This window comes from Hermetia illucens, chromosome 3, assembly GCF_905115235.1.
Source record: "Hermetia illucens chromosome 3, iHerIll2.2.curated.20191125, whole genome shotgun sequence".
NCBI classification, from domain to species: domain Eukaryota; kingdom Metazoa; phylum Arthropoda; class Insecta; order Diptera; family Stratiomyidae; genus Hermetia; species Hermetia illucens.
The window spans coordinates 6,340,908-6,629,265 of NC_051851.1; the positions used below are offsets into that span (position 1 = coordinate 6,340,908).

The 288,358-nt window shown below is 44.6% G+C and overlaps 3 protein-coding genes across 5 annotated transcripts; 2 read left to right on the forward strand and 1 right to left on the reverse strand.

The window, feature by feature from the left end:
• The first annotated feature begins 70,102 nt into the window (after positions 1-70,102).
• On the forward strand, positions 70,103-231,178 carry LOC119653249 (transcription factor cwo). Of its 3 annotated transcripts, none has more exons than XM_038057855.1 (4): positions 70,106-73,372; positions 222,254-222,377; positions 228,930-229,251; positions 229,312-231,178. In XM_038057855.1, the coding sequence occupies exons 1-4, from the start codon at positions 73,317-73,319 to the stop codon at positions 230,220-230,222; spliced, it is 1,413 nt and encodes a 470-aa protein (XP_037913783.1). In that variant the 5' UTR covers positions 70,106-73,316; the 3' UTR covers positions 230,223-231,178. The 3 variants fall into 3 exon arrangements, with proteins under 3 accessions (XP_037913785.1, XP_037913783.1, XP_037913784.1); XM_038057856.1 differs by lacking the exon at positions 70,106-73,372 and adding an exon at positions 167,095-167,233; XM_038057857.1 differs by lacking the exon at positions 222,254-222,377 and having other exon boundaries at positions 70,103-73,372.
• A 10,747-nt stretch (positions 231,179-241,925) lies between these two features.
• LOC119651128 (myb-like protein P) lies at positions 241,926-266,264 on the reverse strand. The gene is made up of 6 exons (XM_038054522.1): positions 265,976-266,264; positions 265,449-265,837; positions 252,958-254,416; positions 252,611-252,889; positions 252,444-252,546; positions 241,926-242,837 (listed from the first exon to the last, which is right to left on the reverse strand). The coding sequence occupies exons 2-6, from the start codon at positions 265,804-265,806 to the stop codon at positions 242,529-242,531; spliced, it is 2,508 nt and encodes an 835-aa protein (XP_037910450.1). The 5' UTR covers positions 265,807-265,837; positions 265,976-266,264; the 3' UTR covers positions 241,926-242,528.
• Positions 266,265-266,423: 159 nt separating this feature from the next.
• LOC119651129 (tRNA (guanine(10)-N2)-methyltransferase homolog) lies at positions 266,424-277,307 on the forward strand. The gene is made up of 8 exons (XM_038054523.1): positions 266,424-266,589; positions 266,653-266,718; positions 275,625-276,017; positions 276,079-276,268; positions 276,408-276,620; positions 276,680-276,878; positions 276,946-277,122; positions 277,172-277,307. The coding sequence occupies exons 1-8, from the start codon at positions 266,524-266,526 to the stop codon at positions 277,305-277,307; spliced, it is 1,440 nt and encodes a 479-aa protein (XP_037910451.1). The 5' UTR covers positions 266,424-266,523.
• The last annotated feature ends 11,051 nt before the right edge of the window (positions 277,308-288,358 follow it).

The window sequence follows — 288,358 nt, forward strand, 5'->3', positions numbered from 1 at the left end:
TTACCAGTTGTGTTTGAGTGTCCTGGAAGGCCAAGGTTCAGCAACAACTGCTGGCAACTCCACACCAACTGGCTTAATATGCTGTTGTTATTCACTGCCGATAACGCTGCCCAATGGTTAGAACAGATTCGAATGATGCGACCCCGCCTTTTTTGTCGCAAAAATTCTTCTATTGCTAATGAAACAGCATATATCTCCGCCAGGAATATGGTCGTCATATTTCCGAGGGGTCGGGCCAGTTCCATAATCGGATTTCCTGAGAATATCCCTGTGCCTGATTCGCCTTCCATGGGTGAACTGTCGGTAAAGATTTCCAGGTCTGTAATCCCTATCGAACATTCTTCTTTTTTTGTCGTGGTGAAAGACACCTGGTCTTACCTATCGCAGTCTTGCTCCACCGGTCACACATTGTATCCAAAAATTTGCCAGTAATTATTACGCCCGCAAATACTTGTGCGAAGACCTTTGTGTCCTCCAGGAGCTATAGCAAGGTGTCCATTACCAGGAGCACCAACAGAGGAGAGAACCCCTCCCTATGGGCAGCCCCTAAGGCATCCTGCCTCAATAGACTTTTAGTTGACCAGTATATGGATTTTTCTCCACTATATCATGTGAAGGATCCACCAGGTTAACAGCGTAGATTTACCTTTCTGGTGGACATATTGCCCTAGGTCGCCAATAGAAATCTATTGGTATTCCTTACCAATCGATCTATTAATCTTTCCAGTCTTTTTAGCAGAAAGGAAGTTAAACGGATCAGTCGGATGCCTTTTGCGTCCGCTTAGGAAGGTGTTCCTGGGTTGGGAATAAATATTACCTTCACGACACGCCAATCATTGGAATATATAAATGTGTGCTAGGCAAGCACGTTGTATATTCCGCATCTGTGGGCTGATGACATCCATTCCCTCTGATGCTAGCGCAGGAATGATGCCATCCGGACCTGCAGATTTGGATCTATGGAGCAAGCTAAACGACAATTTTACTCGCTCCAGTAAAACTACTTTGCCTGCCAGATTACAACCTCCCGGTTGAGGGAGGAGTGATACCTGGAAATGGTTTGCCTTTTCTTCTTCTTCTTCTTTTTGTGTATTTGCTGTAAACCTAGATAACTCAGCTTCTGGCTACGTCCTTTAACAAGGATCCGCTTCAACTTTGAGGTTGCCTTAAGAGAGTTAGTCTTTTTGCAAAACCCTCTTCATGATGACCGTTTAGCCGATCTTATGCTCTTCTGCTTTCTATACCTCTTTATACCGATTCTAACCAGTTCCTGAATGATACTTTAGAGCATGATTGAAGAGCACCCTTGCCGTTCTCCTCTGTTTTGCAAATCCGAGTTCCATCCCTTCTTTGGTGTCTTGAGTAGACAGCTTTCTACGAAAATGTTTCTCATGCTAGTTGTGATCATCTGGGTTGTTGTCTCAACTCCAGCAATGGATTTGATACGCGTTTGAGGAATCGTAGCTCGGGCGCTCAGTTTTATTTTATACGTCGCCCAATCTGCTTTCCGTCGATTCCAGAATGGAGCGGTTGGGGGATTCATGCGCCTTTGGTCCGTTTGATACTCTCCACTCTTCGGCAAGGACCGTAATGTCAATCACCCCTCGCCTAACCACGTTCAAGAAAGTGGGTTCATCACCCAAATTGAGGATTTGCAGATCGATTACTACCAGATACTCTAATAGTTTCGATCCTCTTGTGGTGATATTGGAACTTCCCCAGTATATGTGGTGGACGTTGATATCGCATCCTGCGATTACCGCTATGTCTTTACTTTTAACATATTGGATAGCTCTGTTGAAGGTTTCACTGGGAACTTCTTTTGCGCCATAGGGTAAATATGCGGAGCACCATAGAGTTTGCTTATCTCCCTTTTGACTTTTTATGGTCAGTTTGATCGTTGTGGTGTCGTCATCACATAGGTTGGAGGTCTTTTGAAACCACCATGTAAGAGCGAGGTTCATCACTTCTATTAACATACCACAGATCAGCACGTCGGAAGCTTAAGACCCTGACTACCCCACTAACAGTTCATGGTTCTTGTGTGCGGTATGTACATGCCTTGCAGCTATTGATCCGACGAAATGGTTTTAGAAGCCCACACTCGTAACTTGACGGTCGCAAGTCCATAGTAGAGCCGACAGGCCGTTTGTTCCCGAACCTTCTTAATATCTGTTTCCAGAAAGCCGAAAGTAAGGACAGTTCCCGGCTTATCGGGTCTCTCTTTTGTTTTGCTGTATAGCAGCATCCAAGTTGAGGTCAAGAGCAAGGACTAACGGTTTCGTTCAGAGCAGAGGCAACTCATCAGATGCTGGCACACCTCTGCCTTGGGAGCAACGTGACCGAAAGTGGCAGCAGGTGGAAAGCACTCTTTTGTATAATCGTAAAGACACGACAAGGATGCGAATTATATCCAAGTTAAACCAGCAATAGTTTGAGCCTAAGCTAGGCTAAAGCTAGATTATTGTTTGGGATATCCTAAGTCCACATCCACATGATGTTGGACCGGACCAAATGGAAAGCAACTTACTCCCACTTTTTTCGGTCTACGGAACCCTCGTTTGGGACATAATACGCAAGCATTTAAAAACAAGGACAAACGATTTCGTGTTGACATTGTTCTGGACACCAAGTTGTTTGCAAACCTCAGCACCATTGCGCTCCTCTGGAACCCCAAGGAAGCACCTTTTGAAAGATGGTAGCTCACATCCCCTTTTTAGGGTTTGTCACGCATCCTACCACACATCATTGACGGAGGAACAGTACTGTCTGTCTGTCTGTCTGTACTCTTTCGTATTTTCGTCGCCGATAGAAATACGCAGTTTGGAGTGCTGATAGAAGAGACTTGCTTCGGCTCGTTCGTAAAGGAGTGGGTCCCCATTTCAGTAAGTGGGGAATCTGAGTCTAACCTCAGGTTTTCTATCGCTGAGCTTAGGGTTGTCCCTTCACTCAGGGTTGGATCGTCACGATGGAGATTTAGTGTTAGATTTTTGTTTTGTAGTTTTTCATAATTGGCTACCATGGCCTTAGTTTTACCAGGGAAAGTAAGTGGATCTTGAACTCCTGTGACCATTCTGCTCTCGTGACAACTTGGCTTGGGGTTTTAATCACTGCTTAGTTACCGTTGTTATCTCTAGTAACCTAAAAGATCTTCCTTACTGAGCTTCCTCACCATATCAAAGTAAGTAATTATCGAGAGAGCTGCAGGATCCGTACAGCAAACCAATTTTTTACCGACGAAGCTATCGAGATTTTGGCGTATGTGTTTAATTAGTGTTGTAGTTACCAGGGAGCACCCAAATATCCTGCCAGCTGCGCTCAATGTATACGACAGGCTGCCTCCGTTCGTGGAGCTAGAGGGTGGTTTATCGTAACGGTAGTATGGGCTCCGGAAAGTCCGTTCTACGGCCGATGCAAGAGCAACGGACGTGGATCTGAATGTCAGGAATACCGTAGTAAAGGTACCCTGGCTGAACCCAGTTACTTAGCTCGGATAGTCGGGAGAGACTTCTTTGGTGCGAAACGTATGACGGGTTGAAAGAATATGTGATAGCACCTGTTCCCAAGGCTTTGTATCTGAGCCCCTGCTGTGGAACGTAATGTATGACGCAACGCTGAGCCTTCTCGTACCAAAGGAGGCAACGTTGTTTTGGAGCTGGCTCGAGACGCAATCTCTGATAAATGTTGTGCCGTGGTGACGTTGGACGTCAAAAATGCCTTAAATTCCTTCTAATTGGGAGTGGTTAAAAAGCTCACTAGCTAAAACCGGTGTTCCTAGTTATTTGACTAAGCCCCTCGAACGTTACCTCTCGGAGAGGACACTTTGGTACGATACGGATGAGGGATCCAAGCATTGTCACCGCAGGAGTACCACAGGGCTCAGTGTTAGGTACTCTCCTGTGGAAGGTGATGTACGATGGGGTACTTGTCTTCCCCGTGCCAAAGGAGACCACGATAATCGGTTTCGCAGATGATTTAGGTGTGGTTGTCGTCGCGAAACAACCTGAAGTTGTTGAAGTGTACGCTATCGAAACCGTTAGCGCCATAAAAGTGTGGTTGGAGATGATTCAGCTTAACCTTGCGAAGCAAAAGATGGAGGCACTCTCGATTACCAATCGTAGGAAGAGGAATACAGTTAATATTCGTGTTGATGGTCTCATCATCACTTCGAAATCGGTTGTTAAATACCTGGGGGTTATCATTGTCGCTAAAATCAATTTCAAGGGACACCTGGACTATGCCTGTGGGAAAGCGTGGGCAATACCAGCGTGTCATTAGCGCGGATGATGCCTAAAATTGCCTAAAGATACAGTCGCAGATTACTTGTGGCCGGAGAGGTAGGCTCCACACTATTATACGCGGCGCCACTATGGGAGGAAGCACTAGCGTGTGAGAGTAATCGGAGGAGGGTAAATATGACTTATCGCTTAGTGGCGTTAAGGGTGTGCAGCGCCTTCAGAGCAATATCAGGCGACCCAGTGTGTTTTATTACGGGAATGATCCCGATGGACATTCTGGCAAGTGAGGCAGGATTCTTGTACGAGAAAAGGAGAAAGAATCCATCTGAAAACGATGCAGGATACTGAAAGAAAAATGACAGCAACGGTGTTGTGACTCGCAGAGGGGTCGGGGTCACACTTTGCTTCCCCGTATTGAGCGACAGGTATCCAGGTAGATTAACTACCATCTCACGCAATTCCTGTCAAGACATGGTGGTTACATGAAGTATCTGCACCAATTCAAGGCGGATGATTCTCCCTTTTGTCCTGAATGTGGTTGCATACATGGGGACTCGGAGCGTATTATATTCCCCTGTCCACGGTTTTACTCAGAAAAGGGGAGCCTGGAGGCCTCCCTGAAAATCATCGTAAACCCGTAGAACATGATAGGGAAAACGCTGAAATTGGAGGGAAACTGGGGTACAGTAAATTTCCCAGTCAATATTATACAGGGGGAACTTGGATAAGCGGAGCGCGGAGGACGACCCGAAGAACAGAAGGTTTGATCGCTTAAAGCGCAGTAATGCTTTGCGCAGGTTCCGCGGGAAAGGAAGAAGGAGAAAGTGGCGATAGTTTTAGTGGGTAAGAAACCCACACATTGGTTCAACCTGGTGCGGCAGGGTCTCTGTTAAATTGAAAAAAAAGACAGACAAACAGACAGCCCTTGGCTTAGATGGGATTCCAAATAAAGCTCTGGTAGAGAGGCCGTTAAAACAGTTGCAAGGTGGTTCGCTGAAACGTGTTTCAAAGAAAGGGGTTTCCCGGAAAAGTCGAGGAAACAAACGCTTGTCCTAATCTCGAAACCAAATAAATCTTCTGGTGATCCTTCGTCTTATAGGCCTATATGCCTATTAAACGACTTCGGCAAACTTTTCGAACGAGTCATCTACAATGTACCGTTGTACCGTTTGTAGAAAAGAAGGGTGACCTCTCAGGTAGGCAGTTTGGATTCTGAAAGACAAGATCTACTGTCAATGCTGCAAAATGGAGCAAAATAATTGTAAGTTTAGCCAAATTGGGCGCCCACAAATACCTGGAAGGCATAGTCATAGAATTCCTCCGGGAGAGGCAACTATGTTACGATTCGTACGTTGGACCTGAGACATATAGAAAAACCTGCGGGGTTCCACAAGGATCAGTCCTCAGTCCTCTCCTGTGGATAATAATGTATGATGAAATTTTAAAATTTAACTTCCCAAAGGAGTGACAATCATTGGCTTTGCGGGCGACATCAGAGTGCCTATCGTGGCGCAAGATATTGAGGAGATCGGGGTCCGCACAAACGAGGTAATTTTTGAAATAAGATCTTGATTAGAAGACGCTGGTCTGAAGCTCACAGCATGAAACTGAAGTAGTTTTGAACAACAAGCGAAGGAAGCAAACGTCGATAAAGATTAGAATTGGCGAACATATCATACATTCGCAACCAACGCACAAATGTCTAGGATTCATGGTTGAACAAAGACTGAAATTCAAGCCTCATTTTGAGAACTTAGCAACCAAGTCTTCCGGGGTTACTATGTACATTGTTGGCAAGAATGTTACCAAATGTAGGTGTTACTAGACAAACCCGCCGACTCCTTATCTCGACTGATGTCAGCTCTATCTTGCTTTATGCAGCTCCACTTTGGGCATCGGCACTAAAGCTAGAAGCAAATAAAAGGAAAAAGGTTGCTATGCGTCTCAGGCGAGAAAGCGCCTGAATAGGCAGACTAGGATCTACCACCTTTTAATTGGAGATATTCCCGTAATCTCATCTGGATGGTATAGTCGATATTCTACCCTTATCCTGATTGTACCGGCTAACAGCATACCAGTATAATCAGCTCCGGTTCCTCTCGCTATCAGAGAACCCCCTTATAAAACCCCCCTCCTTATTTGCAAAAAACTCAGACAGGCAGTTTTTGCAACCCTCTTTTGAGGCTAACTTACTAGCACCAAGAGCGTTTTGAATGGACCGAAAGAAGGTCTGGTAATAGTTGAGCAGCTCATAGGGGATGATTCCCTTCCAATCCCACCAAACACGAAACAAAACCTTCCTGGCCATCAATCCGGGCTTGGGCCGGCTCGCCGCGCGTCGACCACGATCTTTTTCCCTTGAGGTTGTAGTACGTGATCCACTTTTCATCACCAGTCACCACTATACCAGAACGAAATCGATCGAGCCAACGCTGTGCTGTGCGAATCGTTACAGTAACGGACCCATAAACTTTACAAATTTTTTCGGCCGCCTCCGTTGAAGTTTTACCTCTTAGGTAGTAAAAACGTAAAATATGACGAATTTCTTGCTTGGTGGACTCCATTTTTGACGCGCTATAACTTGAGATTGAAACGTACGATCACAACGCTGTCAAAGAGACACTTGTAGCACAGTTTGTCATCTTCAAATCGCCGCATAGTATGACCCAATGCAATAAGTGCAATAAAAGATTTGTTTAGGTGTCGCCATCTATTGACAAAATACGACATTTCTTTTTGCCCAATCCAATATAATTGAAATACAAATTAAGGTTGATTTACTGCCCTACTTGAATAAGTAAGTAAATAGAGAACCTGGGATGCACTTAGTGATACAATGTTGCCAGTTATATAAAAATAATTATTTGAAAGTTTTTATTTTATTCATGAAGTTCTGGCTTTGATAATTGACTTTTAATTCGCGGATGTGCCTACTTTACATAGTCGCATAGATACATATGCTGCCTGGCAGGTAATTACCCACCCTTAATACACGCGATCGTTATAAAACAATAAATAAAAGTAAAATGAGGTACGTCAATAGTCACTTAAACTTTAAGATGCGTTTCCAGGCAAACATCCACAAATAATTGAATTATCCATTCCATGCATTTGGCTCAGCACTATGCAAGGCGATTGCACAATGAATTGCATGAAAATTGCATAACGAGACACGGTTTCATGTAATTGTTGTGTGTCCTCCCCCCGCCCGCCATTGCATTTCTAGCCACGGCTTGCATTTCTACATCACTCCACCTAGTGATTATATGATGGTGGTTGGGACACGTTTTAATTTTGTCGAGTTGAATTTATTCTCCGTAGTTCTACTGAAATACGAATCTACGTAGAACACAATAACTATTCGTTTTGGATTTCATAAACATGGCGGGAGTACAACCATATTCGAATTCGAAACACACCGCCCAACACGTGCTTCCTGACATAATTTGTTTATAATTGGATCTGAACGAGGTGCGGTACGATGTAACCTAAGTAGAGTTGCAAATTGTGTTATTATTTATAACATAACGATATCGTGTTTATGCAATGTCTCTGCTTATCGTTTATCTAATGCTAATTTACCTCGCCCACTTGAGGGATACAATAAACACGTTCCCAGTTTATTTAGATTAATAAATAACTTCATAGCAAAAGTCTGCACCTCTTGCGTAAAATATATTACCGATTTCTGTTGATGGTATAGGGGATGATATCATTTGTTCCGAAGCACAACTTCTTCTTCTTGTTTTTTAGCCTTTGTCCCGCTCACTAGCTGGGTCGGTTCGTCGTGATCGGTTTCGCGATTTAGTTCTATAAAAAGTTGTTACGATGAGAGTCCAGCGTGGCATCACCTTGACACCAACACGGTCACCAAGGCTGTCAACCAACCAAATTCCCCTAACAGGTTTGCCAGTCGTGAAGACCGACTGCGCGGATGGCATGTGCTGGAGGTCACCCGAATGCAAGCAGTTCGGCGAGAGGTGGGCCGGGGTTCTTGGTTCTCACATATTATCTCCCTGTCAGGACACAGAGATTTTATCACGTGCCTTGACTCAGGAGTCAACAAAACAAAACTCACTCAGGGTAAACTACTCGGGTGTCATCGACAGAATCGAAAGCTCTCGAACCTTTCCAAGACGGATTACCGTAAAATCATAAAATCATGGTAAGGGACCCCAGATTGAACGCGTTTTGTAATATTTAACAAGAACATTTGTGTATGGAGAATCTCTCTGCCTCGGTGGTTAACACACAGTCTAAAATTGGACCGGAAAAATGTTTCAATCGCGAATTTGGCACCCTATGTACATGTGAAATCCTGGCAAATTTTTGCATAGATTTATAACTGTAGATGAAACTTGGGTTCGGAATTACAATCCAGAAATAGAGCAAGTCGAGAAACTTGACACTTCAGGTATAAAAGGTTTTGTGTTTCCTTATGTGAGGAGCATAACGTACTTCTCCATTGGCTTATAGCATTGACCCGAGATATTGAAATCGCTCAGTTCTGGGCAAGTTACTGCCATTGCCAGAACTGAGCGATTTAAATATCTCGAAGGGCAGGTTACTGCCATTGCCAGAACTCAGCGATTTAAATATCTCGAGTCAATGCTATCAGCTAATACAGAACTGGGTAATGAAATTGCTTCACGCATTAACGCCACCTGGATGAAATGACATTCCCCAACTGGTATTCTTCGTGATCGACGTATCAGCGCACGTCCCAAATTTAAAATTTACTGCAATGTCGTCCGTCTGCCGCTCTCTATAGTTCTGAGTGTTGGCCGACTATAAAGGACAATGAACGGCGCCTTGCAGTAAGGGGGACGAAGATGATGCATTGCACTGGTGGCGTGACACGTTTTGATCACGTCTGAAATGAAAATATCCGCGATCGATATAGGTTTGCACGGATCGTGGAAAAACTGCGAGAGAGGCGTTTTCGATGGTGTGGTCACGTAATTCACGCTAACAAGAATTTAATAACCTGTATTGGTCAGAACATCAAAGTGAATGGTAAGCAACCAAAAAGCCGGCCAAAACAATGATGGCTTGATACACTGGATGGCGATTTAAAGGTCTCGCGATTACATCCTGATCAGGCATTTGATAAATTAAAATGACGAAACCGATCACAACGAGCCGACCCCGCTTGTGAAATAAAGGCTGAAGAAAGAGCTGCAGATAAATAGATTCTTCATAAATGCGACTTTAATATTTCACGCGAAGATCAATTATTCCGGGTAATTATGACGTCAGCATCTTATTTGCATGGCTTTGGAAGCAGCAAATTCGCGCGAAATTGCTAAGTTTGAACTGCTATAACTTTGGCGTTAATGGCCAGATTTCCACGAAATTTAGCAAGTATATACGAAATGTTCTCTATGCTGGTACAAAATTCGAAAGTCCTAGGATGAATTTAAGGGGGGTTTTTCAGTAAATTTCTAGTAGTAATATACTATTGGTAAGTTTATTTGAGCAGGTATCGGAATGGGACATATTTTGAGCCCTAGATTTCATCTAAGCGCACCACCCTGATTTTTTGCGGATTTTTAGGTTGGGTAGTTTCTGAAAATGAGTCCTGTCTCACTTTAAGTGCATACATTTTGATTCTTTACTCACGCACTTTGCAATTCATGCCAAAACTAATATCAGTTTCGGAAAGCACCTTTCATTTGATACCCTACACGACTATATCCGGTGAAAAAAATTTTTGAATCCCCCCTTTGCAAGTATGGGGAGCCCCCCTTTAAATTCCGCCTAAATCTATGCACTCGCTGTATGCGTGGCATTTTATCGTTCCCATCTGTCCACCAAATTTCGTTCGGATCGGCTTAGCCGTTTTGGAGAAAAATGCGTGTGACAGACAGATAGACAGATATTGAATCGATTTTAGTAAGGTTTTGTTTTACACGAAACCTTAAAAACAGTCAAAATAATGGATTGGATCAGGTAAACCAACGCTTTTGCAACGAAGCCTCATGGGAGGTTATCTGGTACCGGGATAGCTCTCTGAGAGCATATGTTCCAGAAGAATTGCTTTAGAATATACGCTCGGACCGGTGATTTGAGATTGGCGCCATTGTATCATATTTCATGGTCATTGTGATTGTGCCTATATCGCGGGCAAACCTCCTTATGGGCTCAAGCATAGAGTTCCAGTATAAAACTCGGGCGCCGTAACCCTCTGTTGCGGCAGAGATGTTAGATTGGCCTCGCTTCCACTGGTATGAATGCTGAGACTATACTCAGTACAAATCAATACCAATGTGTTAGTAATGGTGGGGTTCCGATCGTGGCCTCCCAATCAATCCATGCCCGAAGAAGCCTGTGGGACTCACGTTAAACTCCCAGGGCCTTCAGTACTTAACTCATCGACTCGCTTCCAAGTTTCCGCAATCATCATCAACGGAGCAACAACCGGTATTCGGTCTAAGGCTGCTTTAGTAAGAAACTCCAGAGATCCCGGTTTTGCGACGAAGTCCACCAATTTGATATCCATAAAAGCTGGCTGGCGTCCTGGGCTACGCCATTCCATATGAAGCAGGGTCTATCACGTTTTCTTTTCTACTTTAAATATTGCTCTTATAGATTTCCCAATTGGATCATCCTCAGCCATATGGATTAAGTGACCCGCCCACCGCAATCTATTGAATTGGATTTTATTCACAGTCAGAAGGTAGGTCGGACGTATCTCAAACGCAAAACTTGGTCAGCGCACAGACCTGGCACTTAAACGTACTGTGATCGGAAGACTGAAGTGGCAGTGGATAGGTCACACGTTAAGATGGCCGACTAGTGGGCGACCCCAAGGAAACTTGGCGCAGAACAGTAAAGGAGGAGAGTGAGCGCCTCAGGAAGTCGTTGTGGAGCTGAAGCACATGTCTGGTAACCGCGAACGATGGCGTGTAGGCGTGGTTGACGCGCTATACCCCACCAAGAGGTGAATGGCAACAATATATATATATATAGTTAAAAAAGCCAACGAACCCTCTTTCCGCCCAACCGGACCGAGGAGCGACCAACGTAAGGATGGGCTGAAGGCAACAGCCTCGGGAGCATTTTGCGCATCCTTTTTGCTCCTCAGCTATCAATTTATGAACATCAAGATATTTTGAGATGTTTGCGTACAGAACTGAAGTGAAGACCTTGTAGATGGTAGGAAGACAAGTAATTGGTCGACATTTTGAAGGGCAACAGGCACCCTCTTCCTTGGGGATGAGAAAAGTTATCCCCTTGGTGAAAAATTGTGGAACTATTATAATTTTGGATCGACAATCATCTGATTAAAATTATTTGCCAATACCCTATGAGTGCTCTTGAACCGCTTCGGCTAGAAGTTGTGAATCTTATCAGCTCTTGGCGTCTTCCAGTTATTTGCCTTTTCAAGGGATGCTTCTTCGTCAGCATGGTCACACATAGTTATTTCGGGGAGAGCCTCGCATGAACGCATAAGGTGTTCACGACTTGAGTTAGTAAGATTTCTATAAAATCCCCGTTGGTTTTGGAAGAACAAGGTGTTGTCTGTCCTTCTCTCTCTTTTGATAACTACGGATGCGATTGGAGCATACCGCTTCAGCACCTCGAGGATTTCTTTGATTGGCACAACATTGGAGATATGGTAGTTCCCAATGATATTCACAACGCATCTGTGCACTCTTGGTGATGGATTTCCAAAAAGTGTTTCGGGGCACGGCCAATCTCCTTTCTTAACTTTTCGACTCTTTTATTGAGCCGAAATACCCAGAACGGTAAAGTCCTCCTGCGCATACTTCTGTTATTCGCTCCTAGATGTTGGTTATGCAGGCGAATAACCGTGGCCGCTGCAACGGAAATCAAGCTGTGAACCTCTGTAGCAGTAATCTCGCTAGCCAAACGATCTGCCAAAAATTCTATCAACGACAGCAATGATTTTAGTAGTTGCCGAAGTAAACTTTAGTTTTGGGATCTTTGGCCTGGCGTCTGGAAGAATCTCAGCATATTCTGTGAATGCGACCTGGAATTCGGTCAAAGCCTCATTATAAATCGGGTCGACATCCCCAGTTACTAATCTTCTCCTGACTACTGAATTCATGGAATGCCTTACATATGCAGTCCTTTGACTAGTCCGGTAATTCTCCCCCTCGGACACCACCTTGTCGTGGTGGGGGAGCCTGTAGTAGTTTACTGCTACACTAAGGGTGTCCAAAATATGAATATGGAAACAATGGATATAAACTCTCCAAGTGGTAAGAAGTCACAGACTTCGAATCCACCCGCGACCATGAGCAATCATGTCGCGGCCGAGGCGCGGATTTTGGAGGCCTCACCACGTTCATATTTGCCTATAGAGCAATCTGTAGAAGGCATGCTTTCCGACTCAGTGGAAAGTTTGCATTTAGTGCCTACGGCGAAGTTAGCCAGAAAGGAAAGTACGGAAACTCTCAAATTGGGAGAAACTGGAAATCCGACTACGGCCGGCCCGTCCGCGGTACTACAGCCCAAATCTACCCGCAAGCGGAAGAGAAAGGCCTGGCAGAAGGGAACTTCGGCCACTAAGGAGGGGGGACTACAGGCTGAATCCTGCCTGTCAGAACCTTCTCCGCCATCCTTACTGGGAAGAGCGGAAGAACGGGAAGCTGGTGACGTGGACGCTACTGGTTCAACGCCAGTATGTGGAAATGGATCCAAGCGGTCCGAACACCGTGAACCTGGAAAGGCCCTAAGCCGACGGCAGAAGAGAGCACTGCGAAGGAAGATGAAGCACCTTGGGAATGAGGACATGGACGTGGCTGTACCACTAGGCGCGGTAACGCCCAGAGAAATCGGACGCAAGGTAGCGGAATCTCCGGCGGAAGGTGGGGATAAACTGGAAACCCCGGTAAGATCCACACTGGACGCACCAGACTCTTCAGTCAGCGGTAATGCGCGCAAGAAGCGTAAGACCAACACATCTGCTGTGGCCGACGCTTTATTGTGCTCCGCACCAGGGCTTACATCCACGCGTCTCGCGGGGATTAGGACCGGTGTGCCGGGAGGTGATCAAATCAGCGAGAGAGATCTCAATGAAGCTGGTCCCTCCCACAGGAATACGAACACGAAGGCGGGAAGGAAGAGGACGTATGCGCAAGCTGCGGCCTCTGTTCTGACTGCTGCCGTGGGAGTTTCCTCCAAGGATGGCAAAATGTCAGAGGGACAATTTACCATCCTCCAGGAATGCCTGTGGAAGAAAATGATGGAGCCTGGAACGAAGCCACGATTTAACGATCAAGGTTTTCGTGATGGGCTTCTACATTTAGAGTGCGCTGACGAGGCTGCCTTAAAGTGGCTCCAGCAGGTAATCCCAACTTTGAGTTCCGGCGGTCGGCCCAAGTTCACTATTGTGAACACTGAGCTACGCAGGACAGAACATGTCGGATGTTGGCTACCGGGCCCTCGAAGGAAGGCAGAGGACATCATCCGCTTGCTGGGTGAACAGAACCCGGGCATGGACTTTGGGCACTGGAGGGTGAAGTTCATGAATGCCAGGAAGGACCAATCTACAAACGTGGAGGGCTTCAACTTGGTATTCGAACTGGACCAACAGAGTCTAAATGTGCTCAGGGGAAGTCACCATATGGTGCTCCACTTTTTCCTATATAGACTGAAATTCAGTCATATCAGGAGACTGTAGGGCATCATCTCCATTTTTGAGAGCGAAGAACAATGATGGTCTTCGACTTACACAACATAGAGCAAATTGCAGCATCTTCGGTGCGCTCTCCCACAATGGAGACGTGCGCGGAGGATAGTGCATACAGGGGCGGAACCCCCGTATGGGGGCTCGCACTGGGGAAGGGACTACAGAGTGAATCCTACCTGCTAGTAACTTCTCCTACACCTTCCAAGGAACAGGCGGAAGGAAGGGTAGCCAGAGACGTGAACGAAACTGACTTGATGCCAGTTCGAGTGATCGAATCTATGCAACCCGGACACCGCAAACCAAGTAAGGTGCTAAGTAGAAAACAGACGAATGCTCTGCGGGATGAGGTGAGATCTTTCGTGGATGAGAACATGGGAATTGCGGTACTCCCAAGTACGGCTTTTCTCAGAGAAATCAATCACGAGGGGATCGAGTCTCTGGCGGTACGGTGTGGGGGAAACCCCGTCATACGCGGACTGCCGCATACGCTTCTAACTGTTTTCTATAAGACAATAGACTAAGTTTATGTCGAAAAACATAAAGATTGGTCAAATCAACCTGCAGCATGCCAAAGCTCCCTCCTACCTGTTGGCAGCGAGAATGACAAAGCTACAGGATTTCCCCTATATCTTTCTGGTGCAAGAACCGTGGGTTCGATTTAACAGAATCTGTGGTATTGGATCAGTAAAAGGGGCTAGGATCTTCTACGACGAAAGATCCATAAGACCGAGAGCTTGCGTCCTGATGTCAAGACGGTTAGAGGCAACTATGCTGAGACAATATTGTTCCCAGGACTTAGCTACGGTCATCATACAATACCAGATAAATGGCGAGAGGAAAAACATCATAGTTGCCTCCGCTTATTTACCCTATGATTCTTTGTATCCTCCACCGACGCAAGAACTTAGGGATCTGGTGGCGTATGCAGAATCAAGTGGTCTCGAACTCTTAATAGGTTGCGATGCGAATGCTCAACATATTTGTTGGGGCAGTAGCAAATGCAATCCAAGAGGAGAGAAGCTATTTGATTTCATCACTTCAGCTGGTCTTATGACTGCAAACGTGGGGTGCGCCCCTACGTTCGTGGGACCGAGAAGAAGCGAAGTAATTGACCTAACAATCTGTACCCCAAAATTGTTAGAGTTGATTACACACTGGCGAGTGCTAGACGAGGTCTCACTGTCAGATCACCGATATCTAGAATTCAATCTGACTATTGCGGGCGAACAGTCTGCAGTACAAAGGCGGAACCCTAGGAAAACGGATTGGGCAAAGTTCAATGAACTTCTTGGCAATAAAGTACAGTTCCCTAGGCGACTAAGGACTCCTTTGGTGCTGGAAGATGAATTGAAAACTCTGAACTACACACTTTTAGAGTGTTATGAAGAGGCTTGTCCTATTTCCCGAGGCCAAAGCGGTAAAACAGTTCCTTGGTGGAACCGAGAACTGCAAAAACTCAGGAAATCAACCAGGCGACTTCTAAATCGTGCTTGCAAAAGTAACAAGAACGAAGACTGGTTAAATTTCAGGAACTCACAACGTGAATATAAGAGGCTCGTGAGGTGCTCGAAACGAGACTCCTTTAGAGCGTACTGTGAGGAACTGGAAGGCGAAAGGGAGACTTCAAGGCTGTGCAGAGTCCTCAAAACGGATGAGTCGGCCAAGTTGGATTCTCTTAGAAAACCCGACGGTACTTTCACGAACTCCAGACTGGACTCAGTACAGACCCTCCTGGAAGTACACCACCCGGGGGAACGGGTGAGAGAAGTGGTAGGGGGAGAGTTGACGGTTCTTGCAACCCCTTCAACACGCAAGTGTTGCAAGAGGAACTGGAACACTGCGAAAGCGGTTGTTACCCTTGAAAAGGTGAGAGCTGCGATACTGTCCTTTGAACATTTCAAAGCACCTGGCATGGATGGCATCTATCCGGCAATGCTAAAGGAGGGTATGGAGCATTTAGAGCGACCTCTAACAAATATTTTTCGAGGATGTCTTGCTCTGGGCTACGTGCCTTCTTCTTGGCAACAGGTTAAGGTAGTTTTCATACCGAAACCTGGGAAAGATGACTATTCTAATCCAAAGAACTTCAGACAGATCAGCTTGACTTCATTCTTGCTGAAAGGTTTGGAGAGACTGGTGGAGCGTCACATTCGTGGAAAGGCACTTAGGTCACACCCACTTAGTGAAAACCAACATGCTTACCAACGTGGAAAGTCCTGTGAGTCTGCTCTTCATTCTTTGGTCACAAAGATAGAGGATGCAACTTTGAATGGTGAGTACGCGATGGGGGTGTTTGTGGACATTGAAGGGGCTTTTGACTGTGCGCCTTTTCAAAAACTTTGTGATGCCGCCAGAGCGCATGGTGTTGATGATGCTTTAATTAAGTGGATCCATGCTATGCTAACGCAAAGATTGCTGTGCGCTGAGGTAGGGGTCGATCGCTACCTGACTACGGAGGCAACGAAGGGCTGCCCCCAAGGAGGTGTGCTTTCGCCGCTTCTGTGGAGTATGCTGATCGACTCACTGCTATGCGAACTGCAAAATTTGCCAATACACGCTCAAGCTTATGCTGATGACGTGGCTGTACTTGCTGTTGATCGGGATCTTGGAACGGTGTGTAGGAATATACAGCGTGCCGTTGATTTGATAGACAGCTGGTGCCTTAGACATGGTTTGTCCGTTAATCCAAATAAAACCACAATGGTTTTATTCACAAAAAGGAGAAAACTGGATGGACTTTGCCTCCCTGAGATGAGGGGTACTACCCTTCAACTCTCCGAAGAAGTGAAATACCTGGGGGTTACTCTAGATAAAAAACTTCTTTGGAACAAACATGTAGAGGTAAAGATGAAACGAGCTCTCACAGCTTATGGGCTGTGCAGACGGACCTTTGCCTCGACATGGGGACTCAGACCTCATGTGGTAATGTGGATATACGTTGCCATCATTAGGCCGATGTTCGTATATGCATCCGTAGTGTGGTGGGTTAAAGTGAGACAAAAAGGTTTTCACCGTAAACTAGCTGCACTGCAAAGAACTGTTTGTCTGGGTATCACTGGTGCCATGAGCACGACATCCGGCGCAGCTCTGAATGCACTACTCAATTTGCAGCCCCTGGATATATTTATTCAAAGCACTGCAATGAGAGCAGCCCATAGGCTAATTCGATTAGATCTATGGGAAAACAACGGATGTGGGGGGCACAGAGCATTGGAAGAGTTACTGGGAGGACTGAATCCAGTTCTTACAATGCCTTCCGATTCTCGTGTCCCCATACATCTGTTTGGTAGAAGATATGTAGTTACCCTGAAGCGTAGAGAGGACTGGGAAGACCCAGAGGAATGCGTGGCGGGATATACGGAAGTCTTCTACACGGATGGCTCAAAAACAGAAGAGGGTTCTGGAGCCGGAGTCTACCTCTCGAATAAAAACGAGAAGTGGGCTTTTCCTTTGGGGCAATATGCAACGGTTTTTCAAGCCGAAGTTTATGCGATCCTAAGGGTGGCAAACTGGGTGATTGACGAGCGGTTGAAGGGCAGGCGCATCGCAATCTGCAGTGACAGTCAAGCTGCACTGAGGGCATTGAGCAGTCCTTTGATCACCTCGAAAATCGTTCAGGAATGCAGAAACCGTTTGAATTCTATGTCTAGATTCAATACGGTGGAACTACTCTGGGTACCTGGTCACTGTGGCATAGAAGGAAATGAAATCTCGGACGCTTTAGCGAAAGAGGGGTCAATCTCCCCTATGCCGGGACCGGAGCCAGCAATTGGGGTATCAGTAGCATTGGCTAAATCTGCTTTCAAAAACTGGGAACAGGTTTCTCATAATGACAGGTGGCAGAGCCTTAATGCTGCTCGACACACCAAACTTTTCCTGCCAGAACCCAACATACGTACCGCAAAGTTTATCCTGTCGAAAAGCAGGAGGACTTGCAGGTGTATTGTGGGCATTCTGACAGGCCATAATTCACTAGCTGGGCATATGTTCAGAATAGGAATTACCGAAGATGATACGTGTCCCTCCTGTAATGAGGAAGCGGAATCCACGGAGCATTTCCTATGTGAATGCCCCGCCTATGGACGTATCAGGCATCAAATCTTTGGTGCCGATGTTCTCCAATTACGACGGGTAGCATCACATCCACTAACGGAAATCCTACGATACGTTAACGAATCCGGAATATTCCGTTAGACGGGGGACGCGAGTACAATGGGCCAACACGGCCTGAGTGCTCAGAAGCTGTAGCTTCTCCCCACCACACACACACACACACACACACACAGTCCGGTAATTTGATCACTCCAGACCGAGTTCAAGTGAAAGCTCTTGGAAGATTTGTTGCCTAGTTGGTAGGTACTGGTTGACGACATTCTGTTCCAGAACATGGCTTAGTTCCGGAAATCGGGTTATAAACGCGTCATGTAGTCAGTGTCTATACCCTGATGGATTCCGTTCAATACCTGTAACACGGTAATAGGCGTGGACGATAAATTTATTGAGTTGGTTCGTCCTGACCATACGACGCCTAGGTCTTCCGTCCTGGTGGTTGACGGTATAACCGCTAAAAAATCCAAGGGTTGTTAGCGATTCTTAACCGTGTTGGGTACTGCCTTTGTGTCCCTGGGGGTTAAAAATGACCCCAATTTTGTTCCCACGAGAATTGGGGGAGGCAGTCAAAAGAGCCCCAATGTTGCAATGCCCCATGGTTATCTCCAAAGGTAGGGAATTCATCCGATAGGTGCGTCGATTCCTTCACCCCGGATTACGGATTTGTTAAGTAGGGTTACTCCCCCTCAAATGGAAGAATAGGTAAGGAAAGATGAACACAACTGGGAACGTTCTGCTTGTCCGCGGCTACTTATTTACAAGACTAACTTGCGATATTTATAGCTGACCCGGTAGGCCATGTCATTATTCGCAACCCATGGCATGCGCATGGTCGCATGCAGCTCTGCATTTGCTACTCAGGTGGGGATTAACCTGGTACGTCGCCGTATATATACATAGCAAAATTTGGTTTGCCGGCACCTGTTCTTGATCCATTTCAAAAGAGGTATCAATATCCTGAGCAAGGAGTGTACCTGGCGGGCTCTACACGGGAGGGGAAATTTCGGAGAAACAATAGCTATTATCAGAGCGATGTATGATAGCGTAAAATGTCATGATCGAGGTCAAATCTCGGAGGATTCTGAAGGCCAAAATGTAGTCCGACAAGGCTATTTCCGGGCACCGATATTGTTTCTTTTTGTTATCAGTGACGTTCATCATACTGCCCTCTCCGGAGGACGTGGAGAAATTTGAGCGCGACTAGGGTGATGATATCTGTCTGTTATCTCATCGAGTGATGGACCTTGGCCAAATAACACTTAATTTAGAAAAAAAAAAGGCAAGTAGATTTGTACTGAAAATAAGCACCAGCAAAATCAAGGTTTTCAGTCTGACGGGTCATTGCACTCCTCAAATCTACATTAATGAGCAGAGCAGTGGAATGCACTCTCCCAAGATGGCCGACGAGTGGCTCGTCACAAAGACACTTGGTGCAGAATAAGAGAGAAGGACAGCAGCTATCTCAGGAAATCGTGGCGGGAGCTGAAGCACATTTCAGGTAACTAGGAATGATGGCATGTAAATGTGGTTGACGTGCTATAGCCCACAAAGGGGTAATTATATAAATAAACGTGTCATCATCATCAATGGCACAACAACCGGTGTCCGGTCTAGACCTGTCTTATTCTAGGCTTAGTGGTTGACGCATTTGTCCGTCATTTTCAATTGACAGAACTGCCAAAACGGAGATATTCTGGTTGGTGAGTAGTTCATTGAAATACTCAACCTATCGCACCAATATGCCCATATGGTCTGAAATCAGATTTCTTTCTTTGTCCCGGCAAGATGAGCATCGAATGGTATATAGCTTCATCTTGCGGACTTGTTGATAAAACTGTCGCGACTGCAGCGGTTGGTCCGTGTACTTCTCGAGCTCACAGACCCGTCAAGTCTCCCAGCTTCCTTCTACTATTTGTGCAGGTTTCTTCCCTCCCTTCATTATCGAACCACTCTTATTGCGACTGTTAAGCTTTCTCGCGTATCGCTATGCAACTTCCATCGCAGCGAGTTTTTGACCCCAGGAGTACGCATCAGTGATACCAATTTTGACATTGGTTACCTCCGGACATTCATGCTTGATGGTCTCTTCTACCTAGATTTTTTCCGTCAGGCATTCAAGGTCTTAGACTTCTAGAAGGGACGTGCGTTCTAGGTTAGAAATCAAAGCTTTCTCTCCCAGTAACCCATTGACCGCTTCACAGAGCGTACCTTCATCTGTTGTCCTCGGGTCTAATTCGACTAGGACTCCATCACCCTTCGACACTTCCGCTCCGCTAGCTTCCGGGTTGAAGCTATAACGGATTTCGCTGAGGACCTCGGCATAGGTCCTGCCTTCTGTCGACTTAATAAGCAAAGCTGGCGGTGCAGTCTTCCTTCGTCTCCGGACCTTTTCTGTATCCTACATACCCTCTTTTTTGCTTTCCTCTCCGGGGATGGGGCTAACAAAGTAAATAAGCAAATAGCACCATAGGGGGGGGGGGGGAAGGGGGGGTTGACCACCAAGGATTTTTCAATGGAATTTGGGAGAGATGATCCCCTGTGTGACCCTTCAAACCTTCCTTTACCCCTGCGGGGTCGAGGATCAGAATTAAACTCTGCATGGAGACCAGCAGCAGGAACCATCCCCTCCTCTTCCAAAATCTACTTCATTCGCGAGTACAGTTTTCACGTGTCCACAACTACCATTTGCTCAGTATCTGATAATGTGATTTTAAGGCCACTCTTAAACCTCGTGTGACTCTTATCGAATTTCAAAATTATTTACATTTTCTAAAATTAGCCTCGTTGTGTTTGCTTTTGATTTGAAGCGCTCAAATTGCTGGGGACCATCCCGACTTGTACAGGCATAAAACAGAATAGATAATATTCCAATTATTCCCATTAGGTCAATAGTATTTTCGGGTCCAACTAACTACAATTGTCTTATCTTCGGTTATAATAAAGTTTCTGCTCCACGCACTCTGCGCATTATCGCTTCCAATCTCTAACGTGTGCTCAGATAAGTAACCACCATAAAATCCACCACTGTTTGGATTCCTGCTAAAAATTTTCCATTCATGTAGAATCTGGCTTTCTTTGGAAAATATTATCATTGCTAACATGCTTCGCTTATCTACCTCCTTAGGCTCCTTCATTTCGGCTGTAATCACGTTTGCAAAATTAAGACACTGGGTATCATGTGTGTACACATATCAACGGTCGTCTAGAGATTTGTAGATCCACTGTAATCACCATTGCTCAGGGTATCTTTGTTGAGTTTTCATGCATGGTTTGGAAAGATAAATTTGTACTTTGTTTCACCTATTAATTGCAATTAAGAGTATTTTTCCAGCAGATACTCTTATCCAGAATTTTTATATTTGGATTTGAAGAGCCTTCGTTATCTAACTTCTCGGTAGAGCCGTTTATTACTGTGACTGGCAACGTGTAGGTGCTAATCTTAATAGATAAACATACACGGAGTATAAATCTTACGAAATGCGACATTTTTTATTGCATCTTGTTGTACAATTAGTGGTGGTTATGCAATTTTCTAAATTGCCTAGATTCATCAGAGGATTTCCCGAAGGCCATATCAGACACGGAACAGGTTATCACCGGGCAAACACAGGTTATTTTCATTATCTAAAATGTGAAGTTCCATTAATTTTTTTATGGATGTACCCCTGGGCCATCCTAACAGAAGCCCCAGGGCCTACCAAATTTGGGGGCTCTTTTGAAGGTCCACTTTCTGTAGAAAGAATTACATAAAAATTTCTTACTTGGGGTCCTGGAGAGGGGAACTGTATGCCTTTCGGGCAAAGATGAAAATGAGTTACTCCACTTTTTACCTGCATTAATTGCAAGTTTAAGCTCCAAGGGTAACATTGGAATAGTGTTGGCTGAGGAACCTTTGGTGTACCAGGGCAGATTCGCGGTCTGCAAGGAGGAAGTCTGCAGGTAATATGGGACTCCAGTCACGAAAAACCAAGAGCTTGTGTCTGAATCGGTCTACTTCTCAGGAGACGACATCCGATTCCTACTGGATCTAGTCGCTAGACTGGTGAAGTTCTGTGAAAGAAGGGCATTAGCACTCGGTTGCGATGTCAAGGCCCATCACGAAGTCTAGGAAAGCAGGGACACTAATCGAAGAGGTGAGTACCTTCTTGAATTTATTCTCAGTAATAAGTTGGAAATGTATAAGATGGGGAATACTCCAACATTCGTGAGTTGGTCTGGAATTGGAAGGTGTCGGATGATTTCCCTATGTCGGATCACGGATTAAACAGGAATCCCAGGAGAACGGATTGGGACTCTTAATCAATGCCTGAGCAGCAACACGACTCAACTACAAAGGAGCGATGATATCAGAAGCGAACTGAAACAAACAGTGGTGAGAGACCGCAACAAACATTGACGCATATGAAGCTAACTGTCCGGCTAAGGCAGCTAAGGCGTCAAGGGATTTACCCTGGTGAAGCAGGAACCTGGCAAAAATGAAAACAGAGGTGCGGAGATTGGTTAAGGTATAAACATGCACTCATTGCGTATAGCAACACGATCACAGAACTCCACCATGTTATTTACGTAGCATTCTGGTCCCAAGCCCCCCCCCCCCCTCTCAATCTCAACTTGATTTTGGAGTTGAGATAACTGCATTTCCAGATTTTAGGCAAAGTACCGAAAGTGTATCTAGCGTTATTAATGCGTCGGGCGACACATAGTTCGGTGGCGGTTCCTAAATATACAGATACGCTTTCGACGCTCTGCCCATCCTGTGTGGAGTTGCCAAATCTCCCATCAGGCGCGTCCCTTCGTGCGGATAAGGGAATGCTCGTGAATGTGTCATGGGCATGCACATGCACGCATCCGGAGATGTGCGTGTATGGGCATGCTTATGCGCAGGCCGGGTAGGTGGGAAGTAAACGCCCACCCGTGGATAAAAATTGGCTATGGGAAGAAATTAAACCAAATATGGAAGAGGAGAAAAGTAGTTTTTTTACGGTGCAGGGCTTCGGAAACCCAGTGCCGGCGGTTTTTAGGAGTGAGCAAGCGGGCTCCCGGCCATCGATATCCAACGACCGTAGTGCCTCAGTAGTGGGAAACTTGGCTACTGTGGCATCTAATGCTACAAGAGATAATCGTGGAGTGGAAATTAGGTCCACACCGGATCCTTTTAGGAGGAGTTCGAAGCTTGGGAGATCACCACCGAGAACAATGGTTCTTTTTGGTAGTCGAGATTCGTCGCGGGACTTTGAAAGAAATACGAATAGTCCCTTAATCGAGATCAATCCTTGTGGCGCAAGGCGCAAAAGCAAACGGGAACATACCGGAATGGCGTTCGTTACACTCGGGGAACGAATAAATGAACTGTGCGAGTTCATCAAGGAGAGGCGGAATATCCACCAAAATATTCGAGCCTGGATAAGAGGCATTAAATTGTCTTATATTAAGGCCCTCGAAGAAAAGAATTCCCAAGCGTCAGTTGGCAAGGTCACAAGGGAAACACAGGTGACGCCTCCCCGTGATAAAGCAGGCGGGAGGACAGGAAAACGGGCTATAGACGGTACCAGCGAGCTTCTTGGACCACAGCAAGTCCCGAAGAAGAAAAAAGCCTCTTCACCAAAGAAGGCGGAGCCGGCGGGGGTACCCGCGAAAGTCGGTAATCTCATGATTGCAGCCACAACACCTACAAAAGTGGAAGAAACCAACGCCCGGAGGCCCGAACAATGGACTAAGGTGTGTAACAAGAGAAAAAAGGACAAAAAGAAGCTCCGCCCGGAAATAATAATTATTTCCAAGAAGGGAAATATATCCTATGCCGACATCCTCCGAAAGGTGAAGTCAGACCCGGAATTGAAGGATTTGGGGGATAGTGTGAGCCGTATCAGGCGAACACAGAGAGGGGATCTGATGCTAGAGTTAAGTAAATCCGCCGACAAGTCGGCCGATAACTTCCGCGGGAAGGTGGAAAGTGTACTTGGAGAGGAAACTGAGGTAAGAGCTCGGAAACAGGAGATAGTGGTTGAATGCAAGGACCTAGATGAAGTCACCTCACGGGAGGACATCTGTGCTGCGTTAAAGCAGCAGTTCAACCTTGGCGATATAGACCAGAGTGCCATAAAAAGGATGAAGAAGGCATATGGCGGCACACAGACCGGCGGAATCAGCTATTAAGTTAATTACCGCGGGCAAGGTAAGAGTAGGTTGGGTCGTGTGCAGGCTCAGGGAGCAAATATCTCTAAAGAGATGCTTCAGATGCCTCGATTTCGGCCATTTTGCGGCGGCATGCACTAGCCAGCATGATAGGTCGAGGAGTTGCAGGAAGTGTGGGGAAGAGGGCCACCTCATCAAAGATTGCACCGGAGATCCACGGTGTATGTTATGTAGTGGGAAAGAGGGCGTGGACGGCCGGCATATTGCGGGAAGCAGCAGATGTCCGGTATATAGGAGGAAGCTGAACCGCACAGGCAAATGAGATTGATACAAATCAATCTCAATCACTGTGAGGCAGCTCAGGACCTGCTCTCGCAAACCATTCGAGAGTCGAGTGTCTATGTCGCGGTTATTTGCGAGCCGTACAGAAACTACGGCGGTGCGACTTAGGCGGTGGATGCGTCTGGCAGCGCCGCAATCTGGGCGTGCGGAAGACAGGCCATTCAGGAAGTCATGGCCCCCCCAGCAGCCGGTTTTATAAGGACGAAGGTCAACGGTGTCCATATTTACAGCTGCTACGCTCCTCCTAGTGCAACCTTAGCACAATATGAGGAGATGTTAGACAGTCTGGTGTTGGACGCTAGAGACCGCAGCCCTAAAATCATTGCGGGCGATTTCAACGCGTGGGCCCTGGAGTGGGGAAGCCGATCGACGAACACCAGAGGTCAAATTCTGTTGGAGTCATTTACGGAGCTGGACATCGTGCTGGCCAATGTTGGATGCGTGCCCACCTTTCGAGGAAGAGGGTCGGGTTCGATTGTTGACCTGACATTTGTTAGCACTTCACTGGTGAGGGAGATGGCTTGGCAAGTGAGTGAGCACTACACCCACAGTGACCATCAGGCCATCTTCCTCCGCATTGGGAACCGGGGAAGCAGTCAACGACGCTCTGGAGGTGGAAAGGCTAAGGCGGTTGGCTGGTCTATCGGAGCTTTCGACGAGGAGACATTCCTGGCCGCATTGGAGAGAGCCCATGATCCGGATGGAACAGTGGTAGAAAGGGTCACACATCTGTCTCAGCGTGTAACCGAAGCATGCGACGCTACGATGCCACGACGACGTTTGCACCACGGCAAGAGGCCAAACTACTGGTGGAACACGGAGATCGCTGCCTTGAGACCCTCTTGTCTCCGAGCGAGGAGACTTTCCCACAGGACAAGGGGAAGGCCAAAGCACCAGGAGCGTGAGGAGGAATACAGGGATCTGCGAAGCAACCTTAAGAAGGCCATTCGGAGAAGCAAGCGGGAATGCTACCAGAAGCTCTGCATGGAGGCCAATACAAATCCGTGGGGTACGACCTACCAAATTGTAATGAAGAAGATCCGCGGGCAGAAATTACCTCAAGTGACATGCCCACTTCTCTTGTTGCAAATAATTACAACTCTTTTCCCGCAGCAGGGGCAGGACGAAAGAGAACCCCAACTGGCAGCTCAGTAGGACGTCTTCTCGATCCCTGATGTTACCGAAGAGGAACTTTGGGAAATCTGCAGACGTATTGGGGACAGCAAGGCTCCGGGATTGGACGGAATTCCGAACAGGGCTCTGAAGGTGGCGGTCAAGGCCATACCAAGGTGGTTCGCAAGCACATTCGAATCGTGCATGGCGGAAGGAGTGTTTCCTGCCCAGTGGAAGAGGCAGAAGCTGGTCTTGCTACCGAAGCCCCGAAAACCACCCGGCGTGCCCTCTTCATATCGCCCAATTTGTCTCTTAGACACCATGGGGAAGATGTTGGAGAGGGTGATATACAACCGGCTGCTCCCGTTCATCGAGCTTGCGGGTGGTCTTTCGGAGCGGCAATATGGGTTTCGGCGAGCTCGTTCTACGGTCGATGCAGTAGCAAAGGTCGTGGAATTGGCTCGAAATGCAATGGCCATGGGCAAATGCTGTGCTCTGGTGACGCTGGACGTCAAAAATGCTTTTAACTCAGCCAACTGGGGCTGGATTAAGAGCGCTTTGGCCAAACTGGGTGTTCCTAGCTAGTTGGCTCGGCTCATCGAGAGTTACTTTTCGGACAGACTTCTCTGGTACGAGACGGACGACGGGTCGAAGGAGTACATTGTGACAGCAGGTGTGCCTCAAGGTTCTGTATTGGGACCGCTGCTGCTGCTGTGGAACATAATGTACGACGGAGTGTTTGGCCTTCGCGTGCCGGGGGAGACAACGCTGATTGGTTTTGCGGACGACTTGGCGGTAGTTGCAATTGCAAAGCATCCCGAGGACGTGGAGCTTTATGCAAATGAAGCCATTCATACCATCAAGTCATGGTTACGAATGGTCAAGCTGGACCTGGCGGACGAAAAGACGGAGGCGGTTCTCATTACCAACCGTAGGAAGAACAACACGGTTACCATCCAGGTTGGTAATCGTGAGGTCGTCTCAAAATCGGTTGTCAAATACCTGGGGGCGATGATCGATGCCAAGCTGAGTTTCAAGGGACACTTGGATTATGCGCGAGAGAAGGCAGCAAATGCCAGTTCATCCCTTGCAAGGATGATGCCTAACGTGGGAGGGCCGAAGTATAGTCGCAGGCTACTCATCACGGGAGTGGTGAGGTCGATCCTGCTATATGCGGCCCCTGTCTGGGCGGGAGCGTTGAACCACGCTGTCAACCGGAGGAAGATATGTTCAGCATACCGGCCAATTGCGCTAAGGGTGTGTAGCGCATTTAGGACGGCGTCGACGGAGGCAGTGTGTGTTATCGCGGGAATGATCCCTATAGATCTTCTAGCGAGCGAGGCACACTGGCTCTACGAAAAACGGAATGCAAATCCAGCCGAGGTGAATGCGGATTTCCGAAAAGCCATCACGAGAGAGTTGTGTGGCAAGTGGCAACAACGGTGGGATAACTCCGACAAGGGCAGGTGAACCCATACATTGATTCCGTGTATCGAGAAATGGGTCAACCGAAAGCACGGAGAATTGAATTACCACCTGACACAGTTCCTTACGGGACACGGTGGCTATAGGAAGTACTTGCATCGCTTCGAGTTGGACGAGTCTCCCAACTGTCCTGAATGCGGTGCTACACTCGAGGACCCGGAGCACGTTATGTTCCATTGTCCCAGATTTCTGCAGCAGAAAAGGAGGTTGAACAGCATCTTAGGGGCGGACATCGAGCCCTCCAACCTGGTGGAAGAGATGTTGAAATCGGAGGAAAACTGGATGACGGTAAATGAGGCAGTAGCCGTGGTGCAGACAAAACTCCTGGAGTTGGATCGAGCTCGGAAGGCGGCGCGACGGAGACGTGACATGGACGAGCTGGTATGGCGAACCAGAGCCTCCCCCGCGAAGTAATACTTCACGGTGGTCCCGCGGGGAGGGGCGGAAGAGTGGGGGTGGTTTTAGTGGGTGTGAATCCCACACACTGCTGCAACCTGGCGCAGCAGCGTCTTTCTAAGATTTCCACCTCCATCCATAAAAAAAAAAAATGCTCTGCCCATTAATGCAGATAGGAAGCGTTATGTTCCATTGTCCCAGATTTCTGCAGCAGAAAAGGAGGTTGAACAGCATCTTAGGGGCGGACATCGAGCCCTCCAACCTGGTGGAAGAGATGTTGAAATCGGAGGAAAACTGGATGACGGTAAATGAGGCAGTAGCCGTGGTGCAGACAAAACTCCTGGAGTTGGATCGAGCTCGGAAGGCGGCGCGACGGAGACGTGACATGGACGAGCTGGTATGGCGAACCAGAGCCTCCCCCGCGAAGTAATACTTCACGGTGGTCCCGCGGGGAGGGGCGGAAGAGTGGGGGTGGTTTTAGTGGGTGTGAATCCCACACACTGCTGCAACCTGGCGCAGCAGCGTCTTTCTAAGATTTCCACCTCCATCCATAAAAAAAAAAATGCTCTGCCCATTAATGCAGATAGGAAGGGTTCGATGTACCATAAGACTGAGAACCTTGGTTTTGTTGGTATTTTTCTTTACCTCTACTTGCTTCTCTTTCCAAAACTAGTGCCATTTGGCCAAGGTCCATGGCCAGGTGAGAGAGCAAACAGATGTGATCAGCGTAGTCGAGGGGTTTGAGGAAAGATGTCATCGTCGATTGAATTCCTCCACGTCCTCCGGACAGGGCAGCATGAAGAACGTCACCGATAACAAGAAGAAATAATATAGTTTGGAGTATTATGTCTGGTAATCGCCACACTCAGCTTAACGGCAGTGGCTGTCAAGCTGGAAACTACTAGTCCGTCTGCCGCTCCGCTCTGGGGGTCCTTGCGGTTAGTTTCAGCATCGCGGTGCGACGGCTTGTACTGCTCTCGACGGCTATTGTCTCCTGGCTAGATGCCAGAGCTCATCCTCTAATGATACGCCTGACATCACCACCTATTCTTCTCTCATCGGTTTCTTATTTTATTTTTTGTTAATTGAGTCCATGTTTTGATTCCACGGGTAGTCCGGGAAGAATGTCCACCCTGGCTAGTCCGGACACGAGGATAAGGGTCTTCTTTGAAGCTTGGGCACTAGGTATTCAGAGTTCGCATACTAAAGACCAAGTTCCCCATTGGCCACGCATCCCTCCGCGTATGCTTTTCCTCTTTAGCTTGTGGCCCTATTAGCACCTCCCAATTCAGGGAGGACGATGCCCGGATTGTTGCTTCGGCTCATTCCCCGCAGATCAACCTGCTCCTAACATGACCAACAGGCAAACAAATCCTCGTTAACTGGATGAGCCTACCCAAAGTCCGGCCCTATATACTCTTGTTCGGTCCGAAGACAGTTTCCAGGAGGTCATGTAAGGACCTGCCGAATTATGCAAGTTTAACCTGGAGTATAATCATACCAGGCCGCCTCAATGGCAGATAATCCATGAGATTATACGCAAGTGGTTTCCTGTTTCAGTTTCTTCTCGACCAATTCAAAGTTGTGTATATGTTAAAAGTGGAATGAAGACGGCTACGGTTTCGTACCTATTCATCAGACGCTGCCTCACCTCTGTCCTGAGAGCAGCGTGACCGAAATGTCTCGCAGGTGTTATACGCTCGCTTTTATAATTTATAATAATGTGTCCGGATAGCTGAGTGGTTAGAGCACAAGGCTGTCGTGCGGAAGGTCGCCGTTCAAATCTCATTGGTGGCAATGGGATTTGTACCGTGATTTGACGTCGGATACCAGTCGACTCAGCTGTGAATGAGTATCTGAGTTAAATCAGGGTAATAATCTCAGACGAGCGACAATTTTTGTTAATGGATTGAGGAGTCCACACGTCTTGCATGGTACAGTACACTCTGCCACCATCAATACTGCCTCATCTGATGTGGTTCTAAAAGCACTGCAAACACTAAAAGCCATCATCCGGTAAGCCGAGTTTACCTGCTTCCGTCTATAAGAGTTTGCAAGCGCCTCTGCCCACACAGGTGACGAGTAGAGCAGGATGGAATGCCCTACTCAGGCTAGCATCAACCTCCGCAGTGTTTCGGCCCACCATATTTGGCAACATTTTTGCAAGCGTCGTGGGGGCACTGGCTGCCTTTTGGCATACATATTCTAGGTGTTCCCTAAAGCTCAATTTGGTGTCAATTATTACCCCCAGGTATTTGATAGCCGTCTTTGATACGACCGTATGTCCACCGACCTCCACTTTTACAGTGTTATTTTTCCTGCGGTTTGTTATTAAGCCCCTTTCGGTTTTCGAGTCCGCCGAGGTCAACCCTGGCTTTTCTAGTCAGGACTTTACCGCTCTCATTTGTTTCCGTCGCGTAGACCTCCACATCTTTTGGGTGTTTTGTTTCAACAACCACATCTAGGTTATCAGCCGACAATCGTAGTCCCCTCTAGGATGGGAAAAGCAAGCACCTAGTATACATGATATTCCACAACAGGGGACTAAGTACCGATCCCTGTGGTACCTCGGCTGTGACAATGTACTCTTTGGGGCCTTCACCCGTCCTGTATCAGAGAGTCCTCTCTGAGAGGTAGTTTTCCACCAAATTCGCTAAATACCGGGTACATCTATGCCAGCCAAGGCCTCTTTAATTCTATTCCAGTTGGCCAAGTTGAATACGTTTTTGACATCCCGCGCCAACTCGGCACAGCAGCCTCAGAAATCAGTGCAATTTTTGACTGGTTTACTACCATGCTAATTGCGTCCACCGTAGAGCGGGCACGTCGGAAACCAAACTGGCGTTCCGACAAACCATTGCTGGCTTCGACCATGGGTAGGAGTCTGTTGTAGATGCCTCTCTCCATCACATTCCCTATTGTATTCAGCAGGCAGATAGGACGATACGATGCTGGGTTTCCTGGTGGCTTGCCAGGTGTCGGAAGCAACACTAATTTTTGCTTTTTCTATTGGACAGGGAATATTCCTTCTTTTAAGTACGCCTCGAAGGTGTTGGCGAAAAGGTCGGACCTGGTCTTCACTGCCAGTTTCAAAGCTCAATTAGGGATACCATCCAAACCTGGGGCCTTGTTGTCAGCAATCCCACCACATATTTCCCGCAGCTCCTCGACAGTTACTGGAGGTATTCCCTTTTTCCGTGGTGAGGGAATAGAGTGGTAACAATCTGTTTCTGGAGGCGCCGACAGGTCACCTGGGGTCATATCCGCAGCCTTTTCATTACCGATCTGTAGGAGTCGCCCCAAGGGTTTATGTCGGCATAGTCACATAGCTCTTTAAAGCTGTTCTTTTTGCTCCTCCGAATGGCTTCTTTTAGGTGGCCACGCAATTGCCTGTTTGCCTCCTCTCAACCGTCGCCACCGAGTTTTCCCGTGAGCCTCAGGCAAAACCTCCTTGCTTGGAAACATGCGGCACGCAAGCTTGCGATTTCATTGTTCCATCAGTAGCTGGGTTGCCTACTGGGGAGAAATCGCCTTCTGGGCATCGGGTGATTTGGGTGGTTTTTTCTCTACCCGTACCATTCAGGGAGATGTCAAGTTTGAGCGTCACGGAAAACGTGTCCCCCCCGAAAGCTTTCGTCCTCCAGCCGAGAATACCACCCGGCATTTTGTGAGAACTCCTTTTCGAGCTCAATCCACCCTTGATTTCTATGCAAATTGCCTGGTGATCGCTGTGAGTATAGTCCTCACTAACATGCCAAGTGACTCTACTGGTTAAAGTGGCACTCACGTATGTCTGGTCCACTAAAGACCTCAGGCCCCTTCCTCGGAAAGTGTACGAGGCCCCAACATTCCATACCACGTCTAGCTCCGCGAATGCTTCGAGGAGACCACGTCCCCTCACATTAGTTGCCCGGCTGCCCCATTCAAGAGCCGACATATTAAAATCGCCTGTTATTATAGTCGGCCAGCGTCCTCTTGCATCCAAAACCAGAGCGGCAAGCATCTATGTATATGTATATATATATATACTGTGCATCTGGTATTAAGTGTTGTCGCAGATGCCTCGATCTACAACGTGTACAGAGGTTTCATTCCACACAGAAGCTGCAGGCAGTGTCCGTACATATCCCTACCTTCCCTAGGTGAAAGTTTAGCCGGCAGTGACCAGTGAGAGTTCTCACTATGGTTCGGAAGTTCTTCTTGGTGAGATTTAAGCAATTCTTTGCGCGGTATAGTTCGCACCACCCAGTGTAGATCCCTCAACCGTTCCTCTTCATTTTTCAGTGTCATAGCCAGAAACACGTTTCCGATTTCACAGAAGGTTCTGGCCCGCGTAAAGGCGTCCCTGCTCCCTTCTTGTCTAGTTCGTCCGCTGCCTCATTGCTATCCAACTCAACATGGCCTGAAACCCAGAGTATCCAGACCTTGTTGAACAAGCCGAGCGTATTCAGTCTCTCAAGGCATTCCCATACCAGTTCGGAGTTCACCTGTTTGGACTTAAGTGCCTTGATCGCTGATTGGCTGTCAGTTAGCATAGCAATGTTCTGTCCTCTGCAGTTCCTTTGGAAATTAAAGGAGGCACATCTGCCTATTACGTATATTTCCGCCTGGCTCCAAGTACATTTTCCTTGGAACAATGATTCCAGCACCGCTCCCTCTGTGAGGGTCTGTGAGGGATCCGTCAGTGTACCAAGTAATCAGTTGCTGCTTCAAGCCGTATGTCACAGCCACACTCTTCTCTTCTTCGGTCACGCTGCTCTCAAGGCAGAGGTGAGGCAGCGTCTGATGAGTTGCCTCTACCCTGGACGAAACCGAAAGTCACATTTTTTTCAACTTAGATGCTTTCCCAAGGATGAAGTTTCCGTGGACCACAACTGATCAGATCCGCCATGAATGCCAGTGAATAGCGGACTCAGGAATCCCCCGTTTCCTTTTTCCTCTTTTATTCATTGTAGGAGTGTCAGGCAGTATGTTGTCGCCTTGCGCCTTGGGGTAGGATCTCGGGAAATTAGTTTTGAAAAGCAGGTATATTGTGTCCTCCTCATTCTCGATAAATGTCCCATCCACCTTCAGACAGACAGAAGATACTGCCCCGTCTTTGGCTACAGCTTCGCAAAGCTTGGTTGCTTTTGTTGTTCGTTCGATCCCGTCATAGAGGCATTGATGATGTTCCATTTTGTTCCACTGATCGCGTTGCTATATGTAGTCAGTGCATCAGTCTCTGGTTTATTTTGCCCAGTTGAAGAGTTTTCGTACCTCTGTTCTGTTCCTATTTCACTAGGATACATCCCTTGATGACTTAACTGTCTTCGCCGAATAGCTGGCCTCATATGCGTCAATGACTACTGTGTTGAAGTTTTCCATCACTGTTTCTAGTTCCAGATTCCTGATGTCACCGCCCCTTTGAAGGTGAGCCATATTGTTCTTCAGGTGCGTTGCATAGGAATCCCGATCCACTTTCCTGGGATTCCTTATTATTCTTTTAATTTCGGAGTAGCTCTCAATGTTGACTCTGATTATTGTGTGATCAGACACAGAGGGGTCATCCGACACCCTCCAATTCCTGACCAACCCACTCATTAGAGTATTTCCAAGAGTTACGTCTAGTACCTCTTATCCAGTACTGGTCACAAATGTTGGAGTGTTCCCTATGTTATATAACTATTTCTAACTTATTGCTAGGAATAAATTCAAGAAGGTACTCACCTCTTCGGAAGGTGTCGCTGCTTCCCGAGACTTCGTGATGGGCGTTGACATCGCAGCCGAGAAGAAGTGGCAACGTCCTCTTCTGACAATACTTCACTAATTTAGCGACTAGCTCCATTGGAACCCGAATGTCGTCTCCTGGGAAGTAGCCCGATGCCACGACTGTCTTTCGAGTGCTCCCAGCTTCCAGTAAGGCTTAAATAGCCACAAAGTCGTCGGTCAGGAACTCTGAAAGAGATATGCATTTTAAATTACGTTTAAGAATGATGAAAGTTCTTGGTTTTTCGTAAGAGGAGTCTCAAATTATCAGTTGGCTTTCTTCTTGCAGACCGCGAATCTGCCCCTGGTACACCCAGGGCTCCTAAGTCAGCACTGTTCCAATGTTCTCCTTGAAACTTGCCCTTGCAATTACCGCAGATGGAACTTTCGCATGGCTGCGTTATTGTTTGGAGCTCTTCTCCACTGACGGAGTATCATCCTTCTCCTCCAATCTAGCGCTTTCCTACGTGTCGTTGTCCACCCTAAACCCTAGAAGATCTAGGTCTAGGTCGTCCAGTTTCTGCTCTTCACTGGGCAGCAGGTCTATTTCCTTGGCTGATTCAGTCCTTTCCGCCTCTATGGCCTCCGAGATTACTTCGGGGGCCTGGGTTTGCTTTTCACCCGGTATCTTTCCTCGGCTTTTCAATGTGCACGTGCACAGGTATGTTGCCAAATCGATAGTTGATATGGCAACTCCAACTTACCTCCAGGGATCGCTCATCTACCCTGATCGTGAGGAGTCTACCCTTGCCCTCCACCTTGCTTCTGAAGGCTATCCATAATCGCGTGTGGAGATCCTCATTCTGAGCGATTAGGAGGTCCATGAGATCTCCCGTCTCTATTGTTGCGGCTTTCAAGAGAAACACTATCACCATGTGTGCCCCTGGTATATCATCCCCAGCACATGCTGACAGTTCTGCTCTTTCCCAACCTGGCAATTTAGGAACTATGGTCCTAAGCCACTCTGCAGTGTCTTCCGTCGCGCAGTTCACCAGTATATGGCCTGGTCGAAACCGTATCCCGGTGAACATAAATTTCGCAGTCCATCCCTTGCACATTTGCCTGACAACAAGGTCTTCGATAGTTTCCTGCTGCTTACGAGTGAGAATTTTGCTCGGGAAACGTTTTTGGCGGTATGACCAGTCGAATGCCCTTGACCGCAGCAGCATAGCTAATGGCGGGCTTCCTGATTTCTGCCTTCATCCATGACCTGCCCGGGTTTTTTCCCCAACCCAGGAGGTTCAGGTTTGAATTTTTTGAGAGCATTTCCTTCACGCGGGCTATTCTCCGTTACTCCCGCTTTCTTGGATCGGATAAAGATGGCTTATTTCTGTCCTGAGACTTCTTAAGGACCTCTTTTGATGTTAGGTCTTCCTTCAGATAACACAGTTACAATGTAGCACCTGCGCTACTGAGATCTGTCTCCTTCCTGATGTTTGATATGTTTATCTCAGACGTGCTTTTGCTTACCCTGCTTTTTGAGCAGTGGTGTTTGTTGGTTGCTGTCCTCGCAGTATACCAATGTTAACCTTGGATCTATTGCTTGACGTTCCAACTTCTCCCTTCTTGGGTGTAATCACCTGGCTCTCAATATTTCGGAGATGTGCCTCCGCCTGGGTAGTCATTTTGTGTGCGGTACGAGGTCCCGCTTGTTTTTGCTGTAGTTTTCTTTATTTTTGTAATGCTACTCATTTGATTCCCACGAGTATGGGGGTTAGAAGTTCCGCCGCGCCATAACTCCCCGTAGCACGATAAAGTCAAACTTACTCACTGAGGTGATCAGGTACCAGTGACGCTCAGTTAGAATATAGTCAGTTACCCCCGCCTGCAAACTATTCAATGGGCACGGCTCACAGGGGAGGGGGGGAGGTGTTTTTCGACTCCCCAGTCTAGGTCCGTACCATTTTGTTAATAGTAGGGCCAATTACACTTACGTACAGAGTGTGGCTATCACTACTTACTAACGGTCTTGGTAGATAAGAAGCTTGGTCTTGGAAAGCCACACATCACACTAGAGGAGAGATAGCTCACTCTGTAATGACCGCGGCTTCGCAACGGGAGCGGAATCTCATTCACCTCTCTCTGAATTAATTGGCTCAAATAATGTATTCCATAATGTGCAATTACCCTAATTTTCGCTGGAGATTGCACATTATTGAATGCATTCGGGCGAATTAGTCTTGACATAGGAGAATGATTTGCCGCATCCATAGGCGCACGCGTATGTTACTGCAACATAAACTCTCTGAGTTCAACCGAGTTCATAGCGAGCGTAGCGGCATGGGGACCGGTTCGTGGGTGGACAGCTGATCAACGGCCGGTGGGTTTTCAAAATGTCATTGTTTGCGCTGGAGCCGTAGAAAGTAGAGTTAAAGTTATTTGCATGATCTCCGGATTTCACGAACAGCAAAACGGTTGTCCAAGAGGAGCTTGCTTTGTAATGAACGTGAATTTCCCCCGTTTCTGGCGGGATTTTTTGCCGAAGTTTCAGTTTCGTGCTGCGGAAGAAGTTCCCCATTGAGTGTGCAATATTCATAGAAGATCGCATTTGTGACCTCTAACAATCTCTGGTCTGAGTGTGTGTAAGATATTTTCCTCTTCGCCTGTGCGTCGCTGGGAGGACTCCTGGAAAGAATATTAAGAAAAGGAAAACCAAAGACTTTCGGTATATTTTTTTGCATTAAATTCATTAATACTTCCGTATGCTATTTTTTTTTCTTCTTTCTTTTGAATCAAGCAATCTCCGTATTAAACAAAAAGAAACAAAACAACAACGAATACACGCCACGCTGGGCTCGCAGTGTAGTCAACGTGTAAATTTTTGCTTGAGGATGTCAAGGATAGAAGCGAACGTCAGGGGCTGCATTTTAATAACTATCTGAGGCAGAATAAACAATGATCGGGACTGTGACCCATCGTGGATCTTCCCTCTCGATCGCGGCACTTGGGTCCGAAAACTTATCGTTCCACGCACGCGGTCATGTAGCTCGCATTCTAGTTTTTTTGTTTGTCCGTCGCGAATTCCTTCGTTTTTTGTCTATTTTTAGATCCGGTGGGGACGCACGCGGTATAAACACTTTAATTTTGTATTAATGACACGTGAGGGATCAAAGCGCTCAAAGGACCCCCCCCCCCCCCCATTCGCGAGCCTGGCTAGCAAAGAGGCGTGCAAGACCGTGTCAACCAAGCACTTTAACGGAGCTTCAGTCTTTGCAGGCGGACCTTCAGGGTCAATTTCGCCAACTTTTTAGGTTTCTGGGATAGCTCTTCCCTCTAGGTCGTCTTCGGCCACTCACGATGATCGTCTGATCCTCCTATTTCCCCTAGGTTCATTACAACTCTCAAAGAGAAACAGGTGGGCCCAGGGAGCTATATTCCCCATCAGTATATCCTGCAGTACACTGCTTGACCGCCATTATGTCCCTTTCAGGACATGTCAAAACTGCTTCCATATTAGGCGTGTGAACAACTGTCGAAAAACATAAAGATTGGTCAAATCAACCTGCAGCATGCCAAAGCTCCCTCCTACCTGTTGGCAGCGAGAATGACAAAGCTACAGGATTTCCCCTATATCTTTCTGGTGCAAGAACCGTGGGTTCGATTTAACAGAATCTGTGGCATTGGATCAGTAAAGGGGGCTAGGATCTTCTTTCATCACTTCCGCTGGTCTTATGACTGCAAACGTAAGGTGCGCCCCTACGTTCGTGGGACCGAGAAGAAGCGAAGTCATTGACCTAACAATCTGTACCCCAAAATTGTTAGAGTTGATTACACACTGGCGAGTGCTAGACCAGGCCTCATTGTCAGATCACCGATATCTAGAATTCAATCTGACTATTGCGGGCGAACAGTCTGCAGTACAAAGACGGAACGCTAGGAAAACGGATTGGGCAAATTTCAATGAACTTCTTGGCAATAAAGTACAGTTCCCTAGGCGACTAAGGACTCCTTTGATGCTGGAAGATGAATTGAAAACTCTGAACTACACACTTTTAGAGTGCTATGAAGAGGCTTGTCCTATTTCCCGAGGCCAAAGCGGTAAAACGGTTCCTTGGTGGAACCGAGAACTGCAAAAACTCAGAAAATCAACCAGGCGACTTCAAAATCGTGCTTGCAAAAGTAACAAGAACGAAGACTGGTTAAATTTCAGGAACTCACAACGTGAATATAAGAGGCTCGTGAGGTGCTCGAAGCGAGACTCCTTTAGAGCGTACTGTGAGGAACTGGAAGGCGAAAGGGAGACTTCAAGGCTGTGCAGAGTCCTCAAAAAGGATGAGTCGGCCAAGTTGGATTCTCTTAGAAAACCCGATGGTACTTTCACGAGCTCCAGACTGGACTCAGTACAGACCCTCCTGGAAGTACACCACCCGGGAGAACGGGTGAGAGAAGTGGTAGGGGGAGAGTTGACGGTTCTTGCAACCCCTTCAACACACAAGCGTTGCAAGGGGAACTGGAACACTGCGAAAGCGGTTGTTACCCATGAAAAGGTGAGAGCTGCCATACTGTCCTTTGAACATTTCAAAGCACCTGGCATGGATGGTATCTATCCGGCAAAAGGAGGCTAAAGGAGGGTGTGGAGCATTTAGAGCGACCTCTAAGAAATATTTTTCGAGGATGTCTTGCTCTGGGCTACGTGCCTTCTTCTTGGCAACAGGTTAAGGTAGTTTTCATACTGAAACCTGGGAAAGATGACTATTCTAATCCAAAGAACTTCAGACAGATCAGCTTGACTTCATTCTTGCTGAAAGGTTTGGAGAGACTGGTGGAGCGTCACATTCGTGGAAACGCACTTAGGTTACACCCACTTAGTGAAAACCAACATGCTTACCAACGTGGAAAGTCCTGTGAGTCTGCTCTTCATTCTTTGGTCACAAAGATAGAGGATGCAACTTTGAATGGTGAGTACGCGATGGGGGTGTTCGTGGATATTGAAGGGGCTTTTGACTGTGCGCCTTTTCAAAAACTTTGTGATGCCGCCGGAGCGCATGATGTTGATGATGCTTTAATTAAGTGGATCCATGCTATGCTAACGCAAAGATTGTTGTGCGCTGAGGTAGGGGTCGATCGCTACCTGACTACGGAAGCAACGAAGGGCTGCCCCCAAGGAGGTGTGCTTTCGCCGCTTCTGTGGAGTATGCTGATCGACTCACTGCTATGCGAACTGCAAAATTTGCCAATACACGCTCAAGCTTATGCTGATGACGTGGCTGTACTTGCTGTTGATCGGGATCTTGGAACGGTGTGTAGGAATATACAGCGTGCCGTTGATTTGATAGACAGCTGGTGCCTTAGACATGGTTTGTCAGTTAATCCAAATAAAACCACAATGGTTTTATTCACAAAACGGAGAAAACTGGATGGAATTTGCCTCACTGAGATGAGGGGTACTACCCTTCAATTCTCCGAAGAAGTGAAATATCTGGGAGTCACTCTAGATAAAAAACTTCATTGGAACAAACATGTAGAGGTAAAGATGAAACGAGCTCTCACAGCTTATGGGCTGTGCAGACGGACCTTTGCCTCGACATGGGGACTCAGGCCTCATGTGGTAATGTGGATATATGTTGCCATCATTAGGCCGATGTTCGTATATGCATCCGTAGTGTGTTGGGTTAAGGTGAGACAAAAAGGTTTTCACCGTAAACTAGGCGCACTGCAAAGAACGGTTTGTCTAGGTATCACTGGTGCCATGAGCACGAAATCCGGCGCAGCTCTGAATGCACGACCCAATTTGCAGCCCCTTGATATATTTATTCAAAGCACTGCAATGAGAGCAGCTCATAGGCTAATTCGATTAGATCTATGGGAAAACAACGGATGTGGAGGGCACAGAGCATTGGAAGAGTTACTGGGAGGACTGAATCCAGTTCTTACAATGCCTTCCGATTCTCGTGTCCCCATACATCTGTTTGGTAGAAGATATGTAGTTACCCTGAAGCGTAGAGAGGACTGGGAAGACTCAGAGGAATGCGTGGCGGGATATACGGAAGTCTACACCGATGGCTCAAAAACAGAAGAGGGTTCTGGAGCCGGAGTCTACCTCTCGAATAAAAACGAGAAGTGGGCTTTTCCTTTGGGACAATATGAAACGGTTTTTCAAGCCGAAGTTTATGCGATCCTAAGGGTGGCAAACTGGGTGACTGACGAGCGTTTGAAGGGCAGGCACATCGCAATCTGCAGTGACAGTCAAGCTACGCTGAGGGCATTGAGCAGTCCTTTGATCACCTCGAGAATCGTTCAGGAATGCAGAACCCGTTTGAACTCTATGTCTAGATTCAATACAGTGGAACTACTCTGGGTACCTGGTCACTGTGGCATAGAGGGAAATGAAATCTCGGACGCTTTAGCGAAAGGGGGGTCAATCTCCCCTATGCCGGGACCGGAGCCAGCAATTGGGGTATCAGTGGCATTGGCTAAATCTATTTTCAAAAACTGGGAACAAGTTTCCCATAATGACAGGTGGCAGAGCTTAAATGCTGCTCGACACACCAAACTTTTCCTGTCAGAACCCAACATACGTACCGCAAAGTTTATCCTTTCGAAAAGCAGGAGGACTTGCAAGTGTATTATTGGCATTCTGACAGGCCATAATTCACTAGCTGGGCATATGTTCAGAATAGGAATTACCGAAGATGATACGTGTCCCTCCTGTAATGAGGAGGCGGAATTCACGGAGCATTTCCTAAGTGAATGCCCCGCATATGGACGCATCAGGCATCAGATCTTTGGTGCCGATGTCCTCCAATTGCGACGGGTAGCATCACATCCACTAACGGAAATCCTGCGATACGTGAACGAATCCGGAATATTCCGTTAGACGGGGGAGGCGAGTACAATGGGCCAACACGGCCTGAGTGCTCAGAAGCTGTAGCTTCTCCCCCACCATACACACACACACACACACAACGGTCTTGGTAGACGAGAGGCTTGGCCCCTGGAAAGTCACACATCACACTAGAGGAGAGACAGCTCACTCTCAAAGAGAGATAGGTGGGTCCCAGGGATCTATATTCGCCATCAGTATATCCTGCTGTGCACTGCTTGACCGCCATTATGAGCCCTTCAGGACATGTTGTCAAAACTGCTTCCATATTAGGGGTGCGAACTGCATAACATTCGAGCAAATTACTTCATCACAATCATCATGTCCACAAATGGGGAAAAGACCCTACTTTCATATATAACCATGTACGAATAAAAAGCCGCGAAAACCGCAATAACTCCATAGAAACATGTGGTCAATCTCGAATCCATAAATCTGAGAAGAATCAGATATTGATACTTTCCATACTCCCACATTTGTGTACATACCTCCTACGAAGTGACCAAAGATGTACACTCATTAAAGCGTTCCCCATTTGTAAACATCTAGCATCACCCAACGTCCCCTTTAATGAATGCTGGGCATGAATCTTGTCCGATTCCTTCCCCCCAAGCAGCAGCAGCAGTAATCAAGTTAATTAAGCCCCGATTCGATTCCGCAAATGTAATAGAATATTTCCAGTCACGTGCCCATAATTTGGGACAATTTTCTCCATACGACTGGAGACCATCGACTTATTATCCGCATTAACTAATCCAAATGGTAATCATGTTTTCCTCTTTTTGAATGCCAGTCAGGAGGCTATCAGCGGCTCCAGCCTCACAGCTCCGCTTGGCTAATCGGCCACCGGATAGGGAAATGATGAAATATTCAAGACGCAATAGAGATTATCGCTTTCTTGGAATTCAAATTTTCCTCACTGTCAACAGTCGAATAGGCACACGGAGGACTTGCGTCGCCTATCGCCTCTGGAGCTGGCCCGTAATGAATGCCCTCCTCTGTCCACCGGAACATGTGCTTACTTCAGGATTATCGACTGATTCCAAGGAGCCATCGATTCAAATTAAATCGCTGTTTCAATTAGTCATCGAAAACATTGGTGGCACGTGGACCCACTCACTGGACAAGTCACCGTTTGAAACATGCGCTTGCAAACGTGACTGCAAACCATCGCAAAAATTTATTCATAGACTCATTGCAGCCACAGAAAGATGGAAATAAGAGGAATCGAGCAGATGGAGTAGAGCTGAAGCAAGGTAAGTCAAAGGTCCACCCCGAAGGCCACCTGAAACCGGACCGGCTGGTCACCACTCGGCGTGGATGGTCAACAAATTAAGTGCTGATGTTGGGAGTCATTTGGAAGCACGTTCTTCACTCTGGAGCAGCTTTGGTAAATTAGCAGTCAACATGTGCGTTTGACCATATAAGCCCCTCGTGCAAATCCCAACCCACTTCGGACAGAGTCATGGCTTGTGTATTTCCTGCCTGGAGAAGTGTCTCGCCACCGGTCAGGTGGGAGTCCACATGCCAAGAGCTACGAAATTTTCTTGAAATACGCTGAAGATGAATCAATGAGTGATTTCAGGTGAAAGTTTAGCAAAGCAGAAAATCGCATTTCCATGGAACTAAGCAGTTGTACTTAGTGCGGTATGGATCACATGACAGAGTCTACAGACCGTGGGTTCGTAATGCTAGAAATATAGACAGTAATAGGTTAAGCCATGCAATTAGGTGATTCGAACTTTTTTAATTATGTATTCCTCTCCATAAGAAGAGACGTTTTGTATCCCTAAGCATACTAGATGGAATAGAGACCTTGGAAGACTTTTGAGCGCTTGGTGTGTCGTTGTCCACAACTCCTATATAAATAGTGACCGACCAAACAGAACCAATGAGAGGGGAAAGCCTAACTCTCAAAAAACCTACAATTAGGAAGTCTGAACTCTGATGGAAAAATGCTTACTGAAGTGCCACCAATTTGAACCTAGGGATGCATCCACTTAACTACTAGGCAAGTTAGGCGGACAAGGGAACAATTCGGAGTCGAATCTTGGCAGTCGAATTTGGCGGAAATACATCTGCAGAAATAATTGTAGATATTGATATGAAGTAGATTCTCTTTAAAGGTAATCAGAGAATACAACTCTACTGGTATACACCAAAAGAAATACGACAAAATTCAACAAAGCAGCCATGAACAAGCTGTGCAACGGAAATATCCATGAGTTGAAGAAAGACCCTCTACCGAAGTTGATTATGTGGGTTGAAAAGATAATCAATGAGTCTGGGACTCGAAACTAAATAAGCAGAGAATACTTGGTCGGAGGGATTCGCGAGAATAGAAAGAGATTCGATGCGAAAACTCTGTTCCCCAGCATCTCGGTTAAAAAGACTGTACTGCTGTACTGCCTGGAAGAAGAATTACTAAGGAGGAAAGAAGACTCCGCTGAGTGGAAGAAAGAGTTCCGTCAATATATGACATTAGCCTACCTCTGTATAGACCTATTTTACAGTCAACTAAGGGGATATGCGATGGTCAACCGACCATCCTGAGTGGCCAGAGACGACCTAGAGGGAAAAGCTATCCCAAAAATCTAAAAAGTTGGCCAAATTGACAGTGAAGGTCCCAAGCCACGGGCTTGCACACCCCTGAGCTAGTCAGACTTGGGAATGTGAGGAGTCCTTTGACTTCTACCATCCCTCACGTGTCATTTTACAAAATTTACGTGTCTGCGCCAGTGCGTGGGTCCACACCGGATCTTGAAAATAATCGCACAGACATAAGGATTCGCGTAAGCCTAACGAGTTAAATCAAAACGCGAGCTGAAACTTGAAAAATGAAAATAAAAAAAAAACCGCGGCTCGACCGCGCGCGTGGAGTCGTAAATCTCCGGACCTAAGTGAAGTGCTCGAAGAGGGGAGATCACAACGGGTCAGAGTCCCGATCCCCATTTCTTCTGCCTCAGGTTGTTATTGAGGTGCGGCATACGAGGTTTCCTTCATTCCTTGATATGGTCAGGCCATTATTTTGGACATATGTTCAATAACCTATAACGGACAGAGGTACGAGTTGGCTATGGAGGATGTGGGAATAGTACATACCAGCGACGGCTGCAATATTCAAGTAAATGGTATGTTCCTCTGCTCAACGATGTCAGAGACGAGAAGCATTGTGGAAGCCTTCTCCAAAATAATCCAGACTGGCAACTGGACGATGGGTCAGAAGAATGTTACCCGTCTACGTTCAGTTCCAATATCGAAGACGTACAGCCAGATATTCGATCAGTCTCCCCCGATTTCGAGTCAACGATACCCTCAGTCGAGCATCACAATCATCATTACCATTGGTCAAGTATAACCGTGAGTTTCGCACTCAGTACAGTATTGATTTTCTGGGTCTCCTGGCAGCGCATTAACGCAGTTGAAGCAGTTCGAGCCAGTCACCTATGTCAACATCTGAAAATTCAAACCAAGCGGACGAAGAGGTACCCTTGTATGATCAGTTGCGGAACTTGACCAGGATTCCGAGCGATTGTAGACCAGCAGGCGTTCCATGTACAGACCGATTGCTGCTGAGCAGCTAGCCGATATCCTGTCCCAATATAGGGCTGATGTAACAGCGTTGCAAGAGATGCATATATTAAACCATGTGCTCCGAGTAGGTTTCTTAGTCAGCCAAAAAATTAAACTTGCTGTTATCGGCTTTGAAAGCATAAGCGAACGGCTATGCACTCTGCGCTTGCGAGGCAAATTTAGAAATATAAGCCTCATTAACGTTCACGCCCCTACAGAGGAGACTGCAGAGTCGGAGAAGGATACCTTCTACGAGGCAGTAGAACGAACCCTCGAAGCCTGTCCCAGATATGATATCAAAATCATACTTGGGGATTTTAACAGCCAAGTAGGGAAGCAGCCTGTATTCAAGCGATACGTTGGCTCCCATAGCTTACACCAAAATACAAATGATAACGGACTGCGGATTATTCAATTAGCAGCGTCACACGAAATGGTTGTTGGAAGTACCTGGTTTGCGCGGAAAGCGGTCCACAAACATACGTGGGCCTCTCCAGACGGGATCACTTTCAACCAAATTGACAACGTGTTGGTCGAACGCCGCCACCTCTCAGCCTTGATGAATGTCAGAACATATAGGGGGGCCAATATAGACTCGGATCAATATCTCGTTGGCATGGTGCTCCGAGCTCGAATAACAATACCACCTAGAATCCCCTCTGACAATCAGGTGAGAGTGAACACTGAAGCCATCCACAACACAATCCTCCGCGACACCTATAAGAGGGAAATGGATGCCGCAATAACCGCAGTCAACAGAGGACCTGGAGATGAAGCATCAACAAATGATCATCACAACCACCTGAAGAACGTTATCATTATTATTATTTTGTTAAGGGAAAGTCGCACCGCGTCCTTGAAGAACTATTGTGCCCCTTTTACTGGTTATAGTGTACCTGTTGATCATAGTATCTCAAGCAGGCCAGTAACCGTTAGGAACTTTAGTATGTTCCCCACTTCCAGAAGTTTCAGCTTTGCATCTGGTATTAAGTGTTCTCCCAGATGTATCGACCTACTTTGCACAAGTGCTGGACACTGTCCCAGGACGTGCATAGAGGTTTCGTCCTCCTCCTCACAGAACCTGCAGGCAGTGTCCGTAGATATCCCTAGCTTCCCTAGGTGGTAGTTCAGCCGACAATGACCAGTGAGAATTCCCACTATGATTCGGAGGTTCTTTTTGGTGAGGTTTAAGCAATCCTTTGTGCGCATGGGTTCGTATCCCCCAAGAAGCACCCTGGACTGCTCCATCCCTGGTAGGCCCGCCCAATATAGTTCCCTCAACCGTTTTTCTTCGTTTCTTAGATTCATAGCCATGAAACCGTTTCCGATTCCACATAAGGGTTCTGGCCCGTATAAAGGCATCCCTGCTCCCTTCTTGGCTAGTTCATCCGCTGCCTCATTGCCTTCCAGCCCAGCATGGCCTGGAACCCAAAGTATCCAGACCTTGTTGGACGAGCCGAGTGTATTCAGTCTCTCGTTATCATGGATACGGCCACAAACATACTTGGCCCCAGCCGCAAAAGGACTCGGAACGGCTGGTTTGACGATGAATGTAAGCTAGCAACGGAACGGAAGAATGCCGCATACCGAGTAATGTTGCATTCTCAAAGAACGCGGGCACGCGCAGAGACTTATCACGAACTCCGTCGAGCGGAGAAGCGACTTCACAGACGGAAAAAGGAAGCCTGGGAGAACCAACAAGTCTATGAACTAGAAAAGTACAGGGAGCAACCGCACCAGGCGCGCAAGTTTTACCAACAAGTCAGCAGGATGAAGCCTTATACACCTCGATGCTCATCCTGCCGAGACAAAGAGGGAAATCTGATTTCCGACAGAATGGGCATATTAGAGCGATGGGTTGAGCACTTTGATGAGCTACTGAACAACCAGAACATCGGTGAGTTGGAGGTCCCGCCAACTGAAGACGACGGACAAATACTGCCACCACCAAGTTTAGGAGAAACAGTCCGTGCAATTCATCGGCTAAAAAATCATAAGTCGCCAGGAGCCGATGGAATTACAGCCGAATTGGTTAAATATGGAGGCGACCAGTTACACCAAGTGGTTCATCAACTTGTGCTCAGAGTGTGGGACAGCGAATTAATGCCTGACGACTGGCATCTGTCTCATACATAAAAAGGGAGATATCACACAGTGCAGCAATTATAGAGGTATCACGTTGCTGAGTACCATCTATAAGATATTCTCCACTATCTTGCTAGGCCGGATAGCCCCATACGCCCAGAACAACATTGGCCCATACCAAAGAGGCTTCACTCCAGGCAAATCAGCAACAGATCGGATTTTCTCCCTGCGGCAAGCGATGGAAAAACTGTTGGAATATGGACAACAGTTGCACCATCTGTTCATCGAGTTTAAAGCCGCCTATGATAGCATGGCCAGGGTAAAACTGTACACGGCCATGAGAGAATTCGATATCCCGACGAAATTAATAAGACTGACTAGGCTGACCCTGACCAATGTGCGAGGCCAGATAAAAGCAGCAGAATCACTCTCAAAACCATTCGACATCAACAACGGTCTACGACAAGGGGATGCCCTATCATGCGTCCTCTTTAACCTGGCCCTCGAGAAAGTGATCCATGATGCTGAGGTAAATGCAAGAGGTACGATCTTCTTCAAGTCCACCCAACTACTGGCCTATGCTGACGATATCGACATCATGGGAAGAACCACCCGAGATGTATAAACTGCCTTCATCCAGATCGAGCAGGCGGCAGTTTGCACGAGATCTTGGGCTGCACATCAATGAAGGCAAGACAAAATATATGGTGGCAACGTCAGCACCGACGACGAATCAACCAACAACATCAAACCGCACTGGTCAAACACAAACACGAAGAAGAATAAGGATAGGAGAATACAACTTTGAGACCGTTGACAATTTCTCCTATCTAGGGTCGAAAATCACAACCGATAACAACTACGATGATGAAATCCGCGCACGGTTGTTGTCAGCCAACAGAGCCTATTTCAGTTTACAAAGACTGTTCCGCTAGAAACGTCTCACCATAGGGTCGAAGCTCTTACTGTACAAGACTATGATCTTGCCAGTCCTCATGTATTCCTCGGAAACTTGGGTTCTTAGCAAGAAAAATTGCGAACTCTTGGCAGCGCTCGAGAGAAGAATCCTCCGAAGAATTTTTGGCCCCCTACATGAGGATGGACGATTCCGTAACCTACACAATGACGAAATCTATGAGCGATACCATGATCGTTCGGTTGTGGATAAAATCCGGCTCAATAGGTTACGGTGGGCGGGTCACTTAATCCGTATGGATGAGGATGATCCCACCCGGAAAGTCTATAAGGGCAATATTTATGGTAGAAAAAGAAGACGAGGCAGACCCTGCCTAAAATGGAGCGATGACGTGGGTCAGGACGCCAGACAGCTTTTAGGGATATCGAATTGGTGGACCTCGGCGCAAAACCGGGATGTCTGGAGTTCCTTATTAAGGCAGGCCTAGACCGGATACCGGTTGTTGCGCCGTTGATGATGATGATGATGATGATTAGAATAACAAATCATGCAGACGCTGAACCGGCACCAGGGAGCGGACCGGAATGATGTAAAGTGGATTCTCTTTACAGGCAATTAGAGCAGGGTGCGATCCTTTAAATAGTCCCTCAACATTCAGCGCTTTGAGCACGTCGCATTACCTCGTCAACAGTGACGACTGTCCACTTCAGCCAGTCTCACCCCTTGTACCTGCTTATACTTGAATACAAGTTTCAGTTCTTCGCTGGGAGTGCTTTTTGTCCTTCATGAACAAGGTCGCTTATTCCCGTTCCTTTACAGCAAAGAATGGGCATTCCTCAGGACTTTCCCTCTTATGGACAACGTCAATTCGGATGGAGTGAACAGGAAAAAGTACCTTTGCCATTTTTTCCTTTTTCACAGCTTCCGAGGAACATGATCGATGAGCACCGAGCTTTTTGGTAATCAACTTATAATCGAGGTCCCATGGGTATTAAGGTCACTGATTAGCTCCTAGTAGAAGCTTTCATGGTAAAGTTCCTTATTTTTTTCTCCAGTATTCTGCGAAATTAAGGGTTACCTTATCTTGGGCTTTTGGGCTCTGTAAAATCCGGTATTTTCGTCATCTACCGGTACACAGGTGACTTCTCATGATGCAGTCTCCTTTTCGGCGTCGATACATTGCAAGCAGCGAAAGTTATGGCGTTCAAATCTCCTCCAACTAGAACTCTTCTTTCTATGTTTCGAACCTCGTCCTCCAAGTGCAGAGCCTATTCCGAAAAGCGGACATCGATTGGTTCAGTGTGAAGTAAATGCTGATAGAAGTCACAAGGCAGCACAACGGTCCCAAACGAAACTATCTTCTAAACCATAGTCCTGCGGAAGAAAGTCGATATACCACAATAGTGAACTTCAATTTCGGTACTGTTTGATGAGGAACAACAAATCAGCTCTTCTTCCTTCCACCATCTGCTCCATCAGATCTTGGGCATTTGCAAAAAAACAACATTTTTCAGACGCGTCTTTGCTTAAGGCCTCGGTTCCTCACACTTGTAACGCAAGCTGCTTCTGCTCTGCCCTTTGTGAACCCCAGCTATGTGTCCCTAGACGCAGGACTTAAAACAGCAGGCCCTTCGCCTTATGCTGCAGATTATCCATCTGATCTTTATTTTCCCGCAATGAAGAAGTTGACTCTCTATCTTTTCCGGCATGGTGACATTATCAATCTGTTCACTGGAGTTAATCACTCTCTGGATAATCCCTTTTTATCGCTTCTGCCACTTCTTCTTCGCTCACGAGGCAGTCCAGATTCTTTATTCCGACCAAGCATATGGGGCCAAGGCTGGAAACTACTGCTTTCGGGCCTAGGAGGTTCTAGGTTGTCTCGCAGAATGTATTTATCTTGTCAGTCTTCGACCCAAGTTCGACAAGTATACTGCCGTCCGCTGAAGAGATTTAACGTCTACCCCAGCGTCTTCTGGTTTGGGGTTGTTGCGAATTTTTAGAAGAACTTCTGCGTGAAGGGTAAAGGGCCTTCGACCATGGTTTATCCTTTCTCCTTCGGGGCCACTGCCGTCGATATCTAACTTACCTTCTTGCTGTATGTCCACCTCTTTCTGAACCTGCTTGGTCCGTTTCGATACTGTCTCATGGAATTTTTCTTTTTGCATCATTGGCAGCAGATCTATGCTCATCTCCTTTTATTAATTGTCTATTCTCACTTTCGCGGGCGGAGAGCACAACGTTTAGGGGAAGCAGAACTGACGATTCGCTTCTCCCTCAGTTCCACTTCAATGGTCTTCCAGAAGTTTCGTTGATGTGTGATAAGGTCCAGGACTTCCTCTATCTCAATACTACAATTCTTAACATTCGCAAAGATCCTTAGACGATGTTAGCAGACTTCACTTTCCGTAAGATTCGCCACGCATTTCTAGAGTAGCCTTTCTTCCCCTACCTTTGTCTTTTGTATGCAATGCGTCCTCTCCGGTGAAATGATTTGACTTGCATTTTCCGCTGGTTGGCGATTTCATCAATCTATCGGTATCGGACGCCAGTCAAGAGTTCATCTTAAGTAAGATTCAGGGGTCGCTTACGATGCGGGGAGTGACGTCCCAGAGGTGCCGGACTATGTAGTTCTGACTCCCTAGCTGGCAATATACATGTTTCCTAGGTACAAGTCTTGAGAAAACGTCTCGATGAAGAGCGAACCGCGAATGACCGGTGCACTGTTAAAATCTCAAATTATGATTTTATTATCAAACCTGGGACAGGCTTCGAGGGTTCGCTCTACTGTCTCGTAGAAGGTATCCCTCTCCGACTCGGCCGTCTCCTATGTAAGGGCGTGAACGTTAATGAGGCTTATATTTCTAAATCTGCCTCGCAAGCGCAGAGTGCATAGTCGGTCCCTGCCCAACACATCTTCTGCTACACTGTTACATCAACCCTTTATTAGGGGAGGGTATCGGCTAGCTGCTTGGCAGCTTCATCTCTGTACAGGGAGCGTATGTTCCCTGGGACCTATACTACCCTTTGACCAAACTACCCTTTGAACAAACTAAATAAGCAGTGAAAAGCAGAGAATACCTGGTCGGAGGGATTCGCGAGAATAGAAATATCAAATAAAGAGATTCGATGCGAAAACTCTGTTTCCCAGCATCCCGGTTAAAAAGGCGCTGTACTACCTGGAAGAATTATTCAAGAGGAAAGAAGGCCCCACTAAATGGAGAGGAAGAGAGAAAAAGTTCCGTCAATATATGACTTTTTGTTTGGGGTGGGGTAGGTGAATGCATTTACGCATTATTGAACTCCCACAACGGTACGTCGTCGGACTACCAACTAAACACTTCCCCATCGTCAGAGAGCTACCATGGAACCGTTTGTCACATTACTTTGGGCTAGTCCCCGACTTCTCCCGCCTTGCGGAGCCTTCAAATCAGGGAATTTCTCTCACCAACGGGAAGGGAGAGGAGGAAGGTAACTGTCAGTTCAAGGAACCCCTTGCCATCCTGCTCCTCCACCAGTCGAGCTCTATCTTCTTTGCAACTAGAAGGGCAAGAACGTAATGGGCAACACGGCTCCGTTTGTCAGCGCTGCCCAGCATCTCCTCAACAATATTGTCGGGAGAGAAGTCCCTTGTGTTTAAATAAAGTTGCTAACGAATCTCATCCCACCTTCTACAAGAAAAAAAGTTGTGCTGGGCGTCGTCCACAACTCCATTGCAAAACACACAATTAAGAGACCGTGTCTTTTCCATCTTGTGCAGGTAAGACTGAAAACTCTCATGCCCACTAAAGAGCTGGGTAAGGAAGTAGTCAGTCTCACCATGTTTCCGATTCAGCCACGCACCTAAGTTGCCAATGCGCTGCGCAATTCATCTGCCTCTAGTTTGATTTTGCCAAAAGAGTTGCCATTTATCTAGGGTGCGTTGGCATTTATCACGACCAACCACCTCCCTTGCGCTTGTATATGGCTTAACGCTCCTTATCAAGAAGGGCAACGGGAATCACTACCGCGATCAACATCACGGCCGGGTCACAGACGCCACCCGCAAAGCTCTCCGTTTCTGTAATTGGGCAAGACGTTTGCAATATACCGCCTTGCAAAGATCGTCAGCCCATACCTCTGCGCCGTAAAGCAGGAGAGACAGCGTTGAGCTCATTTAGATACGTCGCGTCCCCAATATTTGCCATTAGCCTACTTAGCGAAGAAGCTCCAGCTGCAGTCTTGTTCTCCTGCTGCTTTGATTTGCCCAAAAAAGCTCATCTTTGAGTCAAGAGTCAGCACGATGTACTTTACCGCTGGTTTTGACTCGCCGAACGATATGGGAAGCAGGGTCGGAATTCTCTTTTTAGTCAGAATGACCTCTTCGATTTTTTCCAGAGCAAGGTTGAAACCTTGGGTAGTCATCCATCCATTTACCTGCCGCATTAGTATACCGAGTCTGCGTTACGCCTGTTCGACAGTGCGTCCAGCAACAAGCGCCGCGACATCATCTGCATAACCGACCAGGCGCGACTCTTCTGGGATGTCGAGTTTAAGTGGACTATCATAGATAGCGTTCCAGTCGTCAAGCATTACGAGGAGCACAACCCGTCGAGTGCTTCCGCTCGACGAACGGCATCCACATCTTGCATGGCAGCATCAACTGTTGATCTTCTCTAAAACTGAACTACTGCGGAGGCATGTCTCCTGCAGCGCGTATTGCTTCAAGGAGTCTATTTCTGATGGGTTTTTCGAGAACTTTCTCAGCAGTGTCAACCGTGGACGGTATGAAGACGCCAATTCAGTGCCGCCTTTCCCTTTGTTGATCAACGCAAGCCTCGCCACTTTTCAACGAGAAAGGAAAATTCCCTCTTTCAAGCAAGCGTTGAATACGCCGAGCAGTAGGTCTGGCCGATGTTGAAATACCAGTTTGTATACCTCTGCTGGAATACCATCGGCTCCTGGCGCCTTCTTGTTTTTCATAGAGAGGACTGCCTGTTCCAACCCTTTTATAGAGAAAAGTGGACAGCCCTCGGCGCTCTCCGCGTCGGCATCATCATCCCGTACGGGGTGCGCTGGGCATAGTGCCCGTACAATGCGGCCCATCCCATCCCCGATTTTTCGGGTTACCAGTTTGTAACCGAGTCCCTACGGTTTCCCATTTACCTCATCGACCAGATAATGCCATCAGATTTGCTCCTTTTTATAACGTTGCAGAGTCTCCTTTTGGCTAATCTGTACTCTACCATTATGATACATGCCTCCTCCGGGTCCTTTAGACATTGTGTTATGCGGCAGAGTCTGTGACCCTCCTTCCTGAGTTCTGCAATTTCCATCGTCCACCAACACACAGAAGGTTTGCCATGTTTTGTTTTTTTTTTTTTTGTTTTGTTTTTAAAATCCTCGATGCCTTTCTGGGCATGGAAGCTCCGCAGGGTTTATAACTGAATTTACGACAGGGTCAGCTGCAGTCGCACCATCCCCAGGAGTACCCTCCAGCGCGACACCACCTGTTCCAACGGTTTCGACAAACCTCCTCCTTCGCAAGGTTGCATGCACAGAAAGAGCGTCGGGCGCTCACCGAGAGTTTGTGCCTTCGAAGCCAATGTATTGATAGTCGCGAAGTATTCTAGAACTCGCCACCCGTCCACCAGTGACACCAGTGACTCCGACGCGAAGGTTACGTCTGGAATACTTCCCTCGCAGCCTGGGCGTTGGAAGGTTGGGGTGGATCCTGTGTTTAGAACTACCAGTCGTATTCTCCCTGCTATTCCTATAATTCATTTCCCTCTTGAGTCTAGGCATTGAACCCCCCGACCAGGATTTGCCCCTCTGTGCCCAAAATAGCTTCCTCCACAGCATTAACCCTGCGTCGAAGGTCCGGCATCGTCTCATTCAGCGAAGAACGTTATCCCTAAACACCAGGTCCCCTCGACATTGGGCAAGAACCCTAAGGAGGGCGCCGTCCCGAACTCAGATGGCAGCGGTACCTGATATGTCAGGGTACCATGAAACTGCGTCCTTGTTTCGGTACTGCTTACTGATGAATACTAAATCAGCTTGGTCTCTGCAGCGGTTGGTCATATTGATTTGTAGGGTGCGAATCATGTTGACCGCGTTCTATAATAGCTCTTTCCAGTTCTGCTCTGAAGAACTGACACCGCTCTAAGTTTACAGTGTGCGCAACGTTCTCATCAGACGCACCACGGTCCATGAATAGGACGCAGATCTCCTTATCGTTGCAGGTGTACGCCTTATGGCCTGCTGACCGCATTTGCGGAATATCCTTCTGTGAGATATGTGTAACATTTGGTTGGGGCGGCCCGGATTCGTATCCTACACATTGCCCAACTAATTGCGATTTTGCTGCTGTTTAGAAGCTTCCTCGCGTATCCCTCCGTAAGTTCCACCACAGCGAGCAAAGGGAGCAGCACTAACGATTCGCTTCTCCCTCAGTTCCACTTCAGCGGTCTTCTAGGAGTTACGCTGATATGTGATAAGGTCCGGGACATCCTCTGTCTCAACATGCTCATTTTTGACATCCACAAAGACATTTACTTAGGCGATGGTAGCAGACTTCAGTTTCCGTAAGATCCGCCACACACTTCTGGACTGGCCTTTCTTCCCCTACCTTTGTCTTTTGCATGGGTTGCGTCCTCTTCGATGAAATGATTTGACTCGTGTTTTCCGCTGGTTGGCGATTTTATCAATTTTTTTTTTTCCCAAAATGGAGTGTGACGCAGTTCGAAGGTTACCAGCTTTTCTCGATGCCTTTTTTTCCCCTTATGACCGCCAGAACCATTTAGCTCCAACGGTGCTACTCCCTCCTTCACTACTAGGTAGTCTCCTTCTCTACTACGACATTGAGCCTTTCTACTTGGCCCTCAGTTGCAAGCCGCTATCCCCCATGGAAAGCCCAGTTACCTTAAATGATCCACGTGATCACCCATGCAGGCAAGGTTAACATAAAACCTTATGGGGGTTTTTCTTCAGAGCCGGTATCAGACACTAGTCAGGGGTCCATCTCAAGTAAGATTCAGGGGTCTCTTACGATACAGGGAGTGGCGTCCCTGAGGTGCGCGAGTAAGTAGTTCTGACTCCTTAGCTGACAGTATGGTATACCTGCGTCCTAGCCTTGAGAAAGCCTCTCAGTGAAGAGCGAACCGCGAATGACCGGTACACGTCGGAACACACTGGGAGTCTCTGGAGCCATCGATAGCTCTCTGTCGATGGGGTCAGGTGAGCCTAACTTTGCAAAGGTGATAGTTGTGAAGTGTCTCAGGTGCCAGCCCCTTCCGGACTCTGGTTCGGTAGTGTGCATTGAACGGGCGTTAGTAGATCGCGTTGTCCCGAGCGAGCGCTGATCTTTCCTTGAGTTCTAGGATCAGCTAATCGTAGGTCAGCCCTGAGAAAACTGGGGAAGGGGATGTGTCTCAGAGGATACACCTGTTCCTGACTATTGTGGTCCGCTCCCTTCCACACGATGCGCTGGCGAATTTTGCATGGAAAATAAATCTAACCGCAACCGGATTTTATCTACAACCGAACGGTCATGGTATCGCTCATCGATTTCGTCGTTATGTAGGCTACGGAATCGTCCATCCTCATGTAGGGGGTCAAAAATTCTTCGGAGGGTTCTTCTCTCAAACGCGGCTAAGAATTCGCAATTTTTCTTGCTAAGAACCCAAGTTTCCGAGGAATACATGCGGACTGGCAAAATCATTGCCTTGTACAGTAAGAGCTTTGACCCTATGGTAAGTCATTTCGACCGAAATAGTTTCGTTAACCATGCATGGATTTCATTGTCGTAGTTGTTATCGGTTGTGATTTTCGACGGCAACGTCATCGCCAAAACCAGGGTCGATTAGATCCAGGTCTTCGTCCGGTTTTGCAGAGCGGAACACGTTCACCTTTGTGTTCCTGACTCCGACCTGTTCTTTATAGTTGACCTTTTCCAGTGCCTCAAGGCACTCTCCGGTTATACGGGGCAGAAAAGGTTGGCTGTTTGTCTGAGGTTCTTTCTCCTTGATAACAACCCAGTAGTCCATGGGAAACCTAGCGTTTTGAAGGCGCAAAGATTGGACGAGCTTGTTCTTATCCATCCGGATCTTCGGCAACCAGATGCGAGCGACCGGTCTCCTGAAAATCTCGTCATAGGAGATGGCTTTAAACTTTACACCTCCCTAGGCGTCGTTGATCTTAGTGATGCACGAACCGAGAAAGTCCCTGGAGAATTGGTCCTCGCAAGTTATAACGTGGACCGGACGGACCACCTGAGAGAAATCAAAGTAGGGGATGGATCCCGTGTGTTCGCCTTTGGCGTCCGGGAGATGCTCAATAACTATTTTCGACATCCTGGCCTCAACACTTGTCCACACCTCCGGCGCTAGTTTACCGCTAGTGGAATTATCATCCACAAGTGCCACACGTAAGTGGCTCCTGGCTACGTCGTTGAAGGGTTTCGCAGTTCGTGCCTCGTCGGCTAGCTGTTGTTGTTTACCTTTCCTTAAAATTGCTTAACGTCCGACGTCTTGTACTCCCTGCACCGCTTGTGTTTCTTTTCGACTTCGTCTTGAAATCGATCGTGTTTTGAAAGCGGTGGGATTCGTCTTCTGGTTGTCTGCCAGACGTTTGCTGTTATATTCGTTAACAATCACCTGGTATTTAGCGAGATCCTTTTCATCCCGTTCGTCGACATTACCGGCCTCCTTATTCTTAGCAATCTTGCTGAGAATATGCATGGCTTTCTGGTACTGGCTCTAGAGCAGGATACCAGAGAACCTTCGGTTCTTAACCAGTATCCGGTGACCGACTTTGTTGTCGGTCTTCACTTTTGAAGGGTCTTCCGATGTCGAGTGTTTCGGGTTAGGAGTGCTATGTCTGGTACTCGCTACACCTAGCTTGACGGCAGTGGATTTCAGACTAGAAAGCACTAGTTCGTCTGCCGCCTCGCTTCAGGAGGTCCCTGCGGTTGGGGTCAGCATTGCGGTGCTGACACCAAATGTGCAGCTCTCGACGGCTACAGTCTCCTGGCTGGATGCCAACAGCTCGTCCTCCGATGATGCGCCTGGCATCACCACTCTTCTTCTCTCGTCGGTTTATTTGTTTTTTGTTTTGTTTTCAAATTGAGTCCATATCTTGGTCCCACGAGTAGTCCGGGACGAATATCCACCCTGACTAGCCTGGCCACCAGGGTAAGGGTCTTGTTTGAAACTGAAGGTGCTCAAGATATTTAGAGTTCGCATACTAAAGACCAAGCGCCCCGTTGGCCACGCAGCCCTCAGCATATGGTGTTCCAACTTGGCTTGGGGTCCTATTAGCCCCTTCTTCCGTGCAGGAAGGACGACCCCTGGGATGTTACTTCGGCTCTACACATCCTTGGCTTGTCCGAAAACGGTTTCCAGAGAGGAGGTCATGTGAGGACTTACCGAATTATGCGACTTTAACCTGAAGCATAATCAGACCAGGCCACCGATTTAGTGGCCTCGGGTCCTCCCCAGCTTCAAGGCTCAGTTTTCTAAAGTAGAAAAATTATATGAAATTCTCCGAAATTTGTCCATTGCATATATTTTTCCTAAATGGAAAATTTTCTATGAAAACAAATCTACTTGTTTTCCATGAGTCCAATTGCTCCAACTAATTACAAACCAAAATTTCCAGTTTTTCACTTATCCAGCGAAAAAGTTTCAAAATAAACTGTGAAAATCTTCCATCAATTAGCACCGTTTCCTCCATTTTGCTCGACTCACTACCCTATCCCGAGTGGTATTTTCTAATCACCCAACGAGGGTATATCACCTCTGGCATCTATGTCGGCCCCGTCCCTACCCCCGGCGCTAAATGATTGTAATTAACTTGTATCCAGAGCCAGTGCTAGGTATTAGCATGTCAAGCATATTTTTAGTGTTTCAACATTTCCATTTATCATTCGCCTGCAATTACGGTCGACACTCCAAATATCACTCGGCACTAGCCATCGGCCAATTTGTTATTGATAGCGCTGGCATGCTAGAATCGCTAGATTAGTGGACATGAATCGATTACCAGTTTGTCTGTTTGCCTGCGTTATTTCTCGTTCTTGGCGCTTTTGTCTTTGAAATTTCCATAAAACATATTCGGCTTGGTTGGCCTTATCTAGTTCGCTGAGGAGTGATAAGGGGGTAGAAGGTTTGCTTTGTTTATGGTCGATTGGAATGAGGTTCAAGGCTTCCTGGTTATTGTTGACTCTCGGAATTCATTGCATATTTAACATATTCCGCTTCGTAATCGAACTGATAATGGAAGAGGCTTTCCTGGTATCTGAGACTGAGATTGTAGACCACCTTTGTTCAGGCATAATTCTATCTGAACATGAGGGATGGAGCCCTTAAATCAGCCCCAGCCCAACTTGCAAACGCTAATATCGTAAAAATAAGCCCATTCCGTGCTACTGTGAATACACTTAAGGAGGGCGTGACCTTTCTACCTTTTTTTTCGTGTATCATATTTAGGGTCGCGTGAGTGTCATCCACCGCGACTTCCTTTGCTAAGGAGTTTTTTTACCACTTTGTTGTCGGGTTATTTCGACTCTTCTAAAAATAGCTCCCGAAGTGAAGGTCGACGCATTTATTGACCGAAAAAACCGATAAGAAAGCACACACAAGTACGCCGAAATATAGTTCACATTCGGGCTATAATTAGATACTAAGTGCTGACGTCAATGGCTCTAATATGCCTGATAATGTAATAATAATATGCATAGATCGATTATTGTGGAGTGGTTTGGTCTCGTGGAGAATTTCGTGAACGTCCTTCCCACCAGCCTGCCAGGCCCTGTGGCTCGTCGTCCCACGTTGGGCGCTCCTTCACCAAAGCTTCGCATGATTTGTTCGCTGAATCAATTTAGCCCCAAAGATTGTAGTTCTGTTGGCTTCTACTACCGCGACATGATGACTAACGTTATCAACGCTCGCAGCGAGATGTTCTGTGTTTTTGGCCCCAAGATGAGCTTTCTGTGCTCACAGTTCAAATTCGCGAATGTGTTCGCTTTATGCGTGTCAATCTCGCGAGCGTTTCTTGCAAGCATGGCCGACAAGTGACGTGACAATGACGACGCGCCGCACGTCCACACGGCGCGCACCCTCCCCCAGGCTCCCGGCATGTGTCGCTGGCACAAGTCTCCGTGACCAAGGTGGATAGCTAAATAATGTCAAATTAATCGAAATCAGTTCCGTGTCCAGATGTCACCAACTTCTGCGTCTTTGGCACTCCTGCACACCCACCCCCATTCTGGCAATGGGGGGAGCAAAGTGGCCGAAGACAGCGCCATCTCCCCGTGCACTAGTTCGGCCGCACGGTGCGGAACGACCGACCGTCAAAGTGCCGTTTTGAAACACGTGACAGCGACGAGGCAATGGGAACACGCCTGCCTCGCGTGAGACGTGACGTAAGTCCGCAGTAATAGCATCAACCATGAACAACTGTTGGCCGCAACATAAATGGGGAGCCATGTGTATATGTGTGGAAATCAGAAGTTGACGTCACGTGCGGGTGTGCTTTATTATCATAAAAATGCAAGACGAAGAGCTTTCGAGGCCAACAGTTGTTGGAGATAAAAAGGTTGGAGCGAGAAGTCAGTGGCGTCTTTGGTATCTCTGGGACTCATTCGGTAATGCGAGGAATACATATCAAGTGGTGCTGTAAATAGAATCATAAAAGCATTCATTTATTCATGGAAGAAGACAATAACCAGAATACTCTCAATTACATATTGTCCTCAAACTTCGTCTTGTTATTTACATAAAATGTTAATCCCAAGCCCAAGTGGGGCGTAGGGTTTTGTTCAATATATGTGGTTTGTACTATCCTCAGTAAAATAAAAATAAAATATTTAGACCAGAGAAAGAGATAAATAAAGTATGACTGGAGACTTCAATATTCTAAATTCTACTCGACCGACCTCTTTTTACGACAGATCCCCCAACATATTCAATGACAACTAAACTGACAGGCTGTCCAAAACACATGTGAGGAATTGCCAGATCTCTCATAGATGCGTCCCTTTGTGTGATCAGAGGGATTGCACGACGGATGCGTATGAATCCGCTAATTTACGCATTTGAAGTTTTGCGTGCATGAATGTGTTTTTACACAAGCCGGGTAGGTAGTAGCAAATCGTCCGCTCCTAGACAAACATGGGAAAGTCACTCAGAACAATAAACAAATATGGACAAAAATAGGGTAAAAGTGAAATTTACAACCGCATCTTCGAAGGAAAAGGGAGAGTTGCCTCCTCTTTAAACCCGATGAAATCATTATGGTCCCTGAAAATTAGGTTTTTTACTAGATCATCATGCTCAAATTTGAATCTTCAACCTTAACCCGTTAGGAGGAGAAACTTTTTAAGATTATTGATAAGATAATCATCGTCGCAATGTGCAAGGCGGGTTACAAAGTGTACCGCCCCCTCGTCCGTCCATCCCAATAACAGCACCTCCTTTCGGTGGGCCGTCAGTTTTTAAGGTTTTGTGTAAAACAGAACCTTATTAAAATCGGTTTACTATCTGTCTGTCTTTTTTTCCGGAAGTGGAAATCTTCTAAAGACACTGGTACACATGTTCCAGCGTGTGGGATTTTTACCCACTAAATCCACCCCCTAACTCCTGTCCTCTTCCCCGCGGAACTACCATCAAGTATTTCGTCGCGGGGTGGACATGGCTCTAGCCTCTCCCTTCGCCTATCGATTGCACTCCCAATCGCGCCTTTCTCGCTTCCACTGTCTCTTTCATCTCACACTGAATCCGCCCTACCATGTCGTTCAGTGCATTCTAGCTCTCCTGGCATGCAAGCATTTTGCCAATTATATTTTCCGGTACTACTGTTCCTTCCAATGTCTCTTCTAGATTCTTCCTTTCCTCAGCGAATCCAGCATAATGGAAGAAAACACGCTCCGGGTCCTCTGGAATACCGTCGCAGCTGAGACAGATGAGTGAGTTGTCCAGTTTAAACCTATAAAGTTGTTTACGGTAACTACCATGTACACACTCTTAGAGCGGTCATTCTATAAACCGCGCTCATCCTTTGAGCATTGCCTGCGGTATGCAATACAGTTGACCAAATTGGCGCTGCGTAAAGCAGTATAGAGCTTACCAGGCTAGCAATCTTCGAGTGCAGCGTGGGCTCCCAACATTTGGCATCGTCCTTGCCAGGGCCATGCTAACGTTGGACGCCTTGGTGCAAACATTTTGTAAGTGCTGCTTTAAATTTAGCCTTGTATCTATCATCACTCCAACGTATGTAATTGCTGGTTTTGAAGTAATGATATGCTTCCCTATTCTGATACGGGCAGTGGTTTCCTTACGCTACTTCGTGATAAGCACTGCCCCTGTTTTATCCTCCGCGAGTGCAAGACCTGCATCTTTCAGCCACTTCTTTATAGCAGTGATTGCTTCGGATGAATCTAATTCCACATCCGCCAGATCTTTTGCAATAACAATCACCTGTATGCCATCGGCGTAATCCACTATTGTAGCCTCGCTAACAACTGGGACGTTAAGAACATCATTATACATGACGTTCCAGAATAGAGGTCCCAGAACAGAGCCCTGTGGAATACCCATGGAAGCAATGTATTCTTTGGTTCTATTGTCTGCGTCACCGCAGAACCTTCTATTTGTGACGCCGGGCGCTTTGTTGTCTCCCAGCCTACCGCAAATCTCCAGTACTTCTTTCGTTGTTACTGGGGGTATTACAGCCATTTCTAGAGATGTCTGTAGACTGCAACCCATTATGCTTTCCTGAGGGTACAAACTCTGAACGATTTTCAGTAGGAGATCAGGACATGTAGTTTGCGTAGCTGCCTGACGTCTAAATCTCCCCATCACAACCCTGTAGGCGCTTCCCCATGGGTCCCCCTCTGCACAGAATTGCTTGCAGCAGTCCCTCTTGCTTCGCTGTATAGCCAGCTCCAGGTTTCTTCGGGCTTCCTTGTAAGCTCGCTGTTCCACCTCCTGGTCAATCCTACCCATTGTTCTCTGAGCGGCTCGTCTGGTCCGATGACACACATCATGCTCAAATCATGCTCTCTAACATAATTCAGCGCCATGCAGAGCCAAAGGGGACTCAACGAATCCCCCTAGAAAATGCCTCTCCGTATAGGATGGTCTCTGAGGTATCAGCACTATCAGTCTCAGGGGCTGCGCCTAAATAATCATCTGAGGCAGAAGAAGTAAGGATGTAGACGGTGATCAATTGTGGATCTTCTCTCTCGATCGCGGCACTCTGGTTTATTTTGTTAGGCGGGTGTCATTTTTAGATCCGGTGCGGACCCACGCATCGGTATAGACACCTCGATTTTGTACAAAATACACGTGAGGGATCAAAGCGCTGAAAGGACCCCCTCCTCCCTCAAATTTCTGAGCCTGGCTAGCACAGAGGCGTGCAAGAATGTGGCAACCAAGCACTTTCCTCAGGGGTCGTCAACGATCCTTAACGGGTCGCTTACGATACAGGGAGTGGCGTCCCCGAGGTGCCTGAGCAAGTAGTTCTAGGTAGTAGCCTCGAGAAAGTTTCTCGATGAAGAGCGAACTGTTATTGACCGATACACGCCGGGACAAACTGGGAGTCTCCGGAGCCGTGGACAACTCCTTGTCGACGTCGATGGGGTGATGTGAGCCAATCTGATAGTTGTGGCGTGTATCAGGAGCCAGCCCCTTGGGGACCCTGTTCGGGTAGTGTGCATTGAACCGGTATTAGTAGACCGCGCTGATCCGTCCTTGAGTTCTGAGATCAGTTAATCGTAGGTTAGGCCTCAGGGAACTGGGGTAAGGGCTTTGTCCCCGAGGGTATACCCGTTCCTGACTATTGCGGCCCGCTCCCTTGCACACGATGCGCTGGTAAACAATTTAACGACATCGGGACGCGCAGACGGAGAGAAGGACTCGCAAAGTGATGCGGCACCTGCAACGGAGACAGGAACCCAGAGCATACCAAACAGTGTTATAATTGCTGAAAGAGGCAAAGTGGAAACTGCCGAAACTAACCAAATGGTTTCGAATATAAACCGAGTGGGAGGGCTGTCGACTACTTTGGCGTAAGCTGAAGAGGAAAGGCTTGTTAAGAAATGCACGGCAGTTGTGACGCGCATGCGATCTGCAACGTTCTTCCAGAAACACGTCGGCAAAGATGTGAAAAACGGGCTAATGGAACTGGAGGAGCTCCTAGACAGGATTGCATATTATAGGCGGACATGGAGAGTAAGAGAAAATTCGCAGGAAGCAGAAACAGCCGCGCCTCCTGACGAGAACACTACGAGTACCAAACGGATCACAGCCCTTTGCAGAGCGAACTGGGGAAAAAACGAAAGGAGCAAGGGACATCTGAAGAAGACATCTCACAAGTACTCTCCAGGGCTCAAAAGAAGGCGAAGAGGAACAAAAGACAACAACATGTCGCGCCTCTGCCTAAAATTAAGGCGGACACGAAGGACGGAGCACCAAAAGAAAAAGTGGGGAGACGAAGGAGGACTAGACGGCCAGGTCTGCTTATTAAGCCGACGGAGACTTTTGCGGAAGTCCTCAGTGAAATCCGTTACAAGATTTAACCTGAAGACAACGGAGCAGAAGTGTCTTTCATTCGTAAATCGAAGGGTGGTGGAGTCCTAGTCGAATTAGGCCCGAAGACAACAAATAAAGTTACTTTCTGTGAAGCAGTCAAGGGGTTTCTTGAAGAAAAAGCTTTGGTTTCCAGCCTAGAACCTACGCGTTCTCTGGAAATCCGGGACTTTGACTGCCTCACAGAAAAGAACGAGGTCGAAGAGAGCATCAAACGTGAATGTCCAGAGGTAACAAATGCCCAGATTAGTATCACCTCTGCGAACTCCCATGGCCAAAAAATCGCTGTAGTGGAAGCTGCCGAGCAATACGCGAGGAATCTTCTAAACAGCGGGAAAATAAGAATTGTTTGGGTAGTGTGTAGGATAGGAATCCGGACCGCCCCAACCGAATGTTACAGATATTTGGATTATGGGCATACATTTGCAACCGGTCGGGAATCTGACAGAAGGGAAACATGTCGTAAATGCGGTCAAACAGGCCATAAAGCGAACACCTGAAATGAAAAGGAAAGCTGCGTCCTATGCAAGGACCGTGGCGCGACTGATGAGAGCGTCGCGCACACTGCGAGCTCGGGGCGGTGTCCAGTCTTCAGAGCAGAATTGGAAAGAGCTAGGACGCGGTTAACATGATTCGCATCCTATAAATCAATATGCACCGCTCACGGTTGCTAGCGCAGTTCGCTGCGGAGACCAAAGCTGATTTAGTTCTCATCAGTGAGTATTACCAAAACAAGGACCCAGTTTCATGGCACCCTAGCATATCAGGTACCGCTGCCATCGGGGTTCGGGACGGCACCCTGGGATCTTACCCAAGGCTGAGGGGACAGTTTTGTCTGGATTCGGTGTTCAAGGATAACGTTTTTTAGTGTCTATCTTACAACGAATGAGGCGATGCCGGACTTTCAAGGCTTGATGCTTTGGAGAACGCTATCTTAGGCACAGATGGGCGGATCCTGGTAGGGGGTGACTTCAATACTATAGCACTTGAATGGGGCATGACTCACATTAATTCCGTAAGATGGAAATACATTCTAGGCACACTGAACAATACTTTCCACGTGTCGAACTATCTCTTACGGATACTGAGGAACCGCTTACTGCTCTATGAAACACTAAAGGGTCAGAGGAGGATAGAGGTCACTTCGGGTAGCGCAGAGATCCATCCTATGACGGAAGTCTGGAACGCTACCTATGATAGACTGCTTAGGTTCGACATGCCAGTAGAGTCGTTCCTGGTCGGTTATGCAGATTATGTCGCGGCGCATGTTGCCCGACGCACTCTCGAACAGGCGCGAAGCAGACTTGGCATATTAACGCGACGGGTAAGCGGATCATCTGGAAAAAGAAAATTCCGACCCTGCATCCCATATCAATCGGCGAGTCGACAATCGAGTCAAAACCAACGGTAAAGTACCTTGAACTAACTCTTGACTCAAATGCGACCTTTTTCAAGCGCTGCTTTGAGTTGCTTGAAAAGGACGGACAAAATTCCAGCGCGAGTTTCGGCGTTAGTTAGTTAATGACAAATATTTTGGGTCCTACGTCCAGCAAACAACGTCTCCTGATGAGTTTATCGTAATCTGTTCTGCTCTACGGCGCACAGGTATGGGATGACGCTCTTGGCAAGGAGGTATATCGTAAGCGTATTGTACAGGCACAGAGACGGGGAGCTTTGCGAGTGACGGCTGTCTACCGCAGTGTCTCTGAATTGGCTGTGATCACCATCGGGAGTGATCCCCGTTGCCCTTCTTGCTAAGGAGGGTCAAGCCATATACAAGCGCTAATGGAGAAGAGCCCAGGGAGGTAGTTGCTCGTGAAAAACGGCAACGCACCCTAGATGAGTGGCAACTCTCTTGGCAAAATGAAACTAGATAGGCTGCGCGGCTCATTGGCAATTTAGGAGCGTGCCTGAATCGGAAGCATGGTGAGACTGACTATTTCCTTACCCAGTTCTTAAGTGGGCATGGACGTTTTCAGACGTACCTGTACAAGATTGGAAAGGCATTGTCTCCGGATTGTGTGTTTTGCAATGGAGTTATGGACGACGCCCATCCCATTTTTTTTTCTTCTGGAAGGTGGAATAGGATCCGTCAGCAGCTCTCTTTAAACACAGCGGATCTCACTCCGGACAACATTGTCGAGGAGATGCTTAGGAGTGCTGACAAGTGGAGCCGTATTGCCCATTACGTTCGGGTCCTTCTCGTTGCAAAGAAGATAGAGCTCGACTTATGGAAGAACCCGATAGCGGGGGTTCCTTGGACTGACAGTTCTCTTCCTCCTCTCCCCTCTCGTTGGTGAAAGGAATTCCTTGATTTGAAGGCTTCCCAAGGCGGAAGAATTCGGGAACTAGTCAGAAGCTGTGTTCTAGGCTACCTCTCTGATGATGTGGAGGGGATTAGTTGGTAGTCTGACGATGTACCATTGCGGGAATCCAACAGTCTGTGCGTAAAAAAAAACAGGGACTCGTCCCTACTCTTTTCTTAAAGGAGTATGGCACCGTCTTGATGGAATTTTTTTTATAAAACAAAAAACTATTCAAATATAAGACTTTGAACTTGTGGTTTTCACAAGATTGTCTTTACTATTAAATAAACCGCTTCTGTGCTATATGAGTTAGTTAGTTAGTTTAGTTAAATGGGGGGAGCCGCAGCTCCGAGCACTCAGGCCATTATCAGGCCCATTGTACTATCCCCGTAAGTTGCCTATTCAATGGCTTCCCGCCTACGGTGTTCGCAGGCTTTAGCGAATCTGAGAACATTCTCAAGAGGCAGAGAGTGTGCAGATTCTTCATTGAAGAAAACCTTGCCAAGGTGTCTTCGTCTGAGATCTGAGGATGCCGGGCAGCTGCATAAAAAGTGTAGGGCCGTCTCCTCCTCCTCCTCACATTGGCTGCACACAGCCGAAGCCACTACCCCAATCTTTTCCATATGGTAGTTTAAGGGGCAGTGTCCCGTCAAAAGCCCTACTAGGGTTTTCATGTCTCCCTTCTTAAGGGACAACAAAAATGCCGCTCTAGTGGCCCTAGGCTCCTTCACAAGGATTTTCGCTTGTCGGCAAGAGTCCAAATTTCTCCACTCGGTTGCGTGAATCCTTGCAATTTCACCTTTCAGAGTAGACTTGACAGTAGATGGTTGGATTCCAAGAGCTGGTTCTGGGCCCACCATTGTGGATCCAGACCCTCGGCGAACCAGTCTATCAGCCCCCTCATTACCGGCGATGTTAGAGTGCCCCGGCACCCACATTAGGAATGTTTCGTTCAGTCGGCCAAGTTTCAGCAGCACCTGATGACAACTCCACACCAACTGGCTTGATATGTTGTTGCCATTTAGTACTGATAATGCCGCCCGACTGTCGGAACAGATTCGAATGGTGCGACCCCTCCATTTTTGTCGCAGACATTCTTCTGGTGCCAATGAAATGGCATATATCTCCACCTGGAATATGGTCGTCATTTTTCCGAGGGGTCGGGCCAGTGCTATAATCGGATTCTCCGAGAACACACCTGCACCCGATCCATCCTCCGTGACTGACCCGTCGGTGAAGATTATTAGGTCTGTAATCTGAAAAGACTCATGGCCACTGGTCGACCATTCTTCTCTTTCGGTGATTAGGACAGTGTATGTCTTTTCAAACACGAATCTGGAAACCATATGATCGGTCGGCATCAGGGCTACCGGATGTTTTTCAAGGAATTTCCATATAGACGCATGCCCGTTGGCTTCCAGTCTTCCTAGCGTTCACCGTGAGTCCATTGCGGAGGCACCAGCTGGGGATTCCATGCAGAGTTGCATTCAAGCGGTCCCATACTGTGTCCGCAAACTTGCCGGTAATTATTACGGCTAGGTCGTCCGCAAATGCTTGCGCGAAGACTTTTTTGTCCTCCAGGAGCCACAGCAGGGTATCCATCACCAAGAGCCATAACAGTGGAGAGAGAACCCCTCCCTGTGGGCAGCCCCTGAGACATCCTGCTTCAATAGACTTCTGGCCGACCGATATGTGGATTTTTCTCCACTCTAGCATGTGAAGGATCCAACTGATTAGCAGCGGTTCGATTCCATGCTGTCTTGCCGCATCACAAATTGCCGCAAATGAGGCATAATTGAAGGCACCTTCGATGTCCATGAATGCGCCGAAAGCGTATTCTTTATCGGACATCGCCTTTTCAATTTTTGCCGTAAGTTCATGGAGTGCTGTCTCCGTGGATTTGCCTTTCTGGTAGGCGTGTTGCCTATGGTGAAGTGGCCATTTAGGAATGTGTGTATCCCTTATGAACCGATCTACTAATCTTTCTAGTCCTTTTAGCAGAAAGGACGCTAGGCTGATCGGTCGAAAGCTTTTTGCGTCTGTGTAGGTGGGTTTTCCTGGTTTGGGAATGGACAACACCTTCACATCCCGCCATCTAATTGGAATATAAGCGTGTGCTAGGCATGCCCGATATATATTCCGAATGTGTCGACCCAGGGCATCCATTCCCTCTATTACTAGCGCAGGAATGATGCCATCCGGACCTGCAGACTTATATCTGTGGAACGAGTTAAATGCCCATTTCACTCGCTCCAGTGATACTACTTTGCATGCCAAATTCCAATCTCTCGGTTGAGGGCTGTATGCACCTGTTGGCCCCGAGATTAGATTTTGGATGCTGCCTGGGAAGTGTACTTCAAGCAAATGATTTGCCGTTTCTTCATCGGTTTCTGTGTACTTCCCATTCTGTAAACGTAAGTAACCCAGTTTCTGGCTACGTTCTTTGACCAGAATCCGCTTCAGCTTTGAGGTTGCCTCAAGAGAGTTAGTCTCTTCGCAAAAGCGTCTCCAAGATGATCGTTTGGCCGATCTTATGCTCTTCTTTAGAGCCTTCTGTGCCTCTTTATAGCGATTCCAGCTAGTGCTTGATACACCCTTCAGAGCACGATTAAGGAGCATCCTTGTCGTTCTCCTCTGTTTTGCCAAATCCGAGTTCCACCATGGTGTTTTACCCTTCTTTGGCATCCTGAGTGGACAGCTTTCTTCGAAAGCTTCTCTCATGCTAGTTGTGATCATCTGGGTTGTCTTCTCAATTCCAGCAATGGATTTTATGCGCCTCCCAGGGATCGTGACTCGGGCGTTCAATTCTGTTTGATACATTACCCAATCTGTCTTCCTCGGATTCCGAAATGGAGTGGGTGGAGGTAGATCCATGCCCATAACGAAATCAATGCGTCTGTGATCCGAGAGTGTGACATCGTTTGATACTCTCCACTCTCCGATCAGAGCCGCGATGTCAGGAGATGCCACCGTGATGTCGATGACCTCTCGCCTGACCACGTTGAAGAAAGTGGGTTCATTACCCACATTTAGGATCTGCAAATCGGTTCCTACTAGATACTCCAGTAGTCTCGATCCTCTTGCATTGATGTTCGAACTTCCCCAGTATATGTGGTGAGCGTTGACATCACATCCTGCTATTACCCCCATGCCTCTACTTTTGGCATTTTGGATGGCTCTGATGAATGTTCCACTGGGAACGTCTTCTGCGTCGTAGGGGAAGTATGCAGAGCACCATAGTATCTCTTTATCTCCCTGTTGACTTTTCATGGTTAGCTTAGCCGATGTGGTGTCGCCATCACATAGATCGTTAACCGGGTTAGCCTGGAAGTCTTTGGAGACTACCATGCAGGTGCGGGGTCGATCGCTTCCATTGGCATACAATAGGTCAGCATGTTGGAAGTTTAGGCCCCTGACTGCCCCACCAACAACCCACGGTTCTTGTATGAGGTATATAAATGTCTTGCAGCTATTGATCCGACGACTGATAAATGCAGTCGCCGCTTTACAATGCTGCAAATTTACTTGGGAGATGTGGCACCTCATTTATGTTTCAGATGTAGATGCCGGGGGCTGCATGTCCCCTTCAATGGTTTTAGGAGCCGACACTTGTAACGTGACGGTCCCCAGCCCATAGTAGAGCCGGCAACCCGATTTTTCCCGAACTTTCTTAGCATCAGGTTCGGGAACGCCGATAGTGAGAAAAGTTCCCGGCCTATCGGTTCTCTCTCCTGTTTTGCTGCCTAGCAGCAACCAGGTGGAAGTGTTAAGGTTGTTCTGTACACCAAGTTGTTCCAGAACCCCGACACCATTTCGCTCTTCTTCTGGAAGCCAGAGAAAGCACTTCTTGATCGATGGCAGCTCAGAGACCCTTTTCAAGGTTAGTCGCGCACCCTCCCACACATCGTTAAGGGAGGAGCAGTACTGCCTGAGCCACTCGTTCGTGTCTTCGTCGGCAAAGTTCAGCCGTAACATTTTACGGTATACACCTACCGACTCAAAGCAAAGCTTAATGCCTTGCGCAGACGCAGTCCTTACAGCTAGGAGGAGTTTTCTTCTAAGCTGTTCGCACTGCTCAGTATCGTAGCCGGATGGATTAGAGTCGTCATATAGGACCCATCCATCGGCTTCGATAGCCTTGGCTGCAAATGAAGGCCTAGCCGTTGCCGGCCGAGCCCTCTTTGCCGCCTTTTGTGTCGAAGAGTTAGGATCGTCCGAGGACCGCTGCCGCTTTGGTTTCCCCTTAGCCGCAGGTGCCCCGAACGCTCCTTTCCCCTCAACCTTGGCACAGCTCTTTGGTTGTGCGTTGCCCGGAGGCGGTTTGCCCGAAGGCGGTTTGCCCGAAGGCGGTTTGCCCGGAGGCGGTTTGCCCGGAGGCAGTTTGCCCGAAGGCGGTTTGCCCGGAGGCTGTTTGCCCGAAGGCGGTTTGCCCGAAGGCAGTTTGCTGTCCGTGGACAGGTGCTTACCCATGGGCAAGACTTTAGCCTCAGCAGGTGGCGCCGATTGGAGCCTGGGGTCAGGAGTACTGACAGAAGGGGCCTGCTTCGGCTCATCCGTTAAGGACTGGGTCCCAATTGAATTGGTTCCCACTTGAATAAGTGGGGAATCTGAGTCTAGACTCAGGTTCTCCATCGATGAGCTCAGGGTTGCCCCTTTACTCGGGGTTGGATCGTCACGATCGAAGTTTAATTGTGTTTGCTTAGTAGGTTTTTGTTTTTGTTTTTTTGTTTTTTCATAGTTGGCTGCCATGGCCTCAATTTTTCCGGGGAAAGTAAGTCGATCTCGGCAGAGCCCCTTTTTGCCGAGACAAGGCTAGTTGAAACTGGGGGTCGCCTGGTACCCAGAGTTCACCGTTTACGGCCACATCTTAACCCCTGTGACCATTCAGCCCTCGGCACGGTAGTCACACCTTGGCTTGGGGTTTTGATTACCGCTTGGCTTCAGGTGTCACCTCCCGTTTCCTGGAGGATCTTCCTTACTGAGCTCCCTCACCACGTCAAGGTAGGTAATCGTCGAGGGAGAAGGATCCTCTTACTTCCTGAGGTGCCTGAATGTTACATTGCCATTCAAGCTACACCTCCCACATCCTTTCTCAAAGGGTTTGGGACCGTCATGACAGAATTTCATTCATAAGAAAAAAATAAAACTATTCATATCTAAGGCGTTGAGCTTCCGGTTCCCAAAGGATTTTCTCTACTATTAAATAAACCGCTTCTGTGCTATATGAAGGAAACAGGTGGATTCACTATTCCTTGATATCCTTGTTTTCCTTGTCCTACGCCAATGTCTTCTTTCTTCCATTCTATCGAAAAGCTTTTATCCCACACACCATTCATAAAATATCTGAACTAAATAAGAATCAAAACATCAAGAATTTCGGAAAAAGGAATTTCCCACCCACACCGCTCTCCAGGAAAGTCCTTTCCCCGTTTACAAGGTACAGAATGCAAAATTCACTGGGAAAAGCTTCAAACAGTTTTATATCTATAGACTCGGGGAAGGCACTTGATATTGAGAGCTGTAAGTGCGCGCATATATAGTACGCACAACCTTCAACCAGCGAGGAGTAGTCCGTTCTAAAGCATTCTCGTGAGGATAGATACAGATTCTAGATAGATACAGATAGACGCGAAACAGCTAGACCAACAAGCAAAAACAGCTGTACAGGTCGTAGAGCTCAGTTGGCTCTCAGTTGTAGCTTATCAACGGAACACATCACCAAGTTTCAAGATTCTCAGTGGAAAGTTAAAGATACAGAATATGTGCTGAGATACTGGCTGAGACTCTAGAGCAGCTGGGAATGTGCTGGCAGGGAGGGAAAATCGGAAAAATTCTCATTCGGTTCGGGTAGTGTGTGAAGCGAGTCGGTCGATTGACTGAATTCCACTGTTCCAATGATAACTCTGCATGTATCTGTATCTGTATCTGAACCGCAACGGGCCTGCTGTTGACTCGCAACTCTAAACGATAAATTTAGATTAAAGGAGTAGATAAAGTGTGATGTTGTTGGGTTTATCGCATGGGAGTGAAGTTAACCACGGCATAGCTGGGTCTAGTGTCTCAACAACGGCCACGAGCTTAATCAAAAGGTCGACTCAGCAACTAACCAGACTCAGATTAGCCAAATAAGCGAAGTGTATGTGTCCCGCGGCCAAAGTTGCGTTTAAAGCTGTTTTCGCTTGAATGCTGAAGTCTAGTGAAGCTTAAACTGCGGTTCGGTTAGCACCCCATGCTCTTAAACGAAACGAAAGATACAAAGTGACTAGTACAGTGTTTTTAGATACAGATTCAGGATACGGATATATTGGGAATACCAGATATTTTTTGCCGGGAAGAGAGAGTCATTGTTCTGAAGATTGTCTGGATACTACGAGAAGTGCATGTTTCGACTGCCTGTAAGCGGGTCAGGATTACAAAAGGATAGATAGATTCAGCGAGATATTGTGGGGATCAGATCGACGTTGATGCATTTAGTAGATCATTTCGCACAGACGCTCTTATGATCAGCTCAGAAAGTCTATAGAGCTGCTGAGTAGAACGAGTCGTTATCTCGAAGATTGAGGCAAAAGATAAATTGTTTCCGCGACTCGCAGCGCTAGAAGCTATTTCATCCACGTAGCTATCTCGCAAGCGGCAATCTGTGAGATTTTCGCTGAGCGTCACGAAGACTCTGGAAAAGTGATTGACCGGCTGGGAAACTCAGTAGACTCGAATTACGGAAGTTTGCCCGTCGACTCCTCTGACTTGGGCAACACAACTAATAAATTTTCCTCTGTGAAAAACGCATAGCTTTTCCTGGATAAGACTTTGTGCGCAATATTTACGACACGACAGTGTGGTTCGCCCCCAATTCACTCTCACTTTTCAGTACGTTACAACGCCCGACTCTCGGACCAAGTGGGCTCGGGAAAGCATAGGAAAAGCGACTGATTATAAACACATTAGCTGCTGAAAGGTCGAGACTCTGTTCAACGAGACAGGAACCCACTAAGCATTTTCCAAGCATTTCAGCCACATCGCAGATACATAGATACAATCCATTCCGAACCCGGTGCCAGATACTCTCGGTACACAGTACGTCACAACAACAAATCGCGCCTGTAACGTGGTGGAGCTGACTGAGTTTGGTGGAGTGTGTGGAGCAAAGTGTGCCTACGTGATTATCTCGTGACTGCTTAATTTAATAAATTTATTATTGTACAGTGGTCGCCACATTGGAACGACTAGATTCGAAGTGTTTTAGCTTTTCTGCGATTGCTGGGGCCAGACACAGGCCGCATAGCTCGGTGTAGACTAGCCGACCCCCCAATAGATACATCGTCGATTGCGGAGCTTGGGCGCATTTTATGAAAAGATACATTATTGCTGCATTTAGGCGTGTGGTGACTTCTAACATTAAGTGGAAAATTCCGATAGTAGTTGGAGCGAGTTTGGACTGTGTTACGTGTTACTAGACGATCTTAAGTAGTTGGAAAAGATAGTACTCCCCAGACTGGCTTTGAATGGCCCAAGTGCGTTTGTGAATCGGAATTAGCTTGTGGATTGCGTGCAGGCTCGCGGTATTGTTCAAGTGCCGGGTCATAGACTGTGTGAGATTCGTTACAAGGGACCAAATCCAAGCCAAGGATCAATCCTCTCAGGACTAGTGCTCGCACCAAATGCAGATTTTCAAGAGTAGTTGCGACATATTGAATTCGCTGATAAACATAAATAAGATTTAACAGACTTTCTTCCAAGTTGAATAACTGAAAGTATCTTGCAAGATATCTTTTTTAAAAAAAAGTCAATAACCCCCCGAAACAGTTGCATTTACCCCCTCCTTTTCTTGGAAACCACGGAAAGCCATCAGTACAGAAACCTCAAACGAAAGAAAAGACTTTTCTAAGACATTCATTGCCTGTGACCGCGGTATCTTTTTCTTAACCATAAACGTATCTAGGTAAATTTTAATGTGTACACCGATCGAAAAAATTGCCGATAGAGTTCATTCGAAAGAAAATCGTGTTCTACCATTCTATCGAAAACCACGCTATACACGTAACTGTTCCGTTTGGAATGTAATATCGCGGCCTCACACGTTACCGGTAAAATCTAAATCTGAAAACTCCCCATTGACCGTTAATCGTATCTGCTACTATTTCTACCATTACTATTCCTACTTTGAGTGAGATCAAGTAGAATTAGATTTTCGTGAGTGTGATTTTCGCAACAAAAGTTTCGAATTTTTTGATTGAAAACTCGAGGAAAATTCGCAACGAACGTTCCGAAATTCGCAAATAAGGTTCCGGAAAAAAAAAATTTTAAATATTTTTTTTTTTTGAATATTTGAAATATCGCGTTTGACCAATTGAAGAATGCAAGAATCATTGTAAAACGCGATAATCGGGTGGATCTGAGTTATTTTGGTAGTAAGAGATCGCGTTGCCAAAATACCCGAAGAAGGGGGGCGATTTGGTGGTGCAGTGCAGTGCAAAGTGCAATACGAAGATCGAAAGAAAAGTGTCGGGAAATTCGCGTTACACTCGGTATTCCCATTTGTTCTGAGTGCTGTTTTCCGGACGCGACTCCATTCGGCCAGAGACTCAGCCACCAAAGGTGTACGTGCCGCATAGTACGACCACCGCAAAAGGATATATACCCATCGTTCGACCTTGAATCCGCCGTTGTTATTGTTAATTGCGTCGTGACTACATCAAGTGCTGCTCAAGGAGTAAACGCCAGCCAAGCGACTGCCATCGATTAACGTCTTGGCGAAAATTAATTTTTCACATTCAACATCATCGTCCCGCACCACCGCCATCAGGACCTACTACGACATAATGGCACAGTATTGGGAATCAAACGGACATGCTCCCCATGCAGTCAAGTATGAAAGGTAGGCTAATGTTGGAAAGTTTCTCGTCTTTCACTTTGCCTCTGTTCTGTCTCCGCAAGGACGAACTCCCGGCCGGGCTCCTTGTTGATCGGCCCCCACTCTAAAGCATTCTTTTTACAGCACAAGCGAAGAACAGGTGGGCGTTTAAGTGCTGGGCAAACAACAGCATCTGCTTCCTACCGTCCTAGTTTCGCTTTCCAGAGATGTTCATTCCTACGTTACAGCCCCCGATTCCGGTATATTTTAATTAAACGTTCGTACCCAGCAAATTATGGTCGCCCTGCTTCGCTCCATTTTACATCACGTGATTCGTTCAATTTGAATTTTATTGGAATTATTGTTAATCAGCCCTCTCACGTATGCCACGATGTAGACGAATCCGCCTGATGTTGATGAGGACGTCCTTTACAAGGTCATCGACAAATATATCGTATGTAATATGATGGGAATTAGCAAGCTTCCATGTTGGGCGCTATATCGACAAGATTCTATCGCGATGGTGAATGATGTCGTTCTGAGAAAAGGAGATGTATCGTTTCACCGGAAAACACCTGTAAAATCTGCTTGTTCTCTGAATAATTGCAATTGTTTGATTCATTCTTCGAACTGGCAATAGTCACGAAGTCTGGTTTCCCTTTCTCTCGTAGCTTCCTGCGAAAACCAGGTCGTACACGATTATGCTTTCAGGCAGGATATGCTACTCAATTCTGCCGGAACTCATCCAAATTTACTCAGTCTGATCTCAGCAATAATTAGCATTGAGTTAAGTAGGTTATCGACAAATTAAGTACACGGACAATACCAGGGACCTACTTTTGAGTGATTGGAAACTCCATCTTACTTTTATTAGAAAACGTGAGTTTGGTTCTAAATTGGTTCCCTTTCAATGGAGGGGGGGATGTCAGTGAATTCGAGTTGGAATATCAGACTTACAAGCGATTCTCGCCTGTGCTATCAATGACTGGCACGGCATGTCATCGCTATCCACCTGGAGAGAAGCCTGTTGAGAAGGGTAGAAAAAGGGGCTTTTCCTCTGACCTCCGGAGTTCTGTCTGAACTGTCAAAATTATATTGTATGCAACACAGGACCGGTCCGAACTTTCAAAATTAACACTTTAAATCAACACAGGACCTGGACGCTCTTCCTCCAGTCCTACCGTGTTGTTCGCCTGTATAACAATTTGTGCTGTTCCTTTCTTCAGATATCATACTTGCTTGACTAGCTCATAACCTACTTCATTGATATTTTTTGAACAATATTATAATGTCCTTGTAGGAGGTGGGAAGAAATATGTCCAGATTACAACTGGAACTCGGCTAGCCATACCATTGTCAAACCTCGTCCGAGCGTCCTAGATATATTTACTGTATAGAACCCTCATGGAACGTGTTGACAATGATCTTAACTAAAGGGTGGCTGTCTTTTTCCATCATATTCCAGAATCCTTTGCAGAGATCTATATCTGTGAACCGGTTTAAAAAAAACCTTGAAAAGCGGTTGTCCCGAAGCTCTTCCAATTGCCCGCCTCATGTTGATCCAAAGTACTAGGTTGCGGCTTTGACAATTGGATAGAGCTACCAGGGACACACTCTAAACGCTTCCAGGACCAACAAGTGGATATACATCGATTTATGGACGAGAAAACATGGTAGGATGCAAAAAAAAACTGAATTACCAGAATGGCGCCCAACGTGGGGTGAACCGCGGTATCATGCAGACACAGAGAAAGGGCATCTTTACAATGGCGCCCAAGGTGGGATAATTGTAAAGACTATCTTTTTACAATCTTTCCATAGAATTGCTTCCAGCAGTATGTCCTTCGGGTCAGTCCTGAAGTACTCACTGAACGTCCGGGAGACTCTTTCCAATTGCCTGCACCCTCAAATTTGTAATGCACGGTGGGATTAAGTCTCCACGGCAGGTACCCACATAAAATACTCAAGGACTCACTGCCCCTGAGAAGACAGCGTGCCAACTTCTCCATTGCAGAAAAATAAAAATCGGGTAGATTATTTGTGGAATAAGGCGAAAGGCAATTCGAACCCGCTGTTTTAAGTGCTGAGCATACGAACGGGCTTGCAAGGACGAGGACAGGTGCACTTTGTGTTAAAAATGTGGTGAACACGGGTACAAAGCAAAGACTTGTGAATCGGCAAAGTGCTGTGTCCTTTGGAAGGACCTCGGTCTGCAGCGGATCTGGCTCATGTTCCCCGTTCTGGGTGTTGCCAGGTCTTCAAAGAATAGTTACGGAAAGTCAAAAGTCAAGCACCATGATCCACATCCTGCAAGAGAACATGTCTGTGAGTGCAAATGCCCACGACGGGGCGGATGGGACATATGGTGCAAGAAAGAAGAGCTAACTTGTTGCTTCTCAGCGAACAGTATCGTCGCTGATGTCGAGGACCATTTTGAGGAACGGAAAGGTGTTTGGGTTGGGAATAACAATTAGGTTATTGCTAATCAGGAAGTGGTCTAGGTAGAAATGGTAGTGCATTCTGTTGAAGGTTGAAAGGCCCGGGCTGAAATGGGCTAGGTTGATGGTGGGATTTGAGGTTATAAGGAAAAGGTACAGCTGGTCCCCGTTCTGGTTCGACCATGCACTGAACCAAGACGGGTGTTTGGCATTGAGGTCTCCACCGATAATCGAGGAGCATTGTTTTCCGGGAAGGCGGTGTTAAAAGGCGCAGAGGGACTTGGTGCGGAGAAAGTTGTGTGTGTGGAGGGATTGGTTCGAACAGTAAACAGAGGCGACGAAGATCAAAGTTGATTGGGATTCGAAGGAGATTAGGGGGTTTCAGATGATTTGAAGGTATTTGGAGGTGGGTGCATTTGCGTAGCTAGGAATTTGTCGGAGATGAAAACGGCCGTTCCACCACAGGTGTTACGGCCTTGAGGATTGGCTTGTGGTCAGTTAGTCGGGAAGAGGTTGAAATTGGGAAAGGAATGATTGTATCTATAGTTCCAACTAGTTTCACATAGGAGAATTATATGGGGTTTGTGCTCGCTAAGGAAGAGCTCGAACTCGTGTCTGCGAACTCGGCCGATGATGAAGTTGATTATTTTAACGCCCATTAATGGTTGCCAAGATACCGACCATTGAGTTGAATATTTGCAAGAATTCTTGCAATCTAATGGCAAACTCAAGGAAGTCTAGATTGGAGATGGTGGTGGGTTGGTTCAAGCGGTTGGGTGCACGGTGAGAGGTTCCGCTTCGTGCGGCGTCTGCGAAGAACACAGACGGACAGGCGAAGGCTGGATTTGTGATTGGGCGGGGCGGAAGGCGTTTGTGGGGAGAGGGTGGGTGGGAGGCGTACGTTTTTGTGTATTTCTCCTTGCCACCACCTGGACAAACCGTGGTCGTCTTCTCGGAAGGGAGAGTGTATGTGAAGAACTTATTATTGATTCCAGTACCAATTAGCGACGTTAACCGGATGGAGGTCTGAAAGACCCCCAATGGGTACTTTCACAACTCACCCGTAGATATATAAATAGATTTCTGAGAGCGAAAACAATGTAAACTGTAAGAAAAAAGACCCCAAAATTATTACAATGGCGCCCAATGAGGGGCTAATCGTGGTAGGACGCAAAGAACCGAAATTTGTTATAATGGCGCCCAACGTGGGGTCATTGTAATGACTCTGACTTTTTATGTCCTATCGCATAACTGCTTCCAGAGATCTGTATCTATAAGTTGGTACCGAAAATGCTCATTGGGGACGCAAAAGTCGTAATTATTAGAATGGCGCCCAACGTGAGGCAAACCGCAGTAAAATGCAGAAAAACTGAAAAGAGTAGTTACCATGGTGTCCAATGCGTCATAATTGTCAAAACAACCTTTTTGGACTCTACTATGGAATCGCTTCCAAGGGTTTTTATCTTTGGATCGATCCCCAAAGTACTCACTGAATGTCTCCCATATGCCCGCACTCCAAACTGATGGTGTCCCCGGCTCCAGTTTGTGTCGTCAGACATCGGGTAATGCTCCGGGAAGTACTCAATGAGTACTTCCCAGAACGACTCACGGATATGTGTCGATTTCTGGGAGCGATAATGGAGGAATAATGTAGGCGGCAGCAAAAAAGACCCCAGAATTATTATACTGGCGCCCAATGTGGGTTGAAGCGCGGTAGAATTCAAAGAACAGAAAAATGTTACCATGACGCCGAATGTTGGGTCATTGTAATGATTCTGACTTTTTATGTCCTGTCGCATAATAGCTTCTATCTATAAGTTGGTACCAAAAATGCTCATTGGGTGCCTCCCAAAATTCCATAGTGGTGTGGAACCAACCGCAGTAAAATTCAGAAAATCAGAAAAGCCTGGTGACGATGGCATCCAATGCTGCATAATTGTCAGGACAACCTTTTTGAACTCTAATATGGAATCGTTTCCCGGAGTTGTATCTATGGGTCGGTCCCCAAGGAATTCACTGAACGTCTTCCACATTCCCGCACTCCAAACTAATGGTGTCCCCGGTGCCAGTTTGTGTCGTCAGCCATCGGATGATGCTCCGGGACCCAGTACATAAGGTCACAGATGATTCAAACCGAAAACAGCTAAACAACGCTGAACGTATAAGCAAAGACTCCACGAGAGTCATTATTCAAAAAGGTTTTAGCGAGCAAAAGATTTTTTCATAATTTAGGGCGTATATCCTAGCAGATGAATGAAATGTAGGGTTGTTTTGACACCAGTGGTGGCTTCGTCGACATCCGTGGTAAACATTCGCTTTCATTATGATGAGGGAAAATTGAAGATGAAGGCCATGTTAACCCCAATTTTCGGCTAAAAGGGAACCATAATAGGTGTGAATTCGCATGATCGCTGCTTGTCGGGAGATGACCTATTCGTCAATTTTTTCCTTCACAACTTCGAACATAGTTCGACTTGTGTGGCATGTAGCACCATCTTGTTGGAACGACAGCTTGGATATATTAATTTTATTGAGTTCCGGCTTCAAATGAGCTGAGCCAAAAATGGGCCTCGTTCGAGAAGATGATTTTTTGGCCAAAATGCGAAAATTCGGCCAACATTTCCAGCGCCTATTTAGCGACTCAAGGCGTTGCCTATCGTGGCTCCGCTCCAATTTTTGCGTCATTGTAATCGTAGAAGAATGTATGCCCGAATCCAACGGCTCCAGCACTGCATTTTACACCGATCTCAGACTAGTTCGAGAGATGAAGAGACTGAAGTTCAACCAACTCAACCATCACACCGCCACTAAAAAAACTGTACTGTGCTTGGTAATGTCTACTTCAAAGGTCAAGCTATTGGCAATGTGTATTTGGTCTTTACGCTTTTATTATGCATTCATTTTAAGTGGCGCCTTGTAAATTGCTTGCTAGCAGTGTATGCTTTCAACACATTCTTCTGCGTCATCTTTTAAGCCGATCTACAAATAGGTTCAATGTTTCACTTGTTTATAAGAACGAAAGTGCTGGACAGTCAAGTGCTGTGCCATTAAGTGGCGCTACGAAACTAGAGGCATGTGTTTCACTCGATTTTATTATTTCTCCAAGTTGATCCCACGAAATGCAGACCATGATTCTAAAGTCATGATTATTCCGTTTGGACATCGAGGTAGAAGGGTGTCCGCGAACTGGCTATGATTTTGCGGGCTTAAATTTGACTACAACCTAATAGATCAACGATCAAGAGAGTGACAACATTTTTCCGGGTAAGCCGACCTTGCTACTATTACAGCTCGAACCTGAAACCCTACATTATTAGTCTGACAATTGTGAGGAAGCGACATGTTTTGATTCCAAAACCTTAAAGGAACGATTACCTTCAGTGAGTGTATGGGTGACGCTATCCCAATTCAAAAAGAGGTTGACAGTTTGGGCCAGATCAGAAGTATGTAACGATGAGAGTAGGGTGTTGCGTCACCGTGGCACCAACACGGTGACCAAGGCTGTCAACCAAAAAATCTCCCCTAACAAGTTTGCCAGTCGTGAACACCGACTGCGGGAGATAATATATGGAATCGGACGGCACGTGCTGCAGCTAGCTAATGCTAGCAGTTCGGCGGAATGAGGGCGGAGGTTCTTGGTTTTCAAATATTACCTCCGTGTCAAGACACAGAGATTTTATCACGTGCCTTGGCACAATAGTAAAAAAAACTAAACCCACCTGGAGTAAACTACTCTAATAAAGACGTGAAGCCTCGAGGCAGGTTAATACCACCGAAAATTTCACTCCCAAAGGAGCTAAATTGTCAAACGGCCTAATAAGGAAGGGAACAAAATCACAAAGAAAACCAATGCGCGTGGGATGAACGGGGAAGTACTAGTCTTGAGCTGATTCTAGCGCCTCCCCCAATGGAAAGGACTAACTTATTGTGCAAAACGGGCAAATCCAATCCAGGCAAATAACAGAATACTGCGAGTCTCTTTAGATTTTTGAAGTTTCCGCATTGAATTTCGTCCTAAATTCTTTGCTCGTCGAACGGAGTTGTTGTTCGATAATAAACAATTTGTTTCCTTTTTGTATGACGTCTCGCCTGGCATCTACATTGTCTCAAACTTCTTCCGACATGATTGTTCAAACTGTTGCTGATTTCTCGCTGCACAAACTCGCCTTTTTCCTTGAAAACGTCTAATTTTATGTTTTTTCAATTGTTTCCCAGAGTTTGGTACATTCGCGACCCGTTTTCCGAATTTCGACACAACTCCACGGAAACTTGTTTTCAACCTTCCGACGGAAAACACGTTCACTCTTTTCACCATCATATTTCAATCTTCCTCTGTGATGTTTCTGCTCTTCTTTCCTCTCTTACCTACCAGGTAAAATCCCCCAGCCATTTTGCACGACAACGCCGGGCAGTACAACCATAATGATAAATTTCCCTTCCTTGGCAGAAGTTTGACAATTAAATTCTGAATTTTCAGACCTCGAATACGGGCAAAAAGATTATAACGATATAACAAACCACAGGTGCTTCGCCGGCCCCAGGAGGAGGAGAAGGACCTGGAGGAATCAGTTGGGATGGTCAGAGACGCTTGAGTCGGGTTTTGCCTTCTTCTTCTTTTTCTTCAGCCTTTGTCCCGTTCACAAGCGGGGTCGGCTCGTCGTGATCGGCTTCGCCATTTGGCTCTATCGAATGCCTGATCTGGGTGCAATCTCGAGGCTTTCAAATCCCCATCCAGCGTATCAAGCCACCGTTGCTTAGGTCTGCCTTTTAGTCGTTTACCATCGACTTCGATGTTCAGACCAATCTTGGCAAGTGAATTCTCGTTTGCACGATTTGCGTGACCATACCATCGAAGGCGCCTCTCTCGCAACTTTTCCACGATCGGTGCAACCCCATAACGATCGCGGATATCCTCATTTCGGATGTGATCTAAACGTGTGACGCCACTAGTCCAACGTAGCATCTTTGTCTCCATTACCGCAAGACGCCGTTCATTGTCTTTTATAGTCGGCCAACACTCAGAACCATATGGAGCGACTGAACGGACGACATTGCGGTAAATTTTAGATTTGAGACGTTCGTTGATACGTCGATCACAAAGGACACCAGTTGTGGAACCCCACTTCATCCAGGTTGCGTTAATGCGTGAAGCAATTTCATAACGCAGTTCTCCATTGGCCCATAGCGTTGTTTTGCCTCCAGAACCAAAATGCACTCATAGACACGCCGAGCAGCTTTGATGTGATCCTGACCACCCGCGCCTATCGAGTCCAGTTTGACGAGACTCTGCGTAAGCATTTCATCTAGGTAGAGATACTCCATACTGGTGCAGGAACCGCTCTTGAATTGCTCCACTGCATAGATCGACTGTTGTACCGCTTCTGATGAATTTTCGGTCGCCCCGGTATCAACTTCGTCCAAAGCGATGGATCGATGTATCGTAGCTTGGCCCCGAGGGATGCGTTGGAGTACGAGCTGCCTTGGAGTGTTCCGAGTGCTAGATTTTATGCCTTTCCCATGGAACACTCCAACATCTCTCCCACTTTCACCCGTCAGTCTTTGCAGATGGGCTCCTAGTCGTTCCTTCACTACACTGGGAAGGAACCTCAGATCCAGCTTGGCGTTATAACGTTTATTAACATCGCTTTGCCCGAAGTTCCTCCGGAACACCCTGTCACCCACCCCGAAGTTAGATGGTCGTGTCCTCAAATTGTAATGCGAAGCTTCTCTCTGTTGTACCTCCTGTTTTAGGAGCTCCGCCTTAGTATCACCAGAGGCGACCTTTTGGTGCCAAGATGAGGCAACCGTACTCTCATCGTAACAGGTAACCCTTCTGATGTTGCATTTCCTGCCCTGGTAGGTTCTTCTCGTCAGTCAGTACTTATTTCTCTTCTTCTCCCTAAAAAGTGCTTTCGCTGTCACGCTCATCTTTTCATGAAAGTGTTTACTCAAGGGATTCACTGTCATTGGTCTGTTCGTTAGGGTTTTGTCTGTTTTTCAAGGATAATTTGGTTGTTTATCGTCATTTGTTTTCGATCAAAAGATAGAATAGGTCCTAGCAACATAAAAATTGAAGGTAATTGTTAGATATTAGGTAATCTAGTTAAAGGTCTTTTTTTTATCTATCCATACCCAATCAACAAGGTCAAACGCTTGAAGGTTATACTCAAAACCATGATCTCGGGTTTGTCGCTCGATGAGGCAATTGTTAAATATAAAAATTCAATTGTCTCTTGTTGTTTTCGATTTCGGGATCGTACAATCAACGAGTATAACTAACAGCAGAGACAGCCTAAACTAACACGGACAACCTAGTCTTGCTTTATCCGATAAAGGCTATAAATAGGACCTATCCGCATGCGACAATAGTATTCTAATAATATTTATATTCTCACATTATTTATACCGAGCAAATAAGTGCAATAGTCCGTACCACATATGACACTTTCATTACCTTATCATTATCAAAATAGTCACGCTAGCCACGCTCACTATATATCATTCTCACGAAAAGATCGCCCGTCTTTGTATAAATACTGGAAAAAGGCAAATAAAGGAAATAAACTGAACATGCATACGTACTACAGTCGCTATCATCAAAATAATAAATATTGATAATCAAAAGATAGTCTAATGACGTCAATCCGTTGTTTATCGTTAGATTAGAACGCCATGGTATCTACTTATCTTGCCCGTACTTCGGTTAGTTCATAGTTCCAGAGAAAATCGGAAAATTTATCTGATTATTTGAATATTTCGTTTGTTTTATCTGACAAAGGTGAGAAAGAGAATATAACCCGCAAGGATAAATATTCGCGTGATACAGACGCTAGAAGGTGACTAAAATTTACAATCGCAATCTATCTGATCCGCGTGATACGCACACTTGTAAGGCTGGAAATTATTCGGGGTATTTGAACTGTGAAATGATTGTTGCTACTTTAGATAATTAAAATAAAAATTCTATTGTTCGGTGAGTTAAGTAAATATCTTTTTAGCATTTTTATCATTATTTTGGGTGGTCAATGTTTATCCATGCTTCACAAGTATCTTTCTACTCCACGTATGTACTACACCCGGGTCTTCACGTACATCCAATTGTCTTTTGTCCAGATTAGACATAGCAAAAAATTAAAAAAATTAATTAAACAATTAAAACTTGTATCTTTTGTTTATCACAAGTTCTATCATTTCATTCATTGTTTCGAGAAATTTCTTGAAAACAAATTCCACTGTTCCACCCAAGATTAATGATAAACACTATCACGAGATCAAGCGGGGGAGATACAATTTAATTCGCGGATGTTTGTTTGAAGATAATATGATACTATGATGGCGTATCTGCCTAGAAACGAGTAGCGGATTTGATGCCTTACAATTACTGGGAATACAATTGCAAAACAAAATCTTATTAAAATCGGTTCAATGTTTGTCTGTCTGTCTGTCTTTTTTTGTATTTTCGGATATGGAAATCTTCAAAAGTCTCTGGCCTGGACACGCCAGAGTGTGGGATTTTTACCCACTAAAACCACACCCGACTCCCCCCCTACCGCGTGGAAACCACCTTTAGGTATTACATCACGGGGCGGAGTTAGCTTACTTTAGCTAGGCCTCCTTCCGTCTACTCGCGGGGTCCGTAACCGCGTCTTCCTCACTTCTTCCGCTTTTCGCAGTTTATCCTGGATTACAGCGATCATGGAATTGATCGCATCCCAGTCTTCCATTCCATTCTTACCATTCTCCGGGCAAAATTTTCCGGTGATAGCACCTCACCTTGAGTTTCCTCTAGGTTCCTCCTTTCTTCCACGAACCTAGACCACTGGAAGAATATGTGCGCTGGGTCCTCTAGAACCCCGTCGCAGTTTGGACTATTAGACGAGGTGTCCAACTTAAACCTGTACAGGTATTGACGATATCCTCCATGGCCGGTGAGAAACTGGGTGAGATTATAATTGATCTCCCCATGCTTTCTCTCCAGCCACTCCCCGATGGAAGGGATCAACCTGTAAGTCCAACGACCCTTTTCTAGCTGATCCCATCGCTGTTGCCATCTGTTTATAGATCCCCTCCTTTCGGCTTTTTTCAGCTGAGATAAGGGAGAGAGGGACCTGGTGTTATAAATGTTCATCATTTCGGTTGACAGGATGTCAATCGGCATCATTCCCGAGACGACGAACGCTGCATCATCTGAGACGGTCCTGAAGGCAGAAAACACCCTTAACAATGTTCTTCTGTAAACCGTACTCAGTTTATGTGTATTGCCTTAAACTTGCAGTGCTTTTCCCCAAACTGGGACTGCATACAGCATGATAGAGCTCACCACCCTGGCTATGAGGAGCCTGCAAATATGCCGCGGGCCTCCTAGGTTCGGCATCATCCTTGCGAGAGTCATACTCGTGGTGGATGCTCTTTTACAAGTATGCTCTATGTGCTACTTAAAATTAAGTCCTCCGTCTATCATCACCCCCAAGTATTTGATGGCCGACTTGAAAGTGATGAAAGTCCTGGGGGGGTTTAACGTGAGTACCTGCCGTGAAGGCATAATCCCACGGTCCTGTTCGTACACGGATTGATTTTGGGACCACAATCAGAGACCCGCCATGCAAGCACAGCGGTCCTGGTTTATACTGAGTGCAGGCTCAGCATTCATACCAGTGGATGCGAGGTCTATCTAATACCTCTGCCGCAACTAAGGAGTACGGCACCCGAGTGGTACAGCGCAACTCCGCGCTCGAGCTCCAAGGAGCTCTGCCCGCGATGTAGGCATAACCACAATCACCATGAAACTCCCACTAGGGGGCCAACCGCAAATAACCGGGCCGAGAACACATCCTCCAGGAGTTCTCCTGGAGCATATACTCTCAGAGGGCCATCCCGGTGCCCATGGTACCAGATAACCTCCGGTGAGGCTTCGTGGCAGAGCCACTTCAGATGAGTCCCTTGCAGACTCGAGTCTGATCGCCCTCCTCAAGTACGTGGGGACGGAACTCCCCAACGGGTTAACTGGGGCTTGAAAGTGATGATATAATTCGCGATTCTAATGCAGGCGTAATTTCTTCTGCGGCGCTTAGTGATGAGGACCGCTTCCGTCTTTTTCTCCACGAGTGCCAGTCCAACACTCTCTAACCAAGCCTAAACAAACCCGATTGCTTTGCTTGAGTAAAACTCAGCATTTTCGAGATTCTTTTGCGACCACAACCAGTGCTATATCATCGGCGTAAGCCACCACCGTGGCCTCCTCCGAAACTGGAAGGTTCCACAGTAGTGGGCCCAGTATAGAGCCCTATGGGACACCTGCGGAGGCAACGTACTCTTTGGGTCCATCATCGGTGTTATATCAGAGTGTCCGCTCTTTTAAGTAGCTATCGATAATAGCGGCTATAGTAGGTGGGAACACCAATCGTCGCCAGAGACTTTCGCATACGGTTCCAATTGGCCTAGTTAAATGCATTCCTCACATCCAGGGTCACCACCACGCAATATTCGCTGGTACAACCCCTTCCGTGAATTGCATTTTCGGCCAAGCCAGTAACCATTTTGATGGCATCTATGGTTGATCTGGCTTTACAGAACCCATACTGCTTATCTGGAAGGCCCCCTTGGCTCTCGACGACTGGAAGTAATCTATTATGAATGACCCGCTCTAACATTTTCCCCATAGTGTTTAGAAGACATATGGGTCTATAGGAGGACGGTTCCCCTGGAAGCTTGCCAGCCTCAGGCAACAGCACCGACTTCTGCCGCTTTCATGGTGCAGGAAAGATACCCTCGGACATGCACGTTTCGAACAGCTCCGCGACCATACCCGGTTTACCCGGTCAAGACCCGGGGCTTTGCTGTCGCCTATTTGACTGCAGACTTCCAGCAGCTCATCCCTGGTGATTGGTGGAATCAGCGTCACTTTCAGGCGGCATTGGTGTCAGTACCCCCCTCTTGCTGGGGAAATAACCCCTGGATTATTTTCAACAAGAGTATAGAGCACGCGATCTGCGGAGATGATCGGCCTATGAATCGTCCTGTCACGATTTTATAGGCGCTACCCCACGGATTTGCTTCAGCTTCCGAACAGAGTTCCTTAAAACATTCCCTCTTATTCCGCTGGATAAGGTTCTTGCGAGCTTCCCTATAGGCATGTTCCTTTTGCCCCTGATCGATCCTACCGATTGCCCTCTGAGCCGTTCATCTGGCAGATCGATCGAAGGCTGGCAAGTTCACGATTCCACCAATAATTGGGTCTTCTAGCGGGGAATGAGTATCTTCTAGGCATCGACGCGTCACATGCTTTAGAGATACTCTGTGTGACATGGAGAGCTCTATCCGTGGAGGTGCCTGCTTTGTTAGGCAACTGTTTTTCCCCACACCTTTGTCATCGATTGGACCGATCGACGCATGCCTTCGCGAAGTGTACAAACATTAGGCATTTGAAGTATCTTTTTAAAGAGATCTGCTCCCTTAGTCGACAAACAACCCATCCAGTCCGAACCTTCCCCACGGCCAACAACTTCTGCGCTAACTCCACTGGCAGTCGCATTGTGCCCGTTTGAGTATCGCCATAAGGTTTTCTTAGGCTTACGATAGATTCTTCCCTGAATTCCTCCAACTTGAATTGTTGCTTCAAGGCATTGCAGATCTCTTCTCTGGATGTTACTTCATCGAGATCCTTGCAGTGGATATAGATCTCATGTTTTTGGGAACGAACCGCGACGATCTCCCCAAAGTGAGGTTATAACTTGGTTACGAAAGTCGTCAGTTTTTCACATGCTGGATTTTCTCAGCTCAAACATGTGGTCCCCTTTCTGGGTCCTCCGGATTTTGCTGACATTTCCGCCTAGGTCTTTTAGGGCGGGGTCAGATTTCATCTTCTTTAGTATCTCCGCATACGTTAGATGTCCTCTACTGGAGATTACACATACCTCCGGGCTAATTCGCACCTTTGGTTTTTTATTTCTTTTCTTATTCACGACCTTAGTCCAACCATCGTTCTTATTTTCTTTCCGTTTCGCTTCGCTAGCTGACTTTCCTACTTTGGGTACTTTTGGCCCTTCTGAACTTTTAGTTCCACTTCTTGGATTGGTCAAGACCGCTGTCTGTCTGTCTGTCGTTTTTTTTTTTTCAGGAGGTGGAAATCTTCAGCAGACACTGGTCTGGACACACCAGCGTGTGGGATTTTTACCCATTGAAACCACCCCCGACTACCTCTCTGCTCCGCGGAACCACCATAAGGTATTACATCACGGGGCGGAGTCAGCTCATTCTAGCTTAGTCACCTTTCTTCTATACGTGGCGCATGCGATCGCGCTTTTCTCCTCTCCTCTGCCTTTCGCAGTTTGGTTTGGATAGATGCGATGATGGAGTTAACCCTATCCCAATTTTCTTGATGTGCTACCATTTTCGGCATCAAATTTTCTGGTACCAGCACCTCTCCTAGAGTCTCCTCTAGGTTCCTCCTTTGGGTCCTCTGGGACTCCATCGCAATTTCAGTCAGGTGAAGTCTCCAATTTGGACCTATGCAGGTATTACCGATATCCTCCATGCCCCGTGAGAAACTGGGTGAGATTATAATTAATCTCACCGTATCGTCTCTCCAACCACTCCTTGATGGCAGGAATGAGCCTGTGAATTCACCGACCCTTTCCCGAGCGTTCCCAACGCTCTTGCCATCTATTTATGGATCTCTTCCTCTCAGCGTTCTTCGTCTGCAATAAGGAAGAGATTGGCTTCGCATTGTATATATTCGCTATCTCATCTGCCAAGATGTCAATCGGCATCATTCCAGAGATGACGAATGCTGCATCATCTGAGACAGTCCTGAAGACAGAGCATACCCTCACAGCTGTCCTCCTGTAGACCGCATTCAGTTTGCTAGTGTTAACTGACATCCGCAATGCCTTGCTCCGAACTGGGGTCGCATAGAGGATGATTGAGGTCACCACCCTGGCTATAAGCAACCTAGAGGTACGCCGTGGCCCTCCCCCGTTCGGCATCATCCTCGCCAGGGCCATACTGGCAGTGGATGATTTATCACAAACATACTGAGGTTCCTGTCTATCATCACCCCCAAGTATTTGATGGTCGGCTTGAAAGTGATGATACAATACAGGCGTAATTTCTCTTCCGGCGCTTAGTGATGAGGACCGCTTCTGTTTTTTTCCTCCGCTAGTGTCAGACCAGAGCTCTCTAACCAACTTTTAACAGCACTGATTCTCTCGCTTGAATGTAACTCAGCATCTTCGAGATGTTTTGCGACAACAACCAGTGCTATGTCGTCAGCGTAACCCCTGGTTTCCTCCGGAAGGGGATCTGTCTGTCCGTCACACGCATTTTTCTCGGAGACGGTTATAGCGATTAACACCAAATTGGGTAGGAAGGTGGGAACTGTGAACGCTCACACATACAGTGAGTTACATCCTTTTACGTTAAATTTAAGGGGGTTCCCCATACATGCAAACGGAGGGTGTACAATTTTTTTTTATCAAATATAGTCATGTCGGGTATCAAATTAAAGGTCTCGATCAGTACTTTCCGAAGCCAGTTTTAGTTTCGACATTTGTTGGAAAGGTTGGGAGTACGGGGGGTTGAAAGTGATCATTTCTTTAAGGGGGCCATTCACAGAAACTACCAAACTGAAAAATTTGAAAAAAATCAGAAAGCTGCCACTATATGGTGCCTGGGCTCCGAAATACCTTTCATACCGATATCTCTTCAAAAAAATAAGACTGCCTGGAAACAAGTAGCGGATTTGATGCCTTACAATTACTGGAAATACAATTTTTCTTCATTTGCCTTCAATTTAGTTGGTAAGAACGCGGGCATGAATAAATGTTTAGAATTTCATTGACCATTCTGACTCCATCCCCAAAATTTCATATAAAACCGAACCGCATGAAGTATCTTTAGTTTGAGTAGAGCACGTTTTTGTCGATGTTTGGAGATTTTCCTATGCTGAAGGGCTCATTTTCGAATAATGAATTACAATTTCATGCTTGTTTGCCTAATTCATTAATCACTTAGTCAGAATACAGACTAAGTTCGAAGGCCCAAGGTACCAAGGGCGCTGGGCAATAAAGGTATTAAGTTAATAAAGTTTTTATGATTTCCATGGGAATTTTCCACTGGTTGATGGTTTCAAATTAAATGGGCGCCGCGTGTAATTAGTTAAGTTTATAAATATGGATGATAACCGAGTGTTTATTTACGCTGGACTGAAAAGCCAGAGGAAATCTTTGCCTTGACAAGTTATTGGGAAGTTATGCAAGCCTGTTTTCGTTGGAATAAAAAAAAAATGAAGGTGAACACATACATATTCATAATTTACATTAGTTTCACAACTTTTATCCATATCATGTAATCATTCCATCATCTGGTTCCGTCTACAATAAAAGATATTCAACATGAGACGACATTTTTAAGTCACGCATGCTTTTTACTACTCATTCGACTCGATTGTAACCAGAAAGATTCTAATCTAAATGGACCCAATTTAAAATCACATGACTGGCTTCATATGTACTCTCTACACATTGACGCATCTTTTTTCCGTTGTTATTTATGTGAATATACTTTCATCGCTGAGAATTTTCAATGATAGTTCGTAGTCCCGTGATGTAAATATTTACTGTCTACGTTTCATAATTTTATTTTATTTTTTTGGTCAGGGAAATTCCGTTTTTATTGAATAAAAGAATAATAAATTCCCACATATTGTAGAGAATTCTATTAAAAACAATCGCTTTTATTGGTTATGTATCTTTTCTTGAATACGAGCACATATCTGTTTTGTTGAACCTCAAAATGGCAAACCTCCAATCGTTATTGTTGATATATTCTAAAAGGGGTTGGGAAGGATGAAGATAAGGGTAGGGCGAGGGTGTGACGGCACATCAGAGACGCGAACCCCAAACACCATAGAGAATTCGCCACGGAAACAGCTGACGACCTGACAGGAAACAGGGGTTGGAGAATGTCAAAAATGACATTCTCCTGAGGACTCTCGTCTTGTCAACCGGCTTAAATTATTACCAAGTCAACCACACTTACATTAAAAATATGTCCTAATTTTTGTGTTTTATAACTAAGACGTAATTGTTTGCAGCAAATATAATAAAAGAATACTCTTTTATTTAATAGGGTAAAATCCTAAAGTTCGATTGAGGTGGTGGCAACGGTTTATTGGGTAAACAGTGCCCTAAAAGAGGTTTTCGAGGAAGGATGGTTTATGAACGGTGTGATGATGTATTGGGTATGGGAGTGTATAGAGGACTACTCTACCTCCTCTTTTTTTTTTCATCGTTGGAAGGTGGAAAGGTTCAAAACCTACTGCTGGCTCCTGCCATACAGTTATGTGAGACTTCTATTCACTAAAACCACCTTCTTCTTCTTCCACTCTTCCCACGAGACTGCTATAAGCATTGCATCGTGGGGCTGGATCAGTTCTTAACTGCAGCGCATTATTGTTTGCTCCCTTTCTTGCTTTCTTCGCAGTTCTTCATGCCTTAGCTGTTGATGAATCATTTTCAGCTCAATTTCCACTTGATTCCAAGCCTCCATTGATTCCAACATAAACTCCACTATATTTCCAGGTGTTAAGCGCCTGCCTGCGATCGCCTCCAGCCTAGTTCGGTGTGCTGTAAACCTTGGGCACTCAAACACAACATGCTCCGCATTCTCAGCCACGTTACCACATCTTGGGCACCATGGTGACTCGTCGTGTCCAAATCGATAAAGATAAGCCCGATAACCTCCATGTCCACTTAAAAACTGTGTTAGCTCCTAGCTTAGTTCCCCGTGATTCCTTTCCATCCATCTTGGAATGTGTGGAATGATACGGTAGGTCCAACGGCCAGTTTGTGCCTCGTTCCATCTCTTTTGCCAGTTTGCGATGGATTCCCGCCGTGCTAGTTGCCGTCGAAGTACAATAGACTCACCGATTGCATACATATTGTCGTAGAGACGCCGACCTTCATCCGCCAAGATGTCTATGGGGATTGTCCCTGCCAGTACATATGCTGCTTCTCCTGATGTCGTTCGATAAGCACTGCATACCCGGAGTGCACTTAGTCGATACGCCATTCCTAGTTTTCCGCAGTTTGATTTGTTTTCCAGAACGGTTGCCCAAACTGGAGCTGCGTAGAGTAGCACGGAACTAACTACCCTTGAAATAAGACGACGTCGACTTTGTCTTGGTCCACCAATGTTCGGTAGTATCCTCGAGATCGTTACAGCGATGGAAGATGCTTTAGTTGCAGCGCACTCAATGTATTTTTTAAAATTAAGTCTTTTGTCAATCATTACTCCCAAATATTTAAGCGACTCTTAGGTGTTGTTTAGGATCTGCGGGAGCATAAGTCCCCATCCACTTGATGGTGGACCGGACTAAATGAGGAGCAACTTACTCCCACGTTTTTTAGTCCATGGATCCCTAGTTTGGAGCGTAGCACCCCAAGCATTAAAAATCGAAAAAATCAAAAATTTGACTGACGGTTCCGCTTGGGGTGCTACGCTCCAAACTAGGGATCCATGGACTAAAAAACGTGGGAGTAAGTTACTCCTCATTTAGTCCGGTCCACCATCAAGTGGATGGGGACTTAGGATCCCGCAGATCCTAAACAACAACCTAGCTTTAGTCTAGCTTAGACTACAACGACTGGCGTTTTAAGTCCAATATAATTCGCAACCTTGTCTTGTTTTTGCGATGATAAAAGGGAGCGTCTTTCCATCTGTTGGCACTTTCGGTCACGCTGCTCCCAGGATAGAGGTGAGGCAACGTCTGATGAGTTGCTTCTGCCCTGGACGAAACCGTCAGTCAAATTTTTGATTTTTTCGACTCTTGGGTGTAAATTGTTTTTCACCAACTTTAATTTTCACGGTCATGTCTTTCCTTCTTTTGCTGATTAGCACTAGTTCCATTTTATGTTCAGCAAGTGATAGACCGGACTTTTTCAACCAGGAATTGATCTCCCATATCGCTTCATTTGCATAGATTTCGATCTCGTCTAAGCGTTTTGCCGCTATTGTTACCCCGATATCGTCCGCAAAGCCAATAGTTGTCACGCCGTTAGGAAAGCGTAGCGTCAGCACTCCATTGTACATAATTAACCACAGTAAGGGACCTAAGACAGACCCCTGTGGTACACCGCACGTCATTGGGAATAATTTCTCTCCATCGTCCGAGTCGCAATATAATCTTCTTCCAAGAAGAAATGCAACAACGATGCGTACAATGTACTTTGGAACCTTTAGTTTGGTTAGAGCCTCTACGATTTTCGTCCACTTTGCAGTCTTGAATGCATTTTTTACATCGAGTGTCACCACTGCGCAGCATTTGTCATCTTGTATTGCACCGCGAGCCAGGCCAGTCACCATGCTGATTGCATCGATGGTTGATCTCCCCTTACGAAACCCGAATTGCTTGTCGGATAGGCCTCCTTCCTTTTCCGCAACAGCGAGCAGCCCTGTTGTATAATACTCGTTCAAATAGTTTACCAATGATATTGACCAAACATATCGGTCGATATGAGGAGGGGTCTCCCAATGGTTTACCTGGCTTCGGAATAAGTATCAACTTTTGCAGCTTCCATTGCTCGGGGAATTCTCCTTCTCTGAGGCATACCGTAAAAACTTTGGCAAACATACCTAGTGCTGACCTGGCTGCCACTTTCAGGCCGATATTCGGGATTCCATCTGGCCCTGGGGTCTTATTTCCTTGCTGCATCAAAAATTTTCTTGTCTACCACTTCAGGAATTTCGTCGGGGTTTACATGCACTTTAGGCAGATTTGTGTAGTTCACATCCTCTGGGAAGAGAGTGTCCACTATGTTTTGTAGTAATTTTGGACAAGCAATCGGTGGGGAGCGCTTGCCTTTCAGTGATGACATTACAGACCTGTAGGCGCCACCCCATGGATCAGAATCAGCTTCGGTACACATCCGCTTGAAATGTTCGGATTTGCTCTTCGTGATAGCTACTTGCAATTTTTTCCTCGCGTTCTTGTATTGCATGTGCAGCTCAACGAATTCAGGTTGATTTCTTCTGCGCTGGGAGCATCGCCTAGCTCTGAGGCAGTTTTTTCGACATTCCTCAATTTCTGAATTCCACCAGAAATTGGGATTTCGTCTTCGGAAAGTGCTACGCCGTGGCATAGAGGCATCGCATGCCCGCTGCCATTTTTCCGTGACCTGTAAAGCTTTTTCTTGTGCGCTTCCCGATACCAATGTGTCATCTAGAAGTACCTCCTTGAACATTTCTTCATCGAATTTGTTAGTTACCCAGCTCATCGTTATTCTTTTTGGTGGCTTCATATAATTCCTACGCGAGGTTTTGAAGACAATAGCCTGATGATCACTGTGTGTGTACTCTTCGCTAACATGCCACTGCACCTCATCTGTCAAAAAGACGATTGACACGTCTATAGGGAAGAAAAATTTGGTGGAATTGATTCGAGCGAAGGGGATTTTCCCCGTTGATTTCGATCTCTAGACACTTGGCAAATAAGGGGTTAGGGTATTACAAGTTTTGCTCTAGGAATTTTACCGCGTATACAGCCAGAAAAGCATGGATGCGTGGTGTGTGGTCGTAGAGGATCTGATTGAATATGTATTTCGTACCATGGTTATTTTTGAATAAGCCGGTATAGTATTGAAGAACTGGCCTCTCCTTGACGTGGAGTCCCAAAGATGAAACCAAAAGTAATAAGTGGTTGGATTAGCTGCTTATAGCAGAAAATCTCAGTGATATGAAAGCACCTTTGGCATTGTTTAGAACCTTACTGATGTGAGGGATGTTGGATAGGTTTGAATTGATAGTGACGCCAAGGTAGGTAACTTGGTTCACTGTTGGGATGAGAGGCGCATGGAGACTTAAGAAGGTTTAAAGGTTTTAAGGTTTCTAATATCGGAAATCAATTTCGGTGTCATCTTCATTTTTCCTCTAAAAATGATTGTTTGATATTTTTGCGGTTTTGAGGCTAGTTTTCACTTGGTGAAGCAGAGGACTCCCGCAATCTTCCTCTTGGCAACCACTATCAAAACTAATTTGGGTTCAGAAAGTACCAATCGAGGCCTTTCATTTGATATCCCACATGAATATGCTCGGTGAAAAAAAAATTACACCCCCTTTTGCATACATGGGACCCCTCCACTCTTTCTCAACTCAAAATGTTACTACGTTACTCACTGCAGTGCGTTTCACAGGTCCAACTTTTCTACGAAAATTCGTATCAAAAGGAGTAACCGTTTCTGAGATATAGGGTGTGACAGACAAACAAACAGTAAATCGATTTTAAAGCCTTGCGGAGAGGATAGAGCCTTGTGGGACTCCAGCTGGATTGGTGTAAGGAGAGGATAGTTGTTGTTGAACTTTTACTTGGAATTACCGCGTTTCTGGCAAGCTAAAGATTAACTTACAGAGATACGCGTGGAAGTGGAGGATTTTGTTTAGCTTATATACGAGTCCGTATTGCCATATGGAGTCCAAAGTTTTCTAATATCAAGCAGGCTGGCTATTGTAGGTGTCTTGCGTTTAACTCCGATCAATCTAGTGATCTGTTCGGTTGGCGAACTGGAAGTCCGGGATAGAGGTATTTCTATTGAAGTGCTCTTCTACCATTGACTTGATGGTCGAAGTTTTGGTAAAGGTTGAAAAGGTAGAGGTAGCCCTGTAGTCCTGACTCTTCCTGTTGTCGGATCCAAACCTACCACTGCTATCAAGGCATTGGCTAAAATCATAGATACCGTTCATTATCTTAACGCGCATATCGTCTAAATTATGGATGTCACAGTATGCTGGTAAGACACTAAGGGTATGAAACCAGTCCTTTGAATCGCACATAACGCAGCCCTTACTGGAGGCAAGGTTTCGCGAGAAGAAGCTAACATATTCCGTCAGAAGGAAGCGCATCTCGAGCGCGAAGTCCACTATTTCACGTGCTCATACGTGAACTGACTTTCCCACTTTCGTTTCATCTAAGCTGCCACTTAGGTGCTATACTCTCGTCTTACAACCTTTTGATTCGCAAGTGGTGCTGACCCCACCACCTGATCACGTGTGGAGCAGTTTCCAGCCTTGCACGGTCATCGTAAAATCACACACAAGAGGGGACCCGTACGTAAAACAAAGAAGGAAGAATCATACATATATGGACCCTCTCCTGCTCAAATGCGCCCTTCGTGATCACTTCTTGATCTGTCAAGATGCAAATACCCTGGGCAAGTAATCTTAATGCAGTGCATGATTCTAGATACTGAGCGTCTGTTCGAGAACACCATTTTCTAGCAAATAAGAAAGAAAAATATTTGGCTGCTGAAGTAACACTCTACTGTCTACGGAAGGTAGACCGACAGGTAGGCCGAAATCTATCGAAAAGTCAACTATATTGTGGAAGGTTAAGCCCTTGTTGGAATATGTAACTAAGTGGGTCTGTTTCGATGTAACGACGATTTAATGGTTGGGCCATATACGAGCGTAGAGGAGACCTTCTATCGTAAAATCTGGTCGATGTAAAGCCAAGAAGGAAATTCGGGCCAAGAGATGATTCGATTGCGTGCAAGTGCGACTTTGAGCGTTCGATTGAAGCGCTAAACTATGCCGTTCGGTTACGGGTGATACGACGTAGCTCGAGTCCAGTTCGTGTTGAGGAGCTTGACCACCTCGGTGGAAATAGTTGTTCCGAACTTCGATTTTGGTCTGTTGTAAGCGTAAGCGACGAACCAAAGATATAGATCCATTGCGAATAGTAGGCGTTTGTTGATGACAATTGTTTGTGCAACATCTTTTTTTGTCCCCTACATGAGGATGGACGATTCCGTAACCTACATAACGACGAAATCTATGAGCTATACCATGACCGTCAGGATATGGATAAAATCCGGCTCAATAGGTTACGATGGGCGGGTCACTTAATCCGTATGGATGAGGATGATCCAGCCCGGAAAGTCAAAGGGCAATATCTATGGTAGAAAAAGAAGACGAGGCAGACCCTGCCTAAGATAGAGGGATGGCGTAGGCCAGAATGCCAGACAGCTTTTAAGGATATCGAATTGGTGGACCTCGGCGCAAAACCGGGATGTCTGGAGTTCCTTATTAAGGCAGGCCTAGACCGGATACCGGTTGTTGCGCCGTTGATGATGATGAACATCTTTTTGCATGCCCCGCTGGACTCTTATGCTGAGATGCGCCAGGTTGTGAAGCATATCGAAAGCTTTCCTAATGCTTTCCGAAGGGCGGCTGGTAGACAAGGCCTAATGTTTCCGGTGGAGTTTCGCACATGAGACGATAGCCGTCGATGTTCAGTCGTTGGAGGGCCAGTCTGTGGTTTCCGACTAGATGGCTTCCGGATTGAACATAAATAGCGTAGCAATGGCGCATGTGCGCCAAGGGGCGTCTGCTGCCTCATTGTCCATTTCCTTCACGAACTAGAAGACTACCTGGTGCTGCGGGATGTAGCCCAATTAATGCGCTTGTCTGGGCAAGGCTTTGTCCAAACGTTGCTATGTAGCGTACGTCAGTGGTCGATGGTTGGTAAAAACCGTGAGGGGTGTGACTTTTCAAAAAGCGTTGAAAATTTTCAATGAACTAATATATTAGTAGTTCTAGAAATGCAGCGACTATAAAAATTGAGCATTCCCAATAATCGACGAAGGTCGGGGTCCGTCTTGAAAAGTCTTCAATGACTGCGACCTTGCTCGCAGAGTATTCCACTCCGTCTCTACCAAAGACAGATTTATTCGGGCTGATTCGTAGTCTCGCGAAAGACAAGGAGAAAAGAAGCTGCCGCAGATCTCTGAACTGTTAATCGTGTTCGTCCGAAACCACGAATATGTTGTCTAAGTAGCATCGCGCGAACAGACAGTTCTGCAAGACTCCATGGTGTGTTGGCGCGATTGAGCTGCTTTTCGAAGACTCATTGATGAATATAAAGAGGCTGATAGAAGTTGAGATTGCCGCCTTCGGAATATTCTTTCTACGATCGGGTAGAAAGCGTTGCGAAAGTCGTAAAAAAGACCTTGCCTCTCATCTCCTGCAAAAAATCTTCGATGATAGGTAGCAGTTAATTATCCGGAGTCGTGCAAGCGTTCAGACGCTCGTAGTTGCAGGTGGTTCGCCATGTTCCGTCTGCCTTTGAAGCCAGGTGGGCCAGAATGGCCCACTTATTGGACAAAGATCGAATGATGCCCTGCTCCTGTAAATCGCGAAATTGCTTCCTGGAGGTTTTGAGGGCGAGGTCCGGCAAATTGTGCGAGCGCTCAAAAATGTAGGTTCCGTTGGGTAAATATCGTGATTCCCTGGAAGGTCCAGAAACGAGATGGCTATGTTCTATGGAGAGCAGATGTCCTTGAAATTTCCTAGGAAAGCCGTGTAGCGACGTCCAAGTTCTTCCGAAGGTATGGTAACTTCTGAAATGATGGAAACGCTACGGACGAAAGACGCTTTCACATTGCCATCCAGGACAAGCCTGGATAATGAATGTGGTAATTTATTGCCTCGTGTGCCGAGGAGGCTATATTGGGACAAGAAGTCTTGGCCCATAACCACTGATTGCTCTTCCACAATGGTGAACTGCGTATGTGCGCGACTATGGACGTCGCACCCTCAAATTTAGCGTTATCGTGTGTGTCTTAAGAAGCAGAGAGATGACAGAACCTAAGTCGATCAGTAATTTGATCTGAGTTCTGCGATCGAATATGCGCAGACGCTTTTCTGTGGGAACAGTAACGCCAAATTCTGCCGCTTTAGTCAGGGGTGGCTTAAGCAGATACCTTGGTTACTGTTGTTGAAGAAGCAAAGCGCATTGCATTTCCGCACCTGCGAACCGTACGACTGGTGATACCAATACCAGTGTGGGTTGGATCCCGGAGAGTTAGGCCGGCTCCCTGGTCGACTGCGTATCCTTGGTCTCGAATTTCCTTGCTGCTGTTGATCGATGGCAGAGGCAACGGCATGACTTTCGGTTGATTGCCTGATTAAGGATACCAGCTGGATCGTGATGAGCTGAGGCCCTGCTCATTCCTTTGCAACTGGATCGACGTCTGCTGGAGAAGCCGCGGCTCTCGCGTACCAGTTTACCGGTCGTTTTTGTCCCGTTTTGGGGGGCAAAATTAATATCATTAAGTGGCTGTTGAGAAGTAACGTTATTCGCAATGAATGTGCAATAATAATTAATAGCTATGAAGGCCTTTTTAGGCCCGAGGTGTAATGGTGATACCCAGGTGCTGTAAGAGAGTCCAAAATACTGCATTTTCAGTATTTATCAAACTTCTGCTTAGCGATTTTCAACTTCTCGGGTTTTATCAGGCTTATCTCACACTAGATGTTCTTCCAGAAGAATATGATGCCGAAATTGGTGCTGAGCATTAATTTTCATGGATGGGTTAGTGACATTTGCTGCGGCAAGCTTACTTTCGTAGGACTGTGAGTTATACTTCATGTTGCGACGAAATGGAATAGCGAATATCTTCACTCCAGTGTCTACCAAAAAATTAAGCTGTCAAAGGCTCTCCTGATTGACACTGTTGTTCGCCGAACAGGACAGTATCGAACTCAGTTTTCTGCATCTGTACAAGCATGGTTTCTGACACTTACACCCACTCTCTCGAAATTTATGATGAAAGAAAGAACCGAACTATATCGACTTTGCCACGATGACTAGAACTACAACGAAACCTTGATCTTCCTGCTGATAAACAATCAAGACAGCCACGAACCTCTGCCCTGGTCTATTGCAAGCGTGCCAGGTCTTTTAGAATGTTGTCTTCTGCCGAAGGTGGAGGTGTTGTCGATGAAGCCATTGCCGAAATACTACAGTACCTGGACCGAGAACTTCGAGTATCCCTTTTGGACAACCGCGAAAGATTGGTAACCTTCGCGATGCTGAGGATTGCCTGTATGTTCGTTGGTCACCGCTGAAACCTTAAGGATTTCAGGACACTGCATATGATGCGCCCCACTAACTAGCTGAAAGGCCTGTACTGAAGTAGTTTTCTTCTGTTGTGGTATGAATAGAAATTAGCTACCTCTCCCAATGCCAAAAAGACGGAAAACTATGTCCTTAAATTCGTTGGGTGTATTCTTTGGTAAAGCCTTTCGTTGAGTGGTAATACCATCTTGTCAAGTTTAGAAGACTGGTGTTCACTCCTGATATAGCGGATCCTACCGATTTGAAATATGCAAACCAGGATGATATGCTGGGATCACTTTATTAAGATCTGAGCAGAACAATCTAAGTAACAGTCAATGACCCATCAAGTTCCCGAATTTCACTCAGGCATAGGTAGAAAAACATCTCGGCTCAGAATCGACCATGTTTGTGCCGAACGGCACGTTCTTTCGATGACCTCAGTTCTGGCTCACGTAGAAATATTGATAGGCGTGGAGTTATCTGGAGAAGAAAGTTTATTTGCTTGTCTCGTTTCACTTGTTTTGTTAAAGGCTTTGATATTGGTCACCTTCGGCGAACCAGCTGTGCTCGGTTGAGGGTTTTTATATTTTATGTTTGGGATATCTGAAGCGTCACTATCATGCTTCCTAAGGCTTGAAGATATTTCACCATCCTAGGGGTCTATTGGTAGTGTTTGAAAGGTGGGGCTGTTTTCTGTGCAACTGAGCCCTGATCAAACCGAATGATGGAGTGAATCTTATGGCAACTGTCATGAATCTAGCTGGAGTCCGAGAACTGATTTGATCTAACCAGCCATTGAAGAAGATTGGGAAGTATCTGATCGAACATTGTCAGCGAAAATTATCCCAGCTTTGCGCTGCAAAAACACTTTCACAGCGCCAAGTCTGGGTTGACCAATTTATCATGGAAACCAGTATATTCAACTCAATTTCCTTGTTATCATACTGTCTATGACATTGATCTTATCAATTACACATTTTGCTGATTAAATTATCGGGAATGGCATCATAGAATATCTAGAATTCATCATACTCAATATGGGGAAGTCATTCATGCTTAAAATAGGATGATATCACTCTTCTACTATCAAAAATATGAATCCACAAGCTCTGATTATGGTCGCTTTATAATATTCACTTCGTCATCGTCACATTCGCCAGACACGTGAAATATAATTTCATCTTTTCTTCTGAAAGAACTCTCCCTGATAAGCAATTGACACACTACCCAGTAGGAAAAAAAAGCAACATTTCAGTGCTTGTTTGATTATGTTTTTATTTGCAATATCTCTTTTTGCTGGCGACATTAGATTTTCTAGTAAACAGTTTTAATGTGTGAAGAAAAAACCTAGATAATGGTCATATGTGTAATTTTTTTCAACAGTATCTATTCTTTTTTTTGTAAGTTAATTATCAGCTGGAATTACCGACATGTGGGAGTTAGAAAACCAAAAATATTTCGAAATGACCCACTGATTGGCAGATGTTATTGTTTAACGATTATTCACTTTAATTGGAGTTGAAATCACAAAAAAAAACGCTTGGTAACGGCTAAGATTTCCTGGGAATGTATCTTTAGATCATCGATTAATATCTGAATCTCCGAACTTAATTAACCATTAGAATGTCCGCTGTTCGTGCAATGTTTAAAAATTGCAGTAAAATGCCAGACAGAACGACAACTTATGTAACTCAGTTATGTGAACAAAAGGTTGGTTTATACAACAGAACGCTTCTAAGATAATTGTCGTGCCAAATGAAAACGAAGCTGCTCAGGCCGCGTTTCGTAACATTACGGGAAATTACTCAATCCCTTACGTAAAAAATCTGGTAGATAATAAACTCCAAGTACACATTACTGTGGAAATCAACTAAGTATGAGCATGCAAAGGAACATGACACTATAAAGAATGGAAACTAGAGACTCTGCAACATGCAGCGTATAGGAGGGCTTGGTACCAAGTGAGTATCTTCTCCAATTCCTTGAATATTTCTTTGTATGAACTGCTGTAACCCCAACACCCTTTATTATTATTCTGTTAAGGGAAAGTCGCACCGCGTCCTTCGAGAACTATTGTGCCCCTTTTACTGATTATAGTGCATCTATTGACCATAGTATCTCAAGCAGGCCTGTAACCGTTAGGAACTTTAGTATGTTCCCCACTTCCAGATGTTTCAGCTTTGCATCTGGTATTAAGTGTTCTCCCAGATGTCTCGACCTACTTTGCACAAGTGCCGGACACTGTCCCAGGACGTGTATAGAGGTTTCGTCCCCCTTCTCACAAAACCTGCAGGCAGTGTCCGTAGATATCCCTAGCATCCCTAGATGATAGTTCAGCCGACAATGGTTCTTTTTGGTGAGGTTTAAGCAATCCTTTGTGCGCATAGGTTCGTATCCCCCAATAAGTACCCTGGACTGCTCCATCCCCGGTAGGCCCGCCCAATAGAGATCACTCAACCGTTTCTCTTCATTTCTTGGATTCATAGCCATGAAACCGTTTCTGATTCCACAGAAGGGTTCTGGCCCGTGTAAACACATCCCTGCTCCCTTCTTGGCTAGTTCGTCCACTGCCTCGTTGCCTTCCAACCCAGCATGGCCTGCAACCCAAAGTATCCAGACCTTGTTGGACGAACCGAGTGTATTCACTCTTTCAAGGCATTCCCATATCAGTTTAGAGTTCACCTGGTTGGACCTAAGTGCCTTGATCGCTGCTTGGCTATCGGTGAGAATACCTATGTTCTGCCCCCTGTAGTTCCTTTGCAGATTAAAGGAGGCACATTTGTCTATTGCGTAAATTTCCGCCTGAAATATGCTAGTGTACCTGCCCATTGGCTCAAAGTACATTTTCCTTGGACCAATGACACCGGCACCCGCTCCCTCTGCTGTGAGGAATCCGTCAGTGTACCAAGTAATCAGTTGCTGGTTTAAGCCGTATGTCGCAGCCACGTTCTCCCAGTTTGCCTTGTTACTCCACCGTGTTTCAAACTTCTTATCGAAGTGAAACCTCGTTGTCATGTTGTCCCTCGGTATCAGTAATTCGGGATACCGCCTAGAAAGGATATCAATCTTCCTTCGATTTAGGCAGCTCCCCGCCTCACTCATACTACCGGCCATCCTGAATATTGATCTCCTTGCCTGCATCTGTATGTGCAGATGGAGAGGGGTCAATCCCAGAAGGACCTCCAGGGATGCCGTTGGGCATGTCGCCATTGCCCCACTGATACACACGCAAACCAGCCTTTGGAGCTTATGTAATTCCCTGGCTTGTGTGCTGAGTTGGGTTCTTTCTGCCCAGATTACCGCTCCATAGGTAATCATTGGCCTTATTATTGCAGTATATATCCAAAGTAGTATCTTCGGGCTGCTACCCCATTTTTTTCCTGCTATGGATCTGCAAGTCATCAAAGTCCTCGTAGGTTTCCGACAAGTGTTTCCGACATGTGTCTTCCAGAGTAATTTTAGGTCTAGCGTGATTCCCAAATATTTGACCTCTGTTTCTCGTTTCACCTCCATATCATGTAATGTTATGGCTCTCAGGTGATCCAGCCTACGCCTCCTAGTGAATGGTACTATGGTGGGGTTTTGGTTGGGTTGATCCGCAGTCCCACCTTCCTGCACCAGGCACTAGTAACCCATAATCCAGTTTAGATTCTATCACATAGGGTATCTTCATATTTGCCCCTACAGATTAGAACAATGTCGTCCGCGTAGCCCTGGACTTGTATTCCAGTATTAGTTAACACGTCCAGGAGTTCATCCACTATCATACTCCACATCAGCGGCGATAGTACTCCACCCTGTAGACAGCCTTGAGTGGTGTTCATGATAATATAATTTGTACCTGTTTGTACCTCTATTTGTCTGCTTTCTAGCATTTTGCCCATCCAGAGTGCCAGGGTGTTTCCCACTCCTTTGCGGCTCAGGGCATCCTGTATCTCTGTGTGCAATGTGTTGTCGAATGCTCCTTCGATATCCAAAAACGCGCACAGTGCAATTTCTTTTGTTTCTATGGCGTCCCGTAGTACCTCTGTCAGCTGATACAGAGCAGTGTCAGTTGACCGTCCTGCCCGGTAAGCGTGTTGACAGTGATGTAGGGGATTACGCTTTAGAACGTTAGTTCTAATATAGTTGTCTATGACCTTCTCCACCGTTTTGAGTACGAACGATGTTAGGCAGATTGGTCTGAAAGATTTAGGGTGAAAAGGATCCTTTTTACCCGCTTTCGGAATAAAGACCACTTTTGCCCGTCTCCATGCCCTTGGTATGTAACCCAGTGCTATGCTCCCCTTACCACCCTCAGAAGAGACTCTAAGATAATTCCTAGCCCTGCCTGGATAAGTGCTGGGAAAATGCCATCTACTCCGGGAGATTTCATTGGTTTAAAAGTTCCCACTACCCATCTTAGCCTAGCTTCTGAGCATACCTCTTTTGCTAGTTTCCAGCTGTCTTTCCTTCCCCTTTTATTCGTTGTTGGGGTATCAGGCAGAGGGGTAGAACCCCGGGAAATGAGTTCTGGGAAGCAGGTGTACCCTGTCCTCCTCATTCTCGGTGAATGTCCCATCTTCCTTTTTCAAGCAGACGCAGGATATTCCCCCGTCTTTGGCTACAGCCTTGTACAGCCTGGTAGCTTCTGTGATCTGTTCAATCCCTTCACAGAATTTCCTAAAGCTGTTCCGTTTCGCTTCCCTGATCGCGTTGCTATACGCAGTCAATGCATTGTTATACCTCCGCCAGTCCCCGGTTTGTTTTGCCCGGTTAAAGAGTTTTCGTACCTCTGTTCTCATTCTGGCTAGGTTCTTGTTCCACCATGGTACATCTCTTGATGACTTGACTGTCTTGGCCGGACAGCTGGCCTCATATGCGTCAATGACGATTGTGTTGAGGTTATCCACCATCGTTTCTAATTCCAGTTCGCTCCTGATGTCACCGCCCCCGTGAATGGCAATGTTGTTGTTCAGGTGCGTTGTGTAGGATTCCCAATCCGTTCCCTTGGGATTCCTTATTATTCTTTTTACTTCGGAGTTACCCTCAATGTCGAATCTGATTATCCTGTGATCAGACATTGAGGGTTCATCCGACACCCTCCAATTCCTGACCATCCCATTCATTAGGGTATTTCCTAGAGTTATATCTAGTACCTTTTGTCTGGTGCTGGTCACAAATGTTGGAGTGTTCCCTACGTTGTATATTTCTAACTTATTGCTAAGAATAAATTCGAGAAGGTACTCACCTCTACGATTAGTGTCACTGCTTCCCCACACTTCGTGGTGGGCGTTGGCATCGCAGCCGAGAAGAAGTGGTAACGCCCTCTCCTCGCAATACTTCGTCAGCTTTGCGACTTGGTCCGGTGGAGCCCGGCTCTCGTCTCCTGGGAAGTATCCCGATGCTACAACTACCTCTCGAGTGCTCCTCCCGGCTTCCAATGAGACTTGGATAGCCACAAGGTCCCCGGTTAAGAACTCTGAAAGACATATGTATTTTAAATTACGTTTGAGAATTATGCAAGCTCTTGGTTTTTCACAAGAGGAGTCTCAAATTACCTGCATGTCTCCTCCTTGCAGACCACGAATCTGCCCCACACCCAGGGCTCCTGAGCCAGCACTATTCCAATGTTCTTTTTGGAATTTGCCCTTGCAATCACTGCAGATGCAGCTCTCGCATGGTGGAGGTTTATCTGGGCTATCTTAGTACTGGTCATTGGCTCCGTTATTGTTTGGAGCTCTTCTCCACTGTCGGAGTGTCACCCTCCTCCTCCGACATGGCGCTTTCCTGCGCATCGCTGTCCACCCCGAGCCCTAGGAGTCCTAGGTCTAGGTCGTTCAGCTTCTGTTCTTCACTGGGCAGCAGGTCTATTTCCCTGGTTGATGCAGTTCTTTCCGCCTCTGTGGCTTCCGCGACTTCTTCAGGGACCTCGGTAAGTTTTTCACCCGATGCCTCCTCCGAGGTCTCTTTCCTTGGCTTTCCCTTGTACACATGCACGGGTATGTTGCCAAATCGGTAGTTGATATGACAACTCCGACGTTTAATTGCCTCCAGGGATCGGTCATCTACCCCGATCGTGAGGAGTTTACCCTTGCCCTCCACCTTGATTCTGAAGACTCTTCATAGTCGAGTATGGAGATCTTCATTCTGAACAATTAGGAGTCTCATAAGGTCTTCCGTTTCTATTGCCGCAGCTTTTGGCAGAAACACTGTCACCATGTGGGCTCCTGGTATATCATCCCCAGCACATGTTGACAGTTCCACCCCTTCCCAACCTGGCAATCTAGGAACTATGGTTCTAAACAATTCTGCGGTGCCTTCCGTCGCGCAGTCCACCAGTATAAGGCCTGGTCGAAAGCGTATCCCGGTGAACACCAGTTCCGACGTCCAACCCTTGATCATCTGCTTGACGACAAGTTCCTCAATGATTTCCTGTTCCTCCCGAGTGAGTATTTGCTTGGGAAACCTTTTTGGCAGTATGGCCAGTCGAATGCCCTTGACCGCACTAGCATAGCTAATGGCGGACTTCCTGGGTCTTGCCTTCACTCCTGACCTGCCCGGGTTTTCTCCTCCCTTGGGTTCAGGTCTGGATTTTTTGGGAGCATTCCCTTCATGCGGGCTGATCTCTGCTGCTCCCCGCTTTCTCGGCTCCGGTAGAGATGGCTTATTTCTGTCCTGAGCCTTCTTAAGGGCCTCTTCTGGTTTCAGGCCTTCCTTCAGATAGCGCAGGTACCATTTAACCCCGGCGCCACTGAGACCTGTCTCCTTCCTGACGTCTGTTATATTTATCTCAGACGTGCTTTTGCTGGTCCCTGCTCTTTGAGCAGTGGTGTTCGTTGGCTGTAGTCCACGCAGTATACCAATGCTTACCTTGGATCCACTACTTGATGTCCCAACTTCTCCCTTCTTGGGTGTAGTCACCTGGCTCTCAGTAATTCGGAGACGTGCCTCCGCCTGATTAACCAGTTTTGGTGCGGTACGGGGCCCCGCTTTTTTGGTTTTCGTTTTCTTTTCTTGTTTTGTACTCATTTGATTGCCACGAGTATCGGGGTTAAGAGGTCCGCTGAGCCATAGCCCCCCGTAGCACGGTAAGGTCTAACTTACTCACTGAGGCGACCAGGTATCGAATACAGTCAGTTACCCCCGACTGCAAACTATCCAATGGGCACGGTTCGCATGACACCCTGGATTGGGGGAGGTGTTTTTCGAGTCCCCAGTCTAGATCCATAGCGTTTTGTTAAAAGTAGGGTCCCTCGTACAGGGTGTGGCTATCACCACTCACTAAAGGTCTTGGTAGACGAGAGGCTTGGCCCCTGAAAAGGCACACACCGTCCCAGAGGAGAGACAGCTCATCCTTAGAGAGAGATAGGTTGGCCTCAAGGAGCTATGTTCCGTACAGTCCATACTGCAGTGCACTGCTTGACTCTATGAACCACTGTAACCTCACCACCCTTGAAAAGATACAATATCTTATTACACCATTTCACCCAAATTCCACTCCCTCCCTACCCGAAACGACCTTGCTGGCCTCTCCTAAAAAAGTCAAAAAACAAATGTCCTTTTCGGTGTAATATTTCTGACAATATTTTTACATTCGTACAAACCCAGATAAACAATTTCATTAGAGATATCAGCGCTATATTAGTCTACATGTTGTTCGCCATTAGTCACTCAAGTAATGTTTCGCTTGGATACCAGCTCTCATGCCGTGAATTTTGAAATCGTGCAAGAGTTGAAGGTTTTGCAAATAAAACTTAAATAACAACCGATAATTATTGAATGTTTGTGGCTAACAATGTCAATATGCAACATGATTCACATTTCGATAGGAAATATCTTTGAGTGAAATATGGCTATAAATAGGTGTGACAACGACTTCAGTTGGAGTGAAATGTGTGCACTAAACGTGATATCAATCGTGAAATTCATGTGACTCGTATGTGGGCAACGTGTTGTATAGCATTTTCAATTATTAGTGAATGTGACTAGTAGGGGTGCGTACTAATATGAAATAAAAGATACAATGGGGTCGGGCGAATAGAGCGGGAACTCTTGTTTGCCAGATACATCAGATCCGGGGCAACAACACGCAACCCCCCATATCGCATGATTGTCCTAATTTTCGTATTTTCTCTATTTCGAAACCCCGAATGGACTCCAGGTCGGAGAAAATCCACCCCTTTCTCACCCTCGCGACAGGCCTGAGAGAATCTGTTTATCCATTAAGAAATGCAAAGCAAAGTAAAATAACGATTAGCTGAGGTAAGAATGCAGATAAAATCTACAATCCCAGGAATAATTTCCAACCGAAGACCACCAAAGTACTCGACGGAGTATCTTTTACAATTCTTTCAAGAAAAAATGACAAAATAAAAATAAAAAAATCTAATTTGGTCTGCCGGGGTTACTGACAATCTATGCTGTTTTAGGGTGTAGTAAATTTCCACGGAAAAGACAACTTTAATCTCCTTTAACTTCGTGTTAAAAATAGTATTATCTCCACCAAATTTTCCAGTATACGGCTTCAGTAGCTACCTCCAATATTAGCCATCACTTTTACTAGAGTTCAAGCTGGAAGCTCAACTTGGCTTCGATCATTATCGCCAGGTATCTAATGATCGATTTTGAAACCAGCCTGGATTTTATCAGTATTGTTTTACCTGCGATTGGTTATAAGAACCGCCTCCGTCTTGTGAACAAGGTTCAGTTGAACCATTTGTAGTCATGCTTTAATGTCGTGAATAGCTTCATTTAAACAAAGTTCCACGTCCTCACGGTGCCCCGCAACTATAAAATCAAGCACTCCGTTGTATAGTATGTTCCACAGCAGGGACCCCGGCAGGGAACTTGGGGAACGTCTACTGTCTCATACCAAAGAAGTCACTCCCAGAGGTAACCGTTGTCTATTCGAGCTAGGTAACCAGAAACACCTAGTTTAGCCAAGGTGCCCTTCATCCAACCCCAATTGACCGAATTAAAGGCATCCCTGAACTCTAGCGTTACCAAAGCGTAGCATTTATTAACGGTCTCTTTCCTCCTGATTACTCGTCTTGCCAATTCTGCTTCCTTTGGGTGTCCCCTAAAACGTATTTCCAGGTTCCTTCTGATTTGTCCGATATATACTTTCCTGCAATCTGCACAGGAAATTCCGTATATCCTGGACTTAGCCATTTGATAGATCCTAGAAGAGTTTTGAGTTGGTTGTTTCTGCTGCTGAAGACGACGTCCAAGCTAGCCCCCCCCCCCCCCCCCCAGATTATCTGTGGAAATTTTATTGAATTCCAATGCTATTCTCCGCTTGGGCCGCCGTCCTCTTCCTTTCTAATCAAGTTTTTGGTGGTATGGTCGTAGTAACCATTTAGTCTGGTAACCTTAAAAATATGCTTTATCTCTTTCATCACTCACTTCGAAGAAATAAGGAGAATTGACATCATGTGGTTGAAACAGGCAACTTTGTGCTGATGAGCGTCATTGGGAGTGCTGGGGATAATACGTTCGGTGTCCGTCGGTTTTCTGCAGATTTCCAGTTCTACTTTCCTTTGCTTCATCTTCAACAGCAGGTCCAAAAAAGTTAATTGACCTTCCTTTTCCATCTCCAGGGTGAACTCAATACTGGGGTCCAGTTTATTGAGGAAGTTGAGTGTTTCCACATCAATTTTATTTGATGAAGAAGTTAGTCCTCTATTAAAGCGGTCGCTTCTTTGATCGAGATACTCGTGAAAAATAGCCTTGATGTCGAAAGACACTAAGGCTTCGTCTTTCTCGACTTTTCCAATCAATTTAAAAGCGTCTCAAACTGTTTTTCCATATGGAAAAATATATTCTGAAATTCATTTACTAACCACTTGGCGCAATCTGATGCGTTGGAGACATTTTTGCTGAAATGTTTTCCTTCATCTCCTTGCCTGGCTTATGGATCTTCGGGAGTCCTTTGGTCCTAGGAAGTATTGGGTTTGAGACTTTTAGTCTGTTGGCTCAAAAAATTGGTTGGCTTTACGAGTGCATAGTTAACAACTCTGTCCACCTGTGTTACGATACTTTTTGGTTTTGGATTTTTTATTTATAGTGCGCCAGGTGTTTTTTGGTACTTCGGTAGCAGATCTAGCTTTTGCCTTCCATTGGACGGGAAACACTCGTCCCACCATGTACTCCCGTTTGGCATTCTTAAAGCTGCTACGATGATCGCGGTATTCTTTTCCAGCTCCCGATGCTCTCCCACGTACTCGAGGAGGGCGATCAGACCCGAGTCTGCAAGGAACTCATCTGAAGTGGCTCTGCCACGAAGCCTCACCGGAGGTTATCTGGTACAATGGGAACCGGGATGGCCCTCTGAGAGCATATGCTCCAGGAGAAATCCTGGAGGATGTGCTCTCGGCCCGGTTATTTGCGGTTGGCTCTCTAGTGGGAGTTTCATGGTGGTTGTGGTTATGCCTACCTCGCGGGCAGAGCTCCTCGGAGCTCAAGCGTGGAGTTGCGCTGTACAACTCGGGTGCCGTACCCCTTAGTTGCGGCAGAGGTGTTAGATAGGCCTCGCATCCACTGGTATGAATGCTGAGCCTGCACTCAGTATAAACCAGGACCGCTGTGCCTGCATCGCGGGGCTCTGATTGTAGTCCCAAAATCAATCCGTGTCCGAAGAGGATCGTGGGATTAAGCCTTCACGGCAGGTACTCACGTTAAACCCCCAGGACTTTTCGAATGCTTTGACTTTCCCCTTGTTTGAATTAATTTAATCGCTAGAAGCACCGCCAGATTGCACTTAGATTTGCTCTTGTTCTTTGGCAAAGTCTTTTTTGGTTCTATCAGTAACTAGGTTTCCTACTGTGGTGGTATTGCAGAATCCCATTTCTCTGTCACCCGCTGACATAGGGAAACAGAGGGTAAGTCAGTGGAAGCTGGCTCTAGTTTGCTTTCGTCCTTCCAATTGTTTTCTTGTGTTGCCTGTATCTTGTGTTCACCACACCGGCCGAGGCCTAGACATTAGAAATCTTTAACCATAAATTAGAGTCTATAATATTTGCTAGTCTGAGATATTGAAATTGAAAAGGGCAGAATGGATTCGACTGGCATTGTCGATGGACGCAGAGAGTCAGGCTACTTTTTTTGTGATTTTCCTTGCTGGACTCAGTTATTACAAACCATGTAGTTCTACTTCGGCCGTTAAAATAGAGGCCCCACTGGTTTGAAAGACTGAGCTTGTTTAGGATTTGATCGAAAACAATATTATTACTGCAAGAACCTTGACCACCATGCGATTCATATGTTTGTATGTTACAGAGTTTCCATTCTTGGGCCAATATATATTGGCTTTTAGGATTTCTTTACCGGAGATGATAGTTTTTCTAAGGCAGGGAGGGGTTTTATGGGCCAGGGCAAAATCACGTCAGTGGGTGTGGATCCTATGAGCCCCAAATATTGGCGCAGTTGGGCAACTGCAAAGGACTTTACTTTTCTGGTTGAATATTTAAAATTCTCAACGATGACTCAGCTTCTAGGAATATTGAATTGGTGGACCTCTACGTGATGTCTGAAGTTCCTTGCTAAAGTAGGCCTAGAGCGAATACCGATTGTCGCACCGTTGATGATGATGAAGGTTCAAACTTTCATAATAAAGGTACTATCAAAAATCTACAATCCTGATAAACACTTTTTGGTACAGCCTTGAATTCTTCCAGGGGTGCATCTCGTCAATCGTTACAGATCTCCGTCCTTTCATAGGTCTCTTCAGTATGCCGATAATTCATCACCAGATATGACCCTTTTGAGCATATCTGGATCGTCTTTGACGTCATTCAGCAGCTACAGAACAATCTCATACGACACTTCTTTTAGTCAAAACTTACATAACAGTTTTGGAACAAACTTCGCTGCCACATATCTCATGCTCAAAATATTTAAAAAAAAAAAAATGTATGACGACTAATGTGCCAACATTCTCAGCAACATCTCTTATGGCAATTCGACGATTTTCCAAAACAATTTTCTTCATGGCTTCGACGTTATCATCTGTTGTTGATGGGCTGGGGCGTCCAAACGGAGGTTTATCATTGACATATCTCGGCCATCTTGGAAGAGCTTGTACCAATTGTAAACATTTTTTGTACTTAGAGCATACTCACCGTATGCCACTGTCAAAATCTTAGGTGTTTCAGAACATTTGATTCCATTTTTTACACAAGATTTTACGCAAATTCTTTTGCTCCATTTTTTGTAATAATGGAAATTCACCGAGCACACTGAAATACGTCTAACTTTTTTGTCTGGTAAAAACGAACTAATTATGCTTTATACTTGAAATTGTGTACATATGTTGAGGACATGTATACCAACACACAACAACAAAAAATTTCGATTTTCGAATGTACGGTGCCCGCACAATTTGAAAATTCATCATACTTTTTGAGGTCACCTCGTATATTGGGGGGTTGTATATAATTCCAAGGTTTGTTGGTGAAACGCATGGCGGGTGGGTTAGATTTTCCCATTTCACCCCATTTAAATAGTTCTGGATAAATGTGGCAACATGAGGCCATGTATATTATAAAATAAAATAAAATAATAAAATAGGTTTGTCGTGCCGATTTTCCCATTCTCAGGTAGGAGTAATTTTAATAGCATCAGTTGTAGTCGATGATGACAGATGGTTTCGCCCCGTTGTATTTTGGAGGCTAATGCCAGCCATTAAAAAAAAAATAATGCGAGCTTTAGCCAAAACAAAGGGTCACAATCGAATAATTCAATTGATTCCCCTTTATTCATAGTTCCGCTTTGCTTCTTCTGAGTTCGATGGTCATGTCTATGACTAGCCTATGATTTCCAAGCGCCGCTTATCAATTGGTTGTAATCCGGACAAAATTACTGGATATCTTATCGTTCTTTATATCGCTTCACATCCACTGCTATGAATGTCAAGCACTTGGTATAGGCCAACACTGCGGGGAGCGCTGATTGACAAGTCCTCTTTCCTCATTTTTTTAAGGGTGGTAAAGTTAGGCTTCTTGAGTAGAAATTCGCTGAAAATTCTCACTTTTTCTCCCTGCCTTCATTCAGTAGATTGCACCCAGTGCCAACTTGCATGATTACTCAGTTGATATAATACCTAACCAAAAATTTGATCCGGTAGCACAGGAACCGAGTACAAATGGTTCCGGTTTCGCTTGGTCTGTAGTGAATACTCTGAATTGTGGGAAAACCCCTTCAACCAAAGTTATGACGGAGGCTTCGTATTCACCAAAGCTCGTCTTTTCTCTTCCTTCTTTCCCTTCCAAGTATCTTATTAAAGATAGAACCACGAACCAGTAAAACACAATTATATTTATAGATTGTAAAAAAATAGTTTAAATTAGTTGAACAACAGTTGCCATCATATGTTATTTATAGCCCAAAAACGGCATTCTTACAACCCAACATATAATTTTTAATCAAATCAATATTTTCAATCAAACTAAAATATGCACACGCACACGTCCTTATATAAAAAAAAGTTACAAATGTGAACATCACGTGAACGACTGAAATAATATCTCATTTCCCAATCGAAGATACTCCACGGAATTAGAGTGGAAAAAAAAAATAATTTCAAAAGCGATAAACTTTTTTTAATTGATATCTTAAATGTTCTTTGAATTTATTTATTTTTATCTTTTTTTTTACGTAAATGGTATTTAGCACGAGAATGATAAATTGTTAGAAATGACAGTGAACCGTTGAAATGGTAATTCCACACAAGAAATATCGTTGAAAACTTGAAAATTTATGTTAACATAAAACAGGATATGCTGATTGAATGTAAAGAATTAGCTGTCGAAGATAACATGATATTTTCAGATATTTTTAGAAATATTGAAATGATTTCAAGGATGCTGGAAGTGCAGGATGTTATTTGGTTAATTTGGTAGGTTTATAGGTCATTATTTGGTTGATCGCTCATTGAATAAATCAATCAGGATGAGAATGGTAAATGGTGACAAAATTCTGCTTGGAGAATTTATTACCGCCGCCTATATGATATGCTGCTCTGGAGGGATCAAAACGAAAATCATTGCATTCGAACAAAAAAATTTGGTCAGTCCGAAAAAAATGGGAGATCCAGGTAAAAATTTTAGAGAAACTCGTTTGTTGAACTGGATCCTGCAGGGAAAGTCACTTTGAGATAGAAGTCCCAAATTCCCTTTTCACGGACTTCGCAATTGTTGAGTTGGATAAGCGTAAGTCTCTCGGCCTCGTTATCCCTGGTTCCAATCCCGCTTGGTCATGGATGTTTGTGTTCTTCTTTATTCTGTTCCGCTGCTGTGGGCTTGCAACTTGCACAGCAAATTGACCTCCAGAATATCCTGCACTATCTCCCAATATTTCATTAAATATCAGCAGCTTACTTGCTTGAACGCGAGTCCCCACTGCCGAATAATAATCAGAAACGCCCCTTTAATTCTTGACGGTAATAGAAATTAATACGTACAGAGGGGCGTATGCTCAAATGTAAACATAAGTCTTACCTGAGGCTAGTTGAAGCCTACAAATCACCTCAGCGTTTTGCATAAAGAGGGAAGTTTACCGATCAAAAAGCTAACTTCACTAATAAAGCCTGAAAATAAGAGAAAGGAAGAAGCCTGTAGTCAAATCCTTCACTCTGCGCACATTGGTTTTAGGTAGCTCATCCAAAGGGATTCGATTTTGACCGCCATCTCTCATTCTGATGAGGAAGAATACCATTTGGAAAAACTGAAATGGATTTTAAGATTGAATCTTACCTCGAGTGAGGTCATATTTATTAAAGTAAGACCGCTTGATACCTCGAAGGAAGTGAGGAAGTACTACATAAAGAACTAAACTAAATAAGAATTGGAATTTTGGAAGAGACAAAAATGAGTGATATTAAGGTCCATACATGATCCAATGTTGCTGCATTCTGTGTTTTGTAATTCTCAGATTTTGTGATTCTAAGACTTAATCTTTGGCTAAAAAAGTACTGGGTCTCGCATTTCTTTAGTCAAAAAAGGGGTTTCAACCAATACCTTGAAATATTGACTAATATATAACTCTATATATTAAGCATTGGTCATTTCTAAATAAAGAAGACCCCCTATTTCCTCGATCGTTTTTCATAAAAACTTCACTTTTCGAAAGACTGCCTTCCACCAGAGAAATTCTGTATTTACAAAGTCATTTCAGGGTGCATTTTGGCAGGGGATTGTCAAGAACTTAGCTCTATCATACAAAAGGACAGCGAATTGGAAAAGGGATACACATCAATGCCATTGGTCTTCTTCTTTTTCTTCTTTTTCTTCAGGCTTTGTCCCGTTCACAAGCGGGGTCGGCTCATCGTGATCGGCTTCGCCATTTGGCTCTGTCGAATGCCTGATCTGGGTGCAATCTCGAAGCTTTGAAATCCCCATCCAGCGTATCAAGCCACCGTTGCTTAGGTCTGCCTTTTGGTCGTTTACCATCGACTTCGATGTTCAGACCAATCTTGGTAAGTGAATTCTCGTTTGCACGAATTGCGTGACCATACCATCAAAGACGCCTCTCTCGCAACTTTTCCACGATCGGTGCAACCCCATAACGATCGCGGATATCCTCATTTCGAATGTAATCTAAACGTGTGACCCCACTAGTCCAGCGTAGGACCTTCGTCTCCATTACCGCAAGACGCTGTTCATTGTCTTTTATGGTCGACCAACACTCAGAACCATAGAGAGCGACTGGACGGACGACACTCTGGTAAATTTTAGATTTGAGACGTTCGTTGATACGTCGATCAATGTCATTGGTAAGCCTGCTCAAATTTCTTATAGAATTTCCGATTCTTGCTGCAAGCTCCGCTGCTAACGTCCTGGTCTCCTTGCGCAGTAGAAATTAAACCGAGCATACAATAGATCTCAGGGACATTCCTCCCTTGTGAACTTTAGGGAGCATATGTATGATATTCGGGGTTTTTTCATTCTTGCAATTCTGGGTACATTTTGAATAGTAAGGCAACTTTTTATTGTAGATAGAAAAGGTTTCGGGCTTTTTCTTAGTATGGCCCCTTCCTAGCTAAATAATTTATAGTCCTTCCTATCGAATCCTATTGCATCGTTTTTGTCCGCTATTTTGCTAATTCTATTCTATAGGTTACGATTCCTTCAGCTCATGTAGAATCCAAATATCAAGTCTCTCAGCGTATCTAAGATTCTTTGAGTGATTAGCAACGTATGACTTCGATACGATGAGAACGTCTAAAAATCCAAGTTGTTATCAACGGATTGGGACCATTCAAGGTCCATCCTTCATCGAAATCCCATTTATCATCGACTTCGATGTTTAAGCCCATCTTAGCTAGTGGGTTCTTGTCGGTGCGAATTTCAATCCCTTACTATCGAAGACGGTGTTGAGTGTAACTTCATATCGATCGCAGATGCCCTCGTTTCGGATGTAATCATATTGATCCAATGCAACATCTCAGTCTCCATCAACACGAGGCGGTATTAAGGCTGCTAGACCTTAGCTATTCCGCGTAACTGTGTCCATGACTAGAACCAAAAAGAGTGGTGAGAGAGCACTTTTTGATGAACTCCGACAAAGGCACGGAGCGATTTTATTATACCCTCCATTCAATGTCGTGGATGTGGTTCTCAAGAATGCGTTCAAAAAGCTTCATGGTATGAGATAACAATTCTAATATTTTATTGGACTGCCTTTCTTTGTCCATTCTCAGCGAGTACACACACCTTTCCGAGGTCCAGAGGGTCAACTCTTTTCAGCCTCTTGAATTTTCAATGAGATAAAAAGCTCGTAGCCACCGTGTTGGGGTCACTCTTCAGTTTGGCTGAGTGTTTATTTGCGGAACCCTCAATTTCTTCCACTATTGTCCTGGTCTCCAAGTCTTTATGGAGATCAATGTTACAGAAATACCAGGGAGCACGGGATATGTATCTCAGAATTTTGGACTGAGACCGCTGCAGCAAACTAATGTTGGATAGTTTGGCAGAGCCCCGTCAAGGAATCCCATATGTCCATACAGGACTAAGCACCAATTTGTAGATCAACAGCTTCCAGCTCAAAGAGAGTGATGAATTATTATGGTACAAAAAAAAGGTGTTGAGTCTTCTATCAAGGTATATTTCCGGGCATTTAACGAAGAAGCAGATAGCTTATCCAGGAATCGCTGTATATCAAACTTCTGATCCTCCATAAGCACCGCCCAAAGCAGTTTTGTGGATTCATTGAGTCTGCTTCTGGCTTTGGAAGAGCTGTGTAGTTGTCATTCCCTTCGTGCTCGTGGTTTATTCCACAAAAGCTTTAAAATTGTCGATAAAATTACTACTTCCAAGTCGGCCCATTTCAAAGGATTGGTATTACTGTAGAGGCGCCTTCCCGTACAGTATTTCAGAAGGAGATGTATTTTGAGGTCTAGATTTTGTATAGATGTACCGTTTCTTACCGATATCTTTCAGATTTTTCCGTTAAATAGGTTCTCAGCACGAGGCCTGTTACAGATTTTGGAGCATACATTTTGAGCCCCTATATTTCACCCAATATCAGAAATAAGACCAGTTTTGAAAAGTACTAATCAAGTCCTTTCATTTGATACTCCTGATGAGCATATGCTGTGAAGAAAATGTACATCCCTCTTCTCATGTATGATGAGAAGATGGCACCACTTCTTATATGTAATGGGATTCACGGACCACACGTTCTCACCAAATTTCGTGACAATACTTTTAGCCTTTTCGAAGTAAATCGGGTGTGGCAGCTAGATAGAGACAAACGGATAGACAGACATTGAATCGATTCTAATGAGGTTTTGTTTCACGCAAAACCTTAAACAAGTCGGGAGACCGGATGCTTCTGGTATAAAAGGTTTTGTGTATTTCTTTTATAAAAACATTTGAGTAGGGATTTTTTTTTATTGTAATCTTGATTACTTTTTCCAATAAATCTAGCCACATGGCTTGCAATGCTTTAAGACTTGATGTTTGTTGACATAAGCCAATGAATTAACATAAAATTTTCCACGTAGTCAAAGGAGAAAGGCCAACTAGTTAAGAACGGCGACGATGCCGATATTTCGGCATTTTTTCAGCACTTCGCGCTGCGGCAGCAATATTCTTTTCGTTATGTATTATACATTTCTTGGTCTTGTTGATGGTTTTGAATTGAGAAGAGTAAAATTAGTTCGAAAACGATCAATAACTGCACGAATTGCTTGTTTGCTAGGCCGATTGTGTTGACCGTAAAATGGGCGAAGTGCTCTATGAAATACATGAACAGATTTATTTTTTCCAAAAGTAAATTTGCACCATTTTGAAGCGTTATTCTGGCGTTAAATGATTCATGATGACCTTTATTGAACAGAAATGTCAACACAGTTTGATATTCTCAGCTGTCAAACCATAGTTATCATATGAAAAGTTCTCATGCAACTAAAAAAACACCCTTTATTATGTGAGAATATCCATTTTCGCGTGATACTGACATTCAATGTCTTTAATTTCTACATAAGCGGCAACTTTGTCCTATTATAACTTTGTTAGTAATAGTACGATTTCCACCAAACTTGGTAAGATCATGCTCTATGTTATAGCCTTCAGTGATTCTAAGATGAACTTAAGGAGGGCTTTGCAATCACTTACTAAAAATTATAGTAATGTAGTACTATTATTAACTTTATTTGAAAAGATATCGGTGTGGAGGGTATTTCGGAGCCTAGGCATCATATAGTGGCAGCCACTTGATTTTTTCAGATTTTTTGGTTGGATAGTAGAAAGAATTGATCATTTTGGACCGCCCGCACTCCCCACCTTTCCAACAAATGTTAAAAATAAGACCGGTTTCGGAAAATCCCAACCGAGGCCTTTCATTTGATACCCCACATGACTATATTTGGCGAAAAAAAATGTACACCCCCCTTTTGCATATATGGGAATCCCCTTAAATTTGACGTAGAATGATGTAACTCACTATTTGCATGAGCGAGTGGGAGAAAATTTCTATCCATTAGGTCCACTTTGTCAGCAAATGAATGCGAGGTATTTGAAGCACTGTTGCAGTATCAAGAAATATTGAGCCTGAGGCATTTCAGATGCGAATCACGTCCAAGATACTTCAACTATGACAAAGGTATTTGCAAGGGTTCTTGGTTTAGCTCTTTAATGATCAGAGCATTCCCGCATGGTGACTGGGAAACAAACGCAAAAACTAACGAACCTTGCGTTTAACAACATAATATCTAAAATCATTATCATTAGTAATCTTTTTCTATCCATGATTAAAACTAACAATAATTAGTAGTATTTGACTTAGGGCTCCAACTACAATAATGGAATTGCGTACATAAATTTACAAATTATTCTTCATTAGTACATGTTAACGACATAAGTATTAATCATTCCATAGCAACAACTAGATATGCTTCAAGTAAGATACATGTATATATATGCAAAGTATATATTCAAATCTGTATATACAAATTTACTTCTTGATGATAATTAACTGAATGTCACCTTCAACTCACAATTCGAATTGATACGCTACATATGAATTTATATTTTCATCTTTTATTTGTTTGTTTTAAACAACAAACTTTGTATAACATTCAACTATAATTAACTATTGCTACAGATTGTACAATCACACCTACATGCAAGACTAAGAGAAAATGAAATTGTACTTGAACCTAAATAATTGTGAAACTGGAAACTGGAAATTGTATGCTTATAAGTTGGTTTACAAAGATTTAACACTGTGAATTGTTGACGAAGCACGTTTAACTCACGCGATTTATATAAATGACCTTAAAATTAAAAATAATAATATTGTATTGTTGCTAAGTTTTTAAATGGATGTAACACGACATCATCTTTCAGGCACGTTTTCAATAGCATTGGAATTTTATATTCATTAAAAAAACGGTTGAGAAATTGTTTAAGATATTTTTTGTCATGAGTTGATTTTTATTAAGGTTTTGTGTAAACACAATCGGTTTATTGTCTGTCTGTCTGTCTCTTTTTTTATAGATGGAGGTGGAAATCTTAGAAAGACACTGCCGCGCCAGGTTGCAGCAGCGTGTGGGATTCTCACCCACTAAAACCACCCCCACTTTCTCCTTTTTCCTTCCCCGCGGGACCGCCGCAAAGCATGACTTCGCGGGGTGGACTGCGCTTTACGCGACCACGCCTTCCGTTCTTCGCGTCCTCCTTGCGCGCTCCGCTCTTCCCAGTTCCTCTTGTATTCGTTTGATTGCGCTGTTCACCGCACACCAGTTTCCCTCCGATTTCAACATTTCCCCGACGATGTTCTGCGGGCTTAGGGTGGTTTTCAGGGAGTCTTCCAAACTCCTCCTTTCTGAGAGAAATCGTGGACAGTGGAACATAACATGCTCCGGGTCCTCAGGTGTGCAACCACATTCAGGACACAAGGGAGAATCATCCAACCTGAATTGGTGCAGGTACTTCCTGTAACCGCCATGTCCTGACAGGAATTGCGTCAGATGGTAGTTAATCTCACCGTGTCGACGCTGGATCCACTCCTCAATACGGGGAATCAAAGTGTGGGTCCAGCGACCTCTCTGCGACTCATCCCACCGTTTCTGCCACTTCTGCAGCGACTCTCGCCTTGCCGCCTTTCGGCATTCTGCATCCTTTTCAAGAGGATTCATTTTCCTTGCCTCGTACAGGCACCGTGTCTCACTTGCCAGAATGTTTATCGGGATCATTCCCGCAATAACACACGCTGCCTCGCCTGATATTGTTCTGAAGGCGCTGCACACCCTTAGCGGCACTAAGTGGTAAGTCATATTTACTCTCCTACGATTACTCTCGCACGCTAATGCTTCCTCCCAAACTGGTGCCGCGTATAATTGTGTGGAGCGAATCACTCCGGCCACAAGTAATCTGCGACTGTACCTTGGACCTCCAATGTTAGGCATCATCCGCGCTAATGATACGCTGATATTTGCCGCTTTCTCACAGGCATAGTCCAGATGTCCCCTGAAATTGATTTTAGCGTCAATCATCACTCCTAGGTATTTAATAACCGGCTTCGAAGTGATGACGTGACCACCAACGCGAATATTAATCGTATTCCTCTTCCTACGATTGATAATCAAGACCGCCTCCGTCTTTTGTTCCGCAAGGTCAAGCTGAACCATCTTCAGCCACGCTTTTATGGCGCTAATGGTTTCGTTAGCGTACATTTCAACGTCTTTAGGTTCTTTCGCGAGGACAACCACAGCTAGATCATCTGCGAAACCGATTATCGTGGCCTCCTTTGGCACGGGAAGGACAAGGACCCCATTGTACATGACGTTCCACAGGAGAGGACCCAACACTGAGCCCTGTGGTACTTCTGCGGTGACGGTGTACTGCTTGGATCCTTCATCCGTGTCGTACCACAGTGTCCTCTCCGAAAGGTAACTGTTGAGCAGCTTAGTCAAATAACTAGGGACACCCGTTTTAGCCAGTGAACTTTTTATCCACTCCCAGCTTGCGGAATTGAACGCATTTTTGATGTCTAATGTCACTACGGCACAGCATTTTTTAGACGACATCGCGTCTCGAGCCAGCTTCAAAACAACGTGTACGGCGTCGATCGTTGAGTGGGCTTGACGAAATCCAAATTATCGCTCCGATAGTCCATCCTTATATTCGATGATAGGGAGCAGTCTGTTGTAGATGACCCTTTCGAGCATCTTTCCTGCCGTGTCGATAAGGCAAATCGGTCGGTATGATAATGGGTGTCCTGGGTGTTTATTCGGCTTCGGGAGCAAAACTAGTTTTTGCCTCTTCCACCGGTCGGGGAAAACTCCTTCTATCATGCATGTTTCAAACACGTTGATAAACCAGTCGGGTCTGGTCTTAACAGCGAGTTTAAGGGCTCTATTATCTATCTTCTTCATAACTATCCTGTACGCTGTTCCCCAGGGGCTTTGGTTTGCCTCTGTGCAAAGCTCCTTGAAGCATTCTCGCTTGCTGGTCCGTATAGCCTGCTTAAGCCTACCTCGAAGGTTCACATATGCTAGCCGTTTCTCGTCGAAGTCTGGTCTTGCTCTAGATCGTTGGCAGATCCTTCTAGCACGAAAACATGCATCCCGTAACACCGCGATCTCTTCATTCCACCAATAGTTTGAGCGCCTTTTTGCGAGAACTCGTCGCCTCGGCATAGCAGCGTCGCATGCTCTTGTTATGCGTCCCATCATTTGCTCTACCTTTTCCGTAGCCGCACCACCGGGACTTTGGCCTCCCAATAGCATCTCTATGAATGCATCCTCCTCAAGCCCTTTCACGGACCAGCCCCGGTTTCCAGCCTCACGGGAACACGCATCGACGCTTGGCCCATATTCGATCTGGAGGAAAATCGCCTGGTGGTCGCTGTGAGTATAATCCTCACTGACAAACCATGTCATTCTCCTCGCCAATGTGGTACTCACATATGTCAGATCGACTATTGAGCCCGACCCTGTCCCACGAAAAGTGGAAACGTTTCTCGTGTTGGCAAGCACCAAATCTAGCTCCACGAAAGCCTCGATCAGAATACGGCCCCTGGTGTTCGTAGTGCGACTACCCCAATCCACGGCCCACGCATTGAAATCACCAGCTATGATCTTGGGGTTTCGACTTCTTGCATCCGAGACTAGCATACCTAGCATTCCTTCGAATTCTGTTATCGTCGCGCTTGGTGGAGCATAGCAACTATATATATAGATACCAGCTATTTTTGCCCTGACGAATCCAACTTCTGGAAACTCCATCACTTCTTGAATGGCCTGATTTCCACACGCCCATATTGCCGCCTTGCCAGTTTCATCTGCAGTCCAGGCACCGCTTTTATTGTTGCGATAAGGCTCGCTGATTATGGCAACTTCGATTCCCTTCTCATAGATGGTCTGCGAGAGAAGGTCTTGATTTGTATCAACCTCATTTTTTTACTGCATTCAAGGCTCGCCTAAACACTGGGCATCTGCTGCTGCCTGCAACGTGCCGACAGTCGACGCCCTTTTTTTCCTTGCAGAGCATGCATTCAGGCTCAGCCTTGCACTCCCTGAACATATGGCCTTCTCCCCCACATTTTCTGCAACATTTTGACCTGTCACAGTCACCGGTGCATTTCGCCGCTATGTGGCCGAATTCCAGGCATCTAAAGCAGCGCTTAAGAGATACCTGCTCCCTGAGTCGGCAAGCGACCCAACTTACTTTTTACTTTCCCAGCCGTCAGCAGTTTGAACGCTGCTTCAGTTGGTAAGCTTATGGTTGCCGTTTGCGTGCCTCCGTATGCCTTCCTCAGTCCCCTGATTGCGGAATCTTGCAAGCCAAGTGGTCCGAACTGCTTTTCTAAGGCGTCGCGGATATCCTCCTTGGTCGTGATTTCGTCAATGTCCTTACATTCTATGACAAGCTCCTGCTTTCTGGCCCGTACTTGAGCTTCTTCTCCTAAGGACCTCTCCACCTTGCCGAGGAAATTTTCCACCGTTTTGCCCGGAGACTTCTTCAGCTCCAGCATCAGGTCTCCTTTCTGACACCAAATTTGGTAGAAAGGTGGGAACTGTGAACGCTCACGCATACAGTGAATTACATCCTTTTACGTCGAATTTAAGGGGGGGTCCCCATACATGCAAAAGGGGTGTGTAAAATTTTTTTTCATCAAATATAGTCATGCGGGGTATCAAATTAAAGGTCTCGATTAGTACTTTTCAAAGTCGATCTTAGTTTTGACATTCGTTGGAAGGGTGGGGAGCGGGGGGGGGGGGGGGGGTTGAAAGTGATCACTTCTTTAAGGGGCCATTCTCAGAAACTACCAAACCAAAAAATCTGAAAAAAATCAGGAGGCTGCCACTATATGGTGCCTGGCCTCCGAAATACCTTCCATGTTCCTGTTTAAATAAAGTTAATAATAGTATATTACTACAATTTTTTGTAATTGGCTAGAAACCCCCCTTAAGTTCATCCTAGTACCATGAAATTATGCAGTGATATAGGCTATAATATAGAGCATGATCTTACCAAGTTTGGTGGAAATCGCACTATTACTAACAAAGTTATAATACGTCAAATTTGTTGCTTCTTTGAAAATTGAAGACTATGAATGTCAATATCACCCGAAAGTGGATACTCTCACATAATATATGGATATATTACGTGCTACGTACTAAGAAATACACAAAACCTTTCGTACCTGAAGCGTTTAGCTTCCGGTTTCCCGACTTGTCTAGATTTATGGATATCATTGGGTTTGAGGAAATCCATTGTTTGTCGGGTCGATAACTCTGGTTTGTCAATGGACCTTTGTTGTGGATGTTTTAGTCAATAATTTGCAAAAGATATATTTGAAAGTTGAGTAACCAAAGTATCATATATATTTCTGTCAAAAAAGGATACATGGTAGGGAACAGTTGATTCCCGAAATACGGTGTACGTAAAATAAAAATTTTAAAATATTTTACACGCAGAATCTTTGAACCGTACCTCATTTATTAAGATTTATTTATTTATTTTTTTGTGTGTTTTTTTAATTTAATTTTTTTTTATATTATTTTTTTTTTAATTTTTTTATATATATTTTTTTTTAAATTTATTAGGGAGTATGGGAAGAAACACTCCAGTTCCGTGTATTTGTAAACATAGAGTGCTCTCTACGCCGAGGCTGTGTCTCATTTTTGCTTTCCAGGAAGCAATATAATATTTGAAATGAGTCTAATTTCTTCTCTTGACGTGCCAATTTCGCAAATCAAATAGGTTTTAACAGCTTGGAAGAAATTGCGTAGATACTAGGTCCACATGAAATGTTCTTTAAAATGTCACCAGCACTCATTCTTTAGAATAGAACAAGTATTGCTGGAAATAATTGATTTTAAAGACATTTATTTTGGCTATAAATAGGAAAAAAAGTTCCTGACCTAATAAAAATATGTAAATTGATACAATTGCTCCAGCATTAATTAAGCGGATCTAAAGAAGATAGAACTTAGTTACTAATCGAATAAATCGATTTTTCTAGACATTACCAAAATAGGTTTGAATCACTCCCTTTTAATGTCCTAATCTCCTATCGCTGCTGATTATGGTATTTTTTCTTTTCAACTCAAAGCAACAAAAAACCTTCAATCTCTCCACGTTTGATATTTTATCAAAAAAAAAAAAATTCTCTTTGAATCGTAATAGAATGTTTTCTTTGTGCAAAAAATAAATCAATACACATGAAACACGTGCGAATGATTTTTTTTTTCATATTTACAAAAGAGATTTATGCTTTATTCAATACACAGATAATATCCGTGAAGGACATATTTTATATGATGGCTTTTCGCTTTCAACATACACGTGTGCCCAATAATCTGGTTGGATTTCATAGTATATTAAAACAGCATGTGTGATGTGTGCATATGATATATTCCAACACCCCTTATCTAGCTTTATCCTATACTTTTCAGTCATATGAACATCTGATTACTGCTTCGTAGTGGTTGAATTGTTTACGAGATTCATTGCAAAACATATTCACATGTCATACTGGAGAAGGATGACATGCACTTACATAAATATTCAAGTGGAAAACACACTCCACCAGTTGCATAAAAGCATTCTCAGTTCAAAAGTTATATATGCACCTCTTGGTTATATGACTAAGTGAATTTCACACGAGCAAGCACATCCATAAGACAACACAATGCGCTAGACTTTTCGCTGCATCTAAAGGTTCAAATTGTAACGTATATAAGTGAAGGGGCATCATATGTGTATTATGGCTTTATTTAAGCGAAAAGGAATTTAACAAGTTTAACGAATTGTAGGTTAGGTGTTAACCGGATGACTGTTTCAGATCCCCTGATCGATACGTGCGACGTTGTCAAACATCTTGCGCCCCTGGCGGCGAGCACGGCAACCTCCGGTTGGCACAGTACTCACTCTGGAGGGATATTCCAATATTGGGTGTCACGATGAACTGTTGCTGCTGTTGTTGTTAAGCTGGACGTGCTTCCTGCTTGGCGGATACGTCCTTGTGCCGACGGGGGGAGGATTGACAGGGCTATGTTCCCTATCCCTCATTGCTGAAGCGCGCGTGCTTGCATAGGCAATATGTTACGTCAATAGTCTCACGCGACTTAAGTACCCTGGTCCATTGTAATCGTTCCGAGACCGAGCCTAACAAAACATCTGAGGCAGGGGAAATATTGATTGAGAATGTGATCCGTCATCGATCCTCTTTTTCGATCGCGGCACACAGATCCGGAGTTTATGGCTCTATTTTATTATTTGTTTTACCTCCAAATTCGCGTGTTGTTCATTTCGATAGGTGCACGCGAATCCCCGTGTTTGTGTATTTTTCATTTTTCAGGAATTTTTGTGTAATGACACGTGCGTGATCGAAGTGCTCAAAGGATCGCAAGCAATGAATAGTACTACACTGATAAGTCTAAGAATCCCGAATAGTAATTTCTATGACGCCGAAGAAGGCCAGGCCTCCGCTGCTCAAGCGCCATAGCCGCTCTTGCTGAGGTAAATGCAATTACGCTCAAGCTGCTCGTTTCTTGCAAAAGCAAGCCAAATTTTTGGTTTATACGCGTCGAGGCGCAATTCCGAAGCAACCCTATTACGAGCGACGCAGTGCGATCCGACAGAGCTGTAGCCGAGTTAGATATGCCAATCCTGGCCGACGTGGCGGATATTTTAGAGGCGAAAGTCTTTTGCAGCCAACAGAACCCCCATCAGCACGTGTGGTACTAAAATCCTTACCTTGTCGTTAGAGCTCACGCGTCTGTTCCGGTGGAAGTTTTGCATCGCCAAGGTGGCGTGCCCTATTCTAGGCGCCGATTTTGCAAGCATTTTGCACTATTCGTCGACATAAAAAACCGAAAACTCTTTGATCCTGCCATACACGCCTCCACATTCGATAAGGTCAGTCAACAAGTCCATCAGACTGTACCAACTGTCAGCAGGAACTCTTGGTATTCGGCGTTATTGAAGAATTTTCCAGGCTTACGAACCATGCGTTAAGCCCAGCTGCCTCTACTCACAGCATCATGACCGCCTTGACTCCTTGGGCAAGCCACCTATACCTCGTGCCAAAGAAACACGGTTCGTAGCGCCCGTTTGGAGACTACCACCGCGTCAATGTTGTGACCACCCCGGGCAAATACCCGATGCGACATATCGAGGGTGTCACCATGAATCTTGCTGGCAAACGTGTGTTTTCCAAAATTGACTTGTTGAACGCCAAAATTCAAAACGGACTTTCATTTCATTCCTGGCTCAAGCAACGAAGTAGCAGATGCGCTCTCCCGTGTTGAAACCATCCAAACGTCTACCTTCATTAGCAAAGATGAGCTGTCTCATGAGCAATCCTTGGACATGAAGCTACAGAACCTGCTTCGTGACAACACCACATCTCTGAAGCTGATACGCAAACGCTGCGATTCAGACAAGGAGATCGTCTGTGATGTGTCTCCTGGATGTTTGCGGCCCTTCGGAAAAAATTCGACGTCTTCCATATACCGGCGCATCCGAGTGGCCGTTCTAAAACCATCATTGAAAAATTCGTGTGGACTGGAATGAAAAGGGACGTCCGTATTTGGGCCCGCGCTTGTATACCATGCCAGCGCTCGAAAATCTCTCGCCACCAAACGAATCCGCTCCAGACGTTTTCGGAACTCGATGAGCGTTTTCAACATGTCCACCTAGACATCGTAGGTCCCTTAACTGTTTCACAAGGATTCAGGTATTGCTAGACTGTAATCGGCCGGTTCTCCAGGTGGCTTGAGGCTATTCCAATGGCTAATCAGACTCCAGACTCCGTGACAAAGGCCTTCTGTAACCACTGGGTGCCACGCTACGGAACGCCTCGTACGCCTCTCAATCAATATTTCCCCCGCCTCAGATGTTTTGTTAGGCTCGGCCTCGGAAATTCCCACTTTACATTGACATCCTCAAGCCATTATATTGAGGGATGTCTCTTTCTTATGAGTTTGGGGGGATTAGAGAGGAGTGTAAAGTATTATGTTAGCAAATACCTTACCACCATCGCAAAACTTCCCATACGTGAAGCTCCTTGTTTCAGATTTGCAACTTACTGAAAAATATGGACATGTAACTCGGTTCCATTTAACACAAAAGCCACGAAATGTTCAAAGGTCTTTTAAAATTTTGTATTAAAACCTCATTAAAATTGGTTTCTTTCCGTCTATCTGTCGGTCCGTATTTTTAATGGGAAGTGGAAAGCTTCAAAAAACCAAAAAAAAATCCCAAAAAGATATCTGCAACTCCAGCTAAATGGTTGTGTCGAACTCTTACCCACGAGTATCTCTTCTTCTCCTCCTACTCTCCCATGTGACTGCCATATGATATTAGGTCAAGAAGCTGGAATATAGTTTATCTGGTGGTTGCTCTCATATTTATCCCTTTTATTTTCCCGGGAAATCGCTTCCTCCCTAAGCTTCTTACGAATTGCTGTTATCGCGCGCGTTGATCCGTATCACTTTGTAATGGCATATGGTAGTGGTATCCACGAGGACGAGAGTTAGAAACACTTGCTTCTGGGAAAAGGCGTATAAACCAACGTTTGAAAAGCGAAATCTAATGCAACTTTGAGAAACTTTTGGCTTTCTATCTGACCTACCAAAAAGAAGTTGGGAGCCGGAATAGGCTATTTTCCAAAGATTCATTTATTTGTAACCCGGAACCTAAGGAACATTTGGACTCACGTTGAGCGTCGTTTATAATGATGGACAATTGGGCAGTGACCAAAAGACAATCCGAGTTGGTTAAAGTCGATCAATAGGGCAGAGGTATGCCCAAACCCTCGGGGCCTGGTATGTATGGGTTCCTTTTGGATGCTTCAGTCCCTCGTACGTCATTTCACTTGTCCGCCAGCCAGTGCGGTCCTACGTAACGTTCAAGTCCTCCAATTCACTTCACTCAATGAAAATTGTATTTTCTTTTGCAGATCGTCTAGCTTTTAGACCGTTGTCAATAGGATGAGGAATGCCTACGTTGATTAATTTGTGCCCTCCAAGCATGCCTTAACTTTTGGAATGACTTAAGAGTTGAACCATTCCTAAGACGTGAAGTTCATCCATCTGATGTGATATTTGGGATCTGTGATATACTGGCAGATATGCTCTATCCAAATACCTTAATGCTCGTGGTTTAGTCAGCTTTTCTATCCCAGAAAGGGAAATTTTATGAGCACCAGCTACATTAGAGTAACCACAGAGCAAGATTCATTCTATATTTTCTCTGGCACAGATGATGTTTCGTAATCAGATGAAAAAAAAGTTGTGTTTGGCCAAATCTCTAAATTACACCAAGTTTCATCTATGTTTTCCCTGGTCAGGGACTAGGTTATCCTTCCCAAATGTCTTAAATTCACTAACATCTGATTCATTCGCAGGCTTTTCAAGAAGACCTGAAAAGGGCTGAAATATATTTCAGCGAACCAGAAACGATAGCACTTAGGGTTATTTGATGCTTTAGGCCCCATTTAGGCGTGATTGGCAACCATATATTTTTTGATATTTCTCGCACCATGAGAGCGAAATGAATTCCATGACAATTCCTTAAAGATCACCCCACCCACCCCTGGCTGGTAGAATACAGCGAGCTAATTTAGATTTTACCGGGAATTACCGAAGCCTTTTGATCCAAAAACAAGCTACCAATGATGAAACAACATCCAAAGAGGTTCGTCGGCGATGTCACAAATTGGCGACTCTATTTTCAAAGACAGTTCTTACACGTGGGGAAAGTACTGAGAAGCGGCTAATTCGAGGCTGGTTAATAGGAGTTCCTACTTTTCATCATTCCTCTTTCTTTTTCTTGTAGTAACCACAGGCTTTTTATTAATTTCCTCATCATCATCAATGGCGCAACAATTGGTATCTCGTCTAGGCCTGCCTTAGTAAGGAACTCCAAACATCCCGGTTTTGCCCCGAGGTCCGCCAGTTTGACGGTGAGATCGATGAAGAGGTAGAGGATCAGCATCCCAATCTCGTTACTCTGGGTTCGAATCTCAGTCGTCATAGGTGACTATGTTTGTCTCTTTGCTGTGAGCTTATCACTTGCATAACGCTAAGTGTAATGATAGTGAAACTGAAGAACAATCTGACTGTGTGAAGGCCCTGAGTGAATAGGAAACACTAAAAGTTGGAGACTCTCCTAGGAATCTAGTCTCCTATTGGCATTGTCCAACCACATATGGTGTCCCTGCTCTATTATATGTCTGGCAACCGCGGACCTTATGTGTGAGTTATTCTTATTTCTAGCGGATTCGGCCTCCTTTAAGTGTTCTAACATCCTGGTATGGACTAGCCGTTTTGTTTGCCCTACGCAGTCTGGGCAGGGGATCTTATAAATGCCGCTTTTTTCAGTACACCCTTTTTTATCCTTGACTGATTATAACCGGATCCTAAGTAGGTATCTTCTGCTGGTCGAGGTAACCCGGAATCCACGTTTATGTAGCCGCCTTTCGATGTTCTGCATCCGACCCGAGTAGGCCATCCATTGCCTAGGTTCCGTGTTCACCTAGTGGAAGAATGTTGAAAGTTACTGTCTTGAGGCCTGGCGTAGTTTCTTTTTGATCTGATTGTCGATGCGGATTTTGTTGTATCTGTTTTTCTTGGCTGTTTCCAGGATATAATTCGTTTCTTTATTTCTTCTCTCCTCATTGAGCGGTGTTGTGACCAACCTGTCAATCATAAAGTTATCAGGTTGTCCACAAAGTTTTCGCACAAATATTAATGTGACAATTAAAAAGCAATTAGCAGACAAACCAAAACAGCAGGTACAACATGTGATATCCCAATGGAAAGGTCAGAGTCCTAACTATAAAATGCATGGTAAATTATCCTTGAAGGATCAGTGTTGTGAAGGATATTCAAGGATAAACATGGAATTCGACAAAGTACATTTTCGTCATTGCATTTTGTACGAGTTTCAAATGGGGACGAAGGTGCCGAAGGCGATTGAAAATTTGTCGAAGGTATTCGGAGAAGGAAAGGTAAAGCGCAGGACAGTTTACGATTGGTTCGAAAAATTCTACAGCGGAGACCTGACACTTGAAGATGAACCTCGCTCAGGAAGACCCTATACGATTGACGACGATATCCTGCGCAACAAACTGGAAGCGAATCCTTTTCTTTCGACACGTGTGCTTGCAGAGGATCTCGGTGTATCAAAATCAGGAGTAGCAGTAGCCATTACGCGTCTTGGATATGTTTTGAAGAGCACAAAGTGGGTACCGCACGAACTGACTGAGCGAAATCTGGCCGATAGAGTGAGAATTTGCTCCGCTAACCTTTTACGGAACGAAAACGACCCTTTTTTGAATCGATTGGTAACTGGCGATGAGAAATGGATTGTGTACGAAAACGTAGCGAAGAAACGAGCCTACACTCATCGAGATCAACCGGGTCCATCGGTAGCAAAGCCGTCTATTCATCAGCAGAAGCGAATGCTCAGTATATGGTGGGACGTTCGTGGCCCCATACACTACGAGCTTTTGGGACCAAACGAGACCATTACCGCCGATAAGTACTGCGAGCAGCTCGACAGATTAAACACCCAGCTACGTTCGAAACGACCAGCATTGGTCAACAGGCGAAATATTGTCTTTCATCATGATAACGCCCGGCCGCATACATCTTTAACTACTCAGCGAAAATTGAGTGAGCTTGGCTGGGAAGTTTTGAGTTATCCTGCGTATAGTCCTGACCTTGCTCCTTCTGATTACCATTTGTTCAGGTCCCTCCAACATTTTCTGGATGGTAAAAAAATGACTTCTGAAGCTGACCTCCAAAGTGCACTTCGCACGTACTTTGAGGGGAAGGGGGAAGAGTTTTATAGAGGGGGGATTTTGAAGTTGCCCGATAGATGGAGGGAAGTCGTATCTAATGGAGGCAATTATATATTAGATTAAATAATTAAAGGTTTTTATAAACTTATCTGCTGAATTCTGTCTTTGATTTGTGCGAAAACTTTGTGGACAACCTGATATATGCCGCCATCTTATGGTGGAAATCGTGGTTTGAGGTATATGTGGTGATTAGTTGTGTCTGAGTCGGTTTCCTGTAGATGAACGAAACGGTATCTCCCCTCCTTTTTCGATTTCCATGCTGAAGTTGATATTCCTGTGTGCCCGGTTGAGTTTCTCGTGGATTGTTCCTACTTCTTCCCTTTTGATAATTGCTAATACATCATTCACGTATCGGATCCAGAATCTCGAGAGTGCGCCAGCTTCCCCGAGTTCATCCTCCAGGTTCTTCATAAATACCTCGCATAGCAGCGATAAGAGGGGGTTGCCCATTGCTGCCCTTGCTTTGAAAGGCATTTAACATCTGCTGCTTGAATAAAGGTCTACATTTCGCAGTAATAGGTTTACACAAGTCCAATGGCTATTTTGTAGGTGCGAAGCTTCGTCTGTTTGTGTAAGCCTTTTGTCTCCAGAATGAAAAGACACTACCATGTACCGTAGTCGATCTATCTGAAGTCTGCACATATTTGGTAGATGTCAACGTTACCCTCTCAGCATTTCTTTGGGATCTGTTGGCCTATTGAAAATCATCCTGTCAAAAGTCACCTTCGTGATCGTCAGTCACCTTTTTACCATTTGGTTTGAGCCTCTTCTCCGAAATTTTTGGTGAATATTTCGTAGAAAGTGCATAGTAGTGAAAAGCCTCTGTAATTTTCGAATTCTCATTTGTCGCCTTTCTTGCGAGTTGGATGAAGTCAATCAGGAAGTTCCTTTCATACCATATTTGTTGAATCAACAGGCAACCAGCTTCACCAACTGCAAATCTTCCTCAATTCTCGGGTGTTCCGAAGATAGATTGTCGTCAACATTGGGTACTTTTTTTGATTTCAGAATTTTGACATCCTTTTCTGAGGATCAGAGAAGAAGTACAGCGACCATGATCCACAAAGGACTCTGTCATTGCAACAGATGAACTGGAGTTCCGCGAAGTAGTGCACCCATCCTTTGTTTAACATGTTACTCCCGCTGAATCTGCTTCAATCTTTGTTTTTACAAGGGCTGATTTTTAAGCCCTTTCACTACTTAAAATGCCAACCAAAGTATCTTATAGTTGAATATATGGCACTTGTTCTCCTTTCCTTCCAGATTATTGTTTTCTGATGGCCTAATCTATTAATAGTATGCATTTCTCAGAACCTTCACCCACATCTATCCTCGGCCTTTATTTTAGAAAGTCCTCCACCCTGTCATCATTTTGGAATTTCCGATATTTCTAGGGTGTCATGTATAAACATTGCTAGTATCTCCTTGATACAAATTATCACTTATCTATAAAAAAATAGCAATAAATCCCAGAAACTGTACCATACTAAACATTTCAGTCAACACTTCTTTGGGCTGTTTATTTAAAAATGTCCTCAATGTTTTCAATTCACGACTATCTGCACAAGTCATCGTCATCGTTGTCATCACCGTCAACATCATCATCAGTTCCATGTTGAATAGAACGAAATATTGATTCGATTATCAGATCAGAGTCCACAGCTGAATGCCTCGTCGAAATTCTTGCTTTTTTCTAGGTTTCTTGAAGTAGAGATAACATTATAGGGGGTAGCACATAGAGCACTTGCCTGTTGTCGAGCCTTATCACCTCGAAATGGTGATAAGACAGCGCTGAACGGCCAACAGTAGCTGGCCAGCATCAACCAACAGCCTTAGCATATTGAATGATTATCATTTTCAAGAACGTGTGCAAAATAACAAACTGAAAGAGAAATAGAAAATGAAAATAGAAAAAAAAATTATTAATTTGTTTGGTTACGTAGCTTTTGGGGGATCTGAATTGTTTTTCAGATTTTCAAATTATTTTCTTTCAGCGATTGTTGAAATTTATTGCTCTGGGTTTTCAATTTGTGCATGAGTTTTAGAATATAATAAAGATATAAAACTGGACTTTGTATAGCAGTCAATCAAAAACCTGTTAATTCTCCTTGAAGATGTCAAGGAAATGCAATTCGACCTCTAATTCGATGATTAATTTAGCGTTTGGCAAAATGGTATCACGTACTACTTCTACTTTGTTGATAATTGAACCATAGTATTCTTATTTAAGCAAAATCCAAAAAACCCTACAGCACGTTGGCAACCCTACCAAATATGATCTTTCAAATGATATGTCTAAATTTTGACAGATGATTGTATGACTTGATGAAGGGAACAAGTGGTTCTCGAAATATCGGTATTTGCAAGATTAATAAATAACACTAGCGAAAAGAAAAAAAGCAAATCTTAATTATTTAATCTAGCTTTGGTATTGTTCGATGCATGGGGGATGACTCCGCAATGTTAGACATTTTTATATCCGGCAAATGGCCCTGTTAGAAAGCAAGATGTTCTCTCACTCTTCAGAGTCTGTTACGTAGCTTGCCTTGCGATAAACGTCCCTATCTGCAAGTTCCATCTGGCTTTCCGTAGTAAATAAGTTAATTCCATAATTATAAAGGCCACTTAAGCTGAGCCACAAAATAAAAAAAAAAAACAAATAAACTTTAAATCGTCAGACAACAGCCATAGCTCGGCAAGCGCGAAGATTGCGCTCCCAAACGTGTGGCAGAGGCTAAACGAAAAAAAGAAGTATAACAAACATAACAATCAACGCGAAAACGAATCCGCAATTTGTTACTAAGAGCCGATAAGGTGAATTTATTGGGAAATAAACACCACCCAAAAGCACGTGATATGACTCTGACTACATTTTCTGATTTGAAACTTTTACTTTGTCTACTTGCCAAGCTATTCCGGAGCCAACTCATGCCCGTTCGCTATGCCTTGCCTACGTGTTTACACCTTGATGTCGGTTATTGCCTGTTTTCTTGCTCGCATTTTTATATTCGAGCATGTACAACTTGTTTATAAATATATGAAGTCAATATGTAGACCGTCATAAGCTCCACACTCGATTTTTGACTGTGTGGAGTCAATATACGAACTTGAATTCAATGTGTTAATGATAAAAATGGTAAAAAAAGATGGAGCTCATGTTGGCTCGCTGAAATTTACGTTATTAGTGGTTTTATCATAATTACTCGGTAAATGAATGCTTTAATTTGACTCTAATTTTCAAAGTCAAATTTTATATCTTTTTTTTTATATGCTAATTCGCGCAAATTTATCAGATACTACCTAAATATTGGCACCATTTATTTCCTGAGTTTTTTTCCAGAAAAGATATTTATCTATTTAAATTCGAAGTACTCCAGGTGGAGTTACGCTATGTAGATCGCAGCTTGCGCAACATGGCGCTATCGAGTTGGCGTTTCAAACGGAGAGCCTCGAGTTCAAATCCCACTCAGAACATGGCTAACTGGCACTAAATACACTCATCTGTAGACGAATATCAAATTTTCATCATGGCGAAAAGTTTTTTTTTGCACTTTTCTTTCACAAAAGAAACCTGGTTTCACTATAGAATCAGGGATCAAGAATCCTTTTCACCAGGGATATATTAAAACAAGTTAGAAATCGGATTCTGGGTATACAACCAAGTCTGCTCTTTCCGTTTTTAGGTTGAGAAGAAAAGAACAAAAAAAAAGTATTATAATTTCGTTAATAATAATATGACTCCCACAAAACTTTTCAAAATTATCCTCCGTTCTTTGACCTGTATTACTATCAAATTTTAGACAGCGGAGATGGACTTAAGTGTATCTTTTTCTTAGGGATGGAAATCTTCATACAGCAGCTTCAACAGCAGAGCTCACGATCCTTAAAAATGTTGAATTTTTGTCGCCAAGCTCAAACTGAGATTTTCCCATCCAGCAGCTTTCTTTGCATATGTTTCAACCCCAGCACGTCGGTTGGCTTTGCTGAGGAACATTAGGCATACATTATGTTAGCAAGTCATTTGGCTTTATCCTTTTCAGTCATCCCACTCCATTTTCGGACTTCCTTATTTTCATGAGAACGTAGTTGGTAGATATGCTCAATTGCTTGGTCTTTGATAACTTCACTAACCAACTGCACTTTCAGGTCTCTATGCAGATCCTCATTACGAATGAACCAGGGATCCCCTACTATGCTACTAAGCACTTTATTTTGGAGCATTTTTATGACCTGCAGGTTTGATTCTTTAGTACATACCGTAGAACCGTATGTGCCTTAGGATTAGCTCAAAAATTAGCAGCTTTTAGTCTTCGTTGAGCTGGGAATTCCTCCCCAAAAGCCAGTACATCTGTCTGTATCTGGCATTTAATTCGTCCTTCTTTCATAGAAACTGCCTTTTCCAGCTGAGCTTAGCATCGAGTGTCATACCTAAATATTCGACCTCACTCGTCTGTTTGTATTTTCTGTCGGATTCGTGATCCTGTGCACCTGTTAGATTGTAGAAAGCTTTTCACGGAAATCGAATTGGTGGGGTGGTATTAGGTTTCGATCCACAATGATTTATTTCAATCTCTCAATGGGAAGCCTTTCAAATAACTTTTTGGCTCCTTTCCTGGTTTGGGGACCATTAAAACTTCAGCCACTTTCCATTGTCGAGGAACGTATTTTAATCTGAAAGCTGGCTGCCATTCGAGAAATAGGGTTAAAACTGCTCGAACATCAGATAATACCAATCTTCACCAGAGACTCCCGTATTAGGTTCCAATTGGCCGAACTGAATGCAATTCTCACATCCAGGGTCACCACCACGCAATATTTGCTAGTACTATCCTTTCCGTGAATTGCATCTTCCACCAAACCAGTAACCATTTTGATGGCATCAATGGTTGATCTGGCTTTACGGGACCCATACTGTCCATCTGCGAGGACTCTCCTGACCTGACCTGACTCTCAACAACTATTCTAGATAGGTTGCTTCAGAATTTTCCCCACAGTGTCCAGAAGACATATAGGTCTGTAGGAAGTTGACTCACCTGAAGATATACCAGCCTAAGGGAGTAGTACTAACTTCTGTCGCTTAAGCTTAAGGGCCCTATTCGGTATGCCATCCAGGCTCGGAGCTTTGTTATCTCGTATTCTACGGTAGATCTCCAGCAGCTCGTCACTAGTGACTGGCGGTATTGCAGTCACATTCAGAGGTCACTGGAAGCTGACAGTGCCCTCCTCTTGCTGGGGGAATGACCCCCTGGATGATTTTTAACAAAAGTAAAGGGCACTTGATTCGCGGAGATTAACGGCCTCTGAATTGCACCATTCTATAGGCACTCCCTCACGAGTTTACGTACGATTCCGAAAGAGCTCCTTAAAGCACTCCCTCTTATTCCTTAGGATGGCAAGTTTGAGGGTTTTGCGAACTTCGTTATAGGCGTGCTCGTTTTGCCTTTGGTTGATTAAGCCTACCGCCCTCTGAGCTGATCTTCTGGCTCGGTGACAGGCTGATTGAAGGCTGGCCAGTTAAGTATTCCACCAGTAAGTAGTTTGGTCTTCTACTGAAGAATGAGCACCTCCGAGGCATGGATACGTCACATGCTTTGACGATGCATTGGGCCCCATGGACAGCTCTTTCCGTAGAGGAACCTGGTTTATTAGGTTTGTCTAGCCACGAAGGTCTGTTCATCCAGAGCTTTTTCAGACCAGCCTGGCATCTTTTTTTCGGGTTCGGGTATGATGGTTCTCTGCCCTGTGGCTCCACCCATAACTTAAAGATTGCCTGGCAATCGCTGTGGGTGTTGTCTTCGCTGACGCGTAGTATGACCAGTGGAGGGCTAACATATGTTAGGTCTACGGTAGAGGCAGACCCCCCCCCCCCTTTTCTGAAAAGTGTTTATATAACCTTCGCTGGCCAGAATTATATCCAACTGTGCAAACGCGTCTAATAGACTGCGGCCCCGTGCATTTGTCTCTCTCCTCGTGAATCCATTTTAACAGGTTTTCTTGACTGCCTTGTGACCCCAGGAGGTGTTCCTCGAGTTTAAATCGCCCCCGAGAAGAAGATATTTTGATTTTAACTGAAGATTGCCCAAGACTTCCAAATCATGTCCCAGTTCCTCAGTTTTAGAATTACATTTGATGTAGTCGGAAACTACCAGGATCCGTCAATCATCGGTAGTTTTTACTATTGCCACGGCAGCGGAAGTAGTTTCCAGGTTCTCGATGGCGACTTCCTCAAAAAAATTGTCTTTTCGGACCAGGAGGGCTGTGCTTGAATAGTTATTGTTCCAAATAATGCTATATCCGGTGAGGTTTACATTATGCCTGCCTTTAAGTAAGTCTCCAAAAAGCAATAGAAATCAGCCTTCGGAGTGTCGATTAACAATGGGGCGGTGGCACATTGGGCGTGTGAGATCAAGGACGCTGAGTTGAATGTGATAATACTTAATTCCATAAGTTTAGGATAAGGAGTGAATTGACGCTGCTCGTTGCTGGGCGCAGAAACGACAACTTCCACCAATTCTCGGAAACCGTTGTTTGGTTGCTTGGCGTTTGCTTGATTCGCTCCTCTGTGAAGAGATTTCTTAGCAACTTGCCCGTATGACACGCCTGGGCTGATCAAACTCTGTGAAAGCTAAGCCATTGTTTGCTTGACTGAAGATTTCCAGGTTTTGGCAGCTTCCCATCTGGCTACCATCTCTTTATACGCTGGGCACCCACGATAGATTGCAGGATGCTCAATTTGGCTGCAATGCGGAACTTCCATCGTGGGCCTTGAGCATTCCCCACGCGGATGGCTCTTTGCGCATTTAGCACATCTTTGCACTATCGAGCAATTACGGATGATATGCCGGAAGTTTTGGCGGTTATAACACTGCACTTTCTCCACTGCTTTGACCTCTTCGAAGGTAATTTTTTGATGAAGGATGTACTTCACTCTGAAAACTTAAGTCTTGGGGGGGCTCAAAGTTGGCTGCAAAAAGACCAGATTGAGATTTGATAAGGAGCGAGGGATTCTCCCAGTGGAGGGCCTTATTTTATTTGGTTACAAAATTTTCAACACGAGCGATCTTTCCAAAGTGGGTACTCTGAAGTGAGTTCGGCCATAGTTTCTTCAGGGTCAGTTTCCATGTGGTTCTTCTGGTAGCACTAAGTCCTTGCTCTTTAATGAGCGAACAAAAATTTTGCATGGTCCCCTATGGAAAATGAGGGTTCTATCACCCCTCGTGTGTTTAAGGTCGCCTTTAGGTCTTTGCCCTTTAGGGATTTCAGTAGCTGCAGGACATTAATATTATATGCCGTAATTGGACGAATTTTTTCCTTTTTGGGCTTTAAGGCACTAGCAAAGGAGGCACTTGGTACTTAGAGAGCACTTACACTTTTAGCACTCACTTTTTGGGCTTTTTCCGTCGATAGACGGTAAGGGTCTTTTTGGTGCTCCTCTTCGATGACTTCAAGGTACATCTTTTATCCTGCGGTTCTATCCTTTGGCTCACTTGCGGCCTCCTCCAGTGTTGGACGGAATGACGAAGTTGCTGCTTGACGTGGCTCACGTAGTGGAGGATTGTCAGTTGGTACTTCCATTGGCTTGTTCAGGGCAGTAGCGTGCTGTCCCACTGTCGCCAGCATAGATGCAGGGTTTTCACTGTATCCCTAAGTTCATTGATCGTTTTCATCAGCAGCTCGATTTGAGTACGCTGATTCTCATTTTGCCGCAGCACATCATCGTACTTAACTCGAATTTCGTCAAGCACGCTGGCCTACGTATTTGTCGCTGTTTTTCAAAGTCATTGTGTACGGATGGCATGTGTAACTCCGGCCTCACGTCATCCTCGAAAACGTCGTTAATACGCTGGCTATCGTAGGTGGTTTCGCGGCGCTTAGGACCGCTTTTCTCCGTACTCATTAGTTAGAATTACTAAAATCTATTTTTAAAAATCCTTTTCTTACTTTATGAAAGAAAAAGAAATTGAATTTTGACAATTGATCGGCACAGAGTACCTAAAACTTGGTTGACGGGTCACAACGTCTGGCGGCAATATAAATCTCTGCTCCTAAAAACTAGCAGTTGATAGCAGCGATGAGAATTTTCCCTGGCTAGACACCGGTGTAGGTTGGTGGCAATCCACTTTCTTTGAGCCTAAAAAAAAATCTGCTGTCCACGGCAGTCAGAGTGAAGGAAAAAATCCAGTGGCAAAGGAGCACACAATCTCATTGTGTACCTTTCGGGTAGGGATGAGGTAGGTAACCATGACCCATGTGGCTAATGTATTGGTATGTAAGTGTGGCTATGTCGCATAGATGGGTTTCTTGTGTGCGTTTCTCCATCCCATCTCCACTGGAAATGAATGTATCTACTTATTCGCTCCTTACTTCCTAGGAAAGCAAGCAGCGATCAATTGTCAAGAATGTTGCGCTTGGTTGCTTTCACCAAGCTTCCTATAAAGGAATTTTGAAGCACCATTCGCTTCCATTAAGATCCATTACCATTAATCCGAAATGAATCTTCATAAAAGGTCTGCCTTTGGTTCCCGCTGGGAAGTCATAAACAGCTGTGAAATGTATATTGTTATGACAGATCAGATCACGTGCTCGCAACCACGCGGGCGCATACTATTGCATTGCATCACATACACCGCACAAACATTTTATGCGCGGAATGTTTGTCGCGCAACTCCCGTCATGGTCGAAGATATGCAATGATTTTCCATCTCCATGAAATTTCAAAGAATGCGCTGGAAATTGAATCTTCTGTATATATAGTCGTGCGTGCAGTTTATTATTTGATAAGGAACTCCAGTTTTCTCTTACATAGTTTTTAAGAAACAACTGATAAAGCTATTGAGGAAAATTTTATTTTTATTCGCCCAAGTTGGGGATAGTTACATCACGTTTAATAAGACAACGAAAACAAGTGCGTAGTCGTGTTTTCAAACAACAATAACTTGACACGTGATTGGACATTTTTTTTTATGAATATTTGCCCGACCACAGAACTACATAAGGTACCTTCAAAACTGGTATACACTCTGTATATTTTGGTATGCCTACGTGCCTAAACGCACATCAACTGTGGCGTGACATGAATTCATTCCAAAGTAATAAAATAGTTTCCTCTTTATATTATGGATAGCGAAAACTAGTTCTTTCATCAATAATTCTTGTAATTCATTACTACATTCTTCTTGTTCGAAAACACTCCATTTCAGGGAAATACAATTAACAACTCATTAGTGCAAACTATAAAGCTAAACAATTTCCGTTCGTTGGTGTACATCACAAATAACATTCATGGAAATCAGGTTCTAAACACCCCCGGGAGGGAAATGCAACTAAATGTTTACTTGTAACAATCAACCATAATCTTGGCCGACATAGTTTAATGATTCATATAAGAATCGACAAAAATGGCCAGGCACACCAGAATGTTGAAAAACCACATGAAACTTTCCTTGGGGCGTGTTTCAACAACAAATTTATTAATAGTACTATGAAACATGGAAACGTGTTCTTCCTGAACTAGATGGATCGACATTACGGTATGGAAAGGCCAATTGATTTTGGACGTTGTGGAAAATATTCTGGTCACGTTTTTCCATTTTTTTATTTTTTTTTTATTAAATTCTGAAATTAAATTAAAGATGAAATAGTGTCGCGTTGGTTTAAAATTTACGAGAAGATTATGGAAAGTATTCTTATACTAGATTCATATTTATAGATGGTTTGATCCCACGTCTAAATTTTGTATTTCATTTTGGTGTTGTTTATCTGCGTTTAATGTCAAGGTGATTGGAAGAATAATGCAATGGAAATGGTTGCAAGAAAAAGAACAAATCGAAAATTATATTGCTTGTTTTCCATTTATTCCTAAAGTTCTGTCTGGACTTTTTCTGATATTCTGTTATTCAGACGTCAAACATGCCTTTTTTTGCTCAAACAACATTTTTTATTAATAAATATGTACATCACAATTCAAAAGATACTTAATCCAACTGAAACCTTAGCAGATAACATTATATAATCAATTTGTTCATAGGTAGGTAGGTATCAGTGGCCGCTCCGAGGAGCCCAATTAGTGCATTATTGCGCCGTTTTGATGCCACAAACTCCTAAGACCGTGACTGTTGTTATAGGAACAGGGAAGCGGAGTTCAGCTGGCTCGGATCTTCAGAGCCAGCCCGTAGCATTCACGAAGGAAAGCAGCTCTCCGACCCTGTAACTAGAAATCTCACTGAGGTCCCCAAAGAATGGTTTACCCAGTGTCCGCAGCCTGACTCGAGCCAGAGCTGGGGAATCGCAGAGAAAGTGCATGAGGGTTTCCCTTCCTTCTCCGCAGCTTCGGCAATGCGAGTTGTAGGGTAAGCCGAGCCTAGCGGCATGGTCCCCTATGGGCCAGTGCCCCGTGCAGACCGCCGTAATCTTGAATGCATTTGCACGCGTCTGGCACAGGAGCTCTCGTGATCGGGCTATATTATAAGCGGGCCAAATTCTCCTTGATTTGGCACAGCTTGTAACCCGTCGCCATCTCAGGCCCGCGGCTGCTAGGTAGTGCGAGTAGACTCGGCCCCCGACAGCCGCCAGCGGAACACCGACTATATTCCCCGAGGGACTGCCAAGAGCAGAGCCTTGCCTGGACAATCCGTCAGCCCGCTCATTCCCCTCTATGTTCCTATGCCCGGGAACCCAGAGGAGAGTGATCTTGAGCGTGCCGCCCAGATGGTTGAGCGTGTCTCTGCACTGCCCCACCAACCGGGAAGATGTCGTCGTTGAGTACAAGGCCTTGATGGCCGCTTGGCTGTCGGTCAGAATGGCTATGTTACGCTTGGGGCTCGAATCACGCTCCAGCCACCGACAGACTTCCAATATCGCCAGTACTTCCGCCTGGAATGCACTGGTGAAACCTGGGAGACCATACGACTTGGATACACCGTGTGTATTCGAGAAAACCCCCGCGCCGACTCCATAGGCCATCTTTGATCCGTCCGTAAAGAATACCGTGTCATAGTCTTGCAACACGCCGCCGGTTTTCCACTTTGCCTGGTTGGAAGGTCCACAGCAGAGTTTCTCGTGAAGTTCAGCTTGCGTGTGACATAGTCCGTGGGGGATGCCCAGATTTCTGGAGGTATTTCATCTAGAATGTTGCTGTGGCCGTAGGACTTCGCTGCCCACCATCCGGACTCACGTAGTCTGACGACACTGCACGCTGCAACATATTTGATGTGGGGTCTAGGGGGAGGAGATGCAGGAGTACATTGAGAGCATCTGCCGGGCAGGACTGCAGAGCCCTCATAGCATCTGCACACGCAGTTCTTTGAATCCTATTAAGCTTCGTTCTATTGTATTTCTTCTTCAAAGCCTGCCACCATACAATAAAGCCGTACGTGAGGATCGGACGCACTACAGCGGTGTACATCCAGAGAACCATCCTCGGCCGGAGACCCCATTTCTTCGCAAAGGTTCTCTTACAGGCATAGAAGGCTATATAGGCCTTCTTAACCTTCAGTTCTATGTTCAACCTCCAATTTAGCTTAGGATCCAGGATTACACCCAGATACTTTACATTAGAGGAAAGAACCAATCTTTGTTCATTCAGCCGTGGTAGATGGAATTCAGGTATCCTTGTCTTGGTGGTGAATAGCATCAGTTGCGTTTTGGTTGGGTTTATGCTGAGTCCGCATCTTGCGGCCCACAGGCACACCTTTCGCAACGCTCCTTCCATGATGTCGCTCATAATGGACAGAAACATCCCTGATACTATAATAATATCACCAAGTCGTCGGCATACGTTACCACCTTCACCCCGCTGCTGTCCAATGTGCGTAAAATTTTGTCCATTACTATTAACCAGAGCACCGGTGAGATAGCAACACCCTGGGGCATGCCTCTGTTCACAGCTCTGGTCAAGTGGTTGCCTCCCAGATCGGACTGGATTATCCTGGTACTAAGCATGGATATAATCCAATGCGTCAGATACCCCTCCAATCCAATACCGGTCAAGGCTTCCTTGATGGCGTTGGTACTGACGTTGTTGAAAGCTCCTTCTATATCCAAGAAGACAGCAAGGGTGTACTGCTTGTACTGCAGCGACCGCTCAACCGTGCCAATTACCTCGTGGAGGGCGGTTTCTGTGGATTTTCCTTTGAGGTAGGCATGCTGGGACTTAGAGAAAGGCGTTCTCTCCATAATCGTCCTTAAGTGAATGTCCAAGACGCGTTCTAGGGTCTCCAGCACGAAAGAGGTCAGGCTGATTGGCCGAAAGTCCTTCGCGGACTCATGACCTCGCCTGCCCGCTTTCGGTATGAAAACTACCCGTGCGCGCCTCCAGGACTGCGGTACATATCCTAAAGTGATGCAGCTCCGGTAAATCTCAACAAGCCACGGCACAACCCTTTCCTGCTGCTTCTGTAGCATGACTGGCATTATGCCATCTCGGCCTGGAGATTTGTATGCGGAGAAGCTGTTTATAGCCCAGCCGATCCTATCCCCGGTAATTACCGATTTGATAGTCTCGCACAGCTGGGGTTGCCGCAAACCCTCCAAGCGAGGTTCTGACTCACAGTCCTCCTCGCTGGAGGGAAAGTGCGTTTGCACCAGCAGCTCCAAGGTTTCACTAGAAGATTCCGTCCAGGAGCCTTCCGACTTTTTAAGGAAGGATGGACTCTTATGTTCCTTGGACAGAATCTTATTGAGCCTCGCGGATTCACTAGTGCTTTTAATGTTCTGACAATAGTCTAGCCAAGACCGCGTCTTGGCGGTCCTGATGGCCGACTTGTACTTCTTTAGGCAGTCCTTATATGGCTGCCAGTATTATTGCCTGTAGCAGATGTTGAAGATTTCTCTGGTCAGCTTCCTGAGACTAGAGAGATCTTCGTTCCACCACGGTGGTAAGGTCTTTTTGCTGTACTTAGCAGGGCACGAGACTTTGAAGGCGGTATCAAAAGCCTTCTCCAGAGCCCCGACCTTTGACTCCAGTTCGTCTGTCGTGCCAATCCTAACAATTTGCGCACCGGAGAGTTTGCTCTTAATTACCTGACCAAACTTTCTCCAGTCAATCCTCCTGGGGTCTCTAAAGGGCTTGGAGACCTCTGCGGCGAGATCTAGACTGAAGACTGTGGTCAGAGAAGGATCTCTGGTCAGACACTCTCCAGTCCTCCACCCTAAGAATCCCGTTGTCTGTTATTAGGGTGATATCAAGGACCTCCACCCAACCGTCACAGTTCTCCGAGCAAGGGAAATGAAAGGTTGGTGTACTGCCCCTGTTACACACCCATAGATTTGAAGTAATAATAAAATCAAAGAATGACTCATCTCTTTCGTTGATTTCGGAGCTGCCCCAAAGCGTATGCCTTGCATTTGCGTCGCAGCCTATCAGCAGGTTGGCTTTCTTTGGTGTTATGGTGTTCGTCAGATGTTGTAGTTCTTCTGGCGGAGCTGATCGGTCATGAGCCATGTACGCCGAGGAAATATACACGTTCTCTGCCCCCACCTGCTCCAGCTTGACCACAACTAGGTCACTGGAACTCAGGTCCGGGCACAGGACGTGCAGACTCTTCCTCGCAAGAATACATGCTCTAGGTCTATCCTGATCAGCGTCTCCTGTGCTGTGGAATAAATTAAAATATTTGCTTTGGAGTCCTTTGATGGTTCGGTCGCTTCCGACCCAGGGCTCCTGTATTAATGCGATGTCGATGTCTTCCTCTAAGAGGAAGACGAGCAGATTAGCCGAGGCGCACTTCGAGTGCTGCAGATTTATCTGCGTTACCCTCAGCATGATCTGCTTGCGTGGGGGGTTTGTCAGCCCCCGTCGGACCGTCGATCGTCATCTCCTCCAACAGCTCATTGGCGGCGTCGATTGGGTCAAGGTCGTCATCCGGTTTTGCAGAACGGAACACTTTTACTTTGGCATTCCTGACTCCGAACCACACTTTATAATCAGCCTTTTTCAGTGCCTCCAGGCACTCCTCGTTTATGCGGAGTAGTACGGGCTGGCTGTTTATCTGAGGTTCCTCCTCCTTTATAACAATCCAGTCGTCCATGGGAATCCCGGGGTTGTGAAGGCGCAGGAAATGGACGAGTTTGTCCTTCTCCATGCGGATCTTCGGCAACCAGATGCGAGCGACCGGTCTCCTGGGAATCTCGTCGTAAGGGATAATCTTGAGCTTAACGCCCTCCCAAGCGTCGCTGATCTTAGCGACGCACGAGCCGAGGAAGTCCTTAGAGAACTGGTCCATGCAAGCTATTACGTGGAACCCACGGACCACCTGAGATGAATCAAAGTGGGGAATGAGTCCCGGGTGTTTACCTCCGGTTTCCACGAGATGTTCATAGACCATGCCCGACAGCCTAGCCTCAACACTGGTCCACACTTCCAGCGTTAGTTTGCCGCTAGCAGAATTGCCATCCGCCAGCGCCACACGTAAGTGACTCCTGGCCACATCGCTGAAGGGCTTCGCAGTACATGGCCCGCCGGTTGACGGCTGCTGTACAATTTCCTCCGTATGTTGCTTGGCGTCTGCGCTCTTGCCCACTTTGCTCCGCTTCTTATCTTGTTCGACCTCGTCTTGAGATCGGTTGCGTTTCAGAGCGATGGGCTTCGACTTCTGCTCATCAGCCCGGCGTTTGCTGTTGTATTCATCAACAATCGCCTGGTATTTAGCGAGGTCTTTTTCATCCCGCTCGTCGACAGTACCGGTCTCCTTATTCTTGGCAATCTTGCCGAGAATATGCATGGCCTTCTGGTACTGGCTCTTGAGCAGGACACCCGTGGACCTTCGCTTCTTAGCCGGTTTCCGGCGACCGACATTCTTGTCGGTTTTCGCTTTCGAGGGATCCCCCGACGCTGAGGGCTTCGGGTCAGGAGTACTATGTCTGGTACTCGCTACACCCAGCTTGACGGCAGTGGGCTCTAGGCTGGAAGCCACTAGTCCGTCTGACGCCTCGCTCCGGGAGGTCCCTGCGGTTGGTTTCAGCACAACGGTGCTACGGCTGGCACCGAGTGTACTGCTCTCGACGGCCACTGTCTCCTGGCTAGAGGCCAGCAGCTCGTCCTCCGATGATGCGCCTGGCATCATCGCCTCCTCTTCTATCGTCGTTTTAGTTTTTTTGTTAATTGAGTCCATGTCTAGGTCCCACGAGTAGTCCGGGAAGAATGTCGACACTGGCTGGCCCGGCCACCAGGGTAAGGGTCTTATTTGAAACTGAAGGTGCCCAAGGTATTCAGAGTTCGCATACTAAAGACCAAGCTCCCCATTGGCCACGCAGCCCTCGGCGTATGCTATTCCATCTTGGCTTGGGGTCCTGTTAGCACCTTCTCCGGTGCAGGGAGGACGATCCCCGGGCTGTTGCTTCAGTCCATCTCCCCGCCAGATCTACTTGCCCCTAACACATGACCAGCAGACAAGCAGATCCTCGTCAGTTGGATGGGCCTACTCCCAGCCCGGCCCTACACACTCTTGGCCCGCCGAAGACGGTTTCCAGCGGCCACCACGCGGAGGTCGTGTGAGGACTTGCCGAATTATGCAACTTTAATCTGAAGCATAATCAGACCAGGCCGCCTAATTTGTTCATAAGTAAGACTATTAAAGGGAAAAGTTTCCAGTTTAACTATAGATTTATTGTGTTAAGTTTTAAGAATTGCAAACACGTGTTTCGGACACAATATGTGTCCTTCTTCAGTGCTGGTTATGTACTAATTATTAATTTGTTCATATTTACTGCAATGCATTAATAGTAATGAAGCAAAACTTCCAAGAAATCTTGTTTCAGCATAAAACCCCCATAAATCTGAACCAAATGATATTTACTAAATTTGACAGATGTTTTTAGAACTTTCATATGTAGGTATTGCCACCCTTAAATTAGTTTTTGAATTGTTACCTTAGATTTATTTGAAATATAATATTTCTGCATCAAAAACTAACTTTGCCAAACTACAATATCAAATTGTACAATTTGTGGTTAATGTAAATGTTTCCGTAATCATTCTTCTATTTCCTGCACCATACAATGTAAATACCATACAATATTTCATAGAATGAGTATCAATTTTTTCTCCGAAGTTAACGACAGAGTTTAGTCATTCTTATATAAACAAAACACTTACTACTCATAATATTATATGGCAAATGTGAGCTAAATTGTAATTTATCAATTGCGAAATAACTACCAATTTATACGCTCGTATATTATTTTATCCATACAAATACGCATCATATATAGTATGCTCGTATGTATTTACGACAATATATGAAATAATTGACACGAGAACGTGAACAAGGTTGCATGATTAATACTTATTACAATCAAAATCATATATCACTTTCGAGCACGTGATTTATGATAAGATTTTTTTCAAAAATAACAAAAAAGTATCTAAATTTTCACATAGTTCGCAGTTTCGTTTTCTTGACAATCACGAGTTCGATAATAATTCCGAAAATTATCGAGGAAAAGCCTTGAAAAACTGAATCCGGGTTTATGGTGTTATATCCTAGAATTTTTGATAGATTTATTTATTAAATATTTGAAAAGAAAATTAGGACGCTGACTGCATCATTTTCGGAAAATAAAGCAAAATTTGAAGATAAAAGGCTTCAATAATAATAAATTCCAAAATTTTCGGAGAGGAAGAATGTTTTAAGTAATTTTTTTTTCTCATATATCCAATTTGTGCATATTTGTACAAATGTGATAATTTCCAGAAAAAAAATCTCGGACAATTATGCCAATCAAAAGATTAGTTTTGAAGACTAAAATGTTCTATTCAAAATAAACCAGTCACAACTCATTCATTTTTTTTGTTGGCTACTGACAAATCTTAAAGATTTATTTTTAATATTTATATTTTTAAAAATATATAATAATAGAATATATTATCTAAAAAATAAATATGTGTACGTAAAATCCTCTATTTACAAACCTTAAAGTAAAATCCAATTTTTAGTAATCTTAATTCTTATTTTTTACATTTTATTAATTTCTTTATTCTTCGACACTTTTATTTATTGAAAATTATTTAGAACATTATTCTAAATTTACAATAAATAAATCTAGTTTCCTCTTTCAATGCAATGCGTTTTAAATATATAAACATTTTGTATTATTCATTGAAAACATCACTCAAGATACTCATGTCATCCATGACTCTTAAGATTTTTCAACCACGTGGGGCTTGACTGAGAGTGAGGATGGATATTTAAAAAAAAAAAAAATGGTATAGACTTGTGGTCAAACATATATCAAACTGACATTGGTGGAACTGTTGATGAGCATTCGAGGCTCCCCGCTATATATTTGCGTCTTTGAAATTTTCAGAAATAGTCCTATTTATATAGTGACAATCCTATTTATGTAATATTAATGCTGGAAAATAGGTTCAGATATTTGTTGCTATGAGAAATAGCAGTTTTTTTATTTGAGCGATAAGACAGAAACTGTACTTCTGTGTAGATATTCTGGATTCGGTTAACGAAACATTTGTTTTAAACGCTTCTTAAAATATGTTTTGTCAAATCAGGGACAGATATGCGAATAAGCCACTATTGGTAATTCTTTTTTCGATTCAGTACAAGAGTAAGCTAAAAGGTCAACTATTACTGATTCCACCTTCGTTTTACAATAAGACTAGACTAGCAAATATGATCCCTTAGTAATTCCAGATTGTAATGACTCTTTTGAAACAAAAAACAAGTCGGGAAGCCGGAAGCTGGACGCTTCAGGTACGAAAGGTTTTGTGTATTTCTTAGTACGTAGCACGTAATATATCCATATATTATGTGAGAGTATCCACTTTCGGGTGATATTGACATTCATAGTCTTCAATTTTCAAAGAAGCAACAAATTTGAGGTATTATAACTTTGTTAGTAATAGTGCGATTTCCACCAAACTTGGTAAGATTATGATCTATATTATAGCCTATATCACTGCAATTTCATGGTACTAGGATGAACTTAAGGGGGGCTTCTAACCAATTACAAAAAATTGTAGTAATATACTATTATTAACTTTATTTAAACAGATATCGACATGGAAGGTATTTCGGAGCCCATGACTATATTTGATGAAAAAAAATTTTACACCCCCCTCTTGCATGTATGGGGACCCCCCCTTAAATTCAACGTAAAAGGATGTAATTCATTGTATGCGGGAGCGTTCACAGTTCCCACCTTTCTACCAAATTTGGTGTCAATCGCTATAACCGTCTCCGAGAAAAATGCATGTGACGGACAGACAGACAGACAGACAGACAGACAAAATGAGCAGAGATTCAGTGGTGATAGAATGTAAGGACTTGGATGAAATCGCCACGAAGTCGGAGATCTGTGAAGCCTTGCAATCTCAATTAGGACTACAGTCAGTGAGCGAGGCCAACGTGCTACGACTTAGGAAGGCGTATGGGGATACACAGATAGCGTCGATAAGTCTTCCTGTCGAAGCAGCAAAAAAGGCGATAGCAGCAGGTAAAGTTCGTATTGGATGGGTGGTTTGCCGGATACGAGAGCAAAGTCAGGTGCATAAATGTTTTAAGTGCTGGCAGTTCGGCCACATTGCGAAAGCCTGTACCAGCTCACAAGACAGATCTAGTCTGTGTCGCAAGTGCGGAGAGCAAGGCCATTTTGCGAAGGATTGCAACGGAAAGCCCAAATGCGTGTTCTGTGTCAAAATGAAAAATAGCGACAGCGCCCACATTGCAGGAAGCAGTAATTGCCCAGTATTCAAAAAGGCGTTCATAAATAAGCACAAATGAAGTTTATGCAACTAAATCTAAACCACTGTCTGGCGGCCCAAGACCTGCTCCCCCAGAGCGTGTTTGAAAATAATGTCGACGTAGCTATTGTGTGCGAACAATATGAAAATCTTCATAGCGGAGTATGGGTAGCTGACAAAAACAGCAAAGCCGCGATATGGAGCTGCGGAAGTCGTGCTATAGAGGATGTAAAAAAACATCCAGAGAACGGATTTACACGTGCCAAAATAGGAGGTATATACATCTATAGTTGTTACGCAGCCCCGAACCTCACGCTGGAGGAATTCACTTTGTTGCTTGAGAAACTATCTTTTGATGCCAGGCGCTATAATCCCCAAATAATTGCCGGTGGTTTCAACCCATGGGCAGAAGAATGGGGAAGCAGAAAAACAAATGCAAGGGGGTAAATACTGCTAGAGGCATTCTCGCGTCTAAATGTCGTACTTGCGAACTCCGGGGGAGCCAACACATACCGGAGGGGAGAATTACAATAGACCTCACTTTCATCAGTGACACCCTTATCAAAGACTTGCAGTGGTATGTTAGCGAAGAGTACACACACACAGCGATCATCAGGCTATTGTCTTCCAAACCTCGCGTAGGAATTATATGAAGCCCCCAAGTAGCAAGTAGCTATCACGAAGAGCAAATCCGAACATTTCAAGCGGATGTGTACCGAAGCTGATTCTGATCCATGGGGTGGCGCCTACAGGTCTGTAATGTCATCACTGAAAGGCAAGCGCTCCCCACCGATTACCTGCCCAAAATTACTAGAAAACATAGTGGACACTCTCTTCCCAGAGGATTTGAACTACACAAATCTGACTAAAGTGCATGTAAACCCCGACGAAATTCCTGAAGTGGTAGACAAGGAAATTTTTGATGCAGCAAGGAAATTCGCTGAAAATAAGACCCCAGGGCCAGATGGAATCCCGAATATCGCCCTGAAAGTGGCAGCCAGGTCAGCACCAGGTATGTTTGCCAAAGTTTTTACGGCATGCCTTAGAGAAGGAGAATTCCCCGAGCAATGGAAGCTGCAAAAGTTGATACTTATTCCGAAGCCAGGTAAACCATTGGGAGACCCCTCCTCATATCGACCGATTGGTAAACTATTTGAACGAGTATTATACAACAGGCTGCTCGCTGTTGCGGAAAAGGAAGGAGGCCTATCCGACAAGCAATTCGGGTTTCGTAAGGGGAGATCAACCATCGATGCAATCAGCATGGTGACTGGCCTGGATCGCGCTGCAATACAAGATGACAAATGCTGCGCAGTGGTGACCCTCGACGTAAAAAATGCTTTCAACACTGCAAAGTGGACGAAAATCGTAGAGGCTCTAACCAAACTAAAGGTTCCAAAGTACATTGTACGCATTGTTGTTGCATTTCTTCTTGGAAGAAGATTATATTGCGACTCGGACGATGGAGAGAAATTATTCCCAATGACGTGCGGCGTACCACAGGGGTCTGTCTTAGGTCCCTTACTGTAGTTAATTATGTACAACGGAGTGCTGACGCTACGCCTTCCTAACGGCGTGACAACTATTGGCTTTGCGGACGATATCGGGGTAACAATAGTGGCAAAACGCTTAAACAAGATCGAAATCTATGCAAATGAAGCGATATGGGAAATCAATTCCTGGTTGAAAAAGTCCGGTCTATCACTTGCTGAACATAAAACGGAACTAGTGCTAATCAGCAAAAGAAGGAAAGACACGACCGTGAAAATTAAAGTTGGTGAAAAAACAATTTACTCCCAAGAGTCGCTTAAATATTTGGGAGTAATGATTGACAAAAGACTCAACTTTAAAAAACACATTGAGTGCGCTGCAACTAAAGCATCTTCCATCGCTGTAACGATCTCGAGGATACTACCGAACATTGGTGGACCAAGACAAAGTCGACGTCGTCTTATTTCAAGGGTAGTTAGTTCCGTGCTACTCTACGCAGCTCCAGTTTGGGCAACCGTTCTGGAAAACAAATCAAACTGCGGAAAACTAGGAATGGCGTATCGACTAAGTGCACTCCGGGTATGCAGTGCTTATCGAACGAGATCAGGAGAAGCAGCATATGTACTGGCAGGGACAATTCCCATAGACATCTTGGCGGATGAAGGTCGGCGTCTCTACGACAATATGTATGCAATCGGTGAGTCTATTGTACTTCGACGGCAACTAGCACGGCGAGAATCCATAGCAAAATGGCAAAAGAGATGGAACGAGGCACAAACTGGCCGTTGGACCTACCGTATCATTCCACACATTCGAAGATGGATGGAAAGGAATCACGGGGAACTAAGCTTTACACAAAACCTTAAAAACGAGTTCCCTCGTTTGTAATCGCAATTCATATAAAACTATCCTCCAAACCGTAGGATAAGGGTCGAAGCTTCCTTTTCTTAGTAGGTTACTAATTTATTGAGACAGCAGTTATTGTAACGGAATGGAAGGGGGAGGGAAGATGAGATGCAGATCTATCTAGGTCCCCGAGAATTGGTAGAGCAAGGCTAAAATCAGATTGGATTCTCTCCTCCTCCCCAGAGATTACCCGAGTTCAACCTGATGTAGCGAAGGTCCCAAGTCTTTTTAATCTCCTGGTAGTAGCCATGAAATGATTCCTTAGGCCCTGGTATCAAGTTGCATTCAAGATTGAGGCACACTCGTTGTTTCAAGCCCTTAGAAGGTACTCATTACAAGAAATTCTTTTCCCTTTCAACTTATTGTTTGAGATGTTCGACCGGAGCAAATGGAGTGCAACCTACTCCTACGTTTTTCGGTCACACTGCTCCCAGGACAAAGATGAGGCAATGTCTGATGTGTTGTCTCTGCCCTGAATGAAACCGTTAGTCCTTCTTTTTGAATGCGTGGGTGCCCCAAACGAGGGGTTCGTGGACCAAAAAAACTTGGGAGTAAGTGGCTCTCCATTTGGTCCGGCCCAACATCATGTGGATGTGCACTTAGGATCTCTAATATCTCAAACAATGTCCTGTGTTTGATGCGGTGAACTGGAGGGTTATCATGGTGACGGTACCAGGTGTCCATTCTTGACTTTGGCCACAGGTTTTTTTGTAAAATCTATAGGCACAGCTACATTTTTTTCTCAATAGCTCGGACAATTAAGGGTGGATACCCACTACTAAGGTCCCAAACTTTGTTTAGGGCCTTGGTTGAGATTATTAAGATAACTATGTCTCATCACCTGTGACGATACTAGTTTACTATAAAGATCCATGATAAAAATCGGTTGTAATTTGTAGCAGGCAAAAAAGTTCTGTCTGCCACAAACCATACTGATTGTATCCTTTTTTAAACCTAAAGATACTCGGCAAAATAAACGATAATTGAGTCTAGAAAAGATATCCCCCAGATGTCGATCCCGCATTGGCGTGTGAAAAATTCAAATCCTTCTGATCTCACATCCACTGGCGCTATCCTGCTCTTCTTCTTCTTCTTCTCCCACCATCTTAACTTCATAAGCTCCACTGCTAACTCATCTCAATTATGGTGTAATTTATTTTGCAGCTACTTATTTGTGGTATAAGTCTTTTCCCTTGCTTTGCTTCTTTACTCCATTTGGGACTTTTTCTTCCAATCCCTCTCCTTGCCTTCTCCTTGATCGAGTACCTCATTGATCATCTTCTTACCAATGTTGGCCTCCTGGGGATCCCAATGGTATTCCTGGATTCTTCTTCTAAAAACCATTCAGTCCATTTTACTAACCTCGAAGATCGTTCAGAAAAGCAGAAACCGTTTAAACTCTATCTCTAAATTCAATACGGTCGAGCTACTCTGGATACCTGGTCACTGTGGCGTAGATAGAAATGAAATTTCGGATGCTTTAGCAAAAAAGGGTTTAATCTCCCCTATGCCAGGACCGGAACCTGCAATTAGAGTATTAGTAGCATTGGCTAAGGCTGTCTTCAAAAATTAAGAACGAGCTTCCCCCAAATGACAGACGGCAGAGCCTACATGCTGCCAGACACACCAAACTCTTCCTGTACGAACCAAACAAACATACTGCAAAGTTTATCCTGTCGAAAAGCAGGCAGACTTGCTGGAATATTGTAGGCATTTTGACAGGCCATAATTCACTAACTGGACATATGTTCAGAATAAGAATTATTCAAAATGGTACGTGTCCCTCCTGTAATGAGGAAGCGGAATCGACGCAGTATTTTCTATGTGAATGTCCCGCTTATGGACGCATAACGATCTCGGATTCGACAGATGCTTTGATTTGCGTATGATAACTTAAACACTTTCTATGCATCGGACCCTTTGTAGAATATGATCTCCTTCTTCCCATGGCAAAGGCTAGCACTGGTCGATCCCCAACTCTCCTATCTATATATGTAGGCCCCGAATAGTGACAGCATGAATAGGGAAAGATCAGATCGAGTCTTAACCCCTTCCCAAAATTTCTACAACCTCAGCCTCACGGCGATTATGTTGACAGTGCTTTAAAAAATATTTTTAGGCCCTGATCCTTCTAAGTTCTGGTTTTTCTTAGCTCTAACTGATCCCGCACAACGTAATGATGTTCTCATTGCCATTCATTGACATTTCCAGCAAAGTGCACATGAATAAGGTCACATAGGAGACAGAAATTTCCTAACAAAGTAAATCGGGTCAGGGTCTCTACTTTGTGGATAAGTCGGTCAAATCGTCAGTCCTCATAAATTTTAGACCCCACGGATATAAAATTCAAGTCATGCAGTCCAATGAAGCGGTTAATCACCCGTAAATCATGGGTTTGCTGAGGGAACCAACAACCTTATTCATAGAGCTTTGGGCGAGCGCGAACAGTCCCTGAAATACTGAGAAACGCTGCTCCAGAACTTGTTTCATTAGCAGAATCAATGTTGGTATCGGACGGACTTCCAGAAATAAGGCAATCGAAGTGCTGTCAAAGCATTCTGCGAAGCAATCTCTAATTGTTTGATGCAAGTGGGCACCGGTAACGTACCTTCAAGCGTAAGTGGAGATTTCCTAAATGGCATTTTGTATCGTTCAAGCCCCCTAACAAGTCAATACATTTAGTCCATTTTTTTCTCAATCAAGGAGTAGAAGACGCCGGGAGGCCTAAGTCCTGCAATGGTCTCCTCGATCTCGCAAGCCTGGAAAGGAGGTATCTCGCCAAAGACTCGGATCTTAGAAACAGTTTACTCAGCAAGGCTCCATTCACCTTAATGGTAGCAATGTCTATATTTGATAAAACCTTCCTAATGAGTCATGGCTATCTTACCGACGAAATGCCTCTAGGTTTCTTCTTCAAACTACCTTAACAACTCCTTGGTCAACATCAACAAGGGGATTAACTTTACATTGACCGCGCGCCCTATGCAATCTGTTCACAGCAGTGCCTCTGGACTAGTGCGCGGTTGTATCTATAAGTTGTCTCGAGAACACCCGCTGCAAAGATACGTATAGATGCCTCAGGGCTGAACGTTGCTCGGCTCGCAGTGTTAAGTCTGCACCAGAACTAGTGCTGGAGAAGTTTAGGAGAATCTCGACGGTCCTCCGATTTGCGAACTAGAGCGTTGTCTTGGTGAAACAGTATTCCAGCTCGCTGTTTGCCGCACTTTTTTTCTTGAAGGCCACTGGTAAGGTCCTCTAATTTGGTCTGCGTATTAAGAAGTCGTAAAAGTGGTTCCTTTTTCGAAATATTGCACCATAATTATTCCCTTAGCGTCCCAAAAAATGGATGGCATTACCTTTCCCGCCGACTTGGACGGTTTGAATTCTTCGACGTCGGTAATTCGACTCGTTCCAAGTCATGGACTGTTGTTTCATTTCAGCATCAAATTGTTGAATTTAGGTTTCATCTACGGTCTGGAAAAATGACAAAAAGCTCCCCAATCTGATTAGAACTTTTCCAGATTTTCCATTCAAATTGCGGCTCTTTTTTCCTTCTGCTCGTCGGTTAACATTTTCGGTACACAATTCGCAGAGATCTGTCTCATGTACAAGATCCTTTGAGCGCTACTACATACCCTCCCATACGCACATAATTCTTACTCGTTGAGTTATCAAACATCTTTGATTTTTTCGACGTTCTCTGCTGTGAGGGACGTGGATGACAGTCCTTCACGATCTTCATCTTCACTGTATATTCTACCTAGCTCAACTCCTTGGCTCAACGTCGGACTCTGTCTCCGCCACCACCAAAGTTTCAAATTTGGTGGAAAAGATGTTTGAACTTCAGTTCTTCAGTACGTTGGATTCTGAAAACGGTCTGACGGTCGCTCTCAGGAAGGGAAAGAAATTCCTCCCCTGAGATGTTGTAAGATCGAGGAGAGCATAGCGAGGCTCAGGTCTCGGAAGTCACCTGGTTGGGATGGGATGACTGGCGAGATGTGCAAAGCCATCTGGCAGGCCACCCCATCTCATGTCCAGTGTTTGTTTCAGTGTTGTGTTCGTGAGGGTTACTTCCCAGCATTCTGGAAGACTGCCAGGATGGTCGTGCTCCTGAAGTCGCCGGAGAAGGATAGGGCTATATCTCTTCTCCCGGCCCTTGGCAAGATCCTGGAGAGGATTATGGTCCAGAGACTGGGAGTGAAAACATCCCATCTGACGTCTGACAGGCAGTATGGCTTCCGTACTGGTAGGTCCACCGACGACGCCTTGATGCATGTCAAGAACCTTGTTGTCCGTTGTCCTAGCAAATACGTCTTTGGAATCATTGTAGATTTCAAAGGCGCATTTGATTACCTAACTTCGTCGTCTGTGTTGTCCAAAATTTGTGAGTGTGACTGCCAGGAATTGGCTCTGTGGAAGAGCTACTTCTATGGCAGAAGAGCATTCGTCCAAGGTGTCAATGAGCGTGTATGGGTGAACGTGGAGCGCGGCTGTCCACAGGGATCTATCGCAGGTCCATTTATATGGAATCTGATGATGGATGAACTGTTGGGTGAGCTTTCGACCGTTGCGGAATGTGTTGCCTACGCGGATGATCTCCTCATTCTTGTTGAGGGGAACACTCGGCGTGAGGTCGAGCAGCAGGGTACTGAGTACATGCGCATCGTTAACTCGTGGTCTGTAATGATGATGCTGAAAGGCTACCTGCGTCATACGCCATGTGTTCAACTCAATGGAGTTCCATTGAAATAATAATAATAATAATAATCGTTGGCGCAACAATCCATGTTGGATCAGGACCTTGAAGTGTGTTAGAGCACTTCATTCAAGACCGTAACGGTACACTACAGGAACACTGTAGGAGGCAATGTGGTCAGCATTGCGCTCGCCCGAGATTATTACCCTGATTTGACTCAGGTACTCATTCACAGCTGAGTCGACTGGTATTCGACGTCAAATCACGATACAAATTCCACTGCCACCAGTGAGATTTGAACCGCGACCTTCCGTACAACAGCCTTGTGCTCTAACCACTCAACTATCCGGACATTCCATTGACTTGGGAGTCACGATCGCGGAACGCATGTACTTGGCTCCGCACCTGCGCGAGCTCACGCCACGGTTGACTAAATTGTTGTATATGTTGAGACGAGTGATGAGGTGTGAGTGGGGTCTAAGCAGGAGAGCTGCTAGATCCATTTATGTGGGACTCTTTCTGGCATGTTGTACGTATGGGTCCCCTTTGTTGTATGATTTTGCGTTGACGGTGCAGGACAGGCAGTTGCTCTACGCTTGTCAGCGAGTGGCGTTGTCATCGTGTCTTCCTGTATGTCATACGGTCTCGACCGACGCCATGCAGGTTTTGTTGGATGTTCCTCCTCTTGATCTGGAGGTAGTCCGGCGTGCCACGGCCTACAGGATCAGGAGGGGCGTATCTTTGCTGCAAACAGATCTAGTCAGTATTAATCAGGTTGAAGGGCTAGGACCGCTTGCGGTCAAAAAGGTGTTAGACCATCCAAGTAGCAGCTTAGATGGAACGAATGTGGGAAAGGTCGGGTCACATATAAGTACGTCAGATATGTGTCTGCCAGAGGAAGTTCCGTCGTGGACTTTGCGCTTGAGATGGGCTTCCTACTGACGGGGCATGGTAGCTTGAATGAGTTTCTCTTCAAGCGGAACCTTGCTTCCAGTCAGGGTTGTGTTCTGTGTGGGGCTGACTCAGAGGACTGGTTCCATGTTCTCTGTATCTGTCCGGCGTACTGTGACATCCGCAATCTAGACGCCATAGGCTTTCGTGTGGTGAACGGAATCTTTGCAGGACTTGCAGGTGTTCCAGCGCATTGAAGATAGTCGAGGCTTATCCACAAGATCGTAGGGACGGAAAATCAGGCTCATGACGAAAATCATGCAGGTTCCCATGAAATCGCATAATTGATCTAATTCTAAGCTCCTGAGAGAACCTGGAGTCAGGGGAATCCCCTCTTTAAATGGTGCTAGTTCATCAGTATAAATTATTGATTCGGAATGTAAGAAAAAAGGACCTAAACACACAGGTGGCTAGCCCATCATCAAATGGTAATTTTCCTCTAACATAACAAGTACAAATGAATTAACATTATATGCAAATCAACTCGTAAATTTGAGAACTATGCGGAAATACGCCCATGTGAAACGGCTCAAAGTCATGCAAATCAACAGAACGTGCGTAACATTGTTGACAGACCAACTCGCATATAAATTAAATTGTAAATATTAGGACGCTTGCCCATATAATTTTGACTGAGGCGGGCGTTTCTATGGAGGTAATGCAAACAAAACTATTTCTTGGAACCTTTGGAGGTGCATATAATCTAAAATAGGAAGTACATGTTGCGTTACATTTCCTGTTCGATAACAGATTGTTTAATGCTCCATTAAAAAGTGAATGAATTGATTCGATTTTCTTAGTCATTTGATAGTCCGAATTTCTATATCTTATCAACGGAGCTATTCCAAAAAATATAATAAACCTGGGGAATACCAAATTATATTTACTATTTTAAATCTTATGAATAAAATTCCATTTATACGCGTGTCGCTAAGGGTGTTATCAAATCATTGAATTTATTTGCAATAATAATTTTAAGTCAGAGTCCATGTTTAGGTGGACAACCATTTTCAAGATTTAATAAATCGATAAAACTCTATTGATATCGATTAGATTGCTATGCGTCTGTTTGTTCATATGTTTACCAATTTTCATTCGCATTCATTTTGATGAAAGCCGACCTGGTTGATTCTGCAGCCCCTTTGGAAGCCAGAGAAAATCACCGACCAGTTTTTGCTTTTTGTACACCAAAGTTGATTCCTTGCACAGGTCCTCTCAGTATGAAATACCAAATCAAAGGCAAAAGGAAAGCAGAAAACTCAAAATGTGCACCCCATGCGATTCGCTCCTCAAACAACAGACAGCAAATGCTTTCTCATTTCTTCATTATCCTCGTATCTTTTGGTCTAGGTTGAAATGCTACATACTTTTGCGTGCTAGCATACAATCGTGTGTATTTCTACCTAACGGATCGGTGTCGGCAATAAGGAAAGATTTTTTCATGTACTGTACATGTAGTTAACATTTTGTTGAAAAATGGAAGGTTTGGGACTTGTATTTGAGGGACTGGAGAGGCAGTTATATTGTGAAGTCGGCAGGTGAGGAATTTTCGCGTAGTCAGTCGAAAGTTTAGAGTCATATGAAAAACCAAGGAAAATGTCTTGTCGTAATCGAAGAAAGCAGTTGAATCCATCGTGTGGAACGAACGGAAATTTTCTAGATAATTTTAGAGCAAATGAAATGATAAAAGGACCCCATATTTTCGAGCCTAACTGGCACAGAGGCGTACAAGTGCATGTTAACAGGACACTTCAGTGGTGTTGCAGTTATGCCCTTGTGGATCGATACGGTCAATTGTCGACAATTTTCTTTAGGTTTTGGGAGAGATTTACTTTCGTGGTTGACCATATTCAATTTGGATTGGGAATTGGAAATCGTCACCAACAGAGTTTGAAGAAATTTTTGCAGAAAACGATATCGATGAGATCGATTTTACCAGGGATGATAATATAGAGGACCCAAACTACAACGCTGATAGTCCTGAGCGTTCTGATGAGGAGTGCTATGAAAACCTTACCTGATAGGAGTCCTGAATTCGCTAGTGAAACTGAGATTTATGTGGACAGACAATATTTCCAATCCCAAAAATGCGAAGTTCACTATACCCACCGAATTAAAGTATCCGTTAATGATACGGTGTTATCAACAGTTCCAATTTTAAAAACATTATCAATGAATCACATATGACTCATGGACATTCGATCAAACCTCAATGAAGCAAGCATTATCACTGTCAGATTTAAATATCTCGGATCAGATTGGTACTCCTCGGCTTCAAACGCCACCGGACAACCGCATACCACCCGCAGCCCAATGGAATGCTCGAAAGGTGGCACAGGCCACTGAAGGCCGTTAGATTGGGGCGAGGCAACCCTTCTTGGCCGCAGGTCCTGTCAGTCGTTCTACTTGACTTTCGAACAGCCAATCGAGAAGAATTTGCTGCAAGTCCCGCGGAGTTGGTATACGGGGAGAATCTGAGACTCCCCAGCGACCCGGTTCTCGACATCAGGTCGGGACTCAACACTACCGATCTGTTGCGTCTGCTCAAGGACGCCTTGCTGAAGTTGAAGTCGCCACCACCCGCCAACTATGCGAAAACCGTGGTTGACGTGCCCAGGAATCTGGAATCCTACACGCATATCCTAATTAGGACGGACGCCTCTCGCAGCCACGTCGAGCGACACCCACATCATTATAGTCTCAACGTCGGGGGCTCGGTCAAAAAGGTTTACTTGACTCGGCTAAAGCCCTTCTTCCAGGAAGAAAACACAACTTTTCAATGCCATGTTTGTAGAACGATTTGTCTTTTGACTCAAAATGAGCCTCAGTAGAAGCGATCACCTCCTCATTTGAGCCAAATCTTTTTCCCTGAAGCATCTTTTTGAGATCCGAAAAGAGCCAGCAGTCGCTGCGGGCCAGATCCGGCGAGTACGGAGGATGAGGAAGCAGTTGGAAGCCTAATTCGTTGAATTTGGTCATCGTTTTGATTGACTTGTGGCACGGTGCGTTGTCTTGATGAAAGATGACTTTCTTCTTCTTCATGTGTGGGCGTTTTTTTCGCTATTTCGACCTTCAAACGATCCAATAACACCATGTAGTAGTCGCTATTGATGGTTTTCCCTTTTTCGAGGTAGTCAATGAAAATTATACCATTCGCATCCCAGAATACGGACGCCATCACTTTGCCGGCCGACTGTTGTGTTTTTGGACGCTTCGAGCGGCTTTCACCGGTCGTACGCCATTCAACTGACTGCCGACTTGACTCCGGAGTGAAATGGTGAATCCATGTTTCGTCCACTGTCACATATCGACGCAAAAAATCCTGTTTATTGCGAGTAAACAGTGCCAAACAGCTCTCCGAATCATTGATACGTTGTTGCTTTTGTTCCATTGTGACCAAACGCGGCAGCCATTTGGAAAAAACCTTTTTCATAGCCAATTTTTGGTGCAAAATAGTAAATGCACTACCAGTTGATATGTTCACCATCTTAGCTATCTCGCGCACTTTCATTTTGCGGTCACCCATTACGATTTTCGGGAGTTACTCACTCATTTCGCCGACCCGAACGTTCCGCATCATTTGTATCAGCACGACCGCGTTTCACATCGAAAACCACCGACAAATGGTTGTTTTCGACGGAGTAGAGTCCGGATAACGTTTTTCAAGCCATTGCTGAGCTTGAACAGTGTTTTTTCCCCATTAGAAAACAATGTTTTATCAACACACGAAACTCGTTTTGGTCCATTTTTTCACGATTGCAAAGGTACCGTCAGTTTAACCACTATAGCTTTCTTGGTTATGTTTCGAATTACATCAAATTTTGACACATCTTATCTGAAGGTTGGTACTTCTGAACCTTGGTATATAAATGGCATTATTAGCGCCATTTCTACGCTAGTCCCGGGAGTTATTGAACGATGTGTTATTTCAAAATTCCTGGATTTGTAGTTGCATATGGAGGCATTGATCTCCTTTGCTAAAGCAGTTTTTGGAATGTTTCTGCCTGTCGCCTGAGTTATAATTACTTGTAAGTTATGTGGAGGGCTTGATTTTATGTCAGCTCTCACGAGGTCAAAGAGGTGAGAGAAACGTTTGTAAGTTGCAGAGAGGCCAGGCCATTTTTAGCATCTGCACTCTCTTTGACATTCCGAAAGACATGAGGTCGATTTGCATGGAGCCTTAATAGCTCCTTAGTTGCTAAAATCGTTATTCTGAGATGGAGCGGCGGTTCATTTGCCAGAGCAAAGGTGGACAGATGAGGAGCAGTTTTGGTAAGCCCTAGGCATCTTTTTAGGATTGTGGCCGCTATTGAGGTGATTTTGTTATTTAGGTATTTGGGTGCTATTACAGATGTGGCAGCGGCGTAATCTAGGATGGGCCGTATTGGCACTCTGAACAATTTGATGCTATTTTCAGGAGGAAGGCCCCAAGAATGCCCAGTAGAGAAATTGATGACTCTAGCAGCTTTTTTAGCCTTAGTGATGGTGTCAATTGTTTGATCTTTTAATATTAAAGATGAGTTAATTGTCTTGCCAAGGAAGGTTATCTTTTTGAATTGCTGTATGCTGATATTGCCAAGATTCAAGGGGTGTAGTGTACTAGTGTTACTTTTAAGGGTGATGAATTTTGATTTGTCCGGATTTATATGAAGATTTAGGCTTTTGCATTCGTCAATGAGGGCTACTGTTTGGGCTTTAATGGAGGCTTCAGTTTCCGTAATTGTTTTGCCAGTGGCTAATATGAAAAAATCATCAGCATATTGATAGATTTCTATGTTGGCGTCGACTGGTTTATGAAGTGAGGCCGTGTAAATGTTGAATAGTGTGGGGCTCAAGACACATCCTTGGGGTATACCATTGCAAATTTCCGCTTTCGCATCACCTAGGATTAGATTCCTGTTAGCCAGGAACCATGAGATCCAGATAATGATTTCGGCTGGTATTTTATGAAAGATCATTTTAGATTCAAGGGTTTTTAGATCTACACTTTCATATGCTTTGGATACATCAAGAACTACCGCTTGCGCCTGCAGTTTGTTTGCTTTAGCTATGGAGATTGAGAGAAGGATGTCATTTAGACATGTCACAGTGGATAATCCGCTCTGATAGGCATGACTGTTGCGAGGGAGAATTTTGTGCTCTAGAATGAAATGGTTTAGTCTGTTTTTGACAAGTGTGTTGAGGATTTTGGCGAAAACATTAATTAGAGATATGGGTCTGAATTTTTTAATGTCTGACAGGTCTTTGTTTATTTTGGGTATGGGAACTATCTTGATAACAGACCACTCCTGTGGAGGGTTTAAATTTTGCCAAGTTTCATTAATGGAGGTTAGCAGAGCAGATTTGACCGATGGGCTTAGCCACTGAATGTACGTGTACGTAATTTGGTCATTACCCGGTGCGGAGTCCTTTTTCCGTTTGTTCTCGTCCTCAGGAGTAAAATTTTGTTGTAGCGATGGTGGCGGTAAGTGGGATGTAAAATTATTTGGAGTTGGCTTGTTTTACCTTGAGCTTAGAAAGTCTAGGTATTTCTGGTCATTTTCAGAGTCCCAACTCCGGTTGTTGGTTTCTTCCTCTTGAACATTTTTAAAGTATTTTATGCTTTTCCAGAATACCTTAGTGTCTTTTTCGACACTCAGTTCTTCCCAAATCTCATCCCAGGCTTTTTTCTTAGCCGCCTTCACCGCTTGTAACCATTTCTTGTTTGCAACTGAGAAGGACATGAAGTTGGTGTGGTTGGCATTACTGTGGTAGGCTCTCAGAGCTTGCCTTTTCTCTACAAATAGTGTCTTCAGATCACTGTTCCACCATGGTTTATGGGAGGAGCCCTTGCGGATTTTGAATGTCGACAGATTTTACTTTGGATTTCCGATGTCAGATCGTTCAAATTCTCCGTGGGAGGGATTGACTGCAAGGCAGTTTTTAGATGAAGGAGGCCTATTTTGTATTTCTGTTGAATTACAATGGTGTTACTGTGGATGGCTATTGGTTTATGCTTGCTTTTAGAGATCGGTTGTACCAGCGCGTTCCAGGACCAGGATATAGTATTAGAATTAGTAAGGGTGACATCTGGTGCAGATGCTCTTGTTTTGCCATTTGTTACCTGATCCACAAAGGTTAGTGAACCGTTGTTGAGTGGTCTAAAGTCAGATCTGCATATTGTGTTTGAGAGATACCTCCCTTTACTATTCTCGATGGAATCCCCAAGTATGAATGACCTGGCATTTAGGTCGCCCGTTATTATTGTGTTTGGGGTATTGCTCAGAAATTGAAATAGTTTGTCTAGTTCTACTTTGAAAGTAGTCGTAGTTGTATGCGGGGGCATGTATATGGAGGTAATGGTGATGTTTGGAGTAAGGTTCAGGGTCTTAGTGATAATGATGTCCATGTTGGTATCATAGATTATTGGCCTGGCATTTATGTCTTTGCGAAATGCAAGGGCAACTCCACCATAGCCATCCCCTCTAAATTTGTACATAAGGTTGAAACCTTTTAGGTAACGAGAATGATGGGACGAGTTAAAAGTGAAAATTTTTTGTAGGGATAGTATGTCATAGCCGTGAGTATTAGCAAAGTATTCAATTTCAGACTTATTTTTAGCTAGACTTTGAATGTTATATTGTAGGATGTTTACCATTTGCAATTTCTATGAACATTAAGTCGCTCGTGATGTTGAGTTGATTAGTCTGTTTTTTGATTTTTTGTATGTCTTCTGCCAAAGATGGATCTTGTATCTTTGAAGAGATGCTGTTCATGAGTTTAAGGATTTGCGACAATACTTTCTGATACTCGGATACAACCGTGTACGTTGGGTGTTCGAAAACAGTTTGATTTGGCGTAAGTGGTTTTTGATAGTCACCTTTGGGAAAGGCTGTTCTGGTGTTCAGGCGTAGATTTGATTTGACAGCAGAACTGAATTTTTTGCTCCCACTGATGGTTCTGTTGAACTCATCTTGAGGATTCCTTGTCCAGTTGTTCGGACTTTCTCTTTTTTCCAGCAGGCAGGCAACGTCACAGTCAACATCGCATGTTCGACCCAGATGGTGCACTTTCTGTCTCTGGCGTCATGGTCGGACTTACCACATAGAGCACATTTTTTACCGCACGTGTTGCCATCGCACTGATCTTTTGGACCACTGCAATTTAAACATTTACTCACTTTCGCTTTGCAGTTAGTGGCAATGTGGGCCAATCTGCCACAAGCAAAACATTGCCTCGGTCTGTTTAAGTAATGGTCAATCTCAACCCTCACGCTACCGATTGAGATATGTTTGGGGATGTCAGAGCCAACGAAGGTTAATTTGACTGTTCGAGATGGAAGGAAGACATCTTTGTTTTCCTTAGATCTGAAGTTCAACCTTTGCACTTTCGTCACTTTTATCGGAGAGTTAATGTCCTGTAGTATTTCATCTTCTGTGAAATCCGTGGGGATGCCTTTAATAATCCCAAATCTATGGGTATGTCTCAAGGAAATATATGCTTTTAGCCCTAATGTGACCAAGCGATTGTCGGATGCCAAGTTATTCGCGCAGGACGCTGATTTGCAATAAACTTTTATCCTCGTAGGCTCATCTTCCTTGACCGTAATTACCTGGTCTTTGAGGTTGAGACGCCTCGTAAGTTTATGGAAATTGAGGGATTTGAAAGCCTCAATTCTTTCCTGTCCGTTAACTTTATCTATGTATGTCATGGGGTTACTTCTCTCCACACATATTGTGTACGCTTTACATTGCATTTCCTTAAGCAGGAACAGATTCACAGCCAAAATATCAAAACAAAAAGAAACAAGGTTTATTACGCCCACGCGGCCATGTGTTTCGAACACAGTGCTGGCTTTGTACTTCTTGACACAGCTTATATTCAAACCACTCAGTGATGTTACCAGATAGAATTCAAATTGTGCAAAATTACAATAAATAAATTTATGGCTTGTAAAGTCAGCGATTATACCACCAATAATCCCTAGAATCTTTGAAGCATTTATTTGAAACCACATTTTTTTACAAACATCTAATATCGCAGCTTTTCGCGCAAAGCCTTCTACTATTCATGCCAAAAATTTCAAAATTTTGATCCTAAAAAGTCTCAATTGATCTCGAGCCACTTCTGGCAAATACTTCAAAGCTCATGAATGGAAATCTCTTTTTAGAATTTGTTTACTTATTACGCTAATTTAGGAACTAACGTAAAAATTCCATGTGATTTTTTATTAGAATCATTCGGCGATAATCACTGAAATCATGATCATGGTCCATGATCATCATCGTCAGTATCTACTATCTGAAAACTATGCATGATGCAAAGTGCATCACGATGCATTCTACGTTGAGTTCATATTAAATTATTGACGAAAGTAATCACTCGTTCAATTCATGAAAATTTACGGCAGCAATCATGTTGGGTAACAGATGTGCCTTTTTTTAAATTTAGTCAATTGACGCCATGCCACGCCTTTTTTTGCTGATCGAAAATAGATCTAAGATGAGTATCTGCAAAGAATGGATGCTGATCGATATTCCGATCGTGTTAAGTACGAAGGATTTGCCTTTCAAATGAAGATATCTACAGATGTTCCCTCAATATAGTTTCACAATGACTAATGATCGCTAAGAAATCTGTTGATCACCGAAGGATCAATTATGCTGAGTAACCAGAAGACCATTGGTCATCGATCGCCAAAAATCTTATTGCCAAAAACATAGGAACAACACAGAGCTGGGACTGACGACACAGAATTCTATGTAAAAAGCACGACGTCCATTGTTTGGTACGCCAGCCAGTTAGACTAGATCCGCCGATGATGATCTTGTTGTTCCCGACCCGTTTGACTAGCGAGATCTTTCTCAGGTGTACGCGATCATCTAAAAATAGGTCCAAGTATCTAATTGTGTTATGGTTCGCGCGAGAAGAAATCAACGATGGGTGAAGCTTCAACACGTTTCAGCTAAAAATATCATTTAATATTCAGATAATCCCTCGCGCACTTGGGATTTTGGGACTCATGAACCGAAGGGGACTCTTTCTGAAAATTATTCCTGAATGGAAAAATCGATCATGAATCTATTCATGATCTTTAGGAAAATATCGGAAAAACACAAATCGTCTACGAAATGATGTCATTGATCCAAATTTTGTGGGGTTTTTTTTTGGTTGCTCTGAAAATAAGCTTGCCACATGCCTCATTTTCATGGTTCACTGTATATATTTTTGTGGTAGAACTGATTCATTCGTAAGAGTCGAGTATGCAAAAGAAGTGGACGTAAGAATGTTAAATGGCTGGTCAAGGTCAAGAAAGTTTTGGTGTTTCAGCGGATATTGTTCGTAATATGGAGGTGCGTCACTAGAGGACGATTGGAATGTGCATCACCAACGAATCGGATGATACTAATTATGAATTTGTGAAAAGAACCTGTTTGTGGAGCAACGTCATGGAGAACTGGATAGAGATTGCGGCAGCAGGATGTTGTCAGCGACCTTCATTTGGTTAATAACATTGAAACAAGGGTAATATATTCGCATAATTAATGGACTATTTTTAATTGGAAAGTAGGAGTTTATTAGTCTCGAAAGGATATGTTTATTTATAGTAGTTTGGGTTTCTTCCTTCATTTTATGTCCCGGTCCCAGTTTTGAATGAGACTATTTTTTTCAGTTTTATTATCATAAATCTGAAAGTCCTAAAGATAAAAACAGACATCTAAATTACACTTCTGACCCCTTGTTATAATCATGTCATACAGGTATGTGCTAACCTTGTCTAACATTTTAAATTTCCAGAAACGAAGAAACTGTTACCGATCGCCTTCATGGTCCCAACGCTACAGTGCCAAAAGCATATGCAATTTGATTGACTTTTGGCAAAAGTCGAGACCCGAAATGGAAAATACAGATGACTCTTGGCGAACAATTTGACATGGATCTGTCGTTATGCTACGGTGCATCGATCCAATTTAATAGCCTTCTCTAAGTCGAGCTACCGAGTGGGATACACTCCCAATTACTCAGAAATAAGGTAACACCAATTATCAGTGATTTTATCATTCGATTTCGTTCCCTGTGGAATTATAGTCGAAATGCATTAACTTCTGCAGAAGCCACTTTGCTTCGCGATCCACATTTTTTCTGCTGCCTCTTCAATGACGTAACACGTCCTAAAATCAAATGTAAAACATGATCGCCTACTGGACCCTCATTCTAATTTCATTAATTCCTCTCCATAAAGTTTATTGTAAACTAGATACAAGAAGTCAAGGACCTTAGTCCATTTGGGCTAGCTAAATCAGAAGAGGAGAGCTACATATGATATATACGGAAATTGGCGAATATTGGCCATATAGGTGTGTCAGCACCTTCGTGCAATTCAACTGAAATGTCCTGCCGGTCTACCCTTGCACGCCTCTATATTAGCCAGGCGCAAATACCAACAAAATTCATGTTTTTTTGTTCAGTCATTCTCGCAACTTAATCGTAGTGTGCATACGTTCGCCCACCTATCCAGGCAATTTAGGGGAATCCCCAAAGTAAAACAATTTTTGTTTGAGAAATGTCAGACGATTTTGGGAGAATCCAAGAGTTTCCTTTCCCATGTGGGACGGGCGCCCTTTGTAAACGCATTAATGGTGGAAAAGAAAAAGTATCACGCGAAATCTTAAATAAAACTAGATCTTCATACATATGCAGTGTGCAAAAGTACAGGGTGCGGCAGCATAACTTCCTTTTTTCAAAGCTCAATAAAAACTATTGTATGCATCGGAAAATATTTATTTATTTTTTATAATGTAGGTACATGTCTAAAGTTTTTATTTACATTGTTTTGAAGATCAAATCTGTTAGGTGACGTCCCCCATTCTCCATACATTGCGTAAACCGATTTCTGGCGTTTGTCACGACTCTTGTTAGCATAGCAGGTGTTATGTTGGCAATTTCTTCTTGGATGTTGGTCTTCAAATCTTGTAGGCTTCTTGGACGGTTCACATAAACACGGGATTTCAAAAAACCCCATAGAAAAAAATCACAAGGGGACAGATCGGGAGAGCGTGCCGGCCATTCCAAATCGCCTCTAATTGAGATAAGGCGCTCTGGAAAGTGTTCCCTCAAAACAGCCATCGATTGAAGTGAAGTGATTGAAGTGTGTGCTGTTGTACCATCTTGTTGGAACCAAGTGTCCCCCAAATCCAAATTTTCTAGCCGTGGGAAAAAAAATTCTGTAGCATGTTTACATACCGGTCCGAATTTACTGTCACTGTAACCTCATTTTCCTCAAAAAACCAAGGACCAATAATTCCAGCTGAGGAAATTGCACACCACACTGTGACTTTGGGTGAATGCAAAGGCTTTCGATGCAATTCTCGAGGGTTGGTGTCAGCCCAGTGGCGCATGTTTTGTTTGTTAACCGACCCACACAAATGAAAATGGGCTTCATCGCTAAAAAAAACAATAGCACCCTCGGGAACGACATCAAGAAGAAGAAGCTCACACGCGTCCATCCCAGAATTGAAGTCACGTTCTGAAAGTTCTTGCACTATCGCCATTTTATAGAGATGAAAATGAAGATCATCACGAAGAATTCTTCTCACAGAACGATCGGATAGTCCAAGGGCAGATGCATGTTTGCACGCAGAACGCCGTGGCGATCGCAACATTGACGCTCTCACTGCTTCAATGTTCTCAGGTGATCTAACGGGCCAAGGGACTCCAGTTCTTCCTTTTGTCGCACTTGCAGTTTGTCTGAATGTAGTGACCCATGTAACAATTGATTTGCGGTCTGGGACGGGAGCCAACGGGGCTAAATTAAAGCGACTCCGAAATGCACGCTGTGTTGCAATAACCGAACATCCACTTGAAAAGTAAACCTCAACGGCAAAGGCACGCTCCTCACTATTCCAACGCATGATGGCGACTGAACCGTGTCGGGACAAAACTTTACAGTATCCCCTCTTGAACGAGACCACTAGCGCTCCGCTATGACATCAACTAACTGAGTGGCGCGCATTTTAAAAAAGGAAGTTATGCTGTCGCAGCCTGTATTTTGCGATTTTGCAAATGATATACAGTCAAACAATTAAAAAGTTGGACAGTTACTGCAGTCCACTTTGAAGACAAACAACTCGAAAACTATATGGAATTTTTAAATAAGTTATGAAAGAAAAAACAATAACCATTTATGGGTGTTTTCTACCGTTATTATTATTTTATTAATTCTATGTTCTACAGAAATATTAGGTTGGGGAAAAAGTAATGTCGTATTTTGTCAATAGATGGCGACACACATATCTTGGGTTGTACTTATCGTATCCGGTCATACTATACGGCGATTCGAAGACGACAATCTGGGCTACAGGTGTCTCTTTGACAGTTTTATGATCGTACGTTTTCAGTCTTAAGTTATAGCGCGTCAAAGATGGAGTCCACCAAGGAAGAAATTCGTCATATTTTACATTGAGAGGTAAAAATGCAACGAAGGCGGCCAAAAAAATTTGTGAAGTTTATGGGTCCGATACTGTAACGATTCGCACAGCACAGCGTTGGTTCGATCGATTTCGTTCTGGTGTAGTGGCCAATCGTCCGCCGGCATGTGAGCATTCGCTCGATTGGCCAGGAACTGGTTAAGCACCATAAAACCGTTTGGAACCATTTGCAGAAGATTGGATTCCAAAAATAGCTGGATGTTTGGGTGCCACACGAGTTGACGAAAATAATCTCTTGGACCGAAACAACGCTTGCGATGCACTGCTGGAACGGAACGAATTCGACCCATTTTTGAAGCGGACGGTGACTGGTGATGAAAAGTGGATCACGTACGAAAACCTCAAGCGAAAAAGAACGTGATCGAAGCGCGGTAAGCCGGCCCAAACCATCACCAAGTCCGGATTGACGGCCAGGAAGGTTTTGCTGTGTGTTTGGTGGAATTAGAAGGGAGTCATCCACTATGAGCTGCTCAACTATGGCCAGACCCTCAATTCGGTCCTCTACTATGAGTAACTCGACCATTTGAAGCGGACAATTGACCAGAAGCGGCCAGGATTCGTCAATAGGAATGGTGTTCTGTTCCACTAGGACAACGCTCGGCCTCACACATCTTTGATGACCCGCCAGAAGCTACGGGAGCTCGGATGGGATGTCCTATCGCACCCACCGTATAGTCCAGACCTGGCAACAAGTGTTTACCATCTCTTCCGGTCCATGTAAATAGCTCTTGGTGCTACTAAGTTGGCCTCAAAAGAGGCTTGCGAAAACTGGCTGGAAAAAAAAAACTTGGACACTTTAAATTATCATTTTATATCGCAACACCTAATCTGATTGCTGCTCAAAGGGGTGTACCATTATGTTTCTTCTAGTATTTATAACTTCTGAGCTCCCTGGCGTATACGAAAACGATTATTTTGTTGCAAGTATCTCGCGTTAAAGGCTGAAAATAGAAAATGAGCAGCGACTCCAATGAGCTGATCATTAAATATTATAAAACCATTAGGAAGCTAGCTCAAAAACAAAAAAGCCAACGTTTACTGTTCATCAAGCAATAAAAAAAATTAAGGAAAGCGCCTCCGTTTCTCGCAGAACCGTGAAAACTAGTCGGACCAATCAATCAACGTTCAACGTTAGTATCTATTGCAGGAATTTTGTCATAAAGGTGTAGTAATGGGTCTTCCTAAAACCGTTCGCAATTTTCTTCACAGAGAGGGGAGAAGAAGCCATCGCATTCCCAAAGTAATATTTAAAAAACCGTGTGTGGTGAAAGGTGGTCATTTTCCTAGAAGCTCGTAATATTGTGGCAGCAGTTACACAAGGCAGTGGTAGCATCATGATGTGAGGTACTATCTCGTCTAAAGGACCAGGGTTACTACAAATAAACCAAGAAAATGTCACTAAAATAAATTAACTTGACATACCAAACCAGGACATATCAGCTACCATTGCTATATTGGACTTGTTCATCTGACGTAATGTTAGATCATTACAATGATCTAAAACACACAACCAGGGTCGTCAAGGAATGGGTCCTCTATAATGTCAAAAGGACTCTTGCCCAGCCACCTCGGAGCCTGAATTGAAATCTGATAGAACCCTTGTGGCCACACGTCGAAAAGGAGCTACGGAAAAGAGAGGTAAAAGGCAAAAAGAATTTGAAGAATCACAGAGGTATCTGGAGGTCTATTCCTGCAGAAGTTAACGAAAAACTTGTAGAATTAATGAAAAGAAGACATCTCACAATTTTGAAAGTTAGTGGTCACCACACACAATATTAATCTACTCAATTGTTGTCAGAAATTCATCCTTTTTGTATTAAATTTGAAGTGTCCAAGTTGTTTTTTGGCTCATTTTTTTTGTAGGTGTATTGTTTTTTTTTTCCAATCATCATCATCATCATCATCAATGGCGCAACAACCGGTATCCGGTCTAGGCCTGCCTTAATAAGGAACTCCAGACATCCCGCTTTTGCGCCGAGGTCCACCAATTCGATATCCCTAAAAGCTGTCTGGCGTCCTGGCCCACGCCATCGCTCCATCTTAGGCAGGGTCTGCCTCGTCTTCTTTTCCTACCATAGATATTGCCCTTATAGACTTTCCGGGCGGGATCATCCTCATCCATACGGAATAGGACGCACTATGCAGTATTTATTTACCCAATGAAGGATCATTTAGGGGAATCCCCAAAATATAAAAGTTTCTCTTTGTGAAGTCAGACGATTTTTGGGGAATCCCAGTGTGTACGTTGCCTTATGAAATGGACGTCCTATGTATGTAAAGTGCTCTCAGCGGAATATAAAAGTTGCCGCACGAAATCTTGATTAAAATCAGACTTTTATTTGTGGTCCACGACGTAGTGCTCACCGATATCGCAAATGATACAAAAAAAACAACAAAAAATTATGATTTTTATCATCCCAGTCACCGTCTTATAAACTCGAAAATGTCACATTCCAAATTGTCAGGTTAGTATGTTTTCCATCTGATCCTATTTTACTAACTAGGTCCTGAACATAGCCAAGATCAAATGACATGATAAATGAAGAAAAGAATAAACATCGTCCATAACAAAAGCAATTTTGCAAGCTATTCCTCCTGCGACGTCTTAAGCATTCCGCCCAAGTCGTGGATTATTACAACTTTTTGTTTGAAGGAATTTTTGCCTCAAATGCAAGACCACTTCCTATGGTTTCTACCCATTGTAAAGATATATATGTGATTTGAGTGATTGAGCGGTTGATAGCGGTTGTTGAGGGATGACATACCTGTTAGACTGCACTAATGGTTGCTTTTCGCAGTTTTCATGGTGAGGGACAGTGTGACAATTTTTTTCATGAGCCGGTGTGGACAGGGGGCCTTTCTTCTTGCAGTTTGTTCATCACCAGCCTGTAACCCCCACCTCACACGCGCAATTTAAAACATTTTTTTTTGTCTCTCTATTTGAGTTCCCTCAGGTTGCCTGGCAGTCGTTCATATGTCTCCTCACAGTTGGCACTGTCAGCTCCTCCTTGATATTGCTGGTAGAGTAAAAGGCTTACTGACAGAAACTCTGCGATTTCAGACAGTAATTGGGTTGTGTCTTGTCTGGGCGTTGAAGTGAAATACAACGAATACTTCAAATCCTCACGTCCAGTGACCTTTGGGATGTTGGGTTGGATCACTCAAATCGCTTGAAATTGTTATTATTGGGCATTACTGCATAAAATACGCAATACTTTCTTATATTGAGCGAGTGTTGGGCTAGGAGGAGCATAGTCTAAAAAGTCCGATTTTAGAGTGCTTCATGAGCTCCTTAATGGTCCTTTTCCAAAATGCCTGCAAAGCTGCGTGTTCTATTTGGTGTCTGACCCAGATATAACTTCCATAACTGCGATATGGTTTGTTCATTATGACTACACCAGTTTGGCCCTAAACGTATGGAGAATTAGATACTATGTGGCCTCACAATGGTGAAAAATGATTTCTACTCCAGATATCTGCGCGCCAAACGTTGATGGTTCATCCTCTTTTTAGTAATTGTTTGTTTAATTTTACATGGAGTTGAGTTTTGGTCGAAATCAAGTCGTGTGTAGCATTACCTCAGTGGTATCTGTGCTTTAAGCCACTCTTTGCAGACCAGTATAACTTCAGCCAATATACTGACAAATACGGCCACTTTCCTTCGCAGGCCTTTATCCTCCGATATCTATGAACCGCTTAGTTTAACTTCCATTTTCGGGAACTTGCGAACTTCCTTCTTTGTAGGGATCTTATCAATATCCTTGATCTCGAAGATAATCTCCTGTCTGCTAGCTTCTATATCCACCTGCTACCGTGAGACTTAAGAACCTTCTTCTCTTGGCAAGCTCTGTGTTTGCCTTAACTTTGGGCAAAATATGCTCCCTCTTCCGTTTGGAGATGATCGATTGTAGTACAACCTAAGAAACTGAACCCCAAGCGACAACAGACTAACTACCAGAATACCTTTGCGTATTGTTCCTTTCTTCAATGCTAGCACAGTTCGCTGCAGAAATAAAAGCATATCTAGTGTTAATCAGCGAACACTACCGGAACAGCCCGGACCCAGCCAAATAGAGTCCCGACTTATTATTAACCAGTGTCGGTTCGAGACGACAGCACTCGACTTCGGGCCAAGTTCGAGGCCGAAGAGATAGCTTTGTCTGGATTTGGTGTTTAGTGATATGCCCTTTTAGGGACTATACTAGTCTAGGCTATGAAAAAGCCATTCCCGACTTCGGGTGGGAATAAATGCTGTCGTCAGTGGACGGGATATGAGTTCTACAAAACTATCCGGCGAACGACCCTCATTACGTGGCATTCGAAGTGGCTGATGCTATCGCTCGACGTGCAACAGCCCGGCACTCTCCCTTCGCGTGAAATGTCACAAAGGTAAACATCAGGAAATTCGTCGAAGCTCTTAGTATAGGCAGAGCCGCGCTCGAGGACACTTTAGAAGGTGGTAGCGCTACAGCTGACACTGTCGTAAAATCAGTTATAAGCCTGGTAGCGACAGCCTACGGGGCTTCTATACACTGAAGGGCCCTTTCTATTGCCGACCTGTAAAAAGAGGGTCACTAGTTTCGCCATTTGATTCAAGATTTAGATAACCGGGAGGCGGAATGACAATGACAAAGTATGGATGAGCTAAAAAGACACCACCGTAGCATGATAAACAAAAGCAAAGCTCAATGCTGGGTACGAGCTAGTCAATGAGGTGGATAAGGAATCTTGGAGACTCGGTTATAAATTGATCATTAGAAAGTTCTGCCGAAATCCTGTTCACTTATTGCCCAACAGATGAACTTGTTCCAATTGATAACACCTGCGTGGAAGACGCCGTGGTTTCCGCATTTTTCACCATGAAAATCCTAGAAGTGGCAGCCCTCTCTACAAAAATAAGAAGGTGCCAAGACGCCGTGGTTTCCGCATTTTTCACCATGAAAATCCTGGAAGTGGCAGCCCTCTCTACAAAAATAAGAAGGTGCCAGGACCATAGAGTATTCCGGCAAAGTAGTACCAGCTGTGGTTCCACCATCGGTGGGACCTACTCCTCGGCGCCATTCAACGCTTACCTGGAGGAGGCAATTTTCCTTGTCGTGAAGTAAATCTGCTAAGGAGACCCTAAATTGGACATTCTGTATGCCTGATGTAGTCGGGAAAATGCTCGAAAAGCTCATGAGGAGTAGATTCGCTGAAGCGTTATGTTCTGCTGAGGACTTATCCCAAGAGTTCAGCTTTAGAATAGAGAGATGCACAATGGATGTTGGAATGGTGGCTGTGGATGTTATTGATCGATCTGAGACGCAGAGACGTTGATGTCGACTCCTCGTAACACTTTATGTCAAAAATAACTTATCTGAGAGACCGCTGCTGCTCTATGAGACACTGGAGGGCTAGAGGAAGATGAAAATCACGTCCAAGGTAGCACAGGGAACCATTCTAGGGCCAGAACTCTCGAATACTACACTGTTCAATAGGCGCAAAGCAAACTTGTCATATTGATGTTATGTATAAGCGGATTGATGACGGCTCATGGGTTCAGTCTTGCACTGGAAAAGAAACCAAAGTAGTCATCTTAATTAAAAAAAGAATCCCGACGCTGGATCCCTTATCGCTGGGCGAGATTATAAAAGAGTCCATCATTATTAAAGACTCCAACCAATGGTAAGTACGAGTATATTAAACCAACAGCAAACACAGCCGCAGCTGGAATTTTGGCTTTAAATCGGCTGAGGGCAAACGTTGATTGCAACGTAATCCATTTTGTTTTATAGTGCGCAGGTTTCGGCTGAAATGGTGTATCGGAGTAGCCTTTTGCAAAGATAGAGATGGAAGCTTTGGGTTGGTGTCTGCCTACCCCACTGTCTTAGAATCGGTAATGATGGTTGTTGCGAGGGTGACTCCCCTTACTCTTTTTGCCAAGGAACGTAAAATAAAGACATGTAGATTTCCAGTGTTAACTGTCCAAGATTGGGAACGTACGTTTACCTGACTGTGTATTTTGCAATAGGGTGGTGGAAGACGCCCACCACATCTTTTTTCTGTGAAAGTTGGGATGGGATTCATCAACAACTTTCCACAGATCCGTTTTGCGCATTATGGATGAAAGATAGATCTCGGAGATTAGATTTTTGTCTGCTATTTGTAGTCTAACCTAAAATTAATAGACAAGGGCACTTCCAGGCAGGCTTTCTCCAAAGTACAATTTTTAATTTTCAATGTAAATATATATTTCGGGAGCAACTTACTCCTTTCATCAGTACAAAGGTAGATAGATCTCGACAAGTGGGGGACTGTATGGCAGTGGGTTCTTTGAACTAACTGGGATCCGGTTTTCCCTTTGGTGAAAGGTATTCCCTGATTTGCAGGATTCCTAAGGTGAGGCTGGCCCAAAGTAATGTGTCAAACAGCGGTATTCAATTGGTAGTCTTACGGCTTAAGGTCTATTCATACGTTCGAGCAACTAACGTGCCCAGCACTGCACGTATCAGATCCAAAAAAGAAATTTCCTATCTTATATATAAAAATCAATTGCTGTTCGTTAGTCTCGCTAAAACTCGAGAACAGCTGAACGGATTTATCTTATCTTGGTTTTGAAATGTCCGTGGAGGTCTAGGGAAGGTTTAAAAAGTGAGAAAAATTCGAATAATTGCCGGTAAAATCCTAAAAACAGCACTTTTCTTCTTCCCATATAAACATTTTTTTCTAAATAAAATTTAGAGTCAATTTGAACTTTATTGATATTCAATAAAGTTCAATCACTCACCATGTTCATCGGACCTCATATTACAGCTATGAAACGGACAAATTTTTTAACGCAACTAGAAATATTTGACAACCAAGTGACAATCTTTTATTTATAGAAAGACAAAAGACATCAAATGTTTCACAGCTCAGAACATGTTGTATTGGAAAATAGAATTTCTGTTTTTAGTATTTTTGTTTCTCACCGTTTAAACCTTCTCTAAATTTCCATAAATATTTCAAGACCAAACTAGACTACCTAGACCTAGACTAGATATTAAGTTTTGTTACAAATTAAATTTCTGAACACAACGATAATATTTGACATTAGATTTGACAACCAACTAATATGTCAATCCATCCTGTTGCACTTTAGAACATGGAAAGAAGTATTACGATATTGCGTTACGATATCTATGAGTGCGCGAGAACTTCCTTTACATTGGCGATCCTTTGTGATAATGACATTCCAGGTAATGTGCTTTTTTTTTTTTGATATTTTGTGATTGTGACACTTTACTGCTAAATGAGCGAAAAATTTTCTCACTTTGATTATTTACAATTTACGATGCCGAGGAGAAGACGACTTAAGTTAGGTCGTCGCAGTCAATCAAATGTCACTGATGACCAGAGAGAGACAGATCAAGAAAATAGTCGTATTGCTATGTCAGAATTGCGTTATATAGTGAGTGATAATGAAGTAGATAAGCTTAGAATGCAACGAGTTCGTGCACATCAAACACAACAACAGCAATCACGACATAATGAAATTGATCGAATCCGCAGACGGAATGCTTCACAATATGCTTTTTTATTAAATACGGATTCGTTTTGTTTGTTTTAAAATTATTTTATACAAAAGTTTAGGTCTTTTATTTATCGATTGAGACAGTACGAAGTCTGTCGGGTCAGCTAGTCTTAAATAAAACTAAACTATAAACTATATAAATAATCCTTATCGCTAGTTCTGTGAACATTTCGCGTGAAAAGGGTTTTGCTCCGTTGCAAGCGCATCAGTGATCGTGAATTAGCTATTCTTCTCCTTTTTTTGGAGGACATAAAAGACAAGTTTTTCTTATTGCCAGTTTTTCTGTTTCACCCCAGTCAAATTCTTGTCGTATATTCAGGACACGTCCTATGCACATTCTTACCTTGGAATTTATACATACGAGGATTCCTAAATCTTCGTTCTAAGTCAGGCTTAATCAACGGTCTGCCTAGTTTGTTTATGCAGTTGTATCTTGCCCATTCACCATTATCCTGGAAGGACTGATAAATAATGAAAGAGTTCACTGAAGCAATTCTAGAAGCCTGAAAAATACTGCCATAGGCTAACGCCTGGTCTTCTTAGTACTTGAATAGACAGAGCATTTTTCATCGATTGGTTCAACTCCTCCTTCGGTCATATTATAATGTCCTATTATTTCCGGATTAATAATATCAATATCTGAAGCCTCGTTATGATGCATGGATGACATGAAAATGATAGCTCTGTTTTTCTTTGGAACCTGAGGCAAAAGCGTCATATCCTTTGTATGAAAAGAAGAGTCAACCTCGGTTTCAAATATTTTCGGTATTCTTCTTACAATGTGTAACTATCACTATTTATGCCGAAAAAGATGTACGCATTAGAAAGGTATCCCGTCCTAGCATCACTCATTACCATAACGTTCAAGCCACCCTTACACATCGCTTCTTCGGCATATACATTTTAAATTTACAGCGTCCACGAAATTATACTAGCATTTCATCGAAGCATGCATAGTCTCCAATTGAATATACTGATTTACAATTTTCAATGAATTTTTGGAATATCCGAGAAACAGCTACGAGGGGATCTAAGGTATTCCGTCTGTCTGTCTGTCCGTCACACGCATTTTTCTCGGAGACGGTTATAGCGATTCACACCAAATTTGATGAAAACCACTGCAGACACTCACGTATACAAGGAGTTACATAATTCTACATCGAATTTAAGGGGGGTCCCCATTCATGCTAAAGAAGGGTGTAAATTTTCATGTAGATATCAAATGAAAGGTCTCGGTTAGTACTTTCCGAAGCTGGTCTTAGTTTTGACATTTGTTGGATAGATGGGGAGTGCGGAGGTCGACAGTGACCATTTCTTTAATGGACCCATTCTCAGAAACTATCCAACCGAAAAATCTGAAAAAAATAAAGAGGCTGCCACTGTATAGTACCTAGACTCCGAAATACTCTCCGTACCGATATCTGTTCAAATAAAGTGCAAAGTAAATTACTATAATTCTTAATAATTGACTGCAAAACTCCACATAATCTTACCAAGTTTGGTGGAAATCGCACTATTACTAACAAAGTTATAATAGGCCAAATTTGTCACTTCTTTGCAAATTCGCTCGTCGATTTTCGAGCTGATATCATACTTGTTATCTTCGGATTACTCATGTCGGTCTTTTCCTGGACATGGTAATCACTCATGAGCTGGATTCTCACTTCATAAACTCTCGGGAAAAAAAAATAAAATCCGGGTATCTGATGGAAAAAAACTTCGTCCAGTGGAAAAAAAAGTCAAGCGACGACGGCTTTACGGTTTCTTACCAGCGCAGAGGCAAATCGTCAGACGCTGCCTCACCTCTGCCCTGGCAGCAGCGTGACCGTAGCGGCTCGCAGATGTTGAATGCTCCTTTATATAATATAAGTTTGGGTGCAAGCCCTAAGCAAGGGGTCCGTGGACCAGGAAAGAGGGAGTAAGTTGCTCCCCATTTGGTCCGGTCCTGCATTAAGTTGATGCGGACTTAGGGCCCCACCATTCTCAAAACGAATATTTCGTCCAGTGGACTACGCAGTATTTGACATTGGAGAATCTGGCGTACCGGAGTCGTTTCTACCGACTGCGCGCTTGGCAAACTTTCAGCGTCTCTCTGATACCTGTCTACATAAAGTTGGAAACTGTTCCGGTCAGTAAACCCCCGGTGGTTGGCCACTTTTGAGAATCAGTCAAGATTCGATAGCGTGATGAGACGAGCGCTAGCTGTTCACCTTATCAACAAAACCAAGCACCAGCCAAAATACGCAAACAACTAGCCTCGTTAATGGGTAAGGTGGTCGCTACTTTGTTCGCTGTTGCTGTATCACCAAAATTATTTGCGATTTTCGCCAGTGGGCATGACACCAAACAACACTCAATTTTCTCACTAATTTCAGTCTGGCCTTATTTTGGCGAATTTACCGATTGAACGGGGACTGTGGCGGGGGCCACCTGATGACAAATGGAGTATGAATTAAAACAGAAAAAAAACGTTTTTCCTCCATTCCCACGGAGACGATGCGAAGATGTTCCGTGTGTTTATACTCCCTCCTCTTTTTAAGAGTTTGTGTAAAACAAAACCTTATTAAAATCGATTCAATGTTTGTCTTTCTATCTGTCACACCCGATTTACTCGGAAACGGCTAAACCGATTGTTACAAAATTTGATGAGAACATGTGGCCTGGGTGTCCCTTACATCCCGACTTGTTTGTAGCTGTTTTTGATGAACGTCTTCATATTTGCTAATAATGTTGAACTCAATGTGAATTAGCTTCAATTGGTAGAGTATTTTGCAGACTGCCGGCGCAATTGAATTTTATATTATGCAAGTGCAAATCTCATGCACTCAAAATTCCTCACATAGGGAAACACAAAACCTTTTATACCTGAAGCGTCCAACTTCCAGTTTCCCGACTTGTTAAAACGTCATCTCAGTCTGACGTTACTTGGATTGGTATGGAGCAAAACAATTTCCAAATTATCATTACTAAACCATATGCTCCAAGAATCTATAGGCTCACAAGTTGTTTCTACCGTATTCTTCTTGGTTTCGCCATTTAGCTCTATCGAATGCCTGATCTGGGTGCAATCTCGAGGTTTTTAAATCCCGATCCAGCGTATCAAGCCACCGTTGTTTCGACCGGTCTTTTGGTCGTTTACGATCGACTTCGATGTTCAGACCAATCTCGGCAAGTAAATTCTCGTGAGCGCGAATTACATGACCATACCATCGAAGACGCCTCGCTCGCAATTTTTCCACGATCGGTGCAACCCCATAACGATCGCGGATATCCTCATTTCGGATGTGATCAAACCATCTCGCGCCACTAGTCCGACGCAATATTTTCGTGTCCATTACCACAAGACGCCATTCTTTGTCTTTTATAGTCGACCAACACTCAGAACCATAGAGAGCGACAGGACGGACGACATTGCGGGTTCACAAAAAGGAGTAACCACATTTCTCTACTATTTACGGTCACGCTATTCTCGAGGCTGTGATGAAGCAACGCCTGATAAGTTGGTTCTGCTTAGACTTTAGAATCTGTTTTTTAAAAAAAGATTGAAATAAGCCAAGGCCCAAAACTTTATTCCACATTCAGACAACGATTGATTCTCAGAAAATGATCAAAAAGGTCATAACACATTTCTATCGACAATCGTCCCATAAACACACTTTTGTTCACTTATTTGCCCAAAGACACCTTTAGTGCGACGAATTCTTGGATACCACACAATAGGGATATATGCCCCACCCATTCGTGTTCTAGTTGAATCTCTTCTTTAATATCATTTTATACATTGAGGTATGCACGGAATTGTTTATCAAGAGTTTCTTGGAGACATGCCATGTGAATGATATAATAAACTTGCTTAAACGAAATAAAAAGCATTTCAAAATGGGATCCATTTTGATGAACGATAGGCACGGAAAAATGCAAAATATCTTAAGATACTCAGTCATTGACCACAACTGGATACATTGTCTATGGTCATGCATGCAAAATCCGCACGATTTCGAGTTCATTACAACTGCATGCAAGCAAGTTGTTGGATTTAAAAAAAAAAAGAAACTAATTCAGCTAAAAAAATGGAATTTTTAAATAATTCCGACACGATTGATTCGTCCAAAGTCGAAAGGTCGGAAGCGTTGCAAATATTTAACGTAAACATTTTCGCAATATTTTATTTATCGCTCCGAACTCGTATTTTTTTTCCGTAAGCCATTGTTGGCCGTACCTTCTTGATTTTGTATGATTTCTTTATTATTCGCATTTATTTATAACAAAGTCATGCGTTTCCAATCGTGCCTAACCGGCAGCTGGGTCTGGGTCCGGGTGTTTGCGAGCTTTCAATAAAAAGATACGAATGCATATATGCATGCATGCAATTTGCATTAAAACCGCTAACAATGGAGCAGCAACAAGATTTTCCGGCTGTTCCGATGCATTTAGCTTCCACTAGTCCATAGCGGGTTTCCGTGTCATGGAGCACCTTTTCTGCATGTGAACCAGAAGCTGTTTACCTTCCATCAATCTTTTTTATGTATCTTTCCCGAATCAGTCACGTGTTAGGTGTGATGGTTGGAATGTAATAAAATTGTTTTCCACAGCTAAGCGGAAAATCACATGCACTTTTCCGCAGTTCATTCGAGTGGCTCAAAGTCTGATTCTGAAGTTTCCCGGGGTGTGCTACTGGTGTGGCTGGACAACGTGGGGAGGGGCTCGTTGAGTGGCTGCTTTTCTAATACAATGTTGGGGCGAAAACACGCCATAAAAGCTGAACTGAATGTGGAAATGTGAATTGAACTCGTGAATGTTGAATAACTGAATGAGTAAAATGGAGTGGAATTTTGAGTTTGCACGTTTTCTAGTCACTGTTAGCAGTTGAGTTGTTTTTCTGTGGATTTTTCCATATAGAAAGTTGTTTGATGAAGTGGGTGAATCTGGGACAGAAGTCGTTAAAAAATTGAAGCTCGTAAAAGGGAATAGTTTGTAATTCCGACACAACAATGTTAAGTCCCCATTTAGGTATTACTTCGCGAAGTGTGCTTGCCTTTTAGGCACTCGTCCTTCTTCTCCTTTCGGCTTTCCTGCTTCAGCGACTCCTGGTTTTTTACGATAGCGGAGGAAACCGTAGGCCTGTTCTCCTTCGACCTCAACATCTCCGCAACTAAGTTTTTGAGTCACGCTCCTGAACAGTGAAACATTACATGCTCTGGGTACTCCAGTATGTCACCACATCAAAGACAATTCGGAGAACCATCCACCGTGTCCCATGAGAAACTGGGTAATGTGCTAGTTGGTCTCCCCATGTTTCTGCTCAAACTGCACCTTAGTGTTGGGAATGAGCCTGTGCGTCCACTGACCCTTCGTAGATTCGTCCAATCTGCTTTGTCAGAGATCATTCGACTCCGACCTTGCGGTATTCCCACGTTTCGACCTCAACATCTCCGCAACTAAGTTTTGAAGTCACGCTCCTGAACAGTGAAACATTACATGCTCTGGGTACTCCAGTATGTCACCACATCAAGGACAATTCGGAGAACCATCCACCGTGTCCCATAAGGAACTGGGTAATGTGCTAGTTGGTCTCCCCATGTTTCTGCTCAAACTGCACCTTAGTGTTGGGAATGAGCCTGTGCGTCCACTGACCCTTCGTAGATTCGTCCCATTTGCGTTGTCAGAGATCATTCGACTCTGACCTTGCGGTATTCCCACGTTCTAAATGTCCCGCCATACGCCTTGCATGGTACAGCACACCCATTTCTTTCGCCACAATGTCGACAGGAATCATTCCCGCCACCACTAGCACTGCCTCATCTGACGTGCCTCTAAAAGCACTGCAAACCCTCAAACCCATCAACCGGTAGACCGAATTCACCTGTTTCCGTCTCTGATGGTTTCTGAACGTTGCTGCCCACACAGATGATGAGTAAAGCGGGATGGATTGCTCCACTCCGGCTAGAAGCAACCTCCGAAAATCCTTCGGCCCACTAATATTCGACAACATTTTTTCAAGTCGGCAGTGCCTACCTTTTGGCAAGCATACTCTAGGTGTTCCCTAGAGCTCAGTTTGGTATCGATTATCTCCCTCAGATATTCGATAGCTGGCATTGACGCGACCATATATCCACCGACCTCCATTTTCACAGTGCTCGTTTTCCTCCGGTCCGTTATTAAGATCTCTTCCGTTTTCAGGTTCACCAAGGTCAGCCTGACTCTTTCTAGCCAGGACATTATCGCTCTCACTGTTTTCGACGCGTAGACCTTGACATTCTCTGGGTGTTTTGTTCTTACAACCACAACTATATCATCTGCAAAGCCGACAATCGTAGTCCTTTCTAGAACAGGAAGAGCAGGCTCGGTGCCTTTGTGTTAATACCCTCCCCTCGCGAAGTACCGCGTTTATGTTGGAAGTTGAAGTCGTTTGCAGGTCAACGATGCCAAGTACCCTTCACTAGTATTGGAGATGTTGATTCAATTTTTGTTCTGCCTTAGATTGGTTGACTGCTTGAAGATTCGGAATGTGAGATCCATCTCCTGCGGCTTGCTATACGTTCCAACCCTTCGTAGCTCCTGTATTGTAAGCCATAGCTAGCGTTTTTAGTTTTCTCTGGGAAACAGACTGTATGCCACTATAGAGTGCTAGGCTAGCGGTTCAAATTTCACTGGTAGCAGATGGATTTGTATCGCGACTAGATATTGGATCCCCAGGGCCGTAGACAGAAAATCCGGGCCTCGGATAAAAATGTTGGGGAAAACCTTGGCCCAGGGTGAAAGTTATGTGGGCTCCCTATTATTTCCTTTTTCATTGAAATTTATATTCCGGGCCTGGGAGGAATCCATCCTGTCCACCCCTCTCTCATCAGGGTTGCGGATATCAGTCGACTTAGCTGTGAACCTGAGTTTAACCTGGTTTAAAAACAACGGGCGAACGCAGTGCTAACCACATTGCCTCGAATATAGTACCCTATTCCTGTAGTGTACCGTTACGGTCTTGAATGAAGTACCCTTTTCTGCCTTATCAAGAAACTTTGACCCATACAAACATATAGAGTTTTCTGAAAACTTGTGTGGGGGGAAGGGACATGCCCCCTTGCTGTCCGCGGAAAGTATATTCTCGAGCGGCTGACTATGATTTCAGCCCCATTTTCTGAACCGGAAACAACCTATACGGAAAAGAACTTGGAACAAGGTTTGTTTCTCTGAAGCAGCAGATAAGGAGCCGGATCCGGTAAGGACATGAAAATTCCATTGTATTGCTTCTGTTGCTAAGGGGTGTTCTTGCTCCGCCTCTTTCCCAAGCTCCAGAAGACACTCAGTGCTCAGGTACGATGCGCATCTTGTCCCGTATGTGGTGGTATTCAGTTTAAAGTACTTTGACGCCCTTTGTGGGTTTTTTCTCACCAACTTAGCATAGAATACTACAAGGAGTTTGATGGTCGTGCTTTCTGTTTTAAAAAACACACAAAAGTGGGGCATGAAATGGTATAATTATTGGACAAACCTGACGTCTACCTCGTCCTTGTGCCCCAAGCGCTGGTATTCGTTGATGAATTATTGTTTAAGCTCCACGTTATGGTCTAACTTGCTGGTTTGTTGACTTGTTGTCGGATCATTGAAAGGGTATCATCCCTTCTGTGAGTTTGGCTGAGTTGGCAGCGTATAAACCTATTTAATTTTTTGCATTTGTTGACTACGATGAAGTGCAGAGGAGCAGTCAACTAAGACAAACCCTCTGTTCTCAGAAGTAGCGGTTTCATCTCTATGTGTCAGGGGGATAGGGGAGGGGAATCCGTAAGTACGAAGGCATTGACAAAATACCTCTCATTTCAGGACTTAGCGGTTTCAATTCCAAGGACAAGGGTAGCGATGACTATGTAGGTATTGACGACTTATCTCTCGTCTCCGAAGCTAACGATTTCAACCACAAGATGTTTGGTAACACCGAATGCTCGTAATGAACTTTCAAACCATCGTCGCCTGCAAGAAGGCTCCATAAACACGTGAATATTTATACCCACTTCTGGCTACTTATTTATTATTATCAATTATACGGAAACTATCAGCAAAGTTAAGATCCACAAAATTTGTATAAGCCTTCATATTAAACCTCTTAAGAAATGACGTGTGCGAACTTACTACGGTTACGGTTGAAACTGACTCTCTGTTAACTTCTTACCTATTCTTCTTCTATGCTTCTCATTAAACGTCGTTAATCGAACTTATGAAGACAGAATCCTTAATGAATTGTCTCCTTTGTTGGTTTCTCGAGCATTCTGACTTTAATTCTTTTGACGTGTGACCGAGCCGGAAAACTCGAGGACCTGGACTCACGAACGAGAATGGAAAATCCATGATAGATTGCATCCTCGACCTGATTCCTCTTCAGGCTTCAGCTCTTATTTAGACATGACCAGTGGAGCTTCCATCTATCCTTGGCACATCTCTTAACGCAGGCCATCAAGAGATGTCAAAAATCGGTGGAAGCCCGCAAGTTGCTGCTCAATAAAAGTCAAAGCCTGCAGAGGAATGAAGTCGAAGGAACAATGGGTCATGGATTTCCCTCCCTCGACCACGAGTTCGGGTCCTCGAGTTTTCTGATTTTATGCGCGATTTTATGCATTCCTAATTGTTTGAAAAACATAGTGCTGACAGTCTCCTCTTTAGGGCAGAGGCAGTCCATCAGACACTCCCTCATCTCTGCCCTGCAAAGCAGCTACAGTTGATATTGGTTCCAAATATATTAATCCGACGTGGCTATGAATTATATCGACCAAAAGACCGCCGATTAAACCTTAACTGGCCTTACCCTAGACACTATCTCTGGACGAAATCGTCAGTCAACTTTTTTAAAAACTTGGATGTTTAACTTAAAAGGAGGGGTCCGGTAGATCACAAGAGAGGAAGTAAGTTGCTTCCCAAGTGGTCCGGTTCGTCATCAAGTGGATGCGGACTCAGGACTTCCAGCATCCTCAATAAACTATCTTTTTTGTTGGAGGATTTAATGGTGGTATTAAGTCCCCCATCCACTTGATGAAAGAAGGAGTAAATTGCTCTTCAAAATTAAAGCAACTTGCCAAGGAACCAAAAAGTAGCCAACATAATATCTCTATCTTACAAAATTCATTGTTCATAGTTCATAAATGGGTCTAAAGTAGTTACCCCATTCCACAGAACAGTGGCATAATTGTCTTCCATCAACGGCGCAACAACCGGTATCCGGTCTAGGCCTGCCTTAATAAGGAACTCCAGACATCCCGGTTTTGCGCCGAGGTCCACCAATTCGATATCCCTAAAAGCTGTCTGGCGTCCTGGCCCACGCCATCGCTCCATCTTAGGCAGGGTCTGCCTCGTCTTCTTTTCCTACCATAGATATTGCCCTTATAGACTTTCCGGGTGAGATCATCCTCATCGATACGGATTAAGTGACCCGCCCACCGTAACCTATGGTATCGCTCATAGATTTCTTCATTATGTAGGCTACGGAATCGTCCATCCTCATGTAGGGGGCCAAAAATTCTTCGGAGGATTCTTCTCTCGAACGCGGCCAAGAGTTCGCAATTTTTCTTGCTAACAATCCAAGTTTCCGAGGAATACATGAGGACTGCAAGATCATAGTCTTGTACAGTAAGAGCTTTGACCCTGTGGTGAGACGTTTCGAGCGGAACAGTCTTTGTAAGCTGAAATAGGCTCTGTTGGCTGACAACAACCGTGCGCGGATTTCATCATCGTAGCTGTTATCGGTTGTGATTTTCGACCCTAGATAGGAGAAATTGTCAACGGTCTCAAAGTTGTATTCTCCTATCCTTATTCTTCTTCGTGTTTGACCAGTGCGGTTTGCTGTTTTTGGTTGATTCGTCTTTGGTGCTGACGTTGCCACCATATATTTTGTCTTGCCTTCATTGATGTGCAGCCCAAGATCTCGCCCCCATTGCCGCCTGCTCGATCTGGATGAAGGCAGTTTGTACGTCTCGGGTGGTTCTTCCCATGATGTCGATATCGTCAGCATAGGCCAGTAGTTGGGTGGACTTGAAAAGGATCGTACTTCTTGCATTTACCTCAGCATCACGGATCACTTTCTCGACGGCCAGGTTAAAGAGGACGCATGATAGCGCATCCCCTTGTCGTAGACCGTTGTTGATGTCGAATGGTCTTGAGAGTGATCCTGCTGCTTTTATCTGGCCTCGCACATTGGTCAGGGTCAGCCTAGTCAGTCTTATTAATTTCGTCGGGATACCGAATTCTCTTATGTCCGTGTACAGTTTTACCCTGGCTATGCTATCATAAGCGCTCTTAAAGTCGAAAAGAGGGTGTAACTGATGTCCATATTCCAACAGTTTTTCCATCGCTTACCGCAGAGAGAAAATCTGATCTGTTGCTGACTTGCCTGGAGTGAAGCCTCTTTGGTATGGACCAATGATGTTCTGGGCATATGGGGCTATCCGGCCTAGCAAGATAGAGGAGAATATCTTATAGATGGTACTCAGCAACGTGATACCTTTATAATTGCTGCACTGTGTGATATCTCGCTTTTCATGTATGAGACAGATAATGCCTTGTTGCCAATCGTCAGGCATTGATTCGCTGTCCCATACCTTGAGCACAAGTTGATCAACCACTTGGTGTAACTGGTCGCCTCCATTTTTAACCAATTCGGCTGTAATTCCATCGGCTCCTGCCGACTTATGATTTTTTAGCCGATGAATTGCACGGACTGTTTCTCCTAAACTTGGTGGTGGCAGTATTTGTCCGTCGTCTTCAGTTGGCGGGACCTCCAACTCGCCGATGTTCTGGTTGGTCAGTAGCTCATCAAAGTACTCAACCCATCGCTCTAATATGCCCATTGTGTCGGAAATCAGATTTCCCTCTTTGTCTCGGCAGGATGAGCATCGAGGTGTATAAGGCTTCATCCTGCTGACTTGTTGGTAAAACTTGCGCGCCTGGTGCGGTTGCTCCCTGTACTTTTCTAGTTCACAGACTTGTTGTTTCTCCCAGGCTTCCTTTTTCCGTCTGTGAAGTCGCTTCTCCACTCGACGGAGTTCGTGATAAGTCTCTGCGTGTGCCCGCGTTCTTTGAGAATGCAACATTCCTCGGTATGCAGCATTCTTCCGTTCCGTTGCTAGCTTACATTCATCGTCAAACCAGCCGTTCCGACTCCTTTTGCGGCTGGGACCAAGTATGTTTGGGGCCGTATCAATGATAACGTTCTTCAGGTGGTTGTGAAGATCATTTATTGATGCTTCATCTGCAGGACCTCTGTTGACTGCGTTTATTGCGGCATCCATTTCCCTCTTGTAGATATCGCGGAGGGTTGTATTGTGGATGGCTGATTGTCAGAGGGGATTGTAGATTGTGTCATAATTCGAGCTCGGAGCACCATGCCAACGAGATAGCGGTTCGAGTCTATATTGGCCCCCTATATGTTCTCACATTCATCAAGACTGAGAGGTGGCGGCGTTCAATCAACAAGTGGTCAATTTGGTTGAAAGTCTGCCCACACAGGTGACGAGTAAAGCAGGATGGATTGCACCACCCCGACTAGTGCTTCGGCCCACTAATATTCGACAACATTTTTTCAAGTCGGCACTGCCTACCTTTTAGGATGCATACTCTAGGTGTTCCCTGAAGCTCAGTTTGGTGTCAATTATCACTCCAGGTATTCGATACCCGGCAATAACGCAACCGTATATCCACCGGGTTCCATTTCCACAGTGTTCTTTTTCCTGTAGGTCGTTATTAAGATCGCTTCCATTTTCACGTTCGCCAAGGTCAATCTGGCTCTTTCTAACCATGGCTTTAGCGCTCTCAATGTTTTTGTCGCATAGACCTTCACATCCTCTGGATGTTTTGCTGTAACTACCACAGCAAGATCATCAGCAAAGCTGACAATCGTAGTCTTCTCTAGAACGGAAAGAGCAAGCACCCTACTGTACATGGTATTCCAGAACAGAGGATCCAGTATCGATCCCTATAGTACCCCGGCTGTGACAATATACTCTTCGGCCCCCTCATCTCACCCAACCCCCCCAGGGTGTCCTCTCTGAGACATAAGTTTCTACCAGATTCGCTAAATATCCGGGAACACTTATGTCAGCCAAAGCCCCTTTAATTCTCTTCTGATTGGCCGAGAGGAAGACGTTTTTGACATAGAGTGCCAATACGGCGCAGCAACCGCCTTTTACCAGATTCATTCACCGTAGAGTGGACACGCCGGAAACCAAACTAGCACTCCGACAAGCCATTGCTGTTCTCAACAATGGGTAAGAATCTGTTGTAGATGATTCTCTCCATCATCTTCCCCATTGTATCCAACAGATAGATCGGGCAACACCAACTTTTGTTTTTTCCACTGGACAGGGAATATTCCTGCTAGCTTCAAAGCTCGATTAGGGATGCCATCCAAACCTGGGATCCCACCACATATTTCCCGTAGCTCCTCTACTGAAAGTATTATGCCCTCATTAAGCTGGACAACCGTTTGCCTTCCGCTATTTTCGTGATGAGGAAACAGAACAGTAACCACCTTTTTCAAAAGGCGCGGACAGATAATTTCTGCAGCTTTTTCATTACCACCCTGTAAGTCTCACCCCAAGAGCTTGTATCGGTATGATCACATAGTTGTTTGAAGCAGATGTTTTTACTCCCCCCAATAGCTTCTTTTCAGTGGCCACGTAGTTGCCCGTGTGTTTCCTCTCGAGCGTTGATACCGGGCTTTCCCCTGAGCCTCTGGTAAAGCCTCCTTGCTCGAAAACATGTGGCTCGCAAACTTACCATTTCGTTGTTGCACCAGTAGTTGAGTTGCCTATTGGGGAGCAATCGCATGCTTCCGTGTCCCATCGGGCAATTTGAATGGCTTTCTCTTATGCCGTTCCATCCAGGGATATGTCGGGTTTGAGCACCACAGAAAATGTGTCCCGTCAAAACTTTCGCCATGCAGCCGAGCAAACCACCCAGCATTCTGCGGGACCTCGATTCCCACTTGATTTCCATGCTGATCGCCTGGTAGTTGCTGGGAGTATAATCCTGATTTCCATGTTTGGTCGCTGTGAATATAGTCCTCACTGACTTACTAAACGACTCCCTTCACCTGGAAGTGTATGAGGTGCGAACATTCGCGACTACCACGTCTAACACCGCGAATGCTTTGAAGGGAACATGCCCCCCATTTACGTTGCCTGGTTGCCCCATTCAAGAGCCCACGCATTAAAATCACCTGCTATGATGGTCGGCCAACATCCTGTTGTATCCAAAACTAGAGCGCTAGCATCTGCTCATATTCTGTAGTGGGTGGAGCATAGCAACTGTAGATGTGAACTTCTTTTATCTTCGCTAATGAAGCCTTCCTGCGGGTGTTTCATTATTTTGTGGAAGGCCTTTTCTACGCAACCCCACAGTGGAGCTTGGCCACCATCGTGGTTTCGATTCAACTCACTAATTATGACCACATAAATGATTTTCTCGCGGGTGGTTTGTGAGAGCAGATTCTACGCCGCCTGGTAGTGGTTGGGATTGATTTGTATCAACTTCATCTGCGATTTTTGTTAAGGGCTCTTCTAGTCCACACCCTCCTTTGCGCAGTTTTTAATTTGGGGCAGCTCCGCAGTCCTTGCTGATATGACCTTCCACTCCGCATCTCCTACATTACTTCGATCTGTCATTCGGATTGGGGTTTGCCTTTGCAGTGTGACCGAAACCGAAAGCATTGCATTAGCCGAAACATAATCCAGCCTATTCTTTCTCTCTTTGCTTCAAACAGCTTGAGTGCCAGGCCTCTACTGGTAGGCTGATGATGGCGATTTGTGTTCCTAACTAGGCTTTCCTCAATATTTTCGCCGCTGGCTCTTGTAGTCCAATAAGCTCGAACTGCTTCTTCAAGACTTCACGAACCTCCTTCTTCGTGGTGATCTCATCTATCTCTAGCCCTTATATCGGCTGCCCATTCTAACGAATTTCCGATTTGGCTCAAGAATTTGTCAGGTTACATCCTTGGATCTCTTGAGCTCCAACATTAGGTCTTCTTTTTGGGATTGCCTAATGCAGCTGACATTATCTTCCAAAGTGGTGAGTTCCGAGTTTGGCTTTACTCTCTTGAGAATGTCAGCATATGATCCTTCACTTCTTTTGGAAATGATATTCATTTTCGGACTTATCTTCCTCTGCTCATTTATTTTTCGAGGTGCTACCATTCTCCAGGCTTCCACATCCGCCTTGAGAGATCCGCTCCCTTTTCCTGGAGTCGCAGCTGGGACAGTCGGTAGCTTCAGCCATCGTTCTTATGTGCTCCACTTTTGTGTGAGTTGAGCTCTTTCTTCTTTTCGGAGTTGTTTTGTTCAACCGGGAAAGGTTCCGCACCGTTCTGGACCTGTGCCGATACACAACTGATGGCTTGGTGCCTTTATGTTAATATCCTGATCCGCAAAGTGTGATAAGTTAAGGATTTAAGTTGATCTTTTTTTGCCTCTGAACCGTTGACTGGTTGAGGGCTCGGAACCTGAAGTCCTTGCCTTGAGGCTTGCTTTAAGGTATAAGTTTCAGTCCTATGTAGCTCCTGGGTTATGAGCCAGAGCATCTTGGTCGCGATGTTTAAGAAATGCAGTATGTAAGTCACCATTCGTTGGAGCAGTGAACTATGATGGTGGATACCATCCAGAAGGTGGTCCTGATACCTACTTTTGGTTGCTATCATCATTTATGGTTTGAGAACGGGAAGCCATCTCTTTTCTGTCCCATGGAGAAACTTTGACCTATGAAACCAGATAGTGCTTTCTGAAAACTTGAGTGGAGTCATACCATGCAGGATTCTCCTTAGACAAGACATGCATGTTGGTGTGGTCAATGTCTGTGCTGCTGCAATCCTATTGGTAATAATACTCTCGTAGGATGTTGACGACGATGAGTTTATCCAGGATGGCGTAATTTATGAAATGATGTTTTGGCTCAGATTTCCTGAAACTTCATGATTTTCAAAAACTCCAGTTTCAGTAGAGCTTGCTTCTTCGTTGGTTCAACCTTAGATTTGGCACAAAGCAAGGGCTTTGAAGTAAAATGCTGCACTCTATGCTTCCTTCAGAGTATCTGCGAAGGCATGATATATGGATATTGGAATGCGAGGGGAGAAAAGTGCTTGGGAATTGTGATTTTGTTCCGAGCTTTTCTCGGAACTGTAACCAGTAGGTTCGCTTTTCTTGAGGTAATGCTGATTCGAGTACCATTTTTTGAGCCAGAAACCACCTTTACATGAAATCTTGTATTGTTTCTGCTGCTAAGGAGTATTTTTGCCCTACCTTCTCACCAAGTCTCTAAAGGTAGTCAAGTCCGATGCATATGTTGGGCCTTATGTGATGGTATTCAGTTTGAAGCACGTCTCCTCTGGGTTGTATCTCCACGAAGTCAACTGGAACCTTTGATCGGACTGCGATCTGGCAAAGCATTTTTCTATGTCAGTCGTAAAAACGAACCTCGGTAATCAACAAAGAGGTCGTCCTAACTTTTAGGCCTTGCATGCAGAATTTAATGTAACGATACATCCGAGCTCGTAGATGCATCGAACATGACACGGATTTTGGTGATCGTACTTTCTGGTTTAAGCTCGCAATAGTGGGGCATGAAATAGTACTCGTATATTTGCTGAGCAAACCTGACGTCTACCTTCTTTCTCCTTGTGCTCCAGGAGCTTGTATTTGTTCATGAACTGAAGGTATTGTTGCATAAACTCCATGTTGTTGTTTTCTTAGGCAACTTATCTGCGTTAGACCATGTTACTGGAGTGCCTTAACAAGTCAGATTGTTCACTTGTTGTCGGATCATTTACGATAAATCGACCTGTGTCATCCCTTCTTTGAGTTTGACAGAGTTGGCCCTCACATTTTCGTTCATCCAGTGTGAGGCGTGCAAGGATTTCCATGATTATTACATATGACTACCGAATAGCGGCCAAACAATGTACGCTCGCAGGGTCTAAACCTATTTATTTTTTTACATTTGTTGACTTTGATGAAGTGCAGAGGAGCAGTCATTGAAGAACCCTCTGTTCTCAGAAGCAGCGGTTTCATCTCTGTGTGTCAGGGGGATAGGGGAGGGGAATTCATATGTATAAAGACATTGACGAAATAAATCTCATTTCAGGACACAGCAGTTTCAACCTCTGGGATCATGGGGACCGTGACCACTTAAGTATTGACGACATATCCCTCGTCTTCGAAGATAGCGAATTCGAACACTAGATGTTTTTTGGAACCGAAAACCGGAAATGAGCTTTCAAAACAACATCACCTACAAGAAGGCTCTTTAAGCACGTGAATATGCATACCCACTTCTGGCTACTTATTTAATATTAAGAGTTCTTAGTGAAATTGTGAGGAAAGCTAAGATTCCCAAAAAAAATTTATAGGCTCGCATAGTAGACTTCTTCTACTGGCGAAGAGTACTTGCCTTTTGACCATAGGTATATAGAACCCTCCGAAATACTGGAGAAATAAGACAATTCCAGCCTAAACGCTATGAATCAGAGAGCAGGCTATTATGTAATAATTCGCAAAACATGACGGTGCCATGGTGGAGGTGGTTGACACGTCGGCCTCCCGACCTGGACTTTTTGCCCGGGCTACACTTTCGACCACGGTCATGGATGTTTGTGATTGTCTACTGTGGGTAGGAAAATACAATGGATCTACTAAATCCCTGAGTGTTAAAAGATCTCATATAATTATTTGGTGGAACTAATAATTTTTTCGGAGATTTTTTTACTGCTCATACCATTCTTATACCTGGCACTATTAAACAGCTACAGATAATTGTTTAGGATCTGCGGGATCCTAAGTCCCCATCCACATGATGGTGGACCGGACTAAATGAGGAGCAACTTACTCCCTCGTTTTTTAGTCCATGGATCCCTAGTTTGGAGCGTAGCACCCCAAGCATTAAAAATCGAAAAAATCAAAAATTTGACTGACGGTTTCATCCAGGGCAGAGGCAACTCATCAGACGCTGCCTCACCTCTGCCCTGGGAGCAGCATGACCGAAAGTGCTACAGATAGATAATGACATTTTTGTTTAAGAATAGAATTGTCCTGAGTCCACCATCTACTTGATGGCAATCCGCACTAATATTGAGGAGCAACTTACTCCTTTCTCCTGGTGCAGGGGACCCTGAAAATTTCTAATAATTTCCTCGTCAGGGCAGAGGTTCTTATCCCACTTCTGCACCTTTTCGGTCCTACGAAACATCTTGACCGAAAACGACTGCAGATGCTGCTGGCTCTAAATATATTATTTCCCGATGTGAGTATAAATTATATATATCAACCGAAACACGATTGGCTTAGATGTTGTTGGTCGAAAACTAAACAATAGCTTTTGTGTTTGAGAGGATAAAGTGTTTCGTCCTCCTGCGATCTTTTATAGAGGACTCTGATAGCCCTTACCATATTCTCTATGGTTTGGCGCACGTTGTGCTTGTTCTTTATAAATTCAGTTCAACCATTTTCAACCCGAGCTGGATGAAGGGTAATTCCTCCGGATCAGGGCTCTGTTCGCTATGAGCGCCGGCGAGATTACTCCTTCTATACGCTCGTTTACCGTTAACTTGTAATCTTTCTTTTACAGTCTTTGGCATTGTCCGAAATCTCAAAATTGACGAACTCCTCCTTCTGAATGGGTCCTTTTCTTGGTCCTAGAGTACCTCGAACTGTCGCCCCTGTTGAGCAAACGCGGCGGGTGTTGTTACTGTTTTTGTAGTCTAGCGATCTGCTTTTAACTTACTTTTGGTTTTATTACTTGTGTTCTCGGTAAGCTGCTATTACGCTTGCATACTTCTTTCTTCGAATCTAAAACACTTATAGTGCGTTCGAGGGATATCCACAACCGCTTATTCTCTCAAAAGCCGCTGGTACTGGGGTTCCAAGCCTCTGCATAGTAATTTTACTCCTACTCTCATCCTCTATGGTGGTTTTATGTTCTGAGTATCCTTCTCATAGCCACGCACCAGAGATGAAGAAACACCAGCCCATGCAGTTTGAAAAGAAAGTGCATGAACAAACATCTACACATCAATAGGTATGCCCCTATCGCCCACCTAGGGTCGCAGCTGACTGGAAGTTCTTCAGATCTGTACTGAAGCTAAATACCAGTATGCTACTACCATCGTGTTTGACAGATGTCAAGACCATATGAAACAAATGTGTAGAAACATGAAAAAAATACGTTTTTAGGTTCTACCCATTTATTCAAATTCGAGAAAAACAATTAAGTTACAAACACCGAGAAGGTCGAGAGAAAGAGCATCTAAAAGAGTCGGATGGCGTCGAATTTATATCCTTGCCGATCCATATAGTGACGTTACTTTGTTGAGCATACCAGCTGTCATGTCATTACCATGTCGCTACACTCCTCCCTCCTAAGTAGTTTTGACGGTTAACGGCTGGAAAACTACGTATCGAATATTACTCGCCTCTCACTCGCTGGTTTCGCTCTTGGTCCTACATACGTTTTGGGAGCCAAACTTATTGGTCGTTGGGCTGCTTCCGTTGGATCAGATGTTACTTCGAAATAGGCAGGTTTTAGTCGCTCGACGCTGATATTTGTTGCTTTGCCCTGAATTTCCATTTTAAAAACGTTGTCGGAAAGTCTTTCTAACACCTTATATGGTCCTTCGTACGGATGCTCTAGCGGCTTCTTCACTCGATCAATCCGCACGAACACGTGTGAGCATGTAGAAAGGTCCTTGTGGACGAACACCTTCCTTCTATCATGTCGAGAGATTGGCGTTGCACGAACTTGCGTCATATGGTGACGAAATTTCTCAACGAAAAATTTCGGATCGGGAGGCATTTCCTCGTCAAGAAAGAACTTTCCAGGAATGCGAATCGTTGTCCCATAGACTAGCTCAGCAGCGGTTGCGCCAATATCCTCCTTAACGCTTGTACGAAGACCGAGCAAAACCGTTGGCAACACTTCGACCCATTCACGGTTGTTGTGGCACATAATAGCTGCTTTCATCGATCGGTGCCATCGCTCAATCAATCCGTTAGAAGCAGGATGGTATGCAGTGGTTCGAATCTTTTTGCAACCCACTAAGTGCGTCAGCGACTGGAAGATCAAGGATTCGAACTGGGATCCTTGGTCCGATGTTAATATAGTAGGTGCTCCAAATCGCGAAATCCAGTTGGTGTAGAATGCGTCTGCGATAACATCTGCCGTAATTGATTGTATCGGAACCGCTTCAGGCCATCTCGTAAATCTATCGATCATAGTCAATACATACGAGTGACCTTTTGATTGCGTTAGCGGTCCGACAATATCGATATGTACGTGACTGAATCTCGTGTCCGGCATATCGATTTGGCCATGCGATGGTTTTGCATGTCGTCCAATCTTACTTCGTTGACACGCTAGACATGTTCGTGCCCACTCGAGAATGTCCTTGGACATACTAGGCCAGACATATTTTCGGCAAATCAGCTTCTTCGTGACGCGTCCGCTTGGATGAGATAGTCGGTGAGTAATCTCAAATATTCTCCTCCTGAGAAGTATTGGGATATACGGCCGTATTTGGGAAGTTGACACGTCGCAGTACAACATTGTATCCTTGTCGTCAACTCGCAACTTTTTCAAATCCAAGGTCGTTTCAGAACGCAGTAGATGTTGGAGTTCCTCATCGTTTCGTTGCGCTGTAGCTAATTCTTCGGGCGTTATGGCAACCGGCAATGTAACAGCACTAATTCGGGACAAGGCGTCTGCTGTAATGTTTTCCTCGCCAGTGACGTATATGATATTGATCGAGAATTGGCCGATATAGTCCAGTTGCTTTAATTGCCGTGGACTAGCTTTATCGGCTTTCTGTTGGAAGGCAAACGTTATCGGCTTATGATCGGTTTTGATTAACAACGGACGACCTTCGACCATGTAGCGAAAAAACTTGACTGCACTGTAGATTGCTTGGAGCACTTACGATCGAGAAGTGCTGTACCTACGTTGTGTATCGGAGAACTTCTTCGAAAAGAACCCGAGCGGTTCCCAAACATCGTTGTTCCACTGTTCGAGAACTGCTCCCATAGCCGTGTCCGATGCGTCTGATTTGATGGCCAATGGTGCATTCTCAATGGGATGTCGTAGTAACGCAGCGTTGGCAATTTGCTGTTTGCACTTTTCAAACGAGACATCTGCTCGTGGATTCCATTCGATTTTGCGTTTATCCCGTTTCCTTGCACCAATGAGATACTCGTGGAGAGGTGCTTGAATTTCGGCTGCATTCTGCAACGATTTTCTATAGAAATTAACAGCTCCTAGAAATCGTCGCAAATCGGCAATTGTTGACGGTTTTCCGAAATTCAAAATGGTTTCCACTCGTCCTGGAAGGGGCTTGATGCCATTTTCGCTCACAAAATATCCTAAATATTCGGCAGAAGATGTTCCGAAGCTGCATTTATCGACATTGATGGATAATCCGTATTCACGGAGTCGATTAAATATCGTCAATAAGTGCTTCCGATGCTCCTCGTTCGATTTAGAAGCGATAAGAATGTCATCGATGTATGCATAGCAAAAGTCCAATCCGCGGAGTGCATGATCAATGTACCGCTAGAAAGTTTGTGCGGCATTACGTAGACCGAACGTCATTACTCGGAACTCAAAAAGCCCAAAAGGAGTAATGACAGCTGTTTTGGGAATGTCCTCGGGTGCTACAGGAATCTGGTGGTATGCTCTCGTCAGATCAATCGTGGAAAATACCTTGTATCCACTCAGTTTGTGCGCAAAGTCACTAATGTGAGCGATGGGGTACTTATCTGGGACGGTGATAGCGTACAAACGCCGATAATCTCCACATGATCTCCATTGTTCGTTTTTCTTCCGTACCAAGTGTAACGGGCTCGCCCATGGGCTACTCGATGGTTGGCAAACTCCCTGTTGTAGCATGTAGTCAAATTCAGCCTTTGCTTCGCGCAGTTTTTCGGGCGTCAATCGTCTGAGTCGGTCAAAAACAGGCGGTCCTTTAGTCAGGATATGGTGGTAGATATCATGAGCCATCACTTTCGCTCCGTCAGATGGAATTGTGATGTCGACAAAATCTCTCAGAATGTCATGATAACTTTCGCTAGACTTCAGTGTTGTCATACCACAAGTTATGGTGCCGGTGAGCTTTGCGATGCAGGATAAGTTGGTCTTTTCGTCGATTATCTTCCTCCTGCGTAGGTCCACTAATAAGCCATAATGGTGCAGCAAATCGACACCGATTATTGGTTGTCGAACATCCGCTAAAACGAATCTCCAGGTAAACGGTCGTCGTAAGCCGAGGTCGAGCGTTATGATGCGATGTCCATATGTTTTGATCGGCGTATTGTTGGCGGCATAAAGCTCAAATTGCATTGGCGTGTGCTGATTTTTGTCTTTAGGCAAAACTGAAATATCAGCACCGGTATCCACCAGGAAATGCATGCAGCTTTTCCGATCGAGTACTAATAATCGGCTGGGTTTACTGTGAGAGGGGTCGTCCTCGACCGCCGAAATTCGGGACGACGAATTTAGTTTTCCGAAGTCGCGGAATTATTTTGCCACTTACATGGCGGTCGGCAATTACGCGCTTGTTTCCCAAACCGTTGATGAAAGAAGCAAAACCCTCGATTCCGTGAACCTTCACGGCTTCGTACTTATTTGTTGCCGGAGGATTGCGTGCTATCGAGATCACATGCGGAAGGATTTCCGGCTCGGCAAATTGTATCACGTACTTAAATCTTGTTTCGTCCGACGTAATGTGATTAGTGTGGAACGCAGCCTCTACCTGCTCAAACCAAAATGCCGGGTTGGGTCGATAAAATGACGAAAATTTGTGTATACGTGCAGCTTCCACGAATACGCCTGCTGGTCGATTAGCTATCGGCGGCGGGAAATCACTCTGAAGGGATGTTTTCGGCGTCTCTGGCGATTTGGATTCAGTGGCCATTTTGAAACTCGCGCTTGGTGTCGATTAAACGTATGAAAATTTAAGATCACTGCACTTTTTATTTTAACTCTAGTCGTCGGGGTCACCAATGTAGAAACATGAAAAAAATACGTTTTTAGGTTCTACCCATTTATTCAAATTCGAGAAAAACAATTAAGTTACAAACACCGAGAAGGTCGAGAGAAAGAGCATCTAAAAGAGTCGGATGGCGTCGAATTTATATCCTTGCCGATCCATATGGTGACGTTACTTGTTGAGCATATCAGCTGTTGAAAGGCGTTGCCATGTTGGTGCTGTCATGTCATTACCATGTCGCTACAAATGACAGACTACTACAGCCATCTATGTTTGAATTCCATCTATATCTGAATAGCTACGGCCATCAATGACTGGAGGGCAGTTTGATATTTATACAGATGGCATACCCAGGGTTGTAGAGTGAAAATCTGAGCCCAAGATAAAAATTCTTGCGGCCCGACTGCAATAATCGACCTAATCCTGTTCGCCTTTAAAGAGACTATTCCGGTCCCGGGAGCATTACCACCAGCACCCCCTCTCGACTATTGTGCTATACTCCACTAAGGCACTCCGAAAAATTCCAAAGATTCATTGATTAAATCTGGACTAGTGCCTTCAAAAGATGTTGCAGCTGCAGAGAAATATTCAGATAAAATCATGGCTATCTTTTTTGGGTCTGGATCCGTCGGTTTCGCCGGGCACTAACAATCCTTATTTGGACAAATTCGAACCGTACAATACCTCGAAGAGTGGAACTGAATTTATTTCATCTATCCGGATTACTTGATCCACTACACACAACCTTATACTCATTTGTATTGACTCGTGTGAATTTAAAATCAATAAATATTCACCACAAAGCCAGTCAACGTCTGTTTGGACGACATTTTCAATTTATTTGGTTACAAAAAAAACGGTTAAAAAATGGCAACCAGACCAATCACGTGTTTTCTATTTACCTAATGGACCCATTATTTCCCCTTCTCACCGATTTCACATTATCATGACGCGGTTAATGTTCTCCTTTTATCGTTTTTTGGATTTCATTGAAACTTGCTCCAAATCACGTTTCTTGGGAGGTGATTAAATTCGGAACGTGTTAAAGTTTATTGGCGGCAACCATATTGGCGTCATTGTTGTTGATACTTTGTTGCTTTTGAAAGGCATCATTTGCTATTTGTTGTCTTGTTTTATCTTTTTCTTCCAATTTTTTCGTTGTTTATATCGGAATGGCTAGACAATGATGACGGATAGATACAAAAAGTCGCAAAAGAATCGAAATAATGTCGGACTTCGCGAAGACCAAGCTAATTGCGGAGTTGAAAAAAAAACAAAATGGAGGTTTTTTTGGTAGTTTAGAGCAACATTCCTCTGTGCTTTCTTGGAGAATTATGTAAATTAGAATAGTTTAGAATAGTTTCTTTGGTATAGTTGGTAGTTGTTTAGACGTACATTGAAAGGATCCGTGTTTTATCTTTAAAAGAGATGAAAGAGTAGAAGAGCAAAAAAATGGACCATTACTTCGGTGGTATTTAATGGGGTTTTTGATACCACAATTACACGTTTTGGCTAGTTCCGGCTCAGATATCTCAGTTAATTCTCTTACGGCATAGCTTTTTTGGGCATTTTTTTTTTATTTCGTGACTTGAAATTAAAAAAAAAAGTTGTTGGAATGTTTGATTAGAAGATTATAATAATTCAGAAAGTCACAGATGAAATAGAGACGTGAGACTGCTGTGGTGATATAACCCTTAAAATATGCTCGACTTAGAACGAGTGGCTTCAAAGGCGTATACCCCCCGACGAGCAATCCAAATATGTAAATTTTTTATAATTATGGAAAAATAAAAAAAATATCTAAATACAACAAGCTTCAATATATTATCTAAAAATAACTCCGCTCATATTAATTCCAGACCATCATTTTCAGAACCTTCTCTCGTTCTTTTCGACTAAGTACCTATGGCGTCAGTTGGTAAAACCCAGTAGCTATTCAGATTATATTGGGTGCTCACGTGCTCCACGTATAGACATTTTTCCTCAATTTGCTTGCACCACAGAAATCTTTAACTTTCGTTGCTTTTCCAGTTTCATCACAGGTCTCCATTTAAAGACTCAACGTTCCCGATAGGTGGTTGTCAAAGCCTGGTCGCGAGGTTCCAATGATATTCAACCAATTTGAATGTTTGTATCCGGGTTGTCTTCTCAATTCCAGCAATGAATTTGATGCGCTTTCCAGGGCGCTCATTCTATTTTATACGCCGCCCAATCTGTTTTCCGCGGATTCCAAAATGGAGTGGGTGGAGGTGGATCGTTGGCCATTACGAAATCAATACGTCTGTGATCCGAGAGTGTGGCATCGTTTGATACTCTTTCCTGGCATCCGACCAGAGCCGCAATGTCAGGGGATGCCACCATGATGTCGATGACCTCTCGCCTGACCACGTTGAAGAAAGTGGGTTCATTACCCAAATTAAGGATCTGCAAATCGGTTCTTACTAGATACTCCAGTAGTCTCGAGTCTCCTGCTTTGACGTTGGAACTTCCTCACCATATGTGGTGAGCGTTGACATTACATCCTGCTATTACTCCCATGCCTTTACTTTTGGCAAATTGGATAGCTCTGATGAACTTCTTCTGCGTCATAGGGGAACTGTGTAGAGCACCATAGTATCTCTTTATCTCCCTGTTGACTTTTCATGGTTAGTTTAGCCGATGTGGCATCGCCATCACATAAGTCGTTAACCAAATTAGCCTGGGCGGGGTCGACCACTTCCATTGGCATACAACAGGTCAGCATATTGGAAGTTTAGGCCCCTGAGTACTCGACAAACAACCCACGGTTCTTGTATGAGGTACATAAATGTCTTGCAGATATTGATCTGACGACTGATAAGTGCAGTCGCCACTTTACAATGCTGCAAATTTATTTGGGAAATGTGGCACCTCATCTACGCTTCGGATGAAAATACCGAGGGCTGCACATCCCTTTCAATGGTTTTAAGAGCCAACACCTGTAACGTGATGGTTCCTAGCCCGTAGTAGAGGCGGCAGGTTCCCGAACCTTCTTAGCATCGGGTTTGAGAATGCCGATAGTGAGAAAAGTTCCTCCAATTTTGCTGCCTAGCAGTATCCAGATGGAAGTGTTGAGGTTATTCTGCACACCAAGTTGTTCCACAATCCCAACACCATTCTGCTCTTCTTTTTTAACGATAGCAGCTCAGAGACCCTTTTCAGCGTTAGTCGCGCACCCTCCCACACATCGTTGAGGGAGGGGCAGCACTGCCTGAGTTACTCGTTCGTGTCTTCGCCGGGAAAGTTTAGCCGTAACATTTTACGGTGCACACCCACCGACCCAAAGCAAAGCTTAACGCCTTGCGAGGATGCAGTCCTTTCAACTACAAGGAGTTTTCTCCTAAGCTGTTCGCACTGCTCAGTATCGTAACCGGGTGGCTTAAAGTCGACATACAAGACCCATTCATCAGCTTCGATAGCCTTGGCTGCAAATGAAGGAGTAGCCGTTGTCGGCCGAGCCTTTTTCGCTGCCTTTTGTGTCAAAGAGTTGGGATCGTCCAAGGACCGATGCCGCTTCGGTTTCCTCTTGGCCGCAGCTTTTCCCGAAGGCGGTTTGCCCGGAGGCGATTTGCCCGAAGGCCGTTTGCTGTTCGTGGACAGGTGCTTACCTATGGGCGAGACTTTAGCCTCAGGAGGTGGCGCCGATTGGTGCCTGGCGTCGGAGCGCTGACAGAAGGAGCCTATTTCGGCTCTAACCGTTAAGGACTGGGTCCCAATTAGATTGGTTACCATCTAAGTAAGTGTAGAATCTGAGTCTAGATTCGGGGTTGGATCGTGACGATCGATGTTTCATTGTAATTATTTAAAAGGTTTCTGTTTATGTTTTTTTTTGTTTTCTCATAATTGGCTGCCACGGCCTCAGTTTGGATAGAACTAGAAGAGCTTGGTTGTGTATAATTTATCGCAGTGATCGCCTTGTCAACATGAAGTTGACTGACTTGATGGTGTCTCTGAGTTTACTTACCGTCCTAGTGAGAGATGCGATTTAGTCAGGCTAAAATTTGTTTGGAGCCTGGAGTGTCCTGTTTTTAGCTTTGATTCGCTTTTTTCCACTTTCCCAGCTTCCCGAAGTTCGATGCGAGAAATAGAGTGGTGTGTTGTTGTTTAGAGATAAAGGACTCCTAAGTTCGCAACCACTTAATATCGGACCGGACTAAATGGAAAGTAATTTACTCCCACACTTTATGGTCCACGGACTCCTCTTTTTGGGTTTAACACCCAAAGTTCGGAAATCAAAAGAGGGACGAAGACGGCTACAGTTTCATTCCAGGGCAGAGGCAACTCATCAGTCGCTGCCTCACCTCTTCCCTGGGAACATCGTGACTAAAGCGGCTCGCAGGTATTATTAGCACCCTCTTATAATTCCCAAAGCATAAAAAGGTTGCGAATTGTATCTAACGTAAATCCGCCACCAAAGTTTGGCCGGAGCTTGACAATTTTCGTTTAGGGATTGAGGTGTCCTAAGTCCGCACCCACTTGATGTCGGACTGGACCAAATGGACAGAACCCAACCCAAAAAGAAGAGTCCGTGGACCATAAAGGGTGGGAGGATGTTGCTCGCCGTTTGGTCCGGTCCGACATGAAGTGAATGCAGACTGTTGATTGCTCAATCTTGCACATCATAGATAGAAGAAGACATCCAAGATCCATGACAACAGAGGAAAGGGGCTCATCCCAGCTCAACGGACCAACCAGCAACTTTTCGTGTCAAATATGGGGGAGAAGTGCTTAACGGCAGCTCTTTTATCCTTGTCCCAGTCTTATGAAAAGTTCCCGAAAATCTGCCTTCGTTGACCTTCCCAATGCTCCAGATACATTCCATATATCAGAACGATGACTATAGTTCTAAGTTGTCCAGGAAGGCAGTATACTGATGGCCTTTTCGATTTTTAATTCTTGTTTTTTGAGCAATTGTCAGATTTACTTCTTGGAAAGGCGATTGACCGCCGATATATATTTTCAAAAGTTAGCACTTACGTCAACGTTTGTCACACCTCAGTGACCCTATTTTATGGCCTGCTACGGAAGACAGTCTCGGTTTCGCCCAAATTACTTCCTTAGAGAAGTACAATAGGAGACGGCTCGATAAACCACAGAAGGTTGTCACTATCGAGGAAATCCCAATAAAGCTGCTACGCAAGCTTCCAAGCTGGCTCGAGGCTCCCTCATGTTTTCAATTTTATTGGCTCCTTTCTGGGCATCAATGCTCTCAATTCTGGCTTTAGTTCAGAGATCAAGTTTTTTCTTTACACGATCACCCTGCATCTTGTGCTCTCTATTTGTGGAACTCACAGAAGGGCAGGCAACTTGCTATTTAGGAGCACCACTCCTTTTTGCACCCTTAACTGCTAAGAGCGCACAAGACATAGGAATTTTAGAAACATCACTTTTTATTTTGTGCCCTTGAATTCTAAGAGCGCACAAGATACAATACGAATTTTAGAAGCACCACTTCTTTCACCGGACCAAATATTAGCAGGATATCCCTTTATTGTCACGGCGGTGGTCCTCGTTTCCACCCCCCAGTGGGAAAACCCGGGTACGTGATGAATATTATATGGAAGATTATACCGGGTGGAAATTATGCGGGGTCATTGGAATTTTTATTCTAGGAAACATCAGGTTCGGAGGAATCCCCCGTTCCCTCCTTTCTCGTCAGACCTGGATAAATTTTCTTCGTATACTGGCAGAAGTAAACAAATCAGATGATAAACTTACCCTTGCACTTCGTCCCCCATACTCGAGGAGGACGATCAGATCCGAGTCTGCAATGGGACTCATCCGAAGTGACTCCAGCCACGAAGCTTACCAGAGTTTATCTGGTACCATTGGAACCCGGCTGCCGTCTGAAGCATATGCTCCGAATGAATTCGTGGGGATGTGCTCCCGGTCCGATTATTTGCGGTTAGCTCCCTTGTGGGAATTTCAAGGTGGTTCTGGTTGCGCCCATATCCCGAGCAGAGCTCCTTGTAGACTCTAGTTTACAACTCGGGTGCTGTACCCCGTAGTTGCAGCAGAGATATTAGATAGTCTTCTCATGCACTCATTATAAACCAGTACGACTATGCCAATCTCGACGGTATTCTCATTGTGGTCTCCAAATAAATACGAGTCTGAAGATGTCCACAGGACAGACATTATGTAAATAGTATTTGGATTCCTAAGTAACCGGGAGCAATTTGCTATAGATTATTTCTTCCAACATTTTTCTCATAGTGTCCAATGGACATATAGGTCTGTAGCAAGATGGTTCATCAGAAGGCGTACCAGGCTTAGGAAATAGCACCTTGCCTTTTTCATGTTTCCGGGAGATCGAGACATGTAATTTGCGAGCTGCCTGACCTTCAAATCTCCCCATCACACCCCTTTAGGCGCTTCCCCATATCTTCCTCTACGTAGAATTGCTCGTAGCAGTTGTTCTTCTTTCAGGTATCTTCGAGTTTCCTTGTAAGCTCACTGCTTCACCTCCTAGTTAATCTTCCCCATTGCTCTCTGAGCCCCTCGTCTAGCCTGATGACACGCCGACCGGTGATCAAACAATTCACTATTTCACCAGCAGTTGGGCCTTCTATGGGGAAAGTATATGTTAACGTCTCAGCGTTGATGAGTGGCATGCTGTTGCGATACACTGCGTGATATGGATGGCTCTACCCGAGGGTCTATCTGGTATAGTATCCCGGTCCATGTCCACTGTCCACATCTATGAATGTTTGCTCGTCACTGCTTTCACAGACCAACCTGACGTTCTCCTCATTCTTGGACGAGCAGATTTCCAACCGCTTGACTTGCTCTTCAAGTCAAAGAATATTAGCTGGTAACCACTGTGGGTGTAGTGTTCACTGATGTTCCAAGACATATCGGGAGCTAGTGAAGGACTAACAAAAATCGAATCCACAACGGAACCGGACTCCCCTTTCCGGTAAGCATTAACCTGGCCGTCGTTAGCCAATATAATATTTAACTGTGCGAAAGCTTCCAACAGGCAATACCCTCTTGCATTCGTCAGTCAAAATCTGTGGCCCACGCATTAAAGTTACCGACAACGAATTTTATTTTTCGCCCTTTTGCATCCAAGACCAATTTGTCCAACAGGTTCCCGAATTTAATTAACGTCAGGCTTGGAGAAGCATAGCAGCTTCTTCTTTTTTTGCCCATACAAACCCATTTATGGACTGCCTTATACATTTCTGTATGGCTTGGTCCACGCATTCCCACAAAGCCGCCTCACCTGTAGGATCGGCTACCCATACATTATTGTTAGGGTTTCTACGGGGTTCTCTTTTTATAGCAACTTAGACCTCTGATTCGTGGTTGGCCTGCAAGAGCAGGTCTTGAGCGACCCTACAGTGATACATGTTGATTTGGACCAATCTCATTTTCTCACTGAATTTAGCGCCTTTTTGAACTCGGATTACTTGCCGCTTCCGGCAATATGTCCGCTATTCAGGCCCTCCTTTTCATCACACAACATGCATTTGGGATCCTTGTTACACTCCCGAGCAATGTGACCTGTTTCTCCACAACGTCTGCATTGATCAGACCGATCAGCCGTACTTGTATATACTTACGCCAGATGTCCATACAAGAGACACTTGAAGCATCTCTTCAACGAGATTTGCTCTCTAAGACAACAGAATACCCATCCAATATGGACCTACCCGACATCCAGCACCTTGTGCGCTACTTCTGCTGGTAATCGAATGGTCGCCGTCTGTGTACCTCCATACGCATTCCTAGGCTTACAATGGATTCCTCCTGCAAGTCATGCAGCTCGAACTGCTCCGCTAAGGTAGTGCAGATTTCCGCCTTAGAGGTGACCTCATCTAGGTCCTGACATAGTGTCTGTTTGTCTCTTACACTCGATTTATTCGGAAACGGCTGAGAGTATTGTCATGAAATTTGGTGAGAATATGTGGGCTGTGAATCTCTTTTTATAAAGCAAGTGACGCCTTTTTCTCATATGAACGGCGGAGTTTGGAAGTACGTATGTATATCAAGTAATATTTTGTGTTGAGGTATAGATGAATAAGAAAATATGAATAGGAAATTTCTCACACAAGATGAACTCAAAACCTTCATACCCGGTATTCCGACTTGTTATGTAATGATCCTCTCTGCCCATCAGCTGTCTCTCGATCAGCCGGTTCCGCTAAATCTGGCCTTGAACTTCTAGAGTTCATATTGTCAGCAACATATGCAGTGGCGTTGAGGATCAATATGCAGCGAAATTTAAAGTAATTGTTCACTATAGAATGCATTATTTGACCAAATTAATCCCGAAAAAGGTGAATGAAATCCTGCTCCCGTCGCGAAGCTGCGGCCATTACAAGTGTTACCAACTATCCCCTTCTTCAGCGTGTTTTTTTCTATCTTTGCCAAATTAGGTGCTTTCTAACACAAGTTGTACTTATGAAAGGCCCATTTCTAAGATTTCTAAGAGTGATTAAGGGTTGGTATATATTATTCCACAGATACAAGTGTCTATAAAAAGATTTTTTGAAGGTGTAGATGCATCTATTACTGTCTTCCAGCGTTATTCATGCGTCATTACGAACAATCCGATTTTGAGTTCTCAACCGGATGGAATATATACATATTTGCATGTCTAAATATTTTCTATGAAAAAAGCTTGAACCATTTGATTCGTCTAGAACAAATGCAAGATTTTTGCAATAAATTTACGAATATTTCAATTTTTTCTTCTTCAATATTTGCGACTCATCTATTTCGTTTCTAAAAATGTTGATAATGATGATGTTGATAGGAATAAAATCAAAAAAAAAAAATTGATGGTTTTTGATGAAACTCTTTTATGTTAAGCAGCTTCAATACTTTAATCCATTTGACTCACTTATTTTAATTTATTGGCAAACCTACGATAGTCCCAGAACACAAAATGAATTTTCCGTGATTGAATAATCGCAAAATGCCGCTAGTTCTAAATTTGTATGAATTCAGATCCGAAATGCTTAATTTAAACGTTGGCGGAATCTATTTTTAAATAAAATTTATCGCATTCTGGTGTATATATTTTATAATATCTACAGACATCTGGATGCTATCCACTCATTCTCATACGTACGCATATTCCGCCTCATATATAAGTGCAAAAACCATTTGATTGTCTTGTCAGCCTTGTGTGCTTGTCGACGTTTGAATCATGCCTGCACAATAAAACGCTTGAATCTTCAATATTTTAATCCCGAAACCTAATAAATTGATATATATTCCGCGAGATGCCGAGTACGATTGCTCGTTCAAATGCAATTGAAATTATGCAGCCAAGATGCCTTTTGGCACCATTCGCATCTCAATAGATGCAATCTAGAATCCGATACAAGTACAAAAGTAGTTGTTTGAGATGAGGAAAAATAAATTTGAAAATTTCATTTTATCACGTTGAGTTCGCACAGTTCCCGCCCAGAGATCTTATTATTGTATCTTTTATATCGCGAAGAAGTAAAGATACTGAATGTGGCGCAAATAGCATTGGGGAAAAAATGTTGGCGCAGTGTTTATTCGAAGCTGGGAAATAAGCAAAGCAACAACACAACCATCAGCAACTGAACATGTGAACTTAATTTTAGAATTTTGATGAGAACGTGTTTTAAACTCGTGTGTTGCCAAACCATAAATCCGATATATATATATATTTTTGAACCTTTGACGGATAAAAAAAAAACAAAACATTAATTAATTAAAAATAAGATAAATATTTTTGGGTGCGCGAAAAGTGATCTTCTACATATATTTAAATGGGATGCAATAAATTTTCGCTGACTTTGATGGAATAAATGAATAAATCCGACACATTAAGGGCCCTAAGCCTACCTCGTAGAAAGCGAGGAAATGGAATCAGATCTGTGTTATCACGAAAATGCTAGTGGAAAATATTTTTTTTTTTTTTGTGCGTACACGGAGGTGGAAAATCTTAGAAAGACACGTCTGCCGCAGCTCCGCCGCCCGAACGGCGGAACAACAGCGGGCGCGTGTGGGATTCACACCCACTAAAAACCACCCCCGGTCTCTCCAGCCCCCGCCCCGCGGGACCACCATTGAGGTATTACTTCGCGGGGTAGGTTTGCCCTTAGGCACTTATCCTTCTCCTATTTGCAGCTTTCCTCCGTCTTTGTTCTTTCAGCAACTCCTCCTGCATTTGGATGATTGCGGAGCTAACCGCAAGCCACTTCTCCTCGGACTCCAGCATCTCAGTAACCAAGCTCTCCGGGGTCCCGCTCCTGCCCAGCACCAGGTTTAAGCTCCTTCTCTCCATCGCAAATCGTGGGCAGTGAAACATCACATGCTCTGGATCCTCCGGTATGCCATCGCATCTGGGACAGTTCGGAAAATCATCCAACTCAAAGCGGTGCAGATACTGCCTGTAGCAACCACCGTGTCCCGTGAGGAACTGGGTAATGTGGTAGTTGGTATCCCCATGTTTTCGCTCAAGCCACACCCTAATGTTGGGAATGAGCCTGTGCGTCCACCGACCTTTCGCAGACTCGTCCCATCTGCGTTGCCAGAGATCAAGCGACTCTGACCTTGCCGCATTTCTACGCTGTGCATGCCCCTCCATATGTCTTGCATTGTACAGGACACTCATTTCTTTGGCCAGAATGTTAACCGGGATCATGCCTGCCACCACCAATACTGCCACATCTGATGTGGTTCTAAAAGCACTGCAAACCCTCAAAGCCATCCGCCGGTAAACCGAGTTCACCTGCTTCCGTCTCTGAGAGTTTGCAAGCGCCTCTGCCCACACAGGCGACGAGTAGAGCAGGATGGAGCGCACCACTCCGGCTAGCACCAACCTCCGGCAATGTTTCGGCCCACCAATATTTGGCAACATTTTTGCAAGTGCCGTGGTGACACTGGCTGTCTTTTGGCATGCATACTCTAGGTGCTCCCTAAAACTCAATTTAGTGTCAATTATTACCCCCAGGTATTTGATAGCCGGCTTTGATACGACCGTATGTCCACCGACCTCCACTTTTACAGTATCATTTTTCCTGCGTTTCGTTATCAAGACCGCTTCCGTTTTCGCGTCCGCCAAGGTCAGCCCGGCCTTTTCTAGCCAGGACTTTACCGCTCTCACTGTTTCCGTTGCGTAAACCTCCACATCTTCTGGGTGTTTTGCTGCAACAACCACAGCTAGGTCATCAGCAAAGCCGACAATCGTAGTCCCCTCTGGGACGGGAAGAGCAAGCACCCCATTATACATGATATTCCACAACAGGGGACCAAGTACCGATCCCTGTGGTACCCCGGCTGTGACAATGTACTCTTTGGGGCCCTCATCCGTCCCGTACCAGAGAGTCCTCTCTGAGAGGTAGTTTTCCACCAAATTCGCTAAGTATCCGGGGACACCTATGTCAGCCAAGGCCCCTTTAATTCTATTCCAGTTGACCGAGTTGAATGCGTTTTTGACATTCAACGCCACCACGGCACAGCAGCCGTCAAAAATCAGTGCACCTTTTGCCAGGTTTACCACCATGCCAATTGCGTCCACCGTAGAGTGGGCGCGTCGGAAACCAAACTGGCGTTCCGACAAACCATTGCTGGCTTCGACGATGGGCAGGAGTCTGTTGTAGATGACTCTCTCCATCATCTTCCCCATTGTATCCAACAGGCAGATAGGACGATACGACGCTGGGTTTCCAGGTTGCTTGCCAGGCTTTTTCTTCGCTTTTTCCACTGGGCAGGGAATATTCCTTCTTTTAGGCACGCCTCGAAGATGTTGGCGAAAAGGTCGGGCCTAGTCTTCACTACCAGTTTCAAAGCTCGGTTGGGGATGCCATCCAAACCTGGGGCCTTGTTGTCACCGAACCTACCACATATTTCCCGCAGCTCCTCCACAGTTACAGGCGGTATTATGCCGTCATTTGGCTGGACAAAAACTTGCCTTCCCCTATTTTCGTGGTGAGGGAACAGAGTGGTAACAATCTGTTTCAGGAGGCGCGGACAGGTCACCTGGGGTGATTTCCGCAGCCTTTTCATCACCACTCTGTAAGCCTCGCCCCAAGGGTTTATGTCGGCATGGTCGCACATCTGTTTGAAGCAGTTCTTTTTGCTCCTCCGAATGGCTTCCTTTCGGCGGCCACGCAATTGCTTGTGTGCCTCCTCTCGACCGTCGCCACCGGGTTTTCCCCTGAGCCTCTGGCAAAGCCTCCTTGCCCGAAAACATGCGGCTCGCAAACTTGCGATTTCATTGTTCCACCAGTAGTTGGGTTGCCTACTGGGGAGCAATCGCCTTCTGGGCATAGTAGCATCGCATATTTCCGTCTCCCATCGAGTGATCTGGGTGGCTTTCTCTCCAGCCGTACCATTCAGGGATATGTCAGATTTGAGCACCGCGGAAAACGTGTCCCCCTCGAACGCTTTCACTGTCCAGCCAAGCATACCACCCGGCATTTTGCGAAAACTCTTTTTCGAGCTCGATCCGCCCTTGATCTCTATGCAGATTGCCTGGTGGTCACTGTGAGTATAGTCCTCACTGACATGCCAAGCGATTCTACTGGCTAAAGTGGCACTCACGTATGTCAGGTCCACTATAGACCCCAGGCCCCTTCCCCGGAAAGTGTACGAAGACCCAATATTCGCCAGTGCCACGTCCAGCTCGGCGAATGCTTCGAGGAGAACACGTCCCCTGACATTAGTTATCCGGCTGCCCCATTCAAGAGTCCACACATTGAAATCGCCTCCTATTATGATCGGCCAACGTCTTCTTGCATCCAAAACAAGAGCAGCAAGCATCCGCTCATATTCGACGAGTGTAGCGCTGGGTGGAGCATAGCAGCTGTAGATGTGGATGCCCTTCACCTTCGCTCTGATGAAGCCCTCCTCCGGGTGCTCCATTATTTCCTGGAAGGCTTGTTCTCCACAAGTCCACAGCGCTGCTTGGCCCGTTTGGTCTTGGACCCAAACGCTACCACCGCGGTTTCGGTATGGTTCACTTAGTATGGCCACATCCATGTTTTTCTCGCGGGTGGTTTGCGCGAGTATATCCTGCGCCGCCTCGCAGTGGTTGAGGTTCATTTGTATCAACCTCATCTGCGATTTGTGCTAAGGGCTCTCCTGTATTCCGGGCACCTGCTGCTGCCTGCAATGTGCCGATGGTCCACACCCTCCTTTCCTTTGCACAGTAGACAATTTGGGTCAGTTCCGCAGTCCTTGCTGATGTGGCCTTCCACTCCGCATCTCCTGCATTGCTTTGACCTGTCATTTGGGTTAGTGCATGACTTCGCAATGTGACCAAAGCCAAGGCATCTAAAGCACCGTTTTAACGCCACCTGTTCCCTAAGGCGACACATAACCCAGCCTATTCTCACTCTCCCTGTTTCTGACAGTTTGAATGCGTTCTCCACTGGTAGGCTAACGATGGCGGTTTGTGTTCCCCCATAGGCTTTCCTTAGCGTTTTCACCGCTGACTCTTGTAGTCCGGCAAGATCGAACTGTTTCTCCAACGCTTCGTGAACCTCCTCCTTCGTCGAGATTTCATCTATATCTTTGCAGATTATAGTGATCTCCGGCCTGCTAGCTCTTATGTCGGCTTCCTGCCCTAAAGTCTTCCCGATTTGGCTTAAGAATTTGTCCGCGGTTACATCCTTGGATTTCTTAAGTTCCAACATAAGATCTCCCTTCTGCGACCGTCTAATACGGCTGACGTTGTCTCCCAAATTGGTGAGTTCGGGGTCTGCCTTCACTTTCCTGAGAATGTCGGCGTATGACCCTTCGCCTCGTTTGGAAATGAAAATCACCTCCGGTCTAATCTTCCTCCGATAATTTCTTTTCCGCGGTTCTACCTTCCTCCAAGCTTCCGCATCCGCCTTTGAAGGTTCGATCCCTTTTCTCGAGGTAACCACTGCAGTATTTTCCCTGGTAGCTTCAGACGTACTTTTCATGAACTCCGCCTTTTTGGGAGTTGAGTCCTTTTTTCTTTTCGGGGTTTGCTGGCCTGTTGAGTCATTCAGCTTCTCGCGCAGCCTCTTCCCCGGTTTCTCCCCTTTTGTGTTTTGAACCGGCGTTACTTGAGTTGCCTGGTTCACTTTTCCAATCGGCGACTTCCCTACTCGTTCATCCTGGGCCTTGCCGTACGTCAAACGGATGCCTCTTATCATGGCCCTTATATTTTGGTGAATGTTCCTGCGCTCCTTTATAAACTCACACAGCTCCATGATCTTTTTACCGAGGGTAGTAAAGGCAACTCCAGACTGATCATTGCCCAAAACATCGCTCGGGTGAATCGGCGTCAGCGATTCTTCCTCATCGAAGACTCCCGCTATACGCTTCCCACTAGGGGTAGCAATCGTGGGGGCTTGTGCCCGTGTGGGAGGGGATCTGCCTAAAATCGAGCTCCTTCTGAACGGATCCATCACTGGAGCCAGTTCAAGTTCCTCCCGTACGCTTGTAACATTAGATGCCACAGTAGCCAAGGTTGCCACTACTGAGGCACTGCGGTCGTTGGATATCGACGGCCGGGAGCCCGCTTGCTCACTCCCAAAAACCGCCGGCACTGGGTTTCCGAAGCCCTGCACCGTAACTTCATTCTTCTTCTGCTCCATGTTTGGTTTTATTTCTGGGTATCCTTCCCATAGCCAATTTTTATCCACGGGTGGGCGTTTACTTCCCACCTACCCGGCCTGCGCATAAACATGCCCATACACGCACATCTCCGGATGCGTGCATGTGCATGGCCATGACACATTCGCCGAACATTCCCTTATTCGCACGAAGGGACGCGCCTGATGGGAGATTTGGCAACTCCACACAGGCTAGTGGAAAATATAGAATTGCGCAGAACTCCAATGACTCCAACTCATGGCATACATATACGGGATCTGACCAAAAGAGCCAGGACTTTCTCAATAACTCTTTATTACAAATATTTACAATTGCTCTAATTTATTGCCTTCAAAATACTCCCATTGGAAGCAAATGCACTTCTCCCACCGGTGTTTCCACTGTTCCATGCCTCTAGAACTGGATGCTGTTCAGCTGTTCCAGCATTTCTCCTTGATCTCTTCTATTGTCTGAAATCGCTGCCCTTTCATTGGGTACTTGAGTTTTGAGAACAGCCAGAAGTCACATGGAGCTAAGTCTGGAGAATAGGGGGATGAGGAAGCCTTGCCATGGTGGAAAACCACTCTCCTGTTACTCAAGAATCTTTTGGCGTAAAGTTCTCAGGGTTTCGAGGTATCGATAATGATTGATTACCTCACCTTGTGGGAAGAATTCATGATGGATGACACCCTTCGAATCGAAGAAAACGGTGAGCATCACTTTAACGGTTGACCTAACTTGCCGGGCTTTTTTTGGTCTTGGTGAATTGTTTGACTTTCACTGGTACGACTGCACCTTGGTTTCCACATCGTAGCCGCAAGCCCAAGCCTCGTCACATGTTATGATGGTTTTCAAGAAGTTTCCATTAGCATTGACCATTTCCAAGAGCTCCTGACAAACCTTCAAGCGAAGCGCTTTTTGATCCTCTGCCATCACTCGTAGAGTGAACTTGGCTGCAACTCTTCTCATCTCCAACTTTTGGATCGAATCTCCTGACATGACCGAAATCAATTGAGGTTGAGGACTTTCCTGAGCGAGGGTTATCTTCCGTTGATGCTTTGCCTTCACTGAACCGTTTCAAACACTCGTGATACCGTGGGCGACTTATCAGTTCATCACCAAAAGTTTGCTGCAGCAATTGAAGTTTCCGCAAACACGTTGCTCAACCGTCAAGTCCATGACAAAAAACGCGCAACAAAAAGGACTTCACTAAAACAGCTGAACAATCAAACAAAGTTTGGAGGAGGTTAGAGCATATTCGTTTTGAGAATGATGGGGTCCTAAGTCCGCATCAACTTAATGCAGGACCGGACCAAATGGGGAGCAACTTACTCCCTCTTTCCTGGTCCACGGACCCCTCGCTTAGGGCTTGCACCCAAACTTTTAAAAAAAGTCAAGCGACGACGGCTTTACGGTTTCTTACCAGGGCAGAGGCAAATCGTCAGACGCTGCCTCACCTCTGCCCTGGGAGCAGCATGTTCTGCACTCAACACCTGCGAACCGCTTCGGTCACGCTGCTCCCAGGGCAGAGGTGAGGCAGCGTCTGACGATTTGCCTCTGCCCTGGTAAGAAACCGTAAAGCCGTCGTCGCTTGACTTTTTTTAGGTTAGAGCAACAAAACAAAATGGAGATTATTCCCGGAAGTTCCCGCTAAAAAATGAGCACCGAACCAGCTGTCAACGTTAACGTGAAAAGTCCTGGAACTTCTTGATCAAACCTTTCACTAAGTGATTACCTTCAACAAACAAACTGTATCCCATTCAAATGCAACAACTCTTTAAAAATGCAAGTACCAAATGGTATTTAAGGACAAGCTGGACTATAAGCAGTTCTGACAAAAAAGGCACTGAGGAAGAGAACAACTGGTCCTCGAAATATTGGTATATGAGAAATAAAAAACTCACTATTCGACATTAAGAAATAAAATTTGTCCTTTTATCATTGTAAAATAAGAACGAAAAATGACACAGAGCATATAACCGGTGTCCGATCCAAGCCTGCCTTAATACGGAACTCCAGACACCCCGGGTCTACCAGTTAGATATCCCTAAAAGCTATCTGACGTCCTGACCTACGCCATCGCTCCATCTCAGGCAGGGTCTGCCTCAGCTTCTTTTTCCACCATAGATATTGCCCTTATATACTTGCTGGCCTGGATCATTCTTATCTATACGGTGACCCACCCACCGCAACCTGTTGAGCCGAATTTTATCCACAACTAGATGGTCGTGGTATCGCTCATAGATTTGGTGGTTATGTAGGCTACGGAATCGTCCATCCTTATGAAGAGGGCCAAAAATTCTTTTGAAAATTCTCCTCTCGAACGCGGCCAAGAGTTCGCAGTTCTTTTTGCTAAGAACTCAGGCCTCAGGTTATCGGTTGTGATGTTCGACCCTGGATCATTTGTTGATGCTTCATCTCTAGGACATCTGTTAGCTGCCCTTATAGGTGCTACGGAGGACTGTGCTGTGAATGGCTTCAGTATTCACTCTCACCTGATTGTAAAAGGGGATTGAAGGTGGCGTTGTAATTCGAGCCCGGACACTATGCGGACGAGATAGTGATCCGAGTCTATATTGTCCCCCTTATATGTTCTTAAATTCATCAAGGCTGAGAGGTGGCGGCGTTCGATCAGGATGTGGTCAATTTGGTTGAAAGTGGTCCTATCTGGAGAGGCCCACGTATATTTGTGAATTGCTTTCCGCGCAAACCAGGTACAACAACCATTACGTGCGATACTGCTAACTGAATAATTCGCAGTCCGTTATCATTGGTATTCCTATGTAAGCCTTGGGAGCCAACATATCGCCTGAATACGGCCCCTGCCCCTATTTGACTGTTGAAATCTCAAAGTATTATTTTAATACCATACTTGGGACAGGCTTCGAAGGTCCGCTCAACTGCCTCGTAGAAGGTATTCTTCTCCGACTCCCTGCTGCTTCGGCCAGGTTTTCTTATAGATTACACTTTTATTGGTATCCTCTTTGGGGTGTTCTGTGGAACGTAACTGCGTAGCTACGGCACTCTGACATTGTAGCACAGTTTTCCTCAGTATGTTTTTAATGCTACACACATCTACGAGTGCGTGGTCGCAATCTATTTCTTCGGTTCTCTGATCCTTTCCTCCTCCTTTATGAAAGATGTGGGACTCAATTTTTAAGATGCCGTATCCAGTACGCATTTTTACCTCTTTTCCTTTTACCTTCTTCTTCCATTCCTCGAACAGGGATAGTGCTTCCCTCACACGGATGCTCGATAAAAAGGACTTTTAGGTCGAAGAGATCATCTTTTCATCTTTTTGTATTCCTCTTACCTTCACAGCCCCTTTTTAACCTCTTGGCTGTTCTTGACAGATCTGTTTCTAGGCCAAACCTTTGAATCTCATTTACGAACCACATTGCCGAAACCGAATAGCACGCATTGTCCGCTTGAATGTTAACTACAAACCCCTCGAACCCTATCTCAATATCCATACTGAAGCAGTAGAAAAGAGACTAACAGATACCCCATGGTACCCGGCATTAATTCGCGTATGATAAGGTCGCGGCTTTCTGCTAAAGAAAAGCTTATCTACATGCTGGTGTTCTATGCTCCACTGATTGAGGAACATGAGGATAGCACTTCCCATTGGCGTGAGGAACTACTTCTAGAGAACACATTATTATCAGGAGGTGCAAATTTAGAAACTGAAGAATATTGGAAAGACTGCCTCAAAGCTAGGAGGCGTTCTCGTCATAGAAGAAACCGATTTGAATTCAAAGAATTACATGTGTAATACACAAACGCGAGGAAAAGTATTACATTTCAGGTGGTTGTGTGCCGAAGCCGACTCTGATCCATGGAACATCGCATACAGGACGGTGATGTCACCACTAAAGGCAATGGCCGACTACTTTTCCGAAGTTGTTGCAGAATATAGTAAACATTCTTTTCCTAGAAGATGTGAACTATACTAGCTTGCCTGCAGTACATGTAACCCTTGATAAAGTTCCTTTAATGGTGGATGAAGAATTTGTAGATATCACAAAGAAACTCGCTGAAAATGAAATCCTGGGACTGGATAGAATCCCGAATATCGCTCTGAAAGTTGCAATTCGCACAGCACCAGGTATGTCTAATCAAACTTTTCATCATCATCATCAACCGCGCAACAACCAGTATTCGGTCTATGTCTGCCTTAATAAGGAACTCCAGACATTCCGGTTTTGCGCCGAAATCCACCAAATCGATATCCCTAAAAGCCCTAAAAGTTGTCTGGCGTCCTGGCCTGCACTATCGCTCCATCTCAGGCACCAAACTTGTACTGCCTAAAAATGAAGGATTTCCCGAGAAATAGAAGCTATAAAAGTTGATCTTTATTTCGAAGTGTGGTAAACCTTTGGCTACATCTCTCCTCATATAGGTGTTCGTCCGATATGTCAATGTTGGCAAACTTTTTGAACGCATAATACACACTAAACTGCTTCCTATTGCAGAAAAGGAAGCAGAACAAATGATTCGTAAGACTGCAATAGATTCAGGCAAATTCAGCTTAGATGTAAAGGATGCGTTAAACCCTGCAAAACGGAAAAAAACGAATCAAGGTCCTGGTCAAACTAGTACATGTCCAAGGGTGAATATTTTACTGCGATTCAAATGATAGACTGAAAATATTCCCAACAAGGGGATATGCCACAGGACTCCGTTCTAAGTCCTTTAGTAATAATAATTATGTATAATGAGTATTGGCGCTAAATCTCCCAAACAGAGTGTCAAGCGATGGCTTCGCGGATGATACTGAGATGGCAATAGTAGCAAAACGCCTGCATTGTGGAGTTCACGCTGAAGACAACGAAGGGTTGGAACCAGGTCGAAAAGGTGTTGTAAGCTAAAACAGGAAGAATTGAGAAAAATCAAACAGAGAGAGAACCACAACGAGCCCTAGCTAAGGACTGATCCAGCTCCGCGAAGCGATGCCTTAAAGTAGTCCCGCGGAGAGAGTGGAAAGAGAACGAGGAAACTCACATAACAGCATGTGCAGGAGTCAGCGGTAGGTTTTGAAACCTTCGCCCTTCCAACGATGAAAAAACAACTAGTTCGAGGACTATCATCGATCGTACCATTCTATGCTTAACATAGACAGTTTTTAAGGTTTTGTGTAAACACAAAACCTTATTAAAATCGGTTTACTGTCTGTCTGTCTGTCCGTCTGTCTGTCTGTCCGTCACACGCATTTTTCTCGGAGACGGTTTTAGCGATTGACACCAAATTTGGTACAAAAGTGAGAACTGTGAACACTCACGCATACAGTGAGTTACATCCTCTTACGTTGAATTTAGGGGGGGGGGGGGGGTCCCCATTCTTGCAAAAGAGGGGTGTAAATGTTTTTCATCAAATATAGTCATGTGGGCTATCAAATTAAAGGTCTCGGTTAGTACTTTTCAAAGCCGTTTAGAATATGTAATAGATTTCTGTAATATTGTTGTTTGGTTTTGTTTGTCCCCTGGAGCCCGGCAGGCTAACAGTCCAAACAGGACCTGATGCTACCCACGCAGTACATCAACAGGTATGATGGCAGGCGCTTAACCTATGTTGCCAGAAGCACACTATCGTTTACGGCCAGGAAAAGGCCAAAAGCAAATTTATTAAGTTCGATTCTTTTTAAGGTTTTGCGTAAACACAAAACCTTGTGTAAACACAAAACCTTATTAAAATCGGTTTACTGTCTGTCTGTCCGTCTGTCTGTCTGTCTGTCCGTCATACGCATTTTTCTCGCAGACGGTTATAGCGATTGACACCAAATTTGGTAAAAAGTTGGGAACTGTGAACGCTCACACATACAGTGAGTTACATCCTTGTACGTTGAATTTAAGGGGGGGTCCCCGTACATGCAAAACAGGGGTGTAAAATTTTTTTTCATCAAATATAATCATGTGGGGTTTAAAATTAAAGGTCTCAGTTAGTACTTTCCGAAGCCGGTCTTAGTTTTGACATTTGTTGGAAAGGTGGGGAGTGCGGGGGGTTGAAAGTGATCATTTCTTTAAGGGGGCCATTCTCAGAAACTATCCAACCCAAAAATCTGAAAAAAATCAGGAGGCTGCCACTATATGGTGCCTGGGCTCCGAAATACCTTCCATACTGATATCTGTTCAAATAAAGTTAATAATAGTATATTACTATAATTTTTAGTAATTCGCTGCAAAACCCCCTTAAGTTCATCCTAGCACCACGAGAGCATGATCTTACCAAGTTTGGTGGAAATCTCACTATTGCTAACAAAGTTATAATACATCAAAGTTGTTGCTTCTTTGAAAATTGAAGACTATGAATGTCAATATCACCGGAAAGTGGATACTCTCACATAATATATGGATATATTACATGCGACGTACTAAGAAATACACAAAACCTTTCCTACCTGAAGCGTCTAGCTTCCGGTTTCCCGAATGGTTTAATAGTAGTTTGTGCTTCAGAGTTGTCGCTTTCTAGTCCTCGCCCGCGTGTGCTAGAAACAAACGTTTCCCGATGGCATCGCTAAACGGTATCCTTTCAGTCACTTCGTCTTTGACGTGCTGCTCTCATCCCCCTTAAAAAGCCGTCCAGTGTCAGTCCAGTCTGATTTTGCTTGCCTAGATACAACTATCAAACCCAATAAGTTCAAGCACGTCCTTAAAGGCACACTCTGCAACTCCAATAATCTCTCATTGTAAAAGTTGTAAATTCAATACTTGTAACTATCTCTAGATGTACTAATTTGAGTTTCCTCAGCCCCACCACGCGGCAAGTCGAAAATTGCGCAATGATCATAAGACACCCCAATAAGATACACAGATAGTCACGGGTTATTTGGAAAATAAAGCTCCAATCATCGAATAATAAGACGATTGAATTCTGAAAAGCTTCACACTTAGACTTCCCTTGTTTACCGTTCTATTTAAAACGTCCATCTGCTTATCGCTCTTCTATAAATTTCCAATAAAAAGATTGCATTCCGGTCTGAGTAGAATTATTCTACAAAACAAATCTATAGGTTGCATCCTGTTATGTGAGAATACGAGCACATATGATCACTTATATGAATTTCCAGTCTATAATATCACAGATACTTGTATTTTGTTAATTTTTTTTCTTTTATATTTTATTTATTCAAGTTTTTAAGTTCACGCTACACATATATGTATTTTATATTCTAGTCTACATTACCCACCCTCGTCATTGGCATGATCAGAAAAAAAGCCATTTTTGTCGCGGCTTGATATTATTTTTGGCACCAGTTCAACAGTAAACAAAATCAAATTGTGAAAATTACTCACGTTTTTCTCATTTTTTTTTCTTTATTTGTTTATTCTATTTTATTTTCACTAGAGTTTTGGGGGATTTGTAGTTTTTTGCAGAAGTAGTTGAACTTGTTGTTAATGCCAGTATTTGCTCTAGTTTATGTTGGACTTATGTTTTGTGCAATTAGATATTTCTGAAGAAAGTTGAATAGCAAATAATGTAGGCAATATATGCCAAGTAGGGGGGGGGGGGACAACCATTCCCTTTACTTCATCAAAATCTTTTCTCCAGAACCCTAAGAAACCAAGTCTACAAATTCATCCTTCTTCCCCTCTCTCCCTCCTGGCCAGCGAATTAAACCTGAAATCTTTAAAAATTCTGTTATGACCATCCCCAGCTTGAAATTAAAGTATTTCAGTCGAGACTCAGATATAATTTTATTTAATCGTTCTGTATTATCGCAGTTAATTGTGGTATTTATTTTCACATTTTAATTCCTGCGTTATCACAATCTTGGCTGATGTCGGACTTCATGAATTACATGTGTCAAGCCCCAAATATTTACCTAATCCCAAAAAGCTTTTGATGTTTCAAGAAGAAGAATCTCTAAGCAGCGATCATAGCATCGAATTCGCATTTAGAATTGTACATTTTGCGTCGTTTTCGAAAACACAAATTGGAATCGAATGTTTTATTATCTGCAGGGAAAAGTATAACAAAAAACTAAAAACATCCCTTTGAAAACCAACATTTTTCTTTGATCTCCCGAGCCAATAGTTCATAGTTCATCTTCTTCTTCACATATTTCTGTATAGTGTTGCTGTTATGACAGCATCTTCATATGGTGCGAAGAGACCTCTATTGTTGGAGAGGAAGTATCAAAAATTGTGTGTACAAGTTATTTAAAATTTAAATTTGAAAATATTTACTTTTTTCCGCCAAAGTTAAAAAAATTTAAATAGAATTCAATGATTCATCTGAAAATAATAATATTTACGGAAACATTTAAGCAAATCTCTCTCCTTAGACCTGCAACAGCTAGAACCATTTACATCTTCCTGCATTCCTGTCTTCTGCAATTTTCCAACCCCACCATATTATTTATAAACTTAAATTTCATTGATTGAAAACACCATAAACCAAGTGAGTCATACTATTCTCGTTTTCTTTTTTTAATTGCAGTGATGCAGCTGTAGCGGGTTTTCCATATTGTGGAGAATCTGGTCTAAATTTTTCAACATCAGCAGCCGCTTACAGTGAGGATGACGCAGAATATGCACCAGGGAGACGAAATAAGACGTCCAGGGTAAGCTGAGTGCTGATTTATTTTTGCGTCATATATCGTACAATTATACTTATTACTTATTGCGGATAGTGTTTTGGAATGGTGTAAGCGGTTGCAGCTCATTAATTTGAGGATTTTGTGAGATCTGAAGGTATAGGCCGCATATTTGTGTACGAGTTCAGTTGTTGTTACAGACAAACTTGAGGTTTCTAGAAGTGTTTGTTTCATCGAAATTTAGCTTCATTATCAAAGTGCACTACGCATGCGGCTCTTTGGAAGACTGAAGAAAGTCCAGCTGACGACATTCACTTCAATTTACCAAGACGGTCCTCTCTAAAGGCTGAAGGTCCTGGAGATTTAATCAAAGTACCTTCCGTGGGGTCAAGACAGATATCTTTTTTAACGGCTGAAGGTTCTGGGGATTTAACATGAGGACCTGGCGTGTAGGCATAACCCCACGGTCCTCTTCGAACACGGATTGATTTGAAGACCACAATCAGAGCCCTGCCATGGCTGGCAGAGCGGTACTGGTTTATACTAAGTGCAGGCTCAGCTTTCATACCAGTGAATGTGAAGTTTATCTAATACCTCCGCTGCAACTAAAGGTTATTGCGATTGAGTTGTACAGCGCACTTCCACGCTTAAGCCCACGAGCAGCCCTGCCCATGTGGGCGCAACCACCATGAAGGGGGCCAATGGCAAACAACCTGACCGAGAGGATATCCACCAAGAATCAGAGGCCCATCCTGGTTCTCATGGTACCAGATAACTTCCAGAGAGGCTTCGTGGCAAGAGCCACTATAGATACAGATCTGATTGCCTCGAGTACTTCCGGCCCACTCCCCAACGTCTTTCTAAGGGCTCGTTTCTATGGTTTTACGTGGTTACCTGCCCCGGGAACTTAATCCCACGGTTTTCTCAAGACACGGATTGATTTTGTGACCACGATCAGAGCCCCGTTGTGATGCGAACTCTTGGCCGCGTTCGAGAGAAGAATACTCCGAAGAATTTTTGGCCCCTTACATGAGGATGAACGAATCCGTAGCCTACACAATGACGAAATCTATGAGCGATACCATGAGCGTCCGGTTGTGGATAAAATCCGGCTCAATAGGTTACGTTGGGCGGGTCACTTAATCCGTATGGATGAAGATGATCCCACCCGGAAAGTCTACAAGGGAATATCTATGGTAGAAAAAGAAGACAAGGCAGACCCTGCCTAAGATGGAGCGATGGCGTGGGTCAGGACGCCAGACAGCGTTTAGGGATATCGAATTGGTGGACCTCGGCGCAAAACCGGGATGTCTGGAGTTCCTTATTAAGGCAGGCCTAGACCGGATACCGGTTGTTGCGCCGTTGATGATGATGATCATCAGAGCCCCGTTGTGACAAGCTACAACGATGCCAGTCTATACCGTGACCATGACTCAGCATTCATACTGGTGAATCAAGACCTACCTAAACCTCTACCGAACTATGGAGTATGGGACCCGTGTTGAAACGCAACACCACGTTTGAGGCCCGAAGGTCTCTGTTTGCTTGAACGCAATCACCTTCACCATGAAACTCCCACTAGGAGATCAATTGCAACAACAGAGCTGAACCCACATGCAACAGAAATTCTCCCGAAATATGTGAATTCAGGGACTATCTCGATTCCCATGGTACCAGTATACCCCTGGTAAGGTTTCATGACCTATTGCCACTTCAGATGAGCCCCCGTGCACAGTCAGGTCTATCGCCCTAATTAGGCCTTTGAAGCATTCGCCTACTGCATCACGGCCGGCAAATCAATGTGAAACAGCTTCTCCCGGTGCCACCACTGTGGAGGTTCTCCTCGACCACTTAGTTTTGGTTCGGCCGACATGGTTGCCGTCCCGTCTTCCTCACCACCACCTCTGAGCACCGGCTTTCTAAGGGTTGGAATATTTGATTTAGATCCATAGGCACGACGGTTACTCACTTTTTCACGCTTTGCAGTTTACTAAAATGTCTGTCGAAGGTGCCGATAGTTTGACAATTTGGACGAACCTCAGCTTCATATAATATCTTTTCCAAAAGATACAAGGATGTGATAGTCTTCATACGAGAAGGATTTTTAGTTTGGGAGAAAAACAAAAGTCACAGAAGTTGACACTTAGACAACCACAGACATGCCGTGTGAGGTAAAAAATTCTTATTAATTATGAGAATTTTCGGGGAAATTTTGGCAAACACCACTCGCAAGCCTAAATCTTCAGCTACAATTTGAAGCACAGTCAAAGCCTCTTCTTCAATTTTAACTGATCATTCGTCATCCTTATTAGGGGCCTCATAAGAACCCTTATAAACTTCACATTACTGTTGGTTTTTGAATTTGAAGGCAGTTCCCTGAATGAGATTCATCATCCGCTAGTTTTCAACCATCCAAAAATGTTTTATACCAACGTGTGCTCTTAATAAGGAATGCACCTCTTACATCTGTTTTAACACTTCAAAGGTCACACTTGCAGATTTACCAAGTTCAACACATAAACTGTAATTTTATTGGCAGAAAGCTACTCCAAATTCCTATGCGTTATCGCTACTGCTCCATCCTCTACCCCATGGCATAACCCCCAACGAAATTGTCACCCTTTCTCAATGTGAGACCTACCCACTGCCACTTCCGCCTTCTGATCAACATATTCACGGGCATCTGTTTTGTTAGTATTTATCTTTAGAGCGACTCTGTTTACTTCTTCTAAATTCGGAGCCATTTGATCAAGGCCCGTAGCTTGGTGAGCCAGATGTCATCAGCGTATTTAACATGTTTTAGGCAAGATATCATGGTCCTTTGAAGCCCTCCACGTTCTCTGGGCAAGGCAGTATTAAGCGCTAATGACGAAAGAGCTGGTCAAAGTTGATTACAAATGGGAATGTCGACCTGAAGAATTCGGCTAGGTCCGAGTGATCCGTCAAGTTCGATCAAGAACAACTGATTCGCAGAAGACGGTTTCGTGCGTATGGTGCGGCAGAGAAGGCATAACCCACTACAAACTGTACCATCGGAACCAACAGCGAAAAAAGGAATCCAGCATAAACTTCATCGGCATCATAGGGTCATCCTACAATATGATACTGCCCGTAACCCCACCGCAAACAAGTCCAAGAAATCAATTAAAGCCCTTGACTGTGTGCTTCCTCATCCTCCCGACCCATCGCCATTCAATTTTCATCTCTTTTATTTCCAACTATGACGTTGAACTGTGGGCTTTTTTGCGGAGGTAGGGCAGGTGAATGCATTTACGCTTAGAGTGTTGGAATCCCACTACGGCACGCCGTCGGACTACCAACTAAACACCTCCCCATCGCCAAAAAGCTAGCCTGGAACCATTTGTCACATTACTTCGGGCTAGCCCCCCTTGGGGAGCCTTCAAATCAGGGAGGGAAGCAGAGAAAGGGAATTGTTAGTTCTACGGACCTCTTGTTATCTGGCCCCTTCACCGATCGAGCTCTATCTTCTTTGCAACGAGAAAAACTTGAACGTAATAGGCAACACAGCTTTATTTCTCAGCGCCCCTCAGCATCTCACGACAATGTTGTCTGAAGAGAGATCCCCTGTTAAGTTGTTGACGAATCCCATTCCACTCCATTGTAGAACACGCAGTCAGTAGATCGTGCCTTCCCAATCTCTTGTAGGTAAGACTGAAAACCTCCATGCCCACTTAGGAGCTGGATAAGGAAATAGTCACTCACCATGCTTTCGATTTAGCCATGCGCCTAAGTTGCCAATGAGTCATCCAGTCCTTCTTGGCTCTTCTTCCTTGCGCTTGTATATGGCTTTTGCGCTCCTCAGCAAGAAGTTCAACGTGAATCACTCTGATTAGATGTACGTTACCGGTCAGTTGGAGCCCAACTGACCTTATGGCAGGTGTAGAAGCTGCAGAAAATCACAAACCACTCACCATTGTCATTACAGTCCCCAAGATCATATTCCAGTAAAGCATGTTAGAATGTTATCAGAAGTAACCTTAACGTTCAGATCACTCATCACGCTATTAAGATGTTCTTTATTCTGGACAGAAATCTGGTTCCCTAGATATGAAAGCGAGCCTTATAGATGCAGTCAGCAATACACTGACACAGAATTCACTCTCATATCCAGCAGGCTTTCCAGAGTACAATTAGATAGTACTGTCGGTCTGAGAGGATAGCTTCCCAAATTCCACCACCTCACCTTGTATTCTACTGGCTATACTGCCAAAAGCATTTCCGGAGCAAATACTTATCGTGATGCAGATGCGCGAGAGATGAAGTAAGGAGCCGGAAGTAAGGCCCAGAAGCAGAAAGTGGAGGAGCGCGAGGGGAAGGTGCTACCACTTTTTTTGGCTGCAATGTCAACGTTCACCATGAGATCTGGCGAAGGAGCGATCGTAATTTTAGGGAACACGCCAACATTTGTGACCAGCACTAGGGAAGAGACACTAGATATACAAAATTCTAGAGAAAACTCCAATGAACCGATGGTCAAAAATTAGAGGGTATTCTGTGTGATGATTGATTGATGTCGAACCGGACCAAATGGGGAGCAACTTACTTCCTCTTTTTTTTGGTCCACAGACCCCTCGTTTGGGCTTAGCAACCCAAGCTTCAAAAATAAAAAGCGAACATGGCTTCATGATTTCGTACCAGGGCAGAGGCAACTCGTCAGACGCTCGTCAGACATCTGCGAACCGCTTCGGTCACGCTGCTACCAGGGCTACATCTGACGAGTTGCCTCTGCCCTGGTACGAAACCGTGAAGTTGTCTTCACGTTTTACAATTGGGGGATTTTGGTTGAGCTTTCTATGGCGGATTACAGACTCGACATTGTGCGTAACTCGGAAATAGAAAGAATAGTTATGAATCCCAGGAAAGAGAATAGCGTGATTTCTTATTTTATATAGAGTTATTGGCTACAAGTACAGGCGATTTGTACCGACTTCACAAGGCCGACCCGCTTGAAATCCTTCTAGATATACCGCAGAATTCGACGAAGAAAACAGGATGGAGTTTTGGACAGTGGTAAAAGACGGTATTGAATTTTGACGGAAGATACGAAGACTAGCAAATTAGTGATAAGTAGTTTCAGTAATCGGTAAGGGAATCCTCAGAAACAACTTTATTTCCTTTTGCCTTTCCCCTACCCCCATTATAGTACACATTCAAAAGGGGGATCTTCTATTACAATGGACGATAGATGCCTAGGGGGGGAGGGGACTCCAAAGGGGTTTCATTGATATCTAAGGTAGAAGAAGCATCGGATGAGAACAATGTGATCCATCGTGCAACGTCTTCTCCTCACATTCTTGGGCCTGGCTAGCAATGCTCTCTCTTGGATGACCAGAGGCAATGTAGATGGTCGTTATTTAGACTACAGTGACTCTTCCGTCCACTCCTCTTAAAGTATACTGGGGTCATCTATGCATAGTGAAGTATAAACGGCATCCTCCAGGCTGATGGAATAGGAAAGCGCTGAACAGTCTGGATGACACGCTCAAAGTCCTCCTCCTCTGAGTTCCCAGTCATACGGACATAAATGGGAATGAGCGGACTAACGAGCTTGCGTTGTCAGCGTTCAATGGTAACTGTCAGGAGCGGAATCTACTCTCACTACTTAGCAGCCGTTAACAAGTTAAGGGGGGGTTTGGCCCGGGGTAAACCAAGATTCAAGATTCAAGAGCTTTTGGTGCAGACGCCTTCCAATGCGTACAAGATTGCACAGGACACTGGCCTCTAAAATACCACGCCGCCAGACCCGGCATACCCTATAACTCTCATCCCTGAAGTTGCAGAGAGGAGGGAGAAACTCTCAAGCACTTCTTTCGCGATTGCCCAGCCCTAGCTAGAGTCAGGCCACGAAGATTAGGTAAACCATTCATTGAGGACCTCATAAATATCTCAAGTTGCAAGGTGGGAAAGCTACTATCCTTCGTGATTGGTATGGGTTAGGTCTGAAGTTCTAAGCCGGCTGAATCTTGTCCTCCTTGCTCTTACCACAACAGTCATGGTCTTAGAAATTTTTGGCATCAAGAAAACGCACTACAGAGGTAATTGGGCTTCTCGAAGTGGCCGCTGTTACCGACCTAATCATAGCAAGATAAATTTCACTACCCGTGCGGCAGGCATCATTCTTGTTAGAGATAAACTTTGACCATAAACCGCATCCCAGGTCCAAATACCGGGCATTGTCATGGATGTTTTTAATTGCCAAAAGAAGACAGGTTAATGCAGTGCGCCTAATAAGGTCCTGAGCTCTGAAACTACGGCTCCCTCAATATTTCATAAAATTTGAAAGGATTTAGTTATCAATCGATCCCACGTTGGGCGCCATAATTTAAAACAGCAGAAACTGTTGGAAATCGTCCTTGTCATGATGGTGATGGTCGAGTTTTACAGCATCAGATACAGTAGAAACCTCCACCTCAATAAATGCTGGACCTACACTCACTGTTCGCAATAATATGCCATTTCAAAGTACTTAGGTATACGAGTAACATCCTTAGTCAAGTTTACGTCCTGAATTGAGAAAAGATAGAAATTTTCATAGTTTTTTCATCATTCTCTTTCCAGCAAGATCCTCTATCGCATCGAATCATTGAGAAACGAAGGCGAGATCGAATGAACTCATGCCTGGCTGACCTATCACGTTTGATACCACCCCAATACCAAAGGAAAGGACGAGGCCGAATAGAAAAGACAGAAATCATTGAGATGGCCATCAGACACCTAAAACATCTACAAAACGAATGTGTTCATAAGGAGATCGAATACAAAATGGGTTATACAGATTGCATGAAGGAGACCGCTAAATTTCTGTATGACACTCAGATGCAGGATTTATGCTATCAACTTCTAGCCCACCTGCAGGAACACTGTGATGAGATAATGAAGAGTAAGTTCAAATGGAAGCTATAAGGGGGACACGTTAACTAATTGGTAATGATCTTTTCAGATGAATGCTATAAAACCAGATGCAATGTCGATTCCATCAGTGCATCAAGTGGCAGTCCGCCAGCACATAACTACCATCCACCGACGTCTCTGGCGCAGCTTCGTGACATGATTCCTTCAGATGTAGAGCACAGCAACAGTAACGACCACAATGATGTCAAGGATTTGAGTTTTCGTAGTCAACCACATCAAGCTCCGGTCATAACATCAACGGCTCCACCCTCCGTTCATCATGAGTCAAGCAATCACGATTTCGAGTCATCTCGCGAGCCAATATGCCACCAAGAGAATGGTATCGTGACTCCACCTCCACTTCAGCAGAACAGCATCCTTCGAACGGGTCGAACAAGGAACATTTCAGAGTCTTCGCATGAGGTTGAACACAACAACAACTACAAATACAAGAATCACATCAAGCAGCGATTCAATCAGGATAGTCACCTGCACGATGAGTCAACAGGCGAGCATAGCATAGGAGGATCCAATATGGCAGAGGCAAACTCAAGTGTTGACCACCCGAAGACCACGCTGGACCAGACAGTAGGCTGCAAGAAGCGTAAGATTAGTGGATGCGAACCCACCGAGAATGGAGCGTATGACGAGAAAGCTTTGACCAATGGAGACATTAAATCCGAGTCACCGGTGCATCATACGAAGCCCGCGTTGAATGGCACTCGCCACTTCACAGTTCCCATCTTTGCGCTACATGGCCAGGGTACCTACTATGTTCCGCTGAACATCGACTACGATGCCTTGCTCCCCTATCTGCATGGTGTTGATTTGCTCGACAAGAACTACTGTTCCGTATCAGCTCTGCATCCAATCAATATAAGTGTTAACTTCTCACCAAGCCATCCACGATCGCAGAGTTTTGCCCGACCGAAACTGGAAGCCATTGCCAATGGTTGGTAGGTCGGCCATTCGGCAAAGCAACATCTACCTCTAAGTTTTAGTTTTCAAATTTCTGAACAGTTCAATGGGAACTGATCACCTTTACCACCACTGACAAGGGTTGATTCGTCCAGGATCAAACGCTTGACTATTTCCATAAAAACAAAGCCAGAATTAGGTGTTTTTTTATAATTTCTCCTTTCTTTTCTTTCTTTTGTCTTTGTCATGGCTCATTTTGCGAAAGTGCTGATGAGAGTATTTTTGTAACTCTTTTTTCGTAAATATTTTGTTTTTTTTTTTAATTATTTCGCTACTGACTTCACATCCATAGTAGGACATTTTTTTAATTCTAGAGACTTTTAGAGAATTTTTGCAAGGGGTGTTCATTTCAAGCCTCACACGGCAGGGCCCTTTCCATCAGTTGAACATTTTCTGGGTATCCTGAATGCCAATCACAATTTCTTTATATTTATCCAATTTTTTATGCATGTACGAGATTTTAAATGACAAAAGATAGTTGCAACCAATATTTTATTGTATTTATACGTTTTTGTTCTCATTCGAGGAAATTTGATTGAAAACTGATGGAAAATGGAAGGGTTTCACCGTGGTTTTTTCTTTTCGTCTTAATTTTATAAACAATCAAAAATAAGAGTGATTTATATTGATGTTCGTTAAGTGAAAAGTAAAGTGTAAAGTTTAAGAGAATTATACAAAACAAAATACATAGGAGAGGATACGAGTAAAAAACAAATGAATGAAACTAATACCATTTTGCAATTGATTCCTAGTCAAAAACTACAAAAACTATTACAAATGTAAATAAACTAAAGTAAAATATACTGTTTGTACCTAAGGTATTTTTCAAGATGATATATATAAAGCTAAATATATAGATAAAGCATTAAGGAAGAAAGAGATGAGATATATTTGTTAAAAATATTAAGAAAGAAATAAAAAATAAAATATGTTTTAAATGAAAACACCCGGTCTTTCTTTGATCCTGCGAAAAGCTCTCCTTTCGCAATGTCATCCAAACCCAAATAGTAACTAATTTTCAATTCAAATCACGCGGCAAACCACACATAAAAAAAGTATCCGAAGTTGACAGCATTGTGACAGACATCTGTGACAATTCCATATCAAAGCATTCATTACCTTTTTGTCCTAAAGTGAATTCAGCGATTTTTGCAATGTCTAATTATAAAAGCCAAGAAGTTGGATTAAATTTTTGTCTGCGGAATAAAATTTCGGATTCAGGATGATGTAGGAAACCTTCGGCAACCATACTTTTGTCAGAAACGAAAGTTTTCAAGTGGTATAAACAGTTCAAAGAAGATCTCCACCGATGAACAAAATATCAAGAAAATCGAAAAACTCGTGCTTATCAATCGTCGAAAACTATTAGAGATCTTACTGATACTGTTGATATTTCGAAAGGATGTTTCAATATTATTTCAAATATATTGTGAACCTGAAAAATGTCTGGGCTAGTACCGAAACAACTCAATTCCTTCGAAAAAGAGCAATAGTTGTTCGTGACATTTTCGCCAAAACTTCGATACTTATGGTTTTACAGGCCTTTCTGGCAAGCAATTGGAAAAAATCATCGAGGCACTCAAGAAATTGCAGACCCCGAAATACATAGTATGCATTTCTGTTGAATTTCCCCTTGGGAGAAAGGAAGATTGTACTGCGACTCGGACTATGAATTAAAAATATTCCCGACAACTTACGAGGTGCCATAGGGTTCTGTCCTAGCTCCATTGCTGTGACTAGCTATGATGGAGAGTGACGCTATGCCTTCCTGACTACGTGACAGCCGTTAGCTTTGCGAATGATATCGGAATTACAATAGCTGCAAAACGCCTACATGAGATCGAGTTTTACCCAAATGAAGCGATATGGGAGATCAACTCCTGGTTGAAAAATTTCGGCCTATCACTTGTTGAATATAAAACAGAATGACACCATTTCAGCGCGTCCCACGCACGCTAAGCAACGCGTTATCGGCAGGAGAGGATGTGAGATGTCGTGGTATTGACGTCGCGCTAACTTCCACCATTTTCGAGTAACCAATTTTCGACATTCTGCATACACCCCCGGAAATCGAGAGATACAAAGCGCTAAAAGAGCGTATCTTGGAACGCTTTGCAGAATCAGTAGAGCAGAAGCTGGAGACCATGTTGAATCGACTGGAGTTCGGAGATAAAAAACCTTCGCAGTTATACAGAGAAATGACAATCCGGCAGGTACGAACGCCTCAGAAGATCTCCTTAAAGTCAAATGGCTCCAACTGCTCCCGCAAAATGTGCGCAATATTCTGAAAATATTTAAAGCGGGCAGCACGCTGGAACTCATCAGAGTTATCGGATATAAAAGAGTTCTTATCTCAACTCATTGCCCATTTCGAAGAAGATCCTGACTTGCATTAACGAGTCCAGCAACAGTTTGCAGCGCCAGAGCAAGTCACCAGATCGTGATAGGCCACAGAGAAGGGAATTCTCGTCTTCAACGATATGGCCACACACAAATGGAGTGTGCTTTTACCACAGCCACTTTGACGCCGCGGCCAAGCGATGCAGTCATCCGTGCAATTTCAACAAGCAACCACCAAATTTAAGCCAATAAAGCTGCTACTTCGCCAGGCGCCAAGCAGCAGCCCTGCCGTCGCCCAAACATCACTCAACAAGCCTTGGAGAGAAAACTGACTTCAGGTCTGCGATCGATCTTCCGCCGTACGCTTCCTGGTGGACTGCGGCTCTATCGTACCCACCCTGACGCCTCATCGATGAAAATACTCTCTGCTCCATAGCTGGGAAAGTTAAGCAAGCTCCACTGGGTCCATTCAATTTCAGCATTGTCGCAGATCTAAATAAGTGCAGACGGCCAGCAGAAGCAAATTGCAGTCCTCGTCGCGGAGTACTACAATTGTTTTGTCTGCACCGAAGGTCTCATCACAGGGCCAACCGTACAGTCAAGCACCACATATTGGCCACCGGTCCGCCTGTCTCCTTCAGACCTTATCAGCTGCTTGGTGCTAAGCTTAAGGCTGCTAACACGGAGTTCAAATTGTTGCAAGAGTTAGACGCCGTCAGACCTTCAAGCAGCTCGTATGGAAGTCCCTTGCACATGGCCTTATCGAAGTCCGGAAAGTTCCGTCCTACAGGCGATTACCGGAATCTTAACGCGCAGCCAAGGTCGGATGGATATCCAATTTCTCGCATCTACGACCAACTTTTGCAACTGCATGGAAAAACAGCCTTCTCTACGATAGATCTGAAAAGAGCATACTTTCAAATCCCGGTTGCAGAAGAAGATATCCCAAGGACGGCAGTGATTACGCCATTTGGGCTGTTTGAGTTTGTCGGGATGCCTCTAGGTCTTAAAAATGGGACTCGAACGTTCCAGAGGTTCATACACAACACCTAGAATTCATCACTATCTACTTGGATGATCTTCTCATCTCATCATTCGGCATTCAGGAGCATTTACGCATTGTCTTCAATATCCTTTTGGCAAGCAGACTTCGCATCAACTGGCACATGTGTGTGTTTGCAAAAATTTAAATCAATTTTTTGGCCACCACCACCACAAGTCCCTAGTCAAGGCGTTCTAAGAAATGCCGTTGCAGACGCTCTCTCGCGTGTTTGCACGATTACTGCAGATTGATGGAGTTCGAGTCCTTTGCAACCTCTCTTCGGGAGTAATTCGTCCTTACCTGTCACCATCACTACAGAGAGTAGCTGAGAAACATGCCGACAGTTAAAATAAAAATTCATTCACCCGAAAATATTGAGGAGTTTCTCCTGGCGTCAACAGAGACTTGGAACCAGATTGTAACGGAACTGAAATCTATTTACCAACAGCTTAGGCAGCAAGAATTGCGCCGAAAACAGGAAAGAGTGGTTCTTCGCCGCAGTTAAGAACTGATCCAGCCCAACGACGCAATACTTTATAACAATTCCGTGGGGAGAGTGAATGGAGAAGGAGATGGTTTTAGTGAGTAAGAGTCTCACATAACTGCATGACAAGAACACCTTCCACCAATGAAAAGAAAATACACACACAGCAAGTCAACAAAACCTTAAAGAAGTGAACAAGAAGCCAGGCATAGATGGCAATCCCGCAGAACTCATCTAATCAGGCGGTCCATGAATCATGAAAGCTATCGATAATTTGATTCTTTCCATATAGAACTACGGACAGATTCCACAAGTGTGGTAAAAAAGTGTGATATGTCCTATCCACAAAAAAGATGCCCTATCGACAAAGTGGGACCGAATCCAATTGGGACCCAATTCCTAATGTATGAGCCGAATCAGACCCGTTCTCCCAGCACATTTAATCCCGGCCGTCAATCGTTGACGTTAAAGCCTTGCTTGTAAGTAACTATCTTCAGGCATCAAACAGCCTCTAAGCAAACCGCCTTCGGACAAAACAATGCTTTTTGTCAAAACGCTTTCGGGCAAACCATGAGTAAACCGTATTCGGGCAAAACACAACTTCAGGTCCTTCAGGGAAAGGATTGTCCGAGGCATTTGCGGCTAAGGGCATACCAAAGCAGTAGTGGCCGAACGATTCTAAAAAAAGACGGGAAAGGACTGTGCAAAATATGTATATGGACTAAATGACTACATAAAAACATCGAGGAAACGAGACTGCACCTCATATGCATTAGTGCCCTGTTCGCTAAGAAATTCGTTCCCCTTTGTCGCATTCAGAAGTAGAGTCAACTCGCCTTGATCGGTTGCACCATTCTCCTAGATCATACGCCTAATCTGGATAGAGTCGAGAGACTCTCAAATTACCATCTAGCGCATCGAACCAAAGTTGTTTCGGTCGGCCTTCTGGTCGGAATTTTTGCACGATCTTCGATCACGGATGTCGTCATTTCAGACGTGATCATGGCGCGGTTCACCACTGGTCCAATGCAACATATTCATCTCCATTACCACGAGACGCCACTCATTGCCTTCTATAGTCGGACAGTCTTCAGAACCATGGAGTGACCAGCCGATCCAGCCGGGTGGAGGTTTCTAATAAACTAAACCCATCAAACCACCGCTGCTTTGGCCAACTTAGGGTGCTTTATAAACAGTGCTTAGCACAGTGATTTATTACCAGCCGGGGTCAGGTCGTCAATGTCCTTATTTCAGATGTGATCATAGCAAGATATGTCTCTTATTCAACACCTTCGTCTCCTTTTGTGGAGCATAAGGCATCAACGCAATCGCTTTTTCGGATTGCAGCTTTTTTACTCTTTGAAATTCTTCCACATTTTCTCACAAAACTCCTCAGCGACCCGCTTATAACAATCTCTCGGTTGGGGTTTCCCTTTCAGCTTTCTGCATTGAATGCACGACGCTTGAAAGATCACTTGCTATATTTTGGCGTTAAGCAAAGAAAAGCCCGGATTTGCTTGTGCGATGTTAATTTCTTACATATGCCGATAGTAGACTGAAAGGTAATTAATGGTGTAATTGGAATTCAATTACTTTTAGATTAGTTATGATCCTTATTTACATATGGAAAATGGTTTTAACAGGCCACCTCAGTCTAGCTAAGTGAATATCAGAAATAAGCTTCTGAGGTGGAAGCTATACACCTTACAGTCGAAAATGGCCACCAAATTTGCTGTCAACCGCTATAACCGTTTCCGAGATGGGTGTGACAAACAGGCGGACAGACAAGCAGATAGACGGACAGCTACAAAAGTACTGCAAGCATCCCAAGCGTCGGTTGGGTCATGTAACTAAAATTAATAACACTTGAAGTTATTAATTTAATATATTTTATTGATCTTCATCCTCCCACAGTTCCAACTAGACTCTTAGTTATTTATTTAATATATTTTATTATCTTACTGCTACCTTAATACCTACGATGCTCGCTCGTTTGTGCATCCGTTATGCAGGTGCACTCAATAATGTTTACAATGTTTCGGAATTAACTGTAAATGGGAGATAAGCGACCCAAGCGGATATTTAACCTGTACAGGCACCACGAGCAAATTACACTAAAAAGGGTTAAATGCCTCGGGAAATCAAAGAACGAGGTTGCAACCACATAACGGGTACCACCAGGTGTCCAGCATCGCTTTAAGTGCGTTACGTAAATGGGAGTCATCCAGCTGAATCTAGATCACTACTAAGCCGCCCGGAACCTGCTAGCACACACACACCTGACGAAAACAAGAAATAGGTTGGTCAGTAAGAGCACTTGATGAGGATACACTTCTGGTGGTATTGCAGTAGAACATCGAGTTTTCTGGAACGGCCATAAAAATAGCATCGCAGCTGTTCCAACAGATATACCGAGCATGTAACGCTTCCATGCCAAGATGTGCACTCTCTTGGAAGCGCAACCCTAACTACTGGTGGAACGCTGAAATATTGAAGTGTCGTAGGAAATGTCTGAAGGCCAGAAGTCGGAGTCAACGCCGAAGAAACACGCGAAGATACCTTGAAAATAAACAGGCACGCAGGCAGGCAGTCGACACAGCTGTGCATGAGTACCTGAGTCAAATCACGGTAATAATTTCGGGCGCGCACAATTCTGACCACATTGCCTCCTATAGGGTGTGTGTGTGTGTGTATGGTGGGGGAGAAGCTACAGCTTCTGAGCACTCAGGACGTGTTGGCCCATTGTACTCGCCTCCCCCGTCTAACGGAATATTCCGGATTCATTAACGTATCGCAGGATTTCCGTTAGTGGATGTGATGCTACCCGTCGCAATTGGAGGACATCGGCACCAAAGATCTGATGCCTGATGCGTCCATAGGCGGGGCATTCACATAGGAAATGCTCCGTGGATTCCGCTTCCTCATTACAGGAGGGACATGTATCATCTTCGGTAATTCCTATTCTGAACATATGCCCAGCTAGTGAATTATGGCCTGTCAGAATGCCCACAATACACCTGCAAGTCCTCCTGTTTTTCGACAGGATAAACTTTGCGGTACGTATGTTGGGTTCTGGCAGGAAAAGTTTGGTGTGTCGAGCAGCATTTAAGCTCTGCCACCTGTCATTATGGGAAACTTGTTCCCAGTTTTTGAAAACAGATTTAGCCAATGCAACTGATAACCCAATTGCTGGCTGCGGTCCCGGCATAGAGGAGATTGACCCGAGATTTCATTTCCCTCTATGCCACAGTGACCAGGTACCCAGAGTAGTTCCACCGTATTGAATCTAGACATAGAGTTCAAACGGTTTCTGTATTCCTGAACGATTTTCGAGGTGATCAAAAGACTGCTCAATGCCCTCAGTGCAGCTTGACTGTCACTGCAGATTGCGATGCGCCTGCCCTTCAACCACTCGTCAATCACCCAGTTTGCCACCCTTAAGATCGCATAAACTTCGGCTTGAAAAACCGTTGCATATTCTCCCAAAGAAAAAGCCCACTTCTCGTTTTTATTCGAGAGGTAGACTCCGGCTCCAGAACCCTCTTCTGTTTTTGAGCCATCGGTGTAGAAGACTTCCGTATATCCCGCCACGCATTCCTCTGGGTCTTCCCAGTCCTCTCTACGCTTCAGGGTAACTACATATCTTCTACCAAACAGATGTATGGGGACACGAGAATCGGAAGGCATTGTAAGAACTGGATTTAGTCCTCCCAGTAACTCTTCCAATGCTCTGTGCCCCCCACATCCGTTGTTTTCCCATAGATCTAATCGAATTAGCCTATGAGCTGGTCTCATTGCAGTGCTTTGAATAAATATATCCAGGGGCTGCAAATTGAGTAGTGCATTCAGAGCTGCGCCGGATGTCGTGCTCATGGCACCAGTGATACCCAGACAAACAGTTCTTTGCAGTGCAGCTAGTTTACGGTGAAAACCTTTTTGTCTCACCTTAACCCACCACACTACGGATGCATATACGAACATCGGCCTAATGATGGCAACGTATATCCACATTACCACATGAGGCCTGAGTCCCCATGTCGAGGCAAAGGTCCGTCTGCACAGCCCATAAGCTGTGAGAGCTCGTTTCATCTTTACCAATTTACCATGTTTGTTCCAAAGAAATTTTTTATCTAGAGTGACCCCCAGATATTTCACTTCTTCGGAGAGTTGAAGGGTAGTACCCCTCATCTCAGGGAGACAAAGTCCATCCAGTTTTCTCCTTTTTGTGAATAAAACCATTGTGGTTTTATTTGGATTAACTGACAAACCATGTCTAAGGCACCAGCTGTCTATCAAATTAACGGCACGCTGTATATTCCTACACACCGTTCCAAGATCCCCCTCAACAGCAAGTACAGCCACGTCATCAGCATAAGCTTGAGCGTGTATTGGCAAATTTTGCAGTTCGCATAGCAGTGAGTCGATCAGCATACTCCACAGAAGCGGCGAAAGCACACCTCCTTGGGGGCAGCCCTTCGTTGCTTCCGTAGTCAGGTAGCGATCGACCCCTACCTCAGCGCACAACAATCTTTGCGTTAGCATAGCATGGATCCACTTAATTAAAGCATCATCAACACCATGCGCTCTGGCGGCATCACAAAGTTTTTGAAAAGGCGCACAGTCAAAAGCCCCTTCAATGTCCACGAACACCCCCATCGCGTACTCACCATTCAAAGTTGCATCCTCTATCTTTGTGACCAAAGAATGAAGAGCAGACTCACAGGACTTTCCACGTTGGTAAGCATGTTGGTTTTCACTAAGTGGGTGTGACCTAAGTGCGTTTCTACGAATGTAACGCTCCACCAGTCTCTCCAAACCTTTCAACAAGAATGAAGTCAAGCTGATCTGTCTGAAGTTCTTTGGATTAGAATAGTCATCTTTCCCAGGTTTCGGTATGAAAACAACCTTAACCTGTTGCCAAGAAGAAGGCACGTAGCCCAGAGCAAGACATCCTCGAAAAATATTTCTTAGAGGTCGCTCTAAATGCTCCATACCCTCCTTTAGCATTGCCGGATAGATGCCATCCATGCCAGGTGCTTTGAAATGTTCAAAGGACAGTATGGCAGCTCTCACCTTTTCATGGGTAACAACCGCTTTCGCAGTGTTCCAGTTCCCCTTGCAACGTTTGCGTGTTGAAGGGGTTGCAAGAACCGTCAACTCTCCCCCTACCACTTCTCTCACCCGTTCTCCCGGGTGGTGTACTTCCAGGAGGGTCTCTACTGAGTCCAGTCTGGAGCTCGTGAAAGTACCGTCGGGTTTTCTAAGAGAATCCAACTTGGCCGGCTCATCCCTTTTGAGGACTCTGCACAGCCTTGACGTCTCCCTTTCGCCTTCCAGTTCCTCACAGTACGCTCTAAAGGAGTCTCGTTTCAAGCACCTCACGAGCCTCTTATATTCACGTTGTGAGTTCCTGAAATTTAACCAGTCTTCGTCCTTCTTACTTTTGCAAGCACGATTTAGAAGTCGCCTGGTTGATTTCCTGAGTTTTTCCAGTTCTCGGTTCCACCAAGGAACCCTTTTACCGCTTTGGCCTCGGAAAATAGGACAAGCCTCTTCAGAGCACTCTAAAAGTGTGCAGTTCAGAGTTTTCAATTCATCTTCCAGCACCAAAGGAGTCCTTAGTCGCCTAGGGAACTGTACTTTATTGCCAAGAAGCCCAATTCGTTTTTCTAGGGTTCCGTCTTTGTACTGCAGACTGTTCGCCCGCAATAGTCAGATTGAATTCTAGATATCGGTGATCTGACAGTGAGACCTTGTCTAGCACTCGCCAGTGTGTAATCAACTCTAACAATTTTGGGGTACAGATTGTTCTTCTTCTTCTTCTTCTCGGTCCCACGAACGTAGGGGCGCACCGTTTGCAGTCATAAGACCAGCTGAAGTGATGAAATCAAATAGCTTCTCTCCTCTTGGATTGCATTTGCTACTGCCCCAACAAATATGTTGAGCATTCGCATCGCAACCTATTACGAGTTCGAGACCACTTGATTCTGCATACGCCACCAGATCCCTAAGTTCTTGCGTCGGTGGAGGATACAAAGAATCATAGGGTAAATAAGCGGAGGCAACTATGATGTTTTTTCTCTCGCCATTTATTTGGTATTGTATGATGACCGTAGCTAAGTCCTGGGAACAATATTGTCTCAGCATAGTTGCCTCTAACCGTCTTGACATCAGGACGCAAGCTCTCGGTCTTATGGATCTTTCGTCGTAGAAGATCCTAGCCCCCTTTACTGATCCAATGCCACAGATTCTGTTAAATCGAACCCACGGTTCTTGCACCAGAAAGATATAGGGGAAATCCTGTAGCTTTGTCATTCTCGCTGCCAACAGGTAGGAGGGAGCTTTGGCATGCTGCAGGTTGATTTAACCAATCTTTATGTTTTTTGACATAAACTTAGTCTATTGTCGCTGACAGAAGAGTCTGGTGCGTCCAATGTGGATCTTACCGGGGTTTCCAGTTTATCCCCACCTTCCGCCCGAGATTCCGCTTCCTTGTGTCCGATTTCTCTGGGCGTTACCGCGCCTAGCGGTACAGCCACGTCCATGTCCTCATTCCCAAGATGCTTCATCTTCCTTCGCAGTGCTTTCTTTTGCCGTCGGCTTCGTGCCTTTCCAGGTTCACGGTGTCCGGACCGCTTGGATCCATTTCCACACACCGGCGTTAAACCAGTAGTGTCCACGTCACCAGCTTCCCGTTCTTCCGCTCTTCCTGGTAAGGATGAAGGAGAAGGTTCTGACAGGCAGAATTCAGCCTGTAGTCCCCCCTCCTTAGTGGCCGAAGTTCTCTTCCGCCGGACCTTCCTCTTCCGCTTGCGGGTAGATTTGGGCTGTAGTACCACGGACGAGCCGGCCGTAGTCGGATTTCCAGTTTCTCCCAATTTGAGAGTTTCCGTACTTTCCTTTCTGGCTAACTTCGCCGTAGGCACCAAGTGCAAACTTTCCACTGAGTCGGAAAGTATGCCTTCTACAGATTGATCTGTAGGCGAGTATAAATGTGGTGAGGCCTCCAAAATCCACACCTCGGCCACGTCATGATTGCTCATGGTCGCGGGTGGATTCGAAGTCTGTGACTTCTTACCACTTGGAGAGTTTAAATCCATCGTTTCCATATTCATATTTTTGGACACCCTTAGTGTAGTAGTAAACTACTACAGGCTCCCCTACCACGACAAGGTGGTGTCCGAGGGGGAGCCTCACTGGTTAAATTAATTTTCAATCTGGGTGAACATTTTGATACATAAATGTGTGGCAGACCAGGAGTGAATACCATGACGTAGCTTCGAGTGAAATTCTTGTGGAGTGGAAAAAGCAGGCGGATGATGGTATTCCACGTTTGATGACATAACTTCGCAATACATGTGAGTTCCGCGATGGATCAGAGACTGAGTATGCCTGTGCGGAGTTGCCTAATCTCCCAATAGGCGCGTCCCTTCCTCTTGGCTACTGTGGGATCAAATGTTACAAGCGCGATGGATAGAGTAGAACTCGGCCAATGTAACCATTGGCGGACCCATCCAGAAGAAGCTCGATTCTTTGTAGATTCCCACCCTTACAAGCGCAAGCCCCTGCGAATGAAAATGCTACTCCCAAGGGGGAAGGATAGCGGCGCACGGGAGGTAGGAAGTAATGCCGGAGAACTATTTGAGCGGCATATGGTGCAGTAACAAATCGGGAGCTGCCTTCATTGAACTAGGTATAACATATACAAGAAACCAAACGCTAGCTCCCAATGTAAAAAACAATTTTTCATCAACACAAAACACCACCGTTCCTTGCCTGTCTCCAAAGTAGCGTGTGTAAAAAATTATAAAAAGAAAAATTCCATATACAAATGTTAGCAATGCTTTATTTTATTCTACGCGGATTCATTGAATACACTGATTTCCATTTATCTGTTTACAATGTAAATTCAAGTTTAAACATTTATTTATAGTGGATATAAAGTAAAAGAGGAGAGAAGTGAAATTTAAACCTGGTCTGGTTTTCGAGGCATGTGAACATTTCATGCGAGGTGGGGTCAAAACAAATCGGGCTTCCGAGAGAACGTAGGAAGCAATTGTTGGTTCGGTATAGAATCTTTTAAAAATTAACTGAATGCATTGGGAACAACCAACTCAGTTGAATTAAAACTAATTTTAGAAAGTAGTCAGAGTTTCAATAAAAGGTTGGCATTCAAAGTCGTTCCAAGTACTTAAACGACCTCCAAAGTTAACTAGAAATGAGTTGAACAAGGGGAGAGTGCACGCAACGTTCACATGCGCAAGTACAAAATAAAAACTGTTGTAAAAATAGTAGAGAATATGCAATTCAATTGTTTACGATTATGACAAGAATACATAGTAGTTTGTTTACATTATTCATTTCCATATGAATCGTCATAGGCATTCACACCTGCGTCGCCGACTGGTCAATCAAAAAACTTTCAATTTCGCTTGGTTCGGCGTCGTGACGTCGCACTCTGTTGAGCCTGTGGATTGTGTCCGCTATAGATATTGTCCAAAAGTTTACCAAATTCACGTTTCGATCGTTCCTTGCTCTGCTTTTCGTGCTGTTGCTTCTCTTGGACCCCGCGAACGATACGATATTGTACTACGTGGGAATTGGGCTGAAGATAGGCGAGTGCTCCTTTCTGACAATTTGCCCATTCGGTTATGTCGTAAACTTTACCCTCCATGAGTGCAAGATAACGCCAACGTAAGCCGAATATGCTTGTTTCTGTCCAGATATCACCCTAGAAAAGTGAATAATGAAATTAGTTTGATTATGGTTATATTATTGTTGAAATCAGATTGGAGGCGGTGGAGAGAGGTGGGCAAAAGGGAGAATCCCTCCCGGGCCCGGAACAAAATTAGGTCAATTATGCAATATGACGAATGAGGCGTATGTTTTTTACCCGGGGTTCATTTTTCCTTGCTACGACTCTCTTAGATAGAAGCGAGAATGCCAGTGGGTACCTGAAGAAAATGAGCTATCGAAAACTCAATTGAAAATTCGAAAGAAGAATTCACGTTTCTTATCAAAATTCGAACAAATACAGGCGGGGTTAATACATTTCGAAGGCTAGATATGACCCCTGTAATAAAACTTATATTTTTTAGCGACTCCGATCCAAGGACCTCAAATGTCATTTAGGAACAAAACAGATCAAAGAAGCTGCAAAACCCAAAGTACAAAATGTTTGAGGGAGTACTGTTGCAGGAAGAGGTGCTGGTGAAAATCGCAAACGACAAGGTATCCAGAATCTTAAAAACACGCAGGATGCCTGCGAGACTTCGATGACATGCCGCACGCCTAATTTCTAGTGAAATTCAGAAGCCGAGTTATTTCACAAAGTTTGCTTAATGCCAGAAGATACAACCTACGCAGGACGGATCGAGCTGAATTTGGAAAGTTACATGTCGAGCATAAAAAGATGAGAAAAGAACCGCAAATAGTCATTCCGAGAAGCAACTTGAATAACAAGAATTTATAGGAGGAAGCGCAATCCGAACCAAGAAGTGGCGTCATGTACAGTATTTCTCGGTTAATTGCGTCCCTTTTAATTGATTTTCCCTTTTTATTGCATTAAAAGTAAGAGCAAATTTTTGTCCCTAAGAAAATGTCCACATGTCTTCCCGCTTAAATGCACAGCTAAAAATTGGTTGAAGAAATCGTAATAGACTTAAATGAATATTAGTTGTAATACAGAAAACCCAACAAATGTATATGGCATCACTGAAATGTTGTTTTCTTTCTGTCAAATGTGGCACTTAAGCTTCCAGCGTTTATAAAGATTCTGCAAGTTCATAAAGCAAGTTAAGTGTTTAAATTTCTTGTGAAATAACGGAAAAATCTAAAGTAGGTACGCATTTAAGAAATGTACACATGGTGATAATATCTAAAGTGCAAAACTTTGCATATTTTTCAGAAACGAATGAGTCTGTTGGGTCTACTCTTTATATTATCCTGCGCCAGAAGGTTCAAACGGACTTCCACTTGCAAGTTGCTTCAAATAAGACAATAAAAGTACTTCAATTTATAGTCAACCTCTAAGTAACTTTCACTCCGGATGTTTGTATTTAGAGTAATTTCCAGTTTAGCGCGTTAGTTAGCAAAACAGAAAATGAAATCAGTGGGAAATCCATTCAGCTAAAAGAACACGAATAAAACGTGAGAATGCGAGTAGCGTGCAGATCACAACTGATTTGGAAGCGTCTCAATAGCTCAGGATGAACTGCGAAAACCAAATTCAATTTTTGTTCTTTGTTTTAATCTTGCCTTTAATTTAATTTAATATTTTTAGCCTTTTTTAGGATTACATAAGTTTAATTAAAACAAGCACCGAAACCGATCAAGAAGACACGTCTGCTTACACCGCCGCGGTTGGAACACAAGAGACCGACTTATTTCCATGCGGTCCTTACTGTCCCAACCAACGGCATATTTTTCGCTGCTAATTCTCCACTCCCCGGTGCGTTCGGAAAATGAGTGAGTGGAGAGTTCGCCATCTACCCGTCCGCATCCGCAACATTCGAAATAAATTTCGAATGCCGCAGATCCTGCCGCGCCACAAGTCCTAATAGACATGTAACCTTATCTTTAAAACAAAAGATGCAAATCATTAAGGAAATCAAGTGTAAGGAAAAACCCAAACAGGAAGTGTGTGTCAAATACAAATGCTCAATGTCTACGATCAATAGAATTATCCAAAATGAAAAAAAACATTTTAGAAAACTCCAAAATGCATAACCTGTCAAGCAAGCGAATTAGAAATGGTGCATGTTACGATGTTGACCGAGCTGTTTCAATTTGGTTTGATCAAATGAGAGCATCGGGTGCAATCATTTCAACAAATATGATTTTGGAAAAATCAAAACAGTTTGCTGTGACATTGAACAAGGATTTTAATCCCACTACCGGCTGGCTGTGGCGCTGGCAGAAACGTGAGGGAATATCCTTGAAAAAAATTCATGGAGAAGCTGCATCTGCCGATTCGGAAAGTGCAAATAATTTCATCAACATACTTTTCCCGAATTTGATTGAAGGTTACAAATCATCAGATATATTTAACGCCGACGAGAGTGGTCTGTTTTTTAAAGCTTTACCGGTATCAACCCTAAGCAGAAAAGAAAGTCATAATAATGGATTTAAATCGTCAAAAGATCGTTTAACTTTGCTTTTCATATGTAATGCCACCGGTGATTATAAAAAAGTAATTATCATAGGTAAACCGAAAAATCCACGCTGTTTTAAAAATAAAATTGTGCCTCTTAAATACTATCCCCACCAAAAAGCGTGGATGACGAGGGAAATCTGGGAAAGTATTCTAATCTCTCTAGACGAGGAGATGGCCAAACAAAACCGTAAGATTATTCTGTTCGTGGATAATGCTGCATCTCACAAAACAACAAAAATTCTGAAAAACATTAATATTCAGTATCTACCGGCCAATACTACCTCCTTGATCCAACCATTGGATCAAGGGATAATACACTCTTTTAAAGCGTATTATAGGCAAATTATAATACGAAAACAGATTTCTGCTATTGAAAGTGGAAAGACTATTGGAGAATTTGCGAAATCTATAAATATTTTTAATGCATTGCATATAATTAAACATGCTTGGTGGTTAGTCAGACCATTGTCTATAACAAGGTGTTTCCAAAAGGTAAATAATTTCAGTAAGTTGTGCGTTTGAATTAGCTAAGTATTATACTTTCAGGCTAAATTCATTTCCGAATGTGACGCAGCACCATCTGCAGAAAATGAGCAGGAGGATATCACTGAAATCATCAGTGACTTATCAGGGGATGAATTCGACAACTACATCCGTTGTGACGACAATTTGGTGTGCTGTGGACAACTTGATGAAGAGATAGTTAAAGAAATTTCATTGGAAAAGGAAGACAATGAAGACTACTCCGATAGTGATGCAGAGGATGAAATTCCTGATGAAATTCCTAGTCTTCCGAATGTGCTAAATTCCCTAACAACCGTCCGAAAGTTTTTATTGCCTCAAAATGAGTTCATACAGGAGCTGGAAAACATTGAGGAATATGTTTATAAAAACTATTTGAAAAAAATTACTCAGTCGAAAATTACTGATTATTTTAAAGAAACTCCTTCCTCAGAATGAAATTTTTGACGCATTCTCCTTTATTTTATTAAATCTTCATATCCATTTCTGTGATTTTTGAGTTCCTTTATTTAATATGAATTTTTATGTCTTTGAGTTTTTAAATTTTTTAGTTTAAAATTAATGATTTGTTATTGGATTTCTTTCCTTTTTGTTTATGTTAATTTTTTTCATAAAATAAAATAAAACACAGGTAGTAAAGAAGTGAGTTTACTTCAAATCCAGTGACCTTATTGAAAATGTTGTTTATTGCGTTAGACACGCAATTAACGAGGATTTCCATAATTGCGTCAGGTACGCAATTAACCAGGATTTCCGTAATTGCGTTAGGTACGCAATTAACCGGGATTTCCGTAATTGCGTTCCCCGCTTAAGAGGGTTGAAATTAGTGAAATTTTGCTGGCTCAATTAACCGGGAAATACTGTATACAATCAAAGACAAAAGTTCACTGGCGATTGCCAATCCTGGTTTGCTACGGGAAGTTGCTAGCACTCTATTTTCGCAAATTCCAACGGAAGTAAATTGACCCACTGTTTACAACGGAATAATAATAATAAATCGTAAGCTTTACATGGCATCTCTAACAAAGGTCTATTATTGACAGCACATGGATACATTTAGCTTGAAAGAAGGGTTTTCCCGGCAGAATGGAAGCAACAGAAACTGACACTGATTCCCAAACCTCTGGGGGATCTAGGATCGGCAAACTACTCGAACAATTATTTAGAATAGACTTATGTAAAAGGGGGCGATTTCTCGAACGGGCAGTTTGGGTTCTGACAGGCGGGATCTGGTTATCTGTGGTTAAAACAATCAATACGATAAATAAATAAATAAAACTACATTAGTTGCAATCAATATCAATCTTCTTTTTCTTCAGCCTTTGTCCCGTTCACAAGCGGGGTCGGCTCGTCGTGATCGGTTTCGCCATTTGGCTTTATCGAATGCCTGATCTGGGTGCAATCTCGAGGCTTTCAAATCCCCATCCAGCGTATCAAGCCACCGTTGTTTAGGTCTGGCTTTTGGTCGTTTACCATCGACTTCGATGTTCAGATCAATCTTGGCAAGTGAATTCTCGATTGCACGAATTGCGTGACCACACCATCCAAGACGCCTCTCTCGAAACTTTTCCACGATCGGTACAACCCCATAACGATCGCGGATATCCTCATTTCGGATGTGATCTAAACGTGTGACGCCACTAGTCCAACGTAGCATCTTTGTCTCCATTACCGCAAGACGCCGTTCATTGTCTTTTCTGGTCGGCCAACACTCAGAACCATAGAGAGCGACTGGACGGACGACATTGCCGTAAATTTTAGATTTGAGACGTTCGTTGATACGTCGATCACAAAGGACACCAGTTGTGGAACGCCACTTCATCCAGGTTGCGTTAATGCGTGAAGCAATTTCATAACGCAGTTCTCCATTGGCTGATAGCGTTGACCCGAGGTATTTAAATCGCTCAGTTCTGGGCAGATCATTGCCGCTGACAGTGATTGTGCCTGTTTCATGGGGATCAGTCGTCAAAAATTCAGTTTTGTTTAAATTCAATCTGAGACCGTGTTGCATGAGGCGATCATTCCATTTTTGAACAAGTTGCTCGAGATCATTTTTGCTATCAGATGCTAGGAAAACATCATTTGCATAAAGCAGTGTGTAGGGCGCTGGACGTTGGATATCCCGTGTGACGGTGTCCATAACAAAAACAAAAAGGGATGGTGAGAGGGCGCTTCCTTGATGAACACCAACAGAGACACGAAGCGGTTTTGATACACCCGCCATACTTCGAACTTTACTTTTCGGATCGCGGTAAAGTAATTGAACCCAGCGCACGAGTTCTCCTGGTACTAAGTGTTGTCGTAGAGCATACCAGATGAGTTCGTGTGGTACACGGTCAAACGCTTTCTCTAGATCCAGAAATGCAATGTAAAGAGGACGATGCTTCTCACGGTGTTTCTCCATGAATAACCGCGCAGCGTGTATTGCGTCAGTAGTTCCACACTTCCTGACAAATCCGGCTTGATTCACGGTTATTTCAACGATTTCGCGAATACGGTTGTCAAGAATGCGTACAAAAATCTTCATGGAATGGGGAAGTAATCGGATCGGACGGTAATTTGAACATTCTCCTGGACTACCTTTCTTTTTCCATATTGGAACAGTGGTACTTCCTTCCTCAATAACCCGATTAAAGAATTCACTGAGCCACAGTGTTGGGTCCCAGCTCTTCGCTTTCCAGAGCGCAGATGCGATGTCGATTGCGATTTCATTCGTTTTATTGCCTCCTCGACGTCAGTTGCGCTGACAGTTAAGCCTTTGAGTGTTTAACCTAGGTACCTGTCGTGGAGACTTAATCCTACGGTCCTCTTAAAACACGGATTGATTTTATGACCACAATCAGAGCCCCGCTGAGACAAGCAACAACGGTACCAGTCTATACCAAGTACATTGCTTAGCATTCATACTGGTGGATGCAAGACTTACCTAAATCTCTACCGAACTAAGGAGTAAGGGCACCCGTGTTGAAAGGCAACACCACGCCGAGGCCCGAAGGTCTCTTCTCGCTTGAGCATAACCACAACCACCATGAAACTCCCACTAGGGGCTCTACCGCAAATAACCGAACTGTACTCACATACAACGGGAGTTCACCTGAAGTATGAGAGTCTAGAAGCTATCCCGGTTCCCATGGTACCCCTGGTAACGTTTCGTGACCAATTTGCCACTTCAGATGAGTCCCCGTGCAGACTCGGGTCTGATCGCCCTGATTAGGCCTTTGGAGCATTCGCCTACTGAATCACGGCCGGCAAACCAAAGTGATTACAGCGTCTCCCGGTGCCACCACTATGAAGGTTCTCCTCGGCCACTTGGTTTTGGTTTGGTCCAGTTTATTGTAAAGATTTTTGTAATGGTTCGCTCGGGTGACAGCGACCGCTTTCGTTGCTTCCCAGTTGGCATTCTTATAAATTTGTCAATTGGCCGTTGTTTTATCGTCGAGAAATTTGTGGTAGAGGCGTTTCTTTTCACGGACCTTCATTTCAACATCATCATTCCAAAGCCGAGTATCTCGGTTGATGTACCGCTACCCGGCTTGGTGACCCCGAAGGTTGCAGAGGCCGCTTTGTGGAACGTGTCTTTCATTTGGTTCCATGATTCTTCCACATTCGTAATGGTTGGCAATCGTATGAGTGAGATCGTTTCTTCTTTCTTCTCACCAAATTGCCACCATTTAATGCGCGGCGGGCCAGTGCGTTCCCCACGCTGTTTTCTCGGTGGCTTAATTCGCAGGACGGCAATCAATGGCCGATGTTGAGGTGTGATGGTCTCATAGGGAACGGCTTTGCAATCAGTGACGGTGGTAAAATGTCGGCGTTTTATGAGAATATAGTCGATTTGCGTTTTACTGGTCCCATTACAAAATGACTGTACACAGTACGTTACGTCAAACCCTCCTCCTTTATCTGATTTTGGGACCAGCATACTATGTTAATAGCATGGCGCTTAAGTAATCCTGCCTAAGCTTTTTGTTGGGCCGCTACTTAAACATCGCTAACCAACCATCGAAAAGTGATGAATCGGCAACAGTAGAATATTAGAAATAGAGAAGATACCTCCTGTGATGCTGAATCTTACAGAAATGGAAAATGACAGGAAACAAAAAACACGCAGAAAATTTTCAAAATTCAGATGATTGTAAAAGCGGTGATTGCGCCTAGCGCTTTATGCAGTCCCTTTCCACCGCAACCACACATTAACTGTTATAATGAGAAGAGCAAATTTTATCCATAATAAAGGAAATAGAGTTCCCTTTTCAATGAGAGACCTTTGCTAAAAAAGTAGCATTATTGGTATAGTGGAAGAAGTTAAGGATGGTCGCCCACACTTCTTCATCAAGTCCATCGCGAATTTCATAACAAACATCTTAACAAGGAAAATTTCTTAGTCTACAACAAACCTCAATCCGGACATTCTGTGATTAACCGAGGGAAGATAGTGGGGATCCGGGGAAGACTCCTCACCCTTCTTAGATACTGTGCTGTTGTATTCTGACAAGTCTGCCGGAGCTAACCGCGAATCCGTTGTCGGATTACTGCTTACCGCATCCACTAGATGCTCCCTCTTTTCCTGAGAACCGATATGAAACAGAACACTAACTGCAAGGTTCCGGTGCAGAATGAGGAATACCCCAACAGCCCAGTGTTATGCACCTGTAGAGATTTCCGATGTGGAGGAGAAGGAGATTTCCTGTGAGCAACTCGACGCAATCCGGGAGAAATTTTCTAAAGATGACATTGCGATCGTGATGGGAGATCTGAATGCCAAGAGGTTTACACTTCGCATCAGCAGTAGATTTTGGGTGTGCGAAACAAGGCCTGCTTTTGCTTGCGCATCTGTTCTGAATTTTCCCGAAGGAGTGCGAACCGCCGAAGCTCAACACTTGTCGCACGGTAGATATCTTGAACAGCTCACGGGAAAATATTGATGAGCACTAGGCCGTCATCGAAAATGCTCTCCTCTCCGGCGTAAATTAGATTCATGGCCACGTTCCGAGAGCGCTGACTCTCGGGAAAAGAAAGCGGATTGAGGAGCGTAGGGATTGAAGGCTCTTCTCATCGCTCCGCTTGAGCTCCGGTATTGCAGAATACCCCGGGCTAACTGAAGCGTCGTGTGTGTCGTGCGAAAAAGTAATTCCATACTGCGCTAATCAGAGAGACTGCGACTGACGTTATCGGTAGATTCCTCATTCGTGACAAAGAGTAGCTTAAGAGATGGAGGGAACATTTCACCACGGTTGTTCAACGATATAACATCTTGTGAAATTCCACCTCTTGTGAATGGAGTGATTAGTCACCGGAACATTCGGACACGGAGTATTCTCCCAAACAAAAGATAAATCCTTTCGGCCAATAATTCGCTCAAACTTGGCAACAGCCGCTGGGCTTGATTTTTCTGAGGAATCGAAAGGAGAATGCGGGAAGATTACATTTTCTCAATTTTCGATGCCATTCCTTCCCGTTATCGGTAATGTTTTCCATGCTGACTTCTCCGGGGTCGTGGAGGACTTCAATGGACCATGACAGCTTTCCTCAAACACCTCAACTACGCTGATCACATCTGTTTTCTTTCTCACCGAGTGATGAACTTTGGGCAAATGGCTCTGAATTTGCAAAGAGCGGCACCAATACAACAACGGTTTTCAGTCTGACGGGTCATCGCATCCTCCTATCTGCATTAACAGGCAGATCAATATGACTATCGCTGTGGTTGTTGTGAGCCAACGCAATAACAGCGCTAGATCCGCCTTCGCACTTTTGTCTAAAATTTGGCATCAGGTTAAGGTTGATCCGTATCAATATTTTCTCTGTGCGGTTATCTGGGAGCAGCATATGAAAAGTTACCACCACTGTTACTCAAAAGCTCCAAGCCTTCGTTAACACTTGTCTCCATCTTGCCATCGGAGCTCTCTGGCCTGAAAAAATCTCCAAAGATGACCCGAGTTGGCTTACGGACCAGTTTCCAGTAGATTTATTGATTAAAGGGCAACAGTGGCAATGGATTGTCACATTTTAAGAAAATGCGACAAATGCATTGTTGCCTATGCCATCCATATAACCCACTTTTCTCCCAAAGTGACCGACGGATCCATAGCGCAGGATAATAGAAGAGGAGTGTAGGCTTCTCAGGAGGACTTCGAAGAAAGTAAGGGACATTTCGTCCAACCAGGAACCATGGCGTGTAGGAGGAGATATTGGCGATAATATATTTACTCCTGGGGGTGCAGGATATTCACTGCCGATCGAAATTTTCTCCCTACGACCCTGAATCAAAATATTCTGCGCTCATACTTTAATCAGTGGTGCGAATGAAGATTCTGAGGGATTGACTTGAGTACCTGCCATGGTAAGCATATTCAGAACTCCGCCATGATTAGCGCCGTTGAACTGGCGTACACTGAATGCAGACCCAGCATTAATACCAGTGGATGCAAGGCCTATTAACACCTCTGTCCGCAATATAAGTGCAACAACAAGCAGTATGAAATTACCACAAGGGAGGCGACGGCTAATAACCTGGCCAAGGGCATATACTCCAGGAATTCTCCTAGAGCATATGCCTTCAGAGGACCATCTCGGTTCCCACGGTATCAGATAACCCCTTTGCAAACTCGGGTCTGATCGCCCCCCAGATAGCTGTAACAAGTAGAAAATAAGAATTACCTCACGCGCCGAATGTCGAATTTTACAGGAACTGCATTCTCGTGCCGCGTAGTGCGGTCGCTCTGTTAACTTTCGAGGATGTCTCAAGCCACAGCTGCTACATCTGTAATTCAAAAAGGATCAATTAACACCCGAATGTTTTCTCCCAGTGACCACCAAATTATTACCTTATCGTATTGGCGGCTTCAGCTATCTTCTGTTGTAGTTGTGATAAGAGATCATGAAGTTCAGACCACTGTTTCTTGGCATCCAACTCCTCGGCTAAACTTTTGTCGTAAGTTCTACGATTTTCCGGTTCGCCAATCAACTCGAATGCCCGTTGTAAAACTTTGAACGCTTCCTCAGCTCCTGGCTGTTTGTTCTTATCGGGATGGACAAGCATGGCAATTTTCTTGTAGTGCTTCCGAATCTGCTCCTGAGAACTCTCCGTAGTCACACCCAAGATACTGAAAGAATAGAAGTGGATCATGCAGAAGCGGATTGAATGATGTTTTCTTTGTACAGAAAAACTTACCTATATGCATCCTTTCCTTTACAATTCAGTAACGAGTAAATCGCCTCGTCGCCCGTCTGTGGAAGTCGTCCGTTTTCATAAAAGTCTGGAGCGGGTTCGGATTGTTTTTTCTCCGTAAATCGTCGCCAGAGTGCAAATTTCGAATTTTTCTTAAACTTGGAGTCGATCTTCTTGAACAAGTTCTTTATCCAATCGCTTGGCTTACCGGAATTATTTCTGAATTCTTGTCGTAGATTGACAAAAAATGAACACATAGAAATGGCGTAATTGTTGATGCGATCGTAGATCATCCCAAAACCCAACACGACGATATCGTAAACCAAATAGAAGAGCCATGTCAATACTTTCAACGTGTATTCATACCATTTTTCGGCCAACTTCAAGAGGAGTTCATACTTCGTATCCTTGCGGGACTTTTGACTGCGGCGAGAGTAATATGTTGGCTTCTCTGCAGACCGGAAGCTACTCTTCTGGCTCGACGATGTCAAGCGTGACTTCTTGGTCGAGTTGGATGAATATTGAGAATTTTTCGGTTGGCGATCAAAGCTGGACTCGGTCTTTGCAACGTTGTAATAGAATTCCTTCTCGTTTTCAGCGGAAGTCGATGCCAGAAAGACTTCATCGTCCATGTCACGTTTGTATGAACGACGTTTTGTATTCTCGGAGCTTGACGGCGTCTTGGGTTTTCCCTTAACTGATTGAGTTGATTTCTTCGCCGTTTTGCTGGCCGAGTTCGATCCAGCTTCACGGCTACTTTCTTCTCCGTTTGATTTACGCTTATCCTTTTGTAAGTTCGTGTACGATGAGCCGGAGCTGTCGTCATTGCGGAAAGAATTTTGCGATTCAAATTTCTTCGATTTCACTTCGTATTTTTCCTTCCCGTCAACAGAGACTGGTTTCTTGTCATCAGGGGCTTGGCCTGGCTTTGCTTTTTCCGAAACTGATTTGGAGCTTTTGTTCGACTGGTTCATGTTCGACTCAGAGGATGATGAATAGTTCCCGCCGGACGTTTCATTCAGTGGTTTCTGATTGATGGCAACATTCTTGCTGAGTACATCCGAGTAGGACATTCGCATCGGTTTTACTTCAGCGACAATTCGCTTTCGGACCTCCGGAGCATTGACGCCATTGTTCTCGAGATTGCCGTTAGTTTTTGCGACGTTCAAGTTACCTGGAGCGCTTGAGAAGCTCTTGTCAGCCAGCAGGCTCGCTTGAGAGGATTCGAAACTGGTTTGCGATGCCGATGGAAGCGATAGTGAGGAAGATGACGGCGCTGAAGACGACGTGTCGAAGACGTGGTTGAATGCTTTCAAATGAGAATGTTGCTCGCCAAATGGTGAATAAGTTCCGGATACATTCGGCTTCCAGTTGGTTACGAGACGATTAATAAACATGTTGGTTACAGAATCATTGTTGTGGTGGTTTTGTGGTGATTGAGACATGTCCGGACTATTGGGAACTGTTTCATGATGTGGAAGATTAGAAAAAATATGCATAAAATCTCGTTAAATGATTTAAAAGAAAAATTTGAATATTCTACACTTCACCTGCTGGCAAGAGTTAACCCAAGAGATTTGTTCATATAAAGAAGAGTATGCTTCACGCATTAACGCAACCTGGATGAAGTGGCGTTCCACAACTGGTGTCCCTTGTGATCGACGTATCAACGAACGTCCAGTCGCTCCCTATGGTTCTGAGTGTTGGCCGACCATAAAAGACAATGAACGACGTCTTGCGGTAATGGAGACGAAGATGCTATGTTGGACTAGTGGCGTCACACGTTTAGATCACATCCGAAATGAGGATATCCGCGATCGTTATGGGGTTGCACCAATCGTGGAAAAGTTGCGAGAGAGGCGTCTTCGATGGTATGGTCACGCAGTTCTAATTCTCGTTCTGCTAACGAGAATTCACTTGCCAAGATTGGTCTGAACATCGAAGTCGATGGTAAACGACCAAAAGGCAGACCTAAGCAACGTTGGCTTGATACGCTGGATGGGGATTTGAAAGCCTCGAGATTGCACCCAGATCAGGCATTCGATAGAGCCAAATGGCGAAGCCGATCACGACGAGCCGACCCCGCTTGTGAACGGGACAAAAGCTGAAGAAAAAGAAAGAAGAGTATGCCAATCACGATTTCAATGAATTGGGACATCTGTACCATGCGAGAATGATTGATGGAGCTTAAACCCAGAAAAAAGTGCTGCAGAAACCATATTAAGACTATAATTTTTACAAGAGGGAAAAGGAGTTTGACAAATTCCTAGTCAAAAATCTATTGCAGCGCTAGAGACGGAGGATCTTGTGGATCTACTAAGTGCTCAAAATGATGATCTCCATAAGCGTTATGGAGAACCTTCAGAAACAAGTTGGAGTGCAAAGGCAGATTCGTTACTATCGGGATACACGACCGATCTCTGGAGGCAATCAAACAACAAAACTGCCTTATGAACTCTAGATTTGGCAATATATCTGCCCTTCTGTACAGGAAGAAGCCGAGGTAAGATACTTCGGAGGAGACATCGGGAGGAAAATCTATGGAGATTTCCGAAGGAATTCCAGAAGCCATAGGGGCTGGAAGAGCAGGGCCATGCAGCGGCTGCCCAGCGAGGAGGAAATGCCTTACGACCTAGAGATGGATCTTCTAGGCCATAAAGTGGGCAGCATTATACAGAAAAACGCTATGGGAATGACACTCCGACAGTGGAGAAGAGCTCCAAACACTAATGGAATAGCCCACATCAACCATGCCAGAGCTACATCTGCAGCAAAAAAGCAATCTTCAAGGACAGCATTGGAATAGTGCTCGTTTAGGAACCGTGGGTGTGCCGAGGCAGATTCGTGATCTGCAAGGAGGAAGTATGCAGGTAGTTTGGGATTCCTCTTGCGGAAAATCAAAAGCTTTTATCATCCTTAAACGCAATTGAAAATATATACAAGTCTTTCAGAGTTCTTGATTGCAGACCTTATCCAAGTTTCACTGGAAGCCGGGGAAAGAACTCGGGAGGCAGTCGTGGCATCAGACTGTTTCCCAGGAGACGACATCCGGATCTACCTTTGTTAGTTGTCTTCGGGTCTAATTCAACGAGGGCTGCGCCACCCTTCGTTTTCCATATGTTGAATACCTTTTCCACAAATGTCTTGCTTTCCTTAAGTTTAATGAGCAAAGCCGACGATCTAATCATTCTTCGTTTCGCCGCCTTCTCCGTTGTTGATTTTCAATCAGAACTGCCAGTAAATTTTTTGGCGCCATGGCGCATTGTTTCCTTTGGACCTTCTTTGCTTTCTTTTTTAATCCCTGGAGACTATTTGAAGTCTCCTTCAGACCCCTTTCTGGTAATTCCTCCTGTCTACAGAGTAGTCACTTCCCATATCGTGGTCCTCCCTTTATAGTCGCAGAAGATCCTTGAGGTCTGAGTTACTAGACATAACACTAGGGAACACTGATAAACGGGCTGTTCAAGAATTATGTGAGCTCCCGGAATAATTAGATTCGATATTGAGGGCAACTCTGATATAATAGTAAGAAATCCCAGGAGAACTGTTTGGGTCTCCTGTGCAAGGCACGTAATAACATGGCTCATCTAAAACTAATATCAGGAGTGACCGGAACTGGAAACGGTGATGGAAGGCCTCAACAATATCGTCACTGATGTATATAAGACCGCCTGTCCGGCTAACGCAGTTAAGTCACCCAGATGGAACAGGAATCTAGCCAGAATGAGAACAAAGGTGCCGTCGGACCGTCATCATGGGCAACAAAGATGACGATGCCAAGTAGGCTCGACTCGCTGTACAGGTCGAAGCGCAGCGCATCGCCGGTACGCCCAAGCGAAGTCAATGCGGTTGGCCATTGCAAACTACCATCATTCTGGTGGGCTACCCCGGATCTGTCATTTTTCTAGGCTTAATCATGATCGGGTAAAGACCGACCGAACGACTTGATACTATTTCGGCGGTGTCGGATATTATACGTTTGCCCCTGGAAACGAACCAGTACGTAATTTTAAAGAAGGCTATCACCGACCGCCTCAAACTCATAGCAGTCGCTGATGAGGCACATGATATGGGCCCAGGCCAGATGAGAGAGGATGGAGAGAGAGGAATTCCCACCGGGCGCGAAAATTTCTTGTGGGCCCAGTAAAAAAAATTCAGGCAAAAAGGGGTAACATGGAAGCCCTCAGAATTTCCACCCGAGACACGCATAATTTTCACGCCCGGCCCGGGGTGGAAATATATGAAAAGGGATTTTTTCTCTTCGACCCTGTATAATAATAATAATCGTTGGCACAACAATCCATATTGGATCAGGGCCTTGAAGTGTGTTAGAGCACTTCATTCAAGACCGTAACGGTACACTACAGTAGACTGTAGGAGGCAATGTGGTCAGCATTGCGCTCGCCCGAGATTATTACCCTGATTTGACTCAGGTACTCATTCACAGCTGAGTCGACTGGTATCCGACATCAAATCACGATACAAATCCCACTGCCGCCAGCGAGGTTTGAACCGCGACCTTCCGTACGACAGCCTTGTGCTCTAACCACTCAGCTATCCGGACACATCCCTTGTATCAATATTGAACACAAACCTGTCTCGTTGAGGATGCCATTGTGATCCGAGTGCCTTTACTCGGTCTTCTGTATTCAAACTAAGTGGGTGTGCTGATCCCCGGTGTAGCTCTGGTCTGGCTTCCAATACTTCATCTAGGTTCGAGTTTCACTTGCGCAGATCAAACCCACCCATTCTAAGCAGATGGGCTAGTTCCGTGTAGAGGCTCTTCGATTCCTCGACAGTGTCTGTTCCGGTCACTAGGTGGTCGACATAAAAACCCTGTATGGACCTTTCTACTATGACTACGCCTCGGCAAGCCTGTCGCCGGATTAGACCGGGGAGCTCGCGATTGCGTGTGTTTTTTGCGCAGCTTACAGCCTGACAACCGCGAACTATTACCAAAGCCTGTCAGCATTAGTGCCGAGCGACACCGCTTGCTCTCGCGCATCAGAAGCCATGAGCGCACCAGATTTACAAGGCCTGGTTCGGATCCAAGGACCAGTTACTCAATCCCTAAACAAAAGATGCGATTACCTTTTCTGACGCAAATCGCTGCTGCCGGCATGTTGGGAAATTAAAGTTGCCGAAGTTGTACTCAGCGACCAACGTCGACACTTCCTCGGAGAGCTGTCTTTACGTGTCGGATCGCAGCACTGCAACCCACGTCCTGGTAGACTCCGGCTCCGTGCTCTCTATTATTTCGAAGTGACTCATCGCTAGGCCACTTACTAAACAAACTCTCGTCTTGACGTCATATTCGCTAGCTACCTTGGTGCTCGAATACGTGGTCAGGAAGGTGGCCTCAGTTGATACCAGAGTGGATATTGCCCAATTGATGCTTCGTGCGAAGGAATTTTTTGAGCCGTTCGAATAAGTAGCGAGTGAAATGCGGCTCAGGATCAATAAATCCAAAAGGAAATACATGACCCAAACTCGAAAAGTGGCTGCTAGTTTGCAGAGCATTGGGCGAGCATAATTTCGAATAGGTGGATCAATTCGTCTACCTATGATCCCCACTCTCGAAGAGCGGAAATGAAAAACAGGAAATCTAAAGGCGGATTACTATTGCTCATAAAGCATTTTAGCTGGTCCTCTCCATAACGATATCGAGAAAAATACCCAGACAGAATAAACTAAGGTACGCAGATGGCAGATGCGTGGACCTTGACGCAAATATTGGAAAAACAGATTGATATCCTAGTCCTATAGTCCTTCGAAAGATTTTCGGAGTCGTAAAGGAAGGAAATGCCTGGCCAATCAAATACAGTCATGAATTGTATGAATCATTTGATGACCCATCAGCAATGGGCTAGCCACATCGAACGAATGCACGAAGAAAGATTCCGAAACGAGTGCTGATAAGGCAGGGCCAATGGTAGCCGACAAAAAGCGAAGCCAAGGAAACGTTGGGAAGATTCAGTGGACGCAGATTGCAGATCAATTCTAAGATTTTCCAACAGAAAGACGCGGCAACATCGCCTTATTAGCTGGTTCCCCCCACCACCGATCCCTACAACAATCGCCCCTCTGCAACGGTCAGTACCAGCCTAACAGCCATCCGGTTTTGAGCCCGTAATCGGTGTCACCGCCAAATGCGAAATTCGTTCGTGAGGATCAGCGAATCACGATCCGGGAGGTGGCTGCTGAAATTCCAGAAACTTCAATTGAGAGGACTTTGAAAGAAAAGCTAGGCTACCACAAGATGTATGCGCGCTGGGCGCAACACATGCTTTCAGAAATCGACAAATAGCAGCGCGTAGGCTGTGCTCGGGAGTTTTTGAGTGAATGTGATGAGAATACCGAAGATTTCTTAGACTTCATTGTTATGGGGATGAAACGTGGTGCCATTACGTTACTCCCGAAACAAAACTATAGTCTCGATCAATGGAAACACACCGAGTTGCCCAAACCAAAGAAGTTTAAGCAGAAGCTATGAACAGGGGAAGCCATGGCAACCGTGTTCTGGGACCGGCGTGGTGTACTGTTTATCGAGTTTATGCTTAGAGGGACTGCAATAAACTCGACAAGTTATTGTGAAACCTTGACAAAGCTCAGACGGACAATCCAAAATCGTCATAGAGGAAAACTCACCAAAGGCGTAAAGCTGCACCATGACAATGCGCGTTCGCATGTTTCGCAACAAACGGAGGTCCTAATCGAAAGGTTTGGCTCGAAAGTCATTGTCTATTCCCCTTATAGCCCTCATATTGCACCCAGCGATTTCCATCTGTTTCCGAAGTTGAATGAGCACCTAAGGGATCAACGATTCGAGACGGACGAGTTGCAAGAAGTTTCCAGGCGGACTTCTTTGAGGCGGGAATGCAAAAGTTGATTACTCGTCAGAAAAAAATGCCTAAAAAAAAAATGGCGACTATGTAGAAAAATAGCTTAAAGATCAACGTTTCCAATGGTGTATTCTTTCTTTAAAACAAAAATAGATTTCGTCGTTATGTTTGAATCTCCTGCATGTAGCCTTCTTGTTGGGGGGTTGTGGATCTTGCAAAGGGCCGATAATGTCGAGATGGATTGTGTGAAAGCGCTTGGAGGACCGAGGGAACACGTTTGCCTCTTTTCTCATATGGCTTTGGTCCCTTTTCTGAAGTCTCGCAATATACATTAGACGTTCAGTCGAAGATAGGAAACTTACTAAATGAGTATTTGTAATTGGTTCTGGCACTCTACAGAATTGCGTCGTCCTTCTGTGTTTACGGGAATGACGGAAAATCTCAAGTGACGAAGTTGGCGAGGGGAAACTTTGTCGGGTTTCTGTTTCGAAGCAAAAGACTTATGGGTCGTGAACACTGTGAAACCAGACCGTCTTCAAAAGAATTATCATCAACAGCGCAACAACCGGTATCCGATCTAGGCCTGCCTTAGTAAGGAATTCCAGACACCCCGGTTTTGCCTCGAGGTTCACCAATTCGATATCCCTAAAAGCTGTCTAGCGTCCTGACCTACGCCATCGCTCCATCTCAGGCAGGGTCTGCCTTGACTTTTTTTTCTATGATAGATATTACCCTTATAGACTTTCCAGGCTGGATCATCCTCATCCATACGGATTAAGTGACCTACCCACCGCAACCTGTTGAGCCGGATTTTATCCACAACCAGACGTAGTATCGCTCATAGATTACGTCGTTATGTAGGCTACTGAATCGTCCATCCTCATGTGGGGAGCCAGCAATTCTTCGGAGGTTTCTTCTCTCGAACGCGGCTAAGAGTTTGCAATTTTTCTTGCTAAGAACCCAAGTCTCGATTGGGCTGGCAAGATCATTGTCTTGTACAGTAAAAGTTTTGATCCAAGGGTGAGATGTTTCGAGTGAAACAGGTTCTGTAAGCCCTGTGCGGAGTTGCCAAATCTCCCATCAGGCGCGTCCCTTCGTGCGGATAAGGGAATGTTCGGCGAATGTGTCATGGGCATGCACATGCACGCATCCGGAGATGCGCGTGTATGGGCATGCTTATGCGCAGGCCGGGTAGGTGGGAAGTAAACGCCCACCCGTGGATAAAAATTGGCTATGGGAAGAAATTAAACCAAATATGGAAGAGGAGAAAAGTAGTTTTTTTACGGTGCAGGGCTTCGGAAACCCAGTGCTGGCGGTTTTTGGGAGTGAGCAAGCGGGCTCCCGGCAGTCGATATCCAACGACCGCAGTGTCTCAGTAGTGGGAAACTTGGCTACTGTGGTATCTAATGCTACAAGAGATAATGGTGGAGTGGAAATTAGGTCCACACCGGATCCTTTTAGGAGGAATTCGAAGCTTGGGAGATCACCACCGAGAACAATGGTTCTTTTTGGTAGTCGAGATTCGTCGCGGGACTCTGAAAGAAATACGAATAGTCCCTTAATCGAGATCATTCCTTGTGGCGCAAGGCGCGAAAGCAAACGGGAACATATCGGAATGGCGTTTGTTACACTTGGGGAACTGTGCGAGTTCATCAAGGAGAGGCGGAATATCCACCAAAATATTCGAGCCTTGATAAGAGGCATTAAATTGTCTTATATCAAGGCCCTCAAAGAAAAGAATTCCCAAGCGTCAGTTGGCAAGGTCACAAGGGAAACGCAGGTGACGCCTCCCCGTGATAAAGCAGGCGGGAAGACAGAAAAACGGGCTAGAGACGGTACCAGCGAGCCTCTTGGACCACAGCAAGTCCCGAAGAAGAAAAAAGCTTCTTCACCAAAGAAGGCGGAGCCGGCGAGAGTACCCGCGAAAGTCGGTAATCTCACGATTGCAGCCACAACACCTACAAAAGTGGAACAAACCAACGCCCGGAGGCCCGAACAATGACTAAGGTGAGCAACAAGAGGAAAAAAGACAAAAAGAAGCTCCGCCTGGAAATAATAATTATTTCCAAGAAGGGAAATATGTCCTATGCGGACATCCTCCGAAAGGTGAAGTCAGACCCGGAATTGAAGGATTTGGGGGATAGTGTGAGCCGTATCAGGCGAACACAAAGAGGGGATCTGATGCTGGAGTTAAGTAAATCCGCCGACAAGTCGGCCGATAACTTCCGCGGGAAGGTGGAAAGTGTACTTGGAGAGGAAGCTGAGGTAAGAGCTCGGAAACAGGAGATAGTGGTTGAATGCAAGGACCTAAATGAAGTCACCTCACGGGGGGACATCTGTGCTGCGTTAAAGCAGCAGTTCAACCTTAGCGATATAGACCAGAGTGCCATAAAAAGGATGAAGAAGGCATATGGTTGCACACAGACCGCTATTATTAGTTTGCCGGCGGAATCAACTATTAAGTTGATTACCGCGGGCAAGGTAAGAGTAGGTTGGGTCGTGTGCAGGCTCAGGGAGCAAATATCTCTAAAGAGATGCTTCAGATGCCTCGATTTCGCCCATTTTGCGGCGGCATGCACTAGCCAGCATGATAGGTCGAGGAGTTGCAGGAAGTGTGGGGAAGAGGGCCACCTCATCAAAGATTGCACCGGAGATCCACGGTGTATGTTATGTAGTGGGAAAGAGGGCGTGGACGGTCGGCATATTGCGGGAAGCAGCAGATGTCCGGTATATAGGAGGGAGGTGAACCGCACAGGCAAATGAGATTGATACAAATCAATCTCAATCACTGTGAGGCAGCTCAGGACCTGCTCTCGCAAACCATTCGAGAGTCGAATGTCGATGTCGCGGTTATTTGCGAGCCGTACAGAAACTACGGTGGTGCGACTTGGGCGGTGGATGCGTCTGGCAACGCCGCAATCTGGACGTGCGGAAGACAGGCCATTCAGGAAGTCACGGCCCCCCCGGTCGTGGAATTGGCTCGAAATGCAATGGCCATGGGCAAATGCTGTGCTCTGGTGACGCTAGACGTCAAAAATGCTTTTAACTCAGCCAACTGGGGCTGGATTAAGAGCGCTTTGGCCAAACTGGGTGTCCCTAGCTAGTTGGCTCGGCTCATCGAGAGTTACTTTTCGGAAAGACCTCTGGTACGAGACGGACGACGGGCCGAAGGAGTACATTGTGACAGCAGGTGTGCCTCAAGGTTCTGTATTGGGACCGCTGCTTTGGAACATAATATACGACGGAGTGCTTGGCCTTCGCGTGCCGGAGGAGACAACGCTGATTGGTTTTGCGGACGACCTGACGGTAGTTGCAATTGCAAAGCATCCCGAGGACGTGGAGCTTTATGCAAATGAAGCATTGATACCATCAAGTCATGGTTACGAATGGCCAAGTTGGACCTGGGGGACGAAAAGACGGAGGCGGTCCTCATTACCAACCGTAGGAAGAACAACACGGTTATCATCCAGGTTGGTAATCGTGAAGTCGTCTCAAAATCGGTTGTCAAATACCTGGGGGTGATGATCGATGCCAAGCTGAGTTTCAAGGGACACTTGGATTATGCGCGAGAGAAGACAGCAAATGCCAGCTCATCCCTTGCAAGGATGATGCCTAACGTGGGAGGGCCGAAGTATAGTCGCAGGTTACTCATCGCGGGAGTGGTGAGGTCGATCCTGCTATACGCGGCCCCTGACTGAGCGGGAGCGTTGAACCACGCTGTCAACTGGAGGAAGATAAGTTCAGCATACCGGCCAATTGCGCTAAGGGTGTGCAGCGCATTTAGGACGGCGTCGACGGAGGCAGTGTGTGTCATCGCAGGAATGATCCCTATAGATCTTCTAGCGGGCGAGGCACACTGGCTCTACGAAAAACGGAAGGCAAATCCAGTCGAGGTGAATGCGGATTTCCGAAAAGCCATCAGGAGAGAGTTATGTGGCAAGTGGCAACAACGATGGGATAACTCCGACAAGGGCCGGTGGACTCATACATTGATCCCGTGTATCGAGAAATGGATCGACCGAAAGCACGGAGAATTGACCTGACACAGTTCCTTACGGGGCACGGTGGCTATAGGAAGTACTTGCATCGCTTCGAGTTGGACGAGTCTCCCAACTGTCCTGAATGCGGTGCTACACCCGAGGACCCGGAGCACGTTATGTTCCATTGTCCCAGATTTCTGCAGCAGAAAAGGAGGTTGAATAGCCTTAGGGGCGGACATCGAGCCCTCGAACCTGGTGGAAGAGATGTTGAAGTCGAAGGAAAACTGGATGGCGGTAAATGAGGCAGTAGCCGTGGTGCAGACAAAACTCCTGGAGTTGCATCGAGCTCGGAAGGCGGCGCGATGGAGACGTGACATGGTCGAGCTGGTATAGCGAACCAGAGCCTCCCCCGCGAAGTAATACTTCACGGTGGTCCCGCGGGGAGGGGCGGAAGAATGGGGGTGGTTTTAGTGGGTGCGAATTCCACACACTGCTGCAACCTGGCGCAGCAGCGCGTCTTTCTAAGATTTCCACCTCCATCCATAAAAAAAAAAAGAAAAAAGCACACTGATTATTTCGTGAAGAGAACCGAGAACCGATCCTTGTAGTATCCCACAGGTTATCCGATATGCCTTGGGTCCATCGTTCAAATTGTCCTCCATTTCTTTTTCCGCGATTTTCGTCACTGTACTGATCGCATTGACAGTAGATAGAGAAATTTGCAAGGGTCTCAAGGTTGTAGTCTTCTATCTTTATTCTTCCCGTTTGACCAGTGCGATTTGATGTTGTTGGTTGGTTGGGTTCTGGGGCTGACGTTGCCACCATATACTTTGTCTTGCCTTCATTGATGTGCAGCCCAAGATCTCGCGCCGCCTGCTCGATCTGGATGAAGGCAATTTGTATGTCTCGGGTCGTCCCCATGATGTCAATATCGTCAGCATAGGCCAGTAGTTAGGTGGACTTAAAAAGGATCCTACCCCTCGCATTTACCTCAACATCACGGATTACTTTTTCCAGGGCTAGGTTAAAGAGGACGCATGATAGGGCATCTCCTTGTCTTAGAAATATGTTCAATGAAATATTTTAACGATTTCGACCAAAAAAGTTTGCAAACATCGGAATCAGTCGAATGAATAAATTTCCCTGAACAGCTGATTATCCTTGAGTTTCATTCCCTAACGTTCCACTGATAAGATGTCAGTGAAATGCATCAAACAAACTTTCCTGAAGAGGTTTTCTGACAAAAGCGATAATCGGCTATCCCAAAAATGACAGGAAATTCAATTTCTGTTTCATTCCAAAATTTCCTTCAGGTTTTTGACGAGGTTATAACTGGTACCTTATGATGTAAAAGGGACCGTGGATACCAAATATCACTTCAGCTGTTCCTCATGGTATCCAGGCGAAGTTTCAAAGCATTTTATCTAAAGTTGCAGCACAAAAAGACACCAACGGAAGGAATGATTACTTGATCCTGATAGAATCCTTTCCCGTCAAATCTCATCTATTCACTCCTGCAATTCTTTTGTTTGTTAATCTTAGCGACCGCCAGCTGCATACAAATAAACGAAGCCAGAAATATGTTCGCCATCAACAATAGACGATCCACTACTTTCTACTCCTCCGCGCCATTAGATCCAAGCTACAACAATGAAAACATTCCAAAATTTACCTTGGGACTGTTGTTGCTGTTGCTCTGGCGGCTGCTGCATCTGATGCATGCCCGGCTGGTGCGGAATGAACGAGTTTGGCGCAAACAGCTCGTAACTGTTGAACACCTGCTGCTGCTGCTCAGGGCCGTCAGCCTGGTGGAACACTTGCAGGTAGTTTCCATGTCCTACTGGCATCATGGTGAAATTGGGCGGCATCCCGGGCGGCAAGTTGTACATCGTGTACAGATCATTCTGGTGGATAATGCGGCCGATTTTGGCGGGGTCCGCCTGCACCTGCACAACTGGACTGTTCAAGTAGGCGGCACGGCGGTTCTGCCAGTTGCTCGCGTCGTCCGAATCGTCTCCTGAATTCGGCATTGTTCACACAGAGACCCACCGATCCGAAGGCCTGCAAACAACGGAATTAAGTACGCGCGCAGTAGAGCAAATTCAGCTAATTGCAAAAGTCAAGTAGATGTCAGTCCGTCGACTTGCTGGAGAGACATGTTACGTTTCTTGACAAGACCTCGGCCAACAGGATACTAACCTCAACGATCAGATTTCCTCAGCGAACCCCGGACAAATGTGGTGGAGCATTTAGACCCACGTTAATTCGTAGCACAATCCTGCGGGGACCAAGTTGAAACGCAATGGGATTCAGGCGAAATGATGTAGTTGTTCAAGTGTAAAATTAGATGTTTGACAGCGGCAGTGCGATTTGACTTAGAATGGGACAATAATGAAGTTGCCGCCGATGCGCGACTTATTAGCGCCAGATCAAAATTTTAAATACGTGTACTGCTTTGGAGGCCATCCATCTGATTAGAAAATCAAAGCACCCGCAGTCAATAGAATTGTCTTATCTTTGCTTGGAAAATAAACATCCGAATGAGACCGACAAAAGTAATCAGAGATCCGCCAGTGTTCGTCAATCCATGCATAAGATTGGCGAGGGGTACATTGCGGGTAGAAAGTTAGGTACACGTGAGTCTTGACATCCTGCACTGTTTGTTTTGACAGATTTCCAGGTGATGTTGGGGTACCTGAGCTTTGTAGCGAATTTCTGCAATCGATTTGGGAGTTTTGATAAGTAAAATGACAAAAAGTTGGATGAGATTTCTTTTCTGGTTCGCTCAGGAGCATGTTGACTTTCGACATGCGGTGAGTTCCTAAAGCTTCTTTTTATTTTGTACGACATCAAGTAAATCCCATTTCCCTTTCTAGGAGATCGAGTCCTTAACGCAATTATTTGGGATCAAGTGGAATTTGCAGCCTTTAGTACACAAAGAGGTAAGTGAGACAAATTAGTGAATGTCGATGGTTTGATGAAATAAATTATTCATCCCCATGACCTGCGAGTGAAGTACGAAACAGAAAGTGACTATCCTCAGTTTGAAGTCTTTCAGCGGTACCTTGACTCTCTCATCGTCACAGATCTGATTTCAGATTAATTTATTGAGCAAAGAAGAAGAGATACATGTGGGGTATAAATTATAAAGGGAGACCTAGGCGTTGTATGGTTTGGACGATCAAACCGAATAAATTTATCGTCTACCCCTATTACCGTGTCACAGATTTGGAAGGGAATTCATCAGGGCACAGACACCGACTCCATGGCGCGTTCATAACCCGCTTTCCGAAACTAAGTCAAGTTCCGGGACAGAACGTCGTCGGTCGCTTGGTCTGAAGTCATCAACTTACAGGACTGAACAAAGGAGCAACTCGAATACTCCACCTATAAGGCACTCCATGAACCCAGTAATCAGGAGAAGTCTAGTGACCCGATGTAGGTAGGTAGGTAGGTATCAGTGGCCGCTCCGACGAGCCCAATTAGCGCATTGATGCGCCGTTTTGATGCCACAAACTCCTAAGACCGTGACTGTTGTTATAGGAACAGGGAAGCGGAGTCCAGCTGGCTCGGATCTTCAGGGCCAGCCCGTAGCATTCACGAAGGAAAGCAGCTCTCCGACCCTGCAACCAGAAATCTCACTGAGGTCCCCAAAGAATGGTTTACCCACTGTCCGCAGCCTGACTCGAGCCAGAGCTGGGCAATCGCAGAGAAAGTGCATGAGGGTTTCCCTTCTCCGCAGCTTCGGCAATGCGAATTGTAGGGTAAGCCGAGCTTAGCGGCATGGTCCCCTATGGGCCAGTGCCCCGTGCAGACCGCCGTAATCTTGAATGCATTTGCACGCGTCTGGCACAGGAGCTCTCGTGATCGGGCTATGTTATAAGCGGGCCAAATTCTCCTTGATTTGGCATAGCTTGTAAGCCTTCGCAATCTCAGGCCCGCGGCTGCTAGATAGTGCGAGTAGACTCGGCCCCCGACAGCCGCCAGCGGAACACCGACTGTATTCCCCGAGGGACTGCCAAGAGCAGAGCCTTGCCTGGCCAATCCGTCAGCCCGCTCATTCCCCTCTATGTTCCTATGCCCGGGAACCCAGAGGAGAGTGATCTTGAGCGTGCCGCCCAGACGGTTCAGCGCGTCTCTGCACTGCCCCACCAGCCGGGAAGATGTCGTCATTGAGCACAAGGCCTTGATGGCCGCTTGGCTGTCGGTCAGAATGGCTATGTTATGCTTGGGGCTCGAATCACGCTCCAGCCATCGACAGATTTCCAATATCGCCAGTACTTCCGCCTGGAATACACTGGTGAAACCTGGGAGACCATACGACTTGGATACACCGTGTGTATTCGAGAAAACCCCCGCGCCGACTCCATAGGCCATCTTTGATCCGTCCGTAAAGAATACCGTATCATAGTCTTGCAACACGCCGCCGGTTTTCCACTTTGCCCTGGTTGGAAGGTCCACAGCAAAGTTTCTCGTGAAGTTCAGCTTGCGTGTGACATAGTCCGTGGGGGATGCCCAGATTTCTCGAGGTATTTCATCTAGAATGTTGCTGTGGCCGTAGGACTTCGCTGCCCAGCATCCGGACTCACGTAGTCTGACGGCACTGCACGCTGCAACATATTTGATGTGGAGGTCTAGGGGGAGGAGATGCAGGAGTACATTGAGAGCATCTGCCGGGCAGGACTGCAGAGCCCCCGTAGCACCTGCACACGTGGTTCTCTGAATCCTATTAAGCTTCGTTCTATTGTATTTCTTCTTCAAAGCCTGCCACCGGCAATCTTGCCGAGAATATGCATGACCTTCTGGTACTGGCTCTTGAGCAGGACACCCGTGGACCTTCGCTTCTTAGCCGGTTTCCGGCGACCGACATTCTTGTCGGTTTTTGCTTTCGAGGGATCCCCCGACGCTGAAGGCTTCGGGTCAGGAGTACTATGTCTGGTACTCGCTACACCCAGCTTGACGGCAGTGGGTTCTAGGCTGGAAGCCACTAGTCCGTCTGACGCCTCGCTCCGGGAGGTCCCTGCCGTTGGCTTCAGCACAACGGTGCTACGGCTGGCACCGAGTGTACTGCTCTCGACGGCCACTGTCTCCTGGCTGGAGGCCAGCAGCTCGTCCTCCGATGATGCGCCTGGCATCATCTCCTACTCTTCTATCGTCGTTTTAGTTTTTTTGTTAATTGAGTCCATGTCTTGGTCCCATGAGTAGTCCGGGAAGAATGTCCACCCTGGCTGGCCCGGCCACCAGGGTAAGGGTCTTATTTGAAACTGAAGGTGCCCAAGGTATTCAGAGTTCGCATACTAAAGACCAAGCTCCAATCTGACCAGGCCGCCAAATGCCAAATTGTATAATGAGGTTTTGACCGCATTTACAGAATATGCTGAGATTCTCCCAGACGCTAAACCAAGGATCTTAGAACTAAACTTTACTTAGTTTAGTTGGCTGATCGTTTGGCTAGAGAAATTACTGCGACAGAGGTGCATAGCCTACTCTATGTTGCAGCTGCCACGATTATTCGCAAATAACAGAGGTACGCGTTGGAAGAATTTACCGTTCTGGATATTTCGACTCAACAAAAAGAGAGGAGGAGAGAAAAGAGATTGTCCGTGTCACGCAAGCACTTCTTGGAAATCCATCACCAAGAGTACACAGATGCATTGCGAACATCATTGGTAATGTCCAATGATATGCCAATCGAAGAAATTCACGAGGTGCTGAAGCTCCAGTCGCACCCCTAGGTATCAAAGCTTTCAGCGAAGGACAGGGAATACCTTGTTCTTCCAAAACCAACGGGGATTCTATAAAAACCTCATTAACTTATTATTATCAACGGCGCAACAAAAGGTATTCGGTCTGGGTCTACCTTAATAAGGAACTCCAGACATCCCCGTTTTGCGCCGAGGTCCATCAATTCGATATCCCTTAAAGCTACCTGGTGTCCTGGCCTTGGCGATCGTTCCATCTCAGGCAGGGTCTACTTCGTCCTCTTTTTCTGTCATGGATATTGTAGGGGTCAAAAATTCTTTGGAGGATTCTTTTTCCGAACGCGGCCAAAAGTTCACAAGTTTTCTTGCTAAGAACCCAAGTCTCCGAGGAATACATGAGGACTAGCAAGCTCATTGTCTTGTACAGTAAGAGCTTTGGCTCTATGGTGACACGTTGTTGGTTGCGTGCGCGGATTTCATCGTCGTAGCTGTTATCGGTTATGATTTTCCACTCTAGATAGGAGAAATTTTCAACGGTCTCAAAGTTGTAGTCTCGTATCTTTATTATTTTCGTTTAACCAATGCGATTCGATGTTGTTCTTTCTTTGGCTTTTGACGTTGTCACCATGTACAATTCGTCTTGCCTTCATTAATGTGCAGTCCGAGATCTCGCGCGTGCTCGATCTGGATGACGGTAGACTACATCTCGGGTTGTTTTTCTCATAATCGTCAGCGTAGGTCAGTAGTTGGATGGACTTGAAGAGGATGGTGCCACTGACATTTACGTTTGCATCGCCAATCACTTTCTCCAGGGCCAGGTTGAAGAGGACGCATGATAGGGCATTCCCTTGGAATGGTCTCGAGAGTGATCCTGCTGCTTTTATCTGGTCTCGCACATTGGTCAGGGTCAGTCTTATCAATTTCGTCGGGATACCGAATTCTCTCATGGTCGTGTACAGTTTTACCCTGCCTATGCTATTATAGGCGGCTTAAAAGTCGATGAATAGATGGTGCACCTGTTGTCCATATTTCAACAGTTTTTCCATCGCTTGCCGCACAGAGAAAATCTGATCTGTTGCTGATTTGCCTGGGGTGAAGCCTCTTTGGTATGGGCCAATGATGTTCTGGGCGTATGGGACTATCCGGCCTAGCAAAATAGGGGAGAATATCTTATAGATGGTACTCAGCAACGTGATAACTCTATAGTTGCTGCACTTCCTGATATCTCCCTTTGTAAACCGATTTCTGGCGTTTGTCATGACTCTTGTTAGCATAGCAGGTGTTATGTAGGCAATTTCTTCTTGGATGTTGGTCTTCAAATTTTGTAGGGTTATTAGACGGTTCACATAAACACGGGATTTCAAAAAACCCCATAGAAAAAAAAAATCACAAGGGGACAGATCGGGAGAGCGTGCCGGCCATTCCAAATCGCCTCTAATTGAGATAAGGCGCTCTGGAAAGTGTTCCCTCAAAACAGCCATCGATGCTCTTGAAGTGTGTGCTGTTGCACCGTCTTGTTGGAACCAAGTGTCCCCCAAATCCAAATTTTCTAGCCGTGGGAAAAAAAAATTCTGTAGCATGTTTACATAATAATCGTTGGCGCAACAATCCATGTTGGATCAGGGCCTTGAAGTGTGTTAGAGCACTTCATTCAAGACCGTAACGGTACACTAGGGGGCAATGTGGTCAGCATTGCGCTTACCTAAGTAAAATGTAAGAAATTAAAAAGGAGACGAAAACGCCCTGTTTGGGGCAGAAGCAACTCATCAGACGCTGCCTCACCTCTACCCTGAGACAGAGCGGTTGACAGGTGTTTTACGGAGCTAGAAAATTTTATGTTGGGGGATCGCACCCATTTGATGTTCGACCGGACCAACCTACTTCTACTTTTTTTGGTCCACGGACTTAACACTCTAGTGTCAAAAATTAAAAAAGGGAGGATGACAACTTATGGTTTCGTACCAGAGCAGCGACGGACATACGTTTGATATAATTCGCGCTGTTGTGTTTTGCGAATTATAAACCTGCCAACCGATTCGATCACTCTGCATTCAGAGTAGAGGTGAGACAGCGTTTGATGAGTTGCTTCTTCCCTGGTATGAGACCCTAACCGTTTTGACACTTGGGTGTTTAGCTCGAAAAGAGGTTGGTTGTTCTCCGTTTGGTCCGGTCCGAAATCAAATGGATGCGAACTTAGGACTTGATTTTGTTCTAATTTTTCTTTATTGAAAGATCCGCAAAACCCTTCCAAATTTGCAAAGTAAAGCTTCTGGTTGGTAGGTAGGTTGGTATCTTCTTAGTAATCACAAGAACCCGCTGATATGCGCAGAAGTGGTCGTTACGTAAAAATTATTGCCGCCATAAATAAATTGATACAAATTGAACGATAAAAGGTAGGCGATGATAACAAGGAGAGTTGATAACGGCTGTCGATGTTTACATACCGGTCCGAATTCACTGTCACTGTAACCTCATTTTCCTCAAAAAACCAGGGACCAATAATTCCAGCTGAGGAAATTGCACACCACACTGTGACTTTGGGTGAATGCAAAGGCTTTTGATGCAATTCTCGAGGGTTGGTGTCAGCCCAGTAGCGCATGCTTTGTTTGTTAACCGACCCACACAAATGAAAATGGGCTTCATCGCTAAAAAAAACAATAGCACCCTCGGGAATGACATCAAGAAGAAGTTCAACCCTGTTCATCCGAGAATTGAAGTCACGTTCTGAAAGTTCCTGCACTATCGCCATCTTATTGGGATGAAAATGAAGATCATCACGAAGAATTCTTCTCACAGAACGATCGGATAGTCCAAGGGCAGATGCGTGTTTGCGCGCAGAACGCCGTGGCGATCGCAACATTGATGCTCTCACTGCTTCAATGTTCTCAGGTGATCTAACGGGCCGAGGGACTCCAGTTCTTCCTTTTGTCGCATTTGCAGTTTGTCTGAATGTAGTGACCCATGTAACAATTGATTTGCGGTCTGGGACGGGAGCCAACGGGGCTAAATTAAAGCGATTCCGAAATGCACGCTGTGTTGCAATAACCGAACATCCGCTTGAAAAGTAAACCTCAACGGCAAAGGCACGCTCCTCACTATTCCCACGCATGATGGCGACTGAACCGTGTCGGGACAAAACTTTACAGTATCCCCTCTTGAACGAGACCACTAGCGCTCCGCTATGACATCAACTAACTGCGTGGCGCGCAATTTAAAAAAGGAAGTTATGCACCCTGTATATGGGACAGATAATGCCTCTTTGCCAGTCGTTAGACATTGATTCGCTGTACCACACCGTTTACGTCAGTTGATGACCCACTTTGTGTAGTTGGTCGCCTCCATATTTAACCAATTCGGCTGTAGTTTCATCGGCTCCTGGCGGCTTATGGTTTTTAAGCCGGTGGATTGCACGGACTGTTTCTTCTATGCTTGGTGGTGGCAGCATTTGCCCGTCGGCTTCAGTTGGCGGAACCTCCAACTCGTCGATATTTTGGTTTTTGAGTAGTTCATCAAAACACTCAACCCATCGCTCCAATATGCCCATTCTGTCGAAAATCAAATTATTTTCCTTTGGCTCGGCAGGATGAGCATCGAGGTGTATAAAGCTTCGTCCTGCTGACTTGTTGGTAAAACTTGGAGGACCAGTTGGTACAATTTTCGTTCAGAAGTGGTGTCGACCTGTACTTTGGATGTTGCATCCTTAATGGAGCTGCTGACTTACTCCTAGGGTGTATTGTTAGTAGTGACGGCTGTGCCTTACGTTTTCTCTCGCTTCTTGAAATTCCGCTTGGAAGCGCTTCGGTGGATGATGTCCGGTACGTACGACTTGTGGAAGAAAAAACAACTGTACTTCAAATCGAAGGATACTTTATTAATTCCAAAAAGGCAAGCAGAATAAAATGGCAAGAGAAATTCAAGATTAACAAAATACTAAATTAAAGCGAACTGCCCGGTCGACGATTCGCAACTCACTATATCTATTCAATTATTTTTACAATACAAATCCGTTGGCAAGGCCCACCACACTACGGAGAGCACCGGTGGTGGCATCTGTCTGTTGGATTAACAACATTCGAAATAAATTTTGAATATTGTTAACCCTGCTGCGCCACAGTACCACCCGGGAAGTAGAGAGAGCCGATTACGACTCGAAGGATGACCGTCACAGAACACTGAAACCGTAATTGGTTTGTTGGCAACATACAACTAGCTATTCGGTGCTATTCACCTTTCCTAGCTATTGTAAGGGCATGAATTCGGGAATGCCCAGGCCCAATTTTTGGGAGTATAACAGTAACGTGGGTATATGCGTTAATGTAGAAAAAACTGGAGTATACAAACTACTCCTTTTCCCTCCGTAGGCACATTCGTCCTTGTGGAATCCGAATCATAGAAGAGTGCAATTTTCATTAGCGCGTCGTTATTAGAACTGATGTGTACTCCCACTTTCACAAGGCCCAGACTATTCCCCGCAATGGTATCTGTGCCTGATATACCCATATTATGCGGCACACTGAGCCAGTTGGGGTCTTTCCGAAGCATCTTCAACTTTTTGTACGATGATCTGAAATCAGAAAGACGGAGAGATTGATGATTTAGCAGAGTAAACTGAAAGATGATTGAAAATGGGTTGTAGAGCATCTTGAACTGTATGGGGAGACCTATAACCTTGTCTGGGGATCTTTGGAATCGACAATTTATTTCGAATTTCCATTAGCTGTGTATTTTTTCATCACAGAGAATGCTAGCCTTCGTTCGCCATATGAGTTGCTTTGAAGTCGTTGTCGTCACACAAAATTACTGCCCTGTGAGTTGGGGCTTAAAAATACACTCAAAGTCTTCCCTGCTTATCGTAAGAGGCAACTAAAACAGATAGAATCTGCAAATTTTGAAACTTTATTTCTACCGAAACGTCAACAATGCCTCGGATAGGGACTGACCTTACGCTGGAGTCCTTTGACTATCGAAAACGGACTATGATTCATTTCTGGAATGTGCGCACGCTCCTCAACAACGGTAGCAAGGGTCCTCAGAAGGACCGCTTTCTCCAACTCAAGCTCTTTATCGGTTTCGAAGAAAACTTTCGATAGCGTGAAAAAGGAGTGTACCTGAAGTGCTCTATGCAGAAGGGGCATCTCTCATCGGGTTATGGACCTTAGCCTGCTCTGTGTTTGGAAAAGAGGCAAGTAGAGTTGGACTGAAGATAAACACCAACAAAACTAAGCTTCTCAGTCTGGCGGGTCATCGCACTCTCCCTATCTGCATCAATGGGCAAAACATCGAAGGTGTCGATCAATTTGTTTATCTAGGAAGCGTGGTTCCTGCGAACGGTGGCACCGCTCTGGATATTGCCCAACGCATTAACAGCGCTAGATCGCTGTCCTGTCTAAAATTTGGAAATGCAGTTATCTTAACACGAAGATCAAGTTGAGACTGTTCTGTGTTCTGCATTGTTATATGGGGCTAGCAGGTGAACTCCGCTGTTACTCAAAGGCTCCAACCTTTTGTCAATACCTGTGTGCGTCGTATCATCGGAGTACGCTGGTCTGGCGTTATCTCAAACGAAGAACTTGGTCTCCGCAAAGGCATGGCACTCGTACGCACTATCATCGGAAGACGGAAGTGTCAGTGGGTAGGTCACACATTAGGGAAGGGCGACAATTGCATTGCGGGCTACACCATGCATTGGAATCCACTCTCCCAAGATGGCCGAAGAGTATAAGAGGAGAGCGAGCCTCCCAGGAAGTTGTGGGGGGATCTGGGTAGTGACTGGATCTTGGATACCAGTGAATTTAGCTGTGAATGGGTACCTGAATCAAACCAGGATAATAATCGCAGCAGTGTACCGTTATGGTATTAAATGAAGAGCCTTAATATACTTCAAGGCCCTGATGCAATTAAACTATCGCGTCCGCGATTATTATTAATATTGGAAAACATGCGCCCCTGAAAACTTGAAAAAACTACAACCGCACAATCGACGAATTACACATGAAAACCCCAAAATCTTAATAAAGTGGGTTCCATTGCATGGCGTAACTAGCAATTTGGCCTCTCCTTAATGTGTGACCGGTACCTTGCCACTTCCGTTTTCTAATTAATTAGAAGTAGATACAAAAAGTAATAAAAAATCTACAATATTTCAGCAACCCTTCTGGATAGTAGAACTACCCGATGAAAACTCAGCAAGGATCATTGCCTCCCGCTCCATTTCATTACGTTGCATCATCCATCTATGGAGTCACGCCTCCTCAGTGACTAACCTTCACGAGAACACTCGAAATTATATCAAAGAAAATTTCAACGACGTCAATCATTTCTTCAGTCCCGATAAGTCTTTCAAGATCACAGTGGAAACTTACAATAAACATTTCAGCCAAAAGGAGAAGATTGAAAAAATCGAAACATTCGACTATTTACCATTTCGAGGTGAGGTAGAGTTGAAAACACCCGACGTGGAGTGGTGGTATATCGAGTATTATGGGCTGAACCCGCGAGATGTTCCGCCGCAGCCATTCGATGTCCTTTTTGGAAGATGGGTAAGTTTCACAGCAATCACTCTGGGTCAGATTATATCTAAAATATCTTTTATTTCTTTAGATTGTAGATGGCCAACGGAATCTAATTAAGGAAATGTCACTGAAAAAGAGAAAATTCATTGGGAATACGAGCATGGACACCCAATTGAGTTTACTAATGGCTAACCAAGCAAAAGTTAAGCAAGGTGACTTCGTTTTTGATCCTTTCGTTGGAACTGGATCGTTGTTAGTGAGTGCAGCGAAATTTGGAGGTAATATTTGGATAACGTTTGAATTTTAGTAGAATCAGTTCAGTTTTCAATTCTCCCAATTTTCCAATATTTGAATAAAATCGTAAATATCTCTCTAAGTCTGTACTTCTTACTGTAATATTTGTGCCCTCGTCTCTAGGTTTTGTAATCGGAGCAGACATCGACTATATGATGATACACGCTAAATCTCGTCCCAGTCGAATTACACAAAAGCAACGTGAAAAAGATGAAAGTATTAGAGCTAACCTGGAGCAGTACAATTGTGCAGATCGATACGTAGATGTTATTGTATCTGATTTTTCAAATCCCATATGGAATGACCGGATACGCTTTGATAGCATTATAACAGACCGTGAGAATTCCACATGCTTCCAAGGCTTGTGTCCCCAATAAAAGCTATTTTTTTCTCAGCTCCTTATGGAATCAGGGAAGCAACTGCAAAAATTGAAACGAAAATCAGCCAAAAACCAGACACAAGGACAGAAGATTCGCCGCATTATCCATCGACTAGTCATTATTCACTAGCGAATCTCTACGCTGATTTACTTACATTCGCAGCGAAGCATTTAACAATGAACGGGCGGCTGGTATGCTGGCTTCCTATTCACAAGTATAAACGTTCAACTACTGATTTTCCAATGAGCATGTAATCCATCCTTTTCTGTTGATCATTCCAGCGATGACTATACAGAAGACCAAATACCGAAGCATCCCTGTTTGAAGCTGATTGCAAATTCGAACCAGCCATTGAGTGCGGCAACTGCTAGGCGTCTTCTTACATACGAGAAAGTATTTGAAGTTGATGAGCGATCCAGTGATGAGTCCGCTGTTATCCTTGGAGACTTTAGGCAAAGGTACAAATGGTTTTCTCTATTTCTTCCCAGTCTTATGAACTTTTTGCAGGTATTTTGAATTTGGTGAGGAAACTAGAAAAGAGAGGAGAATGCGAAGAGCGGAATTGCGAGAAATTGGTAGGCAAGAAGCACTGAAACGAGGGAAAACGATAGATGAGAATGGAAAAGTGATAAAAAATAAATGACAATGATTTGACTAAAAGAAAGATTGTTTTATGTTGTATCTAATCAGAAAATGGGACAAGCTACAATTGCACAGGGCAACTGGGTTTTCGAGGCTTAATCAAAGGAAGGCAGCTCAAAACCAAGATGATAAGTTAGGCTTTCCACATTAGAACCGTCTACGTCCTACTACTCGTAATGAATCGTTTGGACTTTTCGGATGACCTTTCCTTTAACGAAATTTTGATCCAGTTTGGCATTATACCGCCTTGCCACACTGTTTAGATTGAAGGGCCATTTCTACACATTTCGCAAGTTGTATGCTTTCGCTTATGTCTATTGTGCTTGTTGGATACGCCTTTAGACTTCTGTTCTGAGAATAGCAAATTTATTCTGGGGATAAACATCCAGGCTTACATCATGCATGGCGTTCAGCCGCCGTAAAACGATGTAAGTACTCCCTTGAGTACACATGCTTTGCCCGAAGACGGCGTGATAGGGAGTCTCCATCAAAGCGCTAAACGAATAGCACAGTTGATAGATGACAACTTCGCACCCCAATCACTTTCATATATATATATACAATTTATTGCCAATAATGTGTTACAAAGTTGTTTTTCCTTTTATAACAAAATTGGAAATTCAGAGTCCAGTTAAACTAACTTTACATCTTACGATTACAAGTGTTGCATGCGGGCAATTTGTACTTTATACATTATGCGTTATTTAGAGGAAAATGGCAATTAAAAACCTCTAGAACTTTAAGTAAAACTAAAACTTATTCTAACTTAACCTAATTAAACTTTATGAGCTAATATTTTTTTTTTAAGTTAAAGAATTTATTAACAAATTATCCACAAGTGCAATCCCATCATAAAATTTCTGAATCAATTAAGTCAACTTTAGCTAAAGAGTGTAGTGCTTTCGTGCTGAAAAATTTCAAACGATTTACGATTATTTTCAGCACTTTATTTTGTGCAATTTGAAGTTTTGTGGTATGCGATTTAGCACAAGTAGCGAAGATTGGAGCTGCATAGGACATTACAGGCTGGAAAATCATTTTAAAAATTAACAGCTTATTTTCTATGCTTAGTTCAGACTTTCTATTAATTAGTGGGTACAGAACTTTAATCAGACTATTAACCCTATTTATCGTCTGAGTAATGTGATTTTTATAAATGAGCTTGTAGAGTAAACCATTGTGCCAAACTCTATCAAAAGCTTTTTCTATATCTAGGGACACTAAGGCCATAGATTGTTTTGCACTGAAAGCTAATTCAACAGCATTTTTTACACGCATTAACTGATGGTTTGTTGAATGCCTTTTCCTAAATCCAAATTGCTCGTCCGGTATCGTTTTTTGACATTCCACGTGGACAGAAAGATGTTATTTGATGATCTTCTCAAACATTTTTGCAAGATTGCTCAGAAGACTTAAAGGTCTATAACTACTAGCTACATGAGCAGGTTTTTGTGGCTTCAAAATCGGGATGATTTTTACGGATTTCCAAACAGTTGAATAATAGCCACATTTGATGCATGCATTGAAGATGTGCATAAGAAATACGATTGCTTTCCTTGGTAACTTCATTAAACAAATGTTGGCGATATTATCAAAGCCCGTGGATACCTTCGGTTTAGACGATTTGATTATATCCCATATAATTTTTGGTTTAATCGTTGGGAAGCTTCCGGACATGGAAAGTGTGTTCCACTCTCTAATTGTCCGTTCAACCTCGACTTCTGTTGCTGCATCATGCAGTTCCTCATTTTCGCCAAAATTTTTAGCAAATGTACTTGCTAAATGATTCGCCTTCTCTTTCTTAGTTAAATAAATTTAGCCACAATCTTCTAAAGTCGGAATATGTTTATTTTTGTTTTTTAAAATGCGAACAATGTTCCAAAATGGTTTGTCTCCTTTTTTAAGTTTGCTCAGCATATTATTCCACTGATTGTTCATAACAATGATGAGTAACTCTTGAATCAGTGAGTTTACTTACTTCCACCTAAATTTTGAGTTGGCATTTCTGTGTCTCTGCCAGTCTATAGGCGTTTCTGAGCGCAATGAGCTTTTTCAATTCAGGGGGAAAGGAAATGTGAATGAATTTTTTAACAGGTGTTTTCGGGACACTACGATTTATAGCCTTATGTATCAAGTTTTCAAAAGATCTGAGATATTTGCCAATTATGTCGGTGGATGCAATATCTGATCTGGAAACCTGTGCGAGGTCAATATCAGTATTTAGACTGTTTTGAAACCTTGACCAGTCAGCAGACTTAAAATTATAAAAGAATTGTTTGGTTAATAGCTCTGGAGAACTATATAACTTAAAGATAAATGGCAAATGATCAGAGTTTAGCTCGTTAACTACATCTAGTGCAGAACAGATATTCTGGACATTACACAGTACCACATCTAGATTTGATGGCAAAACTTTTTTGTTAAATGGGACATACGTTGGTTCATTCGCGAAAAACATTGAGACGGGGTGAGTTTGGATGTATTTATATAGAATATTCCCCCATTTGTTGTTCCTCTTGCAACCCCAAATAGTATTTCTGCAATTAAGATCACCGCCAATTAGAAAATTTCCATTTAGGTTACATAATTTCCGTAAATCGCTGATAAATAATTTTTCGCTAATGTCGTTAGAATTACCACCTGGAAAATAAGCTGCAATTATATTCAAATCTGTGCCCCACTGAAGTTTAACCTTTACTCCAATAGATTCAATAGCTATTGTTCCTAGGTTAGGCAATAACTCATGTTTAATATTTCTTCGTATAAAAATTGCAACACCACCATCCTTAGATTGCTTTCTATCTTTTGTATATACAAAAAATTTGGATCCGTAAAAGCACTGTCACTCTTTAACCAAGTTTCCGAAACTAATGCAATATCAATATTGCTCGACGATAAAAACTCAAAAAATTCGGTTTTCTTATTTGCTAGACTTCTAGCGTTCCAAATCAAACATTTCAAAAATATGTTAATTGTATAGGAATTTGTTAGTCAATTTAACTAAAACATCGAATTGTTTATTTTTATTTTTACAACTCGATAGTTCTTGCAGTAGTTCCCGTGATAGAAGCAGAAACTCTTGTGCAGAGAACAGATTATCACTAAAATTCGCTGACTGAACATTGAGTTGAGTATTTTCCGTACGTTGAGGAATATTACGTGTAACCTGGCTGTAAGTAGGTTTGAATATTCCACTAATTTTAGCGACGGAGTTTGTACCCAGTAAATTCGGAAAAAAAGCTTCGGAAACTTTGAATTGTTTCTCTGAAGCGACATTCACCTGCTTTCCACTCTTCCGCGACAGCTTTTGTTTTGAATCAATGTATGCAATTCGACGTTTACAATTTTTGTCGCTGGCTAAGTAATGTTCTCCGCAGTTGGCGCATTTGATACGATCAGGTTCGCGATCGTTAACTTCGCATTGGGAAAAGTGATGATCGCCACTACAAATCATACACTTCATAGAGAGATGACAATGAGAGGAACCATGCCCATACATTTGACATCTTCTACATTGCGTGGGGCCACGCCTTTTATTATCGTAGTAACTCCAATGTACCACTGTGTGTATAATGGCTTTATGCGCTCTGGGCGAACTTATTTTCGTTCCCCTTTCCAAATAGAGGAGATAAACGCTTTTATTCAGCACCTCCTCTTTTCTATTGATTTTTTAACTTCTAAGCAGGGAATGTTGAGGTCCGCCTTCAAATACTTTTTCAATTGTTCAAAGGACATATCATGCAGCCGTGATAACAATATTTTAATGGGGCGCAATTCTGGCCGTTGGAAAGTGAAAAGTTTTACGTTTTTGGCCGTTAAGTAAGCCAATAACTTATCATAATCAGCAATATCCTCTAGCAAGAGTCTGCGTCCAATTGAAATAATTTTAATGGAAAATTTATCAATTTTCAATTCCCCAAGCATAGCGAGAATAGTCTCACGTTGTAGCTCTGTGAAAGTTATTGGCGGTACTTTACTTTTTTTTGGTGCTTGTTCCCTTTCGGGAATTATGGGATCAATAACCTCATCAGCCAAAACCGTAAAGCGATTTTGTCACGACACTCCAGCACTTTTAGCCATTTTAGGCATTTTCAACTTGTCTCTGATGAGCACTTTTTCCGGGGAATCCTCCCGGGACCGTTTTATTCCACTCGCTACTATTGGCACTATAAACGTTCACTTGTCCTTTATTGAAATGTAAGTTCTAGCAACAAAACGCCTCGAATAAGATTACTTCGTAACACTTGGAATTTCAAAACTCACTTCCGACTTCAATTCTGATGTATTCACACGGACTACCAGACATCGAATGATCACTTTCATTAGAACGGATATACGAGCGAGATTACAGTAGGCGAGCTGTACTTTACCAACGAGTCAACGGAATTTGGCAACTTCTTTGGTTCTATTAAAAGGCATTCAACGAGGGTCAGGGAAAATACTCTATATATGATAGAGAACTTCTGGCTATCTACTGTGCCGTCCGTCACTTCCAGCAATTACTTGAAAGCAGACAATTTGCTATCCGCACAGGCCACAAACCTTTTGTGTTCATCTTCAACCAGAAGCCAACTACTGAACCAAGGAGGACCAGGCAACTTATCTACATTTGTCACTTCACCTCCGACATAAGGCCCCAGAGTGGAACCGACAACACAGTCGCCGATGCACTCTCCAGGGTGGAAAAAATAAGTCTACCTCGAGATAAAACTAGACTAGCCAGCGCACAGAGGGATGACTCTTCCTTACGGGACATACAGGCTAATCCAAACTTTCAACCCCAATGGTTGGACATCTCCGGAACGGAAACCTCTATTCTGTGTAAAACCATGGCCTACCTACCTAGCCGACTTCAGAAGAATTTTCAACTGCCTTCATGGTCTCAGCCAGCCCGGCATCCGAGCTGCTCGAAAGCTTATTTCTCAACGCTACTTCTGGCCAAACATGAATCATTATATTGGAGAATGATCGCAAGCTTGCACAATTCGCCAACGATCGAAGATCAATAAGCACACCTTCACACGCATGGGAGCTTTTCCACCAGCGGTTTTTTTCGAGCACGACCACCTCGACACCTCCTTTACCTATGTTCGAGCGAAAAAGGTTCTGTATGACCCTGGTCGACAAATGCACACGTTGGGCAGAAAGTTCATCGGAAACTATCGCCAGGGCATTCTACAACCGCTGAATTCCTAGATGCGGTGTATTTCACCGCATCACAATGGACCAAGGACGTCAATTCGAATCGAACTTATTCAACAGTCTCACCCAGTTCTTAGGCATCGATCGTATCCGAACCACATCCTACCATACACAGACCAACGGATGTGTCGAACGCTGGCATCGGTCCCTGAAAAGCGCTATTATGGCTCAGTCCGATCGCAGTGGGCTTGACATTTGCCCACAATTCTATTAAGCCCTCGTTCCACGTCGAGAAAAGATACGGTACTCACTTGCGGCTTCCAGATGAATTTTTGTTCTCTAACAGCGGTCAACACAGACGATCAACTAACAATAGAACTCTGAAGAAGATGACATCGGCCGACTTCGACCATCATCAACCAGGACGGGTCTACTGGCCCAAAGATCTCTCCTCCTGTACACACGTCTTCCAATGAACTGGCGTCAAGAGACCTCTTAAACCACGGACCTTTTAGAGTTTTGAAACGTTTGGAGAAGCGAAAACTTCAACGGACAGGCTCAAGCTAACCAGCGTACTTCCTACGAGACTCCGGAGCACCATAATCACCGCTGCCAGAGCGTCCAGACCAAGATGACTATACTACCAGGAACGGTCGACAAGTCAGATCCAAGGTCCGATTCAATATCTACCATGGCGGATGCATTGGGAGGAGTCATGTTGCAGCACCAGTAATTCTCAACCCTATACGGGGAATAACTTTCTGTAAATGAGATGTTGCTCTATAATGTGGCGCGCTTCTATCGAATTCAACGTTACTCTTTCTTTTCGGATTCGTGTTTTAATTTGCACCCTTTGGAAGATCCTAAGCTGGTTTTGATTTAGTGGGTTCTAATCGATGGCACCTTATCGACTTGTAATCCTTTCATTGTTCTTTTAAGCTTTGCTTCCTTCTTACTGACGATGGGTGTCAGCATCATCACTTCTTGGAGTTTCGCCTTTTTTTTCATGAGGCTCTCAATTTCCGATGGTTGCAAGTCGTTTTTTACTCTCGTGTCGATATTGTATTCCTTCTCCTTTATAAATCTTGTCGCACTGAGGGGCACGGAGAATAATCTGTGGATCATTGCATGGAATTGGGAGTGATTCCAACTTTCTGGAATCCTTCGTTGTACTTGCGGGTTTCCCATAAGTGTGAAAAGAAATTCCCTTGTCTCATCTAATAATTCTTGCATCTAGGAATGGGGGTTCTCCATTGCCTACGTCAAGGACGTGGTGTTTTTCTTAGTAAGTTTGCTAGCTTCTATATTTGTATGTGTAGCCCCAGTTTCATCTGGGTTTTACTACCCCGTTCTTTGTAGCAAATCCTAGACCAATTACTGAAGCCCACTAGGCCAAACTATTACTGGACAGCACTCTGCGAACTATAGTACAGGTTGCAAGGATAACCGCTTTTTGCATCTCCATGTATAACCTGACCCTAAGATCGGGCGTTTTCAGCGCTTTATGTAAATGTTTCGGGACTAATCCCGCTGCTGAAATTACCACTACCACTTCGATCTTTTGAAGAGTCCAAGTCTGCTTCATATCGTCCGCCAAAGGGTCGTAGTTTCGAATTTTCCTTGCTGTTTCTCAACAGTGTTCCGGTCCAACGGTACGATTATATCGATTATAAAGCACGCTCGTTCTTCCTTGAGAAGCAGAACTCGATCGGGTCAATTGTGATTAACACTGTGGTCTGTGGCAATAGTGTGATCCCACAGTAGTTTAACCCGATCATTTTCCAAGATTCTCTGCGGAGTATACTTATGATAAGGAAGGTATTTGACGGTAGCCTGGCGGATTCCGTTCCAAATCCGTGACACGGTAATAGGCGCGGACGATAAATTCGTTAAGTTGGTTCATCCAAACCCTACGACGTCCAGGTCTGCCGTCCCTGGTGGTTGACGGCATAACCGTGAAAACATCCAAGGTCGAAGAGCCGCTCCGGTGTTGTTGAGCGACTCTTAACCATGTTGGGTTAAAAAATGCAATTAACTAATATGCACAAAGTGCATAAAAATGTGTACAAAAAAAAGCGATTACTCGAAGGACATGGTGAGAACTGCTGAGCATGCCAGTACACGAAACTCTAGCAACATGGAAGATTCATTCGCTCTCCATACAGGCTTGCCTCGCGGTAGCACTTTTCTATTCCTACGTACTAAAAGTGTCTGAAGCTTTCGCCGGGGGCTTTCCATATCATAACAAAGACCTCCACGCCGAATTGCACTAGCCGTTCATCCGGTGCCATGAACTCCACATTCTCCATTTTCCTGGGGAGGTCCTCTCTACTTCTGATGGTTTTTACAGCGGGCAGTCCCTCCAGTTCCTTAAACCTATCCACCCCGACGTGGTTTTGTTATTCGAGTTCGGAGTACCACGCCAAGGAGATAGTAATCCTAGTCTATATTGGGCCCCTTCTACATATTCTGACATTCATCTAAGCGGAGAGTTAGCAGCGTTCGATTAACACGTGTGCAATTTGGAGGGAAATTGAGTCGACGTTTTTCGCAAGAGATGATCCTGGATCGAAAGTTTTCAAAAAACTAACCTCGAATTGATCCCATTTTTAAGGGGTATCAGGCAGTGTTGCCAACATGTAAAATACCATTCCCTATGGCAGTCTATCATAATAGGAAAAATAATAAATTCTTTTTCTTTAAGGAAAATAATAAGCGGTGGTATAGGGTCCTAGGGCGAAACGTGGATTGGTACCCGCGATGGAGCATAAAACCTGGGAAACGCCTGCTGACCCAACACCAACAGCTCTACTACCAAACCCTATCTCCACCTCTACGTAGCGACCGCTGGGAGCTCCTTAACGAAAAGCTGCAGACGGAGAACGATGAAGGCGAGTCTTCCTCGCCTAAAAGCAGAACAAATTGTACCAACTGGTCCTCCAGGTTGGGGGTTGGGTAGGGCTGACAACCCTACACGGAAAACAACTTGTTACGAAGCCACAACAGGAGCCTCGGACTGGACGGATTATATAACGACGAACCCGGCAACAACAACGGAGTAACGATTTGCGCATTTTCTCATGGAACGTGCGCTCCCCGTACAGAGATGAAGCTGATGAGCAGCTAGCGGATACCCTGTCCCAATATAGGGCTAATGCAACAGCGTTACAGGAGATGCGTTGGACAGGGACCGGTTTCCTGAAGAAGAGCCACTACACCATATATTATAGTGGCCATCCAGTAAACCATGTGCTTGGAGTAGTTTTCTTGGTCAGCCATAAAATGAAACCTGCTGCTATCGGCTTTGAAAACATAAGCGAACGGTTATACACTCTGCGCTTGCAAGGCAAGTTTAGAAATATAAGCCCCATTAGCGTTCACGCCCCTACAGATGAGAATGCAGAGTCGGAGAAAGATACCTTCTACGAAGCAGTAAAACGAACCCTCGAAGCCTCTCCCAGATATGATATTAAAATCATATTTGGGAATTTTAAAAGCCAAGTAGGGAAGGAGCCCGTATTCAGGCGATAAGTTGGCTCCCATAGCTTACACGAAAGTATAAATGATAACGAACTGCGGATTATTCAATTAGCAGGGTCACACGAAATGGTTGTTGGAAGTACCTGGTTTGCGCGGAAAGCGGTTCACAAACATACATGGGCCTCTCCAGACGGGACCACTTTCAACCAAATTGACCACGTGTTGATTGAACCCAGCCACCTCTCAGAATGTCAGAACATATAGGGGGGCCAATATAAACTCAGATCACTATCTCGTTGGCATGGTGTTCCGAGCTCGAATAACAACACCACCCAGAATCCTTTCTGACAATCAGGTGAGAGTTAACACTGACGCCATCCACAACACAACCCTCCGCGACACCTATAAGAGGGAAATGGATGCCACAATAACCGCAGTCAACAGAGGACCTGGAGATGAAGCATCAACAAATAATCTTCATAACCACCTGAAGAACGTTATCTTTGATACGGCTACAAACATACTTGGCCCCAGCCGCAAAAGGAGTCGGAATGGCTGGTTTGACGATGAATGTAAGCTCGTAACGGAACGCAAGGATGCCGCATACTAGTAGTAACATAGTAATGTTGCATTCTCGAAGAACGCGGGCACGCGCGGAGACTTATCACGAACTCCATCGAGCGGAGAAGCGACTTCACAGACGGAAAAAGGAAGCCTGGGAGAACCAACAAGTCTGTGAACTAGAAAAGTACAGGGAGCAACCGCACTAGGCGCGCAATTTTTACCAGCAAGTCAGCAGGATGAAGCCTTATACACCTCGATGCTCATCCTGCCGAGACAAATAGGGAAATTTGATTTCCGACAGAATGGGCATATTGGAGCGATGGGTTGAATACTTTGATGAGCTACCGAACAACCAGAACATCGACGATTTGGAGGTCCCGCCAACTGAAGACGACGGACAAACACTGCCACCACCAAGTTTAGGAGAAACAGTCCGTGCAATTCATCGGCTAAAAAATCATAAGTCGCCAGGAGCCGATGGAATTACAGCCAAATTGGTTAAATATGGAGGCGACCAGTTACACCAAGTGGTTCATCAACTTGTGCTCAAGGTATGGGACACCGAATCAATGCCTGACGATTGGCAACGAGGCATTATCTGTCTCATACATAAAAAGGGAGATATCACACAGTGCAGCAATTATAGAGGTATCACGTTGCTGAGTACTATCTATAAGATATTTTCCTCTATCTTGCTAGGCCGGATAGCCCAGAACATCATTGGCCCATACCAAAGAGGCTTCACTCCAGGCAAATCAGCAACAGATTAGATTTTCTCTCTGCGGCAAGTGATGGAAAAACTGTTGGAATATGGACAACAGTTGCACCATCTGTTCATCGATTTTAAAGCCGCCTATTATAGCATAGCCAGGGTAAAACTGTATACGGCCATGAGAGAATTCGGTATCCCGACGAAATTAATAAGACTGACTAGACTGACCCTGACCAATGTGCGAGGCCAGATAAAAGCAGCACGATCACTATCAAGACCATTCGACGTCAACAAGGGTCTACGACAAGGGGATGCCCTATTATGCGTCCTCTTTAACCTGGCCCTCGAGAAAGTGATCCGTGATGCTGAGGTAAATGCAAGAGGTACGATCCTCTTTAAGTCCACCAACGATATCGACATCATGGGTAGAACTACCCGAGACGTACAAACTGCCTTCATCCAAATCGAGCAGGCGGCGATTGGCGCGAGATCTTGGGCTGCACATCAATGAAGGCAAGACAAAATATATGGTGGCAACGTCAGCACCGAGAACCAACCAACCAACAACATCAAACCGCACTGGTTAGACGGAAAGAATAAAGATAGGAGAATACAACTTTGAGACCGTTGACAATTTCTCCCATCTAAGATCGAAAATCACAACCGATAACAGCTACGATGATGAAATCCGCGCAAGTTATTGTCAGCCAACAGAGCCTATTTCAGTTTACAAAGACTGTTCCGCTCAAAACGTCTCACCATAGGGTCAAAGCTTTTACTGTACAAGACTATGATCTTGCCAGTCCTCATGTATTCCTCGGAAACTTGGGTTCTCAGCAAGAAAAATTGCAAACTCTTGGCCGCGTTCGAGAGAAGAATCCTCCGAAGAATTTTTGGCCCCCTACATGAGGATGGACGATTCCGTAGTCTACAGAATGACGAAATCTATGAGCGATACCATGACCGTCCGATTGTGGATAAAATCCGGCTCAACAAGTTGCGGTGGGCGGGTCACTTAATCCGTATGAATGAGGATGATCCCACCCAGAAAATCTATAAGGGCAATATCTATGGTAGAAAAAGAAGACGAGGCTGACCCTGCTTAAGATGGAGCGATGGCGTAGGTCAGGACGCCAGACAGCTTTTAGGGATAT

Coding starts and splice junctions, on each gene's coding strand:
- LOC119651128 (XM_038054522.1), bottom strand. CDS start 265,806: ATGCCGAATTCAGGAGACGATTCGGACGACGCGAGCAACTGGCAGAAC. Junction 252,890..252,957: donor AAAGGAAAGGATGCATATAG/GTAAGTTTTTCT, acceptor CTATTCTTTCAG/TATCTTGGGTGTGACTACGG. Junction 242,838..252,443: donor TTCGACATTCGGCGCGTGAG/GTAATTCTTATT, acceptor TCACTTTTCTAG/GGTGATATCTGGACAGAAAC.
- LOC119651129 (XM_038054523.1), top strand. CDS start 266,524: ATGACAAAAAGTTGGATGAGATTTCTTTTCTGGTTCGCTCAGGAGCAT. Junction 266,590..266,652: donor ATGTTGACTTTCGACATGCG/GTGAGTTCCTAA, acceptor TTCCCTTTCTAG/GAGATCGAGTCCTTAACGCA. Junction 266,719..275,624: donor AGCCTTTAGTACACAAAGAG/GTAAGTGAGACA, acceptor ACAATATTTCAG/CAACCCTTCTGGATAGTAGA.
- LOC119653249 (XM_038057855.1), top strand. CDS start 73,317: ATGGCACAGTATTGGGAATCAAACGGACATGCTCCCCATGCAGTCAAG. Junction 222,378..228,929: donor GACGAAATAAGACGTCCAGG/GTAAGCTGAGTG, acceptor TTCTCTTTCCAG/CAAGATCCTCTATCGCATCG. Junction 229,252..229,311: donor CTGTGATGAGATAATGAAGA/GTAAGTTCAAAT, acceptor TGATCTTTTCAG/ATGAATGCTATAAAACCAGA.